The 223,233-nt window shown below is 34.7% G+C and overlaps 1 protein-coding gene and 1 pseudogene across 3 annotated transcripts; one reads left to right on the forward strand and one right to left on the reverse strand.

Annotated features, from left to right (window-relative positions):
• Nucleotides 1-32,091: 32,091 nt before the first annotated feature.
• LOC145256352 (kinesin-like protein KIF16B) lies at nt 32,092-206,011 on the reverse strand. 3 transcript variants are annotated; one of them, XM_080115169.1, is made up of 38 exons: nt 205,604-206,011; nt 158,678-158,747; nt 151,960-152,013; nt 145,292-145,414; nt 141,812-141,928; nt 139,355-139,387; nt 138,096-138,148; nt 135,210-135,328; nt 133,989-134,058; nt 127,989-128,061; nt 124,387-124,454; nt 122,391-122,491; nt 121,226-121,339; nt 118,630-118,727; nt 117,095-117,169; nt 116,041-116,094; nt 114,314-114,373; nt 112,266-112,388; nt 111,702-111,753; nt 109,377-109,514; nt 107,361-107,446; nt 107,095-107,177; nt 103,603-103,656; nt 86,274-86,427; nt 83,157-83,300; nt 79,110-79,247; nt 78,254-78,412; nt 70,646-71,475; nt 67,249-67,301; nt 65,019-65,125; nt 58,829-58,974; nt 55,403-55,582; nt 53,194-53,254; nt 51,330-51,380; nt 41,648-41,767; nt 40,571-40,660; nt 37,224-37,304; nt 32,092-32,269 (listed from the first exon to the last, which is right to left on the reverse strand). In XM_080115169.1, the coding sequence occupies exons 1-38, from the start codon at nt 205,648-205,650 to the stop codon at nt 32,114-32,116; spliced, it is 4,335 nt and encodes a 1,444-aa protein (XP_079971295.1). In that variant the 5' UTR covers nt 205,651-206,011; the 3' UTR covers nt 32,092-32,113. The 3 variants fall into 3 exon arrangements, with proteins under 3 accessions (XP_079971295.1, XP_079971296.1, XP_079971297.1); XM_080115170.1 differs by lacking the exon at nt 51,330-51,380; XM_080115171.1 differs by lacking the exon at nt 151,960-152,013 and having other exon boundaries at nt 205,604-205,849.
• Nucleotides 173,169-173,286, forward strand: LOC145256553 (5S ribosomal RNA; annotated as a pseudogene).
• Nucleotides 206,012-223,233: the final 17,222 nt, after the last annotated feature.

Consider the following 223,233-nt stretch of genomic DNA (forward strand, 5'->3'; position numbering starts at 1 on the left):
TATTTGCCAACTTGAATTTAATTGGCTTGGCTTCTTCGACAACTGGTAGCATCGCACATAACTTTTCTATATTCCATTCCTTGACACAGACAGTAACGTTCTCGATTCGTCTCCCAGATCATCAGGACCAACCGGCCTCACTTCTGGACCTATTTCTGACCACAGGTCCTGAGAATTGTGTAACATTGCTCTCTCTGGGATGCTGATCATCACGCTGTGATAATGATAGACATCACCCTAAACTCTCGACCCCAAGTTGAAGAGCCACTGCTCAAAATGACAAGATACTACAATAAAGCTTACTGGGATGCCATCAGGGATCACATCGGAAATGCTCCATGGTGAAATATCTGCTGAACAGTGGGCTAATCAGACCACTGAATGGTTCAAAGCAGCAATTGAAGCACATGTTCTCACATGTAAGTTCTATAATAAATCCCGCTCTTCCCAATGGTTTACTTCTACTTGCACAACTGGCATTGCTCAAAGGCAGCATGTATACCGCAGATTTAACCGACATAAATCCAGACAAACAAAAGTTTATAGAAGCTAGAAGTAATTGTAAGAAAGAATATACCGAAACCACCAGAAAACACATTGAAGCACAGAAACTAGGAATTTGTGATTTCTGGAAAATCTACAACAGTGTAGTAAATTATGGGCAATCAACAATTCCCCCCACTATCCAGCAATCTTGAAGTTGTTTGCATGGCAACTGAAAAAGCTAACATACTTGCCTGTCAGTTTGCCTCCAACACTACTTTGGACCCAGCAAACCACTCCCTGCCAGATTTTCCTCTGTAGACAGAAACCACACTAGATGATCTGAAAATCACCCCCTCTCAAGTATATGATATCATAAAAAGCCTAGACACCTGAAAAGTATGTGGACCTGACCTCATCCCAGCTGTACTATTAAAAAAATGCTCTGCTGAGGTTGCTCCAGTTCTCTCCAAACTTTTCAACAAATGCCTTAACAAATCTTGCTTTCCTGACTGCGGGAAAACTGCTTCTGTGGTACCAGTTTACAAGAATTCTGGCAAAAGAACTGACTCATTAAATTATCGCATCATTAGCCTCCTCCTCCTCCTCCTCCTCCTCTTCCCCCTCTTTACTTGAGTCCATAATTAATTAAGCTCTAGTCCACCGCCTCACAGTTGCTAAACTTCTGTCCAACCAACAGTATTGGTTTAGGCAAACCCGTTCTACTGCATATATTCTAACTGTAATCAGTGAATGTATATATACCACACACTGAATAAAGCAGGGGAAGACATATCTAAGGCCTTTGACAAAGTATGGCATGAAAATCTATGGTATTGTTACGTTGTCGTATCATAAATGAGCGTTTATTGTATATTGGTAGAAACTGGAATGGAGATGATATATTAAAACGTGTCTATTTATAAAGGATTGAGTGTTTAATTATCTTACCAGAGACAATGTCGTTGTGTGTGTGATCTCTAGTGGTCTTTCTATTACATATGTTCATATGCTGTAAGTGTGAATATGTGTGTGACATGTCATTTGAACATACCTTCTGCTTCTTCGTTGGTCCATCTGGAAATTCTCGTCTGGGAGGGAGACTTGATACCTGTTTTTGGGGACGAAGATTTATTTCACACCAAGACAAGGAATGGGTTCTATAGTTTATTTCACTTTCCCAGATGTCCTGCAGAAGGTGGAAAGTTAATTTAGCCTTTGTTGTAGGTCTTATTTCTACCACGTCAGCATTCGTTCCCCACCCTCAGTGAAGGGGAGGAGACAACAGCGAAGCCGTCCGCTTTTGTCCAAGTCGCAACCAGATCTCATCGATTCAGCTAACCTGATCACGTGACTCACACGCAATCCATCAGCTGATGTTGACTTCCGGTCAACGTATATACACTATAATTCACACTCTCCCCCTCTCTCTCTGACAAGCAGAGGGATGCAACATTTTGTTGATGGGACAGAGGCTGAAGCCTAGATGACAGTTCAGGACCTATCAGGTTGGCGACTCTCTTTTGAACCCTTTCCAGGAGTGAGAAACAAGTAGCAGATGCACCAGCCCGAATGTGACAACAGTACTCCATACATGGGCGAATGATGGCCTTATACAGGTACAGGATACTTTCAGGCGTAAGTAATTTTCTAGCACGGTAGAGGGAGCCCACCTTCTTTGCAGCAGCTTTGGCAATGCTCTCAATGTATCTATTCCAGTTCATGTTTCCTGTAAACGTTAGGCCGATGAGTTTAAAAGAAATACTTTCAGGTAATGTGTTCTTGGCCATTGCTATTGGTGGTAGAGAAGGTTTCTTGTAGTTATTGAAGGAAACAAATTTAGTTTTGGCAGCATTGAATGTGACCATCCATTTTTGTCCCCATTCCACTACTGATTGGAGGTCATCCTCTAGTGTTTCTGCCATTTCCTTAGATATGTGTTCATTTGTTTTCCCCTCATGCCTGTTATAGAGAGTGGTGTCATCAGCATATATACCCATCTCCGAAACAATTTTATCAGGGAGGTCGTTTATGAATATCAGGAATAATAAAGGTCTACGGATAGACCCTTGAGTCTCTCCCTTTTAGAGACCTAATAGGTCCTGTACTATTGTCCCATCAACGAAATGTTGCATCACTCTGCCTGTCTTGTAAGTATTTTAATGATGGATGCTCTGACGAACTACAAGCCCTTGTGCCCCCTTGATGGAAATACACCAGACAAACCCAGCAAAATCCCACCCCTACACAGTAGAAATCCCTAGATGTAAGAAAGATTTCTACTCTAATAGTTTCTTCCCTAGGACTGCTAAACTTTGGAATTCCCTTCTGCACTATGTGGTACTATGCCTTGTTTGGGATGAAACTGCAAAAAAAAAAAAAATGTCTGAAGCATTCCATACGTTCCTGTCGCATTTTTTTCAAGTTTAAAACAGAATTTTATTGCATATCGTTCTTTTAAAGTGTCCTCATGTCGAGATTGATGTGATGGCCAATTGTCACAGCTGCCGAATTTCAAAAATGCAATCTGGACGTGCGGACACTTTAGGATAATGATATGCAATAGAATGTATACCAATTTCTGCTGTAGTTGTTCATTTGAACCTGAAATCATAAACATTGGTCAGTCATCTCATAAGATGTATAACAACAACATACTGAATTTTCAAGAGTCTACAACAATTTTAAATGCCTGTACGAAAAACGTCTGGAAATTTATTGAAGGCACCTCATCCCTCCCAACTGATTTGCAAATAGAGCTAATCTAAGTTTATTATTGTGAAAATCGAAATTATAGCAGTTGCAAATCAAGGATCGAAATAAAAAGACAAAATTGCAAGTGTGATAACCATATCGCTTTTCTCCCTTCTCATCCAAAGCCAGGATTCCAGGGATCGTTCGGAAGTGATTCATTTATAAAAAAAAAAAAAATGACAATGGTTAGTAATGATTTAACAAGGTGAATATAGCCAGTAGGATGCATACCTGGAGGTAGGGTTAATATTTAGCTGGGGAGTGGCACGGAAGAACTTGGTTTCTTTTAAGCAGGTGTGGTGGTCATTAACACAAATGGCTAGACGTAAGTAGTGTATATATATATATATATATATATATATATATATATATATAATCTTTATATAAAAGGAACTTTGTGTGTGAGTTCATTTCCTATGGACTTGAAAACAACTAGGCCGATTTTTAGGAAATTTCACACAAAGGTACTTTATGTGCCTGGCAGTGTTCTTAGATAGGTTTTGTATCGGAATGTCTTCGATAAGTATCGATGATCAATAACAAAAAAAAAATCGAATGAAAGAAGGAACAGACGATTTGGACCAGTTTACACCTTACACACCTTAACATCACAAACGCATGTGAGAAGTTTTATTACCACACAAGCCAAAAGGCCCGACATATAAAATCAACAGTATGTTTTTTGATACCACAGGAGCGTATTCAAAATGAATGTTTCTGTTTGAAGCACGATTGAACCATGATACTTGACCTTTTGCATTTTAAACTTAAATTCTAGCCATTATCACTGCATAAAATGAAAATAAAAATCAACAGTAGGTTCTCTACAGTGCAATGTAGTCTACAATGTATTGTGGATGAAGTCACTGTGGGGATGCATGTGAAGCTTCCTCCCAATGCACTGCGATGGGTCCCAAACTGGAGCAGGTAATCAATTGATTTGATTAAAAAGGATTTCGATGACAATAAAAATATAGGTGTGTGTGAAACATTCGTTAATCATTGTTCAATCCCGGGCAACGTATTTTATGAATCATTTCCTAACACTCTGGGAGGGGGGGGGCGTCCATAATATCACATCTGCACACCACTGAATCCATGTTCTCTCTTTAAAATCTGTTCTTGAGACGTCGGCGAGAATACCCTGCGCCAAAATTATCCATTTAAAAAACCGATAGACGCTTTCTATGAGCTTTGAAGATTAAATCAGAGCATTACTACTGTTGCAGATAGAAAAGTAAATTTTATTGCCTTTGGTAACAGTTATTTGTCATACATCTACATCCCCTCTATTTTTGTGCTGTTAACCATACATTATTGTCTATTTTCCATTCATCTCTACTTTTATTTTTATTTGTTGTCAACTCATTAAAATCTTTGTGTGAGGGGGAGTTGGTGTTAATGATTATGGAGATTAGAAGTAGATGGAGTAAAGTTCAGGGAACTTCTGTCATTACTAACCAGCTGAGTGTTACCATTGTGGACCAAGCATTATGTCTATCAGCCATGTGTATGCAGTGTGGTCATGCATGGAAGTGAAACCTAGCAAGTGAGAGTTGAGGACATGTGTTGCATGGAGAGAAATGATATGAGAATGATACAATAAATGTGTAATGTGAGTCTTAAAGATAGGCTTAGATCTGATGACCTCTGAGGAAAATTAAGTCTGGACAGTATAGGGAAATGTGTTCAGAACAGTAGACTTTGATGGTTTGGTCACGTTGAATGAATGGATGAAAGTTTTTGGTTTTAAAAAGATGTAGAACAGTAGAGGTAGTAGGGTCAGTTCAAAGTGGCGGGAGGAGGAGGTCAAGGAAGATTACAGGAAAAAATGATAAAATTAAACTTGAAAAAAAAAGGATAAATAAATATGTGGCTAGATATTTCAATTATTATCAACAGCATAGAAGCTTTTTTAGTAATGACTAGGGCTATGACAACAGCATATTCTTTTCATTGTTTTGACTCTCGAGTGTGTATCCCTTGATATCTTATATGCTTTTATATAGAGTGATGTGGTTCTCGGTTGATTGACTGTGTCTGTTTTGGATATATACCCGAGAGTCAAAACAATTGTCATAGCCATAGTAATGATAGATCAAAACCATTGTTGACCAATGTGAGAGTCTATCAGGCATGTTTAAGAAGATTAATGATGGATAGAGGTGAGAGTTGAAGACATGCGTTGCATGGAAAGAAATGATATGAGAATTATACAATGGATATTTAAGGTGAGTCCTAATGATAGACGTAAATCTGATGACCTCAGAGGAAAATTAAATCTGGCTATTATAGTGAGATGTGTGCAGAAGAGTAGACTTAGATGGTATGGTCACGTTGAAAGAATGGATGGTAGTTCTTGGGTCAGATGTAGAACAGTTGAGGTATCAGGTCCAGTTTAGAGGGGAAGGCCAAGGAAAAGATGCGAAGAAAGGGATAAAAATGGATTTGAGAGAAAGAGGGCTAAATAAAGACCTGGCCAGAGATATGTTATTTTGTAAGCAAATTTATTAATGCCTACCTGACAAAACGCACGTATGTAAAACGAATGTTAAATCAGATGTGATGATTCAAGTGCCCAACCCTAAAATTGGGTTAGAGTTAGGGTTATTTCTTAGAAATTCATCGTTATTGTTGTTCCTGCTTTTGTTGAAAGAATATGAGGTAAAAAAATAAAAAAGGGGGAAAGGCGGGGGTGAAGGGAGACTACTGGTTACGTTCATGTGCTTCTTGTCAGGTAGGCTAAATTATATTTAATTCATATACACACAATCTAACACCTGATTATGTAAGGTCAAAGTGACATATCAAAAATCGAATATTAATCATCGAGATAACCGGTAAGAAAAAGTGGGAGGGGTATACGCTTCTTTTCAGTTTGGGAGAAACGCAATATAAAATACAATAAAAAGGAAAATAGAGATGTATTTCTCTCTCACAGCGAGAAATGTGACACAAGGGTCGGAAAGTAGGATTGAAAACGATGCCTGGGCAGCTCTGTCGGCATTCCCTGATATAGGTGCCTCAGGCGATTAGCAATAAAATCACCCCTTCTCAAAGAAGGTAAAGCCTGGCAAGATGGATCTCCTAGAACTGCACCAACTTTTACACTCCAATCAACAGCGAAAAGATCATTAAAAGAATGGTCTAAACTCTATAGATTTTGGCACCATGGAAAAAAATCCCCAGCTAAAAAGTTGACCTTGACCTTCAGCAGCTTCATAACTCTCATTTCCTTTACTCCTCACATTCCATGAGCGATGTTTTTGACAAAAGGGGAAAGAATTACTGTTTTCTGGGTCGAAATCTATCTATCAAGCACTTATTGGCTTATTTTTAACCTTGCAGTGGTATTTCCTTTAGCTCTTTACGTCCAGCAGCTTCATGCCTTGTCTGGAGCAATTTTCCAAAAATGAAATATATAAATTTATTGGTCCCCCCCGACAAAAGGAGGGTGGACCTGTAAATTCACCCTTGTCCGTTCGTCCGTTCATCTGTCTGCATTTTTCTCAATAACTACGCCTTGGAATTTTTGGAAATGTTGCACAAACATTAAACATGATATGAGTAAAAAAGTAACAGAATGGATTTTTCGGGAAAACTCCGGTTGCCTCCACCCTAGGGGTGCCTTTCAGGTTAAAATGGCTAAAATTAACACTTTTCTGCATATTAAAAAAATTGATGCCTTGGATTTTTATAAAACTTTCCGAAAAGTTGTAACTAACTGATTTCTATATAATTTTGTTTGTCTATACTTTACGATAACTCTTGGGTGTGACCCATGGGCTCTTTTAGAGCTAATAAAAACACTCCATTTTTGAGACTATTTTACCATATTTGTCCAAAATTTTCTGTGTATGTCTATTTAGCAGTTTTGGATGGTGCTGAACTCGAATTTAAATATGTTAATGCCTTGGGGACTTTTGGGGCTAAATGGGGAGGGGGGGTTGGGAGGCAATTGATGGACTTAGTCATTTCTTTTATTGCATGGTACAGAACTCAAATTTACATATGTTTAGACTTAAAACTGCACTGTTTGTTCATTTCCACCAAGATTTGACGTTCCCTGGATATTTTGGGGGCTAAATGGTGGGGGGTGCTGAACCTAGTCATTTTTTTATGCCTCGTTCACTGTGCACTCATGGGTGGGGAGGGGACAGTGCACCCTGCATGCTTCACTTGTTGTTCTTCCAATTTGGTTGTTTTATTCAGCATTTGACCTCTTCTCTACAACAACATCTCTCACACACAGAAAAGAAGTTACTAATCTTTTTCTAATCTATCATTATTTTCATGTTAGGTGCTCGACTGAGCTCCAATCTTTGGCCCAAACATCCTGTAAAGGATTCACAGCAAAAACTTTCCTAGCTGCAACCACTGTAAATATTTTTTTTCCTCTGTGTACCTAAAAGCAAATGGAACTTACGTTGAGCAAAGTTTTTTTCCATGGACTACTCATCTGTGGGACACAACACTACAGAGCTGCTTCCCATCAGACTACATGGTTGTTTTCAAGTTATGTTAACAAATTCTTGTCAAGCTGTACTTTTCAAATAATCAAATTTGTTCCTAGTTTCAACCATCATTACCAATCATTAAGTTGTCTCACAATCTAACAAACTCATTAACTTTTCTCCTCGAATGTCCTTTTGGACTTAATAAGCAGTGACTCATTAGTACAAAAGAAAATTTCATATAACACTGCCTCTCTTCCAAAACTCTTAAGTGGCTGTGATAAGAAGAAAGAAAAAATTTCCACAAAAAAAAACAAAAAAACAAAAAAAAAAAAAACAAAAAAAAAAACATGTTATATATTTGTGGTGGACAATCGTCCAATGGAGAATAGAGATGTTTCTCTCTCATAGCGAGGAATGTGACACAAGGGTCGAAAAGTGGGATTGAAAACGATGCCTGGGCAGTTCTGTCGGCATTCCCTGATATAGGTGCCTCAGGCGATTAGCAATAAAATCACCCCTTCTCAAAGAAGGTAAAGCCTGGCAAGGTGGATCTCCTAGAATTTCACAGGACCAACTTTTACATTCCAATCAGCAGCGAAAAGGTCATGAAAAGAATTTTTCTATTTTCTAAAATCAACTTTTGTCCTGATATATATGCTCGGCAGCAAAATAAAACGCAACTGGTTATAAAATATTTTGTTTATTCAAATCGACTTTTTCAATTTTAGAATGACAGTTAAAATATTAGGGAAGGTAATGGAATGCATAGATGTGCTTGGCAGTGGAGAAAAATGTGCCCGTCGTCACTGTGCTCTCTCTTTCCCATTGTCTACTTCTCTATTTTATTAGCAAACATGATGTCAAAAACATTCCACCATGCATTGTCTTGAAATGTCAGTCAGTCGTGCTGACATAATCGCTGGGGATTCTATGTCCCCCGTTTTTACTTCTTTGACGTCATTCGCAGGGCACCTTGGTCCAGGTTCTGATCGACTTTCCTTTGACGTCATTCGCAGGGCACCTTGGTCCAGGTTCTGATCGACTTTCCTTTGACGTCATTCGCAGGGCACCTAGGTCCAGGATCTGATCGACTTTCTTTTGATGTCATTCGCAGGGCACCTTGGTCCAGGATCTGATCGACTTTCCTTTGATGTCATTCGTAGGGCACCTTGGTCCAGGTTCTGATCGACTTTCCTTTGACGTCATTCGCAGGGCACCTTGGTCCAGGTTCTGATCGACTTTCCTTTGACGTCATTCGCAGGGCACCTAGGTCCAGGATCTGATCGACTTTCTTTTGACGTCATTCGCAGGGCACCTTGGTCCAGGATCTGATCGACTTTCCTTTGAAGTCATTCGCAGGGCACCCTGGTCCAGGTTCTGATCGACTTTCCTTTGACGTCATTCGCAGGGCACCTTGGTCCAGGATCTGATCGACTTTCTTTTGATGTCATTCGCAGGGCACCTTGGTCCAGGATCTGATCGACTTTCCTTTGACGTCATTCGTAGGGCACCTTGGTCCAGGTTCTGATCGACTTTCCTTTGACGTCATTCGCAGGGCACCTTGGTCCAGGTTCTGATCGACTTTCCTTTGACGTCATTCGCAGGGCACCTAGGTCCAGGATCTGATCGACTTTCTTTTGACGTCATTCGCAGGGCACCTTGGTCCAGGATCTGATCGACTTTCCTTTGAAGTCATTCGCAGGGCACCCTGGTCCAGGTTCTGATCGACTTTCCTTTGACGTCATTCGCAGGGCACCTTGGTCCAGGATCTGATCGACTTTCTTTTGATGTCATTCGCAGGGCACCTTGGTCCAGGATCTGATTGACTTTCCTTTGATGTCATTCCTGGGGCACCTACCAAATATCCAACAAGACGTCACTATTCACTGAGCAACAACTTACGGCGTATCAACAAAACAAGACTTCAGTCAGAGATATTTTGTTATGGTCTGGAATCAAAGAATTCATTCACCATAGTGCTGTAAAGATACAGGGATGGAGATATTCTCTTGATACTTTCATGATGTATGCATTTATGAAGAAAGAGACGACAATGATATTTAGTTGAAATGCATATTTTTGTTTAACTCCATGAGTTGCAAGAATCTAACGTTACGTGTATCCATATTGTAAGTATAGCAGCAACTGAAATCAAACCTAAAATCTTTCCTTTGTTCATTTTTTTTACTTAATTGTTGGTTCTTGTTCAGAATTCCCCCTATATTAAAAAACAATTTTTTAAAAATTTGTATGACGTGCATACCCATGACAGAACGAAAATGTCATGTTCTAAAAGTCACATTATTTGATCAAGTAGTTTTACTTTTTAATTAATAAAATCGAATTTTGCCAGTAAGGGAAAAGAGACTGCCTCACATCGCCATCTTAAAGAAACAAAAGGAGATAAATCAACTTGTGAAATCAGTCTTGTAGTGCTTACGATTTCCTATTAATCATTTAAACTCCTTTAAAGAATGATTTTCTTTATAAAAATAAAATATTTGATCAATGTAATTGATTTTTGGAATATGATATTTTCATTCTGTCACGGGATACGTATCTCATAAAGAGTGTTTCTGAATTTTTGTTTTTTTTTAATATAGAAGGAAATTTGGACACCCATCTAATGTTGTTTTATGGAAATCGCTCCAGACATGATATGAAGCCACTATGTGTAAGGAGTTAAATAGAATAAAAGATGATTAATGTAAAGACAGGAGAGTCTTGAAAAGGTAATAGATATTAGGTTGTTGTATTCCCACCATTTTTTTTTAAAGAAGATCAGAGAATTTTAACAGCAAAAGTAAGTTTGTGTGGGACCTAAGCTCCAAGTTTTCGTGTGAATCCCATCGACTGAAAGTGAAGTAAATTGTCGCAAAATCACACTTCATCTTTTCACCCAATTCTCTAAATGTCTTATGGCCATCTTCCTTCAAAAGAACCCAGAGTTGGTCTTCATCTATTTTGATTTGTCTTCCGGAACAAGGAACGTCATTGAGGTCAAAATTACTGTGTTTGAATCTGGTAAACCAATCTCGAACAGTTCTCTCAGCTATAGTGTTTTCTTCATATACGGCACAAATATCCTTGGTCACTTCACTCGTTTTTTGACCTCGATTAAAAGCGAAAAGAAGGAGTCGAAAACGTGATTTTTTTTATCTACTTGACAATCCATTTAACGGTTCTAAAAAACAAGAAAAAAATATGAGCAAAAAACGACGACCATTTTTTTCTAGAACAGAATACGTGCTTTCTAATGATAACACTTTGCCAAATATCAAAACATGTTTTAGAACAACTTTTTTTATGAAACGGCGGAAACTTATGCAACAACCTGATAGAAAGAAAACAGTGAGCAGGAAGAGAGTTCCACAAATTTGCAGTTCTTGAAAACGAGCGACTGAAATACGAAGCTGTATTAGAGTGATGAAAACAGTAAATTAACGAAGACCACTGGAGCAACAAGTCGAACGAGCTGACATAAAAGAAGCACGCAGTAGTTCTGACAATTCTGAAGAACACATATCTTTGTTAAGTCAAGTTTTTCATTGCACTGACATTGATATTAAAAACCTACGTCTTTCTATTTAAAATTATTAAAATAAACTTCTTAATATACTGTCATGAATAAGCGTTAACTAATTTTTATATTCATTGAAAAACAAACTTTAATTATTCATTCATTTTTTATGGTTTCTTATTAGATTATTGGTTTCATTTAATTATTACGCTTAATTCTTTTTATGTATAGTTTCTACATTGTGCAGAATTGGATAGCATTTTTATTTGAAAAACGTGCGTTTTAAAATTAATTATTCATGTTTTATCGTTTCTTATTAGATGATTGGTTTCATTTAATTGTTTTTACGCTTAATTCTTTTTATGTATAGTTTCTATATTGTGCATTTCTACATTTATTCTACATGTGTAGAATTTAGGATAAAACCGTTCTAGCACATTGAAATGTTATATATATATATATATATATATATATATATATATATATATATATATATATATATATATATACGTTTTATTTTTTTTATTACCGTTTTATCTGTTCAGTTACATATGTTTCGGTTGTCGGACCATATTTACAATCTAGCAGCCTCGACAGACCTTCTCTCTTCCGGTTTTACTAATTACCATTTTTGATAAATATATATATATATATATATAAGTGACCTTGTCTGTGTGTGTGTGAAACGTCTATGTCTCTACCAAACCCCTCTCTGAATCTTTGGTTTACAGACTTGAAACTTGATATATAGGATTTTTGTACCTGGGAAACACTTTTAATTTGTTTGTTTTTTTTTTAGCTACTAATGGGTCAAAATTATCAAGAACAAAAAACCTTGGTAAGAATGAATCAACTTCCTTTGAATTAATTAATTATTCATTTTTTATGCTTTCTTATAAGATTATTGGTTTCATTTAATTATTACACTCAGTTCTATTTATGTATAGTTTCTACATTGTGCATAATTGGGTAGCATTTAGGATAAAAAAAAGTTCAAGCAAACACGTGTTTTATATCTATCTACAATTATATAAATGCAACTTTGTGTGTGTGTGTGTGAGTTAGATTCTCATAACCGTCGGGTTATAAAAACGATCGTCGAAAATCATTGGAGGCATACCCCAACATTAGTCAAAAACATTTTAACACATCTATCACCACAGATTGAAAAATAAGTTCATATAATCTTCAAACCGCTTTTATTTTGTTTTATTTTATTTTTTTATAGAAATAGGTCCAGACAATACATAAAGCCTCTTGATGTAAGGAGTTAATAACAATGAAAAAAACAGGAGAGACCTATTGTCTTTCGTCTTAAAAATACCAAAGATGCAGGTAGGAGGAAACTAGTCAGCACAAAAAGAGGTGCACAAGAAATTGCTGTTGCATGACAAAGTCAACCAATGAGTTACCAGCATTTCTCGTGTGGTTAACCAAGGCTAAACACATCCCCCGTCAATCATACTACATAACCTATTGCACCTGATAAGAGATTGTTATAACGTAAACAATTTAACAGAACCATATCGATTGAAGGACAGTGTGTTTTGTATCGCTGCAAACAAAAGATTTTCTTTTTTTGTTCAGAACAAAGTCTATTTGTCTCATCGTTGTTTGAATGAATCACGTCACAGCAGAACTAAAATGAGATTTGGATAAAGTTAAGATAAAATTGATTTTACTATTCCTTCGTTTTATAATAAAGACCAATGTGTATTTATTTGTATTTATTATTAGAAGAGATTTGGTATGAAAACAGCACTAACCCTATGCAGAGTTAACCGGCTTCCTCCAAATCTGTCCCTAAACCTAAACGTAGATTCCATGAACAAAGCTTCTTTTTTAGAACTGTACACCTGTGGAACTCTCTTCCATTTATCTGCTTTCAAGCTGACTACAATATGGCCGTCTTCAAGTCCAATGTAAACAAGTTCTCAAGTAATCCAATTTATCAAATTTATACTTCTAACGATTACTATATTGTCCTTTTGATCACTGTACACTCTTTAACCTTTATCCTCGAGTGACCTCTGGGCCTTGATAAATGGTGATTCCCTTGTCAAAAAAAGAAAAAAAAAAAGTTCCATGGGAGTATGAAATCACAAGCAATCCCCAGTCACATGTATATATATATATATATATATATATATCCTCCATTAGGCTTTTGTAGTTTTTGCAGGGAGGTGTCAACATACAGTGTCTGGAATTCCCAAATTTGTCACCCATCTGTTTACCCATTTAATACTGACCAGGCTCAACGTCACTTAATTTTGGTGATCTAATGTGATTATAATGTGTCAATGTGATTATGCTCTGTGTTTGTGTGTGTTTGTGTGTGTGTATCTGTCTGAAGCCTAAACTATTATACTGATTAATTGTATTTTCTCTTAATGTTTATTTCACAGACAAATATACTTTTTGCATTCCGAAAATCAATTCACTTTTTTGTTCTTGCTATAAAATAGGCAGAATAGAATAAATTATCGATCTATCGATCTGTCCATCTCGATCTATCGATCTAATCTAACTGGAGAGGTAGACAAGAGATGGATATGATGAGGTTTTCATAAAACAGAGAAGTTTACCGGAAGGTCTGGTCAGCTGATTGGATCTACGTGTGAGTTACGTGATCAGGTTAGCTGGAGATCATCGAAGAGTTGGAACTTGGGATTGAAGCAGAGCGGTTGGACTTCCCCGTTGTCTTTCCTCCCCTCTTGGGAGGAAGTGGCGTGTCTCTCAATGTAGACTGTTAAGACCACAAGCAAAGGAACTCACTTTCTATTCTTCTGCGCGACATCCTAAAAAGTGAAATAAAAACTAATATGAAAACCAATCATGATCGTGTAGTCAATGTGTTTCGTGCAAAAGGTTCCAGCCCCCCACCCCCCAAGAACAAAATGAAGTCAGGATGAACCAGGTTCAGCGAACAGAGAAGATAAATTTATGTTGACGATACACGTAGGATGCACACACGCATGCATACGAACATTAGACGATCACAAAACATAAAACGGGTTCAAAAAAGCAAAGAACCACTAATAAACATTTAGTAACAAATTTAAGACACGTCACAAATAAACATGGAATGTATACACCCGTTTACATGGGTGGTGTTTGGGTTAGATAACGTCACATGACTCATTTTGGTGCCGTTTTTTGTACATCATTATATAACATTCTGACCTTTGTTTACACGCTATGATCGATCATTAGACATTGCTGTGGCGACTTTAGTCTATGGAATCCAAGCAGTAATATCACACATTTTTTTTTGATGGAAGCAAAAAAGCCATCACACAACGCTCCAAAATCGTTGACACATACTGAACGAAAATATAGTCAAATCGAGAAAGAGGCTGTAACAATTATTTACACAATGAAGAAATCTCACGAAATTGTATTTCATGCCAATCACAGACCACAAGCTGTTAACAAGTATTTTTCGTTCCAAGAAAGGAATTTCAGTTTATACAGCAAACCGCTGACAAAGATGGACAACTATGCTTTTACATTATGACATTTTTTTATAAAGCAGCAGAATTTGCAGCAGAATTGGCAGATGCGTTATCCAGACTCATCTCACCAAAATGTAGTGGGAGACATTACCATCACTGCTATATTTGTGGAACCTGCGATTGTCTCTGAATATGTTTCCATAGTGGGAAATGGGTCATTTCTGCATGGCCGATTCAGTGTTGTGGCCAATTCGGTAGAAGGATAATTCGATGTCGACCATGTCAGTCAGTATTTTTATAAAGATTTTATAACTTTTAAAAAAAAAAGTTTAAAAAAAAAATCACTTTAACTGTTTTTAACAAACATATTTTGTGCCTTATTTTTTTTTTTTACTTTAAATAATTTAGCTTGATTTTAAATTTTAAAACATTTTGAAAATGGAATTTATTTTTACTATTAAATTTCATTTTTTTTTAAACATTTTTTCTTTTAATAATTTTTTATTTCAATTTTATTCAAAAGAAAAAAATCTTCGTTTACTGCATTAATTTTAAAAATATATACAAAACTTCGACTATAACGACAAAGTGCTACTTTGATGCTGAATCACCCTCTGCCGCGCGGAAAATTGGTTATGCTGGATCGGCCAAGCCGAAATATACCAGACCCCCACAGTGAGATTACTACCTGTCACTTCGGAGATGATCTAGCTACAAATCCATTATTACAGAAAGTTTTACATTTTCATTTCAGAAGCTGGCCAAAAACATGCACTAACCAACAACTTTAGCCATTTTTTTCATAGAAGATCTTCTTTATCCGAGATCAACGGAACATTTTTCTTTGCGGAACATCTTGTTGTCCCATTCAAACTCCAGAACAGAATTCTTAAGCAATTCCAATATGGATATCAGGGAATTAACTGGATGAAAGCTTTGCCACATAGCTATGTGTATTGACAAAACATGGATACGTAGTTAGAGGAACTTGTAAAAAGTTATGCACAATGTCAACTGGTTGTGAAGTCTCCTCAGAAAACAACATTGCACGCACGACTACACATGGACTTTGAAGGACTAATTAATGGACGACATTAATATTGGTTGATGCTTATAGTAAATAGCCAAAAATCTTCCAGATGAACCTCAAAAACATGCACTGACCAAAATCAAAGGTTAACTCCTTAGACAAAACGCACTAGAAATACTGGAGAAAGATATGATAGAAAAGTCATCACGTGTTTAAAGGTTTTTCTAGCCTCTCTCTCATTGAGTGACACAGACGAGATACGTCTGACAATGTAGAAATAATCTAATGTTGCTTCAAGATTTTGTCCATCTGTGTTTCTCAATTCCCATCCTTAAGACTAAGTTAAGAAAAGTAAATAATTAATTAGCTAATTAGTCATATTGGTCTCTCTCCTCATTGAGTAAATCCTTTCAATAAAACCTTTAAAACAAATTAAGTCTCCATTACGTTTTCATGCATGAGTAGTTTTGTTCATCTTAAGTCAAACAGAAGATCAACAACCACAAGAGGATCATGACCAATCATGAACGATGACAAAAAACAACACGAATAAACACCTTGTTAAGCTGTACTCTTCATATAATCAAATTTGTTCCTAGTTTCAATCATCGTTCATTAAGTTGTCATCTCACCGTCTGACAAACTCATTAACTTTTATCCTCGAATGGCTTTTCGGACTTAATAAGCAGTGACTCATTAGTACAAAAGAAAATTTCATATAACACTGCCTCTTCCCAAGTTCTAAAGTGGCTGTGGTAAAAAGAAAGAATATATATATATATAATGTATATATAATGTAGAGATAATCCAAGCGAATGTTACCTCAAGATTTTGCCTGTCTGTATCTCTCAATTCATTATCTTCAAGTTCAACATAAACAAGTTCTTATTCAACCGTCCTCGTAAATAATCTAATTATACCAAATTACTTCTACAAACGATTATTACGCAACACTCCCAATGACTACAATACGCACATTAACCCTTTTCCTCGAGTGGCCTCCAGGCCTTGATATGTGGTGACCCTTTTATATAAAAAAAAGAAATCCGTAACTATGAACCAAGACGCCTTTTAGCATATCTTTGAGATGTACCTTTAATAAGTTGCTTCCCTTTTACCGTTAATTTTAACAAGCCCTTTGTTTATTACAACAAAACATTTGGCGACACCAACACAGAATAGTTCAAAGATGTTCCCGTTGCAGGGAGATTGGAGTTAATTGAACACTTAATTTTTGTTTTTTGTATATATTTTTTTATGTATTTGCCGGTTGTAATTTTTGATGTTTTAATTTTATTTTAAAGTTATTTTTTTTATTTTTTAAATTTAACTTTATTTTTCTAAACTGCTTCCCTGAAACTGGATATTTATAATTAAGGGCTGATGGGAGCAAAGCTGATTAAATTTATCGATTAAGGAAATAAAAAGATAGATCCCATTCAACCACTCATATATTGACAAAATTCCAAGAAAACAAAAAAATAAAAATAAAACAAAAGGTTGCTTACAAAAATAAAAATTAAGAAAAAATGCAGAGGATCGTTAACAACACAAAATTCTATGCACCATGTGAAGAGACAGAAATAAATGGAGGCTGAAGAAAGTCTAACATAAGCGACCAGAAACTTATCCCCTTTGTGTTGAATTTGAAACCGACGGTATCAATGTTTTTTTTTTCTTGATCTTTTGCAACACAAATATAAATAATATTACGCTCTTATTTTGATATTTTCTTTGTAATCGAGCACTCTGCTGGGGCTCTCTCCCACAAGCCATACACACACAAACCTGGTGTAGCGACCGTTACATATGGCCGGAACAAATCTTCAGCAGGAACATCTCATAACAATCAACGTTTTCAACACACAAGCGTATGAAGTATGCGCAGGCACACAACGTCATAATTTGCCCATCTGCACACATGCGATAAAGGAACTACGTTGCACTCCACGCGCAGTGATACAACAAACAAACTAGAATGTTCTAGACCACACGTACAAAAGGTTTTGCCCGTGACAATCAAACCAGTCCAGGATGCAGTTCTACGAGCAAACATTACCGCTGCCCATCCTCAGCACATACGCTGGACTCCATCCTTGTGGCATGTTAAATCCCCCAACATGACTTTGCGCGCATGCCATGCACCTAAATTCTCATCGTGACCCACGTTATAAAACTGCCCTAATGTTGTTCTCTCATGAATTAATCTTTCATCTAACACAATCATAACTGTTGTTCATATTATATGAATTCATCATGCGACCTCGGTGCTCCCCACACAAAGTGATGTCAAAAAGCTACCTTCCCAGGTATTATCTCCTCGATTCAAAGGAGGGAAAATGGATGTTTTACCTATGCTTACGCACTGCCATTGCTTACTGGAGAGAACTTGAATGCCTACTAGACACTATCCTCTAGTGCCTTAGGTCTCTCTGTACAGGGGTTTACCCAAATAAGATCTCCTCACTTGAGAGATTATAAGAAGTACACTGTTTTACATCAAAAAGAAAAAAGAGGAAATATTGAAGGCTGCTCCTTTCTCTCTAAATCAAAGACATGTCAAAAGAAGGACTCTTCGCAGATCAAAGCAAGTTGAATTCAATCGAATATTGCATGAGTGGTTTGTAGCAAAACGGAATGAAGGTGTAGCAATATCTGGGCCCATGTTAATTGCTAAAGCAAAATCTCTTAAGGAAGAGTTGAATATCGCAGAAGATATGAAATTCAGTGAAGGCTGGCTTAGGAGCTTTAAGAGTAGACATGGTATAAGACAATTAACAATGTCAAGCGAACAACGGTCTGCTGATACACATGCAGCATTAAATTATTGTGACAAATTCAAGACGATAATTGCCGATTATGGTTTAATACCAGAGGATGTTTACAATGCTGATGAAAATGGCGTAAATTGGAAGTGCTTACCTACAAAAACATTAGCCAGATCCAAGGAGCAGAAAATAAAAGGATTCAAATTAAATAAAGAAAGACTAACAGTGATAGTATGCGCTAATGTTTCTGGAACTCATAAACTTAAGCTTTTTGTCATCGGCAAATCAAAGTGTCCCCAAGCATTGAAAGGAGTTTCGCCTTTGCCAGTATCCTATTATTCTTCATAAAATGGATCGATGAATCAACAGTTGTTTAAAAAAATAGCTTTTGCAAGAATTTGTGCCAGTTGTCCAGAGGCATTTTCTTGAATTAGGTAAACCGGATTCAAAATGCTCGCTTCTGTTGGACAATTGTAGAGCACATCCTCCTGAGTCAGAACTAGTGTCATCTTGCGGGAATATTTTTGTGTGCTACTTACCACCTAATGTGACTTCTCTCATCCAACCTATGGATCAAGGGATTATTTGGAACTTAAAATGTTTCTACAGAAATGATTTCATGATGAATATGATAAATAGTACCGTGAGTATAAGCGATTTTCAGCACCATTTTACTATCAAAGACGCCATATTTTCTCTCGCCAGTGCATGGAATCAAGTTCGAGCAAGCACATTAACAAAAGCATGGGGTAAATTATGCCCAGCGCCAAAGGCTTCTGAACTGAAAGAATCAGAGAATACATCTGGTCTAGAAAAAATTCTTGAAACCAAACGGTTACCGACCAACCACGCTGTTCTTAAATCACTTAATGCAAATGATGTTGAAATGTGGGTGCAACAAGATGAGGAAACTACTGATCAATATCCTGAAGGCAATAATGGTAATGAAAATAGCGACAGCTCCCATTCTCTTGACCCTAATGTAAATAACCAAGAACACTCTCATGAAGCAATATCATGGGATGATGCAGAAAAGTCTATGGAGACGGTTATAAAATTTCTAGAAACAAGTCCTTACTTTAGTGACAACTATGTTTTGCAAGCAATGTCACTCCGAAGAGATATAATCATAAAGAAGCTACAGAACCAAAAAATTGTAGATTTTCGTGATCGCTCACGGAATACAATGGCAGCGCCAGAGAGCTCAATCGATGAAAATAGAAACTGCAATGAGACTCATTCAATGAATAAATAAAAAAAAACTGTATTTTACATAAATGTATGATTTCTGTAGATGATAAGTTAGGTAATAAATACCTAACAAGGAATTTATTTTCAATATTTTTGTTCCTGGTAATAATATTTAACAATTCTTACTTGCAATATATCGTAAGCTCAACTTAATATATACTTGAAGTATCATATAGCAATGAATTTCATTTACTATTTCTTAATTTTTAGAAAATTGAAGTTAACTGCAGCACATTTTTTTATCACGAAACAGCATTCTCTAATTTGAACGAAGCGGATGTTCAAATTATAGGAATTATACTGTATCTCATATAGAATTCAAGTGTTAGCTCCAGGTAGGGGGGGGGGGCTTGATTTCTGAGAACTTCGACTGAAATAAAATAAAACAAAAATAGGAATACAGACATGACTAACTTATTTTTACACAAAATCCAGAATATCCGCCCTTTTTAGGGGAGCTATATTTTCCACATTGAACCGATCTTGTGTCTAACTTTTGTTCTGGTGGGGAGGCAAATAAACTATTTGTGTTAAATCACCCCATGTGCATTTCAATCTCCCAGTGACTAGAGTCAACTTCAGTCATTGACATCAGGTTCATAGTCATCGTACCAGTGTTGTTTTTCTTTGTGGTCATCCGATACCGTCACGATTTCTTTAGAGATATTGCCACTTGGGAATTTAACCATGATAAGTGTATTTCATTACACGACGACATTCCACAAATAATGCCCAACATGAAAGCAGTACAGTAGAACCCCGAGGTTACGTTTTTTTTCAGGTTACGATGTGGAATTCAATGTTTTTCCAGACCCTGGTTACGGTATTTGCCCCGCCTTATGGTGTTATTTACAATGGTATTTGGTTATATATATATATATATATATATATATGTGTATAATATACTATACTCTATTTTGTTACCAATTTTTAATGCTGTATCTCAGGGTTCTCCTATAACAAAATTCATAGTCCTTTCTGCAATCCAACCATATTTGCTGCAAACAGACTTCAGTCTGTTCATGACTTGTCCACCAAGTTACATTATGATTGTTCATCAGTCTTTGCTCCATATTTACAAGCACACATTCTGACACACTTCTCTCTTGGCATTGCCCTGATTTGGGCTGTAACAGATCGAAATTTGGGTGGTTATGGTCCAGTGAGTGTGAAGTCCATTGAGGATCACATCTACTGATGAGACGATTACCAAAGTGTCCCCAACAACATTGAACAGTGATAAAAGAGACTGTTGGACAGCTGTGATTTAAAGTTGATGAACAAGTCAGTTATAGTGAAATTTATTTATCCTAAATATGGTTTGATTGCAGAAAGGATTGTGGATTTTATTACCAATTCCACAAGTGGCATTTTTTGGATGTTTTGAAAATAATGACCAATTTCTGAAAGCAACATTCATTGAATTCATGTGGTATTCTTTTGAGATTCATCAACTTAAAAAAAGGAGGATTTCTCATGTGATCTCAAAGATGCATTAAAAGAGAAAAACAAAAGAAAAAATAAAGGAAAAAGATAACTTAAAGAGAAAAAGCAAAAACAAAATAAAGAAAACCAAAAAAAAAAAAAAAAAAATAGAAACAAAGGAAAAAGAAAAGGAAAAAAGAGAACAAAAAAGAAAATTCAGAGGATTTGTCATTTGAACTCAAAGATGTATTAAAAAAGAAAGAAAAAAAAGACAAAAAATAAAAAGTAAAAATAGAAATGAAAAAGAAAAACAAAAGGAAACAAAAAAGAGGAAAAAGAAAAAACACAAAGAAAAAACAGAAAAAGTAAAAAAGAAAAAAGTAAAAAAGACAATGAAAAAAAAACAAAAAAAAGACAACGAAAAAAAAAAGACAACGAAAAAAAAAGACAACGAAAAAAAAAAGACAACGAAAAAAAAAAAAGACAACGAAAAAAAAAAAAGACAACGAAAAAAAGACAACGAAATATGGAAAAGAAATGGAAAGTAAAAGAAAAAAAAACAAAAAAAAAAAATTGTAAAAAATCAAAATCATTTGATAGTTTGAGCAGTTTTTATTTGAACAATTTTCTTTTGCCCCATGACAGTTTAAGAGGTGGAGGCGGTATTTAAGGCAAGGCAAAATACAAAATGATTTTTTTTAAACACAACTGCAGATGATAAAATAAAAGCATGAAAAAAAAAAAAAAGTAATAGAAAGGAAGCATTTGGTTTTGTTTGAAACTCATCAGAATATTCAAGAAAGAAAAAAAAAGGGTGGCATTAAAATGCATTTCATTCAACTAGAGGAGGAGGAGGTTCACAACCATTTTCGGAAAAAGAAAAGATGTGAAAAATGTAAAGCAAAAATATTTAATAAAATTTGAAATTTTGTTTTATTTCAAATGATGAAAGAAAGCATGGAATCTTAAATAAAAACTAGTTTAAATTTTATAAACATGTCCTAGTAAGACTACCTGGCGTTGCCTGGGACTATATAAAAAATAATAGGATAGGTTAAAAATGTGTAACATCATTAAATCAAAACTTCTCTCAGTCTGTCCCTTTCCTCCTTTTCCACACCCTCTTCTCCCTCGTTTTAATGAAAATAATAATGTAAGTCATTCTTGTAATAAGATTGGAAATGGCCGAAAAATGAAATGAAAAATAGCCCAATTGAACCCAAAAATGATTAAGTTTTTAAATTTTTAGATATTATTCATCCAGGGCAACACCAATCCAGAATATACTAACTTTGTGGAGTTTTTTTTTTTTTTTACATAGTTTTTAACTTTTAGCTGGACACACACACAAACACAGATGTTTGTCTTTTATATAAAATGTCAGATCCAATTTATGTAAGTAAAAAAAATGTTTTAGTTTTTCTATGCTAACAAATCAAAATTAATCAGAACAGAACCACACACGCACACACATTATTAGTACGGCATAATCACGTTGACACACCGGTTCTCGTTAGATCACCAAAGTTAAGCAACATTGGTTGAGCCTGAGCCAGATGGGTGGCCAATTTGGGAATTCCAGGCGTATATAGGAGGACATCAACACCTCCCTACAAAAGTTGCAAAAACCTAACATCATCATCTCCCCTAATGGGGATATACATGTAACTGGGGATGCATGTGAATTTCATACTCCTATGGAACTTCCTCTTATGGAGGAAGCTGGTTAAACCCGCATAAGGTTAGTGCCATTTCCACACACAATATATATATATACTTTGGGGTGATTAATCGAAATCAGAAAAATCAGAACTTTTGGGGGCATCAGAATCGAAAAAATTAGTCCCTATTTTCCAATGCCAAAAACGATTCTTTTGTCTTTTTACTTAACTTTGTTAAAAGCAAATTCTACCACTGCTGGCAGTAATGATCAAATAAATATTTATTGATTTTAAACTAATAGTAAAACTAAAAACTATAGATCATCGCTTGCAAGTTTGAGAAAATATCTGCACATTTTACATATGTTTTTACGATAATTGGGGGGGGGGGGAATCACGACTTCATAGTTAAATATTTAGACATTTATAAAGAATCGGAACCGATAATTGTATCAAAATCGAGAATTTAATAAGGAATCTGTAATTGTATTGTAATCGTCCCATCACTAATATATAACTACTTCATTTAATCACGTAAATTAATATACAAAAATATAAATTTATGCGTGAACTTTAAGTATTTACTTCGACAGTGCTCAATACGTAGGTAGAGCTAGTTAGTAATTTCTAAAATATATATGGCGATTAAGCTACACTGAATATTCCGCGTTTCATCCACTCTAGGACTCCTCAGGCTTATGCGCAAATAAACCTGAGGAGTCCTAGAGTGGATGAAACGCGGAATATTCAGTGTAGCTTAATCGCCATATATATTTTATACATTACTATATATATATATATATATATATATATATATATATATATATATATATATATATATGGCGATTAAGCTACATAGAATATTCTGCATTTCATCCACGCTAAGATTCATCAAGAAACGCAGAATATTCTGTGTAGCTTAATTGCCATATATATGTTATAACTTACTACCTAGCTCTACCTACGTATTGAGCACTGCTGAAGTAAATACTTAAAGTTTATGCATAAATTTATACTTGTGTATATTAATGTATATGATAAAATGAAGTAATCATATATATATATATATATATATATATAACTACTTCATTTAATCATATAAATTAATATACAAAAATATAATTTTATGTGTAAATTTTCAGGATTTACTTCAAGCATGCTTAATACATAAGTAGAGCTAGGTAGTAAGTTATGAAAATATATATGGCAATTAAGCTACACAGAATATTCTGCATAGCTTAATTGCAATATATATATATATATATATATATATATTTTCATAACTTACTATATATACATATACATATATAAAGGATAAGCTCAATCACAATTTGACAACAACTAACATCCCATTGTCAACTTTTGAACAAACTGCTTCTGACAGGAAACAATGGAGACTGACATGCCTTAAAAGTCTTTGAATGAGGAAGAATACAAAAACTCAGAGGAAAGAATTGCCAGACCAAGTGACATTTCATTGAATACATTTTCGTACAAGTCACTGACGGGGCTCAAGTCCCATGAAAGACAAACACCGAAACAGAGATCTTTTTTTTTTTTTTTTTTGATAGGCTGGCATGTCGAAATCAACAGGAGAGTCCATCATATAAAGGTCTATATTCCAAATTTCATAATGTTGACAATCTTACAATTTATTCCTTTAATTACGTTGACATGCACAATTCTTGACAGCAACTATTTCGTAGCACAAAATAATTCATTTAATTATTATATCAATCAATGGAAAAATGGCGAAATAAAAGATAAAATAAAATTGCAACTTCTCTTCAAATTTTCGGATTTTGCATTCATGCCCGAATGCATTTTATTTTAATGGATTGATAGTTGCTATTTTTTGTAAGGAGTTAAGGGCATTGAAATTTGAAAGATAGAATTTTGTCATTAATTTGTTATATGCTTTGTAATTACATTGAGCTTCATAATTTAAGGATTGGTATATACAAAAAAGTGAAATATAATGGAAAAAAAAAACAAAACAAAATTTCCACAGAAATATATATATATATAAAGGTTAATTATTATGCTCGCTTAAATAACAATTAATTTCATTATTTATTTAGTAGTTGGCAAGAAATGCAAAAAATCGACCCCAAATTAATTTGTGCGATGATACACCTGTGGAAGGGAAGGCTCTTCATAATTTGGAAAAAAAATAAATAAATAAAAAATAAACGGAGAAAAAAAATAAACAGAGAAAAAAAATGTGAAAACAAAAAAAAAATGGAGAAAAAAAAAAAAAAAAAAAAAAAAATTTTAAAAAAAAAAATTTGAAAAAAAACGGAGAAAAAAAAAATTTGAAAAAAAAAAAAATACGGAGAAAAAAAAAAAAAAAAAAAAACGGAGAAAAAAAATTGGAGGAAAAAAAAAAAAAAATGGAGAAAAAAAAAAACGGAGAAAAAAAAAATTCCTCCTCATGATAAACAATCTCAAATGTCAACAATCCATTAATGATATCCAAAACTGGATTCACGTTAAAAAGAAAACATTTTCATTTTAAATGAAAGACCGAAAATGAGATTAAAAAAAAAAATTTTTTATTTATGAGTAACGAAAAAAAAAAAAATCATAAAGTTGCATAACATTTTACGATAATCCAAATTAATGCTGGAAGACGAATTGCATAGATAAAACATGGGTAGAAAATAGATTATCTTCCAGAAATCCCAAATGCTTTTAACTAAATTTTTAAATAAAAACAAAACACTAAACAAATGAAACAAAAATTTCAATACATGTATATAAAAAAAACCAAAATCAGCACTCACGCATAAGGACATCTAAAAAAAAAAAAAAAAAAGAAAAAAAAAGTTAATTTTATGTAAAAAAAAAAAAAAAAAAAATCAGTATTATTTAATTACATGTTGAATTTAGTAAAACCTCCAACAGTTATGGGAAATAATTGAGTAGAAAAATAAGGAAAAATAACATTTATTGAATAATGCAGGTTTATAGTTTTGTTTATTGTAACCGATTTTGTATGACAAACTGACTTATCTCCCTTGTTTTCACTTAACTTTCATGATTTCTAATTAAAAAATGGCGGATCAGTAATAACAAAGTTTGTTTTGTCCTAGCAGATCTTTTAATCTATCATGTTTCGTAATTTTTGGAAATGTTATAGTTTTTGCACAGCACGTAAATTACGTTTTTACATAAAACACTTTGAAAAAAAAAAAATTTTTTTTTTTTAGATATCTACTTATAATGCACAAGCACCAAAATATCTAAACCCCGCCCCCAACCCTTAAAAAAACAACCTAAACACATAAAAACTTTAAATGTATAAAAATCCGGCTTTCAAGTTAGGATCAATCAAAGTGTAGTATCTGTTGTATCACTAGGCCAAAGGAAAATCCTTTCAGACTGACTTTTAGCCTCAAATTAATCTATGAATCACTTCCTATTCATCAATTCAAAGGTCTTCGATCCACTTTTGAATATTCCGGCCATTTTTAAATCTTTTAATAAGATTAAAATGACTGCATACCATGAAAAAAAAAAAAAAAAAAAAAAATGTCATCACATAATCTTGTCGTATGAAAACTTTTTTCCGATTAACCAAACAAATGACTTACCCGATACAATAAAAGAAACAAAACTGCTTCGTTTCTTGAAAACTGAGGAGGAAATTGTGGAGAGCCGTAATGCATAAAGATCGCAATTTGATAAAGAAGCTGCAGTTTCACAGAAATCCCACGTTAAACACCAAGCATATTCATCCTTCAAAAAATGTTTTAAAAATTGATTAGTCACCAAATATGTTGAAGAATGAATACACTTCATATAGTTTAACGCAACACATAGAAATTCCATTGTTGACGTGATTGAGTAGGTTCCAAAATTTGGCATAATGAAAATTTTAAATACAGCACAATCACGTTGACACACTGGTCCGGTTCTCGCCAAATCACCGAAATTAAGCAACGTTGAGCCTGGTCAGTAATAGATGGGTGACCATTTGGAAAGCGAGGTGCTGTATGTACCGTGAGGTAAAATACCAGGTTGAGAAACTGGTGCGGTCTATATTTCTCTCGGGGGTAGATGGAACTCTCTTAAGCCGTGGTAGGCACCCTGTCTAGTGATGGCGTCACGATAAAAAATACCCTTGATAGCATCAGCCGAAGCATCAAGTTTTCAGCTACCGACAAGATTTGAATTACACTACAAACTCGTGTAGTAAGTTCAATCTCAGCTTAGGCCGTGCTGGATGGATGGATCCATATGTATGTGCGTTTCCAAAAAAAAAAAAAAAACACATTTTCGTTATCAGAGTTAAGTTGATAAATTCATGATTGTATAGAAAACAATCAGAAAGGAAAAACAATTAAACACGGGAAGAAATAAAAATCCAAAAAAGAGATTTAATCTCATTTGAGTTTTATTTCTTATTTTAATTTAGATAAAGCCATTTTTTCCATGATGTTGCTTAGCAACAATGATAGAACAACGGGCTGTGAAAATTCTACTGTGGATAAGTTGGTGTTTTTTTTTTTTTTGCATGACGTGGTTTGTAGGTTCAAACTCTGCACGTAAATTTCTTAATTTTTTTTTTTCATTAACTGCAAAGAATTTTATAAGACTTGAAAATTTATGTGCTTTCTATTTTTTTGCATGACATGGTCTGTAGGTTCAAACCCCGCGCATAAATTTCTTAATGTTTTTTTTTTTTTTTTTTTGTTAACTGGAAAACATCTACTTTTTCTTATATAAAATTATTTTATATAGATTTTTGGGTTATTGCATGGAAGCATGTGAAGCTTCCTCCTGGGCGATTTCACGGATTTCGATGACAATAAAAATATAGGAGTGTGAAATATTCGTTGATCATCATTCAATCCCAGGTAACGTTGGGCCTCCCTACTAGTATATATATAATTTAAAAAAGATCCAGTATAATTCCTGAATAATCATACCATAATGCGTTTAATAAATACCCAATACTATTCCTGAATATTCATACTACAATTCGTTTAAAAAGACAATATAAAACAAATTGAAAAAAAATAATTTCAAAGTAAAACGTTTACATTTCAATTATAAAACAGAAATCAGTGGAAAATATTGGAAATTTCCAGGAATTTGTGCGAACCATATCCTTCCAAAATAATTGCATAGTTTAAAAAAAGTAAAAAATAACATTTTTTTTTAAAAAATTAAATATGAGAATATGACAATTTAAGGCAGAAATGTGTTTGGTGCTGGGTCGATGAAAATCGTTAACCATGGCTTACAAGAAAAAAACTTGGGTACTTTTCCAGAATTCCCCCTATATTAAAAATATAAAATAAATAAAAATCTGTATGATCTACATAATCTTGACAGAATGAAAACATTGTACACCTAAAATCATGTAAATTGATCAAGTGTAGTTTTAAATAAGAAAATCAAATTTTATGGTTAAGCAAACAGCCATGATATCGCAACTCGAGGTTGAAAACATAGAACTCCAAATAATTCAAACTTGCAGAATTTTAGAAAGCCATTCTTAACATGAGGACATTTGAAAAACTCAAATCAGCTTAAAAATAATTCTCTTAATAAAAATAAAGTTAAGTGATCAATTTTTTATGATTTTTAGAATCCAATATTTTCTTTCCACCACAAATACATAATTCATACAATTTTTTCTTTATTTGTTTTTTTTTTTTTTTAATAAAGGAAGAATTCTGGACAAGCAACAAAATTGGTTTTTCGGTTCCAAGTAAATTAATCATAAACTCTATTTTTTTATTTTTATTTTTTTGAACACAGGATGAAACTATTTTTTTAACAATTCTGGTGAACAGCATCTTTTTTTTTTTTTTTTTTCTTTTTACTCTTGATATCGGTTTCGTTAAAAATGAGTTTCAGTTTGTGGCACATTGATTAGTTGAAGCTAAGATTATCAATGGCTCTTTTTTTTTTTTTTTTTTACAGGTAATATTTTAACCCGCTCAGGTCTAAAACATGATCTTTGGCGTTAAAAGAGTAAATGCAAAGATATAAAATGAAGCCACAGATATATATTTAAAAAATTTTTTTTGTAAAAACGTTCATTGATTAAAATTTGTTTGCAAACAAATTTTAAGGTGTGTATACAAACATTAACTAAATTGAGTGATAAAAAATATCAAATAAGGTTTTTCTTGTAATTTGAGATTTAAAAATAAAAACGAAGAAAAGATATTCTTTTTATTCTCAAATCTGTAGATTGTCCTCCAAAAAATCATCTATGAAACAGAATTTGATATTTATTAATTGAAAAAAAAATTTATTAATTAAAAGAAAAAAGTTTATTAATTAAAAGAAAAAAGTTTATTAATTAAAAGAAAAAAGTTTATTAATTAAAAGAAAAAAGTTTATTAATTAAAAGAAAAAAGTTTTCTTTCTAAAGGATTCGTTTTTTTCTGGATTTTTTTATTTCCTCGCTACAATCGAAATGGACTGCCAGATAAAGAAACATACAATTATTGCCATCACGAATTATTTTTTGAAAAAACATCACAAAATTTGCGACATACATTTTCACATACTAGTAAGAAAAATTAGTTATTTTTATTTATTTTTATTTTTTTATTACATTTTCACCCCAAACAAGGCACATTGCCACTTTGGTGTAGGGGGCTACTATCAGGGGAAACATCTACTGGGGTACTATGTAGGGATTAGGGCAGCGAGATGTTGGTTCACGTTGCACTTGAACTTATGCATGTCAGTACAGTTGGGGAAGCAGTGACCTGGAATGGAATTCCAAAGTCTAGCAGTTCTGGGGAAGAAACTACTGGAGTAGAAAGATCTTTTACATCTAGGGATCTCTACAGTGTGGGGGTGGGATTTTGCAGCTTGTCGGGTCTGTTGAGGGTGTTTAGGTCGTGGGGGAACAAGTGCTTGCAGTTCATCAGAGCATTCACCATTATAATACTTGTAGAACAGGCAGTTATTTTCTAGAATAGTCAACAAAAAAAAAAAAAAAAAAAAAAAAAAGGCTACAAAAAAATAAACAACTATTACCGAAAGCAAACAAAGTTACTCTTCTATCTGCTCGGATAGTTTTTGTTTTTGTGTTTTAACTTAATTTAAAGTGTTTTTTTTTACTTAAAAATGAAGGTAGTGTAACGCCTGTCGAGTGAGAACGGAAAAAAAATCTAGTTGAGCCTCAATAATTATTCAAAAATCGAAAATTACACAAAATACTGATAAAAAATGCATTGTTTACACACGCCTGATAGACTCTTCCCTTGGTCGACAGTGGTAACGCTCTGCTGGTTAGTAATGACAGAAATATACCCTGAATTTATTTGATACATTTATAGTCCTTGCAATCATGTTAATACTTACTCCACTTAGTAATCCACGTGTATCACCAAGGTCACAAAATTTCTTGACGATCTCCAATAACTTTGCTATCCAAATATATTTTCTCCACATCCAACTTCTCATCCATCTTACACTTGTTACATTCAAATTGGTTATCCTCCCTCAACTTAACACTTTTTTTTTCTTCTTACAAGGAAGTCACCACTTATCAAGGCCTAGAGGTCACTTAAGGGGGGTGGTCAGTGCGACAACAGCTCAATGATCGTTTTTGGTGTGAATTGGGTAGAATTGGATTATTCAAGGAGACGGGATGACAAGAACTTGTTCACATTGAACTTGAAGCAGACCATGTTCTATTCAGCTGGAAAGCAGGTCAGTGGAACAGAGTTCCACAGGCGGGCAGTTCTAAGAAAGAAGCTTTGTTCATGGAATTTGCATTTAGATTCTTATGTATCCAATTCTTAGAGGTTGCACAAAATAATTGAGTTGCCCCAAATTTTTCCACAAACTGAGCAGAAAAACATTGCCATTTTTTTTGGGGGGGGGGAGAGCTTTACAACCACTGATCATCATTTCAAGTCTTTACTTTCTACAGCATTCTTCCAAGATTAAAAAAATAAACAAAAATAAAGCATAAAACGTCTGTAAGGTCGAAAAATATAGTGACCATAAAATCCGCAACTGTCAACAGCAACATTGGATTCATTTAAATTTTAATTTTCTTTTATTAGTGCTTGTCCAGAATCCTCCCTATATTAAAAAACGAAATTAAAAAAAAATCTTTATGATGTACATAAGAAAATATACACCAAAAGTCATGTAAATTTATCAATTAGTTTTGTTTTTAAATCAGAAAATAAAGTTTTGAGGCCACATCAACAGCTGCAATATCATGACACGATTTTTAAAACAAGGGAAATAACTCCAAATAATTTATAGATTTTAGATAACCATGGAGACAAAAAAAAATCTCAAATTTGCTTAAAAGTGATTTTCGTTATAAAAATAAAACTATTTGATCAATTTACGCAATTCTTGGAATACAACATTTTCGTTCTATCATGAGTATGTATATCATTTAGACTTTTCTTTATTTTTGTCTTTTTTTTAATATAGTAAAACTTCTGGACAAGAACCCTTTTATCTTGAAATTGTATATTTTTATTGTCCATTTCATAGCTTTCTTTTTAAAAAGAATCTGGCAGTCCTTAAAAGGGGATAAATATTAAATAGATTCATATGTAATAAGGATCTCATAATCCCCTTCCTAAAAAGGAAGTTATATGACCAAAATTACGAGGTTCAGAAGTTATCACAGGAGAAATACCAAGACTCGACTCGAACGCTTTACTTACAGATGTCGATTCTAATTTTAAATAAAAATAGCAAAAATATCAAGACATGAATCTATGAATCTAGATTTCACAATCTGTCAATTATTTTGGCTTTAGTTCAGATTTTTTGTTTTTTTTACTCAATAAATAAAAGAGAAAAAAATTGTTTAAAGGAAAAAAAATGTTAACGAAATTGTAGAAATTTATACAGTTTTTGGTATGAAAATAGTTGACCCACTTTTATATACGTACAGCGTGGCAGTTTATGCATTATAAATTATTTTAAAAACAAACAGCATTAGCAGAGAAAGTTTTATAATTTAAAACAAAAAAAAAGAAAAATTCAGTAACAAAAAAGGAGAGGGAGGGGCACGCTTTGGCACGTAAACAAGTTTTAAAAATAAGTTACATTTTTATCGTCTGTACATATTCACATCACCCTTTGTTAACTTTTTTCTTTTTATTTGAAAAAAAAAAAAAAAAAAGGTGAAAATAACTTTCCGTTAAAATTTTTGTTACGAAAGGAAAGTTTAAAAAAAAAAAAAGAAAAATTTTTTTTATAAAACTATAAATAATAAAAAAAAAAAAAAAAAAAAAAAAAAAATTATAAATAATAAAAAATAAAAACAAAAAAAAAAAATTGTAGAAATTGTTTAATTTAAGTCGTTCCATGTTTGGTCGCTTCGAATAATCCCTTTTTAAAGAATGCATCAAAGTCACAGAGTGTCTGTTTGGAGAGGAAATCGTTGTTAGATGGATTTATTGGACAGGAAGGAATCTTCATCAAAATGTCCAAGAGATTTCGGAGATAAAACTGGGAGAAAAAAATAAAAGAAGAAAAAAATATTAAGCATTTCAGAAAATGCTAGGTGCCGTGTGTGTGTGTGTGTGTGTACATATATATATATAGCAAAAATGGTAACTAGTAAAAACCTGAAGAGAGTGCTCAATACTATTGCAGAACAGATATATTTATATATATTTTCATTATCGTTTTATCTGCTTAGTTATACGTTTCGATTACCAAATCGTATCAATATACATTAGTAAATTTATATTGTCGCGTTTTCTATTTGTATATAAGCACAACCTCAATTTTTGAGCCTTGTATTATCCCAATTTCTCTAATTCTTCTTTATACATACATACATACATACATACATACACATTAGATGAACTGCTTTGATGCAGAGTGTTTAGTAAATCATTAAGATGGGTTGAAAATAAAGGTGTCAAAACTTATGAAGAATTCCTGATAAAATTATTTATGACAAGAAATGGAAGTACATAACAATTAAATGACCCGGATGTAAGCGTGACACACGAAAATAAAAATAACTAATACACACGCTATCGTATGAATATATAGATGATAACTTTTTTTTTTTTTTTTTTTTTTTTTTTTTTACAAAGGCATCACCACATTATCAAGGCCCAGAGGCCACTCAAGGATAAGGGTTAAAGAGTGTACAGTAGAAGTTGGTCAATATAGTAATCATTAGTAATGAAAATTTGGTAAATTTAATAACTTATATGGAACGGCTCATCAAGAACTTATTTACTTTAGACTTGAACACAACCATATTGTAGTCAGCCGGAAAGCAGGAAAACGGAAGACAATTCCACAGGCGTGCAGTTCTAAGAAAGAAGCTTTGTTCATGGAATCTATGTTTAGGTTTAGGCACAGATAAAGAGTGGGGGAAATTATTGATAGTGTTTACAGCTAGACGAGTGTTTCTTGTGAAAGTTTGGCGAGGGGGGACCATAGATTGAAGCTCAGTTGAACACTTTCCATGAAAATAACGATACATCAGAGACAAACTCGCAACATCTCTTCTGTGAGATAGAGGTTGTAAGGAGGAGAAAAGGACATCTCCTACGAGGCTACGAAGTCTATTTTGAACTCTATCAAGGCAGGACAAGTCTTTTCTAGCAGCTCCTGCCCAGATGTGGCAACAGTATTCCATCCTTGGACGTACCTGGCTCTTATATAGATAGAGAATAGCATCAGCAGTGAGATATCTACTGGATCGATAGAAAGATCCCACCATTTTTCCAGCGGCCTTGGCAACAGATTTGATATACGTGTTCCATTTAAGATCAGGAGTAATGGTCAAGCCCAGAAGCTTGTCAAAACTTGAGGCCTCCTGAAGACGAGAGCCATTCATTTCAATTGATGACAAATGTGGATTAGAATGTTGATGATGTAAAGAGAGAAGCTTGGTTTTAGATGCATTAAAAGTAACCAGCCACTCCTTTCCCCATTGTACTACATGCTCAAGATCAGAGGAGAGAGAATTGGAGAGTACTTGCTCGTTTACTGTCTTAGATGTGGTACCATAAATGGTAGTGTCGTCAGCATAAATGTCTACAAATGATGTAAGGATATGATTTGGAAGATCATTAATGTAGATCAGGAAAAGAGTTGGGCCCAGGATGGATCCCTGAGGGACACCGGCATTAATACTGTGAGCTTCTGATTTTTGCCCCTCAACTACTACTCTTATGAACCTATCAGAAAGAAATGATTTAATAATTGAGAAGACTTTTCCAGCTATACCATAGCTAGCGATCTTATGAAGTAAACCTTTATGCCATACCCTATCAAAGGCTTTAGATATGTCAAGAGCAATTGCCCTAGAAAGATTGCCACCGTCGAGAGATTTGCTAATCCTATGCGATATAATTGTAAGGACATCTGCTGTAGATCTAGCAGAACGGAAACCATATTGAGTGTCACTAAGAAGGTTATTTTTGTTGAGATGTTTGATTACTTCTGTATTTAACACAGATTCTAGCAACTTACTCATGACGCACAGGAGACTTATTGGCCTGTACTGAGAGGGGGATGAGCGATCACCTGAATTCTTAAATACAGGGCATACTGATGAGATTTTCCAGGGAGATGGGAAACTATTCTCCTTAAGACAACGTTTAAACAGTTTTGTAAGTATGGGCGCTAGTTCAGGTTGAAGTTTTTTGAGTACTATAATTGGAATACCATCAGGGCCAGTTGCTTTACTGGAATCAAGGTTTTTGATTAGCTTGGCAACATCACGTACAGATATACGTATATCACATAGCGTGTTTTCTGATACAGGAGGAAATATTGGGGGTTGGCGGTCTTGGTCGCAAAGGGTAGAATTAGCTGCAAAGTTCTTGACAAAGAGTTTGGCTTTGTCTGATGCTGACTGATTAAAAAAAAAAAAAAAGGAAAAAAAGCAGTTATTTCTGACACACTTAAGCCAGATCGCACTTTGTCTATGCTGCTCTCTAGTACTCGAGGTATCCCGGTATGCAATGGACTTAATGCATAAAATTCATGATCAAACCACACGAGATGCTAAATATGTAAGGCATCCAAGATGTTTGCGATTTTTCCATTGGATGAAAATTTGTTAACCATTTTATAAAATAAGCACAAATTTATTAGATGTGTCCAATCGTAAGGAGATTGTATGTGTGCTGTGTTGATGTAGAAAGAAAATTTCTACTTCAAAATTTTGGAGGAAATCGCTGTTTATAAATTACGATTAGAAATTTAGTGAACATCTCAGAAAAAGTAGCATAACAAATATTGATGGCAATCTTCGGTCTAATGAGACAATGGCACTTTGCATCTAGTCTGGAGCACTCTAACATCTGCTGTGGCTATACAGTTCGAAGCTGGAATTGGCTCTCCGGATGTAGGCCTAAGTGGGTGATAAAACCTAGGTTTGCCCAGTTACCAATGTTCCCCTCTCAGTGTTGCAGGCAAAGTCCGACAGAAATGCAAGCCCATAACGGTCAGAGCCAGTGCAGCTGCAGAAGTTGTCGGAAAGATGTTGCAGTGCTTCATTACCCACCTATCAGGATTCCAAACCAAATTTTTTGTTGCGGTTTATTCGCCACAAGACAGTGACAAAAAAGCTAATCTAGCCTCTCGGGTTTTGACTGTGTTACCAAACAGACAGATTTAAGAGGTCTGCAGAAGAGACAGATGGTCATGAGACTAATATCATACGACATCATGCTAAGAGTAATTCATAACTGTACAACATGAAAAGGAAACACTGCGCTACTACTATTACAATGATGCACAGGTGACTGACAATGTTGCAAAAAATTGGAGACGAGCAAAACCAAATGTAAATCGGATTGCTGGTAATGACGTCAACCTTACATTCTGATCGAAGAATAGAGATCATGAAACTCTGGATTGAAATTGCAAAAAGTACAAAAAAGCAGAATGCGAATATAAGTGAACAGTAATGGAATTTTTTAAATATAAAAATAAGTCATATCAAAGAGAGACAGAGAGAAGCCAGCAACACACTTCTGCCATCGTCCCCCCCTGAACTCTCTCACCTGTCAGATTATCATTTTGTAAAATAAATAAAACTTTGTTGATTTAACAAGTTGTTGTTTGATTACAAAAAGCATGCTCATCAGAGTGTATATATGCTTTGGCATGCATTTTGTAAAAATGCTTCTTTAAAATATATAGACAATTATATAACAGAATATATATAATGAGATTTCTTGGCCCAAAAGGCCAAGAAATCTCATTATATAGATACTAAAGTGTAGTATCTGTTCTGATGCTACACTTCAAGTTTTTGTTCTCGGTTAGTGGAAGAGAAATCCTTCACGACAGACAATTTTTATTTTTGTTCCTCCCCCCACATTAAAAACCGATCTTTGTTTCTAGGCAAGTAAATAGGACTACAGAATGTGCAACAAAGTGTAACGCAACTTTATACATATCATGACTATGGCTACTACGAAGAAATAAAAAAAGGCAGACTGCCTCTACACACTTTTATGACGAGATGTGCATATTGAGAACGAGAATCATTGTTCCAGCCTGATTACAAATCCTCTTTAATGTTGTGACTATGTTAAAATTAAGTATTTTAAGACAAATTCATAATATATACTTTGGTTTCGTTGTTTTCTTTTAATGGCATATCAACACTTTTCGGGCCATTTATTGCTTCACATGCTTTATATCTTCAAATATTTATCGTTTTTGGTTTGGTTGTTTTGTAGAAAGTAAATTGTTTTTGACTTTGCAGAGCATGATTGCGTTTTGCAAAGGGAAACGAAAAAAAAAAAACAATAACATCCATGTTTGGTGCATTTATTGGTGAGGAAGTATCTTTGGACAGCCTAATCTAATAGCACTAGATGTCATAACAAGTATTACCACTTTGGATCAAGGTGAACCTGGCCATAAAGGTAACTAAGGGGCAACTCCACATCCCCTACAAACCCTAAATGGGGTTTCATCACTGCACGTCTTCAAATCATACCCAGGATTGATGGTTTGTACTGAAGCTAAAATAAGTTGATAGGGTTTAGAAAAACTGAAGCCCATTTTTAGATTAAAAGGTCAAAAGGTCATTAAAATCGAGTGTCAGATCTGACTGTACATCACCATATTTAACAATCAAGATGGGAGGTGACGATAGTCAAGTGGTTAACAACACAGAATGATGACCTGGGTGTTTCAAGTTTGAATCCAATTCATTCCACAAAAAATCACTTTCACTTAGGATGTTGGCAACCTTCATGTGGTCCCTCTCGTAAGTACCTGATGTCTTTCTAGAAAGAATTCGGACTACAAAAATATCAGGGAAACCAATGCAAACAATAGAATCTTCGGATTCATATGATGATGATGGTAATGAACACTTCAGATAAGGAAAAATCAGTCATTTCAGATTTACCGATTCCATCAATCTGATTGGTTAAACCAGCTTCAAAAAGGTCAACAAAATACTTACTTCTAGTTGGTACCGTCTTTCAGAGACAACTTTTTCCGATCGACTGAACAGTTTCTTTGGAGGAAACATCAATGATCCAACCTTAAAAAAAAAAAAAAAAAAAAATGAAAATTACAATTTTAAAAGAAAGTGGGAAGAGCTTTTCATAGAAGAAATCTTACAAATAATTAATTTTAATCTTAGGCGAAACAATGAAAGATATAGAAGATAGCTATCATAGCATGTTTATATATATATATATATATATGTATATAAATATATAAGAGCAAATAGTTAATAAAACATGTTAAAAAACACTTTGAAAAAGAGTTTAAAACATATTTAATCTGAAAAGGAAACACTAAATAAGTGGATAGTCCTTAATCCGCTGAGTTTCGAAGAAATAATTTTCTTCTCATCAGAGGGTAGGAATTAGCAAAATGCGGGATCGGATTTTGCATGCAAAAGTATTTGGTGAAACTACAAGTCAGTCAAAGATCTTACTTGATAACAAAAAGTGAAGCAGAGGGAGTATGGTGACGAAAAAGGTGATTTCACGTGAATGGATAGTCTGGTGAAAGGTAAAGTATCCAATGACGGTAAAATCCAAAAATGTAAATCCAAGTTAGTTAAATTTCCATTCGCACAAGTAAAATCCAAGGAAATCGCATAATTGGAAGATGGTCCAAAATAATCCAAAAGGCCGAAATCCGTAGAATAATTCACAAATAGGTACAAGGAAAAATGGGAAAGAATTCCAATAATATTATTAAAAGAAAAATAAGATATGCGTTAAACTCGGCTGCCGAGACAAAGTGTAATTAAGAAAAGTGAGTGAAGACGAGAAAAAAGGTTGAACGGTGATTGAATTAAATATAAAATAGAAAAGCAAATGTCAAAATGACCCAGACAAGATGACGTTAAAAGGCGCCAAAAATATAGGGCAAAAAAAGAGGTCAACTGAAATGTACAGATTATTACTTAAGAAAATATTAGCAGGAGTTATTAAAAGACACTAAATAATAAAAAAAAATTTTAAGGGGTGAGGATGACCGGTATCTGCAAATTCCGGATAAAGCAAGTAAGTATGTAAGTAAATGCATATAGTAAATATGTAAATATATATATAGTATAGTAGCATACATAGTATGTAAATATATATATATATATATATATATATATATATGCACACTATATTCCTAAGATTGAGGTATATATTCTATACATTATATTTCAAATTGTAACAAATATTCAACTCAAAGTTAATTTCAGCGCATGTATATCATGAGTTGTCATTTCAAAACCAAAAGAAGGAATTCTTGTAAATTTTTATTAGAATATTTTTAATTTTTTTATACTGAATTTTAATTATGCCTTACACATGTTTTGTTGAACACTAAACTATCACTTAACAACTCTTCAGAGATAAATGATCATTTTCTTTTTTTTTTTTGTCTCTGAAGAGTATAAGGATTGAACCTTCAAGACTGTCACTTAGAACTTAGTTATCTAAAACTTATCCACCGTATCACGTGACCATTTAAAACAACTTTCTTTTTTTTTTTTTTTCTTATAATCGAGTTTATCACAAATTCCACAAAATCAATCAACTGGATCAAATAAATATCATTAGATGGCTTGTAAAATCTTACTTGAGAAAAAGGATTTTATTATAAAATTAAAAAAAAAAAAACCAACAAAAAACGTTACCTGTGGGTTTTTTTAACCACTTATCAAGTCCCAAAGGCCACTCGAGGATAATGGTTAATGAATGTACGGTGGTAGTGTAGTAATCGTTAATGGTGTAAATCAAGTAGAATTTGATTATTTACGAGGACAGCTCAACCAGAACATGTTTACATTTGATTTGAAGGCTACTATGTTGTATTCAACCGGGAAGCAGGCCAGCAGAACAGGGTTCTACAAGTGGGCAATTCTGGGAAAGAAACTTTGTTCATGGAATCTGTGTTTAGACTTGGGCACAGATCAAGAGTGAGGGAAATCGTATATAGTGGTCGAGTGTTTTTAGTGAAAGTTTAGCATGGGGGGGGGATCATAGATTGGAGTTCAGTCGAGCACTTGCCATGAAAATAACGATAGAGCAGACACAGGCTCACAATGTCTCTTCTGTGGAAAAGAGGTTGCAGGGAAGACAAAAGGGCATCACTTATTGGGTTTTGAAGCTGGCTTTGAACTATATCAAGACTCCTGCCCAGATGTAGCAACAGTACTCCATTTTAGGGCGTACCTGGCTCTTATACAGATAGAAGACTGACTGTATTAATTAACTAGCAAAGACACTCAGCGTTGCCCAGGAATGAAAAGTAAACATATTTTAGATAACAAAACCTGATCTTCTTATCTGTGGAGCACATTACTACCGGATTGCTTCCCTGCATGCTATAACATGGTCATCTTCAAATCCAATGTAAGCAAATACTTACCATAAATAAATAATCAAATTTAGTTCCTTCTCTTTATCAAATTTATTACTCCCATAATGTTCTTCATCATTTGGCTTACAATCATTTCATTTTATTATCTATTTTCCTCAAGTGGTTCTTGGTCTCAGTAAATGATGACCAACGAATTTATAAAAAAAAACAAACTTCAAACACTCCATTTATGTGCATCGAAGATTTTATTGTAAATTTACGAAAATCAACTGCGTTTTCATTGAATGCCTCGGAAAATTTTGTACAAAGTTGTATTTAATCTTGTTGCAGGGCTTTGTTATGAATAAAAAAAAAAGAATGAGCTTCAATCTCTGGTTCCTTCACTGTAAAATATTCACAGCAAGAACTCATCCTACTACCACCATCACAATGAACTTTCCTTTCTTTCTCTGGGCAGCTAAAACCAAACGTGGATAGAGTTTCTTTCCAAAAATTTCACATTTGTGAAACATGTTAGCACTTCAATAATGTTCTTCATCCTTCGGCCAACAATCACTATTTTAATTAACCTTTATCGTTAAGTGGCTCTTGGACTTTATGTGTGATGACAACTTAAAAAAAAAAAAAAAAAAAAAAAAAAAAAAGATGCTAAAAAATTTTTTGACTTCATCTTTCTTAATACACAGTAGACAACTGATTTAAACACGGTGCGTTGGAGTTTGTGTTTTCTCTTGCGTTGTTTTCTGCACACACACACACACACACACACACACTCAGGAATCGTTAATGTGAGAGACGATGACATGGGCAGAACGAGAACAACAAGAGAAAATAAAGGACGAAACCATGAAACGCAAACAGCGTTGAGGTTGCAAATTGTTGAGATGCGTTTGGCTTCATGTTACGTCCTTTGATAAATAAATCAGGTGGGAATGCGATGGAAACGAAAATTTGTTTAGCAGGAATACTTACCTCAGCGTAACGAATCTTCATATCCGTGTGTAGTTGTCGGAATCGATTATATCGACGATAAACCGACCAGTTTTCATCTCCAATAACAATCTAAAATCAAAATGACATTTTTTTTATCGCAAGGTGTGGATGAGAAAAAAAAAAAAAAAACTAAACAAAAAAAAAACAAAGAAAAACAAAACTAATAAAAAAAGGAAAACAAGAAAAAAAAGGAAAACAAAAAAATAGGAAAACAAGAAAAAAAAGGAAAACAAGAAAAAAAAGGAAAAGAAAAAAAAGGAAAACAGAAAAAAAGGAAAACAGAAAAAAAGGAAAACAGAAAAAAAGAAAAACAGAAAAAAAGGAAAACAGAAAAAAAGGAAAGCAGAAAAAAAAAGAAAACAGAAAAAAAGGAAAGCAGAAAAAAAGAAAAACAGAAAAAAAAGAAAAACAGAAAAAAAAGAAAAACAGAAAAAAAGGAAAACAAGAAAAAAAAGGAAAACAGAAAAAAAAGGAAAACAGAAAAAAAAGGAAAACAGAAAAAAAAGGAAAGCAGAAAAAAAAGGAAAACAGAAAAAAAAGGAAAGCAGAAAAAAAAGGAAAGCAGAAAAAAAAGGAAAGCAGAAAAAAAAGGAAAGCAGAAAAAAAAGAAACAGAAAAAAAAGAAACAGAAAAAAAAGAAAAACAGAAAAAAAGGAAAGCAGAAAAAAGGGAAAGCAGAAAAAAGGGAAAACAGAAAAAAGGGAAAACAGAAAAAAGGGAAAACAGAAAAAAGGGAAAACAGAAGGAAATAAACAGAAAACAAAAAATAAATAAAACAAAAAATAAATAAAACAAAAAAGAAAAGAGGATAAAAGAAAATAAAACAAAAAAAGAAAAAGAAAGAAAAATATTTCAATGTGGGTTTCCTATCATGTGTGACGCCTTATTGCGTGTGTGATCATTATTTTTTTTTTTAAATAATAATCGCTTATTTATTGAAATCAAACAGAGGTGAAAAAAAAAAAAAAAAATGCAGAAACGATGTTGATAAACCTTTCTGACTTGGAATGCCAACTTTTGGGATGAAAGATTCAAGATTTTGAAACTGTCACTTACCTTGACTTCGTATTCATAATGGGTGTCAGAATTGTAGCCTCTCAGCATAAATGTGGGAATGTACACTCTGATGGCGCTTTGCTTGGCATTCTGACCCATAGTGATGTCAGGAGACGATGGCTGAAAAAGAAAAATCAAAATATTTGGTTCATTTATAGAATAGGGATTATTGGAATATCTCACGGTTTTCCACAGTTTTTATCTAAAACAGATTTTTAAAAAAATTGAAATCGTTTCAGACAAGGCACGAAGCCACTTAATGTAAGGAGCTAACAAGAATGAAAGACAATCATCTCAAAGAACGCAGACATCGGTTGACCTCAGTAGTCAACATCTCGCTTGTGAGGGAATAACTTTGGATGTGAAAAAAATGTTTAAAGTGACAGAGAAATCCAACTTTACACATAATAGGATATAATAGTTTTTACTCACTAAAATTTAACCGCAAATCCCTTCTAAGTCATGTGATTTCCTTCTTTTTGTACTCATTTCGTACAGACTTTTTTTCTTTTTATATTTTGTAAACTTACTCTTAACTTCGAATGGGTCAGCAAGTCAAATACGACTCTGTATGGTCGTGTCACTTACGTCTTAGTTTTTCTTTGGCTGGCCAAACTTCCTGTAGTTTAAGACATCCATGCCATAAATGACCAAGCTCTCTCTGATTCTCTCTCCTCTGATCTTGAACGCATGGTACAGTGGGGGAACAGGGGGCTGGTTACTTTTAATGCATCTAAAATCAAGCTCCTATCTTTACATCGTCAACGCTCTGATCCCCATCTGGCATCAATTGAAATGGATGGCTCTCGTCTAGGGGAGGCTCCATGTTTTGATAAGCTTCTGGGTTTGACCTTTACTCCTGACCTGAAATGGAACACGTACATCAAGTGTTGCCAAGGTCGCTGGGAAAATGGTGGGATCCTTCTACCGCTCCATAAGATATCTCACTAATGATGCAATTCTCTATTTATATAAAAGCCAAGTACGTCCAAGGACGGAGTACTGCTGCCACATCTGGGCAGGAGCTGCTAAAAACAGCCTATCCTGCCTTGACAGAGTACAAAATAGACTTTATGGCTTAGTGGGGGATGCCCTTTTCTCTACCCTGCAACCTCTCTCTCACAGAAGAGACGTTGCAAGCCTATCTTTGTTTTATCGTTTTTTCCATGGTAGGTTCTCGTCTGAGCTCCAATCTCTTGCCCCCTCCCCTCACCAATCTTTCACGATAAACACCCATCTAGCTGAAACCACGGTCAATAATTTTCCCCACTCCTTATCTGTGCCTAAATCAAAACCTAGATTCCATGAACAAAGCTTCTTTCTTAGAACTGCACGCCTGTGGAACTCTACTGCTTGCCTGTTTCCCACCTGACTACAACTTGGATGCGTTCAAGTCCAACATAAACAAATTCCTGATGAACCTCTCCCTTAAGTAAGACACTTTATCAAATCTCCATTACTAACAATTACTACAACACTATCCCATTGATTACTGTACACACAATAACCCTTATCCCCGAGTGGCTTCTGGGCCTTGATAAGTGGTCACCTTCATGTAAAAAAAAAAAAAAAAAAAAGAAGCAAATCCCCTGACTAAAATAACTAATCAACAAAAACTAACCTTGTATGTTGGTTCATAGGCGGACATACGGCCAAGGTTTGTCGTTCTAATTAAGTAATATTATAGGTGCGGACAATATTTGTTCACAAACTTCAACTATTAATTTCATATAATTTATGTTTATTTTTGAAATATTGTTAATTTCAATGCATATTGTTTTCATTTGATAGGTTGAGACTTAACATAAAAACTGAACCCGTGTTAAATTCGAGTAAAACTCAATGTATCAATTTTATAGTGGCAGAGTATATATATAGTAATGGAATTTCTTTTCCCAAACGAACACACCATTCTTTGTTAACATCACATGGAAATCGCATCTGATGAGTTAATTAGAAAATTACTATGAAAACATAAAATCATAGAATTGTCATCTCATTAACAAACTAGGTGTAATGAAGAAATCCAAGGTGAAATAAATAAAAGTTATATAATAGGAAAATGTAAGTCTTTGAATTTCAACCAACCGAGCAGTTTTTTTTTTATTTAAGCTGACATGTTGTACAAAATGGTGCCCAAAAGTTGTTGTTCAACCATATTCTACTTGAGCGCTTTCTATCGGTGCATCTGATTATCATCAAGAGCGATTGTTGTTGTTATAGTTTCCTTTTCCTTTGAGGCTTGGTGGATTTGTAGTTTAAAAAAAAAAAAAAAAATTTTACTGGTTATAAAGGTGGGTGCAGGATGATTAGGGGCGAATTATTTTTATTTTTAATTTCGATTTTCTTATTTCATAGTTTATTGTTAGTTATTAAATACGATTAGTATATTTGTCCCGGTGTTAAATGAGATTCGATTAAAAAAGGGCTGTAGTTTTTTGATAAGTATGACTTCTAGTAATTTTAGTTGTCGTGTGCAGTTGTTAAGGTATCTGATTTTAGTATTGTTAGTTAAAATATTTCTAATGTCTGACGACTGTAGGCTTTTATCATGGGATGTTAGGTGTTGTTTTATGGCGCTATTGTCAGCCAAATGATAGGTTAGTCATTGGGACAGTGCCGCTCCTGATTATAATTAGATGCACCAATAGAAAGCGCGTGAGTAGAATATGGCTGAACAACAACTTTTGGGCGCCATTTTATACAACATGCCAGCTGAAATGAAAAAGACTGCTCAGCAAATGGAAATGATATCCAGAAAAATTGGAAAAAAAAGGATAACTGTCATGTTCAATCAGACATGCTTGAATATATATATATATATATATACTAGTAGGGGACCCGACATTGCCTGGGATTGAATGATGATTAACAAATGTTTTACTTTTCCATTATTTTATTGTCATCGAAATCAATTACGTCCTCCATTTTTCAATCGAATCAATTAATTGCCTGCTCTAGTTGGGGACCCATCACAGTGCACCGGGAGGAAGCTTCATATGCCTCCCCACAGTGACTTTGTCCACAAAACATTGTAGTTACATTACACTGTGGAGAACCTACTGCTAATTTTATAAAATCATTTTTATATAATGGCTGGAAATATATATATATATACACGTGTGTGTGTGTGTGTGTTCTGAAAATGTAAATGTATTTTCATCAAGATTAATTGTGTCAATGGGAAAAATTTTTTGTATATATTTTTATAATCGAAAGTATATATAATAGTGTTGGGATAATTAATCAGAATCAGGAATAAAAAAAAAAATCGGAACTTTTTGGAGTATAGGAATCGGAAACATTTAAGCCTATTTTCTGATGTCAAAACCAGATTCCTTTAAATATCTTTTTTATTTGATTTAAGAAACATTTTCCACTGCTTGTAGTAATAATATAATAAATATTTATTTATTTAAACTTCCAGTAAGACTAAAAGCTCTAGATCATTTCCTCACACGTGTGTTTTTACATTTGAGAAAATACACGCACATTTAAAAGTAGTGTTTTTAAAATAATCGGTACAAAATAACAACTTTTATAGTTTGCAATTTATAAAGAATCGGAATCGGTAATTGTATCGGAATTGGGAAAAATATTGGAATCGTCCCATCACTAATACATATAAAAGTTTATGGGAAAAATATGTTCATTCAATTATGTTTCACCTTTTATTTATACCAATCCTTTAATTTACGACACTCGATGTAACTACAGAGCATATACAAATAATGCAACTGCTCTCTCGATTTTTCGGATTTATGTAATCATGCCCATTTTGAATTTTATTTCCTTTTAAATTTAATTACTTCTCATTTTTCTGATGAGTCATGGCAGAATAGATTTAAAAATTGACATAAAATTTATATGAATGATTCTGTACTATGGTGTTGTCGAGAATTGAATATTTTAACACGCTGAAAGAAATAAACAGTAAGATTTGAATTTAGAATATAAACTTTGTCATTTATATACTAGCAGGCTGCCTGGCATTGCCAGGTCATAAAAGACGCATAAATGTTACATTTTAATTCCTACACAAACTGAGACATGTGCATGCGAGTATCATGTTTTTTTCTAAACCATTCACTTCTTGTAAGTAAATAAAAAAAAAAATACTCAAGTTGAGATCAAAACCAAAACCTAAAGAACAGGGAGTCAAGTACGATAATCATTAGGACAGCTTGATGTGATCTTTTAAAAGTGTTTTCAAACCTACTTATTCTTAACATAAGGAATTTGTCATGTGAACCATTCATGCATGCGGGTTGTGAAACAGTAGACAAACAGATGAAAATCCAATGACCCCCCCCCCCATGTACCAATTTTTAAATTTTTACCCCAAACAGCCCTTTTTTTCCAGCTGAAAACGGATTATAAAGTTTTCCACATGTCTGAAAATCCTGAATTTCATGCCTGTAAATCAAAATATCATTGAGTATATAGGTTGAGAAGTGTCCTCACATATTCTCACTTTTATAGATACATAGATATATCTCCTTACATCAAGTGGCTTCATATCTTGTCAGGAGCAATTTAAAAAAACAAAGAAACAAAACGAACAACTTATATTACGCACACCATATTGAGAAGTGCAATTTGTTTTGTAGTAAGGGGGGGGGTACTACTTTTTGTCAATTCCATACAAATCCAATGAAGAAATTCAAATGTCATCTTTATTGAACATCTCTAAAACTGACATTCACTTCATCAAATCAAGCTTGTTGGAAAAATAGTTGGATCATTCTATTATTCCAGAAAATACTTAGCTCCTTATTCAATCCTCCACCTGTATAAAAACCAGATTCATCCCAAGATGGAGTATTACTGCCACATCTGAGGAGGTGCCACTCGGAAAACTCTTTCTCATCTTGATAGCGCAGAAAATCGACATCAAAATTTAGTGTAGGGAGGGGTGATATCTTCTCTCCCCTGCAACCCGTTTCACAGAAAAGAGACATTGTTCGTTATTCACAGAAAGAACTCGTCCTTCTACCACTGCTACAAAGAACTTCCCTGTCTTTTTCTCTCAAGGACTTCAGAACTGTGCAACACAATACCACATAACTGCTTCCCTGCAAACTTTAAGATTGTTGTCTTTAAGTTCAATGCCAACAAATACTGTTGAGTCATCTTATTTTTTAATTTAATAGGAGTAGGAGGGGAGAAGTAACTGCTTATCAAGGCCCAAAAGTCACTCGAGGATAAAGATTATATGAGAGTCACGAGGTTGGTGAGACAGCAAAATGCTGATTGGTAATGTTTATTTAATAGGATCTTGTTAATGTTAGATTTGAAAACGGCCATGTTATAGTCAGTCAGGAAGCATCCTCATGGTATTGTGTTCCACAAACGGACAGTTATAGGAAAAAACTTTGTTTACTTTTAGGCACAGATAAAGAGTAAGGGAAATTGTTAGCAATTGTTGTAAGTAAAAGAGTGTCTGCTGTGAATGTTCTATGGGAGGTGGCATAGACGGAAACTCAGTTGAGCACCTGCCATCAAAATAATGAGAGGGCAAAGACTTGCTACAGCTCCCAATCTTCTCGTAGTAATGTTCATCATTCAATTGAACAATCTCATTAGTCTTTATCCTCGAGTAGATTTTGGCCTTGGTGACTTAGTATTTAAAAAAAAAAATACTTTTATATTAAATTCACTAAAACATAAGCAAAAAAGCAAACGGCAAAAAGCAGCAACCGTTTTACTTACATTTGAATTTTAGTTTTATTCTCTCAAAAAATATTGAACATAATAAAATGCAAAACAAAATAAACGTACCAATTATTTTGACTTCATTTTTAATGTTATTATTTTTTAAGCCTTTTCATCAAATTCATGTTAAACAGAACGTTAAATAATGTTAAACAGAACGTTAAATAATGTTAAACAGAACGTTAAATAATGTTAAACAGAACGTTAAATAATGTTAAACAGAACGTTAAATAATGTTAAACAGAACGTTAAATAATGTTAAACAGAACGTTAAATAATGTTAAACAGAATAAATTATTAAACAGAATATTAAAAGCTAAAATTAAGTAACAAGCCGCGCGTGCATGGTCCCCCTCTTGTGCAGCATGCGAGATGATGCCACAAAAAAATAGTGAAGAAATGATGAATGTGAGAAGTGTGAAGGACCAATGTTGCTTTCACATCTTCGCCAAGTTTTAGAAAAATCTAATGGATGGAGCAAAAGTTATGGGGTAAAAAGTGTAATTTTTTTTTTTTTTGCAATTTTGGGGCATTTGTGACCCCTTTTGACCTTCTAGGAATGCCGAATCTCAGTGGAAACGGACAAACGATGCAGTTTCACGCCTTAAGACATGTATATTTGAATTCAGCATCATAGAAAACTACTATATTAGACATACATATCAAGTTCTTGAGTAATATGAAAAAAGAGCTCCAAAAAGGCAATTTTTTTTTTTTAGCCCTAAAAGTCCCAGAGGGATGCGAACCAAAATTTTGTCAGAGTCATCCATACTGAATTTATGTTAAAAACAATAGCCTCCACATTTTGGCCAAGTTTCAGGAAAATCTAATGAATAGATCAAACGCTATGGGGCAAAGTGTCATTTTTGGCCATTTTGGGTCATTTTTTACCTTTCGAGACCCTGGGGATACCGAATCTCAGTGTAAATGGATAACGGTGCAGTTTCAGGCCTTAACACATGTATATTTCAGTTGACCACCATGAAAAAACACTATATAGTCAGACATATCAAGTTTTTGTTGAGAAATATGAAAAAAGAGCCACAAAAAGAGATGTTTTTAATACTAAAAGTCCCCGGGGACGGGAACCAGAATTTTGCCAGGGTCACCAATACTGGATTTATAGTAAGAACAATGGGCTCCACATTTTGGTCAAGTTTAAAAAAAATCTAATGGATGGATCAAAAGCTATGGGGCAAAACGTGCCATTTCTTACCACTTTTGAGCCCCTGAGGGTGCAACGAGAATTTTTGTAAAAAAATGTTTTTACTATGCACATCTATTTAATGAAATACAATTTGTGGCAAAATTTCAAAAAAACTAATGGACGGTTATCTGGCAATAGTTCGGACTAACGGATGCACGGAAGCCACTGAAAACATAAGTCCCTCTCCGATAAATCGGGGGACCAAAAAGGAAAAAAATACTTGTCTTGTTTTTGTTAAATCAAATTTTTGTTAGTTTTATATTGAGGAAGTATTTAGAATAAGAAAATACAAAGCAACATAAATGGTTAGATGAAAAGACAAAGAACCAATGATTAGTTAACTTAGTGATGTATTATGGTTGAATTTTTTGTGCGTGGAAAAATAAAATTATCGATTTTGGAATGTCGAAATATGTACGAATTAGATCCATATTCTAAAAACTTTTTCGTATTTCAATGTTCTAAATGACAGAACTCCTTTTTACTGATGCTGTAATTCACACCAACTTTTAAATTGAATGTGTTCTTCAAACAATGCGTCACACCTCAATGTAGCATGTGTGCATAATTTGCACTCAAAAACAAACTCTGTTCTTCAAACTGTTTGTTTATATGCAGCCCAAGTTCAACTAATTTGCCTATGATCAGTGAGAATTCACATGACTATTAAGATAAAATCAACTGAACATTGACATTGTTTTATTTTGCTATTTTTCAGCAACTAAACCCTACAAGATGCATAGACACGTGAGCGTTTTTGAGGCAAGTGATTTTTGCTTTGATTTCCAAAGTTGGTACTTTCATTATATTTATACCCCCCTCCCCCTCCGTCAACTATAATGCATAAGTAAGCAATTTAAACATAAGAAATACATTTTCAGCACAATTTTAAACAAGACAATCACCATATTAAACATTCAAAATGGCTTCTAATATGGTTTGTAATTATTTTCTCATTAAAAATTTTACTTTTTACAAAAATGAACAAATTAGTCCAAATACAATGCAGTGATATTGAACAGTGATGTTAACCCCCCACCCCCCTCCCTGGAGCAAATGAAAGGAAACTTTAGATTACACACAAGCTGGACCTGTAGAAATTCTGAAGCGGCATCTTTCATATATTGCTGCTGGGCACTCTGTGGATGTTCAGTATAAATGGAGAACTTCGGGATATTATTGTAGCCCTTTTGTTAAAACTGTAAAAGTATCTACGTAATATGGTTAATGTAGTGCCAGAATATATCTGGTCATTACGGTTTATCTCCAATATCCTCATAGAAGTCTGACATCTTTGCATTGTATGGATGCCCGGTGTAAATGGAAACCCAACAATATCATTATACCATCTTTAGATAGAACAGATACTACCCTTGGATCCTAGCTAAAAGACCAAGAAGACATTTTAGTTCCACGTATGGCCCAAAAGCGACATTTTTTGTTACACTGTGTCTTCAGTAATCGGGCAATCCTATTTATGAAAAAGCAAGATAGAAACTGATAACTACGAACGTTAAATTAGCGTATTTATAATTTAATGTTCGTAGTATGTTATCATATTCTATCCTCCTTTTTAATAGGATTGCATGATTTATAAATTAATGTTCGTAGTATGTTATCATATTCTATCCTCCTTTTTAATAGGATTGCATGATCGAATAATTTATCTGGAAACTGTGACACATGTATGTACGTACGTCAAAGGTACTATGGTATTAATATATATACTTTACAGTATAGCCTGTGATGTAAACCTTTGTGCCAAACCCTATCAAAGGCGTTTGATATATCAAAACTCTCACTGATTCACTGATCCTGTGTGATATTACAATCAGCACGTCAGTTGTTGATTTTGCAGGACAAAATCCATATTGCTTGTCATCATGTAGATTGGTTTTGCCGAGATGGTGAATAATTTATGCTATTGAATTTTTGTGAATCTGTCGAACTTGGGAATCTACACAGGATTTCTATATGCCTTAATCCATGAGAGTCGCATGCTCTCATTCTGTCAGCCATGTAGAAGTTCTAAGTAATTTCTAATTGTATTTTTGGAGTGCTGTCCACCCCTTCAATCTGTAAAAGAGGGTAACTTACAACTGGATTTTATTTGCTATGCCACAGGTCGTTGTGGATATTGTAAAAATAACACTGAAAATCAGAATAGTAGTCCAAATTATACAAACTTCTTTATTTATCACAGATTTGAGCAACTTTCTCAGGATGCACAGGAGACCGTCTTGAGATGCAGGAAACTGATCTCTAGTATTTTTTAATACTGGATAAATTAACAAAGTTGAATAACCTTGTTAGGATAGGAGCTAGTTCCAGTTGCAGACTCTTTAGTACAATAACTGCTATGACTATTGACGGTCATGAAGGAAATTGGGAGGAAATGGTGAATTTTGATGCAATGTCCCAAAAGAATATATTTTCCTTAAAACTCATTAGAACAAACAGAACACATTTGTTAGTATATTTAGTTTTGGCAAGTGCTGGCAAGTTATTAAGCAGAATAAAGCAAAAAGAAAAAAATAATTATTAGATGAAAAGGAAAAAGGACAAAAATAAAGCAAAAAAAATAATTAAATAAAAAAGAAAATAAAAGAAAAGTAAAAATGAAAGAAATAAAAAAATATAGGAGAAAAATAACAAAAAGAAAAAGTAAAAAGAAAGAAGAAAAAAAAAACAGAAAAAGAAATGGAGAAAAAGGTGCCAGTCAAAATTGCCCAAAAGAAATTCTTGTGCAAAGCGACTCACATATTTGTTTCTTCTAAGTTCCAAGTTAGAACTGGTAAGTGTATCTGGAGACTGGAATGGACAAATGTCAATTCATGTCAGAAGAAAAAAATAAATACAAAAATCAAGTAAAAAAAAAAAAAAAAAATGATAAAAACAAAGAAAAAGAAAAAAAAGAAAAAAAAAATTAAACATTTGCATCATCCCATAAAGATGTTTTTTCCTCCAGTCTATTTTCGCAGAAACTTTCCATCGCCATTCATCCAACATTATTTCCATACATTTCTTACATATTAGCTTCACCCAGTGTCATATGCACATTTCAGAAGGTATTTTCCCAGGAAACCTCTTTCTAAAACCCCTGTTCTGATTGCATTCCTAAAGCCATTCAATCTCCTCCATGCGATATTAAATACTAATCTCTATTAACCCCTAACTGTGCATCAAACGGATATCATAATACTTAGTTCGCTGTGCCTTTACAAATGTCCGTACAAAATTTCAACCAGATCATACGGTAGTTTCCACAAAGAAAAAAAAAAAAGTGGAACAAACAAAGAGAAATAAAATATAGATCATTTGCACTCTTCCCTTTTCCCCGCCATTTTGCAGACTTGTTCCCAAATAAGTTCCTTCAAAGTATGTGATTTTTATTTGTAGAAACAATTGAGAATTTTCAATTTTTTCTACAAATAAAAATCGTTTTTATCATTTTTTATGGTATACTATTGGCATTCATTCGATATTGTCTGTGTGGAAATGTTACTGGTTGGTTTAGTTGTTTTGTTTTATAGCATATCAACACTTTTCATGTTATTCGATGCCAAAATCCAGTGTTTTTTTATGCTTCAAGTTCTTTATATTGTAATTGTTGAAGGAGAGCAGCTTAGTGTTACTAGCATTAAATGTTACCATCCATTTGCGACCCCATTACACTACGGTCTGGAGGTCATTTTCTAACGATTCTGCCATTGCCTTGTAATTAATTGTAATGTAGGCACATTTTCAAACATCGTGATGCGGTTTTGGTTTCCTGTTTTGTATTGTTTATTAATATAAAGCATAATCACGTAGAAACACAGGTTCTAGTTAGATCAACAAAGGTAAGCTACATTGAACCTGGTCAGTACTAAAATGGGTGACCGTTAGGGAATACCAGGTGTTGTATGTTCTCTCCGTTTATCTCGGCATTGTTTCCAATCATTCCGGATTTCTCTTTGTCACTGGAATCAAGCAGTGCAAACTCAGGAGAGGAGCAGTTAGTGATTGTGCAACCCTTGCTTCACAATTTAGCATGTGTCATCCATCATCTCCACAGGATAATCAGATCGTCCTTGTCATTCTGACGGATGAACATCCACAGTTGTGTAACAACGGTCTTGCAAACAAACATCCAAGGGTGTCATATGCGTAACATAAAAACGTCACTGATCATCGAACTCGAAACCTGACCGATAGGAAACAAAAAAACATATGCAAATTAAGACGTGGACGAATTTGAGCAAATATAAAAAGCCAGTATTTCTTTCATTGATGAGGACATTCTTTTTTTTTGACTTTTAAACGTATGGTTGATTTGCATGTTTATAGAAAGAAAGAAATACGGATTTTCTACGAACGTCGAAACAGGAAAAGAAAAAGGATTTTCGTTTTTGCGCGTGCCGAGAACATTGTAAGCTGAAGAAAAACTTTTTTTTTTTGCACGGATATTTAACAGTATTTAAAGGCAAACTTTAATATCAACACTTCAAGTTGATTAAAATATATTTGGTTGCAAATAATTCATCGTCTTAGCTGTACCGAAATGAAAGTTTCACTTGGAGAAAAAAAAAACAACTTAATTATTCGCTTAAGACGTCATTAATGAAAATGGATGAAAACTTACCATGACAGTTGCATAAGGATTGGATCTGGTAGGGGTCACTCCTGAAGAAGGCGGACCATCACTGAAGGAAAAATATAGTAAACATGCTTAGTTTGATAAATGACAAATAATTTAAACATCCAGTCGAAGCAAAGTTGTCAAATAAATGACCCGAAAAGTTTATGCAACATTTAAAAATCCAACTTATTTTCAGCTATCTTCTGTAAATCTAAGATATAAAAGGGAAAATGTGTGTTTGTATGTCCGCCAAAAACTTCTGACAGATGCATCGGACCATGACAAAATTGGAATCGTTAGAAAGATCAATCTCTCGGACGAAAAATATGTAAAATATTCGCCAAAAAGATTAATTCTGTCTGGGTGAACTGGGCCATTTCTTGCAAAGAAGAGTCACTTTTTGCAAGTCATATGCTTAGCAACCTCAATGTGCGTTTAAAAAAAGTTATTTCGACCCATCATATTATAAATCTTTGTGGCTGTGACAGCTAGTGTGTTAGCATTTTTCACTTCCTTTTTCTTCTTTCACGTTACAGGGTGATGGAAAAGTAAATGTTGATTTATGTAAGTTATGTTTGATGGCTATGACAATGCAGTCTTGCAGAAAAAAAAGAAGCAGGTGACACTAAGTCATCTATAAATAGGACAACTCGGAATTGAGGTACTGGTTCGCAAAAATCAATTGACCAATCAACATCATCTGTATGAAGTGTGGTGTGAGGAACGAGACTGTAGAACATACCGTCTATGATTGTCCTCACATCCACCGCCCTCCAGCTGAACCACCACTTCTGGACACATTCTCAGTAGACCCTGTCTTTACCCTGGCCATTTCATGTCGGATCTTCCGAATTTGTCCAAACCAACTACAAACAGCTAATCCCAACCAGTCACATTGCTCCACAACAACGGCATAGTCCAACTCTTCCTTACCATGGTAGGGATGATGGCAATTTGTCGACTAACAAGGATTTAGTAATTTAGGCATCCATTATTATTATCACCTGCCACCTCACCTTAATTGAGGAGTATGATAGTGTCAGAGCTACCTGGCTAACAAGGTTCTGATGAAATCCAAGAGGAATCAACATCAGGATCTGTTATCCTCTGGTCATCTTTGCTTCTGCATGCGACAAACAAGAACATGTCTACAAAAAAAAACAAAAAACAAACAAACTCACAAATCACTTAGCAAATTTCCAATAAGCACCCAATGACTTTCTAAAAAAGAATTCAAACTAGAAAGATATTGAGGAAACGAATGCCAACAATAATAATCTGATTTATTCAAAATGAACGAAAGATGCCCAACAAGAATAACGTGTGCAGAACAAAACAAAATCGACAAAGTGTGGATAACATCGAATCTGCACATGCACAACCGACATGAAACGCACGATACACAACAACGACTCAACAAGAACAGCAGACACCTGCTGGCTGCTACTGCTTCATTAACCAAGGTCAAAGTTAAGAAATTATATATTCATACTTGACTTCAGACAAGGTGTGAAGCCACTAAATATAAGAAGCTAAAAAAAAAAACAAAAAAAGAACTACTACTTCAAAGTTCAAAACTTGCCAACAATAAGTGTTAGTTAAACGGAATAGATTTTGATCTAGAAAACAGTAGTTGTTCCCTCTTTGTCAGAAATATCGCTCCTGGAATGTGAGGACTAAAGGACAAAATAAAAGAAGCAAAAGTCATAAAGTGTTGCTTTAGAAGGAATTCTTTATGTAGTGTAACCCGGATATAAGAGACTTCTCTTTCTCTGGAGATTTGTTTGCAAATTTCTTATATCCGGGTCACACTGTTCATTAACACAGGCTTTTATTTGAGACCAGAGAAAATCTCTTATATCCGTTTTTCTTATATTCGTGTTTCTTATATCCGGATTACACTGTACCAAATTGATGGTCGAATATAATCAAATTTAATTTTTGCATTAAATACTAAGCCACATTAATTCCTATTAACTGCGCATTGAATGGATACCATAATACTTAGTTCTCTGCACCTTATCATCCGAGTTTAAATTTAAAATTGGCTTAGTAGTTTCTGAGAAAATCTTAAATGCAAAGACATACAGAAATATAATATAGCTAACAAACATGTTGCATGTGGTTTAACACGGCTATAAAAATTACTTCGGAAATTGTTACATGAACGAAATCAATGTAGAAGAAAGAAAGAAAATAATTGCTGACTTACTTTCGTTCATATTTAGCCTTGAGTTGCTTTAATTCTCGATTGTGAATCATCCGAATGCGTGAGATTTCGTCGTCTCGTTCTTTCTTCTCGTGTTCCTTTTCAATGCGTCGCTGTTTTTCTCTTTCAACTTTCTCTTCAAAAAGACGTCGTTTCACTTCCTGCTCGACCAAAGCGTTAATCCTGAAAGAATTTTTTTTTATTTCATCAGCGTTGAAACACTTAACCCAATGTTAAAAGAAATCCCATTCGGAATATCAAAAACATTTTCATAATTATGAAAGTTGAAATTAAAAAGTTTCTTTTAATCCCATAACTTCAGTAATGTAATCTCGATTTTCACGTTTTAGCATAGGAAAAAAAAAAAAAAAATGCTTTGAACTATATATTTTTTATTCTGTAGAAATTATACACAACAAAAGATTAGGCACAAGGCCATTAAAAAATTAGGGAGGGAGGATTTTTGGTCTTCCTTGTCACTGTACCTTTAGTTAATCTACGCTAATCCTAGTTAGAGTTTTCATTCACCATAATTCCGAAAACACAGTTTGGGGTTAGGATTACTTAAGATTCCCAAATCAAATGTTTTTGTTTTTATAATAAAATATATGTATATATTATATGTAAAATATCTATAAAATATATTATAAAATATCTATAAAATATCTATAAAATATCTTATAAAATATCTATAAAATATATTACATGTAAAATATCTATAAAATATATTACATGTAAAATATCTATAAAATATATTACATGTAAAATATCTATAAAATATATTACATGTAAAATATCTATAAAATATATTATATGTAAAATATCTATAAAATATATATGTAAAATATCTATAAAATATATATGTAAAATATCTATAAAATATATTATATATAAAATATCTATAAAATATATTATATGTAAAATATCTATAAAATATATTATATATAAAATATCTATAAAATATATTACATATAAAATATCTATAAAATATATTATATATAAAATATCTATAAAATATGTTATATATAAAATATCTATAAAATATATTATATGTAAAAATAAAAGTCTATAAAAGTCGAGTTATTGATTTTTCATTAGCGTGGGGAGGGGGGGGTAAAAAAAAATGTTAGTAAGACGCTCTCAACCCTCTCTAGATGGTAGACTTCCCACTGTTTTCCAGCTTGTTGGGGAGGGACCCTGAAAACAAGCAGGTCAATCTCTAAATGGGCCTGAATTCTAGACGGGATTAAAGAAAACTGGAGAGGGGGAGTTGGGGGAGCATATGATGTTGCTCCAAGATGAGATGGCCGGGGACAAAAGAAGAAAGTTTGGAGATTTCCTATCAAGTATGAACGGAGGTATTCACTCAGCTTGCTAAGAACAATCTAGACACTTAAGCCATCTGGAGACCAACAAGACCTGGAACTGTGCATGCCATGCTTAGGTGGGGAACACAAACTCTAACTTGGCACCTCTTCGTACCCATCAGCTCGCTATTCTGACCCATCTTTTGTCACAGGCAGCAGGATTTAATTTTTTCCTATCACATCTGATCTTGACTTTCTGCTGGTGCTTGACGAACTGGATCAGATTCTGACCAGCAAAAGATTCAACCCCACATTTCTCATTCAGTTGTGACGTCCATATCACCATTCTAACTACAGCTTATATGTTGGTTTAACCAAGAAATGATTCCATACTCTGCTAAACTTGGAACCTCAGCATTGGTGACCATTTTGTATCATACCCAGACTTGGATGGTTGTGGAGAGGGTTGTTTTGTTTTCCGGGTTATTTAATAGCAAATCCAGTAATTTTGGAAAAAAAGGGTTTTATGCTTCAAGTTCTTTATATCTTCAAATATTTATTCATGGTGTTTGATTTGTAGAAGAAAATTGTTGTTTTTGGCTTTGATTTTGCATAACATGATCGAGTTTTGTAAAAGGCAAGGAAAAAAAACAATAACATCAATGTTTGGTACATTTGAAGTCAGGAGGTTAGTATCTCCAGACAGCCTGATCTAGTGGCACCAAAGAAGCATATATAAAGTTTTGATACGTTCAATTTAAGTTAGAACTGCATATCATTATTATGGACCCATCTTGGGATGGGTATACCCTCTAATAATAATAATAATAATAATAATAATATATATATTCTAAACTGATTCTATATATATATATATATATATATATATATATATATATATATATATATATGTAACTATACTAATAGCTTCAAGTATACAGTGCTTAATACAATCTCAGAAAGAGTTTTAAAAGAATTGCCTTTTTTAGTAGGCAATAAAAAAATGAAACACAAATTTGAAACCTGATTGCAAGTAAATATAGAAAAAAAAAAAAAACACACACATTTACATTTAAAATCTTGGTTATATATACCAGATATGCGATACACACAGAGAAATAAAAGACTAATCAAGTTTTACGATATGTAATATGTAGGACTAAAAACAAATATGTTACTTGTGCTTGGAGGAGAAAATTATATTTTTGAATTCTCTCTTTCTTTTGGCAACCCATCAGCAGTGAGGATGGGAGTTGTGTTCTGGGTTGTGTACCTAGGTGGCCGACAACGTTGGCTTGCGAGCATTCTTCATTCCCTCCTTCTCTTCTTGAGCTCTGTATGTTGGTTGACCTCGAAAGTGACTGTTTGGCGATGATCTGCCACCAGGTTTACCTGTCCTTGGCCTGGGTCTCCTATGTGTATGTACTGATGCCACACTTTTTCAGGTTTGTTTCAGGAGATCCTTATATTGTTTCTTCTGGCCGTCTTGAGTGCACTTTTCTTTTTTTGGTTGTCCATAGAAGAGTTGCTTCGGTAGCCGTGAATCCAACATCCTGATAACATGGCCAGACCACCTCAACTGGTTCCCAATGCTGGTGGTGTTGACCTCCTGGAAGACACTGAGTTTGGTATAATAGCTCTCCCAGGAGATGTTCAGAATGCTCTACAAGCAGCATTGATGGAACTTCTCCAGCACTTTAAGGTATCAATGGTTCGTCATCCAGGTCCCTGAGGCGTAGAGAAGCGTTGGGAGCACGACAACTTTGTATACAGCCATTTTGGATGTCTGTCTGGAAACGTACAGGTTTGAAGACGACCACAGGTGGCTTCAACACATTTTAAGCAGTATTGGACTTCATCATCCATCGCTGACATCCAAGCTATGGGAAGTGGTCCATATTCTCCAGGGATTTGTTGCCAATTTTGAATTATGAATATGATATAAAAAACGGAGGAGTAAGTTAATTTCACAATAAATAAAGATACATCAAATTAAATTCAAGATAATAAATTGCAAAGCACACTAACAAATTCCTCATCTGAAATTATAATATCATCTAAAATTATATGCATATTAAACTAAGTTTTTGAATAAAAGTTAAAAAAAAAAAAAAAAGTTTACCGTTCCTGGTTTTCCAGTTCTTGGAGTTTAAATCTTTCGTACTCAATTTTTTCCAATTCTGCATCTCGCTCTTCTTCAAAAGATCGGATTTTATCTTCCAGTTGGATTTGTGCCGATTGGTATTGCTGTTCCAATTCTTGCAGAGCCTGACAAATAAAGGATACAATTGCACTACATTATATCATTTTCTTTTTATTTATATATATATATATATATATATATATATATATATATATATTTTCATGTTTGCTTAAATAAAAAAATACTGCCTAAATATACATAATGTATATACAAACACATACATACACACATATATATATATATATACACACACAGCTATGTGCTAATGTAAGAAATTAAAAACAAAACCAGTAAATACATAAATATCCAACCTTGATCACCTTTTGAAGCTCATGGTGTAGTGGATAAAGACATTGAATCTCTACGATTCAAGTAAGCATTGTCTGAAAACAGTGGTTTCAATCCTACCCAAAGCAGGCCAGTAGTTTAGTTGGCCAAAACGTGGTGATTGGTTGGTTGGTTGGTTGTTTTACAGCATATCAACTCTGTCTGGGTTATTTAAAATGCCGAATCCAGTTATTTTGGGAATAGTATTCGATGTTGTATCCAGTTATTTTATGAGATTTTTATTCTTCAAGCTCCTTGTATTTTCAATCGTTAGTTTGTAGCTTTTGATTTAGTTGTTTTATAGTGGATTTTATCAGTTCTCTGTTTTGCAGGATATGATTGGGTTTTGCAATGGGAGGGGGAAAATGGTTACAGTATTATTGATTGGTACATTTTGAGTTAAAAAACCAGCCAGAAAGTGGGGGGGGGGGATAGAAAGAGAAGGCGAAAATAGGAGGATGGAAAAGTGTGAAAAGGCAGGTTGTTTTTGTTTTTGCAGAGTATAAGGTTTTTTGGGGTTATATTTTTTGGAAGAGTCCTATTTCTTTAATGTAAGATAAGATTTTTTCTGGTGTTGTTCTTTTTGAAGATTTTTTGAAGATCTATTTCTTTGTAGTGTTTTTTTCTAATTTGTGAAAGATCTATGCATTCAGTTAGTAGATTTTTTTTTTTTTTTACACAGTGGTCACCACTTATCAAGGCCCGGAAGCCACTCAGGGATAAGGGTTATTGCAAGTACATTACGTTAGTGTGGAGATTTGATGAAGTGTTTACTTAAGGGGGTGGTTCATTAGGAATTTGTTAACGTTGGACTTGAACACATCCAAGTTGTAGTCAGGTGGGAAGCAGGCAGACGGAACAGAGTTCCACAGGCGCGCAGTTCTAAGAAAGAAGCTTTGTTCATGGAATCCACGTTTTGATTTAGGCACAGATAAAGAGTGGGGGAAAATTTTCACAGTGGATTCGGCTAGACGGGTGTTTTTCGTGAAAGATTAGCGAGGGGGTCCAGAGATTGGAGTTCAGATGAGCACCTGCCATGAAAATAACGATAAAACAAGGATAGGCTCGCAACGTCTCTTCTGTGGGAGATAGGTTGCAAGGTAGAGAAAAGGGCATCCCCCACTAAGCCACAAAGTCTATTTTGTATTCTGTCAAGGTAGGATAGGCTGTTTTTAGCAGCTCCTGCCCAGATATGGCAGCAGTATTCCATCCTTGGACGTACTTGGCTTTTATATAGATAGAGAATTGCATCAGTAGTGAGATATCTTCTGGAGCGGTAGAAGGATCCCACCATCTTTCCAGCGACCTTGGCAACAGACTTGATGTACGTGTTCCATTTCAGATCAGGAGTAAAGGTCAAACCCAGGAGCTTGTCAAAACACGGGGCCTCTCCCAGACGAGAGCCATCCATCCCAATTGATGCCAGATGGGGATCAGAGCGTTGATGTAAGGATAGGAGTTTGGTTTTACAGTAAGTGGTGCTTGACAGGGAATGCATTGGGGTGGAGTTTCTCCTTTTAGGAGGTAAGAATATGTTAGGTGTGTGTGACCTATTCTAAGTCTTGTTAAAATGACATTTTGTTTTCTGTTTGTTTTTTGATGATCCCGCCTCCACTCTCCAAGTGTGGGTTTTATATTTTATAATTTGTTATTTTTGTTTTCGTTCCATTGACTTTGCCATTTCCCAAGTATATGGCTGTTGATCAGGGGTCTAATATCTGTGTATGGGATCCTGTGCCCATCAAGGTACAACTTCATTGCCTCCTTAGCCATAGCATTGGATCTTTCATTGCCCCGATTCCCATGTGGCTAAGGATCCAGATGAATATTATTTTCTTTTGGTCGGTAATGAGATGTTTTTTGTTTAGGAGTTTGATAATTATGGGGTTCTCCTGTTTTCTATTTTTTATAGCTGTTAAAACGGATAAAGAGTCAGAGAATATAATGAATTTTTCTGAGTTTTCCTCAGCAATGATATCTAGTGCTAAATCTATGGCTCTGGTTTCAGCACTAAATATAGAGGCTTTGTTCGGAAGTCGTTTGCTAATTGTTGTATTGTTGTAGGTAGCTGCACATCCAATTATCGTTATCCTTCGAGCCATCTATGTATATGCGTGTATAGTCAGAGTAGCATAGCTTGATATTTTCACGTTCTTCTTGAAATATGGCAGGATTTATTTTTGATTTTTTTTTTTCATTTAAGTTGGGCATTACATCTGGTTGTCTCATAGTCCATGGTGGGCTTTCGGATATTATAGAATGGTGGATATTTGTTATTGGAATTTGAGATTCTTCTATACTTGTTTCCATTCGAAGTCCGAAGGTTTTTATGGCTTTTCCTTTTCTGTAAAATAGGTTTCTATATTTGGGGTCAAAGGTACATTGATAAGCAGGGTTTGTTGGGCAAGACTTTAGTTTCAAGTAATATTGTAAACCAAGTTTTTCCCGTCTGAGCTTTAAGGATGCTTCGTGGGCTTCTGCATATAGACTTTCTTTAGGGGATGTCCTATATGCTCCCAAGATTAGTCTTAGTCCCTCATGGTGAATGGGGGTCAAGAATATTTATGTAGGAAGACCTTGATGACACATAAATGAAACAGCCATAATCCAGTTTCGAACGAATTAGAATCCTGTATAGTTTTAGTTTGTTGTTCTGTTCCCCAGTCTGTGTTGGCGACAACTCTTAATAATTGTAGTGCTTTGTGACATTTCTGCTTTAAATATCTCAGATGGGGAATAAAATTTAATTTTTTGTCAAAAATGATCCCTAGGTATTTATATTGATCAGTAATATCAATTTTTTTTGCCATTGAGTTTGAGGGTTGGATCATTGTGCATTTTTTTGCCATTTGAGAATTTCTTTAGCTTGTGTTTTTTGTTTCAATTCGATAAGTATGGTGTTATTTTGCAATCTTTTTATCATTTTGGGTTTTATTTTTTGAGAGAAAATTTTTTCCATTGTAAAAGGTGAAATTTTATTTATTTCATTTTTTTCAAGTGTTTCCATTACTAAAAATATTGAGTTCTTTGAGCATTTCTATTCATCCTCTGAACTTGAAATGTCGGAAACATCTGAAAAGCTTTTTTTGGGGGTTTTGGGGGGGGGGGTAATAAAAGCCATAATCAAATAAGATTGTTTTTTTTTCATCATCTTTGCTCCCCACCCACCTTGGAGCCCTACATGGGAAGTGCCTGGGGGGAACCCATTCGCCCAGGCTCAACAAGGATACAAAAATTATATACTCGATTTACATGATATCTTTCATGAGCACCTGTTTTCCTTTGATGATACTCTGGGATACGTAGTAATTTAAAGGGTTTGCAGCCATGTCAGATATTTCACTTCGTCAATTGACCCTCAGCCATATATTAGGAAGTAGATGTTATTTGTTGGGAAGGGATAGGCATATTGTGTTAATGATAGGTTTATGGGGTGGGCAATATATGGTGGGGCTTGACGTGACCAGCCGATTTATCGGATTGGGCACTTCCGACCGCCCATCTAGCCTAGTAAGGGCCGAAGTGGTGTGTTGGGAAGTGGGGGTACTAAAACCTGACCTCCAAGTCTCTCAACCACTAGGATCCTGTCCTAATGGTATTATGGGTCGCTACCTACGGCCAACAGGTAGCCCTATTGAGGGACTTCTACTCTCTGCAGGGAGGCATATTCTGATGCCCTGCCGACAGGGACTAGTGGAATCTGATTGATTGGAAAAACTTTTTATCTCCAGTTGTTTGTTTCTTGAAATATTTATTTATGGATTTTAGTTTGGCTGTTTTTATTATTTTGGTTGGTATTTTTAAGTTAGGAAACCAGTAGGGAAGTAGGGGTGGAATGACAAACAGAAAAGAAAAAAAAGGATGTGGGGGGGGGGGATAGGGCTATTTTTGTTTTGGGCTTTGCAGAATATGCTTTAATTGTGCAAAGATTAAAAAGGAAAAAACAATAACAGAAAGGTGTTAATGTAGGTGCATTTGTGTCACCCTTATCCCTGAGTGGCTTCCGGGCCTTGATAAGTGGTGATCACTGTGTAAAAAAAAAAAAAAAAAAAAAAAAAAAAAAGTTATCTTCCGACAGCCTGATCTGGTTGCATCAGCGAAAACATGGCGAGACAACAACTATGGAATTACTAGAGATACAGTTAAGAGACTCAGCATTCCTAAGTTGTCGCGATTAATCACCTGAAGAAGGCCAAAGGAAAAGTTGTCAAAAACATGATGAAACAACAATTATGAAGAAGAGGATAACAGTCCGCAAATAAATTAAAATAAAATAAAAATATACAAATTACTCAATTCAAAAGGATTCCAATAAAAAAAAATTATATATATTTTGTGTATGTTTCTGTGTTTTAATATTTTTAGTTTATTGAGCGAGTTGGTTGTCTTGGTGGGTAGTATACAGTTTGTTGTGGCTTATTCGGTTCAGTGTGAGTTGCTATGTTCTTGGTTTGGTTGTTCTGGTTTAATATTATGATTTTGGTGTTATTGTGCATACTAAGTTTGGGAGTTTTATATTTTGGTGAATAGGTTTATCTCTTTCAAAAAGTATGTTATTTTTGGATGGTTTTACTTTGTTGTCAAAGAGATCTGTAAGACTGGATTCATGATAGTATTTCTTTTGATAAGGAATAAAAGTCAACACACTCTAGTCATATATGCTCGATGGTTAGTTTCTTCTGGCATGCTGTGTACAATGGGAGTTCGGCACCTTGCTATACGAGTGTGGCCTATGTGTAATCAGTTTCATATAACTTTTTTTTTGGTTTTATTTTTTGTAGTTTATAGTTTACATATTGATTCCATTCTCCTTGCGATATGTTGGTGATCAATTTTTTTTTAAAATTTGAGGCTTGTAGTTCATGTATTTTGTTAAAGATTTTTCTTTTTGCTTCTTTGTCAGTTCTGTCATTTCCATTTAGACCGACATGACTCTGTATGCAACATAGAATTATTTCTTTGTTATTTGCAAGTTTATGGATTTTGTTCAGGACTTGAATGGTTAGGGATTCGATCATTTTTTTTTTTTTTCCAGTGCTTGTAAGGGTAGTTAGAGAATCTGTGAATATGACAATTTTTTTTTTTTATATATTATTTTATTTTTGGACTCCTTCGACATGAGGCTCCATAATTTGTGTATTCATTTTTTTTGCAGACTGCTGTTGTTGCACCATGTTTCGGCTAGCTTACCCTCTGGTCTTCTTCAGGTGATTAACCGCAACGGTATAAGAATGCGGTGCCCCTTAACTGTCTCCAGTAATTACTGCCTTCCATAGTTGTTGTTTCGCCACGTTTTGGCCAACTCGTCCTCAGTCCTGCTTTGGGTAGGATTGAAACTGCTATCTTCAGACAATGCTTATCTGGAACCGTAGAGACTCAATGTCTCTATCCTCTACACCGGCTAGAGAATCTGTGAATACGATAAAAACTTTTTGTAATTTTTTTCTCAAAAGGCAAATCAATAGCAGTAATTTCGGCATTACATATTGATGCTGCGTTTATTAATCTTTTGTTTTGTTGTCCTTCGTATGATATGGAGGCGCTCGCAATGTCCTTCGTATGATATGGAGGCGCTCGCAATGTCCTTTGTATGATATGGAGGCGCTCGCAACTTTATTTCCACTTTTGGAACTGTCAGTCTATACACATTGATTCCATTCTTCTTGCTTTGCGATTCTGTACGTGTGAGTTTAAGATACGTCTTTACAGATTCTCATGACTACATCGCAATACGCTTTGTTTTTGGAGTGAAGTTAAAAAAGGAGGGGTGGGTGATTCTTACCTGGAGTCTTTCTTCGACAATGGAATCTACATCACTTGTTCGGGATGATTGTCTCTGAGGAACTTCATGAATTTGCCCATTCAATTCTACCGAAAGTGGAGGAGCAGCTGTTGGAAAATTAAAACATTATCATATATTGAATGATGAGACTCAAGTATATTGAGGTTTGCTGTTTTATGGCACGTCAACCCTAGATATCATTTTCTGCCATGCAACCTATTATTATAATAAATGTGAATCAATCAAAGTTTATTTACCTAAGGATTTTTCCTATATACTTTAATAACACAATATATTAACACAGACCTTACTTCTGGGATTGAGTTATGTTTGAGGAATTCTTTTTTGACGGTTTTAATTAATTTTTTTTTTTTAAATTGCATTTTCACCCCAAACAAGGCACAGTGCCACTTTGATGTAGGGGCGACTATCAGGGACATAAATTGCAGGGATACTATGTAGGGAGTTGAGTAGCAAGATATCTTTACATTACACTTGAACTTCTGCATGTCAATACAGTCAAGGAAACAGGAAGGGAATTCCAAGTCTAGCAGTTCTGAGGAAGAAACTAATTAGAGTAGAAAGCTTTTTGTCATCTGGGGACCTCTGTGTAGGGGTGGGATTTTGCTGCTTGCCGAGTTTGTCGGGGGTAGTTACGTTGAGGGGGTACAAGAACTTTTAGTTCGTCAGAGCACCTACTATTAAAATACTTGTAAAACTGACAGAGGGATGCAACATTTTGTCGATGGGACAGCGATTGAAGCCTAGCTTACAGTTCGAGACCTATTAGGTTGGTGACTCTCTTTTGTACCTTGTCTAAAAGTGAGGGATTAATTAATTAGTTGTTGTGTATAATTAACTGAACAAGTAATCCATTCTTTCTTATTATTCTGTATTTTTCTTGCCTGCTCTTACTCTATGTTGATTCAACCACTCTTATATTTCTTAATGACTGTCAGCATCGCCATATCTTATTTACATACTTGTCTGTATGCACCACAATTACATATGTAAATTAGACAGCAAAATAATAAGTCTCTTTGTTCCTATATGGTAGCTTCCTTCAGTCTTGACAGACTATGGATAGCCACTGTAAAGATGCCTGTGCACAGAATTTTTGTGGCAAGAGTTGCGCAATCTCCAACCTCTCCTGAGTCGACATTGTTGAATACCAGTGGCAAGTGGAGGTTCAGGACGACTAGAAACAATGCCGAGATAAGTGGAGAGCACAAGCCCATACAATGCTTAGAATTCCCAAAAAGTCACCCATCTGGTACTAGCCAGGCTCAACGTTGCTTATGCCATATATATGCTTCTATATAAGAAGTCTCAGACCTGACATAAATTGTGCTACTACTACTAATAAAAACAAATCCATACATTTTTTATAAAGTACTAACCTTCAAATGGTATGTGTGAAAATTTAAACTCAATTGGATTATTAGTTTACAAATTAGTTCTTTAAGTGTTGGAAATTTTAAAAACAAAAATATCTGAATTTTGTGCTGATCAGGTTTTGGCCTCTGTATTTTGAAAGTGCAAGGAAGAACAATCAACAGTGCATATTATATAGCATTATTCCTGTGTTTAAAGAAATCACCCACAAGTAGCCACAAATAAAGGATATAGTAAAGCTCTTTCACCAAGATAATGCATCAGGTCTCAATTTAATCGCAACAATGGCAAAACTACATGAATTGTTTTCACCCCACCCCCTTTTCCAGATTTGATCCCCAGCAACTTTGCAAACTTCAAAAGAATGCTTCAGGAAAAGAGTTTCTATTCTTATGCATTTAAGGGAAAAACATTTAACAAAAATGCATCAAAGAGAATTGTTGGAATAAATCTCATTCTTGGGGAATACACAAAGAAAATCAGTTTAAAGTGATTAATGGGAAACCGTAGGCATTACAACATAAATTTGATAAGTTTGAATTATTGTTGCGTTATCTCCACTTGTTTCTTGAAATTGTTTTCAAAATGGCGACATGAGACAGTCCCTCCTAGTTTACTAGTTTATTCATAAAATTTTTTTTTTTTTTTTCATGCAAAATAAAACTACTGGATTAATTTATGTGATATTTGGAATACGATATTTTTGTTTTGTCAATGGTGCATACAGTCATACAGTTGTTTTTTTTCTTTATTTTTGGTTTTAACATAGGGGAATTCTGGACACTATCCAAAAGAGTGATTCCACGACAGAAAGACACAAACGTGAAATACTTACAAATACTGTCATAATGGCCAGTTGTACTTGAATGTTCGAGAAGGGTCAAAAGTCTGAAAAAAAGAAAGAAAACAGAAACTTGAAGAAATCTAATCTATATATATATAAAAGCGAAAATGTATGTATGTATGTATGTATGTTTGGATGTCTGCTAAAAACTTTCGACAGACGTGACGAAAATTCACAAACTCGGTATCACATCGAAGCTCCATCCTTTGCTCGAAAAATATCGAAAAATTGGCCAAAAATGTTAACTTTTTCACCCCGAAATCGACAATTTTCGACAGGGGGGGGGGTCAACAAAAAACGTCCTCTCGTGACAATGACCGATTCTATGCATGCGTCAGATGACGTCGTGACCTGATTTACTTTAAATAGTTGAAAAACCGAACAAATTTCATGTACGTCTCGTTAGCTCAGTTGCTTAAGGCCTTGGTTCATTATCTAAACATTTTGGGTTCGAATCGTGGTGTGAGATGGTTTTTTTTTTTTTTACTTCACTTATTATTAGCGACACCCAAAAACACCCGGATACCCACAGATTTTTAAAATTTTAATATCGAAACAGGCTTATTGAAGCCATTTTTCACATGTTCATTTTTCTGTTTTCATCGTTCGTTTGCTTTACGTTAATTTTTTTGTGTTTTTTTTTTCCTGCTTAAGTGTTAACGTTGTTTTCTTTTTTTTTACTTCGCTTATAACAAACAAACCTACATCGTCGTCGTAACGTTCGACGACTTCCGTCCGCGCACCTGACAATTTCGTTTTATTTAACACTACACATACCTACAAACACCCTGGCAACACCGGGTACCCCCCGCTAGTCTACATATATAAAAGTGAAAATGTATGTATGTGTGTATGTTTGTGTGTCTGCTAAAAACTTTCGACAGACAGAACAAAAATTCATAAATTTGGTCTCATATGAAAGTCCCATCCTTCGCCCGACAAATATCGAAAAATTGGCCAAAAACGTTAATTTTTTTCACCCTGAAATCAACACTTTTCTACAGGGGGGGTGGGGGGTTCAGAAAAAACCGTCCTCTCATGACGAGATCAGTTTTACTCATGCGTCAGACGACGTCATGACCTGATTTAGTTTAAATATTTAAAGAACTGAGAGAATTTCATGTGTGTCGTGTTAGGTCAGTTGGTTCATTCATTATCTAAATGTTTTGGGTTCGAATCGTGGTGTGAGATTTTTTTTTTTTCGATTTTTTAAATTTTAATATTGAAGCAGTATTATTTAAGCCATTTTTCATGTAGCGTTCGTTTTTTCTGTTTTTTTTGTTTACTTCACTTATTCTTAGGTTTTCATTAACACCCCCACCCCCGATCGACCACACACACCCCAAAACACCCGGGTACCCACCAATTTTTAAAATTTTAATATCGAAGCACGTTTTTTTTTTTTTTTTTGGTTTTTATTTTTCAGATTTTTCAAAGCAGTTTTAACGTTTGTTTTTGTTTTCTTTTTTGTTTTTTCGATTTTTACATTTAACATTGTTCGTTTGCCTTACGTTAGTTTTTTTTTTTTCAATGTTTTGATTACCTGCCTCCCGCTTAAGTTTTAACATTCGTTTTTCTGTTTTCTTTTTTTACTTCGCTTATTCTTAGGTTTTCATTAACACTCACCACCCCCGCCCGACCACACACACCTCGAAACACTCGAACAACGGCGGGTACCCCCCCCCCATCCCGCTAGTTATAATAAAAGGCTATATGTCTGTCTGTCTCCATATTTTCAAACTGTATCTCTTCTGAAACTAAAAGTCGCAGAGCGGCGCTAGGGGCTTCAAATGTGAGAAATTTAATTCTCACAAACTCAAAACTCCCTGGCAGAGGCAAAATAGATCCACAAATTGCAGAAGCCATACCTTTAAACTCAAAATTTATTCAATAATAACAGGAAAGAAAAGTTACTGGTCCTGGTATAGTCCATTGCAAAACGGTGGGCAAATTTTGCCTTCCAGATAGGGAGCCGGTAGTTTGACTCCTAATGTTGGAGTGTTCTTTTTTCCTCGAAAGTATCCATGATAATTCATGGTGTTCTCGGACAGAATGTTGGCGCCTATAATTAGGCATAAAGTGAGTCGCTCGGGATTATAATTGACTTGAGATAAGTTCACATATTTAGTAAATATAACCATGAAGAAAATGTTCAAAGGATGCTATCCTGTATTTAGGATATCGTCGGGAATACAAAGGTGTGTCTGCTTGTAGACATATAAGACCTTTGTTCACCAACAATTTGGTGAAATAACATGAAGAAATAGTGGCGGCTCAATTCTGTAAGGCTTTCTTCTCGGAGCTGTCCTGGTAAGTCCTTTTCCTGCTTAGTGTTCAACGTGGACTGAAAATGAAAAGCATGATACAAAAAGGGTGCTAAGTAATTAACTTGACTAATTTAAACCAACCAATCACAGACCGCCTATTAGAATTGTGTAGGCGCCTTAAAAACAAGAACCTGGCATTGTAAAATGGAATTTCTCACACAAATGATTGGATTTTTTACAGACCGTTCTTTTATGGGTCTTTAGCCGATTAAAATAGTTTTTAAGAAGTCAAAAATGGGTCAAAATTGAAAAAAAAAATCGTTATTTATTTTGTACATTAATCAGTTTATATATGTGTCATGTTGGTACAGTGGTAACATCACCAGCTTTGAATGCTACAGTTTTGATTTCAGTTTCAATTCTAGCTGATTGCACCCAAATATTTTTTTTTTTTTTTTACATTTGAAATCATGACTATAATAATATATACGGAATCTGGACAAATTAAAATATCATATTTAACTGAATTTCACGCCTGTGCAAAGCCGGGCGGTCCCCATGCTAATATATTAAAAATTTGTATACACAATTTTAAAAGTTCAGACACCAGAAAGTTTTTAAACAATCTGAATCAGAAAGTTTACAAATTTGGTGTCACAATTATTGGTTATAGTCAGCAAACATACTTCCTAACTTCTGGCGTAGAGCTACCAGAAGCGGTGGCAAGGCAAATCAGTTCCTTCGCTTTTTTTCTCTCCTTTGTGCATGCACTCATTTTTTTTTTTTTTTTTTAAAGTTATTGAAATTAGTTTTATTTATTATTAAAAAAAAAAAATTCTTGAAATTTCTTTTATTTAGCTATTTTTAAAAATAATTATTGAAAACACGTTTTGCGCTGTTTTTTTTTTTAAAAAAAAAAGAATTGAAAACACCTGGCAAATATACTTGGTGAATTAAGTGCAAGAGAGATACAAACAATTGCACTTAAAGGGACAGTTGGAATGTATGAGATAGGTGAATATCCGCCGTCTGGTAGGATGTCCCATCCTCAGCTAGAACAAAAGAATATAAAAAAAAAAATTTAAAAAAAAAACGTATATGTAGATGCAGAATGCAATTACCTTTTTCTTTCTTCCGTAATCCTCTCTATTTCCGAATTGGCTGCCTTTTCAGCATCCGAATGTTTCTTGTCGAGTTCGATCGTTGCAGCACGAAGATCGGCATCTTCAATTTCACGAATGGCAACCAAATTCTGACGCTTTTCTTCGAGTTCGTTTGTTTCGACTATCAGCTGCGCCGTACTTGTCATAATCTTCGCCTCCATATCCTGCAAGATTTTCTCCTGCACCCGGATTGAATTCTCGCGCTCCCCAAGCACCAGCGTCTTCTCGTGTACCTCCCTCTCAATCTTGTTCATTGCCTCACCCTTCAGTTTCTCCTTTTCCTGTAGAAACTTCTCACGCTCCTCCTCAAAATGTTTCTTCAGCTGCCCCTCCTCGTCCAACTCGCGCCGCTTATTGCCGTGCTCGGACACAGCCAGGTCATTCTCGTGTGTCTGTAACTCCTTTTCGGCAGCTTTCATCTCAGCCAATTCGACTTGGAGTTTTTCGCGAGCATTTTCATTTGTGCAGGCGTTCATCTCTGATTCTTTTTCACGCTGCATTTTCCGCAATTCTTCCCAGGCTCCTTCGATTTGTTCTTTATCCGCCTTCATTGCTTCCCGGTAACCAGCATATTTTTTTTTCAGTTCCGTTCTCACTTTCTCGTAGTCTTTGACAAGTTCGTTCTCTTTGACGTCAACCTGGTTCCATCTGGCTTTGAACTCATTAGTTTGCTCTTCCAACCATTGCTCACTCACCATGCCGACTTCGTTCAGTTTAAGTTCTGCCTGACGAAGTTCATACGTCAATCCTTCGATGATGCTTCGATCGCCTTTCAGATCAAGTTTCATCTAAAAAATAAAAAGCATAAAAATTAGATTTAAGGAAAAAAAAAGTTTTTATTTAGGATTCAACCGAATTAAAAGAAAAAAAAAAAGTTTTTATTTAGGATTCAACCGAATTAAAAGAAAAAAAAAAAAAGTTTTTATTTAGAATTCAACCGAATTAAAAGAAAAAAAAAAAAAGTTTTTATTTAGAATTCAACCGAATTAAAAGAAAAAAAAAAAAGTTTTTATTTAGAATTCAACCGAATTAAAAGAAAAAAAACAAAAATCCAGAAAAATCTTTATAACATTTGTACTTATCACAGAAGGAAAATGTATTCCAAAAATCAAGTAGTTTTTGTTTTTTTAAGAAAATCAAAGTTTACTATTTTCAATCATTAATATTTTGCACCCACTACAAGACTGATTAAAATAAAAATCTCGGTAGTCGAATTGAGTTGTCTACTTTGATTTCTAAAGCATGACAAATCCATCTCACTTTGTCATAAAATTTGATTTTCTTAGTTAAAATAAAAAAATCTATTTAATTTACATAACTTTTGGAATATGACATCTTTGTTCATCATAAAGATTTTCCTGCACATTAAAAAAAAATTAAGTTGAATTCTCGACAAACATAAAAAAATGTATGTTTTTGAATGTTTAAATCGAAACGATAATAAAAGTCCAAGATCAAATGGACACAACTCTTAGTGGTAAGATTTAGCTATGCTGGTAAATAAATAAATTATAAAATAAGCTAAATAAATTATAAAATAAGCTATGCTGGTAAATAAATTAATTAAATAGTTCTTATCCAGAATTCAACCTAATTAAAAAAAAAAAAAAAAAAATCTTTATAATGTACATACTCGTCACAGAATAAAAATGCCATATTCCAAAAATCACAAATTGATCAAATAATTTTTTTTTTTTTTTTTGAAGAAAATCATTTTATTTTCAATCATTAATATTTTGCAGCCATTGTAAGACTGATTAAAACAAACAAAAATCTCAGTAGTGGAATTGAATTGTCTTCCTCGATTCCTAAAACACAGCACATCCGTCTTCCTTATACATTAAATTTGATTTAGTTAAAAAATAAAAATTTTATGAATTTAGGTGATTTTTGGAATATGACATTTCAGTCCATCAAAGATTTTTCTTTTTTTTGAAATTTTTTTTTGAAAAGTTGAATTCTGAACAAGCACCAAAATAATAATAAAGCCTTATCCTTGGCTACAGTGTAGTATCTGTCCTGATGCTACACTTCACCTTTTTCTGTCCTCAGCCAGTGGAGGAGAAATCCTTCATGACTGAGACAATTTAAATTTTTTTTCTTATCCAGAGTGCCCATTTTTGAGAGTTGGATTTTCTCCACATTAAAAAGGACCTTGTGTCTAATTCTGCCCTCGTGGGGAAGCAAGTAAAAAGGATAATAAAAGTTAATGATCAAAGGAAGACAAATCTTTGTGATAAGAGTTACACATCTTGTTAGTTAACAAGATTGTGCCCGCAAATAAATTATTTACAAAGAAAAAACACAAGAAGGTATTTCAATTTCATTGGAAACAAATTAGTCTTTTTTTGTTACTATTTATAAGAAAAAAAAAAGTATACTGCTTCATGATTCTTTTGAAATTTGAAACCATTTAAACTCAACTTAGAAAATTATTTCTTAGCAAATCTTCATTTAATTTAAAGACTGAAAGTTTTAGGAAATTTTTACATTCAATAATTTTGTAGAGATGAAAGCATGGACAAAATTAGTTATAATTTATGAAAATTTAATTCAAATAATATTTTAATGATCAAACATAAACATGATTAAATTTAACTTAGATGAAAACCTTCAGTCTGTAGTGGAATGGAGTCAAAAATGGACGGTAATGCTCAACGCTGCTAAGACAAAGTTTGTTTCCTTTAACAATTACATGAAATCTTATCAGAACCAATAGCTATGGCTAAAGATACTTTACTTGAAAACACTTCGTTCAAGCTCCTTAGCTTAATGTTCACAGGAAACATGAATTGGAATAGATACATCGAGATCATTGCCAAGGCTGCTGCAAAGAAGGTGGGCTCTCTATACCGTGCTAGAAAGTTACTTATACCTGAAAGTATCCTGTACCTCTACAAAGCCACCATTTGCCCATGTATGGAGTACTGCTGTCACATTTGGGCTGGTGCATCTGCTACTAGTCTTGCTCGCGAACATTCGAACATGTCTGCTATTTGACGTGTTCACAAACAACCAACAGCAATGTCAAGGTCGAACAACCGGTGTCACTTGAAATGTTCGTCTATCTTTATCTTCTGCTACGGGGTATCTAATGTTTACTTGATCCAAAAGTTTTATCTTATTTAAACAGACGAGACATACAGCAAAAAGAAACAGCGACGATGAAAAGGAGAAAAAGATCCTGTATAAACAGTCGCGTATGTTAATGAAAATATTGCAGGTACAACTAGTACAGTTTGTTTTTTGGTGTTTAACTATCTTTTAAATATTATGAGGTCATTCCAGGTAAATCGCACCTCACAAATTAGACAATTTCTACAATGCTGACAGAGAGAGAGAGAACAAAGGATTTTAAAGATGATTTTAGAATGTGGGATCGGACTAATCATAACTCAACAAGCAGTAAAATCCCACCCCTTCAGTGTTGCGGTCTCTAGATATCAAGAAAGCCTTCTACTCAAAGTTTTTTTTTTTCTCTCAGACTGCTAGATTTTGCAATTCCCTCCGTTTCCTGCTTTCCTAACTTCACTAACCTGCAGAAGTTTAAATGTAATATGGACAGACATTTTGCTACTCAACTCCCCACAGTGCCCTGTTAAACATTATCCTAAATAGTCGCATCTTACTCTAACATGGCAATATGCCTTGTTTGAGGTAAAAAAAAAACAAAAAAACTTTTTTCTTGCCATCTGATTTGATAAGTGTTTTGGCACCTTCCGGCTATTTATGTAAACAATCGGTAAAAGACAAACAAAAAATTGGCTTCATCTGATTCAAAAGTTGGACCAGTACCACATATTATTTATAATTGGATTAAATAAAAGATTTTGTTCAAAGTTTTTTTGCATATATATAATATAGAACGTTTTTTTAAGAAAACGGTATATATTATAGTTAATAACAGTACCAAGTCTAAACCAAATGAAGTAAAACGTGTATGGCTGATACTTCATCTTTATCGAAAAACGTATTTAGTGATGATTATAATTTCATGTGTATCTTACTATTGCTTTTTATCGTAATTAGAAATCAGAACAAGATTGCACAAAGAATAAGTTGTTCATTAAATAAAGACAAAATATCAGAGAAAACTTTCTTGCCTTTTCAGAGTATAAAATCAACTTCGAAATCTAGTGGAAAGCGATCTCGCCTTTTTCCTTTCATTCTTTTCTCATAGAAACTTGTTAGACTTGCCTCCATTAACGAATATTTTTATGGTAGTTGCGCAACTGAGCTTTAAAATTTGCCCCCGTGAAACCATTTCAAAAAGAACATGTCTAACTACTAAAACTGCAAAAAACTTTGAACTTATGAATCACGTTATCAGTGGAATGTTTCCTACTGACTACAACATGGTCGTTTTCAAGTCCAATCTCAGCAACTATCATATCGATCTGTGAATTAACCCTAGTAATGTCTCCATATTTTCAAACTATCTCTTACTAAACTAAAAGTTGCAGACCGGTGCTAACAGCTTCAAATGATAGGATTTTTTTATAGAGCAGTCTTTTATGGGTCTTCAGATGGTAAAAATAGATTTGAAGGGTAAAAACATGAAAAAAATTGTTATAGATTTTACACATTCATCTTAGTTTATTTTTAATCTTTAATCAGTTCATATGCATGTTACGTTGGTATAGTGGTAACATCACCAGCTTCGAACGCTACAGTTTTGCTTTCAGTTTCAATTCCAGCTGATGGCACCCAAATACTTTTTTTTTTTTTACTTTTGAAATCACGACTCTAAAATAATATGTTACGAAATCTGAACAAATTAAAATATCATATTTAAGTGCATTTTACACCCGGGCAAAGCCTCCTCCCTTCTGCTAGCATGTACAAAAGGAAGCAAGGATAGGCTCATGTAACATCTCAACGAATGAAACATCAAAGCAAAGATGTTGACAATATTTTTTGTGTATTTGGTTACATTTTTGCATCGAGACGGAGAACAGAAGATACAGAAACTTTGCCTGCTTCATCACTTCTACGATCGCCATTACAACTAAATGTCACCACTCATTAAGCAACTGCTAACAATGTACAAGCAAGTGACTTCAATGCTTTCTGGTAATTAAAAAATTACAACCCAGGATTCACAACCCCCCCCCCCCCCCCACCTACCTACACAATGTTAAAATGGAAGACTGAAGAACTGATTGGTTAAACGGAAGATCAAAAAGTTGAATAATGACCGAATGGAAAAGATTTAATGACACTTAAGAGTTAAAGTAAACTTCAAACAGAAATCGCAAAACCACTACATAATGTAACAAGGTTTTTTTTTTTTGTTTTTATTTAAAATTTTTTTTTAAAGAAAATCGCTTCGTATGAAGCATTAAATTCCTTTGATGTAAGAAAGTAACAGATAATGAAAGCTGACCATTGCAAAAATGTCAAACTTAGTCTTGAAAAGACCAAGTCCATATTTAGGAGGAAAACAATCAGCAGGAAGAGAGTTCAACAAGCTTGCAATTACCGAAAGGAAGCTTTCTTACAATGAAAACAGTGAATTGATGAAGACCACTAGACCAACCAATTAAACAAGTTGGAGCAAAGGAAGCAGGGAATAGATCAGACAACACCGAAGAAGACATGCCACAATAATATCTACAATCTGAAACCAGCAACATCATGCCTGTGAGAGCGAGAGGCCGCAGAGAAGAAAGGGTGGTGCCAACCTAACTACAATTATGTTTCGTATCAAGAACCTTCAAATGGGACAAACCGGTCTTTCTTTCTCACTAGTACGAAAGTGAACTATCCCTACGATGTTCCCTGTGGCTGCTCTTCTCCTTCTTATAAATAACCATCAATGTTCACCTGGTTTTTGCATCGACGCGCAAGAACGTGCAATTCATGCCAGCGTTTGAGTACTTATTTTGATTGCCGAATCTGATTTCGACAGTCTGGCAGAAACTGAGTCATTTCGGTGGTCTTTTATCTGGCTGGCTGAGACTTTCATTCTGCGTAGTCCTAAGAGGCTCATCCACCCAGGCCTTGCCTCTTGTCTTTTGGATGGTTTATTGCTTAAGGTGCCCCAACCAAGAAATTCTGACAGGGCTACCCAGGCAATTTTTAAAAGGTCAGAGTACTCCTACTTTAAGGGTCTTAAGTGTAATGTAGTCCCAAGCAGAAAAAAATAAGGACAGCATAAATCCAGTTAGAGAAACTTTTCCAGACAAAAATATTAATCCAGTCATGATCAGCAGAAACGTGTTAAAACCGAAAAGATATCACTGAAGAAGTCTAAAAATTCTATTATGCATGTGAGTTCATTTCTTATAGTCTTGGAAATGGCTGGGTCAATTTTTTTTAAATTTCACACATAGGTACTTGATGTGTCTGGGAGTGTTCTTACATAGGTTTTATCTCAGGATACCTTCAATAAGTATGGATAATCGATAATTGAAAAAAAATTTGATTAAAGAAAAAAGTCAGATTTCATACAAACTAACATCACATGCATTTGAGAAGTTTTATCACCGCACAAGCAGAAAGATCCAGCCAATAAAATCAACTGTAGATTCTTTTATAAGACGGGGTCGCATTAAAAAGAATGTTTATTTTTAGAGTACAATTAACTATGCTTAACTTAAATTCAAATGATTATATAAAAATCATTGAATAAAATCAACAGTTAGTTCTTTGATATAACAGGGGCGCGTGCAGAATGAATGTTTCTGTTTAGAGAACAACTGAACCATGATACTTGATTTTTGCATTTTAAACTTTAAGTTATTATTTACAGATAATTTTATAAAATCAACTTGGTTCTCTACAGTGCAATGTAGACTACAATGAAGTCACTGCGGGGAGGCATGTGAAACTTACATTGCGGGATGCGCAGGGGTTCCTAACTAAAGCAGGCAACTAATCGATTGGATTAAAAATGGGTGATTTAACCGATTTCGATGACAAAGTATGGGAGAGTGAAACATTTGTTGATCCTCATTCAATCCTGGACAACACTGGGTCTCCCTGCTAGCATTTTATAAAGCTGTTATAGCATCTGATTTATTTGTTCTTATCACACATGATCATAAATAAAGTTGCTCAAATCTTTGTGGTCATACCCTTTTATTATGCCAAAAATATTGAAACAAGACGCGCTGGTTTGACCCTCCTCACCTTTCATGGTGTCACATTTTTTATGCTATGGTAAGGAAGTAACTAACAACAAGAACCTGTGTTCGCAACGACGACAATGATACGGGTGCATAATTGTACATAGATGCACCAATAACTCAAAATATAATGAAACCCGTGATTAAACCTAAACGTAGATTCCATGAATAAAGCTTCTTTCTTAGAACTGCACGTCTGTGGAACTGTCTTGTTTTCCTGCTTTCCAGCTGACTACAATATGGTTGTCTTCAAGTCCAACGTAAACAAGTTTTTGATGAGTCGTTCCACTTAAGTTAACAAATTTACCAAATTTCCATTACTATCGATTACTATATTGTCCAATTGACTACTGTATACTCTTTAACCCGTGGCCTCTGTGGCCTTGATAAGTGGTGACGCCTATGTAAAGAAAAAAAAGATGCATACGAAACTCACCTGTTGTTTTTGATATTCAACGTCAATTTTTTGCTGCTCAAATTGCTGCTTCATTGCCTCAAGCATGCTGTCTTTCGTTAACTTTAGCTTCTCGATATCGTCAATTTCTTTTTCCACTTCCGCAATCTTGTCCCGTTGTTTATCCAGATTTAAAACTTCCTGCAATAAGGATGCAAAATTTTAAAAATAAATTACGTTTCTGAATTTTTGAGATGAGAATTATTCATTTTGTTTGGATTCATCAGACGATTGTTCTCATCTTCAGTGTTATTTTCACAGCGTTTCGGCTGATGCAACTTCCGACCGTCTTTGTTTGATATAACTTCTGATCTTCAGGTGTATCTTGTTGAACTTGGAAATTATATATATATATAAATAAAATGTATACGCATACATAGATACTCAAAGTACTATTAAATCAACACTTTGGTCTTCTCTTATCTTTTTTATGCAAGTTCTTCATTTTCAAGCATGTTGTTAATAGTGATGATGTTTTTCAAGGTACTGTCTTTCCTTTAGAAAAGGTTTTGTTGATTTTGCTTGTTGAAAGAAACTTTTAGATTTACTAATAAAAAACGTCTGCTTAATTAATACAAGCAGAAAAGACAGCTTTTAATTTTAACCAATAAAAAAACGTTCTTTTAAAAAATTAACATAAGCGACAAATTATTTTATTCATATTTTATAATTTTATTTTACAAATTATATTGAAGGAATATATTTATTTCTAACAGTTCAAAACAAAAAATAGTAAAAATCTGAATAATACAAATACTCAACCCTAGTATTATCAGCGTTAGTGAGTGAATAACCATAATGCATCCACCAGGAAAATCATAGGTATAAAAATTATTACCTGCTGCAAAACTTCTTTTGTCTTTTGGAGATTGCTGATATGAACGAGTTCCTCCTCTGCTAACTTCTTTAACTGGAGCTCCACTTCTTGGCAGTAAATGGAGTTCTTATCCAAAAGCCGTTTTGCGATCTCATCTTCCTGTAAGGAAAGCAAAATAGAATATGAAAAACTCAAAACTCCAAGATTGAAATAGACATTTTTCCTTGATGCATTTTCAAAATTTGAAAATTGAGCAAAAAGTTCACTAGTAATCAGAAATAAAATGCAATTCAATTTTTAATTAAGTTTTTCGGAAATATATCTTTTTCAGACATTTTCATAATAATAATATACAAAGGACGTTTGAAACGTAATGCCTCCTATTTTTTTTTATTCCGTCCAAATGGATCAGAAGGGATTTCAAATTGCATTGTTATAATGACTGAACTTATGCATTCATGACCTGAAAGTTTTATCTCTCTGTTGCAGATATTGACAGTGTGAGACTCTACAAAAATAATCCCTTTCATAGACATGTGCTTTTCAATTTTTGGCAAAAGTTTATCGAGAATGGTAGTGGCTATAAGGTGCCTTCAGTAAGTTTCCAGACTTTTTTTGTATGGGTACTTTTATTGAAAGTACACATATGAAACTCGAGTCCCTCTTCGAAGTGATCTTCTCCAGCTGCAATGCACTTGTTGTACCAATCCAACAACTTCTGGAAGGCCCCGTGGAAGTCCTCTTGTGTGAGCGTGTCAATGACCCTCGTCTTTTTCATCTCCTCAATTGTCTCATAACGACAGCATCTAAGGTTTTTCTTGAACTTAAGGAAATAACCAAAAGTCACAGGGAGCAAGGTTTTGACTATAGGGTGGGTGAGGAACTGTCTTGATGCCCATCTTGATCAAATAGTCTTTGACAAGGATGGAGTTGTGGAATGGTGCATTGTCCTGGTGGAAACGTCACTGACCCGATTTGTAGAGTGCTGGCCTCTTCTGACGGAATCTCTTCTTGACCTCCCTTAAAGCCTCAACATAATATTCCTTGTTGATTGTCTGCCCACTGGAAACCCAGTGCATGTAGGAAACCCAGTGCATACCCATGGTGTCAAAAAAGGGGATTATCATAAGTTTCTGGGTGGATTTGCTCCGTTTTTTTTTTGTTTGTTTTTTTAGGTCTGGGAGAACCAGCATGCTTCCACTGGCAACTCTGTCTCTTGGCCTCTGGGTTTTAGCAGTGGATTCAGTTTTTTTATTGCAGGTCAAGAACTGCAGGATCTGAATTGATCAACTCCATCTCTCTGTTGTCATAACAGTGTCTTTCTTTATGATCTTCTCTGAGCATTTTTAGGACAAACTTCGCTTAAAAATCTTCCACATCTTCAGTTCCTCATGATTAATTGTGTATACAGTTCCCACACTGACATCAAACGGTGCACTTATTGTCTCTGTAGACACACGATGGTCATTATCCATGAACTTCTTTATTTGGCCAATCAAATCTGGTGTCTTGACTTCTTTACTCCCCCCACACCTCTCATCATCCCTTACAGACACCCAGCCTTCCTTGAATCTCTTATGCCACTCACAAACTGATGGTGATTCATGGAAGATGGTCCAAAAGCAGTCTGAAGCATTCCAAACGTTCATGTGGTATTTTTTCCAAGTTTAAAACAGAATTTTATTGCATATTGTTCTTCTAAAGTGTCCTCACATCCAGGTAGCATTCTTGAAATTCACCAGCTGTGACAATAAGTTTTTAGTAGGGTGTATTCCTGCTGTAGCTGTTCATTTTTAACCCAATCTCATAAAATGTATAGCAATAACATATTGAGTTTTCAAGAGTCTACAACAATTTTAAATGCCTGTAAAAAAAAAAGTCTGGAAACTTATTGAAGGCACCTTGTATTTTGTCAGATTTGTTGCTCTAAAATCTTATCTTGCTTAAATTATTTACTTGGTAGTGTCTCAGAATCTGTTCCAAGTCCACACAGCCAGTTAGTATCCCTATATATAATAAAAGAGGCACAGTTTTTCCCTTCTGGACCGAACTACACTAGGTTTGCAATCACATATGGCACATGCACATTTATTATATCTAACCTATTAGCCACTATCTTAGGTAACTTTAGAATAGCATCACAATCTCAACATCTACAGAGGAAGTAGATCATATTTTCTCCCTGCCTATTCTGTATTACCACTACTCCCACTAGACCCCGGCACCATCTCCACATATTCCTACTCTGCTGGGTTTGTGCCACTCTTAACTGGTTATATACAGATATAACATTTACGCTTTCTAATTTCTAAATAATTTCTCCCTTGCCGATATCCACCACCGCTGATTGGATGCAACGTATACATTCTTCTATTCTGATATTCACATCTTCCACCACACTTACAAAACATGCCGCCATTTATTTACATATCCATTCGCTCCTATTTATTTTTTTCTAAATTATCTACATTGCCTTTGCATTTCAAGACTATTCCTATATTATATAAAGTCATTGTTTCTGTTATTTTATTTATTCAGCCACATAAATTTGTGACCGAACGTACACAAACCTCTGTCTAACTGCTTCTTCCTTCAGCCACTCCTGTCATTACTGGCCCCGCCTCTCTCTCACTCTCTCCCCATATTCGTTTATCAATTACTATTTGCGAAGCTGCTTCCGTTAGCCCAGTCGCCTAGCTGTTTGCTTACTTCCTGTTCTCATTACTCGTTCCACTGCTACTTTCAAAGACAATGAGGGGGAAAGATAGATAGGAGAGAGGCGGCAACTACAAACAATAACACATATTTGTGCGTACATTATTTTATAAACGCTAACAACATTCCGATTGTAATATTAATTCAATACTGAATAATAATGTATATCAAAGAGAGAGTATAATAGTTTGTTTGAACTAATTTTTTTTTTATTACATTTTCACCCCAAACAAAGCACATTGCCACTTTGGTGAAACGCGTTTTAAAAATGCCAAACAAAAAGTCATAAGTTATCGGTGGCCCAGTCGGCAAAACCGCTATCTCATTTTTACACCAACCTTTCATCTAAGTGTTAAATTTGTTACGGGGTTGCTTCAATTTCTTCTTTTTTTCATTTCATAGGACTCTCACAGGTAATAACTATTATTATCTATTTTTATTTTATTTTATGCATACTAAATACTTATAACTAATATTTATTCTTTTGTTTTAACGCAAATAGGTCACTAAGCTTAATAAACTGTTTTTGCGTTATTTCCCCTAATTTATTTCCTTACAGGTACATATATTTAAAAATGTCTGTTAAAAAAAAATTTCTTTCACACTCATAAAATTTCTGTTTCACAATTTTTACTGTTTATTATTTTAAGAAAACGTTCTTTTTATATTGTTTCTTTTTTCGATACCGTTTACATCGTATCGTACAGATGAGTACAGGAATTTAGTTCCTTTTAAGTGATAGATGGTTCGAGAGTATTTCGCCACCCAAACTCCAGTACTGCTAACAAAACTACCATACCCTAAACCATACCTTCCCCGCCAGAGTAGAATGTACGGGCCCACAGACACTACAACCACCAAATTTTTATGTTTGGTCATTGTCGGACAACCAACCACCCAATCACAATATATCTATTCAAAAAGCCGTTATACCATGAGGAAGTTGGGGCTGTCCTTTAATTTTTACTGAAGATAAAAGTGAAGAAACTGCTTTGTCTTGTCACTGCTTCCGTTCTGATAGCGCTACGCTGGAAGTTAGGACTTACATTAACTAACCGTTGCTGGTCTTTCATTTTTTTATCGTTTTTCTATGATCTCCTTGTGGTTTTGATCTTCTCAAGGCAAATCTACTCATGCCAGGAAAACAATGGAGACTTGTTAGCAAAGGTTTTATTTAGAGAAAAGTTGTTTATGGGAGCAGAGACCAATCTACTTCTCGTTTCTTCTTTTTTTTTTTTTTTTTTTTTTCTAAGTTAGGAAGTATATTAGCTAACTATAACCAAGAAATCTACTTTTTGAAATCGGTCAATTTCGACAATAAAACAGAACTGGAGGAAAAAAAGATATACTTACCGTTTCCTTTTGTCGTTTAACTCTTTCCAATTCCTTCTCTTGTTGAAATTTCTCTTTCTCTTGGATATAATCTTTGAACTGCTTTTCGATTTCTTGGCTTTTCCGTTTCAGTTTGGCCTGTTCTTCTTTTACTAAACGTTGGACCTAATAACAGAAACAGTAACAAAAATTTTAAGAATCTAAAGAGGAAATGATTGTTGGAGATATCAGTTTTTACGGACGACTCTTCTCATCTTGTGTTATTTTCACAATGTCGATGGAATCTCCGATCGTCTTCATGTGTGTCTTTAATTGTGGAATCTTTCTGTTGAACTTGTGAATCTGCATAGAATTTCGAATGAAACCTTTAATCAACAGGAGTAGCATGCTCTCGTTAAATCAGTTAGGTTAAGAGTAGAAGTCGTTCGTAATTTGCAATTGTATTTTGAGAGTCACCTGCATGTCCAAAATCGGCCGTCAATCTTCAGAGTGTAACTTTATGACTGAATTTTACCAAATACTTCATCTGTTATGCCATGGAGGTTATATTAACCAAAAAATGAAAATACCGCTCAAGATGAGAACAATAGTCCAAAGAATCCAAATAATACGAATAACCAATTCCCACTTCAAAAATTCTTTGTATCATTTTTGTTTTTTGAATTTTTTTCACATTTTGATTCACATTACCCACCAAGACAAAAAAATTCCTGAAAATTAGGGGTCAGATTTATAAGTAGAGAATTGTGCAGGAAAATGTTTGTTTACAGTGCATTTAAATTTCTACATGTTGGTCTGAGGAACAATGAGCAGGTAGAAAATTCAAAAAGGGAGTTGTACGAGAAAAGATGCTATTAAAATAGAAAGTCCTCTTGCATTGGTAGTGATGGAGTGGGATTTTGCTGATTGCCGGTTAGTTGGGGGTTTATGTCAAGAGGGCATCATCTCAGCAAGTTTGTTGGAGCACATTTCATTAAGGTAAAACACACACAGAGATACAAAACTGCCACAGCAAGACAGGGATTTAAGCTTTATAGTGTGCAGCCGATTAAAAACAGTTTTTTTAACCATCCCTAAGATGGAGAGATTAGTGGTTGGTGTATGTAAACGTGGCAATAATACACCATTTGTAGGCGAATAATGGTTTTGTAGAGATATAAGACATTGTGAGAGGTTTACTAATGCAATAGAGGGAGTCCAACCATCTTATTTAGATATCTTTCGATTGGTTAATTGATGTTATAGTTTCAACCAATCACTGTGTTTGTCTCAAGTTAATGGAAGCCTAAAACTGAAAATGCATTTAAGATGACTGTAGAAAATTTAAATTCATTTCTTAAAATTAACTTTTTTCATACAAAAAACGAATGCAAAACCATATGTGTCCACCCGTCGACTAACACTGTTTGCCGTGGTTTTCTTCGTTTTCTATTCTTCTCATTCTAGCTGTATTGTCGTCATTTCTCACATTGACGATTGTCAAAGGAGCAAGGAGTGAATTACAAGTATGAAAAATAAACGCAAACAAAAGAAAACACAAACACATGTTTAAATCAGTTGTGTTCCGAGTGCATATGATAAAGTACCCCCAAACTAAATTTGTTGAAAGTAAAGTTGAGGCAGTTTTGTTGTCAGTTGGTCAGTTCATCCTATTTGCTAAAGCTCTTGCCTTACCTGTTCTAAGCTGCAAACTGTCATCAACTGTTGCCAACTCAAAACTGTCCATAAAACTAACTCTGACCCTTAAATTTACTGACTCAAGATCGGAAATCCTATGTCCGTTTTTTTTTTTTGTCTTAGTCACCGCCATACTTGATTAATAAAAACTAACTACTTCTGTCGTATCAGTCATACCCAGATCATAAGTCAGAAACAGACCAGCGATTGTGAAATGTCTTCCTGTCTCAAGAGTTCAGAAAGATCTTGGTGACTCCCTATCTTTTTACTCATCTCATTTCCTATACATATAGGTTTTTGCGATAAGCTGAAGTAATAACTCTATTATTAAACATGTAGAGATTTATAAAAAAAAAAAATCAGAATCAGTAATTGGAAAAATATTGGAATTATTCAATCAATAGTCATGATGAAACGATTCCAATATAATTCCTGATTCTGATTCTTTATAAATCTCTAAATGTTTAACAATAAAGTTATTTCTAATTATCATAAAAACACGTGTTAAATATGTGAAGAAGGATGATCTACAGATTTCAATTTTACTCGTAATTTAAAATCAATATCATTTTAACATTACTATCAGCGGTGGGAGACTTTGCTTTAAAAAAAATCAAATAAAAAAGACAATTTGTTGTTTTTGGCATCGGAAAATGGTCACAAATTTTTCCGATTCTGATGCCCCCAAAAGTTTTGATTTTTCCGATTCCAATTAATTGTTCCAACACTGATACGCACGTATCACGTATGAGGCAAACAAACTTCAACGATTTTTAAATAACCTTAATAAAAAGTTTGAAACCAGTGAAGCTTAAGTAATTTATGTTTTAAAACTTTACGAGTTCATTCCTTATTTTAGTCACGCAAATCAAGCGAATTCGGTTTCAGCTTTTTTATTATTGTCTATTTTAAGTGCATGTGCATAATTCTTTGTGTATTTAAATGCACATGTCTTTATGAGGAATACATACTGTACATCAATGTTGAAATCAAGGTCATGTAGGTATGCGTACGTGTTATATTGAATCCACGTGTGTGCAGCTATAGTAGCCATGTTGAACCCATGGTGCTTCTTGGGATTTTGGTTGCACCCCCAAGAGAGAAGATTACAGTTCAAAAAAGTGTTGTGGAAGGGGGCAGCTCACTTTGGTCTCCTGGCCGGAAAAATTGAAGTAGACCCTTTTATTAACTTCTATCATGTGCTCAGCTTGCATGAGAAATAGTTTTGATTGGGTAAACGAGACAGAAAGTTGAATGCTTGCATCAATCAGTGCTGAGCTTATGAACTAAACACAGATTCAAAATAATAAATCGTAAGCTGTCACTGTAATCACTACTGTTACTACGTGGATGGGAGATTCATCCCAAAAATAAAACATTCATAAAAACAAAAATTTTACAACATAATCCAGCATATTAATAAAATCTGTTAAGAAACGAGGTCATAAAATCGTGACTCACTTTTTTCGTTTCATTTTTTACTTTTTCTGTTTGTTTCTGCAGTTGATCCAATTGTGATCGTCGATCTTCCAATTCGGTTTCAAGCTGCGTTTGTTTTTTGACCCGTTCTATCTCTGACTGTCGATGTCTCTCCTCCATAATTTCAATTTGCTGCCTGAAAAAAAATAAAAAACATCATAATCAGGGCAGAACTGTAACAGATTTTTACTAAAACTATCATCTCTCTACCTCATAGTAACAAAATCACACCCCTTCACTGCTGAGGTTCCTAAATGCCAGAAAGCCTTTTATTCTAATACTTTTTTCTCTTGAACAGCTAGACTTTGGATTCCCTTCCTGCTACCCTGACAGTACTGATATGCAGAAGTTTAAATTTAATATAAACCAACATGTTGTGCATCTGTCTGCTAAACATGGTCCCAAATAATAGCTGCTCACATCCATTTAGGGTGAACATAAGTTGAAAAAAAAAACAATATTTGTCTTTTTTTCACATTTTCTTCCTCTCTTCATTCCTCTTTAGATAGACACACACAGCCAACAACTCTTCCTTACATAATCAGTTCCTCGAAGTATAAATCAGCATTTTCTTTCAAAATTAGTAAATAAAATGACTGAAAAATCAACATTTCCTCGAATAACATTTAGTTAAGTGGACACCCAGATTTTTTTCTAAATTTTAGATATTCATCCAGTGCAATGCTAATCAGAAATATACCAACTTTGTGGCAGTTTTAATTATTTGGATTAATTGGACTCGTGTTCTCATCTTACATAATGTTTCAGTCAATGTAACCTCCGACCTTCTTTAGACGTACAAGTCACTATGTTTAATATTGAGAAACGATTATCTACATACCGAGGTTTTGTATTTAGGTTCCAGTTAAAAGTGAAAATTAAAAATTAAAAATATTAAACATATGAAATATTATTTCTAAAATATTTAGAACAAAAAAATAGGGGCATCTAAAGTTTAATTAGGTTCATCAACCAATCAAAAGTTCTTAAAAAACAATTTATGAAACTAAGAGACTATTAATAAACATAATTGTTAAAACGTGTTATTCTTGTAAATAGATATCTAATTCTAGGTTTGTTTTACTGTACACATAGATTCAAAAAAGTTGTCAAAAAACAAATAAAAAAACAAATAAAAAAACAAACAAATGTTATTAAAGGAAAAATAAGTTACTTTTCTACCTAGCTGGATAGTTTTTTATTTAATGTAAAATGTTTATTTGGTTCAAAAAACTGTGTTTATGGATGTATTTGAAAAATGCAAATAGCGGCGGACTGTGTTAAGTACTTAAGTTTGGAAAAATGAGTTAAAACTAAAAAACTATACAAAATACTGTTAGAAACCCACGGAATATTGAGTGGGCTTCTAACAGTATTCTGTATAGCTTTTAGTTTTAACTCATTTTCCCAAACTTACGTATTCAACAGAGTCTGCCGCCATTTTCTTTCAAATACACTGGTAAACACTGTTTTTTGAGCCAAATAAACACTTTACATTAAATAAAAACACTAAAAAATTATCCAGTTAGGTAGAAAAGTAACTTATCTTGCCTTTGATAACATTTGTTATATATGTTTTTTTTGGACAACTTTTTCGAATCTGAATACAAACCCCTAATTCCCATTAATGCGATGCTATTTTCAAGTTTCATGTGAATATTTTTTAATGCACTATCTTAGCATCTAGTATCAAACATGACGACGTATACACCTGAAAAGTTTATATCAACATCGACGGAAACATTGTGAAAATTACATTCAAGATGAGAACGTTAGTCCAATTAATTCCAATATAAACAATCATTCCTCACCTCAAAAACCTTTAAATCTTTCAACACAAGGATTTTTTTAAAGTTTAAATGACAGTTTAAAGGTTTACTAATTCTTTTCAAACTTTTAACGTTCACAAATTCATTCTTTAGTTTTTTTCAACTATTATCAAAAGATTAAAACGGCGCACTTGTTTATAAAGAAACTAAAATGGCATTCTGATGGATTTAATTTTGTAATCAACTTATTTTAAATAAAACTTTTGCTTCAATTTTTAAAAATTTTAATATTAAAAATAATTCAATATGCAATTATGAGAGATAGTATTAAATGAGTTACTTTATAAACTTATTAATAAATGAATGAATATGGAAGAAAAATATTAAAATTTTTCGTGATTCTTCATTTTAGCAGAATTCAAAAATAAAAATATTGAATTTCAAGTAAAACCAATGGTATCCATTTAATTGTCATGTCACAGTAATGAACATATCCAAAAATTATGAAAAACAATAAGGTAGAAAATTAATTATTAAAAATAGTTTTCAAAGAAAATTAGTGAAAATTGAGTTTTGTTAAAAAAAAATAATAAACAGGAGAGCTCAAATTGTAACAGGGGAGGTAATTATTTTCTGAAAACTGAAAATCTTGAGGCAATTTAGCAAAAGTCAATTCTCACTAATTATCTTCAAAAACTTTTAATAATTAATTTTCTACCTCATCGTTTTTCATGATTTTTAGATACATTCATTATTGCGACATGACAAATGTTGGTTTTACTTGAAATTCAATATTTTGATTTTTGAATTCCTCAGTCATAGCAAAGAAGTGCCCTGAAATTTTATTTTTTGTTCTTTAACCAAAACATATTTTTTTTTTATGTTTTACAAACGAAAACCTTGATATTTGATATTTTTTTTTTACAAACGAAAACCTTGATATTTGACATTTTTTTTACAAACGAAAACCTTGATATTTGACATTTTTTTTACAAACGAAAACCTTGATATTTGATATTTTTTTTTACAAACGAAAACCTTGATATTTGATATTTTTTTTTACAAACGAAAACCTTGATATTTGATATTTTTTTTTACAAACGAAAACCTTGATATTTGATATTTTTTTTTACAAACGAAAACCTTGATATTTGATATTTTTTTTTACAAACGAAAACCTTGATATTTGATATTTTTTTTTACAAACGAAAACCTTGATATTTGACATTTTTTTTACAAACGAAAACCTTGATATTTGATATTTTTTTTTACAAACGAAAACCTTGATATTTGATATTTTTTTTTACAAACGAAAACCTTGATATTTGATATTTTTTTTTTACAAACGAAAACCTTGATATTTGATATTTTTTTTTTACAAACGAAAACCTTGATATTTGATATTTTTTTTTACAAACGAAAACCTTGATATTTGATATTTTTTTTTACAAACGAAAACCTTGATATTTGATATTTTTTTTTACAAACGAAAACCTTGATATTTGATATTTTTTTTTTTTTACAAACGAAAACCTTGATATTTGAAATTGAAATAGAATAATCTTTTTGTTTGTGCTGTCATTTTTTATTTTGACAAAAGATTTACCATTTATAATTTTAATATTTGATAATATTTTTCAGATTTTTGAAAAGAAAGACAGGAAAAAGATTAAAAAAAGGAAATGGGGAGAAAGAGCAAAAATGAAAAAAAAGAAAAAAAAAAAGGAAAAACTAAAATGAAAAAAAAAAAAAAAAGGAAAAACTAAAATGAAATGGAGGTAGAAAAAATACAGAAAAGTACTGATAATAAAAAATAAACTAAAAAAAACGAAAAATAAAAAAAGTTAGAAAAAGGGGAAAACGAAAAATAAAATAAGAGAGGAAGAAATAAAAAAGGAATAAAAAAATTGATAAAAATTCAAAGGAATAAAAAAAAAATGATAAAAATTAAAGCAAATTAATGTTTTCAATCCAGAAGAGAATGAAGTCGCATGATCAAACAATGTTATTTTCATAACTGCTCAAACCTTAGCGACATTCCTTCTGTTTACAAAGAGAAGTTCTCTTTAAACAAACAGGAATGGTTTCCAAGATTTTCAGATGAAAGTTTGAACGAGCATGATTAGGTTTGAACATGGTTAGCCTTTAGGATATTTCAGTATTGTACACAGATCTTAATACAGGTTTATTTTAAATTTTATTTTAACATATAACTTTCTTTTTTTTTTTTTTTTAATCCCATTAATAGATCATAACGTTGCTTTATTTTAGTACGTATAGTTTCCATAGTGTTTCTTTCCTATTTTATTATAAATAAAATCCCTTGAATCAGCTTTACACATTATTATTGATACAAGAAAATTTACATAGTCGCTACACTGGACGAGCTAATGTATTGGACAAATGGTTGGTCAAGTTTGTATTCCACTAAAGAACCAGACTTCTTCAGTGGGAGACAAACTTTATTAAGTCAGCTGACGAAAACTTGTGGTCTTTACTGACCACTTGTCTAATACATTAGCATGTCCAGTGTAGCAACTATGTAAATTTGTCTATAGTAATAAAAATACATCTTTTTTAAGCACTCTTGATAAAGTCGTAAAATTCACAATTTTTCCTCCTTTAACTTTATATATATACATACAGACATATATATATATTAGTTATGGGACAATTTCAATATTTTTCCCGATTCCGTATTAAATTACCGATTCCGATTCTTTATAAATCTCTAAATATTTAACTACAGAGTTGTATCATTTCTCTGATCACCATAAGAACACACATATTAAATGTGCAAATATTTTCCAAAAAGTAAAAATATACTTGTGAGGGATGATCTATTGGTTTTAGCTCCACTGAAAATCAACCAATATTTATTATTTCATCATTATTATCAGCAGTGGAAGATTTTGCTTTAAATAAAATCAAATAAAAAAGACAAAAGAATCGTTTTGGCATTGGAAAACCAGTACAATTTTTTCCAATTCCGATACCCTATATATTCCGATTTCGATTAATCGTTCCAACACTAATATATATATATATATATATATATATATATATATATATATATATACACACACACACACACACACAAGAGGGGCATTCTAAAAGTAATACCTTCTATTTTTTATTCCGTCCAAATGGATCAGAGGAGATTACAAATTGCATTGTTATGATGACTGAACTTATGCATTCATGAACTGAAAGTTTCAACTCTCTGTTGCAGATTATGACGGTGGGAGACCTATGTCATGAACATGCTCAGAAGCAGATATAAGTCACTGAATTTGTAGCAAAAGTGCACTGAGAACAATAGTGACTATGTAAAAAAAAAAATTTTTTTAGAGCAAAAATGGTTCCTTGTTTTAATAGTACCACTCCCATCTTTGTAGTTCTTCAATTTTTTGAGTTAAAAAAAAACACGAAAACGTTATAGTCCATTCACCTAGAATAAGTGATTTCTGCCAAAATTGATGGTTGCATATCGTTAATTTTGTACTCATTTTTGCATTAAATACGAATCTCTTAGCTGTGCATCAAACAGACACCATAATAATTAGTTTGCTGAACCTTATCCTAACAAAGTTATCCATACAAAATTTCAGCAAAATTGAACCAGTAGTTTCTGAGAAAAAGTGGAACGGATGGACCAACAAACTACGAGAAATATAATAACAAAAAAATGCTAAAAGAAATAGATTCAACCAAAATGATGTTTTCTGTGAAACATTAACATGGATTATACTTGAACCAATGTTATAATGATGATCCACAAGTTAAGTATAGTTTGGTTTGGCAGGTTATGTCATATCGACTCTTATAGGTAGTTTAATGCCACTATTTATTTTGTATGAAAAATTTGTTACACTTTCAGAGTGATCTTGAACAAGGTTTCCAGATATATTGCAAAGTGATGAGTGGAAAAATGAATTATTCAGGATAAACAGATATTGAAGGCTCCTCGTTTCTTCAATAAGTTTCCAGTCTTTTTTTATGGACAGTCATTTAAAATTTGTCAAACTTTTGGAAATTTAAGTATATTATTGCTATACATCTTATAAGATGATTGACCAATTTTTATGATTTCAGGTTCAAATGAACAGTTACAACAGAAACTGGAATACACCCTACTAAAGCCTGATTATTACAACTGATGAATTTCAAAAATGCAATCTGGACGTAAGGATACTTTAGAAGAATGATATGCAATAAAATTCTGTTTTAAACTTGGAAAAAATGCTACAGAAACATATGGAATGCTTTTGGACCATCTTGCATGAATCGAGCATCAGTTTTTGAGTGGCATAAGAGATTCAAGGAATGGGGCTTCAAAGTCATACTGAAGACAGGTATGTGAATGAAATGATGGATGTGCAATAGAAATCTTAAAGACAGGCTTAGTTCTGATGAGCCCAGAAAATCAAATCTAGACAGTATAGAGAAATGTGTGCAGAAAAGTAGACTTTGATGGTATGGTCACGTTGAAAGAATGGATGAGAGTTCTTGGGTTAGTGTATGTAAAACAGTCTGTGAGGGATGAGAGGTGTGGGAGGAGTAAGGCAGTCAGAACACCAAAGTTGATTAGCCAAATAAAGAATTTCATGGATAAGGACAGTCGTGTGTCTACAGAGACAATAAGTGCACAGTTTGATGTCGGTGGGGGAACTGTACACACAATTATTCTCGAGGAATTGAAGATGCGGAAGATTTGTGCGAATGCACGAGTCCACAACTCCATCCTTGTCACAGACTATTTGACTAAGATGGGCATCAAAACAGTTTCTCACCCTCCCTATAGTCCAGACATTGGTCCCTGTGAATTTTGGTTATTCCCTAAGCTCAAGGAAAACCTTAGAGGCTGTTATTATGAAATAATTGAGATGAAAGATGGCTATGATGAGGGTCATTCAAACTCTTACACAAGAGACCTTCCAAAGGTTGTTAGAATGGTACAAGTGAATTGCAGCTGGAGGAGATTACTTCAAAAGGGACTAGAATTTCATGTGTGTATTATCAAGAAAAGTGCCCATACAAAAAAGTCTGGAAACTTATTGAAGACACCTTATAAATATGGATATTGTTGGAACACAAGGAGGTAGTGGAGTGATTCTAAGAGTTCGAAGATCAGGGAATTTCTGCCATTATTAACCAGCAGAGAGTTAACACTGTCGACCAAGGGAAAAGTCTATCAGGCATGTGTATGCAATGTGATGATTTATTGAAGTGAAACCTGGTCAGTGATAGTTGAGGGCAGGTGTTGCATGGATAGAAATGATATAAGAATAATACAATGAATATGTTATGAGAGTTCCAAAGACAAACTTAGTTCTGATGACGTCAGAAGATTAAAGCATAGAGAAGATGTGTGCAGAAAAGTAGACTTTGATGGTATGGTCACGTTGAAAGAATGGATGAGAATTTTGGGGTTAGTAGATGTAGAACAGTTGAGGTAGCAGGGTCAGTTCACAGAGGAAAGTCAAGGAAAACATGGGAAGTAATAAAATGTTTGAAGGAAAAAGGTTGGTTGTTTTATGGTATATCAACCCTTTTTGGGTTATTTAATGCAGAATCCAGCAATTTTGATAAACGTTTCTATGATTTAAGTTCTTTACATCTTTAAAATATTTATTCATGAGTTTGGTTGTTTTATAGAGAAAAATTGTTTTTATTTTTGACTTTGCAGAACATGATTGAGTTATGCAAAGGGAAAGGAAAAAACATCAACGTTTGGTGCATTTTAAGTCAGGAAGCCAATATCTTTAAACAGCCTAATCTGGTAGCACTAGATGCCGTAATAGGTATAACCACATTGGATCAGAGTGGGCCTGAGAGCAATGGTAATTTAGGGGCAACAAATGGGGCTTCAAAGTCATACTGAAGACAGGTATGTGAATGAAATGATGGATGTGCAATAGAAATCTTAAAGACAGGCTTAGTTCTGATGAGCCCAGAAAATCAAATCTAGACAGTATAGAGAGATGTGTGCAAGTAGACTTTGATGGTATAGTCACGTTGAAAGAATGGATGAGAGTTCTTGGGTTAGTGTATGTAAAACAGTTGGGATAGCAAGGAAAACATGGGAGAGAGTGATAAAGAAGGGGGTGAAGGAAAGAGGGATAAGTAAAGATATGTCAGAGAGCTTAGTAATTAATTTTTAAAAGCCATCCAACACATGCCAGCATATCAAACCAAATATGACGACAATTTACATTTCCTCCCTCCATCTAAACCATTCACGTACAGATGAAAAGTGTGCATAGTGACAAGCAAGACTAGAGTTTTAGTATCTTACTAAACCACCTTCACATCACTAGTTATCGAGATAAAACACAGTTATTCATATTATTTGGATTCTTTGGACTACTGTTCTCACCTTGAATGTTATTCTTGCGTTTTGGCTGATGGAACGAGAGTATGCTACTCCTGTAGATTAAATAAAGGATTCCGTTCAAAATTTTATGCAGCTTTCCAAGTTCAACAGAAAGATTCCACAGTTCAACAAGATACACCTGAAGTTAGGTTATATCGACTGAAATGTAGTGAAAATAACACTCAAGATGAGAATAGTGATGTATCTGTTTGTTTTTTTAAATATGCTTTTGTGATAATATTTTTTAAATGTAGTAATGGCTTCTTCTCTCTCTATTTTTTTAATAGCTGAGAAGGGACGTTTTCCCTCCAAATATTATGCTATACAAACCTCAATATAGAGCGATATTGAGGGCAAGTAAGATTTATAATTAAAAAAAATAATTTAAAAAAACCCAAAGATTTCCACTGACTGGTTGAACATATTTTTAATTTTTTCTTCTTTCTGAAGATGAGGTATACCTAAAAAAATTTAAGAAGCATAGCACCACGCTATCATGATTCGACACAACTACATTGGTTGTTAAATAATTTATAATTGAAATTTATTGAAAAATCTTTCGATATTGTCATTATTCTTGTTTACTTTGTCCCATACTTAATGTTTTTCTAAACTGCATTGTTATAGCCTTCAAACACAAATCTTTACACAATACGCACAATGCTTTAAGCAAACTATAACATTCTCCTCTGTAGTTATGTTGGAATAAAATTTCCTTTTTAATTTGTTTAATTAGCCATAATTTGCAAATTATTAACCAAGTGATGTTTTACTTCATCTGCGTTTATCATTTTTATCCTCTTATTTCATCTTACTGCATCTGAATTCACACACACACACACACACACACACACACACACACACATACCCACATATATAGGTATGCATATATAAACAGTCAACCAAACCTTATTTCACACACTATCACTTCTTTTCTCTCTTCTATCTTTGTATATATTAAAAATCAGTTAATAAAAAATAAAAAAAAAAATAACCAGTTATTTTTACATGTAACTAGCTTTAGGAACTCACTTTTTTTCTGATTTAAACACTAAACCGCAATAGATGACAAGGATTCACTTTTTTTACTATATATATATATATATATATTATGGAAGTGTAGCTTTTTTTAATTTTTTTTTTTTTATTATTCAATTTTCACCCCAAACAAGGCACAGTGCCACTTTGAAGCAGGGGGCTACTATTAGGGACTTAATTAGCGGGGTCATTATGAAGGGAGAAGAGTAGAAAGATGTTTGTTAACATTACACTGGAACTTCTGCATATCATTGCAGTTGGGAAAGCAGAATCCCGGAAGGGAGTTCCAAAGACCCGCAGTTCTGGGGAAGAAACTATTGGAGTAAAAGGCTTTCTTGCACCTAGGGATCTCCACTGTAAAGGGATGAGACTTAGTAGCTTGTCGGGTTTGTCGGGGGTAGTTACATCGGGGAGGTACAAGTGTTTGCAGTTCGTCAGAGCATTCACCATTAAAGTATTTGTAGAACAGGCAGAGGGATGCAACATCTCGTCGATGGGACAGAGGTTGAAGCCTAGATGACAGTTCAGGACCTATCAGGTTGGCGACTCTTTTTTGAACCCTGTCCAGGAGCGAGAGACAAGCAGCAGATGCACCAGCCCAGATGTGACAACAGTACTCCATACATGGGCGAATGGTTGCCTTATAGAGGTATAGGATACTGGCAGGCGTAAGTAGTTTTCTAGCACGGTAGAGGGAGCCAACCTTCCTTGCAGCAGCCTTGGCAATGCTCTCAATGTATCTATTCCAGTTCATATTCCCTGTAAACGTTAGGCCGAGGAGTTTAAAAGAAGTACTTTCAGGCAATGTGTTCTTGGCCATTGCTATTGGTGGTAGAGAAGGTTTCTTGTAGTTATTGAAGGAAACAAGCTTAGTCTTAGCAGCATTGAATGAGACCAACCATTTTTGTCCCCATTCCACTACGGATTGGAGGTCATCCTCTAGTGTTTCTGCCATTTTCTTGGATATGTGTTCATTTGTTTTCCCCTCATATCTGTTATAGAGAGTGGTGTCATCGGCAAATATACCCATCTCCGAAACAATATTATCAGGGAGGTCGTTTATGAATATCAGGAACAATAGAGGTCCAAGGATAGACCCCTGAGGCACTCCCGCATTTATGTCATTGTTTGGATGTACGTCCGTCGAGGACAACTTTTATTTTTCTATTACTTAAGAAGGATTTAATTACGTTATGAATTCTTCCAGTGATTCCATATGATCTAATTTTCCTTAGAAGACCATCGTGCCATACCCTGTCAAAAGCCTTAGATATATCAAGGGCCACTGCTCTACCCTCCCCTGTTTTATCCCATGAACGGTATATACGTTCAGAAACTACAGTTAAGATATCTGCTGTTGAACGGGCTTGCCTAAATCCATATTGTTTGTCAGTCAGGAGTTTAGCAGCTGTTAGGTGCTGGACTAGGACTTGATTAACTAAGGACTCAAATATTTTGGCGAAAAGCGGGAGGAGGCTAATGGGGCGATAATTTAGTGGGTCAGTTCTTTCACCAGAATTCTTGAAGACTGGTACCACAGAGGCGGTTTTCCAGCAGTCGGGAAAACAAGATTCGTTAAGGCATTTATTGTAAAGTTTGGACAGAACTGGAGCAACCTCGGCAGAGCATTTTTTTAATAGCACAGCCGGGATGAGATCTGGTCCACATGCTTTAGAGGTGTCTAGGTCTTTTATAATAGCATGTACCTGAGAAGGGGTGATTTTCAAATCGTCAAGTGTGGCGTATGTTCGCAGAGGAAAATCAGGGAGTGAGTGGTGTACCGAGTTCAGTGTGGAGTTTGAGGCAAACCGACTGGCAAGCAGATTAGCCTTGTCAGTTGCCGTGCAAGCAACCTCATGATTGTTTGTTAGTGGGGGAATAATTGACTGTTCATTATTAACTACGCTGTTGTAGATTTTCCAAAAATCCCGGGTTCCTAATTTCTGTGCTTCGATGCGCTTTCTTGTGGTTTCAGAGTAATCTGACTTAGCTGTGTCTATCACTCTCTTACAATTATTTCTAGCTTCTATAAACTTCTGTTTATTTGAGCTGGACTTATGTCGGTTGAATCTGCGGAACGCATGCTGCCTTTGACAAATGGCAGCTGCACAAGCAGAAGTAAACCATTGGGGGGAGTGGGGCTTGCTATAGTATTTCCGTGCGGGAACATGTGCTTCAATAATAGTTTTGAACCATTCAGTGGTCTCATTTGCACACTGTTCCGCTGGAAGAGTAAAGATATTTTGCCATGGGGCATCTCTGATGAGCTCCCTGATGGCTTCCCAATCAGCCTTTTTGTAATACCTCGTTGTTTTGAGTAGTGGGTCTTCAGTTTTAGGGCGAGAATTTAGACTGATTTCTACCATTATCACAGCGTGATCAGCATTCCCGAGTGGGCTGTGGGCATTTGTTGTACAGTCATTGGGAACCGTTGTCAGAAAGAGATCTAGAAGTGAGGCATGTTGATCGTGCTGGTCTGGGAAACGTGTCGGAAATGTAACCAATTGAGATAGGGAATGAGATATAGAGAAGCTATATGTGGCGCTACCAGCTACGTCTGTGTGATTTGAGAATCCTAGCCAGTTACTGTGGTGGACATTGAAGTCACCAAATACATGTATCTGTGCGCTAGTATCGAGGGAGAGTGCTATATCTATGCTGTCTGAGACTTTGTTTATTAGAGTACAGTCTTGGTTTGAGGGAGAGCGGTAGAGAAAATACAAGTAGCTAATATTGTGTTGCATATTTAGTCTGAAGCACATAAAGGACTGGCCCTCTGATTCTAGTTTTATTTCTCTAGTTAGGGGGAGGGTGTTTCGAATATAGACTCCAAGTCCATGCATATGTCTGTCCGAGTCCTTACGGTAGAGTGGGAGATAACCAGGCATGTTAAAGTGGTTAGAGGGAATGGAGGAGTGAAGGTTAGTTTCACTTAATGCTAAGATATCCGGGGTGTTTACAAGGAGAAATGACTCAACATCATCTAAGTTAGTTCTAAGCCCACGGATATTAGTAAATGCAAGCCTCAAGGGAGGAGGCAGGTTGGTGTTCTTTGAGTTTGGTCCTGGTTTTCCTGGAAGTACATCCACTGAAACAACATGTGTCTACCAAAAAGTGCTCAATGAGTTAACAGAGCAGGTATATTACATTTATTTATACAAGCATTGATGGTTACATATGTGCATACATGTTTCTGTTATCACCCGGTATTGAGTGATTACAGAAACATGTATGCACATATGTAGCCATCAATGTTTGTATAAATAAATTTAATTATATGTGTGTGTGTGTGTGTGTATATATATATATGTCTCAAATCAAGTTGTAGAAGTAAAACTTTTTATATGTTTTATGAACATTTCAACATATGTTTCATTAGCAAAATATAAAAAAAGAAAAATGTTCAGTATTGTCTACATCATTATAGATATTTTTCTACACGATTTTTTAATAAATTATTGAAGTTTTATATAATTCACTCATGTCCACACATACTCACACACGTGTGTGTGTGTGTGGTTGTACATGTTTTTAAATTTTCCTTTTTTCTAAAGATGACATATACCTAAAAAATTCAAAGAATATAGCAGCACGATATTGCCATGATTTGACACAATTATGTTGGTAAATAAATTATAAATGAAAGTCATTTAATTCACTCATTCTTGTTTGCTATCTAACAATGTTTGTATCACGCAATGTTTTTCTATAAAACTGCATTGCCAAACAACTCTTTACATAATATGCAAAACATTCTTTTTAAAACGATCATTTTTGCATTGCATTGTCTTGCTTCTTTTCTTGTCAGAGAAAAGTATTAAACAAAAATGTGTCAAGAAATATCAAACATTGTGATCTATTTCTAAAAAACATTCATATTGGAAGAGAAAGCCAAGAAAAAAGGATTGCATTTAAAACATGGGAAGAGATTAGTGAGAAAAAGGTAAAAAGAATGTAGGAATAAGGTAATTTAGAGTCAGTACTTACACATGTGACGATCTGGAAAAATGACAACAATCTATTTAAAACAACTATAAAAAAACAAGCAAACTAGTTTAACATAAAGCATGGCTTCTCAACCAGAAATGCTTGCACAACAAAGGGGGGGGGGGTAATGCGAGATAACCTTGAATTAAGTAATCTGTTAAAATTTAAAGTTCAGAATGTTTTAATGCTCGAACATTTGAATGTTGAATTTCATATGATCACCCTGAAGGGATGATGGATGACACACACTGAACTGTGAAGCAAGGGTTACACAATCACTAACTCCATCTCCCCCTGAGTTGGCATTGCTCGAGTTCAGTGGCAAGGAGAAGTCCAGGATGACTGGAAACAATGCCAAGATAAGGTGAGAACACATACAGCATCTGTTATTACCAAACGGTCACCCATTTTAGTACTGACCAGGCTCAACACTGCTTAACTTCTGTGATCTAACGGAATGTCAATGTGATTATGTTGGCAATGCTACAGAATACTAGAAAGTGGATTAATCTGTGTTCAGTCTTGATAAAATTAAAACGTTTAACACAAAAATTAGCCACAATATCTGATACAATGTAAAAAGATAAACTATTTAATAAACAATTTTTTTTAAATTTTTTATCTTTTTGCATTGTATGCCTTTAAAGATTTTTATGTTTTTTTTTTTATTCAAATTTTCTACGTCAATGTTCAGTCTCACGAGACAAAAGATACCCGCTGTACGGGGCAACTGTGTATGTAATTGTGAGGCAAAGGTTGCAAAATCCCTAGCCACACCTTTCCTGAATCGGCATTCCTTGGGTCCAGTAGCAAGAAGAGGTCCAAGACTGACTGGAAACAATGCCAAGATAAGCGGAGAGCATATACAGCACCTGGAATTCCAAAATGGTCACCCATTTTAGTACTGAACAGAATCAATGTTGCTTAACTTTAGTGATCTGACGGGAACCAGTGTGTCAAACGTAATATCAATAATGCTTTATAAAAATATGACAATCCTCAATTTCTTTAGTAACATTTATAATTTGTGACCTTTGCTGATTATCACTGGAATAATTCTTCATCTATTGATTTAGATTTTCGTATTGTTGTTAACACTTAAATTACTGATAGAGATGAACTGAAGGGTTCAGGGGTTTTTAGGGTTCAGGGGTTCATGCAGAGGAGTAGGACTTTTCTGAGATGGTCTTCTAGGGCATCCTTTATCGGTCTTCATACACTCGCCCAGTATTACGTGATTCGTGAAATAATTTTGCAGCAGTTTCTTCAAAGTGAATGACCGAATGCGAGATGAAGAGTCACATCCTTCAAGAGGTAATCCTGTTCATATGCATGGGCATAGACAGAACACGACGGATGTAGGGGGGAGTAAACCTCAATAAACAATCCTGTAATTCCCATGAGTAACAGTAATTCCTGTGGTGTCCAACGGAAGTGTGGCAGTGGATCAGAGAACCCTGTGGTTGTACGGATGATTATATTCTTGACAACGGACAAGAACAATACCGCAGTTAGCGGAAAACTATAGAGAGATGGGGGTCTTGCCAAAAAATCGTCCCTCTGAAAAGATTGGTGTTCGGAAAGGTATTCAGTTATAAAATTTTGCTTTAATTTTTTTAGTGGTGATTTGAAATCCATGGCGCAGTATTGAGTCTCTACGGTTCCAGGTGAGCACTGTCTGAAGATAATGGTTTCAATCCTACCCAAAGCAGGCCTGAGGATGAGTTGCCCAAAACGTGATGAGACAACAACTGTGGAAGGCAGTAATTATTGCGGATACAGTTACAAGACTCAGCGTTCCTATCCTGTCGCAGTTAATCATTCGAAGAAGGCCAGAGGATGAGTTGGCCGAAACATGGTGAAACAACAACTATAAAGATGAGGATAAGAGTCCACAAAAAGAACGAATGCACAAACTATGGCTTAGCGAAATAAATGGCAGTTGCCAAAAGCAGACCTGTGCAAGCCATGGAAACCGGTCTACAACTGTCAGTCATGTTTCTATTTTATAATAACAAAAATTTATTCATTTTGGTAACAGAAAAAATATTTAATTTGTGTGTGATTTCCAAGAACCGTTCCAATTCTGAAATTTTCCAAGAAAATTAGATTCAGAATAATTCTACATTTGCGTCAGAGTTTCAAAGTATCACAATATTAAGACAAAGATGGTTATTTAAAAATCTCATGGGGCGGTCAGGACCTTCGCAAGACTACCTGTCACAGAGGGGACCCTCACAAGATGACCTGGTAAAAGCAACCATTACAAAAACAGATGATGCAATTCCTGTTTAAGAAAGGGGAGGGGGTCATACCCATCGGTTGCAAATGCAGTTCGACTCCCGTGCATTATTAGGTCATTTAGTTGTCACAGTAAATAAATTCTTTGGTTCATTTTTTTTTTAAGTCGCGTATAACTGCATGTGCATTACCATGATTTGGTTTGGTTGTTTTATGACATATCAACCCTTTTTTTGGTCATTTAATACCGAATGCAATAATTTTTGAAAATGTTTTAAGGTTCTTTACATTTTCAAATATTTATTCATGGTGTTTGGTTTGGTTGTTTTGGGTTAAGCCATATTGATAAACGTTTTTATGCTTCAAGTTCTTTATAACTTCAAATATTTATTGATAGTATTTCGTTGTTTTCAGAGAAAAATTGCTTTTGTTTTTGACTTTGCAGAACATGATTGAGTTTTGCAAAGGAATCAAAAAAACAATGACATGAAAGTTATACTATCCATCTACATTATTTACTGAAAAATGAAATTTAATCATTTTTTTTCTTCTTAAATAACAAAATATGAATCCTTCAATGGTTTAAAATAATTAAAAATGAGTTAATTTAACCCTTATTTTTTTAATTTAATTTAAAATTAAAAAATTTGTAAGATATCTCACTGCCGCTGCAATTCTCTACCTGTATAAGAGCCAAGTATATCCTAGGATAGAGTACTGTTCCCATATCTGGGCAGGAGTTGCTAGGAACACCTTATCCCACCTTGACAGAGTTCAAAATAGACTTTGTAACCTAGTAGGGAATGTCCTTTTCTCTTCCCTGCAACCTCTTTTGCACAGAAGAGACGTTGAGAGCCTGTCTCTGCTTTTATCAGTATTTTCATAACAAGTGCTGGTCTGAGCTCAAATCTACGCCGCTCCACTTGCCAAACTTTCACGAAAAACACTAGTCTAGCTAAAACCACTATCAATAATTTAACCAACTCTTTATCTTTGTCCGAACCTAAACATAGATTCCATGAACAAAGCTTTCTTAGAACTGCACGACTATGGAACTGTCTTCCATTTCTCTGCTTTTCAGTTGATTACAATATGGTTGTCTTCAAGTCCAATGTAAACAAATTCTTGATGAGCTGTCCTCTTAAGTAATCTAATGATTACTACGATATTGTCCCATTGACTATCGTACTCTCATTAACCCCTATCCTCGAGTGGTTTCCGGGTCTTGATAAGTGGTTACTTTTTTTTTTTTTTTTTTTTTTTTTGAAAAAAAAAGTTTGCTACATTTTAGAAGACATTAATTTTCCGTATTAAAATATGTAAAGAAATTTGAAAATCAAATAATTTTATTTTTTTTAATGAATAAAAATAATTCATTTTAAATGCTGAACATTTCAACAAAATTTCGTTTTTAAAGCAAAACTTTTTTCTTTTTTCATTCTATTGCAATCAATCCATTTTGTGGAGACAGATGTTTTCTAAGACATGACTAACCTCTTTTAATTAGAAAAAAAAAATAATAAAAAAGCATCAACCACTCTAAATATACATTGACATTGGACTTTACTTTTAAAACTTTTGTCACCAAGATCGGGCATATATTTTACTGTCTCCACAAGAGAGACAATTCTCCTGGGGTTAATACCAGTAGAATGAATAAGAAAGGACATTTTAATTTGTCAAAAATCTCGAATTTTAAACTAAAAGATTTTATTTAAAAAAAAAAAAAAATTACATTTGGTTTGCAAATTTCTCAAAGAAAATTTTATTTAAATTAAAAAATGTGCAGAGTAACTTTTTTTTTTTTACTCATTTTACTTTAGTGTACGTTGTAAAAAAAAAAAAAAATAATTGCATATGAAAAAAAAAAAAAATTTTTAATTCATAAAATTAGCCTCACCTTTTCTCTTCCAACATTTCAAGTTCCTGACGATGCATACTTTCAAAATCGGTTCTAAAAAAAACAAATAATTAAATAAATAAAAATAAACCAAAAAATTATTTTAAGTACTCATTTTTTTTTACTCATTTAAAAAAAAAAAAAAAGAAAAAGGTCCTTGTCCAGAATTCCCCCATATTAAAAACAAAAGAAATATCTGCATGATATACATACTTATGATGAAACAAAATATCATATTCCAAAAATCACTTAAATTGATGAAGTTTTATTTTTATTAAGAAAATCATTTTTCAGTGATTAATAGGAATTCATAGACATTACAACATAAATCAAGTGAGAGTCATTCTTATACTTATAGAATTTAATTTTCTTATTTAAAAATAAAACTACCCTACCAATTTATGTGATTTTTGGAATATGATATTTTCGTTTCATCACACGTATGTACATCATACAGATTTTTTTCTATTAATAGAAGAATTCTGAAAAAGATCCAAGCAAAATAATTCAATAGGATGTTCGACCCCACCATTTCGTGGATTATATACACACACACACAAATATTAGGTTGACAAGAAAGTTCTTGTGGAATTTTTTATTTCGATTCAAATGATGTATTTTCAAATAAGTTTTCGTTATAATACCTTTACTTTATTCATCATTTTAACGAGCGTTTTTCACTATCTCGTCGTTTAAATTACAATCGTTTTAAAACAATTGTCTTCTTTTCGGAACCTTGTATACAAGATGAAAAAAAATCCAAATTTGCACAATTTTTTTATTTCAATTCAAGCTAGGCTGAAAATATGCTGAAACAGCTCGCGATATCAACAAAACATTTGGCCCAGGAACCACTACTGAATGCACAGCACAATGGTGGTTTAAGAAATTTTGTGGCAGTGATGAGAGTCTTAAAGATGATGAGTGTAGTGGTTGGTCATCAGATATTGACAACAATCAATTAAGAGCCTTAGTCGAAACCAATCCATGCACAACTGTTTGAGAACTTGCTTCTGGATTAGACGTAACGTATACAACAATTTCCAACTACTTTAGAGAGATTGGAAAGACAAAAAAAACTTCATAAATGGGTGCCTCACAAATTGAACGACAACCAAAAGAAACAACGTTATGAAGTGCCATCTTCTCTTCTTCTATGCAACAAGAATGATTTGTTTCTTGACAGAGTTGTGACTTGTGATGCAAAGTGGATTCTTTACCACAACCAGCGATGCTCAGCTCAATGGTTAAACGCTGACAAAGCTTCACGACACTTCCTGAAGCCAGAGTTGCACTAAAAGAAGATCTCATTCATTAGTTTTTTTTAATGCGGCGAAGTACTGTCAACAAATGGATGAAATGCACCAGAAACTTTGACAACAACACCCAGCATTAGTCAACAGAAAAGGCCCAATTCTCCTCCATGATAATGCCCGACTGCACATTATTTAAGCAATCCAGCAGAAGTTGAACGAATTGGGTTACGAAACTGCCTCATCCGCCATACTCTCAAGACCTCTCACCTACCGATTACCAAGCATCTCGACAAGTTTCTGCATGAGAAATGCTTAAAAAACCTAAGCGATACCAAAAACGCCTTCAGTGACTTCATTGTCACCAAAACACAAGATTTTTTTGTCGTTGGAATAAAAACACTTGTTGATTCTGATGGTGCTTACTTCGATGAATATGTTCATCTGAATTTAAAAGTTGAAAACCACAAGAACTTTGTCAACCCGAGATTATGTGTATGTATATATATATATATGTAGAATAAGGACTATCATTGGAATTTATGTAAAATGCCAGAAAATTTGCTATTTACATTGCAACTGCTGTCCAATTTTTTCAATAAAATAAATATTTTTGTTATGAAGATAATTCGTACCCCAGATTCAAACGACATAAGTCCAGTTCAAACAGACAGAAGTATATAGAAGCCAGAAATAACTAAGAAAGAAATAGCGACAGCTAAGAGAGAATTTACTGAAACCACCAAAAAACGCATCGAAGCACAGAAATTAGGAACCCGTGACTTCTGGAAAATCTGCAACAGTGTAGTAAATAATGGGCAATCAACAATTCCCCCACTCTCCAACAATCATGAAGTTGTTTGCTCAGCAACCGAGAAGGCTAATATGGTTGCCAGTCTGTTTGTCTCTAACTCCACACTGGACCCTGCTAACCACCCCCTTCCTGACTTTCCTTTGCGGACAGACGCCACACTAGACGATCTGAAAATTACCTCTTCTCAGGTGCATACTATCATAAAAAGTCTTGACACTTCAAAAGCATGTGGACCTGATCTCATCTCAGCCGTGCTATGAAAAAAGTGCTCTGCCGAAGTAGCTCCAGTTCTCTCCAAACTTTACAACAAATGCCTTTTTTAATTTTTTTTTTTTTTTTTTTACAAAGGTGGTCACCACTTATCAAGGCCCGGAAGCCACTCGGAGATAAGGGTTATTGCGTGTACAGTACATTAGTGTTGAGATTTGATAAAGTGTCTTACTTAAGGGGGCGGTTCATCAGGAATTTGTTTATGTTGGACTTGAAGACATCCAGGTTATAGTCAGGTGGGAAACAGGCAAACGGAACAGAGTTCCACAGGTGTTCACTTCTAAGAAAGAAGCTTTGTTCATGGAATCTACGTTTTGATTTTGGCACAGATTAAGAGTGGGAAAAATTTTGGACAGTGGTTTCAGCTAGACGGCTGTTTTGTGTAAAAGATTGGCGGGGGGGGGGCAGGGATTGGAGCTCAGACGAGCACTAGCCATGGAAGTAACAAAGACAGGCTCGCAATGTCTCCCCTGTGGGAGAGAGGTTGCAGGGAAGAGAAAAGGATATCCCCCACGAAGCCTATTTTGTACTCTCTCAAGGCAGGTTAGGCTGTTTTTAGCAGCTCCTGCCCAGATGTGGCAGCAGTACTTCATCCTTGGACGTACTTGGCTTTTATATAGATAGAGAATTGCATCAGCAGTGAGATATTTTCTGGAGCGGTAGAAGGATCCTACCATTTTTCCAGCGACCTTGGCAACAGACTTGATGTATGTGTTCCATTTCAGGTCAGAAGCTTATCAAAACATGGGGCTTCCCCTAGACGAGAGCCATCCATTTCAATTGATGCCAGACTTTCTTGCCTGCTGGAAAACTGCTTCTGTGGTACCAGTTTTCAAGAATTCTGGCGAAAGAACTGACCCAGTAAATTACCGCCCCATTAGCCTCCTCCCACTTTTCGCCAAAATATTTGAGTCCATAATTAACAAGACTCTAGTCCATCACCTTACAGATGCTAAACTTCTGACCAACCAACAATATTCTGGTATTTTATATAAACTTCCCAGAAAATTCTGATGATAGCTGTGTAAAAAGAAAAATAAATAAAAAAGAAAAATATAAAAAAGAATATAAAAAAGAAAAAAAAGAAAATACAAAAGAAAAAAACCCCAAAGAAATCAGGTAAAACAAGAACTAAAAACTGGAAAACAATTTTACCCCATGCTGAGGTTATCCGTTGATCGGTACAGATCTGTCATTGACCGACTCAGGAGAGACGTCTGAGAGATGTTCAGATTACACTGAAAAGAGAAAAATTTAGAATTAAATGTTACATTCTTTGTTCTCTTCAATTTTGAAAAAAAAAAAAAAAAAAAAAAAAAAGGAAATCTTTCCTCAATTAGTCAATGCAAGTGCATCAATTTGTTTCTTTTTTTAAATTTTTAATTCCACGGATGCAAATTTTCATAAAAATTTTTACTTACACTTTTTAACTCTTCCCGCATCTTTGCAGCCTCTGCGGGATGGTTAAAACGAAACATGTTTGTTTTGCCCAGCAAAATAACAGCACCTACAAAAACGAAACGGCAAATATAGAATTATCTTGAAGAATTTTTACTGATTTGTTTTAAATAGAAATCACACCAGACAAAGCGTGAAGCCATCTGATGCAAGGAGCTTAAAAAAAAAAACAAGATCAACATGTGGGTCTCCCTCGACAATTGAAAACATAACTCATGTTTGTGCCAAATTTTTTGAAAATCCAAGGCGTGGTTATTGAGAAAAATGCGAATGAATAAACGGGAGTGAATTACTAGGTCCAATCCCTCCTTCCTCGGGGGAACCAATTACTAATTCAAGATCAAAAACTCACCCATAATAAGTACTAATATGAATAGATTCTGACCCCCAAAAAATAGCAATTCTTTGCCCCCTCAATCATAGAATATAAAAACTAGAGGACAAAATAAGGGAAGCCAGAGTTACTGTCGAAAGTAAATCCAAGGTTCATTCTTTTACTCTAATTAGAAGATATTTTGACATAATTAAAAAAATCTCATAAAAGATTAAAATTTCAAGTAAAGAGTAATCAATCCTATACATTATGGCGTAACGTTTTATTTTGTAAGGTTTGAAGGAAATAAAATTGGAGGCGACATCATCAGAAAAAGTTATTCCAATAACAATTATAATTGCACAAGCACTAGAATTAAGAGCAAGTTGTTTTTTTTTTTTTTAACTATCTTTTATTTATGAAGACATGTTTTTTTTTATTGATGAAAAAAACAAACATATTTTCATAAATAAAAAAAAACATGTTTATTTATGTATGAAAAGATGTTTTAATTTATAAAAAAAATGTATTTTTTTTATTTATGAAAAGATGTTTTTTATTTATGAAAAGGCGTTTTTCCCATGAAAATAGATGATGAATGAATTTATGAAAACAGATTTTTTTTTTATTTATGAAAACAGATTTTTATTTTTATGGAAGACCCTTATAACCAATAATCTTGAGCGTTTCTCTGATTCTCCTTGAAAATAGCCCAGTCTCATAACACTCCACTAGCAATGATAATGGCTGATACATGCATCATTATCTGAGTTTCTGCTTCTCTCCACATAAATTGTTACAAAGCACAAATTCGTCATTTGTTCATGCATGGAGTATTGTTGCCATATCTGGACTGCTGCATCTTCCACTAGACTTGGAGAGGATTAAAAAAAGAATCTCAAATTTAATATGTCCCGCACTGTCAATCAAGCTCCAACCTCTGTCCCATCGCTGCAATTTTACATCTCTGTGCCGGTTTTACAAGTACATTAGTGGAATGTGCTCTGATGAACTCCAATCACTTCTGGCCCATCGATGTAAATACACCCAATTAACCTGAAAATGTAGCAAAATCCTACCCCTACAGAGATTCTGCATGTTGGTATTTTTGAGGAAACAGGGAAGCAGGATGGGAATTCCAAAGGTTAACAGTTTGATGAAAGAAGCTATTAGAGTAAAAAGCCCTCCGGTATTTGTGGACTTTTATATTGAAGAGGTGGGATTTTGCTGAATGACCAGTTTATCGGAGCGTTTTTACATAGAGGGTGCACTAGTGTAGCACACTTGTCAGAGCACCTGTTTTACAAGTACTTTAATGGAATGTGGTCGGATGAACTCCCAGCACTTGTGCCCCCCTCAGCGTACATACTTCCGATTATTCCAACAAGCAACAAAATCACACTTCTTCACTGTTGATGATCCCTAGATGATGAAACGACTTGTAGTTTCTTCTCTTGGACTGCTAGATTTTGAAATTCCTTCCCCATTTCCTACTTCTCTGACTGTACTAATCTGAAGAAGTTTAAATGTAATGTGAACAGACATCTTGTGGCTCAACTCCCCACAGCACCCTGTTAGACACAATCCCAAATAGTAACCACTTACGTTCAAAGCTACAATATGCCTTGTTTGTTGTAGAAAAATTTTTTTAAAAATAAAACCTCACCTTGTGTTAATTTTGCTGATCCATGGATGTTAACACCATTGATGGTACACAAGGCATTGTTGATGGGATAGAGAGTCACAATACCGTCTTCATTCTCTATGACACAATGTTCTGGATGAACCTCAACTCCAGCCAGAACTGTTTCAAAGATAAAACAAATAAAAAAGAAACATCAGAAGAATTGTACAATTTTATAATGAACTAGTTTATAATGAACAATTTTATAATGTACAATTTTATAATGTACAATTTTATAATGAACTAGTCACAAAAATATTAAACAATACGTTTTTATGTTTCATTAACTGTTTACTGCCAGAATTTTTTTTTTATGCAATAATTTTTTTAAATCATTAAACCCACACGTGACGGAAGTTAGTGTGTAACTGACGCACGAACATAAACAAACCCCTCATTCACTTGTTGAACCATGTATAGACCTGTACTTTGAAGACCAGTTGGGCTGACAAGATAAGAATTTTTTTTTTTTTTGAAAAAACGACTTGAAAGTAAAATTTGCTGCTAAAGGTTAAAAGTGAAACTCTTTTCTTTAATTTTATTATTAAGTTTTCTCTTCTTTGCTCATAAAAATATATTTGCATAGATGATTATACTGTGCAACAAATTTCAGGTTCCTATGTCTAATAACATAGTGCAACAGATCTCAGGCTTTAAAAAAATGTACATGCCAGATAAGATCTGTTTCGGCGTAAAAAACAAAAAAACAAAACATCCTGATACTAAATCTGACCTTTATTTATTTTTCATTTACTATAAATCATATTTTATTATTAGTGGTTATGAATGAAAAACACAGAATTGTCAGTTTAAACAACAAGTGTCCTTTTAATCCTCTTGTCATCCTCCCTTTTTTATATTTCAGCAGTCGTCTGCCAACATGGCAGGGTTCCATTTTTTTTTAAAACGTTTCTCCATCACCAAAATATTTTGATGGAATCTCGTCATGTTCATCTCCCACATCACTAAGATTCTCAACAAAATTCTTAAAATTGACAATTTTGAAAAAAAAAAAAAAATGTACTTAATTCAACAAAAAGGCGTCCAGAAATGGATTTTCCATGCTATTGTCCTACAAATCTTTTGGTTGCACAGATGATTACTGAAGTGAGCTGGACACACATAAATTCAAATTTCTAATTCGCAACAAAAAATAGCATCGATATTATACGTTTAATTTTTCTTTTTATTCAGCAGAAAATTAAAATTCTAGCAAAAAGTCTTCCGGGCAAAGTCAATTGATACTGAGTGTTAAAAATTTTATTTGAGTATATATTATGCAAGATTAAACAATTTTTACTTCTTGCCTAAAATTCACCCCATATTAAAAAAAAAAAAAAAAAATTAAAAATCATATTCCAAAAATCAGCTAAATTGATCAAGTAGTTTTTTTTATGAAGAAAATATTTTTAAGTGATTAATGGGAATTCGTAGGCATAACATAAATCTTGCGTGTTTCAATTATTGAATTATCTCCCTTTGTTATTGTTTTTTTTTTTTATAGATGATTTTCAAAAAATCATCTAAAAAAAAAAACAATAACAAAGGGAGATAATTCAGTAATTGAAACAATGGCACACAAGACAGCTGCTCTATCGTTACTCATAAAATTTGATTTTCTGATCTAAGAATCAAACTACTTGACCAATTTATATGATTTTTGGAATATGAGATTTTCGTTTTATTACAGGCATATAAATCTCACCTGTTTAACTGTATGCATGTTTGTATGTCTCGTAAAAACTTTCGATAGAGGCGACGGATTTTCACAAGATCAGTATCATTTTGAAGGTCGTCCCTTCGGACGACAAATATCGAAAAATTAATTTCTTCACCCTCAACTGGGCAATTTTGTACAGGGAGGGTTGGTTCTTTCGCTGATATTTTTTGCAAGTCATTCAACCCTTGACATCACATACAGGGCATTATTTTGACTACCTGTGATGTCACAACCACGGTAGACACATTGGTAAGACCATTTGTTTTTTTTTTCACTTCTTTTTCCTCTGGCGTGTTACGGGTTCGAGCCTGCTTACAATGTTTTTTTTTTTTGCTCAAGCAACACCCTTACACACACCTCCACTTTCTTTTCCGCCTTGCATCATGGGTCCGAGCCTGCCTGCCTACTACAACTTTTTTTTTTTTGCTCAACACACACCTCCAAACACTCGGGGAATGCCAGGCACCCAGGGGCTAGTTGATTAAATAAGATGCCCAAAGAGGCATATTTAATAAACAAGGAATATGTCTTATTACCAAGTTTTCTTCTGCAAAAAAGAAATAAACAAAATAAAAGAAATATTTTACCGATGTCTTGAGGCACTTCAGCATCTCCTCTGCCAATCGTGGTTTTACCAGCCTAGGAGAAAAAAATAAAACATTGATTTTCATAATCTTTTTGCAAAGATATTAACAATCATTTCATCATATCACCGAGGAATACATGTAAAGAAAAATCTCTCACTTTTTTCATTCTTTATATTTTTTTTTTTTACTTTATTTTTGGTTGTTAACTTATTTTAACTACAACATTCTTCTCACCTCATTCATATTGTAACATGTTTTCTTCGAATTAATGCAAGCTTTTTCTGAAAGTTTGAATTTATTAAAAGCTATTTTATATTTTAGATTTTCCTGTCATTATTTATATCACAAACACATAAGATATGAATATTCTGTTGAATATTAAAATGAAAAAATTTTTTTTTTAATTTATAATTATGAGCACTTAGCAAGATTACATCTAGTAGAAATCTTTTTGAATAATTTTGATGTTGGAAAAAAAAAAAAAAAAAAAGAAATTGGAAAAAATAAAAAAAAAGAAATCGGGGGAAAAAAAAAAAAAAGAAGAAGAAAGAAAACATTTCTAACCTTTAAATGATACAGCATAATTCCGGTACTTAGAATGTCATCATCGATTCCAATAAGATGAGGCAATTCTGAATCTAAAACCACCCCAAGACCTTCTTTTCTCAGGGCAAGAGTTGACTCTTCCTGAAAAGAAAAAAATGATAATAAAAAAGACAAGGAGAAATTGGAATCAACGGGAGGATTTACACCATACAACACAGCACTAGTGAAAATAGTTAAAATATTTAGAAAAATTTAGCAAATATTCATTAATTGATAACTAATACCAATGTTAAAATTTCACAAAAATCAGTTATTGCAATTTTCAGACACCCTCTATTCTTTTTAGTAAAACCAAATTAAAATAAATATAGCCCACATTATAACTCTTTATGCCCAACAGCTTTGTTGCAAAATTCATAATTAGTCAATTTTTTTATGAAAATTGCTCCAAACAAGGCATGAAGCCACTTGATGTAAGGTGCTAACAAAAGCAAAAAGCGATTTACAAGTGAACCCTGTACATACACGTGTGTGTGTGTGTGTGTATATATATATATATATATATATATTGTATTACAAAAAAAATAAACAGAAACACCAGAAGCATTATCAGTGGAAGCATTGCTGATTTATTGAGTCCATCAGTTTGTTTATGCGAGGAACTGTTTCTGACAAGGCTACTCTCGTGTGATCATTGGCTTTCAGGCAGTTTTTGGCCTTTGTCTTTATTGCTACTAAACTAAAATAATCATTTTTAAATTATCAGGTACTTCAATTATTTACCCCCAACTATATGTTTACCCCTAGGAGTAAATTTACCCCTGGTTGAGAACGTCTGTACTAGGGTATAATGTGACCAACCGATTGTTTGAATTGAGCTTTTCTGACCTCCTGTCTATCCAAATTAAGAGTCAAAATGGATGAAGGCCGATCCACCAGGATTCTGTCCTATGGCATTACACTCACAGGTATTTACTCATAGCCAACAGGTCGCCCCATTTTCTGAGAGAACTTACTCGTCTACATAGGGTTGCAGTTAGGCAACTTGTGACTTTAATTATTTGTAGACCATTTTCATCTCCATAATTGTTGAAGATGAGGATAACAATCCACAAATAAATAAACAAATAAATTACTCATCTCAAAGGATTCCAATGAAAAATTATATATAACTTGTGACTTTTAATAAAAACAGCCAAAGGTGAAATGCTGGTTGAATGTTTTAATAAAAAAAAAAAATTAAAAAAAGAAAATTGACAGTCTGAATAGTGGAAGATTTTATACTAAGTAGTTGCACTTGAAATTTAGGGGTGAAGCAGTCATAAGTTTTGAAATTCTAGGTGTAGGAATTGAACCTTATACTTCTTGCCTAGACTCCACAACCCTGAGTGGAACAATACCTCTACTCGTCCCCTAGGTTGATTTTGTTCTACTGCATATCAACCCTTTTCGGGTTATTTAATGCCGAATCCAAAGATTCAGAAGAAAAATTTTTAATAAAATATATTTGTTGTTTTCAAATCAGTTTCTATTTAACCCATAGTTGGGACCCTAACAGGTACTACCACTCCGGGTCAGAGTGGACCTGGGAGCAATGGTAATTAAAGGGTGGCTCCACACTCCCCAAAGCCCGCAAGCTGGGGCCTCACCACTGGATATAGTTTAAGGTCATATCCAGGACCCATCCCCTAGGAGTCGCAGTTGAATGTTATGAAGTTGAACCACATACCCCCCTTACTCCTTAACCCTCGAGTGAAACAATACCTCTATTTACACTCCACAAGTGACAATATGCCTTGTTTGGGGTGAATGTAAGTAAAAAAAAAAAAAGAAAAAAAAAGCGTCACATGATACATATTCTGTACTGTACTGATATGCAGAAGTTTAAATGTAACGTAAACCAACATCTTGTTAATCTTTTCTAGGCATGTTCTCAAATAAATAGTAGCCTCTTATGTCCAAATGTTGAAATACCTTATTAAAAAAAAATGAAACAATGTGTCTACGTATTTTCCACTTCATCAGACGCCCCTAAAAAAAGAGACTCAATTGAAACGTATTCTTACCTCAAGAATACAAGCAGCTTCTCTCCACTTTCCTGTCCATTCATCTGTCAAGACTTTCACCTGAAAATAACAAATCAAATCTGACTGTAACAAAACCAAGACTAATGTAACAAAAATGTGTATAACGATATCAGCGGCATGTTACTGTGATCATCCTAAGAGAATTTAACATGTGTAGCTTCATTTGGTAGATTTTAATCTAATAGCAAAATAAACTTGTGTTTGTGCGCGTTCATTGTATAAGTTGTGATCCTTTGTCCACTGTTTTCATCTCATCATAGTCGATGCTTAATTTCGACACTGCAACGTCAATTATGTTATCTTAGTCACAAAAAGATTTTCCTTCAAGCAAAATCACAATTTCAATCTAATAAACCTGTATAAACTTGTGCTTGTGGGCATGATCGTCTGTTCTTTTCATCCTGATTCGGTGTTTGATTTCGACACTGCAGCCAGATTATGTCATCTTAGTAGCAAAAGGATTTTCCTTTAAAGAAAATCACAATTCTGAATTAAAACGTTTTGAGAAGTTAAAACGATATTTTGTTGCTTTATCGAATGAAACATTTGCAAAACAATTCTTTCGGTGCTTGTCCAGAATTCCCTCTATCTTATGAAAAAAACAAACTGATGTTTGATTTGTGACAAAATGAAAATATCATATTCAAAAAAGTATGTAAATTGATCAAGTAGTTTTATTTTTATAAAAATTAATGGGAATTCATAGGCATAACAAATCCAGCAAGTTTGAATTATGCCGAATTATCTCCCTTTGTTTTGCTTTTTTTTTTTTTTTTTTTTTAAAAGATAATCTTCAAAATGGTGGACACAATAACTGCTTTTCGGTTACTCAAAATTTTATTATTTAAAAATTAAACTACTTGATCAATTTATATGATTTTTGGAATATGATATTTTTGTTTTGTCACAGATACGTACAGCATACAAATTTTTATTTTTGTTTTTAATATAGGAAGAATTCTGAACAAGAACCATTCTTTCTAACTGAACACAAAACAACAGCCCTGTCAAGATGGGCCCTAAGGCCTATCTGTACAAGCTCAACAGAAAAACCAGAATCTCTCAGACAAGCAAAGTTTACAATTTGCTCTCAGCTGGAACAAATGAGAAATCGCCACTTTTTACGTTTTGCTCAGAAATTTATATAAAGACACCAAAATAGCAGTAGCGATTGAACTACACAGAAACCATTTCAGAATTATGAACTATTTAACCACTGGACATCAAATCTGACTGACCAGGGAGGTGCATTATCTGGGGTGGACATAACTTCTGTGTTATCCAAATTGGCTCAAATGAAACCTCCTTTGGTTCTTGTCCAGAGAAATATGCACGATATACATATCCAGGACAAAACAAAAATATCATATTCCAAAAATTAATTGATCATGTACTTTTATTTTTCAACTACTTGATCAATTTACATGATTTTTGGAATAGTTTGTTGAATCACGGTACGTACATCATACAAATTTTTCTTTATCTTTTTTTTTTTTTGTATATTCTGGTCAAGAGAGATAACTTTGATGTTCATTTTTTTTAATTTTTCATTTTTACCAAGAAATGTCACCGTCCTTCCACATACAGCAGTTGATATTTTCCAAATGGTCAGCCATCTGGTACTGACCAGGCTCAACATTGCTTAACTTCGATGATCTAACACATTTATAAAACACAAATAAATATATTGATAATAAAATTGTTACCCGAGCTTCATTTTCATGAAGTTTTTCTTGGACTTTAGGAGAGGTAAGATTATCCTGAAATAACAAAATAAAAAAAATGAAAAACAAATTATGAATAAAAAGAATATATTTATATATATATGACACGTTAAAAAAATAATTCCATGCGTTTATTTCATAAATAGGAAGCATCACAAAAATTCTGATGATGGTTTCAGAGAAATTCCAGCATCTCTAAAGTGGTTAAGTCTGTCTATTCTGCTTATATTTGAAACTAGCGGGGGCACCCGGTGTTGCCCAGGTGTTTGGAGGTGTAAAAGAAGAAAAAAAGTGTTAGTAGTCAGGTAGGCTTGAACCCGTGACGTGAAGGCGGAAAAAAAAGTAAAAGAAAGCGCAAACTTTTACCGCTACGCTATGATGCGAGAGGAAGTGAAAAGCGTTCAAATTTAGCGATGTCAATCAAAAAGTTGACTTGCAGTTAAGTGAATACGCATAAACGTTGGCTGAAGGCCAGTTCAGCTTTCCACGGTTTCATTTATTTGTTTCCCCACGAAAAAAGGGGGAGCTCTCAAATGAATAGCAATTGTCTGATATAAAGGGTTTTCTCCACATTGATCAAAACTGATAGTTTTTTTTTAAAATTTTTACTAATTTTAACGTGACACATAATTAAGTAATAGTGCTTTTCTTTTTACTAATTCTAACATAACACGTAATTAAGTAATAGTGTTTTTCTTTTTACTAATTCTAACATAACACGTAATTAAGTAATAGTGTTTTTCTTTTTACTAATTCTAACATAACACGTAATTAAGTAATAGTGTTTTTCTTTTTACTAATTCTAACATAACACGTAATTAAGTAATAGTGTTTTTCTTTTTACTAATTCTAACATAACACGTAATTAAGTAATAGTGTTTTTTTTTAATGCAAAAGCATTGTAATTAAAACCAGATTAGTTTTTGGAACATATTTGCAAATGTTAGATGAAAGTGAAATAAAATCCACTATGGAACAATACACTTCCTTGCAATGCGTGTAACAACAAAACAAAAAAAAAAATGAGTATACTTACAATGTTGCCTCCCAATAACGTACGAAGACGTACAATCTCAGCCCGGAGCTCGCGAATCAAACGAACGTTTGGATCCTGAAATAAAATAATTTTAACATTTATTAATTGATTACTCGTGCTTCCTTTGCACAGTTCTTATTTTTATCAATAAGAATATTTCGACATTTAACGAAAATAAATCTGCAATCTTATAGTGTATATATATTTTGTTTACAGAAAGTTTTTAAATGAGACAAGTCAGTGGTACCGTCGGTTTCAGGACCGTTTTAGATACCCATATGAAGCTCTCGTCAGCCAATACTCATCATGACTTGTCTCATCTAAAAACTTTCTGTAAACAAAAAAAATATATAAATATGCTCTTATTTTCGAATTTTCCTTATAATTGAGAACTCTGCTGGATTTCTTTTTCCCAAAAAACTAATTTATATATACACACACACGGGACATTCAATAAGTGATGGACCTGGCACTCTTCCAGTGGTCTGATCTAGCTGAAATTTTGCATGTGCAAGGATTTATATCTCTGAGTTATGTGTCAAATTACAGCTCTGAACTAATTGCGGTTTCCGATTTACAGTGGTTTGAACGGAGTCAGGTGTGAAATGAAGTTTTGAGTACCATGCAGTGATCTGGTGTTTGTATTTGAAAGGAAGCACATTACAGGAGACTTGATGAAATAAAAGAAATGCCCAGTAATGATGCCCCGTCATAAGACCTTGTAAAATGTTGGCATCGTGAATTCAAACATGGTCCCTTCTGCCACTGATGAAGCATTTGTCAGTCGAGTTGAGGCTGCCATTTTGGAACATCGGCGCATGACTATTTGCCAAATAGCCGAAGAGGTCAAAATTAGTACAAGGTCTGCAAAATCTTTCATTCATAACCTTTTGCATGTTCATAAGGTGTTTGGATTCCCAGGTTGCTAGCACCATTCCAGAAGTGAGAACGTGTCAAGTACTCGAGGATTAGCTTTTAGATGTGCCACAAAGAGAAGTCAAAGTTTTTCTAAAAAACTGATTCCACAAGATGAAACCTGGGTTAATTTTATGATTTACAGACCAAAGCCCAATCAATGCAGTGAAAGCATTTAGACTCACAACCTTCAAATAAGGCAAAGATGAAACCCTCTGCTGGCAAAGTTATGTTCACAATCTTCTGAAATTTAGACACGGTATTAATGACAGATTTCCTGGCAAAGAGTACCACAATTACGGGAATCTATTATGCTCTACTTTTGAGGAAATTAAGAGAATCTCTCAAAATCAAAAGGCAAGGCATGATCAGCAAAGGTAACCTCCCACTGCAAGACAACAATGCAGATGATAACATAAATGTTGACAGATCAGAATCACAGGCATGAACTGGAATAAATACATTGAACACATTACGAAGGCTGCTGCAAGGAAGGTGGGCTCTCTCTATCATGCTAGAAAATTGCTCACACCTGAGAGTATTCTGTACCTTCAAAATATTTAAGGATAAATGATTTATGAAGGAAGAAGAGGAAGGGTATAAAGTAGTTTTAGTCTTACCTCATTGACAGTCGGTCTGTTAATGATGTTTTTGGCTCGGTTGGCATAACGTAAGGTGCTAAGTGTCTCACCGTAATTAACGTCCGCGGGAGAGATTGCTAGAAAAAAAGTTTTATATTCAAATGTTAAGTCATAGGGAAAAATATTTTCTGTTGTGAAAAGTTTTGTCGCGTTTCAGTTTGAAAGAGTTTTCCTTAGTCTGTTGTGGTTCAGTTTGAAAGAGTTTTCGTTAGTCTGTCACGCTTCAGTTCAACATCATATTTTTGTTGGTCTGTTACATTTAATTTTAAAATAGCATTTAAATTTATCTGTCACTTTTTGGTTTGAAAGAATTTCATTGGTCTGTCATATTTCAGTTTGACATAGTAGTTTTGGTGGTTTGTCATGTTGAAATTTGAAATAGCATTTTCAGCATCAAACATAAAATATGAATAGATGCATCTTATTTGTTGATAATTATTAAAATAATGGTTATATAGTTGTTTCTTGTTTTACTTGAAAGTCACCACTTATACGGGCCTGAAGGCCACTCAAGGATAAGGGTTAAAGTTGCCATTTGTATGAAGACTGATAATGAGAAGTTAAAAAAATGCATGATAAGTTGAAAATTGTAAATCAATTTCATAAATACCATATATATCTTGTACATAAAGTAAAGTGAGTTTCCCCTATTTCATTAACTGGAATAGCTTAATAAACAAGAAAAAAATATATAAACTGTCTTGCCATTCATTTTTGTCCTAAATTGGTTTGCTTTGTAAAGCATATTTAATTTTTAATCACATTAATTTATTCCATTACTAGAAGATGTACCCGGTACTACCTGGTTTTAACCATAACATTAAATTCCTTTAAAAAACGTTAAATTCCTTTAAATAACGTTAAATTCCTTTAAAAAACGTTAAATTCCTTTAAATAACGTTAAATTCCTTTAAATAACGTTAAATTCCTTTAAATAACGTTAAATTCCTTTAAATAACGTTAAATTCCTTTAAATAACGTTAAATTCCTTTAAATAACGTTAAATTCCTTTAAATAACGTTAAATTCCTTTAAATAACGTTAAATTCCTTTAAATAACGTTAAATTCCTTTAAATAACGTTAAATTCCTTTAAATAACGTTAAATTCCTTTAAATAACGTTAAATTCCTTTAAAAAACGTTAAATTCCTTTAAATAACGTTAAATTCCTTAAAAAAAAAAAAAAAAAATCTGAGACATGTGCATGCGAGTATTGTTTTTTCTAAACAGTTCACTTCTAGTAAGTAAAAAAAAACTTGAGGCGAGATTGAAACCAAAACTTAAAGACAGCGAGTTGAGTCCAATAACCATTAGGCCAGCTTGACACAATCGTTAGGTGTTTTCAAACCTACTTATTCTTAACATAAGTAATCTGGCATGTGAATGAGTCACGTATGCACAGTCACAAAACAGTTGACAAATGGATAAAAATGCGATGACCTCCAAGTACTAATTTTTCAATTTAAACCCTTTAGCAACCCTTTTTACCGGATGAAAACCGATTAAAAAGTTTTCCACATGTCTGAATATCCTGTATACCAAATTTCAAGTCTGTAGAAAAAAAAATTTATAGAGTATATAAGTTGAGAGTTGTCCTCCCACATTCTCACTTTTATAGATATATGGATTTTGTCCAGGTTGACATTTGTGTTTTCTTTTGTTTTATTACAAGAAAGTTGACATAGATTATACCCTCTCATCAACATGTACTATTACACCAGGCTAATTTACTTAGTAAAATGCATAATTTCCCTTTTTTTAATAACTAATGTTATGGATGCACATTATAGTAATAATCTTTCACATTTTTAACATTTACACATTACTTACAAATAGTTTTAAAAAGGTTCACATCTAATTATTTAATTTAGAGCAAACACCAAATGTATATTTATTAGTCATAATTTTTCATCAATAAACTTTGTAGAAATTAAAGATAATAGATCAACAGAAAAGAACATTTTTACCTATGTACCCATCCGTACATTGCATTGAAGGGAGAAACTTGAATGCTTACTAGATATAACTCTCGGGTGTCTTTGGTAAAAAAGGTCATAAATAATGAGGCACTCGTAAAAATCTGAATAAAAGCATAAACAAATACTAGCAGGCCAGCATCCAGGATAAAAAGCTCCCCCCCCCCAACCCATTTATATACCAGGTGAGACGAGGTAACTAATGATGTAACCCTTCCTATCTCTGGAAGTGGCATGCCAGCCATGACAGAGGCCAATCATCAAACCTTCACGAAAAAGGTCCTGACCCCCATCTCCATGTAACCGAGACGCTGACTTTCAATCTTTCCTTTTGGCAAATTTTTCGTGCATGTATGATTTATCCCAAAATTTTAGTATTGAATTATGTGCTGATTAGCAAAATTTATAGAATACATATAAATTTCATTTTGCTAAATAAGTTTCCTCTGAGGATGTGAGCCATTCATTCAAACTCCATGGAATAAAGGATTTTTATTTTCCTTGTCAAAAAATAAATTGTTATAAAATTTAATTAACAGAATTTAAACCCAATTGTCTTTTTATATTTATATAAAGTGAAAGAAAGAATGGTTTACTCACTGGCCACCATGATAGTCCGAGCATTTCCTCCAAGACTGTCTTTGAGTAACCAAGTCAGAACCGAATCTCGATAGGGAATGAAGGTACTCTTGCCTCGCTTTTCAGGAATCTCAGCTACAAAAAAAATTATGTTTGTGAATTTTTTTAGATCAAAACAATAATCATATAATGTTTGACAAATGAATGTTTTACGGCATATCAACCCTTTTTTATGCTGAAACTATACATACTAAAGACGTAGGCTTGTAAGAATCAACACGATATGTTGTTGGCACTGGCTGCCCCTTATTTATAGGGAGGACTTGTGATAATTACTGGCGAGAATTAACAACCTAAGTTACATGAAAAATCACTCGTGATCCAACAGCACCAACAAAAAAAAATCCTTTTTAAGCAAGTCTTCAAATCGATCCTGTTAAAGGAGCGAGAGTCTATACAACATTTTAACAATTATAAAAAAAAAAATTCTTAACCATAACAAATAGCATCCTGCCTGAAAACTCATCGTTCAAACTCTTCAGTGTAACATTCGCAGGTAACCTGAATTGGGAACAAATACATTGAGGACATTGCCAAGGCTGCTGCACAGAAGATAAACTCTTCCTACCATGAAAGAAAATTACTCACACCTGAGCATATTGTTGGAATGATGGACGTACCACAAGTCTCATTCTTAAATAAAATCCTAAAAAGAATCTCAAATTTAATAGACCCCGCACTATCAGCCAAGCTCCAACATCTGTCATAGCATCGCATTGTTGCATCCCTATGCCTTTTTTTTACAAGTATTTTAATGGAATGTGCTCTGATGAACTCATAGTACTTGTGCCTCTTCAACTTACATACTTTTGACTAACTTGACAAGCAGCAAAATTTCACCCCTTTACTGTAGAGGTCCCTAGATGTTGGAAAGCCTTTTTCTCTAATTGTTTCTTTCCTTAGACTGCTAAACTTTGGAATCTCCTATGTGTTTCCTGCTTCTCTTACTGTACTGATATGCAGAAGTTTAAATGTAATGTGAATAGACATCTTACAGTAGCCTCTCATGATCAAGTGGTAACATATGCCTCGTTTGGGGGTGAAAAAGAATACAAAAATAAAATATAAAAATCCCGACGTTTATAAATCATTTCAACGGAAGAAATCTTAAGCAGTCACAACTTACCAAGGACAGATATGACATTGCCGAGCGTCACCAGAGACTTATTGATGCTGGCACCTTCTTTAAGACGTTGTCCTGAGGCCCCAGTGGCATCTGCACGTTCACTACAAAAATAAATTCACAAAGAATGAGTAAAATCATTTTCAAATCGTATTCCACATCTAATTTTAATAAGGTTTCTTTAACTAAATGCCTTAAAAATTGGTACAAACCTGATTTTATGCAGTCTGTAGTGTCAGGTGGCAGACAAAAACAAATATGAACAAAAAAAAAACATTAAAAGAGAAACTACTGCTTCTATATATATGCTGACAATTTTGTGAAGTAACGAGATTTCCCATCGCCTCATATGCAAATGAGATGTGGCCAGTTTGAATAATAATCATGTTATTCAGAGACTAAGTCAATTCGAATTTTGGAATAGCAAACTTTGACAGGAGTGCGTTGGATTTTGTAGTGTCTCTATTCCTGCAAATAACCATAAATTGTTTTTCTCATAAAAGTGATACCTCATTCACTAATATACTTATTTTCAAAGATAATATTTCTTGGGTGGTCCGACTCTGGACAGATATTTTTCAGTTCTCTATTTCCCACCCCCTCTTCCTCTGGTCAAGCATTTTACAATTGCACCGTTCGGCATTCGCATGTACTCGTAAAACATGCTGCACATGTTCACATGAGTGAAAGAGTATCCGTTTTGGAAAAAACTTTTTTCTCAAAGAAGGAGACTTGTAAAACCGCCATCTCTATTTGTTAAAAAAATATATACTTAACTTTACTTATATATAAAAGGCATTTTGTGTGTGTGAGAGTTTGTTCCCCATGAACTCTCAAACGGCTGGTATGATTTGTATGAAATATCACAAATATTCTTTGTATGTCTGGGAGTCTTCTTAAATAGGTTTTGTATTGGAATACCTCTGATTTAAATTTAATTTAACTAGGGCAAAGTAAAAAAAGGAAAAAAGTAAAAAAAAGGAAAAAAGTAAAAAAAAGGAAAAAAGAAAAAAAGGAAAAAAAAAAAAGGAAAAAAGAAAAAAAAGGAAAAAAGAAAAAAAAGGAAAAAAGAAAAAAAAAGGAAAAAAGAAAAAAAAAGGAAAAAAGAAAAAAAAGGAAAGAAAAAAAGGAAAAAAGAAAAAAAAGAAAAAAAAAGAAAAGAAAAAAAAAGGAAAAAAGAAAAAAAAGGAAAAAAGAAAAAAAAAGGAAAGAAAAAAAAGGAAAGAAAAAAAAGGAAAAAGAAAAAAGGAAAAAGAAAAAAGGAAAAAGAAAAAAGGAAAAAGAAAAAAGGAAAAAGAAAAAAGGAAAAAGAAAAAAGGAAAAAAAAGGAAAAAAAGGAAAAAAGAAAAAAGGAAAAGAAAAAGGAAAAAAGAAAAAAGACAAAGAAAAAAAAAAAAAGGAAAAGGAAAAGGAAAAAAGAAAAAAAGAAAAAACAAAAACAAAGAAAAAACAAAAAGAAAAAAAAGAAAAAAGAAAAAAAAAAAAAGAAAAAGGAGAAAGGAAAAAAGAAAAAGGAGAAAGGAAAAAAGGAGAAAGGAAAAAAGAAAAAGGAGAAAGGAAAAAAGGAGAAAGGAAAAAAGAAAAAGGAAAAAAGAAAAAGGAGAAAGGAAAAAAGGAGAAAGGAAAAAAGGAGAAAGGAAAAAAGGAGAAAGGAAAAAAGGAGAAAGGAAAAAAGGAGAAAGGAAAAAAGGAGAAAGGAAAAAAGGAGAAAGGAAAAAAGGAGAAAGGAAAAAAGGAGAAAGGAAAAAAGGAGAAAGGAAAAAAGGAGAAAGGAAAAAAGGAGAAAGGAAAAAAGGAGAAAGGAAAAAAGGAGAAAGGAAAAAAGGAGAAAGGAAAAAAGGAGAAAGGAAAAAGGAAAAAAGGAGAAAGGAAAAAAGGAGAAAGGAAAAAAGGAGAAAGGAAAAAAGGAGAAAGGAAAAAAGGAGAAAGGAAAAAAGGAGAAAGGAAAAAAGAAAAAGGAGAAAAAAGAAGAAGGAAAAAAAAAAGAAAAAAGACCAACCTTCCAGCCAAATCAACCAAATGAATCTTGCTGTGAATTTCACTCGGCATGTCTTTCACAAATTTTGCCTGAAAAATAAAATGCCAGTCAATAAATAGAAGCTATATATAAAAAAAAATAAAATGCCAGTCAATAAATAGAAGCTATATATAAAAAAGGTAAAATGGGTGCGAGCGTTTGTGTACGTCTGCAAAAGGCCTTTTGCATCGGAGGTCTTGTGTTAGATTCCGAAAGAAGTTTTTGCATATTTCCAAGATCGTAATATCTCAGATTCACAAACAGACACCGTCTCTATCTTTTTTATGATAGAGTTAAAAAAATTTCCCACTGTGCCGTCTTTTTTGTATAATAAAGCAAAACTATTCAAATGCAAAAGACAGAAAGCGGGAAGCTTGGCCTTCGGGCCGGGATGGTGCTGCATCTCACTTAACTTAATTGATCCATACTGAGACAATTACTACTTTTACTACTTTTTTTTTTGAATACTGCCAGAGTGCCCTCTTTTTAGGGGGAGCTGGTCCCCCCCCCTTACATTAAAAACAACCTTGTGTCTAATTTGCTTTCGTGGGGAAGTAAAAAAATATCACAACAGAAAGTGGGAAGCTTTCCTGGTCCCTGGCCAGGTTTACAAGCAGCATTTTGGGAAGCTTAACTGGTCTCCGGCTAGGTTTAAAAGCAACGTTCATTTCTGCGTATGCATGGCGACTCCTATGATTCTTAACTACCAACTTATTGAATTCACTTCCTCTTTGGCCTAAGACTGTGGGGGGTTAAAAAGTTGGGGCTAGCTGATTACATATGAAAAGAAAAAGGAACACACTTCCCTTTATGGAATGAGGTCAAAATAATTGACAGGGATGCAAGATGGAGAGTTAGACGATTTAAAGAAGCTGCACATATGCTAAAAAAAGAAAAATTACTAAGCAGACCAAGCATAGATATCAGCAGTATATGGGAACTTGTAATTATAAAGAAAAACGAAAATTGTACAACCTCTTCTAAAATTTTAACTGTAAAAGGAAGATAATCCTCTGTCAAACTTTATTATAGTTAACCTCCCTTTCTCAACCAAATTTTTGCACACATATGAAACTACGGTAAAAAAACAAAACAAAACAAAAAACAACTCCTAGAATACAAAATTATATACGGAGCCAGTAACTTTTCTCCTTTCTTTTCCAAGATGGCAACCAACATACCTGACAAAGATCAGAGGCTACAAATAACACTCAAGATGAGAACAATAGTTCGATCAAAACATGTAATACATACACCAGTCATAATTATTATCTTGATTACAAACAGAACGCATTAGTTCAAGTTCTATCCAGATTTTAATTTTCTGGAAATTTAATTGGAATGTCTAATGAAAAAAAATATTTTTGAAATTTTATCTTTCCTGCTTTCTGACAATCTAAAAGCAATGAGTTTATATTCAATCTTAATTTGCTTTCAGAGCTTACAAAAATTTTCATCTATTGGCAATATCACATACTCATCCAAATGAGTTCTGGTTTTTAAAGAAATTCAAAGACCCCTCTGAAAATATGGGTCAAAAGTAAGATACCCTTTTTTAAATATAAGAATATCTGTAAACTGATTTGTTCAAAATATAAATGTTCACTTACTTTTTTTTTTTTAATGTTTAAACGTTTCTCGAGAAATAACGAATATTTAATGTAAAATATTTTTTTTTAAAGATAATAAAGTAAAATAAATTGAATTTATGTTTAAATGATAGAAAAGGAAATAAATGGATGTTATTCGCTGAGTTTTCAGGTTAAGTAAAGCAATATAATTTGGTGGGGTTTTCAAATCAACACTATTTACTTGGGTGAGTAAATATGTGAAATTGTCATGGAAATAGAAAAAGGCTGTGAATGAACTGACAAAAATATGCTGGATAATATTATCACAAAATTAATTCTATTGAGATGTGATCCATTCAGCAAGTTTGAGCAACTGTTGCATTATCCCCCCTTTTTTTTTTTTTTAATTTTTTTCAACATGGCAGTTGAGACAATCATTCATAAAATTTGATTTTCTTATTTAAAACTACTTGATCAATTTACGTGATGTATTTTCATTTTGACATGGGTCCATATATCATACGGATTTTTCTTTATTTTTATTTTATAATATAAGGGGAATTCTGGACAAGAACCCCAGTCAAAACAAAAGTCAGCCATTTGCAGTTCTTTTAGTTCAATCAACAGAGACAGGCATTAGCTGTGGTATGAATTAGTCAATTAGAATAAAAATAAAACAAAATCTGAAGATTTAAAATAAACCAATCACCAATATTGCTGAAGGAAATGGGTGAGGGACATGATCTAAGATATGGGGTTATTTTGTTAGATTTTTTAAAGTCAAAACCATTTGACATGATACTTGGTTCGGACCAGCCTATTTTTTTGCTTTTGCTACTGGCACGAATATTTTCTGAAAATATTTATTCCGACTAAGAAAACTACTATCAGAAGCGGAAGAAGAAAAAGGAAAAAAAAGGGGAAAGAAAAGAAAAATAAGAAAATCACAGACAAATTACAACTGAAAGCATTACATATACAAATCTAATACTTAAAATTTTCGTGCTTATGAAGTATAAGATTTTGAATAGATACATTTTAGGTAAAAACACTGTATTTATGTGACAGGGTTAAAATTAGTAAAAATTTAAAAAAATTATTACAAGTAAAAATAAAATTTATTCAATTATAGAGTTTTATTATGTTTTAATGTTGAAAGCTTCTTTAAAATCCAGGGCAGGTAACTGTAGTCTATAATTTTTGGAACTTGTACAGTTTATTCAAGACATTAAAAAATGAAAATATCGAAAAAAAGGTCATATTGTACGTATTCATTATGGAACAAAGTTCTCCGAAAAAAAAATTCACTTAATTTCATCAATTTTTTTTCTTTTACAGCGAAAAAACAATTTATTATGATACTGAGCAAAAGGTTCGATTTTTAGGAAAAAAAGCTAGTAATAAAGATGGGAGGGAGTGTCGGCGCTTTAACTGGAGTTATCTCCCCGTGGCGTGTTCAACAAATTCCATAATGGCTGACTTCAACGCGCTCTTTTAAGAATGTGCTTTTCTGCTGTAAAATAGAAAAACTACTCGATCAAATTAAATGAAATTTTTTTCCTGGAGATCTTCAGTTCAAAATGGATGCGTACAATATAACCTATTTTTGGTATTTTTATTTTTTAATGTCTTGATTAAACTGTACAAGTACCTAATTTTTATAATAATTATCTCCCTTGCTTTTAATTAAAATCTACCATTTTAAAATAGAAAATGCCAGACTGCTATGTTTTTTGTTTTTTTTTTTAAAATAGTTTTAGTAAATCTTCTAGTGTACATTTTTTCGTAATTTTTTGTATTTTGATTAATTTCAACATGACACTTAAGTATATAATAGTGTTTTTACTTGAACCGCATTTTTTGAAATCTCATACTGCACAAGCACTGATTTTCCCATACGTTTCAACAAAGGAACCTTAAAATTTCTTAAAGTTTTTTTTGTGGAGTACTAAAAAACAAAAATATTCAAAAATATTAAAAAAAAAAAAAAAAAAAAAAAAAAAAATGCCTAACCTGAGTGAAAAGAATAGTAAATATGGCATGGGACCTGCTGCTCACGTCATTCATATTTGTGGCGGCTGTTGTCCTAAGAAAAAAAAAAAAAAAAATGGAATTAGACAAATTATATTAATATAATTAGTTTCATTACAGACATTCATTGCTTAAAAAAAATTATAAGTCAACATGAATTGGAACAAATAGATTGAGGACATTGTCAAGGCTGCTGCAAAGAAGGTGTGTTCTCTCTAACATGCAAGTAAAAGTTACACACACCAAAGAATATCCTAAATCTTCTCAAAGCCACAATTCACCCATGCATGGAGTATTATTGGGATGATGTACGTACCATTAGTTTATCACAGTTAGATAGGGCTCAAATATAATAGATCCCACACTGTCAGCTGTTCCAACCTCTGTCCCATCACCAGTGTTGCATCCCTGTATTTGTTTTATAAGTACTTCAATAGAATGTGCTCTGATAATCTTGTAGCACGTGCTCTTCTTAACATGCATACTCTCAATCTGTCAAGCAGCAAAATCCCACCTCTTCACTGTTGAGGTTTCTAGATGCTAAAAAGTCTTTTACTCTAATAATTTCTTCTCTCGAAATGCTAGACTTTGGAATTCCTAACTTCCCCTGTTTGCTGCTTCGTTGACTGTATTAACCTGTGGAAGTTTATATGTAATACAAACATCTTGTCACTCAACTCCCCACACAGTCCTATGTAAGCATGGTTCCAACTAGTAACCTTTTATATTCCGAGTGGCAATATGTCTTGTTTGGAGACGAACAAGAGTAAAAACAAAAAACAAAACATCTGTTCAACTTCACCATACCCTTGGAAACTGCAGACAGAAGAAAAGAGCAATTTGAGTATCAGACCACCAAAACATTATGGATGCCAATAAGACAGAAAATTTGCTTCAGCAATAATGGAGATTCTGTATCTGCCTTTTTGTAAGACGCACTATCAACCAAGCTCCCATCCCTGTCCCATCACTGCAATGTTGCATCCCTCTGCCTGTTTTACAAGTATTTTAATGGAATGTACCCTGATGAACTCATGGTACTTGCGCCCCCTAAATGTAAATACTCTCGACTAACCCGACAAGCAGCAAAATACCACCCCTTCACTGTTTAGGTCCCAAGATACCGAAAAAAACTTTCTTCCCTCAGGCTGCTTGACCTTGGACTTCCCTTCTTTTCATGGTTCCATGATTGTATTAACAGAATTTTAAATGTAATGTGAAAAGACATCTCACTGATCAACGCCCCACTTAGTTCTCTGTAAGCATGGTTTCAAATAGTAGCCCTTAATATTTCAAGTGGCAATATTTCTTGGGGGGGGGGGGGGTGAACAAGAGTAAAAAAAAAAAAGTATCTGTTTTAACTTCACCTTAACTTTGGGAACCGCAGACAGTAGATACAAAAAGCAGTTGAAAAAAGACCCTCAAGATTGCCCAACCTTGGAGTTGGCAGCACGCTAAGAATCAAGAGTCAACGTCTGTATTTTAACGTTACGTCAGCATTTTTTCTTCCTTAACAAAAGCATTACTGTTACTCTCCTCCCTCAACACCACTTAAAAAGTCTCTCGCTGCCACATGTCCATCTAACCTGACACGCGTTTATCTTTCCTCCACCACCAGCCCATTTTCACTTTCATTTTACACATCAATCTCCTTTGGCACCGACTTTTTTTTTTCAACCACGTGGTGTCTTTTTTTTTTTTCTTTAGACGCATGCCAGAGTACACTTGCCAATTTGCATATGTGTTCAAATGCTGCTCCTGCTGCCAATACAATCACTTACCATCCATCCTTCGATTGCTGCTGATATTTTCATACGCGCTCATTTGTTACAAGATGACATAACTTGTTCTTATTGTTGCTCGATAGTCATCTTAATGTCTCATCCTCTCCATCTTTAGATAAAAAGTTGAGATCACAATGATAAGGATCTGTACGGAAAGAATTGTCCTGCCTCCCCAAGTTATACTTGAGCTTTAAAAACAATATATGGTGGCAACATTTTTTTTTAAAATAAAGAAAAAAAAATGATTCTACTTCTATTGTTCAAGGTTAACCCTGCGTTAGTCTCATGGGGTGTTTTGTCACCCCATTTTGCTTAAGCGCTCATAATTCCTAGTTGGCAACTTATTTCTTTTGCTCCTTCCCAGTACTGATCATTTGACTGTCGATTTTGTCCAGATTTAGAGCTTGATTCTATCACTGCTTTAAGTGCTAATTATTGTCTTGGTCAGTGTTGCAACAGAATAATTCTCTGTCCAAATAAAACCAGTTTAAAACAAGGAACAATGTTTTATTTTGAGAGATGTCACAATGATTGACAGACTTACAAATCAGAATGCAAAGTCCAACCAAACACAAATAGGCTGTTTGTCCCCCTAAGAATAATAATAATAATGATAATAATAATGATGATAATAATGATAATAATAATAATGATAATAATAGCCTGTTTTTGTTTTATCGTTATTTCTATGGCAAGTGCTCGTCTGAGCTCCAATCTCTAGTCCCCCATCGCCAATCTTTCACGATAAACACCCATCTAGCTGAAACCACTGTCAATAATTTTCCCCACTCTTTATCTGTGCCTAAATCAAAACGTAGATTCCACGAACAAAGCTTCTTTCTTAGAAGTGCACGCCTGTGGAACTCTCTTCCGTTTGTTTCCCATCTGACTACAACTTGGATGTCTTCAAGTCCAATAGTAACAAATTCCTGATGAACTGCCCCCTTAAGTAAGATACTTTATCAAATCTCCAATACTAACGATTACTATGACACTATCCCATTGATTACTGTACACGCAATAACCCTTATCCCTGAGTGGCTTACGGGCCTTGATAAGTGGTGACCTCCATGTAAAAAAAAAAAAAAAAAAATTCCCTCTTCTGCTGGAATATATATATATATATATATATATCACTTGGACCACAGAGAGATCACTCAAGATTATCAGCTGTTAATCTATGAACATAAAAACTGGCTGACCATGATGTCCATTTAATACGAACATAAATTTTGGAAAATCTTAAGTTTTTCATAATCAGCATGGAACCTTGTATCCAAGAAAACACTGTTTCAAAGGTTAGCCCATTTCTTGGGTGGCATCTCTTAGCTAAATATTTCTTCCAATGCAGACCTGTCATCCGTATGCATGACAACAATGCAACTTACTAAACATGAAACGGCATTGCAGATGTTCACGTTCAGTTGAGCGAGAGATAGTTTGAAAATGATTTTCTGTTCATGTTCCAACTTTTCAATGTTGATCCTACTTAGCATAGACGTTGATCTTATCAATATGGTGGACTCCTTCAGTCATCTTGGGGATACGAGGTGCCTTCAATGTTTCCAGACTTTTTTTTCGTATGATCACTTTTATTGATTGTACACACATGAAACTCTAGTCCTCTTCGAAGTAATCTCCTCCAGCTGTAATGCACTTGTACCATTCCAACAACTTCTGAAAGGCCCTGTGGAAGTCCTCTTGTGTGAGCGTGTCAGTGACCTTCGTCACAGACTCTTTCATCTCCTCGATTGTCTCATAATGACAGTTTTTAAGGTTTTCATTGAGTTTAGGGAATAACCAAAAAAGTCACAGGGAGCAATGTCTGCACTATAGGAAGGGTGAGGAACTGTCTTGATGCTTATCTTGAGCAAATATTCTGCGACAAGGATGGAGTTGTGGACTGGTGCATTTGTGCAAATCTTCCGCATCTTCATTTCTTTGTGAATAATTGTGTGTACAGTTTCCACACTGATATCAAACTGCAATTATTTTCTCTATAGACACACGACGGTCTTTATTCATGAAATTCTTTATCTGATCAATCAACTCTAATGTTCTTACTCCTCCTACACATCTCATCATCCCTCACAGACTCCCTGCCTTCCTTGAATCTCTTATGCCACTCAAAAACTGATGCTCGATTCATGCAAGATGGTCCAAAAGCAGTCTAAAGCATTCCATACATTTCTGTGGCATGTTTTCCAAGTTTAAAACAGAATTTTATTGCATACCGTTCTTCTAAAGTGTCTTCATATCCAGATTGCATTTTTGAAATTCACCAGCTGTGACAATCAGGCTGTAGTAGGGTGTATTCCAATTCCTGCTGTAGCTGTTCATTTGAACTTGAAATTATAGAAATTAGTCATCTCACAGTATGTATAGCAATGACATAGTAAATTTTCAAGCGTCTACGACAAAAAAGTCTGGAAACTTATTGAAGGCACCTTGTATTTTGAATGCTAGAAGTGGTTGTGAATTCATCAGATACAATTAGATAAGTCTACAAACTGTTACGTTAGGAGTTATTCCTATCACTTTATTAGGTGTTTGATGCTGTATGGCGGCGAGTGTAGAACCCTCACTCAACCATCTTCAGCATAACAACAGACCAATGATCGGCTGAATATGCAATGTTGGATCAGATCAGACCACACATATCACCTGATATTCCGCTGGTGAAATTGAATATTTCAAATCTTGATAAACTATTGATGACCAATTGGCTACATTTGTTTAGCCATGTTGGGAGGAGTGACTCTGGATGAGAAAATGCAGAGGTGGTAGATGGGAGGATTGTGGGATAACAAGAAAATTTGGATGCAAGTTATCAACATGGATCTTATATAAGAATAATTTGTATTATTTGTATTCTTCAGACTACTGTTTTCATCTTGAGTGTCATTTTTATATTTTGATGAGCAATCTGGAAGCTTAACTCATTGTTTGAAGGGAGGTAATTATTTTATTAAAGTAGTTGCAGAAAAGTTTTTTTTTTCTTACAATTACTCAAACTTTTTGTTTAAGAAAAATTTCAATATTGTCGCATTTTATATTTTTTGATATTAATGTTATAAAAAAAACTTTGTTACATACATTAAAGTACATTACATAAATACATTAAAAATCATTTTTTCTTACAATCAAGTACTTTATACACTTTGCAAGCACTTAATAAACTTCAGTTCTAAATTACACTTTTCTGGAGGTTAAAGGTTTAATCCGGAGTTCGAGCGGCACTCAAAAATACAATTGTGAATTACTTAGAACCTCTACCCAGTCATGGGTGAATTAAATAAAATTTGAAATTCTGTCCAGATTCACGAGTCCGACAGAAATCTTCCTAAGTTCAACAGGATACACCTGAAGAAGGTCGGAGGCTACATTGGCCAAAACGTTGAGAGAATAACAAGATGCGAACAGTCCAAATAATGCAGATGAATCCTAGACAATGAATTTTTTTTTTTTTTTTTTTTTTTACACAGTGGTCACCACTTATCAAGGCCTGGAAGCCACTCAGGGATAAGGGTTATTGCAAGTACAGTATGTTAGTGTGGAGATTTGATGAAGTGTTTACTTAAGGGGGCGGTTCATTAGGAATTTGTTAACGTTGGACTTGAAGACATCCGAGTTGTAGTCAGGTGGGAAGCAGGCAGATGGAACAGAGTTCCACAGGCGTGCAGTTCTAAGAAAGAAGCTTTGTTCATGGAATCCACGTTTTGATTTAGGCACAGATAAAGAGTGGGGGAAATTTTTCACAGTGGATTCAGCTAGACGGGTGTTTTTCGTGAAAGATGAGGGGGGACCAGAGATTGGAGTTCAGACGAGCACTTGCCATGGAAATAACAATAAAACAAGGCTTGCAACGTCTCTTTTGTGGGAGAGAGGTTGCAGGGTAGAGAAAAGGGCATCCCCCACTAAGCCACGAAGTCTATTTTGTACTCTGTCAAGGCAGGATAGAATTTGATTAGAACAATCTTCAAAACCAATAAAATGGATGATGACGATAATTCAATTTGCAAATGTTTCTATTTGAAATGAAGTATTGCTGACTAACGGACGGGTGGATCTATGCATAAAGATGCAAGTGTCTAAAATGAAAATCCGATTCTGGATCAAAATGTTTCTTAACACAAAGACATGATAGGGTTGAAAAAAAAACAAAAAAAAAAAACAAAAAAGAAAATGGAATACTTACCGATTTGAATTTCCACAATCCATTAGATCTTTAATGTCTTCGTAACTGCTTACAAAATGTTTCGATAGATCTGAAAATTCAAAGAGAAAAAAATACGCTTAACTTTTTTTTGTTTTATGGCACATCAACCATTTTTGGATGATTTGACGGCAAACCACAACAACTGTAAGAAAGGAGTCATTAAACATTTTCTAATGGAGTTCGTACCTTTCATTACTAAGGAGAGCAGGTTCATAACTTTACTGACAATAAATCAGACTGGATTTGAATTTGGCAAAGTCATTTTCATGGGTGACAGGCAACTTTACCAAGACCACCAAGTCATAAGATGAAGACTTGAGTTTCACAAAAATATTTACGACAGAAGATAACTATAGACTGAGGAAGCATACGGAAAATACAATAAGTAAACCCAAAAACTTAAGATACAAATAACAGGGTTAGGTAGAACGAATATATTGTACAAAAAAAGTAAATACAAAGAAAGGTTGTCGATATTTCTGACTGTTAGACAGTCCGTAGTCTCGCGCTAGGTTGCAATATTTTCCTCCCATGAGAGTATTAACCTCATGGTTTATATAATGGTTAGCCAAGTCCATTATAAGTGAATGTGTCCCCATAACACCCTCTCATACTTTTTTTTGTTGGATACCTCCTTCAAGTGTAGCTGTGCACGTAATTATGAAGCAAGGTTTGCACAAACTCTAACCACACCTCTCCTGAATTGGCATCGACGAGTCCAGTGGCTCAGAAAAGTGCTAGATGGCTTGAAACAATGCCGATATATGCAGAGAGCACATACACCCATTTTAGTACTGACCAAGCTGAACGTTGCTTAACTTCATTAGCGTTAGAGTGTGTATGCTTATGACCATGTGTGTGCTTATGACCATGTGTGTGCAGGAGTTGAAACGTGTATTATGAGCTTTCCTAAAATCAGAGAGAGTTAAGAGAAGCTGGTGAAATGTTGATGTCAGCTCTGTCATGCGTTTTGACTCAAGTTGGTTATTGAAGAAAAGATATTTTCATGCACTTGAAGTCGATCAAAAAGGCAAATTTTATAAATTCAGAGAAATGCATTTGGCTGGTTGGCTCAAAACATTTTTGTTTCTTTTACTTTTAAACTCAGGTGAATGCATACACAGAGACATGGATGCAGAAATAATTTTAATCATTTTTATTTTCGGCACTGAAGAGTAAACTTGTCCGCTAGTGACTCACCTTGAACATAAGGCCCTTCTTTCGGGTGTTCACGTACCCGCAGTGTGTGCATGGCTTTACTCCCACCTGGAGATTTCTGTAGTAAATCACGGACTTTTTCATTGTAAATTTCCAAGTAGCTTAAAAATAAGATAAAAAGCACAAATAATTAAAATTGATTCACACAAAAAACAAACACACAAAAAAAAATACGACAAACATATGAACAATTGCAAATGCTAAAATAATTTCTAAAATTTAAAATTAAATGTTTTTACATTTTTTAATTTAAGTTCAAAAATAAAAATTTAAAAAATCACTGCAAAGGATTATAAAAATGCAAGACATTTATATACTTTGTCTGTCAAGTCCAAAATAGTTGAGCAGAGGTTTAGTTTCCACAAATTTTAGCAAATAACAAACGGAATCCTAAACAGATGTGTGACATCTATCCCAACCATCATCAACGGACTTGACATAATTTCATCTAACAAAGCCAAACTCTTTGCATCAAACTTCAGCCTTTGTTATCAGGATCGCCGGATTTCCTCCCAGGACTGAAAACATAACATTCATGTATCCGTGACGTTGCCAAACTTAGCAAAAATTTGATTTCAGTAAAGCAACTGTGCCTGACAGCATTCCAATAATAGTTGTGCAAATAAGCGTCAACCAAAAATTAGTCCCCTTTCTTGCAAAGTTGTTTAAACACTGTCATAAAAAGAGAAAGGCTACCAAACACCTTGGAAAACTTTGTTAGTCTTCTCTGTATTTAACAATACTGGAGATCGATCATCTGCCTCTCAGTACAGACTAATCAGTCTCCTGTGTGTCACAAACAAGTTGCTCAAATCTGCTTTCATATAAAATATATATCCAATTTTACAGTGATGAGGGTTGATTGATTCGTTGTTTTTGTTTTACGGCATATCAACCCTTTTCAGGTTATTTAATGGCGAATCCAAAGATTTTGAAGAAAAATTTTTTAATAGAATATATTTGTTGTTTTCAAGTCTGTTTCTATTTAACTCATAGTTGGGACCCTAACAGGTACTACCACTCCGGGTCAGAGTGGACCTGGGAGCAATGGCAATTAAAGGGTGGTTCCACACTCCCCAATGCCCGCAAGCTGAGGCCTCACCATCGGATATAGTTTAAGGTCATATCCAGGACCACAGTGATGAGGGATTCAACCATCGGTCGATTTAGCCATATCATCAAAAATGATATGACACAGAAGCTCACTTCCGGTTTATTCCCTTACTAGAGGAGGTACCCGGCATTGCTCGGGTGTTGTGAGGTGTATCGCGCTGGAGTGGGGGGGGGGAGAGAATCAAAAGGAAAATAAAGAATAAGCGAACGAAAAAAAAAATGGCATAAATAACCCTGGTTAAATATTAAAATTTAAAAAATCGACAAAAAAGAAAAAGAAAAAAAAAGTCTGATATGTCGGCGCGAATCCTTATCCTTGAGTGGCCTCTGAGCCTTGATAATGTGGTGATGCCTATGTAAAAAAAAACAAAAAAAACCTTAAGATAATGACGCTGTTACTATAACCACTGTCCTATGATCGATGTTGAATACCAGTGGCAAGTGAAGTGTATGTTCAGGACGACTGGAAACAAATGCCAAGATAAGCAGAGAGCACATACAGTGCCTAGTATTCCCAAATGGTCACCCAGCTGGTACTAGCCAGACTCAATGTTGCATAATTTCAGTGATCTGTGAGATATATATATATAAAAACTTTAAAAAAGAGTTAAAAACATATTTAATCTGAAAAGGAAACACTTGATAAGTGGACAGTCCTTAATCCGCAGAGTTTCGAAGAAATACTTTCCTTCTCATCAGAGGGTAGGAATTAGCAAAATGCGGGATCAGATTTTGCATACAAAAGTATTTGATGAAACTACAAGTCAAAGATCTTACTTGATAACAGAAAGTGAAGCAGAGGGAATATGGTGAAGAAAAAGGTGATTATACGTGAATGGATAGTCTGGTGAAAGGTAAATAATCCAATGACGGTAAAATTTTTTTTATATATATATATATATATATATATATATATATATATGTATGAGTGTTTACTACAAATGTCTACCACCATCGCTTTTATAGGCACTCAATTCTCGTGTTAATTGCAGCTGTCCTTGAAAAAAGATGCTAGCCTATAGAATCAAGGGTGAGTATAGATTTGAATCTTCTGACCACAACTAATTATCATTCCCTACACTGATGATTGTACAAGCACGAAACACCAGCGTGTGTAGGTATCAAATAATTGCTAATATTTATATAAAATATGTAATCTTTTTAAATTAGCAATTATTTCATGAGAGATAGAAATATAGTTGGTTGTCTTTCATGCAAGTCTTAGCTATGAGGCCCTGTCGGTGGGGCATTAGAATACACCGACTGCCTCCCTGCAGAGGGTAAAAGTCCCTCAATGGGGGTCCTGGATATGACCTTAAACTATATCCAGTGGTGAGGCCCCAGCTTGCGGGCTTTGGGGAGTGTGGAGCCACCCTTTAATTACCATTGCTCCCAGGTCCACTCTGACCCGGAGTGGTAGTACCTGTTAGGGTTCCAACTATGGGTTAAATAGAAACGACTTGAAAACAACAAATATATTCTATTAAAAAATTTTTCTTCAAAATCTTTGGATTCGGCATTAAATAACCCGAAAAGGGTTGATATGCCGTAAAACAAAAACAACTAACCAACCAACTTAGCTATGAAAAATAGATGCATATGTAAATAAATAAGATTGGCTTGTGATCATGTCCATTCCTTTTATTCTAACAACTGGACCAAAACTATACCATCAGTTTGGGAGCCGTGTGTGGGGGGGGGGGCGGACAAAAGTATACAAACTCATTTTGACAATGTAAACAAATTTGCACTTACCTGACCTCAATACGATAGCTTGCATTGCCTTCAACCATTCGAGAAAATAATTCCTATAAAAATAAAATCACAAAGGCAACCTCATTAAAAGCAACAAGCATCCCCTAAAAAATAAGCAACATTTAAGCAAAGCAAATCTGTAGCTTAATTCCAACAAAATTTATATTTGATTCGATTTTGCCAGTTTATTTTGCAGAGCATATGCCCATGTTCTTAAAGAGCAAAAATTGTATTTTGATTTTAATTTTTTTTGAAAACTTTATTCATTTGCTTCAAAATTCCGTTTCTTTGTATCATAAAGAGGGAGAAGCGTTATTTCTTTTACTACGAAATATGTACTCTCCCCAGCACTTGTCAGAAATTAGGGAGATTTTTCAGATGGACACCATCTTTGTTCGATCCCTTTGTATTTTTCCTTTGTCACTAATTTTGGTGATTCTTTACCATAGCAGCTAAGACAAATACAGGTCAGTTTATTATTGGAATTGTTTTTGGTATCAGAAAATAAGCACAAATCTTTCCAATTCCGATACCCACAATAATTTTGATTTTTTTAAATCTCGATTAGTCATCCTAACACTCAACAAGGAAATCACTTTTAGATTTGTTTGTTATTAGAATCTAATTGAACTGCTATCCCATTCTTTTCTCCATTCGAACTGAAAACATTTTGTGAAATGGTAAGCTAATTTACAGATGGCCATGAGGATGCCTTTTTTTTTTTTACTCCTGACCACCATGAAAAGGAAATAAAGGAAGTCACTAGTAAATTATAAAGCAACTCAACTTCCAACTAAATTATAAAGCAACTCAACTTCCTAGTAAATTATAAAGCAACTCAACTTCCTAGTAAATTATAAAGCAACTCAACTTCCTAGTAAATTATAAAGCAAATCAACTTCCTAGTAAATTATAAAGCAACTCAACTTCCTAGTAAATTATAAAGCAACTCAACTTCCTAGTAAATTATAAAGCAAATCAACTTCCTAGTAAATTATAAAGCAACTCAACTTCCTAGTAAATTATAAAGCAACACCATCAAACTGGAAAGTCCACAAAGTGCAATGGATAAAATAATCGGTAAAATTCAGTTCTAAATTACAATCTTCAAGAGGTTGAAGGTTCAATTCTCAGTCAAGGTGACACTCAAAATACAATTGCGAATTACTTAGAACTTCTCTACCCACTCAGCACTGGTAATACTCTGCTGGTTAGTAATGATAGAAGTTCCCTCCATCAAAAATTAAAGTACAACTTACCTTACAGATGCGTGGTATAAGGCCTGTATCGTCCTACAAACAGAACAAAAAAAATGAGGATAACTGTCATCTCAGAAACATTGTTAAAAAATGAGTAAACAAATCATATTAAAAAATATTTGGATTTATTTATAACAGGAGTTCACATCCAATAGATCAAGAAAATATTTTTGAGCCCGATATAAAAATTGTAGAAATATTGTTGAACTAGACTTTTTAGTTAAAAACAGGAAATTAGTTATAACTTGTTGACTTAGAATGAGTGGTTTATGCCAAATTGATGGCTAAATGTGGTTAAATTTGTGTTCATTTTTTTGCATTAAAAAGTAATTCCTATTAATTTTTTTGCATTAAAAAGTAATTCCTATTAATTTTTTTTGCATTAAAAAGTAATTCCTATTAATTTTTTTTTGCATTAAAAAGTAATTCCTATTAATTTTTTTTTGCATTAAAAAGTAATTCCTATTAATTTTTTTTGCATTAAAAAGTAATTCCTATTAATTTTTTTTGCATTAAAAAGTAATTCCTATTAATTTTTTTTGCATTAAAAAGTAATTCCTATTAATTTTTTTGCATTAAAAAGTAATTCCTATTAATTTTTTTGCATTAAAAAGTAATTCCTATTAATTCTCAACTGTGCACAAAATGGATACCATAATACGAAGTTCGATGCAAATTAATATAACAAAGATTTATCCAAAAATTGAGATGGATTGACCCAGAAGTTTCTGAAATGGATAGACAAACAGACAAACTTAAATAAATATATAATTTGTTGACTGCAGAAACTGCAGCATTCCAAGTTTAACTCGTATCCATAGTGGTAGGAGCGATGGCAGAGTGAAAATATCAGAATTATGCCATATGAAACTCCAGTTTCTGAAAGGGTCACTCCATGGCATACATTTTTTTTTTTTTTTTTACATAGGAGTCATTGCTTATCAAGGCCCAGAGGCCACTCGAAGATAAGGATTAACAAGTGTAAAGTGGTCACTTGAAATGACAGCTTAATGATCGTTGGTGGTGGAAGTTGGGTAGAATATGATTATTTAAGGCGGCTAGACATCAAAAACTTGTTTACATTGGACTTGATGATGACCATATCGTAGTCAGCTGGAAAGTATGTCAGCGGAATAGAATTCCACAGGTGGGCAGTTCTAGGAAAGAAGCTTTGTTCATGGAATTTGCATTTAGATTTAGGTACAGATAGAGAGTAGGGGAAATTGTTGATAGTGGTTGTAGATAGATGAGTGGTTTTTTTTTTTTTTTTTGGTGGTGAAAGTTTGGTATGGGAGGGGGAAAATCACAGATTGAAACTCATGAGCACTTGCCATGAAGATAACGACAGAGCAAAGACAAGCTCACAACGTCTCTTCTGTGGGAAAGAGGCTGCAAGGAGGAGAAAAGGGCATTAACCACCAGCCTTTGAAGCTGGTTCAGAACTCTGTCAAGGCAGAATAAGATTCCCTGAGCAATGTTCTGATGGAAATCCAGGAGGAGTCAGTATCAGAATTTATCGTCGTTGTCTGATTGCCTCTGCATGTGATAAACAGAACCACAAATCAAACAAGTGAAAGTTGCTTCTACGCCATACAAATTTTTCATACCTGGCTAATAGATTCTCCTCAAGGCAAATCTACTTCAACTCTTTCTTTAAAGCAGAAAATGCCAGTAACAATCTTTTATAACATGAAAAACCTCTTAAAAATAAAAAAAAATGTTACGCTACATATCACGGGGCTAATAAACAAATATCCACTTTAAGAAAGCTATGTCGATGATACAAGTTGCTTCATTTTTTCATCCTTTCATCCAATATTTAAGTCAAATGTCTATGTTCTTATGCTCGCGTGAAAAATCAGTCAGAATCAGAATCCGTTGTCCTGTGGTCGTTTCTGCAAACAAATCAGTATCTCCTTCTCCCCCATGAAACTTTTTACAATTCCTTTTTGGATGCAACAAGTCTGTCTAATCCTTTCTGATCAATTTACTTCTGAGTGTTGTGATTCTTGCTTTTAAATTTTTCTCCAGTTAATGCTGGAACACAGACCTTACTAGCATGCAGGGACTTGCAAGGGGGTGGTGGTGGTGCTAGGGGTGCCCAAGTACCTGCTTCTTTTAATCCGGTTTTAAAAGTGTCCTTTTCAGAGGAACTTATTATAAGCCCCACCATTACTATATTTTTTTACGTTTTTTGCGCTTGAGCACCTGCCCTGAAAATCTTCTCTGCAGGTCACTGTTAGCATGTATATATTTTGCTTGCCTTTGTATCTGAAGTTTTTTTTTTATTTTCATTTTCTGTGGTTGAGAGATAACATTAAAAGTTTTGTGTTAGATCTTAAATGGTTGGACTTAATGAATTTCACTTCTTCAGTGTTGGAAAAGTAGAAACGATCGTTTTCAACAGTTTATCACGATAAAACAACTCGGAGAATGAGAGAAGGATTCTAGACTTACCGGATTTCCCATCATGGTATAACTTTTTCCAGAACCAGTCTGGCCATAAGCAAATACGCAAGCGTTGTATCCGTCGTATGCTGAACTGACAACATCATGTCCGAGAGATTTGAACACCTGGAAAAATAAAAAACAAAACAATTTTTTTTTTTTTAAATTACATTTTCACCCCAAACAAGGCACATTGCCACTTTGGTGTAGGGGGCTACTATCAGGGGCAACAACTACTGGGGTACTATGTAGGGATTTGGGCAGCAAGATATCGATTCATGTTGCACTTGAACTTCTGCACGGTAGTACTGTTGGGGAAGCAGGGACCTGGAATGGAATTCCAAAGTCTAGCGGTTCTGGGGGAAGAAACTACTGGAGTAGAAAGATCTTTTACATCTAGGGATCTTTACAGTGTGGGGGTGGGATTTAGCAGCCTGTCGGGTTTGTCGGGGGTGTTCACGTCGTGGGGGCACAAGTGTTTGCAGTTCGTCAGAGCATTCACCATTAAAATACTTATAGAACAGGCAGAGGGATGCAACGTTTCGTCGATAGGACAGAGGCTGAAGCTTAGATGCCAGTTCAGGGCCTATCAGATTTGCGACTCTCTTTTGAACCTTGTCAAGCGAGAGACTAGTAGCAGATGCACCAGCCCAAATGTGACAGCAATACTCCATACATGGGCGAATGGTGGCCTTATAGAGGTACAGGATACTTTTAGGTGTTAGTAGTTTTCTAGCACGGTAGAGAGAGCCCACCTTCCTTGCAGCGGCACTGGCAATGCCTTCAATGTAATTGTTCCAACTCATATTTCCTGTGAACGTTAAGCCAAGGAGTTTGAAAGATGTACTCTCAGATATAGAGTCGTTGGCCATTGCTATAGGTGGTAGAGAAGGTTTCTTGTAATTATTGAATGAAACTAGTTTAGTCTTAGCAGCATTGAACGTGACCATCTATTTTTGTCCCCATTCCACTACAGATTGGAGGTGATCCTCTAGTGTTTCTGCCATTTCTTTAGTTATGTGTTCATTTGTTTTCCTCTCATGCCTGTTATAGAGTGTAGTGTCATCAGCATATATACCCATCTCAGAGGCAATTTTGTCGGGGAGGTCATTTATGAATATCAGGAACAGTAGAGGTCCAAGGATAGACCCCTGGGGCACTCCCACATTTATATTAGATTGTTTAGATGTACGACCATCGAGGACAACCTGGATTTTTCTCTTATCTAAGAAGGATTTAATTATGTTAAGTATTCTACCAGTGATACCGTATGATCTAATTTTCCTGAGGAGAGCCTTATGCCATACCCTGTCAAAAGCCTTAGATATGTAACCTGACGTGTGTGTGGCTCCTCGACAATCGCCGACTCCCAACGTCGTGTACCATAGATTTTTTGTTCGACTGTTGTTCTTATGGCCGGATCATCCTTTTCCCGTTGGCGACTGTCGATGAGAACACATGCGGTTCACAAAATAGAAATATGAACAAAGGAAAAACACAAACACCAATGTTCACATATAAATTTACTGTTGGACTTGTCTTCCGCTGTTCTATCGATGTTACATTCGTCTATCTCTGTTTCACAATCAACTCCATAATTGTCCACGTCTCTAGTTCACAGTCAACTCTATAACTGTTCAACTATCACTGTCCAACTTCCAACCGCTGTCTAGCGAATCTAGATCTCAACTGTCACTGTCCAATTTCCATCCGCTGCGACGGGCATCTAACTGTCAACTGACTGTTCAACTTCCATCCGCTCTCGAGCGCATCTCGATCTCAACTGCCTGTCCCCTCTACATTGGTATCACTGGTCGCCCACCCCATCCTGGTTACCAGAAGCTGCCCTTCCCTGTTTTATCAGTAGGTTTCTATTATTGTGGTTGATTGTAGGATATTTCCTCTTTCTTTGTTTTTCTAAGCCATTTCCTATCCCCTTGTCTATTGTAGGATATTTCTTATTTCTTTGTCTACCCCCCCCTCTAAGCACTTAGTGGCTCAAATCCACCCCAGGGCCACTTTATAGTATCACAGATATATCTAGAGCTACCGCTCTTCCCTCCCTGCTTTGTAAATTAAAATTCATTAAAGTAGTTTTAATTTTAAATAAGAAAATCAAATTTTATGAGTAATGGAAGGGCAGCAATTTTATCCTCCATTTTGAAAATCTAAAATAAAATAAAGGGAGATAACTCAATTTACATAATTTTTTGGGTACTTGTACAGTTTAATCAAGACATTAAAAAATGAAAATATCGAAAAAAAGGTTATATTGTACGTATCCGTTTTGAACTGAAGATCTCCGAAAAAAAAATTTCACTTAATTTGATCGAGTAGTTTTTTTTTTTTTTTTTTTTTTTTACAGCGGAAAAACACGTTTTTATGAGAGCGCGTTGAAGGCAGACATCTTGGATTTAAAAATTTTTTTGTTTGAATTTTAGAACATGCAACGGGAAGATAACTCCAGTTAAAGCGCCGACACTCCCTCCCCATCTTTAATACTAGCTTTTCTTCCTAAGAATCGAACCTTTTGCTCGGTATCTTGACAAATTGTTTTTTCGCTGTCAAAAAAAAAAACAAAAAAAAAAAAAAAACTACTTGATGAAATTAAGTGAATTTTTTTTTCGGAGAACTTCATTCCATAACGGATACGTACAATTTAAACTTTTTTCCGATATTTTCATTTTTTAATGTCTTGATTAAACTGTACAAGTACCATTTTTTGAAATATGATATTTCCGTTTCGTCATGGGTAAGTACAATAGATTTTTTTTTTTACTGTTTTTAATATAGAGAGAATTCTGGACAAGAACCAAAAATTGTAGACTTAAATTTTTTCCTGTGTTCATGAGGATGGACTTTTATTTATGACCAATTAAAAATAAAATACTGACCAGAATTAAATATTAAAAATCAAAAAACGGATTGAAAATAAAAAACGTTTGTCATCCTTCTTACAATGTTAGACATAAGATCTTCTCAACATGGAGGTTGATTGGTTCAAATATCTTTGTTCTATCATCAACACAAAAAGCCAAGAAGACATTCTCAACCACATCAACAATGTTCGTATTGCCTTCTGTCAACTTTGATCATGGCTCTGGTCTTGACAAGAAATAATGCTGAACACTAAAGTTAGAATCTAACAAGCCTTTATCTGCATCATTCTCCTTTATGGCTGCAAGATTTGGCCTATGTGGGCGAGTAAACTAATGCAAAATAGAGGTATTCAACCATTGCTGCCTTCGTCGCATCCTCCGTGTCTACTGGCAACAGTTTGTCCTCTACAGTACAATTTTCACTTGCTGCAAGATGGCTTGCACTCATAATAGGAGCAGCCTTGGATTATATCTGTTCAACCAGTGTTTGGGATATGGTGAACTTGCTGGAAAGATCCAGCCTGAATACTGCAATCATGACATTACGATAAAACAACTCGGAGAATTGACCATGTGCAGTAAATGAAAATACATATCAATAATTACTTACATGTTCTTGGCAGGCATAATGTGGGTCCGATTTCAAAGCAGACCAGAAGGAGAAATCAAAAGTGAATTCTTTAACACGCATAGACTCACGGCCACAATCTCCATCAAAGGAATTTTCAGGTACCTGGAGAAAAAAAAAAAAAAAATAAAAAAAATAATCTCTTATAAGTAAATTAAGAATTCCAGTAAAATAAATTACATTTTTAAAACAGTATTCAGTAATTTTTGGTAATAAAATGATTCCAATATTTTTCAATTCTGATTAAATTACAGATTCTCTTTTAAATTTCTGATTCCAATTCTTTTTAAATCATTAAAGTTTTTTTGTAGAAGGGAGAGAGGTCGAATTTCTGTAAATACCCATGTAATATGTGCATATTTTTTGGAAACATAAAAAATTCATTTTTAGGGGGGGGGGGAATAAGCTATAGATTTTTGTTTTACTGATAATTTAAAATCAATAAATATTTATTAGTATAAGCAATAAAAAAATAAGTTATAAAACCAATAAATATTCATTAGTATAAGCAATAAAAAATAAGTTATAAAATCAATAAATATTTATCATTAGTATAAGCAATAAAAAATAAGTTATAAAATCAATAAATATTTATCATTAGTATAAGCAATAAAAAATATAAAATCAATATTCATTAGTATAAGCAATAAAAAATATAAAATCAATAAATATTTATCATTAGTATAAGCAATAAAAAATATAAAATCAATAAATATTTATCATTAGTATAAGCAATAAAAAAATAAGTTTTAAAATCAATAAATATTCATTAGTATAAGCAATAAAAAAATAAGTTTTAAACAAAGACAAAAATAAAATGAAGTAAAGATTCGTTTTTAACAAACTCTGCTTTTATGCAGCCTATGATTATATGGGAATATAATATATGGCTTAAAAAATATGATTATATGGGAATATAATATATGGCTTAAAAAATATGATTATATGGGAATATAATATATGGCTTAAAAAATATGATTATATGGGAATATAATATATGGCTTAAAAAATATGTGTGTGCATGTGTATATAATATATATGCATATATATGCGTATATGCATGCGTGAATACACGACTGTGCATATGGGCGTGTAAAGAAGTTGCAAGAAAATACAATTGCAACTTCTCTTTCGATTTTCAGATTTTGTAACCATGTTCATATTCCTTTATTTTCTTTTCAAGTTAATGAGTTCCTTTCTGATGAGTTAAGAGCGAAATAAAAATTGCCATGATTACATGAATGATTTTGAGCTACGAAACAAGTGCTGTCAAGAATTCAACTTTTTAACATGCTTTAGGAAATAAACGGTAAGATGGACATCTTGAAATTTGGAATATAGACCTTTTGTTTTATATATATATATATATATATATATATATGTGTGTGTGTGTGTGTGTGTGTGTGTGTGCATATTGGATACAAAAAAATTGTTGCTGCAATATTTATTCTATAATAAGAGGGTATGATTAACGAAAATTGGAAGGTTATACTACAGACACTGGTGATAGGAACTGACCAATCAAATAGAGCCACGTTCTGCTAACAACTAATAAGAAAATGAAATTGCTCCATAAAAGTATTGGATAATTAATTTTTTTTTTGAGTCTACACTAGAAAAATCTTTGCTCTTTGCCTACAAAATTTTAAAATCAAAGTCCTCTACAGATTAGCTACACATCAGAAACTCTTCTGAAATAAACATGGCTTTCAATTCAAAAGTTATAGACAGCTTTTAAACTATGAATAGAGAGGTGCAAAAAAAAAAAAAGTATAAAAAAGTGCTCAATACATACATACAGAGCAGATTTAATAAATAAGCAGAATTTTAATATCTATATTTCATGATGATCATTGTTTGATGAAAACTGAATTGTGCAATTTTACATTTTTTTTTTTGTTAAAAATTCTGATTGTTGACAATTTTCAGAGAAATGCATTCAAAATCGAGCAAGAATTGTTAAATAAGCATACATGGAAATGGTTATTGTTTCATTCTTAGAATCCATGTTCAGCCGAGATGTCTTGGAGGATTGTAGAAGTGCTTGGTTAGTTGTAGGATAAAATTATTTTCATTACTTTCAAGACAAAAAAAAAGAAATGAGAAAATTCGTTTGAAAATAAAATGATAAAAGTTGACCTATGCTATAACACCAGGCGATTATTTTTGAAGAAAAGTTTCAATGCATGAAAGTCTTCTACTCTAATAGTTTTTTTCTCTTCTTGTAAAATGTTTTTGACTTCTAATAGGGGGTATGAGACGAATGGATTCGCCAATCATTTTTATAACCAACGGCTGTGCTAAACAACCAATGAAAACGTCCCAAAATTTTTATAAAAATTGTCGAATTTTGGATTCAATCAGTTCGCCGTTAACTACGCCACGGACCGCATTTGATTCTTGGCCGCCATCGTGGTTACTGATCTGAACTACGCCGCAATCTTGGTTACTGATCTGAACTACGCCGCCATCTTTGTTTAACACAATGCCTCAAAACTTAACATTTTTGGACTGCTAGACTTTGGAATTTTCTTTATATTTCCTGCTTCCCTGAATATACTAACTTGCAGAAGTCTAAATGTAATGTGAACAAACATCTTGCTTGTCACTTCATACATTTATATTACTCATTCTATATACATCTTTCTTTCTTTCTGTGTATGTCTACTCCTGCCTATTTAATTTTCTGTTAATCGTTAATATTAATCGAATATTTATTGAAAGTCAAAAATAAAAGAAAGCTAAAACAAATTTCTAAAAATCCCATTAAAAATAGCATGAAAATATTTTGAATTATTTTTTTATCTAAACTTCTCATCTGGCAATATATCCTAACTAGCAGGACCTGTGGAAATTTTACAAAATTAGAAATATGTTTAATCAACAACTATATTTTGATAAACCTGATGTTTTTATGTGTAGCATAAAAAAAATAGGTTTTGGATGGCAAAAAAAAACCAAAAACAAACAATAAAATGCAGCAAATAATAAATACTGAGAAAGTGATATTGTGCTACATAATTTAATACAATTTTTTTTTTTCATTTTCACCCCAAAATAAGGCACAACGCTACTTTGATGTAGGGGGCTACTATCTGGGATATAATTTGCAAGAATACTATGTAGGGAGTTGAGCAACAAGATGCCTGTTGTAAGAGACAATCTTTAATTTGCTCCTTCAATCCAGCACCTCTTCATAGACTATGTTCTTTTTTTCTCTCCTTGTTTCTTTCAAATGTTCCCTTTTTTTTTGCATAACATGACTTTTTTTCTTTGATGAAAAACCATTGAAATTATGAGTTCTTTTCTTACACTACTACAACAACGATAATCTATTATTACAATGATAATCTATTATTACAATGATAATCTATTATTACAATGATAATCTATTATTACAATGATATTCGAAAACAAGGCTAAATCAAAGGGAGGTCATTCACATCCAGAGTTGCTAGATTGGCCTTTTTAAAGCCAAATTTCGTAAACTGGGAAGCAGTTTGACCTTCAAAAATTGTATTTAACCTTTTTTCAAAGCATAACATACAGACTAAAGACGGAATAAGCAGAATATTATATACAGAGTGCGTAATATATCGAGGCCACCTAAATCACTTTTCGAAAAAACAGAAAATGAAACTTTTAAATCCTTAAAATTTACAATTTCTCGTAACAAAACCAATAAAGATAATATTAATCTAGGTTTTATTCTGTATATATCTTTCTCCGGCTTCTATCACAGACTCTATTTGAGTTAGAAAGCGACTCCAAGCTTTGATCAGGCGGTCTTTATGTCCTCTATTGTTTGGGCTATTGCTTTCATCAGACAATTTAGTGTTATGAGGATGTTTATTAACTTCCTTTTCAATGACGCCCCCACACGTAATAATCCAAAGGATTATTACGTGTGGTCAGTTATGAGACCAGAAGTTTGGTGTGACATGATCATGAAAATTCTCGGCCATCTAATCATGGGTTTTGAGTGCTTTATGAGTGCTGAATCTTGTTAGAAGACACAGGCCCTTCCATTAGTTACGTTTTCTATCCAATGGCTAACAGTTGTTTGAAAAGTCTCGGCATAGGCATCTCCATTGACTCTAAGACCCTGTTGAAAAAAAAAATGAGGAGATACGATGTGCCTTTCACTGATAATTATACCCCCCCCAAAAAAATGAGGAGATACGATGTGCCTTTCACTGATAATTATACCAAAAAAAAAAAAAAAAATGAGGAGATACGATGTGCCTTTCACTGATAATTATACCAAAAAAAAAAAACCAATGACGATTTTTAGAAATATTGCAATTTTTGAATTGCTGTGTTTCACTTTTATTACAGCACGTCTTTTCATTTTATTAGTTATCGTATCTGTCATGGGATCTTCTGAAAACAAACATTAATCATTCCAATGCCCCCTTCCCACCTATCTTCCTACTCCTGGCAACACTAACCTAAACACCCAGCTGCCGACTGGGAGCGCACCACCCCTCTCACATCCCATCCCTACTTTTATCCTTCAATAGCTAACCGGACACAGCCTACTAGCGGCTTATGTGACCTAGATAAACCAAGGCATCACACATATCAGTAGAACAAATAAATAAATAAATAATAATAGTAATAATAATAATAATAATAATAATAAAGACAACAAAATAGAGAACATACAAAATTTTAAAACTGCTCACGCTAAAGCAATAAGTTATATACTAAAAAAAACAAATAAATAAAAATAAATAAAAAAATATAAACATGTTAATTACCTAATCAGACCATACATAAATCCCCTCCTCACATTTGCTCAGAGGCCCCACACAGCTATACAACTTCCGCTCCATCATCTAGCATGCTTTGAATTGATCTGTTACGTCCACCATTTGAAAAGGGAATTTTTTCCCGAAATTAATAATGGACATTGTCGCAGACATAACAAGTAAGACATTTGTACCTAATACAACTGAATAAATATATGTATATATAAACATATGTGTATGTACTTATTGATTTGTAAATCGCCACTTGTTCTCGTCTACTTTTACCAACAACGACTATATTTCATTCCTCGCATTGTGACAGCCTTCTAAATCTCTACTACAAACATTAATTAGTTTATTCATTAGTTGTAGTATCTGCCATGGGATACTCTGAAAACAAACATTAGTTTATTCTTAATTTAAATGACAAAAATATAAGTGTCCTCAAATACCTTACACACCCTGTAGATATAAAACAAGGTCATTATATAGATAATTGGGAAAACTAACGTATTTATGCAATTTAAAGATTTTTAAATTTAACAATTTTTGAGATGAGGATTGATAATTTGAATTATCTGGATTACTATTCTTGTATTGACGTACCGTTTTATCCCCATACATGAATAAGAAGGAGAAAGAAGCAACCTTAGTATTCGTTAGTGTCCGCAATGATGCTGGCTTAAACAGAGCCGAGAGAGAAAAGATAATGAAATACCAAAATCTTATGTTTGACATGAAAAGAAATTGGAATCTGGGGAAGACTTCCATCATTCCAGTAATTATAGGAGCAACTTATGAAAAGGAATTTAAAAAACTACCTGGAAAATATACCCGGTGAACCAAGTGTAAGAGATTCAAACAGCTGTACTCAAAGGGACGGTCAGAATTTTAAAAAGATCTCTCTGTTGGAATATATAAGATAACGAGTGAATTTTTGGCATCCGGTAGGATGTCCATTCCAAGCTTGAAAACAAAAGAACTTACTGTATGTGTACCTACTCAATCTAAACACTCTGTGCCTGACTAGTAGCAAAATCCCACCTCTTCAATATATAGAGATCCCTAGAGGCTGGAAGCTTCTTTTTTAAACCGCTCGCCTTTGGAATTATTTTTCTGCTCCCAGACTACAGCAACATGCAGAAATTTAAATGTAATGGGAACAAACATTTTGCTACCCAATACCTCATCAAATTTGCCCTCTTTCAGTATTATAAATATGACCCCTAACATAGTAGACCTTATGTTTCATTGGCAATATGCCTTGTTTGGGGTGAACAACATACCTACTCTCAACTAACGCGACAAGCAGCGAAATCCCCCCTTCACTGTTGATGTCTAGATGTCAGAAAGTCTTCTACTCTAATAGTTTCTTCCCCTAGACTGTTAGATTTTGGAATTCCCTCACTGTTTCCTGCTTTTCTGACTGTATTAACACGCAGAAGTTTAAATGCAATGTGAAGTTTAAATGTAATGTGAATAAACATCTCACGACAACTCTCCACAATCGCTTGTTATCGCATAATCCCAAACAGTAGCCTCTTATGTCCAAATGGCAATATGCCTTGTTTGGGGTTTAAAAAAAAACAAACATCTTTTTTTTCTCTCGCCTTCTAGTTAGATAAGCGCCTCGGCACCTCCTGGCTATTTACAAAAACAATTGGCAAAAACCAAACAAAAGATTGGCTTTTTTTTTGAGGGGGGGGGGGAAGAATTAAAAAAAAAAAAAAAAAAAAAAAGTAAGTGATCTCATCAGTGCTATGGAAAACTCATTCCTTCCACTTGCCAACATAATTGGGGTGCTGAAAGTACACATGGTCCAGTGTGTTAATATACAGATTGGAAATAGAAAAAGGTGAGAGTATCAAGAGGCCGGGAAGAGTGCATAAACTTTACCTTATTGTTGTGAGCAGCTTTCTTTGTTTGTAGGTAGCCCGAGTAGTCATAGGCCTGAAGAATCGAAATGGAGTTCAGATTTGTGTCATTTTTTTTTTTTTTTTTTTTTTAATAAAAAGCAATAAAAATTTTTTTTAAAATAGATATCCTGATGGACTGATAACTTGTGCAACAAGAGGATATCTCAATACAACATAAATAACCAAGTTGACTGGTAACACCAGCGAAGGGGTGAATTTTTCATCCATGTAACAAATATATTGAGGATATTGCCAAAGCTGCTGCAAAGAAGGTGGGCTCCCTTTACCATGCTAGAAAATTACTCGCACTTGACAGCATTCTATATCTCTACAAAGCTACAATTCATTCATGCATAGAGTATTACTGCCGCATCTGGGCTGATGTAGCTACCACTGGTCTCTCTCACTTAGACACGCTCCAAGAAAGAATTTCCAATCGAATAGGTCACACACTGTCAACCAAACTCCAACCTTTGTCCTATAGCTGCAATTTTGCATCCTTGTGCAAGTACTTTACGGATGAATTTATTGCATTTTTGCCCCCTCAACATACCTACTCCCAACAAACGCATCAAGCAACAAAATCCTGCTCCTTCACTGTTGAGGTCTATAATTGTTGGGAAGCCTAATAGTTTCTTCTCTTGAACTGCTAGACTTTGGAATTCCCTCTCTGTTTCCTGTTTCCCTGACTGTACTAACATGCAGAAGTTTAAATGCAGCGTAAACAGATCTCTTGCTGCTCAACTCCCAATATCGTATTTTGTAAACAATCCGAATTAGTATCCCCTTAGTCCAAGTGATAATATGCCTGGGGTGAATAATAATAAAACTAATCCTCTGGCCGGCTTTGAGTAGGAGCAGATGAGCATTGTTTGAAGATAGCGGTTTCAATCCTATCCAGAGGTTTAGTTGGCTAAAACGTAGTGAGACAACTATGGAAGGCAGTAATGACTGAGGATACAGCATTCCTATTCTGTTGTGGTCAATCACTTGATGAAGGCCAGAAGAATAGTTGACTGAAACGTTGTGAAACAACTATAAAGATGAGGATAACAGTCCACAAATAAACGAATAATTTAAATTTGTGATGCATTTATTTTAAAAATACAAAATTTAAAGATCCATAAATGTTGTCAAACCTTGCAAAATTATAGGAATCCAATTGTTCAATACTGTGTGCATTTTTGGACATTGTCTTACTCTGAAGACTTGCACTGAAGTGAATTTGCCAGGGATGCATAGTCCGGACAGTAGCTACTGACAGACAGGCTCAAGCATACTTCTAAATGATCAGTCATCGTAGAACGGTACTTGGATTTAATAATCTTCATGTCGGAAAAGACGGACTCAAATAAGTGGAGTCAAATAATACAGTCAATCAAGTTTCACAATTTTCTCGTGTTAGGATAATTTTCTTTTGTACAGAACTTACAAAAGTTGTTGCCCATGTCATCTTAACGTCAGTTTGTAGTATCAAAATGTCATCCTCCACTTGAGATCAGTTCAGGTGGAACAGTGTTGCAATTTCTTATGCAAGTGGAATAACTGCGTCATCTTCCCAAAAGGGGTAGCACATGAATGTCGCAATAGGTTCGAGTAAAGCAAAGTTTTAAAATCTTTTATCAAACTCGTACAATAATTGTCAATCTGATTTGTGCAACGCACTCTATCAAGCTACAGACATGACTTCCCTTGCATGTTCAGCTCTGAGGTTTTGGAAGTTTGCTAAATCATGGTACTAGAGCTTTCAGGAGAGATGATGCATTTTTCGATTGAAAGCATCAACTGAACTTATATTAATCAGTTTTGTCTTTTCCTTGCAGTTCTAGATTAAATTTATACAACATGTTGGTCAGATCAGTTAAAAATGCTAACTCTAGCAACCACTGATCATCACTTAGTTGATTATATTCTGTACTTTTGGCTTCTCAGAAGAAGACCATGATATCTGGATCTTGAAATCTTTGTAGTAATTTTCCTCGATTAAGCCATCTGACATCAGTGTACAACAATAACTCAGAGTGCTCACCATCAGTGTTATTCAAATGTGAATGGAATAGCCGTCTTTGAAGAGATTTGGCACAAATAGAACAGGCGATCTTCATTGCTACATCCATTATTGTTTTCATGTTGAGCATTTTAAGACATAAAGCTTGTCGGTATATTATGCAGGGGTAATTAAGGAAGTCTGGCAAAGAATTATCCTTCCTGCATTTGGCAATAAACCCTTTCAGGTGACCAATCATCGCAGACGCTCTGTTAGTGATGATGGGCACCATTTTGTACACTGGAAGCTGGGTATCCTAAAGGAAGTTTTTAATGTCTTCTCACGTGTGTTCTTTCATAGGCAGGATTGTTAACAGCTCCACTTTTGTGCTAACATCAATTGACTCATCCAGCTGCAGAGAAAAACACTTACATTCTAAAATGTCTTTCGAAAGTCGTTTAATTAAATCTTGTGCCATGGCTTCACTGCGTCTTGTAACTGTAGTTCTTGATAGCTGGAGAGCTCATTGATGATAGTATGTCTGTTTTATTTTTTTTTTAAATCTTTGAAAAACGACTTTTAGCTTTAACAAATGCCTCTTTTTACCATTTCTCCATCTTGGAAAGATTTCTTGTTCTTAATAATTAAATGAGTCACCAGGAACGAAGCTTCTGTGGCCGCATTTGCTTTTGAAGTTAATTGATGAAAAATGCCGTCGGGACAACTGGGATTTCAGTTCCTTTATCTTTCTCAGCTCACTTTTTTGGTGGAAATTCAGTATCATAAGTTTTATGGACAGTCTGAAAATGCCGCTCAACATTTCCCTTTTTTGGTATAGTGACTACAAAATGGCAGATGAGGCAAACACACTTTGAAAATGACATAGTGGAAAAAAAAAAAAAAGTCAACCTCTCATTCCGTATGGAAATGGTACGTTTTAAACTTTTTAGTTGATCGAACTCCTCTGGTCATTTTTATAATCTTAAATTTAGAAAAAATAAATCAGAGGCCTACCTACTAGCTTGCTAAAGTGCACTGCTTTGTGCAATTGTAATGGCCTCTTTGATAGGAAAGGTAAGATTAGCGCGAGCAACCAACCACATCAATCAAATGAATTTAAAAAAAAAAACAAAAAAAAAAACAGATAATAGGAAGAATGTACGAATCAGGGTTGAATTTATTTTGTTTCATTTCATTTCATCCCGTTTTTTAAATTTATACATTTTTAAAATTTTCAAATGAATTTCAATTTGTTTGTTTTTGTTTTTTTTCCGTTTTGTCTGAATTTGAGAGTTACATTTTTTTTTTTTTTTTTTTTTTTTTTAAGATGAACAAATTTCATTTTAAACAGAGTCAAGATTATCATATTTTATTTGATAAAAACCACTAATTTTTTTCCATCTTTTAATATAAAATTTTCAGTGGAACGTGAACTTGTTACCAGCAGAACGAACGAACAAAACGAATTAATTTGTTTTGTTTTATTTTAATCAAAACCTATATCCAAATTTATTTATTTTAATTAAAACCTATATCCAAATTTTAGAACGAAACGAATGAAAATGCTTGATGAAATGAAACGAAATGAATACAACCCCGTGCCGTGCGATTGATTCACAGTATCTTTGCAATCAACTTGTAAATCACGATCGATGTATTGAGCACCCCTGGCTTCATGTACAAACTTCAAGTTTCCAATGACCACGTGGATCATCATTTGTTTAGATGGACGTATATAAATCTCAAAATCTGTGTGTGTGTTTATATGTCTGCTAAAAACTTTAGTCATTCGTATCATTATGATATAGACATGGTATTGTATGAAAAGGTGATTCCTCCGACAAAAAAATATCGTAAAAAAAAACAAAAACAAAAGATCAAGTTTATTTCATGTAAAAATGTCGGATTTGAAGGGAGGGTGATGCAAAAATCTTCACTATAACGTTGAATCTTAAACAAGCATGCGCAAACGCAAGTTTCTAACTTTGTTTTTTTAAAATAAATAAATTTACAATGTGATAGCATCATTAGAATCTTCGTCCAATGGATAGGATACTCATTTACGGTCTTATGCTTTGTAAGTTCACGCCTGACACGCATTGGTTTTATTGTTTTTTGCTTTCACTTCTCATTGATGTCACCCAAGTCCCGTGTTTTTTGTTTTTTTAAATTAAAAGATCATATTTAAACGGATTTTACAATCAAGCAATCCCCCCTCCCCACCCATTAGTCTATCAGGTAAATCTTAGTCGTCTGTGTTTATGTGTGTATTTTTTTTTTTTACATGGGGAAGGGGGGGGTTCACCACTTATCAAGGCCCGAAGGCCACTCAGGGATAAGGGTTATTGCGTGTACAGTAATCAATGAGATAGTATTGCAGTAATCATTAGTATTGGAGGTTTGATAGAATGTCTTACTTAAAGGGGCGGTTTGTCAGGAGTTTGTTTATGTTGGATTTGAAGACATCCAAGTTGTAGTCAGGTGGGAAACAGGCAAGCGGCAGAGAGTTCCACTGGCGTGCAGTTCTAAGAAAGAAGTTTTGCTCATGGAATCTACGTTTGGATTTAGGCACAGATAAAGAGGGGGGAAAATTTTTGACAGTAGTTTCAGACAGACAGGTGTTTCTCGTGAAAGATTGGCGAGGGGGGGACCAGAGATTGGAGTTCAGATGATGATGCCATGGAAATAACAATAAAACAAAGACAGGCTTGCAACGTCTCTTCTGTGGGAGAGAGGTTGCAGGGAAGAGAAAAGAGCATCCCCACTAAACCACGAAGTCTATTTTGTACTCTGTCAAGGCAGGATAGGCTGTTTTTAGCAGCTCCTGCCCAGATGTGGCAGCAGTACTTCAGCCTAGGACGTACTTGGCTTTTATACAGATAGAGAATTGCATCAGTAGTGAGATATCTTCTGGAGTGGTAGAAGGATCCCACCATTTTCCCAGCGTCCTTGGCAACAGACTTGATGTACGTGTTCCATTCCAGATCAGGAGTAAAGGTCAAACCCAGAAGCTTGTCAAAACATGGAGTCTCCCCAAGACGAGAGTCATCCATTTCAATTGATGCCAGATTATGATGTAAAGATAGAAGCTTGGTTTTGGATGCATTAAAAGTGACCAGCCACTTCTTCCTCCACTATACCACGCGCTCAAGATCAGAGGAGAGAGAATTAGAGAGAACTTTGTCATTTACGGCCTTTGATGTGTTGCCATAGAGGGTCGTGTCATCAGCATAGATGTCAACGAATGATTTAAGTATGTGTTTTGGGAGATCATTGATGTAGATCAGGAAGAGAGTTGGGCCCAGGATGGACCCCTGAGGAACTCCAGCATTAATACTGTGGGCTTCTGATTTCTGCCCATCAACCACTACTCTTATGAACCTATCTGAGAGAAATGATTTAATGATTGAGAAAACATGTCCAGTGATACCGTACATGGAAATCTTGTGAACTAGGCCCTTATGCCATACCTTTTGAAGGCCTTTGATATGTCAAGAGCAATTGCCTTGGAAAGGAAGCCTTTGTCAAGAGATTCACTAATCCTAGGAGATATAACCGTTAGCACATCTACTGTAGATCTTGCAGAGCGGAAACCATATTGCATGTCACTAAGAAGGTTGTTTCTGTTGAGGTGGTTGACTACTTCTTTATTTAATATGGATTCCAACAACTTACTCATGACACACAGGAGACTTATTGGTCTGTACTGAGAGGGAGATGACTTTTCACCTGAATTCTTAAATACAGGACATACTGATGAGGTTTTCCAGGGTGTTGGAAAGCACTTCTCCTTAAGGCAATGCTTAAACAGTTTTGTAAGTATGGGGGCAAGTTCTGGTTGGAGCTTTTTCAGCACTTTAACTGGAATGCCGTCAGGGCCAGTTGTTTTACTGGAATCAAGGTTCTTGATTAGCTTCGCGACATCACGCACAGATATTTGTATGTTGCATAGCGTGTTGTCTGTTATAGGGGGAAATACGGGAAGTTGATGGCCTTTGTCGCATATAGAGTAGAATTGACTGCAAAGTTCTTGGCAAATAGTCTTGTATGTCCACTAAAAATCTTGTCCTTCACATCATACAGGCACATATGCAGTATTGTTAGAAAAAGTGATCTCTCAGACACATGGAAATATTGAAAAATAAAATCGTCAATTATCTCATGTAGAAATGTCATTTTGTTTGATGGGGGGGGGTCAGATAAAAACCTTACTTTTGACACAGTTTGCAAACCGTGCATGCACAAACCTTTGTTACATACATTTGTTTTAAATAGCTAAATTTGCAACATTATAACATCTGTGTTTTCATGGTTCCATCGATAACGCATTCACATACTAACTTAAGTTATGCAAATTCGCATGCAGCATTTTTTTTTTATTTTTGTTGTTGTTTTTTTCTTTTTTGCTTACACAATTTTGCCTTCTGTTTCACTTCTAGCACCCAAAGCAGTCTTATTTTTTTTAATTTTTTTTTTTTTTTTTTTTTTTACAACCAGGCAACACTTTCAACTTCCCATTTGCCGAATTAATCCTCACAAATCTTCAGAAATTTTCCGATGAAAATGTTCTTATCAGCAAGTTATTTAGTTTTATACAAGGTTTGAATTTATTTGAAAATTTAATTATAGTATTTTTCAATTCAGATGAATGAAAACAAGTAAAGAAGGGATATAAAATGATTTTCATGTCAGAAAAAAAAAATATACCAACCTTGTTGTTTATGATCGTGGTCTTGTTGTCGGCCATAGAAATAATGAATTTGCTGTTCAACTCCTCCTCCCTAAAAGAAAAAACAAAATATCCAAAGTTATATGGATATTTACACATCATGTTAACATCGAAAAAGGATATGAAAATCTCTAAATCAATCGAACAGAAACACTGAGGACATTGCAAAGGCTGCTGCAAAAAAGGTGAGTTCCCTCTACTATGCTAGAAAAACTCACAATAGACAGTACCCTATATCTTTACACAGCTACCACTAGCCCATGCATGGAGTATTGTTGCCACATCTAGACTGGTGCATCCACCACTAGTCTCTCCCTCTCAGATACGGTCTAAACAAGAAGAGTCCCCAATACTCCAAAATAATATGTCCCACACTATCAGCCAAGCTCCAACTTCTGTTCCATCACTGCAATTTATATCATTATATGTGTTGCCTCTTTGTAAATAAAATGCCTATGTCAAGTCAACTGCGAGATCTCCATTTCTTCCACTATTTTCTGTCGTCCATGTGTGATACGCATACTCATATTCGTCTTTGGACAATCTTTTGCAAAGCATTAATAGTTATGATATGCAGACATCCCAATTCATAACAGAAAATAATGCCTTCTTTGATACAAAGTTCTAATGATGTGATCATCAGCCACCTGAGATTTTGCAAAAGTAATGTTCATACCAGATAGGGCAAGCCTCGTTAATCAGTTTTTGTATCCATAGATTAACAGCTGATAATATTCATTTCTTAAAAAATAAAGTTATAGAATAAAAATATTTTATGTGGTAATTCTTTGCCAGTTTGCAACTTCATACAATGTTACAGTTTCAAACTGACCACCCGCTCTCTCTAAAAGGTTCATTACAACTGATTTTATTAATTTTTTTAAAATTCTTTCAAATACTATTCATTAAACACCAAATTTTCATATTTCTTTTTAATTACTAGTTTAATTTTTAGAGTGGATTTCAATGTAAAATGGTTCATCCTAGTTGATTTTTCGACCGATGTTTTGACCAAGAAAAATAATGTTTAAAAATGCCTTGTCCAAATTTCAAATAGGAAAGAGCCAAAAATCGACAAAGTATAATTATAATTAGAGAATTTGGTGTTTAATCAATATAGTGACAAATATTCAAGTGGGCAAGCTAACCAGAACATATGTTAGTGGTTGAGTTAAAAGACAAGAATCAGGAAGCTAACAAAGATTGATTATGTATGGGAAGACTATGAGAAAGGAAGTTGAGGATACATGAACAGACGTGACGTCATAAGGTGAGGAAATTCTGGGATCAGATTTGTGTTTTGTTTCAAAGAAATGAATGAGAAGTACAATTTACAAATGCTTCTATAAAATGTTAAATAGAAAGGGTCATTTTATTTTTAATTGTATAGTGAATTTGCAACTTTCACAATGTGTAATTTGAAATGGAAAATGTTCTTTCCAAGTTGCCGACATATTTCTATTAAATCAAATAAAATACGCATCAAGTACGTTTGAAACCAAATCACAACATAATATCAGGAAAATAAACAAATATTTTACTTGTTTGAAATTTATCACAAATATATTTCGGAGGTATACTCCCTCTTCAGTGTGTTGTTTTGTTTCTTTTTTTCTCTTTTTCTTCTTCCTTGCCATGTTGTAAATTTGGAGCAAGAAGTCTGTATAGAGCTGCGTGTTGTATCTGGCGGTTGTATTTTCAAATGTTTGAACTGTGCGTAGGTAACGCGAGAATAAAGTCAAGAATGAGAAACAAAGAAACAAGTAAATATTTGTTTTTTTTCCTGATATTTGGCTTTCAAGCGCACATGATGCATATTTTATTCAAATTAAAACGTTTCTATATGAACTTCCATTCCAGGTCACTGCTTCCCCAACTGTACTGACATGCAAAAGTTCAAGTGCAACGTGAACCAACATCTTGCTGCCCAAATCCCTACATAGTACCCCAGTAGATGTTTCCCCTGATAGTAGCCCCCTACACCAAAGTGGCAATGTGCCTTGTTTGGGGTGAAAAACAAAAAAAAAAAAAACTCATTCTTCGATGTTATCTCGCATTGCCCACGCACAGTTCAAACATTTCAAAATACAACCACTAGAAACAATGCGCGGTTCTTTACAAACAGACATCTTTCTCCAAGAAACAAGTAAAATATTTGTTTTTTTCCTGATATTTGGTTTCAAGCGCGCTTAATGCATATTTTATTTTATTCAAATTAAAACAACGTTTCTATTGAACTCTCATTCTTGACATGCAAATTCTAGCTTGAAGTTTAATTTTACTTCTTTCTTATCGATCTGTCGATAGCTCAAACAGTAAGCAATGTAGCTGGAACACTAAATGCTTTGGTTTTGATTATAACTGACGGCACCCAAGTTATTTTTTTAAAACTTGAAACCAGTACTAATATATATATATATATATATATATATATATAAAAATAAGCATAAATATGGTTAAGTAGAGTCTTAATCGAAGATCGTTTTACTCAGAAAATCGCCCATATTTTATTTGAACGTAGATAAAAAATTTTTTTATTTATTTAAAAAAATTTTTTTTTTTAAACGGTAATCTACGGATTCAGGTTTCGAGGTTCTTGCTTCTCTTCAGCGTAACTGGACTATGTCTCTAGGAATCGAACCTCGGACCATGTGTATTACAGTCTGGTGCATTAACCGTTATGCTATGAAATTCTAGATAATTTTACTGTTTATTTTTATCGTTTATAAACTTACGTAGATTTCTTGTTCATTTTTTTTAGAACAATAAATACAATTAAGTAGCGTCTTCGCCTCGAAGATCGTTTTACTTAGAAAATCGCACATATTTTATTTGGACATAGATAAACGTTATAAATGATAAAAATAAACAATAAAATTATCTAGGACTTCATAGCGTAACGGTTAATGAGCCGGACTGTAAGTTTGATTCCTAGAGACACAGTCAAGTTATGCTGATGAGAGGTAGAAACCTTGAAACATGCATGTCCATAGATTACGGTTTTAAAAAGCTCCAGTAACTCTCGCTTCTCCTTTTTTGTCCCTCAGTCCTCATTCAATGAGTGATTTTTCTGACAAAGGGTGAAGAAAAAGCTGCTTAAAGGTCGGTAGTACTTGGTGACCAGTAGTCTGAGATGTCGGAAATTTTTCTGTCTCTGTCTGTCCTTGTGGCCATGTCACTAGTAAGGGTGCTGGAGGTAAACATTTTGTCTGGGCTGATAGTCAGGGACCCGAACCTTGGATTAACCACTAAGGAGGCTGTCCTATCAGTAGGCGCAAAGTACTGGGACTGCTGTATTGCCATTTGGTGAGTGGATCTGGACCATGCAGTAGTCTCTGGTGGGGCCTCTCGATGCCATACTAGTGGGTAATTGTTACGGCTTTACCTTTTCGTGTGCTACAAAAAAAAATTTTCCTGTCTTTTTCTCTCTTACTTTCCCTCTCTGTACTGCTCTAACCAAGTATGCCGACCTATTCCACAAATCCCAAAACCTCAACATGAAATATCTCCAGAATAAAAACTCGATTAAACCTAGAACCCCATCTTCCAACGTAGACCCCTACTACCAGGTCTCCTTCTCCAACATCAGGGGTCTACATTCCAACCTTCCAGAGGTTGAAACCCAATTACGGGAGACGAAACCGAACATATTATTTCTAAGTGAAACTGAAATAGGGCTGACCACTTCCCTAGATGAGTTCATAATTAACGGATACTCTAATTTAACAGCTAAATCTGACCCCCAAGATCGCCATGGGCATGGAATATGTGCCTACATTAAGGATGGCTTCCCGTGTGGCAGGGATATCTCTAGAGAAGATCCTAATTTACCCTATATGTGCTTCAGGGTTGCACTTGCTAACACCACTGCATTTATATTTGCCCTCTATCGGCCCCACAACAGCGGAGTTACTATCTTTAAGAGCATATCTGAGAAAATAGACCACATACTGTCTGCACATCCCTTGGCTAACATATCTATGGTGACTTCAACGTCCATAACGTGGAATGGCTGACCCATTCAAATAAGACAGATGATGAGGGGAGGTTTTGTCATGATTTTGCCATTGCTTATGACCTCACTCAGATTGTTCGCGAACCCACCTGTCTGCCCAATACACCCGGTCAGTATGCAAGCCTCCTAGACCTTTTTCTCTCAACTTCCCCTGAGCTATGTTCATGTTCCGTTCATTCTCCTCTAGGATCCTCCGACCACTCCGTCGTATCAGTTAAGATAAAAACGAAATGTAAGAAGCCCCCAGACGTACCCCTCAACCGTACTGTATAACGATACTCTATGGCTGACTGGGATAGCTTCCGTACATTCATATCTGATTTACCTCTGCACTCCATGTTTAAAAAGGAAGTGTCCTCTATAGTATCAGATCTGACCGAATGGTTAATTGTAGGCATAGACCAATTCATACCATCTAAAAAATTCCAACAAAAACATAACAGCCAGCCATGGTTCTCCCCAGAATGTGCTGCTGCTATCGCGCACAGAAATCACTTTTTCCATAGCTACCAACGTAATAGATGCACTGAGACTAAAGCTGCTTTCAGGACTGCCAGCAACCACTGTAAAAGAGTAATAAAAAATGTAAGAGAGCTATATGCCCAGTCTGTTAAATCCAAGGTAGCTTATCAGCGGCTTGGTTCATACCAGTTTTGGCAAATAACAAATAGGATCCTGAACAGAAGTGTGCGTTCTATCCCAACCATTATCAATGGACCAGAGGTCATCTCGTCAGCGTCAGACAAGGCCAAACTATTTGCAAAGAACTTTGCAGCTAATTCTACCCTATGCGACGAAGGCCAGCAACTCCCCATATTTCCTCCTATAACACAGAACAAGCTAGGTAACATACAAATATCCGTGCATGAGGTCGCCAAGTTAATCAAGAACCTAGATTCCAGTAAAGCAACTGGCCCTGATGGCATCCCAATTATAGTGTTAAAAAAGCTTCAACCAGAACTTGCTCCCATACTTACGAAACTATTTAAGCGCTGCCTTAAGGAGAAGTGCTTTCCGTCTCCCTGGAAGACCTCATCAGTTTGCCCTGTATTTAAGAATTCAGGTGATAAATCATCTCCCTCTCAGTACAGACCAATAAGTCTCCTGTGTGTTATGAGTAAGTTGCTGGAATCCATATTAAATAGAGAAATAGTCAACCACCCCAGCAGGAATAACCTTAGTGACACACAATATGGTTTCCGCTCTGCAAGATCTACTGAAGATGGGCTGACGGTTATATCCCACAGGATTAGTGAAGTGAAGACAAAGGCTTCCTTTCTAGGGCAATTGCTCTTGACATATCAAAGGCCTTCGACAAGGTATGGCATAAGGGTCTACTTCACAAGATTTCCAGCTATGGTATAACTGGAAATGTTTTCTCAATCATTAAATCATTTCTCTCAGATAGGCTCATAAGAGTAGTGGTAGATGGACAAAAATCGGAGGCCTGCAATATAAATGCTGGAGTCCCTCAGGGGTCAATCCTAGGCCCAACTCTCTTCCTGATCTACATCAATGACCTCCCTAAACACATACTTAAATCATTCGTTGACATCTATGCTGATGACACGACCATCTACGGCAACACATCAAAGGCTGTAAATGACAAAGTTCTCTCTGATTCTCTCTCCTCTGATCTCAAGCGCGTGGTTCAGTGGGGGGAAGATGTGGCTGGTTACATTTAATGCATCTAAAACCAAACTCCTATCCTTACATCATCAACGCTCTGATCCCCATCTGGCATTAATTGTGATGGATGGCTCTCGTTTGGGTGAGGCCCCGTGTTTTGACAAGCTTCTGGGTTTGACCTTTACTCCTGATCTGAAATGGAACACGTACATCAAGTCTGTTGCCAAGGACGCTGGAAAGATGGTGGGATCCTTCTACCGCTCCAGAAGATATCTCACTACTGATGCAATTCTCTATCTATATAAAAGCCAAGTACGTCCAAGGATGGAATATTGTTGCCATATCTGGGCAGGAGCTGCTAAAAACAGCCTATCCTGCCTTGACAGAGTACAAAATAGACTTTGTGGCTTAGTGGGGGATGCCCTTTTCTCTACCCTTCAACCTCTCTCCCACAGAAGAGACGTTGCGAGCCTATCCTTGTTTTATCGTTATTTCCATGGCAGGTGCTCGTCTGAACTCCAATCTCTGGTCCCCCCTCACCAATCTTTCACAAAAAACACCCGTCTAGCTGAATCCACTGTGAAAAATTTCCCCCCACTCTATATCTGTGCCTAAATCAAAATGCAGATTCCATGAACAAAGCTTCTTTCTTAGAACTGCACGCCTGTGGAACTCTGTTCCGTCTGCCTGCTTCCCACCGGACTACAACTTGGATGTGTTCAAGTCCAACGTAAACAAATTCCTAATGAACCGCCCCCTTAAGTAAACACTTCATCAAATCTCCACACTAACGTAATGTACTTGCAATAACCCTTATCCCTGAGTGTCTTCCGGGCCTTGATAAGTGGTGATCACTGTGTAAAAAAAAAAAAAAAAAAAAAAAATGTATATATAATATATATATATATCGTTGGGGGCAGCATTCATCTGCAAAAAGATCTAGCTAATTTGCATATTCTTTTAAACATCCATTATAATTAATTCCCTATTAATTTTTTTCGGTTTTCTGATGGGATGATTATCTTTAGTTAACTATTACGTGTAATTATATTCATGCAGATATTCTACATGATTTATACTCGTGCAATATAAGTTATAGTAAACACAAACCTCTTTCTATATATTTATGTATGCATATATTTGTTTAAAAGTTTTATCTACCAAACTTGTCAATTTACAAACATGAAACTTAATATATAGGGTATTTGAACCAATGCGAAACTTTATATGTGGGTTTTAGCCAGGGAAAATCTGTGCAAAAGTGTGAAAATTAAAAAAAAAATATGGAATTTGGCATATGAAGGCTGAACAACGGCATTACAAATATGCATGCATAACGTAATAGCTTTTGGTTAATGTTTTAATTTTTAGCCTTGCAGCAAACAGGTCTTCATAGCCTAGGCATTAACGTCAAAGGAAAAAGTAAATCATAAGCTAAACGTATTTTCTAAAAAATTGTACCGTAGACATTAGGCACCGCCAAAAATGGCCGCAAAATCAAGTTGTTGTTGTTTTTTAAAACGAAATTACGTTTATTAAAATCCATTATTTCTGAGTAACTTTTTTTTTCCAGAAAGATAAAACCCTGAATTTTATCATATAGAAAACAGAATAATGTAAAACTTTTTCTACTATTTTTAATTCAATTTTAAATGTTAAATTTTCCCAAAAAGTTAACAATTGACATTTTTTGTCTTGCACAAAAAACGTACTTAAATATTTAAAAAAAAGGGTTTTGGAAATAATTAATTAATTTATTTATTGTCTAACTAAGATTTAGGATGATTTTCTAAGAGAATATGCAAAAATATTATAATATAAGTATCTGAATTTCAAATAATTCCACTTATTCATATAGGTAACCAGATATTCGCGTTGACGTAGAGTTCAGATCGACTCTGTTTACGTTTTCGTCTGATAAAAAGCAAACTATGGAAGACCAAACAGGCCCCAAAAAACTTATTTTTCAGTGACGAAAATTTCAATGTATTATTAAGCTGAGGCTGGCCAGTACCAGATGGGTGACCATTTGTATGCGTTTGGTTTTTAATGTGTATGTGTGTGGGGGCCAGACTCCCCAAAATGGGGGGGGGGCAATTTAAAGCAGAATAAAAAAAAATTATTTCAGCGCGTTTGGTCCACCATAGTCAAAGGCGGCAAACGTTTTCAAACGGGATCGAAAAAAAAGATGCTATTTTTAACACAAAGGGCACAATATTTATCGAATCTTTTTTTTTGGTATCGATTATTCAAAGCATGCCCTGTTTAATAATGGTCATGCATTATTCGGCTCGTTAAAAAAAAATTGTTAATTTATTTATCAAAAATTTTAAAATAGCTTTTTTCGTATAAATATTTAAAAATTTTTTTGTTTTGTTTTGCTTAACTTAAATTAATTATTTTACTTAACATATTCACCGAATTTCACACTTCAAAACTCAAAAGCGGGATAATTAAACACAATCGAAGTTCTGATATTCAGACGTCAAAATAAGGTATGCAAACAATTTTTTTTTTTTTTTTTTTTTTTTTGAATCTATAATTCTGTCCCTTACAACACAATATGTTGATTTCAGTCTCAGATGATTATTTTAAGCATATTTGTTCCCACTTCAAAACAAGGGGGGGTTTTGTAAGCAAAAAAAAATATATATATAAATATCGTTTATGAAAAATAAGTACACTGTTATAAAGTTCATTCTTCTCCTAATAATCGCTGAAAATTTCGTATTGATCGGATAATTACCTGATTTTTGGTAGATTTTTAAAAAGACGGTCCGTCAAAAAGTACTGACCTGCCCCCCCAGTTTTGGCGGTGCCTAGTAGACATTCTCATCCGTGTTGTTTGTCTGGGTATCAACTTCTAAAATACTGATCTGATTTTACGCCAAAAATAACCTCCGCTGTTTATTTGCCTGCTGGGATGCTAGAGTTTGCCATAATCCTGTACCCTTGAAGAAACTATTGTAGAGCTTTTTTTCCGTGAGTAATCCACAAGCCTTCCTAAACGCACATGTCATTCGGAAAAAACGAGAAAATTTCATGTACGTCGCATTAGCTAAGTTGATTAAGTCCTTGGTTCATTATCTAAACGCTTTGGGTTCGAATCGTGGTGCGAAATTTTTTTTTTTTTTTCGATTTTTTAAATTTTAATATCGAAACAGGCTTATTTAAGCCATTTTTCACGTGTTCGTTTTTCTGTTTTCATCGTTCGTTTGCCTTACGTTAGTTTTTTTTTTGTGTTTTTTTCCCCACTTAGTGTTAACGTTGTTTTCTTTTTTTACTTCGCTTATAACAAACAAACCTACGTCGTTGTCGTAACGCTCGACGACTTCCGGCCACGCACCTGTCAATTTGGTTCTTAAATAAATTCAAACATCTTTCACTAACTCATTCTGGCTGGCCGATTTTATTTTCAAACTTTGCCTCAGGGTTTTGGGTTCGACTCCCCCTCCCCTTTTTTATTTAACACCACACACACCTCCAAACATCTGGGCATTGATGGGTACCCCCCGCTAATATAATAATAAATATGAAATCTGCATTAATCAAAATATGACATTTAAGCATATTTAATGACCGAGCAATGCTGGGCAGCCTGCTAGTATATAATATTTAATAGAGAAACCACCATTTTATTTTATCTTTAATAAATAGGAATATTTATTAAAAACAATTTCACACCAATCTAGTCTTTCTAACCATTAAATCTTAAATTGTTATTGCATGTTTCAAACAGTGAATTCCTTTTTATTACACACGTGTTTGAAAGATGCCAAAAACTGTAATCAGATATATACGTCATTTCTGACTTAACTATAAACATCTCAAGTCATCCTAAGGATTACCATCACCATCTATATATATAAAAGCAAAAATGCGCGTATATAGCTATGTATGTATGTATGTTCGCTTTTTGTGTGTGTCTGTAAAAGGCTTTTTTCGCTGGACTTTTCGGTCGGCTCATTCCTTAAAACATTTTTATATCACGTCTAAATGATAATATCTAGAAGTTAAGAACGGGGGTCGCCTGTCTATTTAATTTGCCCGACTTCCACTCACTATTTTTTCTAGATTTTTAGAGCGTCCCATGTATCTTTCGGTTTTCAATATAAAACAAGTGAAAACTGGCTTGCAGCCGCGTCATGTTTCAAGGTCAAACATCACGCGACTTAAGGTTCTCGCACCTGTTAATTTCATTTTATAAACGTTAAATTAAGGTTTTTCATTCTTCTTCTCTCATGGCCGAGATGGCTAGGTCCCAGGGTTTATTTCCATTTCGTTTCCATCTCCACGTCAAAGGTTCGGGGTTCAAGCCTACTTTCCTACTAAAACTTTTTTTTTTTTTTTTTTTTTTTTTTTTTTTTTTTACACCGCCAAACACCCGACCAACATTTTTTTTTTTAAAACAGGGTTGTTTTGATCACCTCCCCCAACACACACACACCTACAAACACCCGGGCCACGCCGGGTACCCTCCGCTAGTCTATAATATAAAAGCGAAAATGTGTGTGTATATGTATGTATGTGTGTATATGTATGTATGTGTGTGTGTATATGTATGTATGTGTGTGTGTGTGTGTGAATGTATGTATGTGTGTGTGTGTGTGTGTGTGTGTGTGTGTTTGTATGTCTCGCAAAAACTTCCGACAAAAACCACGGATTTTCGCCAGATGGGTATCATTCTAAAGCTCAGACCTTCGGCCGACAAATATCGAGAAATTGGGCAAAAAGATTCATTCCTTCATCCTCAACGGCTCTCTTTTTTACAGGGAGGGGTGAAAAAAAATGGTATCTTCATGACAAGATGGCTTCTATGCATGCGCAAATGACGTCGGAACTTGAATTAGTTAAAATATTAAAAAAAAACGACCCAATTTTGTTAACGTCCTCTTAGCCCAGTTGATTAAAGCGCGGCACCATTATCTAATGGTTGAAAGTTCAAATCGTGATGTAAGATGTTTTTTTTTCTTCGATTTTTAAAGTTTTAATATTGAAACAGGGTTATTTATGCCATTTTCACGTTTTTTTTTGTTTTTTAGATTTTTTTTAAGTTGTTCATTTTTGTTTTTTTTCCATCACATTCACGTTTTCTTTTCTTTTTCCGATTTTAAGAAATTTTTAACATCGTTCGTCTGCATTACGTTCGTTTATTTTGTTTTATTTTTTTTAAGTTTTAACATTGTTTTTTTTTTTTAATATTTAAACAGGATTATTACTTTGCTTATTCTTTTGTTTTGATTTACCGCCCCCCCCTCGCCCGAGCACACACACCTCTAAACACCCGGGCAACGCCGGGTACCCCTGCTAGTCTATAATATAAATCTCACCTGCCGGTTTAAATGTATGTATGTATGTCTGCCTAAAACTTTCGACAGAGGTGACGGATTTTCAGGAGATCAGTATCGTTTTGAAGCTTGACTCTTCGGACGTCAAATATAAAAAATTGGCTAAAAATATGAATTCCTTCATACATTGGGCACTTTTTTTTTTACAAGGAGGGGGTTGCTTTTTTCGCCAATATTTTCGAAAATCATCCCCTCTTTTCGATTGACTAGCCTTCACCACTTCCGGTTTGGCGCTGAACGCAACGGCAAAGACGTCACTTTTTTTCACGTTCTTTTCCTCCTTTGTGGTACAGGTTTGAGCCTGCCTGCCTATTGCCACTTTCTTTCTTTTTTTTTTTGCTGAACACACACCTCGAAACACCCGGGCAATGCCAGGCACCCAGGCCAGTAGCATATAAGAGGGGACAAATGTCACATAGCCCACTAATCACTGAGATTTGGAACTTATAAAATTGCCAAAAAGGTGGCATGTATGGATATATCTGTACTGGTAGCCAAATTGAATATCGAAATGCTCATATCTTTGGTTCTATGGGGTGAAACTACATGAAAATTTGCAGGCTTTTTGAAGATTATAATACTATTCCATGATTGAAATTTTATGACAATTGGTAAAAAAGAACCTATATCCGCATACAATGAAGCAGGCAGATGTACACACACACACACACACGCATGGACACTAGAGACACATACACGCATATCCCCACTCCTTTATACATTCCCATGCATGTGCATATAGGAACGTATTAAGCATACGACTTTGTAGACACACATTTCTGCCCCACCCCTCCACCTATATGTACACAAATATATGAGTGTACATATTGGCATGTCACCCATATATGCGACCATTAATATATTTGTTAGAAAGACCAGGTTTGTTTTTGTTCATATCTACTTCTTGAGCTGTTGCAGATAATTGTAGGCAGTAATTATCGAATACAAGACATACAATGCTAAATGACTGGTTAGTTATTTTAATATGTTTGCTATTACAAACGTGATTTTATTTGAACTCAAAAGTTGTCTTCTTTGTAAAGAAATAGTTATGATATTTAGAAAAAAAAAAAAAAACATTAGCGGAGACCATATATTAGTGGCCAAACTGAAGCTGGCCTGCAGGATACTATATAGGCAAATTTAGGCATATTTTATTGGTTTGAAAATGTAGGTTCTTTTTCACCAATTGTCATAAAATTTTAACCATAGAATAGTATTATAATCTTCAAAAAGCCTGCAAATTTTCATGCAGTTTCATCGCATAAAACCAAAGATATGAGAAAAATGTAAATATAGAAAAGTAATCCCCAACTTTTTGAACCTATACTTTCTTCACATCTTGGAAACTACTCGTTTCCTGGAATTTTTAACATTTTCGTTTTCAACATCCTCAACAATCTATAATAGTGATGATTTTAAAGGAATTTTTTGGGGTGGAAAGATCAGTCATTTGTTTTCGTAGTTTTGTATATGAATTAAAAATATCTGATATTTCCTCAAAACCTCTGGCCTTGATGGAGGAAGACTAAAACTTGCTGCTATGGTTTCAAATGACCTGAAATAACAGCAAGGGGAGAGTTGATTCCAAATATATCTAATATGTTATATCTCCCCTCTTTGGTTTTCATACATAAAGTAAATTTCAGTATATAAGGATTATTTGATACTGGATATATTCATAATCATGCCCTATTTCCAAAAGAGAGGGGGGGGATATAACATACGAGAAATACTTAGAATCAAGTCTCCCCTTGCTGTTATTTCAGATCATTTGAAACCATAGCAGCAAGTTTTAGTTTCCTCTCTATTAAGGCCAGAGATTTTGGGGAAATAATATATATTAGTAGGCTTCCTGGCGTTTCTTGGGAAACGTTTCATTTTTGCCCCATGCATGATGTCATAGCATATATATATATATATATATATATATATATATATAAATAAATAAATAAATAAATAAATAAATAAATAAAAGGTGGCTTCAATAAGTTCTCATTTTTTTGTACAAGCATTCAAAATTGTTGTAGACTCTTGAAAATTCAGTATGTTATTGCTATACATCTTATGAGATGATTGACCAATTTTTATGAATTTACGTTTTAAATGAACAGCTACAGCAGGAATTGGAATACACCCTACTAAAGCCTTATTGTCACAGCTGATGAATTTCAAAAATGCAATCTGAACTTGAGGACACTTTAGAAGAACGATATGCAATAAAATTCTGTTTTAAACTTAGAAAAAATACCACAGAAATGTACGGAATGCTTTTGAGCATCAGTTTTTGAGTGGCATAAGAGTTTCAAGGAAGGCAGGGAATCTGTAAGGAAAGATGAGAGGTGTGGTAGGAGTAAGGAAATCAAAACACCAGAGTTGATTGGCCAAATAAAGAATTTCATGGATAAGGACCGTTGTGTGCATATAGACTGTGCACAGTTTGATGTCAGTGTGGGAACTGTAAACACAATTATTCACAAGAAACTCAAGCAAGGGTGCTCAGAGAAGATCAAAAAGAAAGACATAGTCATGACAGTTGATCAATTCAGATCCCATAGTTCTTGATGCTCTGATGACTTGCAATGAAAGCTGGATCTATTACTATGATCCAGAGACCAAGAAACAGAGTTCCCAGTGGAAGCCCGCTGGATCTCCCAGAACCAAGACCAGACAGAGTAAATCCACCCAGAAACTTATGATGACCCCTTTTTTTGATAGCACAGGCATGATCTACATACGCTGGGTTCCAACTGGACAAACAGTCAACAAGGAATACTTGAGGTTTTAAGGTCAGGAAGAGATTCTGTTGGAAGAGGCTAGCATTCTGCATATCGGATCAATGGTATTTATATCAGGACAATGCAGTAGTCCACAACGCCATCCTTGTCGTAGATACTGGACATCAAGACAATTCCTCACCCTCCCTAGTCCAGACCTTGCTCCCTGTGACTTTTGTTTATTCCTTAAACTCAAAGAAAACCTTAGAGGCTGTCATTATGAAACAATTGAGGAGATGAAAGAGGCTGTGACGAGGGTCATTGACACGCTCACACAAGAGGGCTTCCATGGGGCCTTTCAAAATTGTTGGAACGGTACAACAAGTGCATTACAGCTGGAGGAGATTACTTCGAAAGGAACTAGAGTTTCATGTGTGTACAATCAATAAAAGTGCCCATACGAAAAAAAAAGTTTAGAAACTTATTGAAGAGGTGGATGCTGCACCCAGTTTCTTTATAGCTTATTCGCTTACACAGACAGTCACGTTCTGAACCTGCCTCCTAGATCGTGAAGACCAGCAAGCTTCACTCCTAGACCTTATTCCTAACCACAAGGATTTTGTGACAAATGCCTATAGTCTACTCAGAAACGATGATCACCTTATGATATCAGTAGGCATTACCCTTAATTTCCGACCCCAACTTGAGGAGCTATTGCTCAAAACGACAAGGTATTACAAAAAGGCTGATTGGGAAACCAATACCAATACGGCATAATCACGTTTGACACACCAGTTCCCGTCAGATCACCAAAGTTAAGCAATGATGAGTCTGACCAGTACCAGATGGGTGACCAATTAGGAATTCCAGGTGCTGTATGTACTCTCCGCTTATCTCGGCATTGTTTCCAGTCGTCCTGGACTTCTTGCCCCTGGACTGAAACAGTGCCAATTCAGGAGAGGTGTGGTTGGTGGAGATTGTGCAACCTTTGCCTCACAATTACATGCGCAGCTGCCTCTACAGGGGGTATCCTTTGTCTTTCGAGACTGAACGGAGATATTGTTTGGGAAACCATCAGAACACACCAGAGATGTCCCATGTACTAATATCTTATCTTCCTGCTGAATAGAAAAAGAAGACTACGTATTAAGACCTCACAAGCATAAAGGATTTTTGTTATTGAGAATGTAACGCTTTCAGAAACGTTTGTGTTCGATCACAAATTTCCAATTACAAACTTGTCTCTTTTTCTTTTACGAATTTTCAGGTTTCTTTCGTCTCTGCAATCTTGCCAGTCTTCTTATTTTCTAATAATTTCTCTCTCTCACACGCTTATATCTTCTCACTCTCTCCTTTTCTAACAACCAAGTTCTCTCTCTTTCAAAAGCCTACATGTTCTCTCTTTCTCTCTCTACCCCCTTCCACCTCACCCAGTCTGACGACAACAATAACAAGAGAGTTTGAGCATACCGAAAAACCCAAGTACTTGACAGTCTACAAAAGAATTTTAATGAGCAGCCAGTGACCAATCGGGGCATTTATTTGTGGACAACTCAAACCAAATGCCAATCAACCAGACAAAACGCGAGACAACAGCTCACCTAAAAACAAAAACATCAAAACCAAAAGAATGTTTCGAAAAAGGAGAGGTGGTGTGCACATACGACATTCTGGCATAGGAAAGATCTCAAACCAAATAATCATAATTTGATTCATTTTAAAATGTAATTTTTTTTTTTTTTAAATCTTTTTTTACTCCAAACAAGGCATATTGCCACTTAGAGTCTAAGGAGCTACTGTTTGGGATGGTGTCTCACAGAAGACTGGAGGAAGTTGAGCAACAAGGTGTCTGTTCACATTACATTTAATCTTCTGCAGATTAATACAGTCAGGGAAGCAAGAAACAAGGAGAAAATTCCAAAGTTTAGCAGTTCAAGGGAAGAACTTATTAGAATATAAAGTTTTCTGGCATTAGAAGTGAAGAGGGGTATTTTGCTACTTGTTGGGTTGGTCAGGAGTATGTATGTCGAGGGGCACACATTTTCAATATGTTTAGATTACAAAAGAGGAAAAAAAAAGAATGGTTATACGAGTTACTTTTTTGTTATCTCTACCAAAGGAGATTACCTTTTTAATGTGACATAAACCAACAGGCTAGTATCCATATCGGTTGACCAATCATCACAAAACTTGGTAAAAATATCGGTCATGGTCTAACTTAAAATCGATTTAATTTGGGGACATCTAGGTCAAAGGTCGAAACAAAGGAAACAAAAGTGGGAGAAACACATTTCTGGTTGGAGATGTATTACGGGTGGAGGGGACAGTATGAAAAAATGGTAAGAGGTGAGACAAGGAAAAATTAAGAGTACAAAAAGGAACGAACACTGGTCTGTGGGAACATTTTCACCAAAAAACAAAAACTTAAAACCAAACATTTCCATCTGTTAGAATCTTTAAAACGTGCATATATCTTGGATGCATTGGACTACTGTTTTCATCTTGAGTGTGATTGTCACAACGTTTCGGTTGATGTATCTTGTCAAACTCGGGAATGTTTCTGTCGAACTCGGGAATTTGACTGAATTTTGCAAATAGAAAGAAAAGGTACATTTTTGTCCAGGAAGCCAGTATCTTCAGATAGTCTGATCTGGTAGGACCACTTAAGTACAGAATTGATTTTAGTTTCAAATATGGTGTAATGTACACAAGTTTGATAATATTGTGTCCGAGATGGGTATATTTGCTGATACAACACTATAACATGCATGAGGAACGACCACAAATCTAAGACAATGGCAGAATCCTTAGAAAATGACCTCCAGACTGTAGTGGATGGTCACATTTAATGCTAGTAAGACTAAGCTGCTCTCCTTTAACAATTATAAGAAGCCTCTCCAACCACCAATATCCATGACAGAACACCTTACCTGAGAATTCTTCCTTCAAACTCCTCGGCCTAACATTCACAGGTAATATGAACTGGAACAAATACATTGGGGACATTGCAAAAAAGGTGGGTTCCCTCTATATTGCTAGAAGTCTACTCCCACCTGAGAGCATCCTGTACTCTTACAAAGCCACCATTTGCATACCATGCAATGAGTATTGTTGCCACATCTGGGATGGTGCATCTACCACTAGTCTTCCCCTAAGATAGGGTTCAAATAACAGTCTTCAATCTAATAAGTTCCACTTTGTCAACTAAGCTCCAACCCTTGTTTCTTCGCTGCAATGTTGCATCCTTATGCCTGTTTTACAAGTATTTTAATAGAATATTCTCTGACGAACTTGTTGCACTTGTGCCCCCTGGACATACATATCCCCGACAAACCTGCTTAGCAACAAAAACACACCCCTTCATTTGAGGGCCCTAAATGCCGAAAAGCTGACTACTTTAATAATTTCTTCCCTCGAACAAATAGACTTTGGAATTTCCTTCTTGCTACCTGCTTCCCTGACTGTACTGGTATGCAGAAGTTTAAATGTAATGTAAACCAACATCTTGTTAACCTTTTCTAGGCATGGTCCCAAATAGTAGTAGCCGCTTACATGCAAGTGGCGATATGTCTTGTTAGAGGTGAGTGAGAGTAAAAAACAAAAAACAAAAAAAAAAACGGTAATGTCAATTTTATCAAAGGCTTCAAATGAGTGATGATGATGGTAGACTTTTGATCCATTTCCTGTCTCTTTCCAACCTGGATGGTCCTATTGTCTAAGAAGGGTCTAATTATATTTAGTATACATCCAGTTACACAGTATGATTTAATTTTCAAGGGGAGGGGAAGTAAAGCAAAAGATGGGGAGAAGAAGAAGAAGTGGAAGAGTGAAAAAACAGGAAGAGAGAGAGAGAGATAGAAAGAAAGATAAAGAGAGAACAAGAAATGAAACTCAGCCGAACAATAAGAAATTGGATTCTAGTGCTTTGGCAGAAATTAACTTTTTTTTTTAATAGAAAAGAAAAGAAAAGAAAAGAGAGAGAGAGAGAGAGAGAGAGAGAGAGAGAGAGAGAGTAATGCCTATATTATGTGTGGAAATGGGAAGATATTTTATTTCTTTGGCTTTTGTAAACCATCATTAACTTTGCTGGTCTAACAGGAAGCAGTCTATCACCATGATTGTAGTCATGTTATAGGTTTTAAAAACAAATCAATGAAGTATTTAAAAAAAAAAAAAAAAAGGCAACATTTTTTATATCACAATAAAATTGACAAACAATGAATTACACAACTAGTTCTTTGCAGATATGATTTAGGTTTGGTTGGTTGTTTTATGACATTTCAATCCTTTCTGAGGATCATTTTTTTTTCTTTCTTAAATTCTACTAAAAAAAAAAAATGCATCCACATCTTTATGATGTATGTACTTGTCACGGAACGAAAACATCACAGTCCAACAATCACATAAATTGAGCAAGTATTTTTTTGTTTTTTTAATGAAGAAAATCATTTTGTTTTTCAATTTTTAGCGATTTTAATAGTTGTATGGATCACATGACTGATTTTGATCTCAATGGTTAAAATTGAGTTGTCTTTCGTATTTATAAGATATGGCAGATCAAAAAATAGCATGTTACTTCACAAAAAAATTTGATTTTCTTAGTAAAAAAGCTACTTGATCAATTTACTTGATTTTTAGAACATGATTTGTATTTTTTTTAGTTTTTTTAATTACATTAAATTCTAAATATGAACCGAATTGTTTAATGCCGAATACAGTGATTTTAGAAGAAAAGATTTATGCTTCAAGATTTTTTTTTATATCTTCAAAAATTTATTTCGGTAATTTTGTAGAGAAAATTTTTTTTTAATTTTTTATTTTTTATATCTTCAAATATTTATTTCGGTAATTTTGTAGAGAAAATTTAAAAAATTTTTTTTATATCTTCAAATATTTATTTCGGTAATTTTGTAGAGAAAATTTTTTTTTAATTTTTTATTTTTTGCTCTGCAGAACACGATTGCGTTTTGCAAAGGGAAAAGAAAAAAAGTAAAATTTGTTTTTGGATATAATGAAGATAAAATATCTCTACAAGCCCATGCATGGAGTATTGTTGCCATATCACAGGTTTGTAATCTTTCCTGATGCTACCAGATTAGGCTGTCTGAAGATACTGGCTTCCTGACCTAAACTGCACCAACCACAATTCCCCTTCCCCTTCTTGGATAGGGTGCAAAAAAAAAAAAGGGGGGGGGTTCTAACCTAATAGGTTTTTCATCGTCTACCAATGGTCAGCCCTTTTCTCATTGCCACAATATTGCAATCCTGTGCTGGTTTTAAAAGTACTTCCAGAGAATGTGCTCTTTGGCAACGTAAACAGCTAATTTGTTTCGGAATAAAAACAAACCATTTTTCTAGTTATTTACTAAAAATTCACTTGGTTTGAGGTGTTCTTATGATTCAAATCTACCCTCTCCCCTTCTCAATCTTATATATTTTATGAAAAGCACTCCAGACAGGGCATAAAACACTTTAAGGAGCTTAAAAAAATAAATATTACTTCAAGATCAAAAACTTGCCAATGATATGTGTTAGATGAAATAGATTCTGACTTAGAAAACAGCAATTCTTCCCTCTTTGTCAGAAATATCACCCTTGGAATGTGAGGACTAAAGGACAAAATAAAAGAAGCAAGAGTTACAGTTGCCAAAAATAAAGCCATTTCATTTCCAACTTTGCCTCAAGGGTTCGGGTTCGATCCTCATACTCACCTACCCAAACTTTTTATTTTATTTTAACCCCCCACCACCCCGAGTTTTGTATTTACCCAAAACCACAAACATCTCAAAACACCCGGGCATCGCCGGGTACCCCCTGCTAGTTACTCATAAAAGCTAATGTGAATTAGCCATAGTGAGATCTTATTTGGGCAGCGAATACTATGTGATTTTGAATATTTGGTCAGGGTTTACTTCTATGGAAAAAGTATCCTCATGCCAGATTGTTCTGACAAATCCCTTGTACCGAGAGACCTTGAATGCCCACTAGTGTCTGGTGAGCAAAAGTTTAAAAAAGCTGTACCGAGATCAAGAAGAGTAGAAAGTGGATCTTCAAAATAAGATCTCACTATGGCTAATTCACATTAGCTTTTATGAGTAACTAGCAGGGGGTACCCGGCAATGCCCGGGTGTTTTGAGATGTCTGTGGTTTTGGGTAAATACAAAACTCGGGGTGGTGGGGGGTTAAAATAAAATAAAAAGCTTGGGTAGGTGAGTATGAGGATCGAACCCGAACCCGAACCCGAACCCTTGAGGCAAAGTTGGAAATGAAAGTGTGAAAAACAAAAAATGTGCAACGTTAACCACTGGGCCACGGCGACATACAATGGAAAACGTTTGAATTTATTTTAGTATTAAAAACAGGTGGCCGCAAGCAATAAAAGTTAACTCTGCTGCTTCTATTTGACTTAATTAATGAGGTCAAATAGAAGTCACACAGTTCACTTGGGTTTCTTTACCCAACTTTGACTGGTTTTTTCCACAACAGATGTTGGGGAGGGGGAAAGCAGCTCCCCATTGTCCAGATTGATTAGCAATTGTCTGATATGAGAGGAGTTTGTCCCCACATTGATCAAAACCGATTGCTTCTGGACGTTTCCCGGCACGATGTTGAGAACACTGTTAGCCTTTGAATTAGTTTCGCTTTTTATACGAAAAAGCCGAATCAACATATGAGAAGCCAAAATAGCAATAATTTTGTAAAAGTCGACCTAAATAAATCTAGACGCGATTCGCTTTCCCAATCCTAGATATTATCTACGGCCTATATAAACGCTTCTAAGCGATCGTTACCCCCCCCCCGAACCGTGTGCGAGAAAAGCCTTTGTGAAACATACACAAAATGGTCACACACATTTTGCCTTTTATATATATATATATAGACTAGCGGGGGAACCCAGCGTTGCCCGGGTGTTTGGAGGTCTGTGTACTGTTAAATAAAAAAGAAACACGGGGGGGGGGGGGGATCGAACCCGAAGTCCTGAGGCGAAGTTTTAAAATAAAATCAGCCAGCCAGAATGAGTTACTGAAAGATGTTTGACTTTATTTAAAAGTAAGAACCAAATTGACAGGTGCGCGCACGGAAGTCGTAGAGCATTACGACGACGACGTAAGCAATAGCTATTCAGCAAATGAGGTCAATGACCAGGTTTGTTTGTTATAAGCAAAGTAAAAAAAGAAAACATAAAAACGAATGTTAAAACTTAAGCGAGGGGGGGGTAATCAAAACATCGAAAAAAAAAAACACAAAAAAAGCTAACATAAGGCAAACGAACGATGTTAAATGTAAAAATCGAAAAAAGAAAACAGAAAAACGAACACATGAAAAATGGCTTCTCAGAGATATTGATTCCAGCGTCAATAAAACGAGTGTGAACTAACGGCCAGAAGCGGCAACCGAGGAACATGACTTAAGGTATACTTGTCTCCTTGTCGGCAAGGGACGTCTTGCTGAACAGAGGTTAGTAATCCGTTTACAGCACTATCATGTTTTATTGAACTGTTGAAATGTGTTAAACACCCACACATCCATTTCACACACACTTGTAACATGCATCATTATTTGAGACAATCATAAAAAGAACCAGGAGATGGGACGATTCTCATATTTTTCCCCAATTCCGATATAATTACCGATTCCGTACTAAATTCCCCGATTTAAATTCTTTATAAATTGCTAAATATTTAACTATAGAGTTATTTTTTTTCTCCAATTACCGTAAACACATGTCAAATATTCAGATATTTTCTCAAATGTAAAAATAAATATGTGGGCGGAGGTGATCTATCGATTTTAGTTTTATTGATAAAATCAATAAATATTGATTATTTTATTATTACTACCAGCAGTAGAAGATTTTGTTTTAAAGAAAAGACAAAAGAAAAAAGTATTGTTTTTGGCTTCAGAAAATAGGCACAAATTTTGTCTGATTTCAATATGTCTTAAAGTTACGATTTTTTTGATTCCTGATTTCGATTAATCATCCCAATGCATAATTTACACATAAATAAAGACGCGCATTGATACACATTATCTACATCAGTATGTAACATCAAGTGTAGCATGAACAAACATCTTGTTACACAACTCCCCATTTAGTGTGCCCTCTTATAAATTTAGCCTCTAATCACAGTAACCCTTATATCTCACTAGTGGTCTATATTATATGAGATAGTTATTTGAATATTCCATTTCATTTACGTCTCAAATGTTGAGCTAGTAAAGAAGTTAAGAATATTAATTTTTCTCTCAATTGCCCAGTTAAAATGTTATAGTATAACTTTTGTGTGGTTTCTTGGTCTTACTGGATTCCAGGACAAGGATTCACCTAGTCTGGTGGAGTATCTAGCTTAGTGCTGTTAGTATAGACAACATCATTCTAGTATAAGCCACTGTATGGTAAATATACAGAGGAGATCTTATTTGGACCTTGAATACTGTGATTTTTAATATTTAGTACGGATTTACTTGTGAAAAGTATCCTCAGGCCAGGTTGTCCTGACAAACACATGTACAGAGAGACCTCCAACGCAGACCCCCATTACCATGTCTCCTCCAACATCAAGGGTCTACGTTCCAACCTTCCAGAAGTTGAAACCCAATTACAGGAGACCAAACCAGACCTACTATTCCTAACCGAAACTGGCACTGAACAGACTATTTCCCTAGATGAGTTTCTAATTGAAGGATACTCTAACTTAACATCAAAATTTGACCCCCCAGGATCGCCATGGGCATGGAATATGTGCCTATATTAAAGATGGCTTTCCATCTGGCCGAGACATCTCCAGAGAAGACCCTAAATTACTCTATATGCGCTTCCAGGTTGCACTTGCTCACACCACTGCGTTTATATTTGCCCTCTGTCGTCCATACAACAGCGTAGTTACTATCTTTAAGAGCATATCTGAGAAAATTGATCACATCCTGTCTGATCATCTCCAGCCTAACATTTACATCTGTGGAAACTTCAATGTTCACAATGTGGAATGGTTAGCCCACTCAAACAAGACCGATGATGAGGGGAGATTCTGTCACGATTTCTCCATTGCTTATGACCGAACTCACATTGTTCACAAACCCACCCATGTGCCCGACACTGATGGTCAGTATGCAAGTCTCCTAGACCTTTTTTCTCAATTGCACTGAGCTATGCTTGTCTTCTGTTCTGTCCCACTGTCCCGACCATTCGGTTGTCTCAATTAAGATAAAAACAAAATGTAATAAGTCCTCCGACATACCTCTCCATCATACAGTATATTGATACTCTATGTCTGACTGGGATAGCTTTCGTACATTTATATCAGCTCTACCTCTGCATTCCATGTTTAAAAAGGAACATGTGCACAGAAATCACTTTTTCCATTGCTTCCAACGTAATAGATGTATTAAAGCCACCTTAATAACTGCCAGCAACCATTGTAAAAAGAAGTAATAAAGAACGCGAGAGAGTTGCATGCTCAGTCCGTCAAGTCCAAAGTAGCTCAGCAGCGGTTTGGTTCCTACCAGTTTTGGTAAATAAAAAACAGGGTCCTGAACAGAAGCGTGTGCTCTATCCCAACAGTCACAAATGGACCTGAGCCAATCAGCAAAGCCAAACTCTTTGTCAATAACTTTGCAGCTAATTCTGTTAGAGAGTGGTTGGGCAGAGCAGTAAATTATCTGTTATCTATCTGTTTATCTCATTATCAGTGTATCATATATATATAATTATCTGTCTAGTTATGAGTGGACAACAGAGATTGAAAGTGCCATGTTTTGACAGGTTGTCAAACATGTCAAACTTTCTGACCTGGTCAGTTTGCACTGGAAAGTATCCGAACAGGTGACCGAATATGACATGTCACGTGTTCCAGTTTGCACAAGTATTGTCGAGTTGGGCTGAAGACGACAAATGAACAAGATGGGTTAAAATGGGTCTCCCCATGAGGGGGGAAGAAGTCTCAGAATTGAGACATAGAAGAACCACCCCAAGCCAAGATCATCAAGCACTTCTGTTGCGACGAAATGCCTGGGAGTGAATAAAAATATAAAAACAATCATTCGCCTTGGGTCCGTTTTGAAGTGTCTTTTTTACGACAGGTTCCAGCGCCCCCAAAGATGATTGATGAATCTCCGAGGCAGGGCCAAAAGACAGAGGCGACCAACAGCAGAAACAGGTATGTAATCATATGTTACATGTTCTGACATGCACGTACCAACAACACCTAGATGAATCATGGGCCGCTAGAGTAGACATTTAGGCGAGGATAACAGTATGTTACACAATGCACATACATATCATCCATTTATGATAAGAACATGAGACATTTAGTAATGCCACGTATACACATTCAAATGATTCATCTAAATATATACAACATACGTTAATGTGGTACAATTATACACGCAGTCATATTAATACCCCCCCATACACACACAACAATTCTACCTTATGCAACCAACCTCCTTGTATTTCTTCCTGCATCAGAAAACACGGTATGCGACATACAAATATCTTTGCATGATGTTGCCATGCTAATCAAAAATCTTGATGCCAGTAAAACAACTGGCTCTGACAGCATTCCAATTATAGTGCTGAAAAAGCTTCAACCTGAAACAAGCTCCCATACTTACAAAGCTGTTTAAGCATTGGCTTTAGGAGAATTTCTTCCCAACACCTTGGAAAACTTCATCAGTATACAGCGTATTTAAGAATTCAGGTGATCGGTCATCTCCCTCTCAGTACAGACAAATAAGTCTCCTGTACATCACGAGTTAGTTGCTGATATCTGTGTTAAATAGAGAAGTAATCAACCACCTCAGCAAAAATAACCTCTTCAACATGGTTTCTGTTCTGCTACATATACAGCAGATGTGCTAAGTTATATCTCAGGATTTGCAAATCTTTCTAAGGCATTTGCCCTTGACATATCAAAGGCCTTTGATAAGGTATGGCATAAAGGTTTACTTCACAAGCTCTCCAGCTATGGTATAGCTGGAAATGTCTTAATTATTAAATCATTTCTCTCTGACAGGTTCATAGGAGTAATGGTTGATGGGCAGAAATCAGAAGCTCAAAGTATTAATGCTGGAGTCCCTCAGGGTACTGGGCTCAACTCTCTTCTACATTAATGATCTTCCAAATCACATCCTAAGGCCATTTGTAAACATTTATGCTGACAACACTAACATCTATGGCAACCCTTCAAGGGCTGTAAATGACCAAGTTCTCTCTGATTTTTTCTCCTCTGATCTTGAGCACGTGGTACAAGGGGAAAGAGGTGGCTGGTTACTTTTAATGCATCTAAAACTAAGCTTCTATCTTTACATCATCAATGCTCTGATCCCCATCTAGCATCAATTGAAATGAATGGCTCTCGTCTTGGGGAGGTTCCATGTTTTGACAAGCTTCTGGGCTTGACCTTTACTCCTGAGCTGGAATGGAACACGTACAACAAATCTGTTGCCAAGGATGCTGGAAAAATGGTTGGATCATTCTACTGCTCCAGTAAATATCTCACTGCTGATGCAATTCTCTATCTCTATAAGAGCCAAGTACGTCCTAGGATGGAGTACTGTTGCCACATCTGAGCAGGATCTGCTAGAAGCAGCTTATTCTGCCTTGACAGAGTTCAAGGCAGACTTCATAGCCTAATGGGGGATGCCCTTTTCTCTTTCCTGCAACCCCTTTCCTTCATGGCAAGTGCTTTTCTGAGCTCAAATCTATGCCCATCCCCAATCACCAAACTTTCCTGAAAAACACTCGTCTAGCTGAAATCATGATCAATAATTTCCCCTACTCTTTATTTGTGCCTGAATCTAAATGTAGATTCCATGAACAAAGTTTTCTTAAAACTGCATGCCTGTGGAACTCTCTTCCGTTTGCCTGCTTTCCAACTGACTACAATACGGTCATCTTCAAGTCCAATGTAAACAAATTCTAGATGAACCATTCCTCTTAAGTAATCCAATTTACCAAATTTCCATTACTAAAGATTATTATCATATTGCCCCATTGACTACTGCATACTCATTAACCCTTATTTAACCCTTATCCTCGAATGGCTTCTGGGCCTTGAAAAGCACTGACACCTTTAAAAAGAAAAAGACCTTCAACACTCAAGGATAGTGTCTAGTGGGCATGTAACATTAAGTGTAACATGAACATCTTGTTGCACAACTCCCCCAAATCTGGCCCCTTAATCACAGTACTCCTTATATCTCACTGGAGAGTAAAAATTGAACCCTAGGTTTATTTTCGGCAACTGTGTTACTTTTGATACTCTTATTTTGTCCTTTAATCCTCATATTCCATGAATAATATTTCTGACAAAGAGGGAAGAATTGCTGTTTTCTGAGTCAGAATCTATCCAAAGACAATTTCTAACATGTGTTGTTGGCAAGTGTTCGATTTTTTTTTTTTTTACATAGGTATCACCACTTATCAAGGCCCAGAGACCACTCGAGGATAAGGGTTAAGAGTGTGCAGTAGTCAATTGAACAATATAGTAATTGTTAGTAATAGAAATTCGGTAAATTTGTTAACTTAAGTGGAATAGCTCATCAAGAATTTGTTTACGTTGGACTTGAAGACAACCTTATTGTAGTCAGCTGGAAAGTAGGAGAATGGAAGACAATTCCACAGGCGTGCAGTTCTAAGAAAGAAGCTTTTTTCATGGAATCTACGTTTAGGTTTAGGCACAAATAAAGAATGGGAGGAATTAGTGTTTTCAGCTAGACGAGTGTTTCTTGTGAAAGTTTGGCGAGGGGGGGGGCATAGATTGAAGCTCAATCGAGCACTTGCCATGAAAATAACGATAAAGCAGAGACAAACTCGCAACATCTTTTCTGTGAGATAGAGGTTGCACAGAAGAGAAAAGGACATCTCTTACGAGGCTACGAAGTCTATTTTGAACTCAATCAAGGCAGGATAAGTCCTTTCTAGCAGTTCCTGCCCAAATGTGGCAACAGTACTTCATCCTTGGACGTACCTGGCTCTTATATAGATAGAGAATTGCATCAGCAGAGATATCTACTGGATCGATAGAAGGATCCCACCATTTTTCCAGTGGCCTTGGCAACAGATTAAATGTACGTGTTCCATTTTAGGTCAGAAGTAAAGGTCAAGCTCAGAAGCTTGTCAAAACATGAGGCCTCCACAAGGCGAGAGCCATTCATTTCAATTGATCCCAGATGGGGATCAGAACGTTGATGATATAAAGATAGAAGTTTGTTTCTAGATGCATTAAAAGTAACCAGCCACTTCTTTCCCCAATGTACCACGTGCTCAAGATCAGATAAAAGAGAATCGGAGAGAACTTGGCCCTTTACGGGCTTAGATATGCTACCATAGATAGTAGTGTCATCAGCATAGATGTCTACGAATAATGTAAGGATATGATTTGGAAGATCATTGATATAGATCAGGAAGAGAGTTGGGCCCAGGATGGAACCCTGAGGGACTCCAGCATTAATATTGTGAGTTTCTGATTTCTGCCCATCAACTACTACTCTTATGAACCTGTCAGAGAGAAATGATTTAATAATTGAGAAGAAATTTCCAGCTATACCATAGCTGGAGATCTTGTGAAGCAAACCTTTATGCAATACCCTATCAAAGGCCTTTGATATGTCAAGAGCAATTGCCCTAGAAAGGTTGCCTCTGTCAAGCGATTTGCTAATCCTATGAGATATAACTGTAAGCACATCTGCTGTAAATCTAGATTGAAGTAGTATTATATTTTTTAAGCTCCTTAGATAAAGTGCTTCATGTCTTGTCTGGAGCGATTCTCATAAAAAATAAATAAATATAAAGATTGAGAAGGGGAGGAGATAGTTTTGAATCATATGAACACCTCAAACTAACTGAACTTTAAGTAAATAACTAGAAAAGTGGTTTGTTTTTATTCCGAAACAAATTAGTTGTTTAAGTTGCCAAAAAAATAAGAATAAGTTAATTTATAGCAAAGAGAATGTTTTTTTATTTGTTATATAAATAGTAACGGTAATTATTTTTTGTAATTATTTTTGGCACACACACACACGCCATAAATACAAGTACACACTAGTAGTATAATATGGGTTAGGCCCCTAGAACACAGACCACCTGATCCTACACTGACCAGTCACTCAACCGGAAGGAGGCTATGCAACGACCCATCTATCTGAAGACAATTTCTCGGACTGGCTAAAAAAATAGAGGTATATTTTTTTTAGCCAGTCCGAGAAATTGTCTTCAGATAGATTCCGGTTGGATGACTGGTCAGTGTAGAATCAGGTGGTCTGTGTTCTGGGGGGGGGGGGGCTTCCTTGAATTTCGGGCAGATTGGAGAATTTATTTGTCTCCTGCAGTGTCTTGTTCTGATCCGGTTTGCAGCCACCATCTGCTTCCTACTATTTGTAGCAAAACCTGGAAGGCACAAAATCGGATTTTCACTAAAGTCTCCTCCTTTCAGAATACTGTTTCTCCATTCCTTCTTCCAGGTTTCAACTGGGTCAAAATTTTTTATTTTTGAGTTGTAGAAGGGAGTTCAGGACTTAAGTTTGGAGGTATCTGAGGCGTCTTTTAAAATTTGTTGGATTGGTGTCCTTGACATTTTGAATCCATTTTTGAGTTGCATCTTCCTTCCTTATGTGAGGTGGTGCGATTGAGCTTGCTACTGGTAGCCATTGTGTTAGGGTTGACTTTAGACATAGTTTCTCGGAGGATCACTACTTTGTAGTAGAGTGGAGGCTTTAAAACGAAGAGTGATCCACCCAGGTGATCAAACGGAATTTAGAGACTTTCTGAATTTCCTCCTGATCGTTTTACACTGCCACAGCAGGAATGCAAGTGCACATCTAAAAGATAACCTGAGTTATTTTATGTCACTTTCCTCTTGTTCAGAAAATGGACGTTTTTGATATTTCATTCTTCAATCTGCACAATTCAATGGATCAACTGTCTATGAAGTTTGCTCCGTATGATCTTATCCGATCACTTGCGTCCAAGTTTTCCTTGGCTGATCGACCTTCCTGTGATTCAAGGCATTCCTACTTCTGCAACAGTTTATCAAGGGGATGAACAGTCCACATGATCATACCAACATAACTGATCCATTGTTAGGATAACCTTGGGGGGGGTAGAAATCGGTTACACTGATACAGTCATGTGGACCTTTCATCTTTGATAAACTACTGCAAAAAGCATGGATATCTTGAGTCGCAGGAAGCTGTTAAAATATTTAATATTCTTTCTGTTTTCATATGCGCTACATTTATTTATTTTTTTATCTTAATTAGTTTACTATAATATATATATATATATATATATATATATATATATATATATATATATAAAAAATGGGTTAAGAAATTCCAACGAAAGAAAGATGCATATTTAAATAAGGGAGTAGTCACCAACAATGTGTATTTTTAAACATTATTTTATTATTCCGTGTCTTGGTTTTTCATTGAGAATTCTGTTTGGATCATTGTAATTTAATGCGTTTCAGACGTTCTGTGAAGCGTCCTCGTCAGAAATTATTTTCAAATGTCACATTTGAAAATAATTTCTGACGAGGACGCTTCACAGAACGTCTGAAACGTGCGTAAACGATTTCAATGACTTAAAAACATTATTACAATGATCCAAACATAATTCTCAATGAAAAACCAAGACACGGAATAATAAAATAATGTTAAAAAATACACATTGTTGGTGACTACTCCCTTATTTAAATATAAATATATATATATATATATATATATATATATATATGAGAGAGAGAGAGAGAGAGAGCTTGATCTCTAATGTGTCATGAATCATATTAAGAAGATTTGATGTGTTAGCTGTTGAAATAGATCTATTGTATAAAGGGCTGCTATGTATTTGCATGTTTGTATATCCAGCTAAAACTTCCAAAATGTACAACAAACCCCAACAAAGTTTTTTTTTTTTTTAGCATGACCATAGAAAAATATCTAAAATTTAGAAAAATAAAGATTCATTTTTTGGACGTTAAATGAACGTTTAATGTTATTAAACACCATTTTAACTATTATTTTTTTTTTTTTGAGAATTCTTCAAGATGAGGCTTCATAATTTGTACATTCACTCTTTTTGTGTACCATTATCTTCATCTCCGTAGTTGTTATTTTTCACCACGTTTCGGCCAACTCATCCTTTGGCCTTCTCCAGGTGAATGCTTGCTTCCATTATGATCAGGAGAATTTGAATCGCCTACTAGACATCACCCACGTGTGTATTCAGTTTCTCTGTATAAGGATTTGTCAGGACAACCTGACATGAGAATATTATACCCTAGATGTAAACCTGACCAAATATTTAAAATAACATAATATTCAAAGCTGAAATAAATCCCCCCGACACGGCTATACATTGACTCATATGAGGAATGGTGCACATTCTCCTAGTGATATTACCTTAACAGAACTTAACTAGATATTCCATCAGACTAGATGAATTCTTCTTCTGGAATTTCTAAGACCAGGGGGAACAAAACATTACTTACTGGATTATTGCTTTTACTTGAAGTAACATCACTTAGTTGGATACTCCACTAGACCAGATGAATTCTTGTTCTGTAAATAAGACCAAGTGACAACACACACAAAAAGATATACTATAACATAGTTAACTGGTCATTTGGGAAAAGAAAAATTAATCTTCTTCCCTTCTTTACTAATTCAACGTTTGAGAGGTAAAAAAGAATTTTAGGTGAACATGTGGATATCCATATAGTTGTCATCATCGTCATTCATGTCCAAATATCTACAATTCAAGTGTTTGGCTCTTGAATTCCGAGACTGAAGTACTTTTCATTTACCACAAAACGACATTACAATTGTAACGTCGTTGTTGTTACATGTTGTCACAGGCGCACACGTTACATGTAGAGACGAGTTGTAACAGAACAAAAAAAAACAAACGAAAAAAATTCGACTCAGCTTTTTTTGTTTTCCGGTTTTAACGAAATACATTCATTCATGGTACATTATAAACTAACGCATCACATCTTGTTTTAAAAGTTCACGATGTAGTTAAAACTGTGCCATCTCGACACTGGCTTAAAAGTCTCTTGCCGTCACGGGTCACATGCTCATCTTGCGCTTTTTCCAGTCCTCTACTGCGCATGCATATTCCAATTGTTTGCTATCACACGTGTGTCCTTTTTCTCTTTTCCTTCTCTTCCTCCGCTGTGACGTGCACTGGCTTGGTCATTTGCATATGTGCCATGCGGCTGCTGCTACTAAAGGGTCCATCCTACGTGGGAAGTTGTGCAGCAACATGTTTGTTCACATTACATTTAAATCATTGTGTGTTGATAAAATTGGGTGACATGTAACAGTCATTAATCTTCTTCAACAGTGTCATTACATTGTAACACTCGGCCCCAACATGTTGTATCTGAGACAGTCGTAACGGAAAGGAATTTCACTCAGCTTTTTCACTTGAAATGAAAAGCATTTATTCATGGTTTTTCAAAAATAATGCGTTGCCTTTTGTTTTAAAAGTCTTTTAGTTTATCGTTTATTTTGTCTGCCATGTAATGTACAAAACTTTGCCGCCCTGACAAGGCTTAAAAGTTTCTTGCTGCCACCACCGTGCCACACGTTCATCTCACATGGAATGCGTTTTTTTTTCTGGTCCTCGCCACGTGGTGCATTTTAAAAAATTTTTTTATATATATTTCTCTGAGTTTTTCTTTTTTTTTTCTTCTCCACTGTGACGTTACTTTGCAAACTAGCTTGGTTATGTGCAGATGTGTCATGTCATGTTGCTGCTGCTAATGGCTCCGTTATACATTCTTAAGGATTTTTCACTTTTTTTTTCAGATTAAATTTTTAGTAATAAATTGAAAATTGACAATGTGGACCAATAACACAATGCTGCAAAGTTTTAAAATTTCCAACCAATACCGTTGAACGGTCATAAGTTGGTGGCTAGTTGAGCGACTAAAATAAATGTTTACATTATAACTATGCAGGATAATCCTCTTTAATCAAGCTCTTTTAAAGAAGAGACTTTGTTGGTTTGGCCACACTGCATGTTGCAACGTAAGAAAGTTCATCCACAAAACAATAGCTCCCAAGCCACTGCAAAATTGGCAATAATGCCCGAAAGGCCAGCTGAAGATGTGGTTACAGCTCATCAAAACGGATGATTAACAGATTCCGACCCAGAAAACAGTAATTCTTCTTTTGTCGGAAGTACCACTCATGGAATGTGAGAATTACGATGCTACCAAAAGTAAACCCAAAACCCACTTCCTATGCTCCTTAAAGGTTTCTAAAATTGGTCATTTTTCTGGATAACCTAATATTTCCAAATAGTCTATCCCCTCTCATTACTAACCAAGATAAATGTTGCTTAACCTTCAGGATTCAACAAACACACACACATGCATAGCAATAAGTATTGCAAAGCACATTTCCATGCATCTTCCCATCTGATCACTACTGAACAACACGTAACAAATGACAATAGAGGTTGAATGGAATAAGTTAAAGGAGAATAGGAAACAAGGGGAATTGACTTAATATTTTATAATCTGAAAGCTCAAGAGTTCAACCCCTGTATGAGGTACTAAATTTTTATTTTCTCTTAAAAATCACAACCCAAAATACATTTTATTTAAGAATGTATGAAAATAAATGGGTTATTAAATAGAATTATTTAAATATCCACTTATGGAACTTTTTGTTTACATTTTTAATTTTTTTTTTTCAAGGGGGATAACTTCGCAAAAACTTCTGGTATAAAATGGCCCTGATATTCTAGACAGCAGATACATTTTCAAATATTTATTCGTAGAAAATATTAAAGAATTTACGTTCACAACAAATACTACACTTTGATCTCAGAAAAAGGCCAAGGAGTAATAATATATTTTTGTGAGTAGGTATTTTTAAATGAATTTTAAATCTTTAAATATATATAAAGTGTTTCAATGTATAGATTTTTTTAAAAATTATCAATAATATTGTGGAGTTTTAGTTCATGCTAGACATAAAAAGGAAATACATTTAATTTATTCATACCAGTAATACTGTGGGGTCAGCGTTTGCATAAAGGAAATATGTTTTACTTCTAATTTATTCATACCATTCATACAGCATAATCACGTTGACACAAGGTCTCGTTAGATTGCCAAAGTTAAGCAATGTAGAACCTGGTCAGTAATAAAATGGGTGACCGTTTGTGAATTCCAGGTACTGTATGTGCTCTCCGCTTATCTAAGCATTGTTTCTAGTCATCTTGGATCTCTCTTTGCCATAGGACTCAAGCAGTACTGAATCAGGGGAAGCGTAGTTAGAACTTGTGTAACCCTTGCCTCACAAGTACAAATGCAGTTACCCTTACAGAGGGTATTCATTGTATCTTGAGACTGAACAGAGCCATCAATCGATTCATACCAATAATATTGTGAAGTCAGAGTTCATCTAGGCATGGAGCGTCTAATCTATATTAATAATAGAATTCATTGTGCGTGAGTGTCTTTGAACAGTTTTTTTTTATAATACCATTAAAAAAAAAAAAAAAGAAAAAAAAAAAAAAAATTAAATCCATCAGAATGCATTTCAGCTATTTTAATCTTTTGTTAATAGTTGAAATAAAAAAAAACAAATCCAAGAAGAAACTTGATGCAAATATTTGTTTAAATGAAACATTTTTAGTGCGATATAAAAATGTTACTTTTTTTTTTTTTCTAATGCTTGATTGATTTGTTTTCGGAAAATATATTTCTCTTTCACTTTTAATAGCCAATTTATGCTTGTAGATTCTGTTATTGTGAGGCCTTGTGTTTCACCGATGCAGTTTTTTGTTGCATTCTTTGCAGAGAATCAAATCTCATATTTCAAATCATAATTTCAAGTTTACTCACGCCACAATAATAAAAACAATCCACAATAAAAATCTTTGCCAACATTTTCAAATCATACCACATAATCAAACAAATGTTTCTACCACATCATGTCTAGTTTATCTAAAACTAGCCTGGGTGCCCGGTGTTGCCTGGGTGTTTGCGGAGGTGGAAAAGTGAAAGAAAACCCGACGTCTTACCCCTACTCCATGATGTGACTGGAAGTTTGGAACGTTGAAATTAGTAAAGTCATTCACACAGATACGATGACTTGTAAAAATGGCAATGCAAAAAAAAAAAACAACAAAAAAAAAAACCACCCTCCTTATAGGAAAGTGCCCAGTTGAGGGTGAAGGAATTAATGTTTTTAACCAATTTTTCGACATTTGTCGTCTGAAGGGTAGAGTTTCAAAACGATACCGATCTCGTGAAAATCCGTCGCCTCTGTTGAAAATTTTAGTCAGACACACATACATATATTTAAACAGACAGGCGAGATTTATATTGTAGACTAGCAGGGGAATAATAAAAAATTGTTGTCTGGGTGTTTTTTTCCCGGGGGGAGGGGGGAGTTTTGGTAGGTAAGTAGGAAGGATCGAACCTGAAGCCTTGAGGTGAAGTTGGAAAATAAAGTGTGAAAAAAAAAAAACGGCCAGCAAGAAATAGTAACGGAAAGATGTTTGAATTTATTTAAGTATTAAGAATTGGCAAGTGTCCGTACTTAATGACTTAATAAGGTCAACTTTCACTGCGGGTCAGTTTTTTTATTTACTGCGGGCAAGAAACCAGCTCCCCATAAAAAGGGGATTGTCCAAATTGAATAGCAATTGTCTGATATAAGGAGAAACTCTGCATTCATCAAAGCTGATTGCTTTCAGACGTTCCCTCTGGTGATCACGACCGGAACAATGCTACCAACTTCGAATTAATTTCGCTTTTATACGAAAAAGCCGCATCCACACGCGGCAATCCAAAAATGGGGAATATTTAGCTTTACAAAGTCGGCCAAATAAAATAGACAGGCGAACCCCGTTCTTAACTCATAGATATTATCATTTAGACAGCATATAAAAAGTTTTAAGGAGTGAGCCGACCGACTGCTTTCTGGAAAAAAGCCTTTTGCAGACATACACAAAAAGCGAACATACATACATACATACACACATTTTCGCTTTTATATTTATAGATTATAATCCAAAAGAATAACAGTTTTTTTTCTCACTTCATGCTACCATACGTCAATTATTTCATTATCAACATCAGTTTAATGTCCGTTTTACATGCTGACATGCATTTGACAGCTTTAAGAAATTGATTTCCAAACTAACCTATCTTTAGGCAGGTTTTATTTGTCTTTCAAGTTCATTTTTATCACTTCATCCACGGTTTGCTTGGCCTTCCACTTCCAACTGACTGCATCTAATTTTAATCCATTCTTTTGACGTAACACTTTTCTTTCAAAATTTCAAAGATCCATCTGCGTTTTTGTTTTTTATCTATTAACAAAAGATTAAAATGGCTGACTTATTTATGAAGAAATCAAAATGCATTCTATTAGATTTCACTTTGTAATTAAATAATTTTTTATGAGATTTTTTTCAATTTGGTTTTATCTTATGCCATTGTATTTTTCCTTTCAATAAATATTTGAAAGTAAAAAAAAAAAAAAAATTTGTTTAACATCCATTTTTTATGTTAACATGCATATACTTCTGGCCAGGTTTTTGTTTATCCTTCTTTCTCTCAAGTCCATTTTTATTACTTCTTTCATGTTTTCCTGGGTCTTTCCCCGTGAACTTGATCTGCTATTTTAACCTTATTACATCTAAACCTTTCTTTCAAGATGACCATAACATCAAAGTCTCCTGTACGGCACAGATCTCTCTACAGCGATCAGATTTAGTATTCCTGAGGTCATCAGGTTTAATTCTGCTTGTAAGACTCACATTAAACACCCATTGTATTATTTTCGTCTCCATGCAACGCATGTCTTCAACCTTCACTAGCCAGGTTTCACTTCCATACATCAGTATATCACGTACACATGCACGATAGACTAAAATGTCTACATTTTGTCACCTCCATCTGAAATGCATTCAGATGGATTTAATTTGTTACTTCTATCTGCAGAGACTATCAACAAATAAGATATGGAACTATTGTTTTTGTCATTTTTGGTCATTTTTTTTTGTTACTTATTTTCTGCCTCGACATTCAAACATTTCAAAAGTTTTAATCTCAAAAAATTCTGAAACACAAATCAACTCTTGTGTTGTTTAATGTTTTGTTGAATAAGGACCATGTTATCATCGGAATTTTCTGGGCAGTTTACGTAAAATGCTTAAAAAGGTGCCAAAATGGTGAACCAATCGAATTGCAGCAGTCAACGTCATTTAATAAAACAATTATTTGCTTTATTTATTTGTCCACTAAAAACTTTTGTCATGTGTATTGCACATGCACAAATGTGGCATTGTTAGAAAGAGCGCTTTCTCAAACAAAAAATATTAAAGAATTGGAAAAAAATCGTTTATTATTTCGTGTAGAAATATCCTTTTCTTTGAAGGCAGGCGTCAGATAAAAATCTGTCTTTCGATGCAATTTGCAAACTGCGCATGCAAAAATCGTTGATACCTTCTTTTGTTTTAAATAGCTAAATTTGCGACGTCATAGCATTGTAATCATTCAGCACACTTGCATTTATATCATGTTTAGACGTACGACCACTGACAACCTGGATTTTTCTTTTGTCAAAGAAGGATCTGGTCATGTGAAGTATTCGTCCATAAGTACCAAATGATTTTTTTTGTGTGATTTTAGCAGGTGTGTGTGATTTGTTGCTAAGTGAAACACAAATCGCTCTCAGATAAAGTTCAAATTTATTGTTTGTTACAATTTTATTTCTTACAAAAAAAACAAAAAAAACAAAAAAAAAAAAATGTCATCCACTGACATTTTCGATATCTCTCTTGTGTTATTTGCGCTGTAAAAGCATTGGGCAAATCGAAAGATCATCACATATAAGAATGCATTTAACATTTATAGGGTGTTTGACATGCTATGCATTGTGACCTTTTTTCTTGTAAAAATGAATGCATTAATCTTGTGCAACAGAAAAATTGTCGAGAATTGGGAATTGCTCCTTTCACGACTTTCTATAACAGGGTTTCTATTATTATATATACTTGCACTTCGGTTATATAAGGGACATTACAAAGGTAATGCCTCCTATTTTTTTTTATTCCACCCGAATGAGTCAGAAGGGATTGCAAGTTGCATTGGTGACTGATCATGACCTGAAAGTTAAATCTGTTTCAGATATTGCCAGTGTGAGATTCTAAGGAAGCAACTGCTGTCATGGACATGCGCCAGAAGCAGAGATGCATCATTGAATTCCTCTATGCAAAGAAAAAAAAAAAAATTCAAGTGTTCAACTGTTGGATATTTACAAAGCCGATGTAGTTGATGTCGACACAATTAGGAAATGGATGCATAAATTTTAAAGTGGCGACAGAAATGCGAGTGACAAAGTGTGCTCCGCCCCTTTTACACCCAAGGCATCGAAAGAAGCTTGCAAAGTGCTTTGAGAATGACGGTGACTATGTAGAAAAATTAATTCTGGATCACAAAAGGTCGCTTGTTTTAATGGTACCATTCAAGTCTTCATAGATCTTCAACATTTTAGTTTTTGAGCTAAAAAGACAGGCCTTTTTTTTTTTTGAGATGACAAGAGAGCAGAGAAGTGGGAAAGAAAACGTGCACTGATTGTGGTTCGCATTTTTTTTAGACTGCAACAACAACAACCGTGATGAATTATTTTTCTTTTTAATTATTTCAATATATTATACGTGCACATCCAAATATATGCTAATTAACTCGACCTCCATCAGCGACTTGACTATTGGCACATCTTGAGACATGTGTGTAAGAAGCTGCAGTAGTTAAACAAAATCAAACAGCAGTTTCCGTTAGCCAATCAAATAAATTCATGCAAATTATAAAAACCCCAACAAAGGGCGGCTAATAAAATTTAACTGGACGTATACTAAATATAATTAGATCCTTCTTAGACAATAAAAGCACACAGGTTGTCATTGACGGACGTACATCCAAGCAACATGACATTAATGCGGGAGTGCCTCAGGAATCGATCCTTGGACCATTATTATTCCTGATATTCAAATACGACCTCCCTGATAATATTGCGTCTGAGATGGGTATATTTGTTGATGATACAACACTCTATAAGATGCACGAGGGAAGAACGGATGTACATAAGTCTAAGACAATGGCAGAATTATTAGAAAATGACTTCCATACTATAGTGGAATGGGGCCGCAAATGGATGGTAACATTTAATGCTAGTAAAACTAAGCTGCTCTCCTTTAACAATTATATGACGCCTCTCCAACCCCCTCTATCCATGACAAATAACACCCTACCTGAGAATTTTACCTTCAAACTTCTCGACCTAACATTTGCGGGCAATATGAAATGGAACAAATACATAGAGGATATTGTAAAGGCTGCTGCAAAGAAGGTGGGTTCCCTCTATCAAGCTAGAAGACTACTCACACCTGAGAGTATCCTTTACCTTTACAAGGCCACCATTCACCCATGCATGGAGTATTGTTGCCACATCTGGGCTGGTGCATCTACCACTAGTCTCTTCCTCTTAGATAATGGCAAAAAAAAAAAAAAAAAAAAAGAAGAGTTGTTAATCTAATCGGTCCCACTTTATCAACTAAGCTCCAGCCCCTGTCCCATCGCCGCAATGTTGCATCACTGTGCCTGTTTTACAAATATTTTAATGGAATGTTTTCTGATGAACTTATTTCACTTGTGCCCCCCCTCAACATACATATCCCCGATAAACCTGCTTAGTAATAAGATCTCATCCCTTCACTGTTGATGTTCCTAAATGTCAGAAAGTTTTCTATTCTAATAGTTTCTTCCCTCAAACAGCTAGACTTTGAAATTCCCTTCCTGCTGCCTGCTTCCCTGGCTGTACTGATATGCAGAAGTTTAAATGCAACAAATAAATATCTTGTTAATCTTTCCTAAACATAGCTCCAAATAGCAGCCCCTTACGTCAGGGGTGTACAGAAGTAAAAAAAAACACAAAAAAAACAACACAGTTTTCAACCTCTTTTCTGATATTTTTTCTGCCACAAGCAAAACCTATGTGCATGTCACAATCCAAGCTTGCCCATTTGGGTTGAACAGTCCTTGGCAACAGTACACACAGGATAAGAAACATTCACAAACTACTGTATGATCAGCAAAGCACAAACGCATGCCGTTCACTGAATGCAGTAAGGCACAAATTCAGATGCATACTCTCAAAAAAAGGCTTGCTTACATGCACACAGATTCATGCCTAATACATTTACACACATGGCACCAGCCGAAATAAACCTGTCTATTTAATTCCTTCTTGCACACTAAAAACTTTCACTCTGAATGTTCCTTACATTATTGTATCATCATAAATTGTCAATAAAACTTATTTTGTATGGATAAACTGCCATTGTTTTTGATAATGCGTCATCCTGAAAAGTTTTTTTTTCTCCCTATTTTCTTATTTTGTTCTGAGGATTATCAGATGCTAGACATTCATTCACTATCTTATACATTCCAACCGAGAGATCTTTTTAACGTTCTAAACTAAAAGTGCAATTGTTTGTATCTCTTGCACATGGTTCATCAGGTATATTTGCAATATATTTTATATATACATCATATATTCTTAAAATTCTTTTACAAGAGTCCAGTTCCTATGATTACTGGAATTATGGAGATCTTCCTAAGATTCCAGTTTCTTTTCATGTAGTACAGAAAACCTTGGTATTTTGCAATCTTTCCCCCTCTCATTTCTGTTTCACCTTGCATCATTGGGGACACAAACTTCCACTAAGGTTGCTTTTTTCTCCTTGTTCCATATCACTATGTTAAGTTTAACAGCTCCATTTTTAGATACATAACTGTATGCATTGCATAGTCACAGTGGATGGTGAATGACTTATTTCCAACTGTTTTTTTCTGGTAAACATGTTGCCAGGACTTTTTTACAGATGGTCAAGTGGAGATATTTACACACTCCATGGTGTCGCATTATATCGTATTTGTCCTTCAGCAGAACCTTACAGCTGGATATCACGTGACTCATGTTCTGTGTGACAGAACCTGTACTTATTAACCTGTCCCTCTCAACATCCGGGTTAAATTGTATAGCAACAGTGTCATGTGTATTATATGACAGGGACGTAAAAAAAAAAAAAAAAAAAAAATATCATTCCAAAAATTACGTAAATTGACAAGTAGTTTCATTTTTAAGCTTGTCCAATGCCCCCCCCCACTCCCCACATTTAGAATAGCTTTCTAAAATCTTGCAGGTTTGACTTATTTGGAGTTATCTTCCTTATTTCTTCAGACTTTTCAAAATGGCGTCTCAAGATCGTCGATTATAGTTTAGTCATAAGAGGACTTACGAATCCAACAAATTTTGAAAAATGTTCTAGATACATCCAGACTCAAGTCTGAAAATCCTTTCAAAAATTTTGACCCAGTTGAGACATGGAAGGAGGAATGGAGAAACAATACTTCCAAAGGAGAGAGACATCATTGAAGACCCAACTTTGCACCTCCCAGGTTTTGCAACAAATAGTAGGAAGCAGTGGGTAGCCGCAAACCGGATCAGAACAAGACACTGCAGGACTGCAGTAAACAAACACAGGTGGAGACAAATAGACTCCCCAATCTGCCCAAAGTGCAAGGACCCCCCCCCCCCGCCCGACACAGACCACCTGATCCTATACTGTACAGTCACCTGACTGAAAGGAGGCTATGCGACAGCCCATCTATCTGAAGACAATTTCTCAGACTGGCTAAAAAATAGCGTTATAGAGGTCTTACCCATACGATACTACTAGTTGTAAAAATTGATTTTCTTATTTAAAAATACAGATGTTTATTTTTTTTTTTTTTATGAAAAAGAATCTTGGACTAAAAAAAATTACAAAGAAAATGTTTTCAAAAAAGTGATTTTTTTTTGTTTGTTAATTAAAACAATGCAAAAAGAAGACATTTTTGATGAATAAGAAAGAAAACTAATGTGCATAAAAGTAAAAGTCAATTGTAATTTATGCGCTTATGCAAAAATGATTTGTCTAAAAGAAAATTAACAAAGTAAAGGTTTTCAAAAACGTGATTTAAAAAATTTTTTTTTTTTAATTCAGTAAAAGTATTAGTTACGCATTAGTAGGTTAAAGTATTAATACAAACAAAATGGGTGCAGTTTAACGTCTTGCCCAGGACATTTTTCAATATATAGAAATTTATATATACACATACATACACACAGGCCCGTGAAAAGTTAAATCCCCCAACAAGTTTTGAGGCAAAACGCTTTAACTTTATTCTTGTGGGTTTCGTGAAATACATCAGCGATATTTTGTTCTGATGATATGTAATTTTAAATAATGGATTCCTTTTTCACCTCATTTTTTATGAAATGGTATTTTATATCTATATGCTTAGATCTTTGGTTGAGTATTGTGTTCTGTGCTAAGATTATACTGGCTTGATTATCATAATTACTACGGGGCTTTTTAGTTAATTCTGGCTCTAAAATAGTCTTCAGGATATTTTTAAGGTAGAGTGCTTCCTGGGTCGTGTGTGTGAGCACGATAAATTCTGCTTCATACATAGAGATATATAATCTGTTATGCCTGTGGAACTGTCTTCTGTTTTCCTGCTGACTACAATATGGTTGTCTTCAAGTCCAACGTAAACAAGTCCTTGATGAGCCGTTCCCGTTCCACTTAAGTTAACAAATTTACCCAATTTCCATTACTAATGATTACTGTACACTCATTAACCCTTATCCTCGAGTGGCCTGTGGGCCTTGATAAGTGGTGATGCCTATGTAAAAAATATATATATACATATTTAAGCATATTTTATGATTGGAGAAGGCCGATCCCCCCCCCCCAGCCCCCCACTCCGTAAAAGTGGAAACTAAATAAACATACAAATCCATTACTAACATCGATTTGATATTTGTCTGAAACTGAAACTATACTTCTATTGATAATGCGCAAGTGTGTGTGTGTGTGTGTGTGTGTGTGTGTGTTGTGTGTGTGTGTGTTGTGTGTGTGTGTGTTGTGGAATAGCATATGTTTTGTTGTCATCCTTTCAGAATTGGAAAGTTATGCATAAAAAAAAATCTTTAACTTAGTAAATTATTTTAAGTAACATAACTCACAAAAAAAAAAAATCTTTAACTTAGTAAATTATTTTAAGTAACATAACTCACAAAAAAAAAACAATAAAAAAACAACATATTCTTCGTTCAATGAAATGTTTGTTTGTTGTTACGGTATGCATCTTAGACGGATTGAACCGACTTCCTCCAAAGGAGGAAGTGTCTAGAGAATATTAAATTCACAAACGGTTCGCAATCGTCTGGACAAGAAATATGCCAGTGTGTCGGCGAATTTATTAATTAACAAATTTGTTTTTTGTTTTTTTTTGTTTCTTATTTTACATGCAATACGAAATTGATTTTAACGTCAATATGTTCAGCATGTCATGATCTTAAAAATGAAATGCAAATTTTTTTAACGACTGCATATAGCCTTTCCAATAAAATTACGATACATTTACTCAAATTTTTTTTTTTTGCAAACAATTTACGTATTTATTATTTTTTATTTTTGATTCTCCAAAAGAGAGCCATTTTTTTTTTACTTAAAAATAAGGTAGTGTAAAGCCTGTCGAGTTATAAACGAAAAACAATATGGTCTTATTCGAGCCTTGATAATCGCTCAAAATCGAAAATTAAATTACTGATAGAGAAACGTCACCATGTAACATTCTACCAATATTTTATGTAATTTTTGAGCGATCATCGAGACTCTATGACATTTTATTCTATTTGGTGTTTGTTAAACTATAGTCGACAAATCGATTTTTTTAAAAAAAATATATCGTTTTAAGCAAAAACAATATTACATACTTGTCATGTCGAAAATAGTAATACATCCAAAAATGACGAAAATTCATCGAGTAGAACAACTGCTATTGTGTTTTTAGTAAAAAGTCTATTGCTATAGACAACAAATGTTACAGCCATGACACAAGTAATCTAAAATATTTGTTTCAGAGTTATGTCCCCTGCGTATAACCTCCTAATTTATAACATCTAAGGAAAATGCGATTTTACCCAAATTTTCCGTAAAAATTACTTCTAACTAGAAATAAATTTCTACTCGATTTTTCGTAATTTTTGGATATATTACTATTTTCGACATGACAATTTCAATACAATTAAGTATATAATAGTACTTTGCTTAAAACGACATTTTTTAAAATCGATCTGTCGACTGTATCTTAACAAGCATCAGCATACGGATATATTTACATGGTCGCACACACACACACACACATATATATATATACACACACACACACACACATACATATACAGGGTGTCCAAAAAGTCATTGAAAGGTTAAAAATCTTTGTTATGTTACCATAATTGATTTTTCTTTTTTCTATTTCGGATATTTTGCAAATAATATTTTGAAAATTAATAAGTATAACATTGAATAACGCACACAAGTTGTGATATTGTTTTACAAAAATCAGGGGTTAATTGTTTTGACTCAAAGAACTTCCACCACATTCTCCGACGTTAAAAAAAAAAAAAAAAGTTCATGTTAACAAACCCCAAACCCTGCAAGAATTGAAGGAAAACATCAGGAACGAAATAAGGGAGTTCTGCATTTGTTTTGGAAAGAGAACACAAATATGCGAAGCTGAAAATGGGCAACATTTAAGGCATTATTTTTCATAAATAATTGAATTTTGCATTTTTTTTTTTTTAATTTCCAAGGTCTTAGTTAGATTGTGTTAAAACTACAGGAAAGATATCAAGAAGAAAAAAGAAAGAATCTATTTAAATTTCAAAACCCTTCAGTGACTTTTTGAACACCGTAACTAATCTGTACTTTCACCTAACAATTTAATAATTAAAAAAAAAAAAAAAAAAAAAAATAGGTGCTTGTTAAGACAGAGTTGACAGATCGATTTTTTTTAAAATAAGTGGTTTTAAGCTAAAAAAAAATACTTGTCATGTCGAAAATAGTAATATATCCCAAAATTACGAAAATTCATGGAGTAGAACAACCGCACGCGCGCACGGGCGCACTAGCAGTGTCAGAAATTTCGTGAAAATAGTGAATAATTCCACCCCATCTTTCCAAGCTTATAACTCCTCGAAAAATGTAATTCAAGCCCTAATTTTTTTTTTCAATTAAAGGAGCAAGGACCAAGGTTTTATTAAAAAACAAAAAACAAAAAAAAAAAAACAATGTGTTTTTTAAAAAAAAAAAAAAAGGTTTTAAACTTCGGACTTTACAGGTAAATTTCTAAAAAAGCGTTTTTTTTTTGTTTTAAATTTGAATATATTATTTACTGACCTTTTCTCTTCAATTTGTGATATATAAAACTATTCAAACTAAATTAATTATTTACTTTTTAATAGACATTTCAAAATGGGTGACACTTGGGGGGGGGGCGTGAATTAAAAAAAAAACGTTTGTCTAAAATATTATATTCGGTTTATTGGAAAGAACATAAAATTTCACATTGACCCTGAAAATATCGTAAAAATAGAATCAATAGAAAAATTTTGATAGATTTTTAAAGTTTAAAAATTGAAAAATATTGAGTTCGGAAAATTCATTACTGTTTTAAAAAAAAAAAATATTTCTATTACTTTTAAAACAACTGTAATAGTTTATTTTGGAAGTATAATCCATAAAGAAAATAAACAACCCACTTTTAACAGAGAAATTACGAGATTTTTATATTTTATTCGCAGTTTCGTGTTAGGGGTGTCAAAAATTCAACCGCTATTGTTTTTTTTAGCAAAAGAAACCAAAAAGCCTATCGCTATCGGCTAAAACAAAACGTCGCCATTAAAGTAGCAAAAAAAAAAAAAAAAAAAAAAAGATAAGTATATTCGCAATTTTCAAGGTGTTCAGTTCACATGTAGGAAAATGTAATTTTCCCATTTTCCGTAAACAATACCGTATTTTGTTTTTTTCTTTTTTTTAAGCCCACCTCCACAATTTTCTTTAAAATGACGCCTATATATGTTTTCGACTATGCAGAACAAGAAAATCTGATTTAAATTTTGCAGAGACAAGTAGTTTTCGAGATATAAAGACCTGTATTATGCACTGTAATTCATTGGCCGCCATGTTTGTATGCACGCGCGATAAACGGATAGACTTCCACAATTTTCTTAAAAAAAAAAAGTGCTAGTGCAGAGAGTGATCCGCGTTATTTTTTAAATACTATTTTCAAGTTTAATTAAAGTTTCATGTTTTTTTATTCAATTGTAAGGTTAAAGTATAGAATAGGTACAAAACACCCTCCTCATGTTAAGACTGGCTTTTTAAATAATAACGTTATTATTTACGTCCGGCGGATCACTCTCATTGTACCTATTCTATACTTCAACCTTACAATTGAATAAAAACACATCAAAACTTTCATTAAACTTGGAAATACGATTTAAAAAATAGCGCGGATCAGTAACTGCAGTGCAGTGACTTGCACCAAAATATTTGCCCCCAAGTTTAACTGTAATATTCGTTGTCAGCATACCCACCCACAGATACTATAAAAAATATATATCCCCCCCCCAAGAAATAAGAGGGAGGCAGTGTCAGTCGCAGAAGAGAGATTTGTTTATCGCATGCGCGTACAAACATGGCGGCCAATGAATTACAGTGCATAATACAGGTCTTTCTGCAAAATTTAAACGAGATTCTTATTCAGCATAGTCGAAAACCCACCACAATCATTTTAAAGAAAATTGTGGAGGTGGCGGGTGGGGTGGCCTCATGTAAAACTTTACCAAATGCGACAATTTACAAAAACAAAATGTTCGGGTGAAATGAAAATAATTACTAAAATCAAATTAAAAAAAAAAAAAAAAAGACAATACAACGATGCAAATGCATATCAAAAATAAAATCAGTGTTTTGTGGTCGCTTTTCGGTTGCTGCAACTAGTTACCCAATTTGGTGCTAATGCAGAGAGTGATCCACTGATCCGCGCTATTTTTTAAATCGTATTTCCACGTTTAAAGTTTTATGATATGTTTTTTTTTTTTATTCAATTGTAAGGTTGAAGTATAGAATAGGTACAAAACACCCTCCCCATGTTAAGAATGGATATTTAAATAACATTATTTCAGCACGGGGATCACTCTCTGCATGAGTACCCAAAATTTTATAGTCAATATCGACAGCCATGGGGGACGATCTATGCAACGTTTTGACAAAAACAACAAAAGCAAGAAACGTAAAACGTGTTATTAGGTATTTCGCAAAAAAAAAAAAAAAAAAATGAGAAAATAATTTAAAAAATTAAATATATACAAACAAATGTTACCAAAGGCAAGAAAAGTTACTATTCTATCTACCTGAATAAAAGTTGTGTGATTTAACTTATTTTAAAGTGTTTATTTACTTCGAAACACAATTAATGCAGTCTTAAGTTAACAATTTCCAACTCACAAACAAAAACTTATGCATGTAAGTAGACTAGTAACTTATCTTGCTTTTAATAACATTTGTCATTTGTATTTTTTTTTTCACTTTATTTTTATTTCACACAAAACGCAAAATAAAAATATAATTAGTTCAAATGTACCCCGGAGGACAGATTTTCATACCAATTTCGCTTATAAACATTGTTTGTCTAAGCAAGTTAGAATTTGATTTTAAATAAATTATTTTTTAACGCATATAAAATTGACGGTTTTTATAAAGTTTTAACTCTTCGCAGCCATTTTATTAAAAAAAAAAAAAAATAAAAAAAATCCGTTTTGTTTTTTTTATTCTGAAATTATTGACAAAATTAGTTTATTTTTGTTTTCAAATTCCGTTAAAACTTCTGTATGTGGGAGTGTAAAAATTTAAAAAAAAGTCTAAAGAATTAAATATTTTTATTGCAAAAAAAAAAAAAAAAAAAACAATGGCCGCCAGCGATTAAAATATTGACTTAAACTAAAATTCTCCAAATTTTAAAAAGTAGTTTTATTTGAGGACAATAAATACAATTTAATACTAAAAAAATTAATTTATCAAAAAAGTATAAACGAATAATATCAAAGCAAATAAGATAAATAATCGAACGGTAACTATAATATCATTGCAGCCCCCCCCCTCCACCAAGACAATAAAAAGTTTTGTCTTAAAAACAAAAATAATAGAAATTGGCCTGAAATACAAACATAAATAAATAAAAATAAATGTGTTTTTCGTTTTTACCTGTGGTTAATTGGTCGCACCCGAACGGCAACTTTGACAGACGTCATTTTGAAGGGCTTTGTTCCTTGACGACAAATAATTTAACGAATATAAATAGAAGAAAATAAATAAATTCAATAATAAGACCAAGAAAGTTGAGCGATTGTCTCCTGTTGTTCGACCATTTTGATAACGCACATGACAAAAGGAAACGGATTCACACTCTACACCGTTCGGAAATTCATTCGGTTCAAATAAGAGAATAATGGAATAAATTATCAAGGAAGATAACTCTAGCTGACTTCTAGAACTAGATTTTAAGCACGTTAAAATCAGGAAGAAGACATTGACAAAGAATGAATGCTTTCTGCCAAAGTGATTGTTTAATACGAATACTAACCTATATTAACCTCTAACTGTGCAGCGAATGGATACTATAGCTTGCTGCACTTTATCAAAACAAAGGTACATACGAAATTTCGAATTTTAGAATTCAACCTAATAAAAAAACAAAAAAGTACAGGAAAAGCATTATGATGTATTGATGTGACGTGTCCGTCACAGAACGGAAATGTCATATTCCAAAAATCACGTTTTTTTTTTACAAGAAGTCACCACTTATCAAGACCTGAAAGCCACTCGAGGATAAGAATTAATGAGTGTGCGGTGGTCACCAGAACAACAATGTAGTAATTGTTAGTGGTACAAATCGTGTATAATTTTATTATTTAAGGAGACGGCACAACAAGAACTTGTTTACATTGGACTTGAAGACAACCATATTGTAGTCTGCTGGAAAGCAGGCCACTGGAACAGTGTTCCACGGGCGGGAAGTTCTAGGAAAGAAGCTTTGTTCATGGAATTTGCACAGTGAGGAAAATTGTTGATTGTGGTTTTAGGTAGATGAGTGCTTCTTAGGAAAGTTTGACAAGAAGAAGCGACCAAAGATTGAAGCTCAGACGAGTACTTGCCATGAAAATAAGCATAGAACAGAGACAGGGTCAAAACGTCTCTTCTGTGGGAAAGCAGTTGCAGAGAAGAGAAAAGGGCATCGCCTACTACGTTTCAAAGTCAGTTTTGAACTTTGCCAAGACAAGATAAGGTGCTCTGACCAACTTCTGCTCAGATGTGGCAACAGTACTCTGTTTTAAGATGTATCTAGTTTTATACAGGTTGCATCGGAAGTGAGATACCTTCTGGAGTAGTAAGGTGACACAACTACTTTTCTGCCGAGCTTGGCAACAGATTTCATATAAGTCTTTTATTTTAGGTCTGGAGTGAAAGTTAGATACAGAATCATGTCAAAGCTGGGAGCTTCTTTAAGACCAGAGCGATACATATCAATTGGGGCCAAGTTGGAGATCAGAGTGTTTATGGTGAGAAGATAGAAACTTGTTTTTCGATGCATTAAAAGTGACCATCCACTTTTGCCCAATCACACCACATGTTCAAGGTCGGAGGAGAGAGACTCAGAGAGATCTTGGTTGTTGTTGGCCTTTGAAGTGTTGTCATAGATGGTAGTGTCATCTGCATATATGTTGACAAATGGATTTAGAATGTGATTTGGGAGATCATTGATGAAGATAAGAAAGATAGTTGGACCCTGAATGGATTCTTGAGGCACGTTCCAAAGTAATCAAGTAATTTTAATTTTATAATGAAAATCATTTTTAAGTGATTAATGGGAATTCATCGACATTACAGCATAAATCTAGTAAATATGAAATATTATTGAGTTATCTCCCTTTGTTTTTTGACATTTTTTTTCGAGACAGTTACTTCTCAAATACTTATAAATTTGATTTTCTCAGTCAAAAATACAACTTTTTGATCAATTGTCATCAGTTTTGGAATACAAGACCATTGTTTCATAAAGACTTTTTCTATATTTTTTCTTTTTTTTAATTAGGTTGAATTTTAAATAAAAACCAAAATTTCAGCCAAATCGACACAGTAGTTTCCGAGAAAAAGTGAAATGGACAGATAGACAAACTAAGAGAAATATAATATAGATAAGAAAGTTACACAAAGGGTGCTATTTTATCTACAGTATTGAAGATATGTCCTCGACAATAAGTCCAACAGGGGCTAGATAATTTTTGCATAGGTATTGATCGTGCTGTGATATAGTTCTATGCAGTTCTAGAAGGTCAACTCTTGCAGGCTTTATTGAAGGGAATGTTCAGGCATGTTTGGAGGCCACATTGTGTTTTTTCTAGTGTGTTGACATTTCAAAACCTTACTTGACATTGTGCATATGGATGGCTGAAGTGAGTTGCGAAGCTTGGACAGCAAAGCAGACCAGTTCCATAAAGGAGGTATAAATGAGAGAATCTCCAGAAAGTGCAGAGATTCATAAAAACTCTTGGAATAAAAAGAAATTAGCGACTCAGCAAACCTGGACGAGGAACAGTGTGTCAGCTTGAAAAATCAAGGTATTTCCCCCTCCCAATATTGAGGGAAACAAAGAAAGAAAAAGTCATTGAAGTTTGTTGAACAATAATTGCACACACATTTTTTTCTCTCATTTTTTTTTTACTATCGTTTGGATTATACACTGATCCGCATTATTGATATTGTTTTCAAATATATCCGCTTGAAATATAAACCTCCACTCGTGTTTTCTTTTCCATTGTTGCTGACAGCTGACAGATCTCAGCGAGTGGTGCTACCGTGGGGTTGTACTTTTCTTCTATTTTGCCTCTTGTCAGAATTTTTTTTTAATCAATTTTCACCCCAAACAAGGCACAGTGCCACTCTGAAGTAGGAGGTTACTATCGGGGACATAAGTTGCAGGGGCATTATTAAGCGTGCTCCGGACTTTTATGACTGTGGTATCAAAAAAGGCTGGCAAAAGTGCTTTTTTTTTATTCAATTTTCACCCCAAACAAGGCAAGTGCAACTTTGAAGTAGAGGCTACTATTGGGGACATAATTTGCGGGGGCATTATGAAGAGAAATGAGTAGCAAGATATTTGTTCACATTATACTTGAACTTCTGCATGTCAGTACAGTTGGGAAAGCAGAATCCTGGAAGGGAGTTCCAAAGTCTAGCAGTTCTGGGGAAGAAACTATTGGAGTAAAAGGCTTTCTTACAGCTAGGGATCTCTACTGTGAAGGGGTGGGACTTAGCTGCTTGTCAGGTTTGTCGGGGGTAGTCAAGTGCTTGTAGTTCATCAGAGCATTCACCATTAAATTACTTGTAGAACAGGCAGAGGGATGCAACATTTCATTGGTGGGACAGAAGCTGAAGCTTAGATGATAGTTAACAAATCGGCCCATTGAGTGAACGTGTTGCATTTTTATAGTGTGGAGGTGCGGTAGACCTGAAACTTTGCCTTCTTTTTTTCTTTTACTTGTAATGAAATGAGGCGCAGCTGCCTGTTCATTTTAGATCACAGCCCCATCACTAGTTGGAGTGGACTTGTCATGTCCAGTATTGTGTTATATTAACTTGTGCAGAGAAGTGTTGAAATTTAAAGTTAATCCTAGACCATCTTTGACCCGTTGGGTCAGTATATATTATATTGATCTATCTATCTAAAACTCTGTGGATTTTGTTTGCTATTTTGTTTGTGTGTTTGTTTGTGCATATGCACACTGGATGATGTCACACAAGGAATGTTGCTATTCAAACACAAGCATAGTTACTACATGCAACATGGTGGCCTTCAAATCCAATGTAGGCAAATTCTTGTTATTATATCGCATATTCCTCCATGACATGAATAAAACAGAAACCAGTAGGAACAGTGACAGTGACAATAATGGCGACACTAAGACGAACCCCGTTTGTCAATACAACATAAATGACCACACTAAATGCACGCGACAACATCAAAGCCCATTTTTTTTATATACCCACATCAATAAAATAACTCGCAACTCACCTCAACAAAGAAAACTACCAGAGGAAGCCTTTTATTGAAAGAAAAATCCAAATCCAAAGCACAAGCATCACAGCAGACGCAAATCTGGCAACATATAAACACAAACAATTATCCCATAAAACACTGCAACAGTACAATGCCTACTAGAACACATTCACAACTTTCTTAGCTTTAAATTGATATGACACATGAATACAAACTTCAAACAGACGACTTCCTACAGTACGTTAAAACACAAAAACAAATAAAAACGAAAACGATGACCAGCGCTGAAAGCCACCTTTGTCTACAACTATGTCCTCAACACGAGTATAAATACGACCACTTTTTTTGACAAGTAGACAGATCACCACAGCTCATCAAGCAGCGAGGTTCATCCCGCTAGCAAGCAGAAGCAGTAGCAGCAGCAATCCGAGAACGACCCACTTGTCACCAGCGGCACAGTAGTCAGCTAGGAACAATCTACTTAACCCCAGCAGCTTGAGCTGAGATCAGCGCAGTGTTCAAGCAGTGAACTTTGTTTCATCATCGCGAGCAGCAGCAGCCACAGTCACCAACCTTTCATCAGTGACAGTAGCTATTAAGATTACTCCTCTTCCACTGTTGTCGCAGCCGCCACCACCACACCCATATTGCAGACACCAGAGCACCAAAGCCACGTTCCTTTCACCGCCATCCCTACCACAGCCTGATAATAACACCAGATCGTCACCACATTCATATCAACACCTGACCAGCATTCTCACCAACACCCCGCCGCCACTGACATATCAGTTCATTTTGCGATCGTTTTATTTAAAATTAAAAGTTGAAACTCAACCTTTTCGTTTGTCCTTTTCTTGCTTCCATACGCTCAGTTTTGTAATATAATATTATTGAGCCGTCTCCATAAATAATCAAATTCTACCCAATCTACACCAGCAACAATTACTACACTACAAGCTTACATTCATTACTACAAGCTTACATTCATTACTACAAGCTTACATTCATTACTACAAGCTTACATTCATTACTACAAGCTTACATTCATTACTACAAGCTTACATTCATTATTGAGTGGTCTTCAGTCCTTGATAAATAATGATGTTACATGAGAAAGGGCTTATAATGAATAGGATCTCCCGATTGAATAATTTATTATCTGGAAACCATAACACACGTATGTACATTTAAGGTACTACAGTATTAATATACTAGCGGGGGTACCCGGCGTTGCCCGAGTGTTTGTTTCCGGGACGGTGGGGAGGGGAGTTTTAAAAAATGTTATGGTAGGTAAGTAGGAAGGATCAAACCCGGAGTCATGAGTAAAAGTAGGAAAATAAAGTGTGAAAAAAACAAAAAAAAAACATCTGCAACGTTAACAGTTCGGCCACCAAGAAAAGTCCATTCCAGTTGTTTAGGAAAAAAAACAAAAAAAACGACTAAAGTAGGTCGGCGCGAACGTGAAAATATAATGTGAATTGTCCAGCACGCTAACCACTACGCCACAGAACACTGCAGCTTAGTTTAGTGATTTTAAATAACTTCACATGAAAGAACTACGAAGCCAAACCGGTGTTCTCTTCTCAACTGTTCCTTGTGAACGATCCTCAAACGGTGTTAAGTGGTGGCAGGGGGAGGAGGAATTTATTAGAGAGAAAATATTTTACCACTTCCATTGATCTTAACCGATTTTGGCCGTGACTTCTCAGCAGAAAAAAGTATAGAAATCTAAGATTATCGAGGAATTTGAGAAATAATAAGCCTATAACACACCTCAGATATTGTTCTGCCGTTTGTGCATATTATATTTGCATGAAATATCTTGATTTTTAATCCTATTAATGTCAAAATCAGACGGGAAAAAATGAGTTCATTTTATTTATATAGAGATAGATTGTTAATAATGATGATGATGATGATGATTGTTATAGGGCCAAGGGCCGTTACCTTTCCATGTAAATAAGAAGAATACTAGATAAGTAAAAATGAGATCAGGATAAGCCTAGAATCGAACCCTGTAGGCAAAGTTACGAGATGAAATGTTAGAAATTAAGTCTATTGTTAATTCTTTTAGAAATCTGAATATTAAATATGTCAGCTAAAAGAATGAACAATGCAAATTAAATTATATTGTTTAAAATAGGTTAGATTAGAATTGCGGATTCTTTTGTTTGTCAAAAATGTGTTGGACAAACATATGTAAAGCCATGTGAAATTGGTCACGTTTGAAAAACACACTTCTGATGTCATAGACAAAGGACATTTCTCCATATTATGGGTTCGGATTTTAGTCAGTGGGCAAGAGAGCAAGTCAGTCAGCAAGAGAGCCAGAAAGTTGGTCAGTTAATTCCTCGGAAGTGAAGGAGGAACATTTAGACTATGTAGATCCAAATTTGAATTCCTGACGTCATCGACCGGCCGATCAGAACAATAAAGAAGTCATCATTATGTTGTAACTGTTGTCTTGTGTCACATCCTTCATCACGAACGAAAGGTAATTGTGTTTATCATCTTATAATGAACATTGTAAACCTTTCCAAGTTATGTGTCCCATCTCCTCCATCACAAGTAATGTCTATAAATTCCCCCTCTCCCTCGTCATCACTATCGTTATGTCTGTACATGAGTTATATATGTGCCCCAATATGAACTCATCGCCATCTTTAAATATGAAACCCTTGCTACACAACAATGACTCCATCTGGCATCAATTGAAATGGATGGCTCTCGTCTAGGAGAAGCCCCATGTTTTGACAAGCTTCTGGGGTTGTCCTTTACTCCTGATCTGAAATGGAACACCTACATCAAGTCTGTTGCCAAGGCCGCTGGAAAGATGGTGGGATCCTTCTACCGCTCCAGAAGATATCTCACTACTGATGCAATTCTCTATCTATATAAAAGCCAAGTATGTCCAAGGATGAAATACTGCTGCCATATTTGGGCAGGAGCTGCAAAAAACAGCCTATCCTGCCTTGACAGAGTACAAAATAGACCATGGCTTAGTGGGAGATGCCCTTTTCTCTACCCTGCAACCTCTCTCCCACAGAAGAGACGTTGCGAGCCTATCCTTGTTTTATCGTTATTTCCATGGCAGGTGCTCGTCTGAACTCCAATCTCTGGTCCCCTCTCGCCAATCTTTCACGAAAAACACTCGTCTAGCTGAATCCACTGTGAAAAATTTCCCTCACTCTTTATCTGTGCCTAAATCAAAACGTGAATTCCATGAACAAAGCTTCTTTCTTAGAACTGCACGCCTGTGGAACTCTGTTCCGTCTGCCTGCTTCTCACCTGACTACAACTTGGATGTCCTCAAGTCCAACGTTAACAAATTCCTAATAAACCGCCCTCTTAAGTAAACACTTCATTAAATCTCCACACTAACGTATTGTACTGGCAATAACCCTTATCCCTGAGTGGCTTCCGGGCCTTGATAAGTGGTGACCACCGTGTAAAAAAAAAAAAAAAAGACAGGGTGATGGGATTAGATCTTTTAGAAGCCACAAGCAAAAGACGAGAAAAATCTTTTATGACGTCACAAAGGGTCACAATCATCTATTTGATCAGTGAGTGTAAGAGTGTAGTGTGTTATTGTGTTTGTTATCTTGTGTGTTTGTCTCCATGCACACGGAATGACATTACAAAGTGTCCATGATTCTTGGCCTTCGGGACAAGATCAAAGTGTAGTATCTGTTCTCTAACTCTGTCTCGTGGGGAGGCATTGTATATAGGTACAAAGTGTCCATTTAAAAAGAGTTGCAAAACACGGATCAAATCTTTTATGACATCAGAAAAAGATGTTGCAAAGGCATGTCATCATCTATTAAAACAGAAGATGAATCGTGGCCCGAGGAGTCAAAAGTTTCTATCTAGTCAATAACTGGAGGGTCTAGTATGCTACTGAAACTCTTCTCACCAAGAAGAGAGATAATGCAAAAATTTACCATTCATTTTCATATATATGTATTTGTACCTTGTTTCTGTCGTATTTCTCAAGAAATATCAAGTTAATTTGAATGAAATTTACATTCAGATGAATATCTCCACTGTTCAAGATATGAGAGGCATTCCAAAAATAATGCTCTCTATTTTTCAATTCCACACGAGTGGATCAGAGGTAGTGGCGTAGCAGCGGTGGGAGTCCGCCCCAAACGGCACGTGCCAGGGGGCGGCATTTTGAGAGGGTAAAAAAATAAATAAAAATAAATGCAATCTAACAAAAAATCGGAAATTTCATGCTGAAAAGGTTGTAAAACATCGGGACTTTTAGAGATATTGGAATCAGAAAAATATGTCCCTATTTTATGAGCGGCTCATGTCAAGGGCGGCATTTTGAAAGGTTAAAAATAGAAAAAAATAATAAATAAATAAAAGCTAACAAAAAAAATAAATAAAAGCTAACAAAAAAAAAATAAATAAAAGCTAACAAAAAAAAAAATAAATAAAAGCTAACAAGATATCAAAATACAACCGCTCAGATACAACGCACGGCTCTTTACAAACAGACTTTTCTTTCTCCAACGTTACAACATGGCAAAGAAGAAGAAGAAAAAAGAAAGAAAACAACATACTGAGGATGGAGTATATCTCTGAAATATATTTGTTATAAATTTCAAACGAGTAAAATATTTGTTTATTTCCTTATATTTATTGTGATTTTGATGCATATTTTATTTTATGCAAATTAAATCAGTGTTTCTATATGGAACTCACACCCTTGACGATAATGTTTACTTATTATTCAAATTATGGAAAAGAATTTAAAATAAAGGGGAATTGTGTAAACATTAGTTCAATGAAAATAAATATTTTGAGGGCTTTTTGGAATTTTGAAGGTTTTAACATGTCATATGCCAGCAATGAGGGGGGGGGCGGCGAAAAAGGTAATCATATGCCAGCGGCGGGGGGGGGGCAAAACAGGTAATCATATGCTAGCGGGGGGTGCAAACATGTAAATATATGCCAGGGGAGGGGGCAAAACAGGTAATTATATGCCAGCGGGGGGGGGGGGAGCAAATTTTAAGACTGCCCTGGCCAGCAAAAACTGATGCTATGCCCCTGATCAGAGGGTATTACAAACTACATTGTTATGATCATGTAACTTATGCATTCATGATCTGAAAGTTTCATCTCTCTGTTGCAGATATTGATGGTTTGAGACTCTAAAAAAGCTACCCCTGTGATGGACATGCATCAGAAGCAGAGATGTGTGATTAAATTCCCCCATGCATAAAAAAGTGAATTGATCAACATTCACCACCGCCTGTTGAAGGTTTACAAAGCAAATGCACAGTTAGGAGCTGGATTTGTCGAATTCAGGCGACAGAGATATGAATGGCAAAGCGTGCTCCGGACTTTTATGATTGTGGTATCAAAAGAGGCTGGCAAAAGTGCTTTTCTTTTTTTTTTTTTTAATTCAATTTTCACCCCAAACAAGGCAAGTGCCACTTTGAAGTAGGGGGCTACTATCAGGGACATAATTTGTGGGGGCATTATGAAGAGAGAGGAGTAGAAAGATGTTTGTTCACATTACACTTGAACTTCTGCATATCAGTACAGTTGGGGAAGCAGAATCCTGGAAGGGAGTTCCAAAGACCTGCAGTTCTGGGGAAGAAACTTTTGGAGTAAAAGGCTTTCTTACACCTAGGGATCTCTACTGTAAAGGGGTGGGACTCAGCTGCTAGTCGGGTTTGTCGGGGGTAGTCACGTTGAAGAGGTAAAAGTGCTTGCAGTTCGTCAGAGCATTCACCATTAAAGTATTTGTAGAACAAGCAGAGGGATGCTACATTTCGTCGATGGGACAGAGGCTGAAGCTTAGATGACAGCTCAGGACCTATCAGGTTGGCGACTCTCTTTTGAACCCTGTCCAAGAGTGAGAGACAAGCAGCAGATGCACCAACCCAAATGTGACAACAATACTCCATACATGGGTGAATGGTGGCCTTATAGAGGTACAGGATACTTTCAAGCATAAGTAATTTTCTGGTACGGTAGAGAGAGCCCACCTTCTTTGCAGCAGCCTTGACAATGCTCTCACTGTATCGGTTCAGTTCATGTTCCCCGTAAACGTTAGGCGGAGGAGTTTAAAGGAAGTACTTTCAGACAATGTGTTCTCGGCCATTGCTATTGGTGGTAGAAAATGTTTCTTGTAATTATTAAAGGAAACAAGCTTAGTCTTGGCAGCATTGAATGTGACCATCCATTTTTGAGAATGATGGTGACTATGTAGAAAAATAAATTCTGTAGCCCATCTTTAACTTTTGGAGTTAAAATAAAAAATAAACCTTTACTTTTGGAACTACACTTGTATAAATGAAGGCTAAAGTAAGTTTGAAAGTCAGTTTCTAAAATCAGCTCATCGCATGTTCTTTTTTATTTAAATAAAACAGTAGATGTAAATATTTAACCGATAAACTCTTAAATACTGATCACATAACACTGACATTAATAAGAAATAATAATCATGTCATTCCTTGATTATGTTTAGAATAATTTTATTCATGTACATATGCCGCTGTGAAAACTGCAATGAAAAAAAAAAAAAACGAGTGATATAAATGCAATACAAAATGTACAAAAAATATTTTATCAGACTGACAAGAAAGTTCTTGCGGTTTTTCACTTTTAAATTCAGATCAACATATCTCGGCTCAAACAAAAATTTATTGATCGAAATAAACACCATCAGAATCAACATACGCAAAACAAGTGTATTTATGCCAATAATGTAAAAATCTTGCGTTCTAATGGCTATAAAGTCACTGAAGGCGTTTTTGATATCGCTCAAGTTTTTTAAGCATTTCTCAAGCAGAAATTTGTTGAGATTCTTGAAAAAGGGGTAGTCGGGTAGAGGTTTAAAGAGTATGGCAGATGAGACAGAGGTAAGTTTTGTAGCCCAATACATTCAACTTCTGCAAGATCTGTTTAGCAACGTGTAGTCGGGCATTGTTGTGAATGAGAATTGGGCCTTTTCTGTTGACTAATGCTGGGTGTTGTTGTCGAAGTTTCTGATGCATTTCATCCATTTTTTCGCCGTAATGGTTTCGCCTGTATTAAAAAAAACTGTAATAGGTAAGATCGGTCGCAGACCACCAAACAGTCACCATGACCTCCTTTTGGTGCAACTCTGGCTTTGGGGAGTGTTGTGGAGCTTCATCGGTATCTAACCACTGAGCTGAGCATCACCAGTTGTTGTAAAGAACCCACTTTTCATCGCAAGTCACAACCCAGTCAAGAAATTCTTGTTGCATAAAAGATGGGAAAATGACACTTTATAACGGCGTTTCTTTTGATTGTTGTTCAATTCATGAGGCACCCATTTATCAAATTTTTTTTGTCTTTCAAATCTCTCTCAAGTGGTTGGAAATCATTGTATACATTACATCTAATTCAGAAACAAGTTCTCGAACAGTTGCGCATAGATTGGCTTTGACTAACACTCTTTATTGATATTTGTCAACATCTGATGGCTGACCATTACGCTCATCATTTTCAAGACTCTCGTCGCCGCCATGAAATTTCTTAAATTACCATTGTGCTGTGTGTTCAGTAGTGGCTTTGAGGCCAAACTCTTCATTGATATTGTTTGTTTTCTGCCTATCTGGAATTGAAATAAGAAAATTGTGCAAATTTGCTTTTTTTTCATTTTGTATCTAAGGTTCTGAAAAGACGACATAATTGTTTTAAAACGATTGTAATTTAAACAATTAGAGCCAAAAACGTTATTTAAAATTTTCTTTTTTTTTTTTTCTTTTTTTTTTATTACATTTTCACCTCAAACAAGGCACATTGTCACTTTGGTGTTGAGGGCTACTATCAGGGGCAACAACTACTGGGGTAGTATGTAGGGATTTGGGCAGCAAGATGTCGGTTCACGTTGCACTTGAACTTCTGCACGTCAGTAGAGTTGGGAAAGCAGGGACCTGGAATGGAATTCCAAAGTCTAGCGGTTCTGGGGAAGAAACTACTGGAGTAGAAAGATCTTTTACATCTAGGGATCTATGAAAACTTATATGAAAGTACATTATTTGAAATCAAAATTAAAAATTCTGCAAGAACTTTCTTGTTAACCTAATCAAAAAATAACAAACAAATAAAATGATACAAAGAAAAAAATGATAGGAGGTAGACATGACAGCGACACCAGACACATGTAATACAAACTTCTTCAAGACTAACGTGGAATGAGAAACGTGACTGCCGAAAATATAAGTAAAGAAATGTTGAATATATTCTTATTAAAAAAAAAAGACTACATGCTACCTTAAAACTAATTTTTGACCGATAAAAAATATAAAGATTTTGTATTCTTACCTATTTGTCACTTTTAGAGACTACAGAAAAAACTTCCACTACATTGAACTGACCGAACGATGGACAAACGATGAAACGAAATGATCTGTTCTTTCCGGGGTCTAATCACAGAAGGGATGCCAATATATATAATTTCGTCCAAGTCACGGACTGAATCATGACTCGAAAGTATGAGCACCTATCTTATTTTATTTTCTAAGCTATATATAACACAAATGGATAATTATTTATCTTATTTGATTGTATTTATACCATTTTTATGATATTACTCTAACTAGAACGATCTTCTTTTTTTTTTTTATCTTACCTTTAAGGCCTATTTTATAGTGACGGATTTAGCTAGGGTCTATGAAGCTTTGATATTCGGCATTGTGATTTGTAAAGGGCAAGTATACCAAAACCCAGCTAATCCTTCTTAGATAAGAGAAGAATCCAGGTTGTCCTCAATGGTTGTACAATTAAACAATATGATATAAATGTGGGAGTGCCTCAGGGGGTCTATCCTTGGACCTCTATTATTCCTAATATTTATAAATTACCTCCCAGACAAAATTATCTGTGAGATGGGTATATATGCTGATGACACCACGCTCTATAACAGACACGACAGGAAAACAAATGAACACATATCTAAAGAAATGGCAGAAACACTAGAGGACGACCTCCAATCTGTAGTGGAATGAGGACAAAAATGGATGGTCATATTCAATGCTGCCAAGACTAAACTTGTTTCCCTCAATAAGTATAAGAAACCTTCTCTACCACCAATAGCAATGGCCAAAGACTCTTTATCTGAGAGTACATCTTTTAAACTCCTCGGCCTAACGTTCACAGGAAACATGAGTTGGAAAAATTACATTAAGACCATTGCCAGGACCGCTGTGAAAAATGTAGGTTCTCTCTACCGTGTTAGAAAGCTACTAACGCCTGAAAGTATCCTGTACTTATATAAGGCCACCATTCGCCCATGTATGGAGTATTGTTGTCATATTTGGGCTGGTGCATCTGCTACTAGTCTCTCACTCCTAGACAAGGTTCAAAAGAGAGTCGCCAACCTGATAGGTCTTGAACTGTCATCTAAGCTTCAGCCTCTGTCCCATAGACGAAATGTAGCATCCCTTTGCCTGTTCTATAAGTACTTCAACAGTGAATGCTCCGACGAACTGCAAGCACTTGTACCCCCTCGACGTAAATTCCGACAAACCTGACAAGCAGCAAAATCCCACCCCTTCACAGTTGAGATCCCTAGATGTAAGAGAACCTTCTACTCCAGTAGTTTCTTCTCCAGAACCGCTAGACTTTGGAATTCCCTTCTGGGTTCCTCCTTCCCCAACTGTACTGACATGCAGAAGTTCAAGTGTAACGTGAACCAACATCTTGCTGCCCAACTCCCCACATAGTACCCTGTAGCTTATGTCTCTGATAGTAGCCCCTTACATCAAAGTGGCAATGTGCCTTGTTTGGGGTGAAAATGTAAAAAAAAAAAAAAATTGAATTACTACTTCTTTTTTAAGCTCCTTGCATTAAACGGCTTCATGCTTTGTCCGAAGCAATTTTCATAAGAAAGGGTGTGTAGTGATATGCAAATTAAGTATAATTTACATATGAGCAGATAGCTCATATTTATAAACTGACACCAACTAGATCAGGGGTTGTTGAACGCTTACTTGACGTTATACACGACATATCAATTATTAGGATTCTCTCGGGTCTTTGAAGACCGGGAGTACGTGGATACTTGGATGCGTTGCTTTGCTGCTAATGCGAGAAACAAAAAGTTTAAAGACAACAAAAAATAAGGAGGGAGAATGAAATCACCGACTTGTTCATGGCTAACGCTGGTTGTGAAGCAATTATGAAGGTTGCTACAATGGTTTACCATCGAGAACTAGAAGAAATGACTTTCAAAGAAATAAGTCAGGTTATCAATCTGAAATCTGAGGCCAAAGAAAAGACTGGTGATTGCAGAAAGGATCAAGTTTATGGCAATGAAGCAGGAAGTTGATGAACCGATAGTAAAATATTTACACTGGTTAAGAAGTACGAGAAAATACTGTGACTTTGAAAAACTAGAAACAGAAGAAGAGTTAATCCAACTAAGATTAATTGAAGGTATGCATAATTCGGCACATAGATATAAGTTAATGGAACAGTTATAACTTACAAAGATGCCCTTGAATATGTGTCTAGAATTTATACAACAGCATACAATCAAAATAACAAAAACTCCTACAAAGAAATAATGGCTGACACGTATACGGTAGAAACGAAAAGAAAAAATGTACTTACTGTGGAAAAAATCTTGAAAGGAAAAAAGAAAAATGCCCAGCGTTTGGAAAAACATTTTCAAAGTGTTTTAAAAAACAAACACTTCAAAGAATGTATGTAAAACGAAAAATGTGGAAAGAATAGAGGATGAAAAGAGACAAATTTTTAAAGTAAAGAAGGATAATATACAAAATACCGGATCAAGGAATGGAGATACAAAAATATAAATGAAAATCAACAATTGTGTTGTTGAAATGCAGATAGATACTGGCAGTGAAGTAACAATAATTCCCAGAAATTTGTGAGAAAAAATGGGAAAACCGCATTAAAAAAAAAAAAACAATGTACAATTACGTCAGTTTGATGGCTCGGTTATAGCAATTATGGGTTACTTTGAAGGTTCAATAGAACTAAAAGAAAAATATGAAGTAGTACCCATTATAGTTACAAATTGCTGCAAAATGCATGGACTATTGGGGAATGATGTATTAAAAATAAATTCAACGAAATAGAAATGGAAAAAACAGGAAAATTAAAAAATTATGAAGCTAGCCTGAAATTAAAAGAAAATGTTTCCCCCTTCTACCATGAAGTGAGAAAAGTACCAGTGCATTTATTACCGTTAGTAATAGCTAAGTTGTGAAAGTTAATAAAGGAAGATTTATTAGAACCTGCCCCTTCAGGAGGAAGTAAATGGGCATCACTCATTGTGGTATTAAAATAAGATGGTGACTTGAGAATTTGTGGAGATTATAAAATAGGGTTTGCGCCGACTTGTACCCTATTCTGAATGTGGAAGTAGCTTTACATACACTTGCCGAAATAAAAGTATTTTCGAAGATAGGCCTAAAATCAGCTTATCATCAAATTCCAATAGATGAAAATTTTAAAGAGGTGACGACGATAAACACACCTATAGGCCTGTTAAGGTGGAAAAGGATGCCGTATGGCATAAAAACGGCAAGTGCAATTTTTCAAAAAGTTATTGAAAAAGTAATAGGAAATGTTGAAAATACCATCTGTTATCAAGACTATATATGTATTGGAGATTTAAATGAAGAAACTGAAAATATACTGAACCGGCTGGCATGACAAGAAATACAGAAAAGTGTGTAATCAACAGAAATGAAATATCATTTTTGGGTTACTCAATATCAAAGGAAGGGATCTCTCCAGATGAAGCGCTAATAGAGAAAATTCTAAAAGTGGCCACACCAAAAAATAAAAGAGTTGGAGTCTTTCTTGGGTTTGGTAAACTTTATAGAAAATATGTACCAAAATATAGTGAGTTGACAGAACCATTTCTGAAGTTAAGAAAAAAAAATGCAGAGTTCATTTGGTTAGAACACCAACAGAAAGCCCAGATGTGGCAGCAGTACTCCATCCTTGGACGTACTTGGCTTTTATATAGATCGAGAATTGCATCAGCAGTGAGATATTTCCTGGAGCGGTAGAAGGATCCTACCATTTTTCCAGCGACCTTGGCAACAGACTTGATGTATGTGTTCCATTTCAGATCAGGAGTAAAGGTCAATCCCAGAACCTTGTCAAAACATGGAGCCTCCCCAAGATGAGAGCCATCCATTTCAATTGATGCCAGATTGGGATCAGAGCGTTGATGATGTAAAGATAGGAGCTTGGTTTTAGATACATTAAAAGTAACCAGCCACCTCTTCCCCCACTGTACCACGTGCTCAAGATCAGAGGAGAGAGAATCAGAGAGAACTTTGTCATTTACGGCCTGTAGATGTGTTGCCATAGATGTGTCATTAGCATAGATGTCAACGAATGATTTAAGGATGTAGACTTTTGGGATGTTTTTGATGCAAATCAGGAAGAGAGTTGGGCCCAGGATGGACCCCTGAGGGACTCCAGCATTAATACTCTGGGTCTCTGATTTCTGCCCACTAATCACTACTCTTATGAGCCTATCAGAGAGAAATGATTTAATAATTGAGAAAACATTTCCAGTTATACCGTAACTGGAAATCTTGTGAAGTAGGCCTTTATGTCATACCTTATTGAAGGCCTTTGATATATCAAGAGCAATTGCCCTAGAAAGGAAGCCTTTATCGAGAGATTCACTAATCCTATGAGATATAACCGTTAGCACATCTGCTGCAGATCTAGCAGAACGGAAACCATAGTGCATGTCACTAAGAAGGTTATTTCTGCTGAGGTGGTTGACTACTTCTCTATTTAATATTGATTCCAGCAGCTTACTCATGACACACAGGAGACTTATTGATCTGTACTGAGAGGGAGATGACGTATCACCTGAATTCTTAAATGCAGGACATACTGATGAGGTTTCCAGGGTGTTGGGAAGCACTTCTCCTTAAGGCAATGCTTAAACAGTTTTGTAAGTATTGGAGCTAGTTCTGGTTGAAGCTTTTTCAACACTATAGTTGGAATGCCATCAGGGCCAGTTGATTTAATGGAATCGAGGTTCTTGATAAATATATATATATATTTTTTTTTTACAAGGTGGTCACCACTTATCAAGGCCCCGAAGTCACTCAGGGATAAGGGTTATTGTAAGTACAGTACGTTAGTATAGAGATGTAATAAAGTGTCTACTTATCACGAATTTGTTTACGTTGGACTTGAAGACATCCAGGTTGTAGTCATATAAAACTAGATATAGCTGAGCTGGTGCATCTACCACTAGTCTATCCTTCTTAAACAGGGTCCCAAAAAGAGTCTCCAATTTAATAAGTTCTGCGCTGTAAGCTAAGCTCCAACCTCTGTCCCATCAACGCAATATTGCATCCCTGTGTCTGTTTTACAAGTACTTTAATGGAATGTGTTCTGATGAACTCAAAGCACCTGTATCCCCTTGGCATACATATCTCTGACTTACCCAACAAGCAGCAAAATTTACTGTTGAGGTTCCTAGGTACTGGAAAGCCTTCACTGTTGAGGTTCCTAGGTACTGCTAGACTTCTATGGCAACACATCAAAGGCCGTAAATGACAAAGTTCTCTCTAATTCTCTCTCCTCTGATCTGAAGCACGTGGTACAATGGGGGAAGAGGTGGCTGGTCATTTTTAATGCATCCAAAACCAAGCTTCTATCTTTACATCATCAACGCTCTGATCCCCATCTGGCATCAATTGAAATGGATGGCTCTTGTCTTGGGAAGGCTCCATGTTTTGACAAGCTTCTGATCTGAAATGGAACACGTACATCAAATCTG

Source organism: Euprymna scolopes, chromosome 32, assembly GCF_053919585.1.
Source record: "Euprymna scolopes isolate OS-2025 chromosome 32, ASM5391958v1, whole genome shotgun sequence".
NCBI classification, from domain to species: Eukaryota; Metazoa; Mollusca; class Cephalopoda; order Sepiida; family Sepiolidae; genus Euprymna; species Euprymna scolopes.

What these genes read in the sequence shown, in the direction of transcription:
- LOC145256352 (XM_080115169.1), bottom strand. Translation starts at nt 205,650, where the DNA reads ATGACGTCTGTCAAAGTTGCCGTTCGGGTGCGACCAATTAACCACAG. An exon ending in CAATGTCATATCTGTCCTTG is followed by an intron (nt 121,340 to 122,390) that starts GTAAGTTGTGAC and finishes TTTTTTTTGTAG; the next exon opens with CTGAGATTCCTGAAAAGCGA. An exon ending in TGAAGATTCGTTACGCTGAG is followed by an intron (nt 37,305 to 40,570) that starts GTAAGTATTCCT and finishes TTTTTTTTTAAG; the next exon opens with GTTGGATCATTGATGTTTCC.